A 276,120-nucleotide genomic window follows, 5' to 3' on the forward strand; every position below is an offset into this window, starting at 1 on the left:
GCCCGGGTCTCGGCAGCCGCGGCCGCCGCGTGTGCGGGGCCTCGGGGTCCCCACCCGCCCCGCCTCGGGAGGCCCCCAGCGCCCAGACCCTGCCCGTCGAGCCCTGCGGGGCGGCTCCAGGGGAACCAGCCACTGGCAAAACACAGGCGGCGGTGGCAGCTGGAGGCAGAATCACGGGCGCTGCTCGGCAGAGGCCCCGGGGGGAGAGCCCGAAGCCCCCGACTCCAGCCCCGGACCTCCCGGCGGTGCCGCGGGGGAGCCACGTGGCCGGGACTCAGAGCCACGCTCTGGGCGCGCAGCCGCGGGCCGAGGATGGGACGTGCCTCTCGTCCGGGGCGCAGCTTCCTCTCGGCGCCGGGCCTCCCTGCCCGCCCCTCCCCGAGTCCACAGCGGCGGGTCGGCCGCGGGCAGACGGGGCGTCCCGGGCACACCCCAACCTCCAGGCCCCCAGGGACGTGGTGGGTGGGGTGAGGGCCGGCCTGGGTGGTGGAGAAAGCCGCCGTGGGCAAGAGGAGGGGCTCCCGGGGGCTGTGAGCCTGCGTGGTCCTGGAAGGGAGCGGGGAGGCCTTCGGGGCGCGAAGGCCGGCTTGCATGGGGACGAAGAGGCTGCGAGACGGCCCCAGGACCAGGTTGGCGGGGACACGGCGGCCCCCGGGGGGGCTCCCAGCCTGCACGCTGGGAAAGGCCCAGAACACCCACAGGGGCAGCGGGCGAGGTGCGCAGAAGGGCCCCCTCAGGGACGCGGGGCCCAGGCTGCAGAGAGCCGAGCTCCTTCCCCCTCGGGGGGCCCGGAGCACCCGGCACAGGGCCAGGCCCGCAGGACCGCGGCCCCCGACGTGGCACGGCCCACAAGTGGCTCAGCAGAGGCGGCCCCCACCGCGGGTACAAACAAGGCATCCCGGAGACCAGCCCCCAGAGGTGGCCGGGGGGGCCCTGGGGCACCACACGGGGAGGGGGGCAGCCGGAAGGCCCCCAGCCCCCGGGCAGCACGAGGCTCCGCGGTGCCCTCGGCGGAGCCGGAGGGCTGCCGCACCCCCCGCGCCCCCACCCAGGAGGGGCCCCCGGACACCCCCGGGGAGGGGGGGAGCACGCAGGGCCGCGGACGTGGCGGGAGGAGGGCTCACCTGGCCAAGTACAGAGCCCAGAGCTTTGGCGACCAGAGGTCCTTCGAGCTGTGCTTTAGACCAGCCGTCCTCAGGGCCAGCGACACGCTCACGCTTCCCAAGTGAGGCCCGCGTGGGGGCCCGCGGCCCCGGACCTCACACCCGCTCCTGCCTCCAGGCCACCTGGACTCTGAGCAGCAGCGCCAGGTCTGCAGGCTCTGCGGGGTCGCGTCCTCTTCCGTGAGTGGCCCCGGGAGGACGTGGCCGGCACACTGCCAGGTGGGCGACGCCCCGTCCACAGCTGGCATCTGCACGGGCGTCAGGCTCACGGGCGTCTCTGTGCCCTAGGGGTGTCCTCAGACTCCAACCTTTGGTGCGGAACTTGTTGTGCGTCTGTCCGTCCCGTCTTGGGGGCTCAGGCTTCGGTTTTGAGGGCCCTCTGCCCCTTGCAGGGTCACCAGGGCGCCGACGTGATCCCTCCTGGCTCAGACACGGCGGGGGCGGCGCGTGGCCCCGCGCGGCCCTGCCCATCCTGGAAAGAGTCGAAGGGCTCCTGCCTGATGCAGCGACTCCTGGGGGTGTGCGCGTGGCCTGCGTCCCTGACCCCGCGGCTGCCTGACGGGGAGACCCTGGGCTCCGGATGCGGCCCCTCTGTCCCCCTAGCCTGGCCGGAGCCAACAGACCTGGGACAGTGACCATCAGAGCCATTGAAAGGCTGTTTTCAGTGCTGTTTCCAGGGGCACGATTCCAAGGACGCTTTTGTGAGGAAAGTAACACATCACCCAGTCTCATCTGAGCTGCCGCCAGCACAGCAGCCTCCTCGGGTCTGCGCGTCCTGGGGGCCCTGGACGGGGCGCCCGGTGGTGACGGAACACACGCGCAGGCCCCGCTGCCTCCCGCACAGCACCCGGTGTTTCCCGCCAGGGACGGTGCACAGTTCCAGCCCTTTCCATCACTAAGATGATGTGCTTTCATCTAGGACGTTTGGACACTGTGTAGAAGGACCAGGAAGGAAATAAAAACCACGGGCCGGTCACCACATTGCCCGGAGGTGGTTTTGTCACGGTCTCGGCGGTCCATCCTCCGAGGGCCCCCTCAGGCTGTGTCCTGAGGCACAGACACGGGGTCACACCGTGTGCAGCTGAAACCTTAGTCACAGCGCAGCCATGAAGCAGCCTGAAACCCGGGGTGTGGGGGTCCGTCCGAGGGGCCGCGGGGGTCTGGGCCGAGCCGAGCGGGGCTGCCCCACCGTCCACGCTCAGCGTTGACGACCCCCCCACGGAAAGTGGCTTCTGCACCTGAGGCTCTGAGAGGCTCGCTGCCCTGGCAGCTGAGCGACGCCCGGAGGGTCCCTGCGTGTCCGGGGGCAGCTCCTCGGATGGGCGCCCGGCCGTCCCTCACTCTGCGGCTTGAAGGTCCATTTACAGAGAGGAGGTTTCTGATCCGAGCTGCGATCCGCACCGCGTAAGAACCGGCTCTGTCAGGTCCCATCCCAGGACAGGCCGCTGAGGGGACAAACGGGCACCGTGGCCCACGTGGCCCTGAGCTCGGCAGGGGGGTCGACCGGAGGCAGGAGGTGTGCGGCCTGCTGTGCTCTGTCCGGGGTGGGGCTCACTCCTGCGGCCCCCCCACTTCTCCAATCAGGCCATTAACTTAACACCCAGCAGATTGGAAACATCCTCAATGTCAACACTGGGCACGTCCGAAGGTCCCTTGGGTGCCTCCCTCGGTCACTCCTGCAAGTGTGTGTTCCCCTCTGCAGGGTAGGCAGTGCTCGGGCCCAGCCACCGGGTGTCTGCAGTGTGACAGTCACCTGCACGCACGGTGCTGCCCGGGTCCAGTGTCTGAGCACCCGGATAAGAACCCCGACTTCTGGGACGGGGACCCTGGGGCGGGCGTCCCACCTGCTGAGTTTCGATCCCACCCAGCTGAGAGCCAGCTGTGGCCAGGACCGAGGTTGCTGGCTCCAAGGCTGGCCCACCTCCGGGAGTTCGGGGTCAGAGTGCGTGGGCCGCAGGGGTCCGTCTGGGCGGCCCCCACCCCCGAAGTGTCGGGAGACCTGCACCCAGCTTGAGGTCAGCCCCCTGGAGCTGCAGAACCGAGAAGGCTCCTTGGACAGAAGCACAGGGAGGGGTCCCGGCAGAGGCCCTGATCACTGGGCCTTTTCAGTCCCTCGACCACACCTGCTCACACCCGGCATCTTGGCTGGAGCTGGAAGATCCCTTCCCGCTACCACACCCGGTGGCCCCATCTGACTTATTCTCTTTATTTATTTATACTTTGTTCCATAAAGAATTTGAGGCAATGTTTGGCAAAGAACGTGATGACAGATGGAGGAGATAAAAATACTATACTCACTGGGTGTTCCCTTTTTAAAACAAGAAGCAGGAGGGGTTTGTTGCTATTTTTAAATCAGCCAGAACATCCACTGGAGATGTAGCTGGTGGTATCACTTCAAGGGGCAGGAACATGACCAGAATCCCCTCGCGGCCCTGGAGAAGGTGCACACAGAGTTCCCTCCGACGCGGGCAGGTACAGGATGAGTCTGTGACCTGAGGGGCAGGGTTCCACAAACGCGCTGCAGGTTTCACGGCCCTCCCAACCAGGGAGGCTCGCCCTCGCCCAGAGACCCCACAGCAAAGAACCGAGAGTGATTTTCCCCAAGGATTTACTGGGGGTCAGTGAGCGTGTGTCCTGGACCATAAAGTCGGGGGATGGCTGTTGGAGGAAGTGTCCACACCACAAGCGTGACTGTCTTTCCTAGAAAAGAAAGACCCTGGAGCCCCGCTGGGTTGAAATGTGCTGCAGAAGCAGGTGGGCTGATGTTTATACCCACGCTTCAGCGGGCATTCATTGCCGTGTACTTGAGCAGCTCGTCGCCCTTCCCTGGATTCAGGGCTTTCCGGCTCCGACGGCTCACAGACCCGTCCGTGAGTCGTGAGTCCGGTGTGTGTACATGCGTGCAGCTCCCGGAGGGATCACGACAGGGCGTGTTCATGTCCGATGCTCCGCTGGGAACAGCACATTCAGAAGTTTACAAACTCAGCGTCCCTTCTTATTTTTGTAACGAGGGCGTCTTTGCCGTCTGGTCACGATCTTTTAATCCTTTGTTTACAAATTAACCCTCAGCTGTTGATTCAATAATCCTTGCTTTATCCTCCTTCGTATACAAATAACTCTAAAATGATTCATTAGACAAAGATTACTAAGTATCTTTTGTGGTATTCTCTCCTTTGAGCTGCTACCAACTTTATTCAGCTGGAAATAATGTCAAGAAAGGAAATAAAATGTGTCACTCACACATCTCGTCCCTGCCTCTTTGAGGGCTGCACGAAGGGGGCAGAATCTCACATCAGAAGCAGCAGCGGGGCCAGGAGCTGCGTGCGGGGAGATTCGGTCAGAGGCCTGGCGGGAGAGCCCCTCCGGTGGGCTTGGCGCAAAGACAACCGCCTCCCCAGGACGCGCAGGTGCCAGGTGGGCTGGGCAGAGCGCCCCACGGGACGCGGGGCAGCTGCACGGGGCAGGGTGGGGGCGTGGCGAGGGAGACAGTTCAGTTCACACACCGTCCACCCCACAGATACAGGCTCAGCCCCAGTCGCAGTGGCGGGTCCCCAGGTCACCCCCACATCTGCCCGACGTGGCTATAAATCGGGGTGCCCACCACCCCTCCTCTGGGTTGATAATTTGCTGTCATTTGCTTCCCAGAACTCAGAGAAACACTCCCCTATCACTACCAGCTTATTATAAAGGTTACAAATGAGGAGCCAGGTGAAGAGGTCTGCAGAGTGAGGTCCGCACGGGTGCCGGTGGGGCTGGGCTGTGTCACCCTCAGCACAGACGTGTCCGCCAGCCCACATGCTCTCCAGACCCTGTGTTTAGGGTTTCTGTGGAGGGTCCGTTACCAGGCAGGACCAATGAACTCAACGTCCAGCCCCGCCCCTCCCCGAGGTGGGGGCTGGGGCCAAAGCCTGCGACCCCCCGGCGGCCACACGCTGAGGTCGGGGAGGTCACCTGGCCTGGCCATGCGTTAACCTCAGTGTGATACAACCAGAATACCCTGCTTGTGACCCACCAGATGTACATCGTGCACCTGCTTTAATTATTAGAGAAATGGGCACACTGGCCAGAAGTCAGGAATGTCCGTGTTAAAGATAAAGATTAAATGGCTCCCTTCCTGTGAGGCCAGGGCTGGTCCTGCCGGGAGGGCACGTGTCCCCGCCGGGTGCGAGGCCACGCTGACCGCTGCGCACGCGCTGGTTGTTTTAACAGTGGAGGAACGGCTCCCTGACGTCATTGGTGTCCTTGGTTCGGATGAGACGTAACACTGTGCTGAAAGCCCCGCTTCTCCAGAGCAGACCCTCCGAGTCATCCGGGAAGGGGGCTTCCGGGCGAGTCCTCGGTGTGGCTCAAATGAACCTCTCTTCTGTTCCTATTACAGGTAGTGTGTTGATTATCTTCCACACCTCGACCCACGGGGTTGGTCCCCCTGGCGAGCAGCCCGCATCCCCGGGGTCACCGGCTTGGCATAAACCCAGGAGAGGTCCAAAGGGGCTCGCCGTGCGTGACGAGAGCAAAGTCCGAGGGTCGCCGGCGCTGGGAGCCAGGAACCTGGACCAGATCCACGCGTGCCGTTCATCCGCGCGTCCCGGCCACGTGGGCCGGTGCTGACGGGCAGGGACCTGCCCACGGGGGGCTGCTCCGCAAGCCGAGTTTCAATCCCAAACCTGAAGGAGGTGTGGACGCACCAGGAACCCACGGCCAGAGGGGGCTTTAAATCTTTCTGCCAATCTGTGCCAGTTTCCACGCTTGCTCGTGGATGGATGACAGGAAGAGATGACGTAAGGACGCCCTGACACGCGTGGGTGCGGCGGCCGCAGCAGCGGCGACAGTGGAGAACTACAGGCACGCTTCTTGTGTCTTTACGTGTCACTGTTTCCTAAGTGAACCTAAGCGCCTCTGAGACACGCTCATTCCTGCCTCCAAGTGCCCTGGGGACCGGGCCCGGCCCAGGCTCCGGGCCGGCTGGGGACAGACTCGCTCGGGTCTGGGAGCGACGCGGGCGGCACGGGGCCGCCAGAGGGCACTGCGGGCCCGGGCACGCGGGCCCCGGGCGTGCTGACCCCGCGCTCACCGGCCCGCCTCGCGGGGTCGTGTGGACACAGTTACGGCTCCCCTGCCAGTCACTGTGGACTAGCTCCTGCCGCCCCGTCGTCAGGCAGGCGAGCCGCGCAGGGGAACCTCGGGCGGGCGCCTCTCCCCCGGCACCGCGCCATCCAGGCCCGGTTCGGCTGCCGCGGGGAATACAGCTGACCCAACACGTGCTCCTGGGCTGGAGGCGGTAGAAAGGGGCTGGCGTCCTGCATGAGGCTGGGCTGAGGACTCAAGGACGTCTCCAAGGCTGTGTGGAATGAGAGCCCACTGAAGAGTGTCTGTGCGCGTGTGTGGTGTATGCACACGCGTGTAGGTGTGTGTGTGTATGTACGTGTGTGTGCACGCGGACGTGCTGTTCTAGTCCCCACACAGGTTAGAAAGTTTGGAAGGAAATATGCACAAAAGTCTAACTTCGTCGGAGCCCCTGGAAACTGGGAGTAAGAGAGGGGTGTGGAAAACGCGGGACCAGAGCCCAGAAGGGGCCGAGGTCAGGGCGACGGCAGGTACTGGAGAGAGGAGAGCTCAGCCCGACCAGAAGCTTTAGACAAGGCATCGCTCCCCCAGGACCGTCAGTCTGTGCCCCCGACGGGGCTGCCTCAGATCCGCAAGCCTAACCCTGGCCTCACAATAAAATGAACAACCAAGCGTCCTCTAGCCCAGAAAACCTCTCCACAGAGGTGGGGGGAGGAGAACAGTTTTCTCCTCCAACGAGCGTTGTCCAGACTGTGCGCCGCCCAGTAACCCCCGAGAGTCTGGGAAGAAGACCCCAGGACGGCACCCTCGACCCTTGGCAGGAGAAGTGAAACCCGTCTTCTCCAGAAGAGGAAGTGGCATCTGGCAGACCAGCTCCTGGGTGACCCTCCTCCACGTTCACACTTCAGAGACCGGCTGCAGCCCAAAAGAGGCATCTTGGACGCAAACCTGCCCAAGGCTTTAGAGGGTTTTACCTCATCTCAGAGAGGGAGGGGCACACCCTCTTCATGCTAGGGAAATTGTATTTTATTTTTGATTCTTAAATGTTACTTTATTGAGGTATAGTTGATTTACAGTGTTGTGTTCATTTCTGCTGCACAGCAAAGTGATTCCGTTACACACACACACACACACACACACACACACACACACACTGTTTTTCATGTTCCTTTCCGTTATGGTCCATCGCAGGATACTGAGTAGAGTTCCCTGTGCTGCACCGCAGGACCCTGTGGTGTATCCATCCTGTAGATACTAGTTTGCATCTGCTCACCCGACTCCCAACCCAGCCCTCCCCCACAGGGAAAATGTTAAATGAAACTTTACGGTTTAGATTTGCGTTTACCCTTACAGTAATCACAGCGTCTTGAATGAAACTGGGTGACTGACGGATTGCACACAGAGAGCCCTCACGGGTCTGCTCTTGTGTTTGAATATAACCATGGCACGACTCCAGCTCCAGCTTCCAGTATCATGTTAAAGCTAATATTTTAAAGATCAGGCCCCTAGGGTACTTTGTTGACATGCACCTCTGTACACGCAGGACGTTTCCCACGGCCTTGGAGACCACACACCGCACCACTTCCCGAGCTCTCGCCCTCACACCCGGCTGAAGGGCAGAGTGGGACCCGCTTTGCGTCTAAGGCAAGAGGTGCCGTCCGCTCTGGCGGGGCAGAGGCCGTGCTCAGACTGCCAGAAACAAAGGAGGTGACTGTTCTTCCTGGAAGAAAAATTCTCAAGGGAAAAAGATCTCCTTACCTCTTTCTCAAAGGAAACCGGGTCACCGTTTCATATGCTTTCAGGACAGACTTGCCAGCTGCAACGGTGGCAGACACGGGCACACACGTCGTGAGTGTGAGCCCGTCCCACCCTGATGTCCTGAGCGTGTATGTGACCTGCTAACGTCGTCAGCCCTGTTTCAGGGGCAACGAACGGGGGTCTCTGGATGTGTGATTTTCATGTCATGAACCTGGGACGTTTTCTCTTTATATTACTGCTCTTAAGTCCCAAAGTTGAGCGCGTTGTTATTTTTCAAGAGTAGAGATATTTTTGAACATGACCGCATTTGGAGATGGGGCCTTTAAGAGGTGATTAAGGTCAGATGAGGTCTCTAGGATGGCCCTAATCCCGTATGACCAGGGTCCTAATAAGAAGAGGAGATCCGGACACAGACACGCACAGGGCAGGACCACACGGGGACCCAGGGAGGAGGGGCCGTGTGCAGACCAGACGCAGAATCTGCCAGCACTGCGGCCTCAGGCCTCCAGGACGGGGAGAAATGAACTTCTGTTGTTTACGTTGCCCGTTGGTCTGCGGTGCTGGGAGGTGGGGCTTCTGTTACACAGGAAGAGGAGGAGAAGGGGGGCACCTGACAAGGAGGTGACACCTGCCCGAGCTGGCGTCCTTCTGCCCGTCTGTCAGTCAGTTCCCCACAGGACAGACTCCCAGCTCCTCCCGGGGGGCCTCCCGCACCTGCTCCCTCTCCCGCGTCGCAGCTTCTCCTAGGAAACCTTAGTGTGGTCACGACACACGTCCGGTGGCTTCACGACCCTTGTTCTTCAAGAGGCTCGTCGTATCTTATTATAAAAATATATCTCATTTATAGGTAACACTCTTATAAAACTGTCTCCTGGAGCAAATCCTAAACTTCCTCCGATGCTCACAGCCTGCAAAGTGCCTGACTTTCCAAATCTGTATTCAGAGAGCCAGGGAGGCAGAACAGGCCGCAGGCGTGTGATTGACAGGCGGCCCTCAGCCCCGCCCCCGCTCTAAAGCCACCCCCCCACCCCACCCCCCGCCCTGCAGCAGCGATCACACCCCGAGCGGGAAGACTTTGGACCTGCATCTCCCTAAACCTGTTTTTCTTCTTCAGAGGACAAGGATGTGACTTCCTGCAGGACACGTGGGCCCCGGGGGCAGGGTGGCGGCAGCGTCTCCGCGCTGACAGAGCAACACCAGCCAGCACTGGCGAACCCCCTAGGCTTTCTCCCCGCGGCGGTCTGTGCAGCAGGCGGCAGGCCCGGCCAGGGTCGCCCACCTAAGGGGAGAGCCTCCAGGACCCGAGCTGCCGCCCGGCAGCCCCGGGGAGGGTGACTTTCCCCAGGAAAGAGGCCCATGTAGGGTGACCACAGGGCCCGGCGTTCCTGGGACCGTCTGGTGTCCCCTGTGGTCCTTGCCTGGACCTCATCCAAAGGGACAAGGAAAAGGCTTGGGGGGGGGGGGACACGAGGGCCGTGATGAGAACCCTGCCCCGGGGTCCAGGCCTCCCGCACTCGCTGCCGGCTGGTGCGGCGCCCAGGGAGGGGCATCTGTGGGGTCACTGGAAACCTGCCGGTCATTTCTATGCCCAGGTCCTTGATCGTGTACCCCTGACTCTGTCCGTGGCCCCGCTTGCTTTCGGGGGAGGGCAGGAGCCGTGTAGGAGCACAAGGCCTGGTGAGGCCCCTCTGGGCACACTAATATCGCCACCTCCACGGGTGTGAGGCGGGTGCCGGCCCCAAAGCAGCGGCCCAGGTGCACAGCAGGGCGGGAGGGACAGGACACCTCTGCTTTATTTAAAGCTAAGGATCGTGGATATTCAAACAGACGTAAAAATCCCCCCAGGCACCCAAACCCCTCCTCAGTGACTCTGCCTTTTTCCACATCTACTCTCTCCTTTCCCCCCTTGCTGGAGATGTTTAAAGCCAACCAGATTTCATGTGGTCGTAGCTGTCACGACTCTTCTTTAGCCAAATAAAAAACAAGCCTGACGTCGTATGCAATTCAGACCATCCTTCCACCTTCCTGGCGGGGAGGCCTTGGTGCCTGGAGGCCGGCCCACCCTGATCCGCGAGGACCAGCAGGTTCAGATATCATCGCCATGGTCCTTCCATCGCCTGCGGGTCTTCACAGACATTGATGTCGCCTAGACATCCCGATGTTCCTGGGGGGGGCACCCCCAGAACTAGAGTGCTCTGACAGCACATCTTACTTCAGATGGCAGCAATCAGGCGACAAGAAGGGGAGTTCCTGCAGGAAGAGGGCGTCCGACGGGTGCTGAGTGGACGTCGGGCTGGGGGTGGCCCTCAGGGCCCTCAGGCCTGGGCGGTGCGGCCTCCGCGGAGGAGCCGGCTCCCATGGGCGGGCAGCTCTCACACACGGCCTGGAGCCTGGGTGCTGCAAGGCAGGTCCCTCACGCAGCCTGAGCACCAGCCGCGGGACCCAGGAGGCTGGCTGCAGCCATTGTAGGCGCAGCCTCGCCCGGGGGGCCATGCACAATTTGGCGCCTGTCCCCCGGAGGTGACCTGCCCTGTGGACGGTCATGGGCTTAGAGGGAAGGGCGTCTGGCTGGTGAGGGTGCCCGGGACACTCAGGGCGCCGGGCGCTGGAGGTGGATGGAAGGGCACCAAGCACACGGAGGGTCCAGCTGCCTCTTGCTCCCGCGTGGGGGGCTCGGGCAGACGTTGGGCGTGGGGGCCAGCGGCCCTTAAACCGGCCTCTGGCTGCCTGGGGCACAGGTCCTCTCTCTCTGTATCTCCCCTTGCACTCTTCCTGGCGGGCGGCCCTCTCTTATCTAACGCTCACCCTCGGTTCATCTGGGCCCAGATGCCCTAGATCAGGGGTACCGCTATCACACTCAGGTCCACATGCACGATCCGTGGTCGGTGTTTCCTGTTGGGGCCGGGGCCAGGCAGTTGTGAGGACGTGGTGGGAGATGGAGGCTGGAATCCGCCCAGAGAAGGGCAGGAGTTAGGAACAGAGGCCGCCAGGGAGCAAGAGGTGCCCAGCACGCCCTCCGGGCCGAGGGGAGCTGTGCCCACAGGGCCATGAGCGGGGCCAGCTTGGGGCCCAAGGGCAGTGGGGGCAGCCGTGCCAGATGTGCTCTTGGAGACAGGGAGCAGGAAGTGTGGTCTGGGCCCCCAAGAAAGGTCAGAATGACAGGAGGGGGACTCGGGGAGCCATTTGCTTCAAGTGGGAGCAGCCCTGTGCAGGGTGCAGAGGGAGCAGGGAGCAGGGAGTGGGGCGGGGGCGTGCGCCACGATTTGTGAGACCCCTGCGGTGGGGGCCTGCCCTGCTGGGAGGGCAAGGCCCCCTGCCCGCGCACCGGAGTCTGCAGGAGGAGGCGCCCTGGTTGGGGGAGGGCGGGGCAGGTGGCTCTTCAAAGGGATACTGTGCCTTTCTTTCAAAAGCAAAGGGCTGTGACCTGAGCTGAGGGCTTGGGGAGTTTCCCCAGAACCAGCAAATGGTGGGGGGGGGGGGATTTGGGGTCACGTTCGGTGAGCACTGATTTCCTACAGACTTCCATGGAAACACACAGACAGACGTCCCCAGCTGCGGGGCAGGTGTGTCCCGCAAATTACGTTCCAGACTCCTTGCCTGGCCCTCAGACGGACTGTTTCCAAAATCCAATGTTAACAGCCAGGCTGGTTCATAGCAGCCCAGGTAAACCTTCAATGGATGCCGTTGCCACCACACCTGGTCCTGGCTTACAGGGATGGACTCCTCACGAGAAAGTACATCTAGAATCCCAGAGATGTACGGCCCCAAAGGGGCTGGGCCCTGGTGGAGTGGGCACCGCACAGCCACGCGGCCACGTGACGTCCGCAGAGACGGTGTCTTTCCGATTTGCCTGATCTGCCTAGTGTTCTGAACCCAGTTTTTAAAAAAGACCCTTGCATGCGGAAGGCTGAGGCTACAAAAGTGCCTTAAATCTTAAATTGAAAGCATCTTAGATCCCCTTTTACCTCACCACGTGTCTAAAGCAAAATTCAAAATGCACAGTGTTGGCACGTTCTCAACGGCCTCCCAAACACGAACAACGGTTTAGATGTGGTTTTCATGCCAGGACACTGATATGTCAGGACAGTGCAACGATGAACAGGGACGGAGGAAGATGCTGCCCTAAACCAGGGCCGCCCTGGAGTATCAAGGCGAACCGTGGACACGCAACGTGGGAACCGCGTGCTCCTGCCTGCTGGCCTTCCCCGCAAAGCAAAAGGCACGCAAGGCTGGGATGGCTTTTCCGCTCGACCGCGGGCGGCACCCAGAGTTGACTCGCGCAGGCGAGATCTGCGCAGAAGTGGGAAGAGGCAGTGGGAGGAGGGAGCCCCGCATCTGCCTCCTCTGCGGAGCACAGCAGACGCCTGCGGTGCTCACCCCGGGTCGCCGCACATGGCGATGCTGCAGGGCGCGGCCCGCCCTCCGTCCGCCGGGCGGGGGCAGCGCATCCAGCCCTCTGGACGCCGTGGCTCCCGGCAGGGCCTGGCCCAGGGATGGGGCTGGAGGGAGGAGCCCGCGGAGGGACCGGACACCCCCTGCTCCCCGAGTCCGGCTGGGGAGGCGGGGAGGCAGGAAGGAACAGGGCAGCTTTCGCCGGGGGGTGGGGGTGCGGGGATTATATGTTGTTCTCAGGTCTGCCGTGTACGCAGAGAGAGAACAAGTAAGACATAAGACGACCTTTTTCTGCAAAAGGACCACTGACACAGCAGTCACGGTCTGAACTCCGGCCTCTGGACCTGCGGGGCACTGAGGTGTGGAGGGCTGTCGGAGAAACCCAGACTGGCCTCATCCCCTGCAACCTCTGCTCCGGGCTCGGGAGGCCCGGGGGCGGGGGGGGTGAGGCGTGGTCCCCGCCGCACCTGCCCGGGAAGCCTACCCGGGCAGAGTCCCCAGTCCCGCCCCGGGTCCCCCATCCCCCACCCGGCGCCCCCTCCCTCGCGGCCGGGGGACCGGGTGGCGGCCGGGCTGCGGCCCCTCCCAGGCTCCGCGCTCCGGCAGCTCGGGGCGCAGGGGCAGGTGCAGCTCCCCCCGCCCGCGGGTCCCCTCGGGCCCCGCCCTCCCCGCCCTCGCCCGCCGCGCCCCTCCCCCTCCCCGACATTCCCAGCCCTCCCCGCCCCCCCCTTTCATTCCCCCCCCACCCTCGCCCTCCCCCTCCCTCCCCACCCCTCCCCGCCCCCCTCCCCTTCATTCCCCTCCCCGCCCTCCCCTCCCTCGCCCGCCGCGCCCCTCCCCCTCCCCCGACATTCCCAGCCCTCCCCGCCCCCCTCCCTTTCATTCCCCTCCCCACCCTCGCCCTCCCCACCCCTCCCCCTCTCCCTCCCTCCCCACCCCTCCCCGCCCCCCTCCCCTTCATTCCCCTCCCCGCCCTCCCCTCCCTCGCCCGCCGCGCCCCTCCCCCTCCCCCGACATTCCCAGCCCTCCCCGCCCCCCTCCCTTTCATTCCCCTCTCCGGCCTCGCCCTCCCCACCCCTCCCTCCCCCTCCCCTCCCCCTCCCCGCCCCTCCCCCGCCCTGCTCGCCCGCCCCCAGCCCCGCCTCCCGGCGCCCGCGGCCCGGCGGAAGGACGCGCGGCGCCCCGCGTCCCGGGCGGTGGACCCGGCATCCCGGCCCCGCAGCCGCGGAGCCCCCTCCCTCCCTCCCTCCCCCGCAGGCATGGAGCCCGCGGGGCGCGCGCAGGCGGCGCGGGAGCGCGTGCCCAGGTGCGCGCCCCGGGCCGGCGCGGGGCGGGGGGCGCGGGGCCGGGGGAGGGGCCCCGGCGGGTCCCGCGGCCCCCGGGCGCGCGGAGCCTCACCCGCGGCCCTCCCGTGTCGCAGGATCGACCCCTACGGGTTCGAGAGGCCGGAGGACTTCGATGACGCCGCCTACGAGGCGTTCTTCTCCACCTACCTGGGGACCCTGAGCAGGAGAGCCGTGAAGTGGTCCAGACTTCTCCGGCGAGGCGGCAGCGTCCAGAGGGGGGGGACGCGTGAGTTCGCGGCCGGGGGGGGCGGCGCGCCAGGGCGGGCGGGCCTGGGGGGTCCCCCGAGCCTCTCGGGTCTCCGGGCCGGGGCGGGGGGGGGGGCGGCCGCCGGAGCCCGGCCCCGGCCCCGCGCAGGCGCTCAGGGGAGGGCCCGGCGCGCGCGGGCGGCGGGGCCTCGGAGGCGGGTGGCGGCCACGGCCTTCTCTCCCGAGGACGACGGAGCTCCTGCTCCTCAACATGAGCGTGGCCAGGGCTGTGCGCTCGCTGCCTTCTGCCCAGAGCGCTCCCTGCCTCCCTCCCCCCCCCCGCCCCCCAAAGTGAAAGCGGGGTCTTCCTGGACCCCCCAGCTCTTCCCTTGTATCTGCTTGGGGTTCTGCCCCAGCCCCAGGCTGTGCCCCCCTAGGCTCCTGGAGGTCTGGGTTGGAACGCCACCTCCAGGAGGCCCTCCCTCTCACCCCGCAGCCCCGCGCGTCCTCCTCTCCTTGCCTGCTCCATGTCTTATGTGGTTCGGGTCTTACTTACTTTGTTGCCCCTGCTGGGATCAGAGATGCAGGGGCTGCGTGATTGCGTCACCGTTTGATGAGTGAAGGGATGACCCAGGCGTTCGTTCGCCTGCAGCCTCCTCCGCCCTGCGGACACGGGGCCCAAGCCGCGGGTACCTGGGGCAGCGGGGACGGGCGGGCAGGAGAGTGCCCCCGGGAGCTTAGGGAACTCGAGTACATGGGGCAGAGGGGCGTACGGGGGCTGACTAATGTGGGGCACGGAAGACGGCTCAGGAGGTCCCGGCCGCCGGGAACTGGGCTGTGGACCAGAGCATCGGGGGTGTGGGGAGCAGGGCCCGGGGGTGGAGCAGCGGCCCCGCCCCAGGTCACAGGTGGGCACACGCTGCACGAGCAGGCGGAGCGAAGTCCGCGCTTAAGCAGGGGGGTGACACTCCAGGGTTTTGCCCGTAGAGGGGTTGGTGACTGGGGCCCAGAGGGGTCCCAGCACACGGGAGATGCTGGCTGGGGGCGGGCAGGTGGAGGCAGGTGGGCCTGAAACGCGGCCTCAGCCTGGGCCTCTCCCTCCGTCAGGCTCTCCCTCCTCGGGGCTGTTACTGGTGGGGGGTGGTTAGTAAAAACACGGGAAAAAAGCGTTTCGTATAGTCAGCCTGAAGGGACCTCAAAGGTAGGACCTCTCTTGCTTTCCAGACCCTGACGCTCATGTCCTGCGTGATCCTATGCTGGGGCCCACCCTGCGGTGCTGCTGGGTGTTAAGGTGTTTCCAGCCGACATCCGCTGTAGTTTCTCCCGTTGATTTGTGTTTAAAAGTTACACACAAGTATATAAAAGTCAACTTTGCTTATGCACATGGGAAAACATCTTAATCACACTAAAAGATATGAATTGAATTGACTTTTTCGGCTGCCCAGGCTCCGGTCTCCTGTAGAGGTGACCGCTGGCGACTGTCCCACGTCCCCCCGGGAACAGGGTGCGACCTCGGGCTGCCGTCTGCTTTAATGCAGGGCGCGGCCTCCTGTCCACCGCGGGCCCAGAGGTCAGTTAATGCCGAGAATCACTGCAAGAGGTGTACCTGCGTGTCAGCCTTTGTTTTCACACAAAACACACACGCATGTCCATTCCCCTTTGATTTTGTCATTTGGTTCTATATCTTGTCCTCTTTCTTTGAAGAGGGAGGGTCCACTAATTCTGTCCCTTTCTTGCGGAAACCGTACTTGACACATTGTATCTGTTTTGCAGAGTTGAGTTTTTTCCCAGGTGGATGGGGAATAGGGAATAAAAGCAGCCTGAATGCAGAATCCTTCCAGATCTTTATTCTTTGCTTCGACTTTTTTAGTTGTCTGATTTAAAGGTTTTGTTTTATTTTTGCTTTTGCCTTTTTGGAGCACCTATCAACTCTTTCTGAAAATTTAACTTGGTTTTATTGAAATAACCATTATTTCTTTCTTGCTGTAATTTTTTTATATTTACGTAACGTTTGTTAAACCGTGTGATTGTGGCGACAAGTATACTTGGCGTAACAGGCTTAGGAGCAAATACATTTGATTCCTGGTGAGCCTTTGGCCAGGGATGGGGTTCGCTGTCAAGGGGAACCGGAGGGCATAGTGGCCTGAAGTTCTCTCAGGAAATCCAGCAAGAGACATGTGGGCTCACACGGCTCTGTGGTCCGGGTGTTGCCGCTGGCGCTGGTGTGGCTTCCGGGTGTGATTGCTGGGGAGCCTGCAGCCCCCGTGGGCCTCGGAGGGAGGGGCGGCCAGGCGTACACGAGAGTGGACGTGTTATTCAGGAAATGGGAATCCAGGTTTTTCCTGCCAGACGTTCCGGGCTGGTGGTAGCGTCATCAGGTGCGTGACAGCGCAGGGAAGGGAGGCCGTGTGAGGGCTGTGGGACCCAGTGTGGCCAGAAGAGCCAGGGCGCTGAGTTTGGATCCCCAGGCTTGAACCCGCACGCACACCCGGGAGACCGCCTTTACTCCTGTGCCCTGCCTGCCTCTTGCTTTTGGGGTCCTACTGCATTTGTTCTCTTTTTTGGGAGGCCTTCCATCTGGGTCCCACCGCACGATTACCTGCACATCTTGGCACTTGGCAAGTCTCCGGGTGACGGCTGAAACGCGCCCTGCCTGCGGACACTAGCTGTGGACCTGATGATGCGTTTCCTTTTGTCTCCGTCCGTGGCGCGTGTCCACCTGAAGCCCAGGGTTGCTTGCCTTCAGCGCTCGACCTGGAGGCCGAGTCCAGCGAGCTGCCCTCGCACGCCTTTCCGTCCCGGGGTGAAGGGAGCTGGCGGGGGAGAGCCCCGTCCTGTCCCGTGTGCTGCTTCTGTGTCTGCTGTCCAGTGGGCTGGGGCGTTCGCACCATCTCAATGAGAGTGAAATCGCAAAATATGTTCTTAAAGACAAGTATAAAAATCCTGGGAATGTGCTTAACCTTGTTGGGGCAGACAGCTGGAGGTTAGTTCTTTGGAGTCTAGCTTTTTAAAAAAAATTCCCAATTGGTTTTACCATATATTTTGCAGTCCTCCACATGTCCGGCTGATGGACCGGTGAGCCCCGCCCTCGGGGAACTGACAGTCTCTGAGGGTGGGAAAACCGTTTTCCCGCTTCCAAAGAAACTTTGTAAATTCAGATAACAGACGACGGAAGTGGCAGACGCCTTTGTTTCCTGAGCGGTCTGGGTGGTGGCGCTGCTCCTGCAACCCGCTGAGAGCCCTGAGTCGTGGCGTGTTCCGGGCACCGGGCTGAGGGCTCTGTTCGCGCCTCGCAGGTTAGGAGACCGAGGCTCACTCGGCGTCGGGGCTGCTGCGGCCCAGCTTTGACCGGCGTGCCCTTCTCTTTTTACACTTTATGTTAATTTTTAAAAATGGGCAGTGAAATTCGCTCTTCTTGGCGTATAGCTCTGTGAGTGTGGACAGACGCATGGTCAGGTGGTCAGTCCCCACCGCAAGCGGTCGGTCACCTTAGGACCCCCTCCTACGTGGTCCTGGGTGGCCGCCCTGCAGGCCTGGACGTCGGCGGGGGCCTGGGTGGGGTGGCGGCGGCCGCCGGGCAGCGGGACGGGTCCTGGAGGAGGACTGGCGTCTCTCTCCGTTTATTTAGTTCTTTGGTTTCTCTCTGCAGGTGTTTTGCTAGATTTATACCTAAATGTTTCTCCTTTCATTTTGATGCCAGTGATACTGTCTTCGTGCTTTTGTTTCACCTCTTTGCTGTTCATACGTGGGGTTCCTGCTGATTTCTGCGTGTCCTCTCCTTTTGCTCCATCTCAGTGGGAATGGTCCCTGCCCGAGTTAGGACTGACCTGTCTGTCCCCTTGCTGCTGAGAAAAGAGGATTACTTCACTGAGGTCCCTGATGGTCACGCTAACCCCTGAGGGCTCAGGTAAATCGTACTCAGTTGGAGGGTAGACTTAAAAAGGTCACGTCCCCATCACAGGATGACCGGACCAAGCCGCCCTGGCCAAGGCATTGTGGCCGCGGCGTGATGCTCCAGCACGCTTCTGAACCGCCACAGGGCTCCTCGAGTTTTCTCCACCTTTGGTGGGTGGGGTCAGAGTCTGTCCTGTCCTTCCTCTGGGCCTCCCTCATCATCCCCACGTCCTTCTGCAAACGTCTGCCTGCCGTGCGTTTCCTGCCCCTACACGCCCTCCCAGGAGCGGGCAGGTGAGCGAGGCCTGGCCTTCAGGAGGCCCCTTTTAAGGTGCTCACGTACAGGTGACCATCGGCTTGAATTAATAAGGTTTTAGTGAAGGTGCCCTTTTTTTTTTTTTAAACAAACGGACGGTGCCGTTCTTGACCGTAACCTAGAACGCGGTTCTTGTATCTCTGTTAAATACGACTGGTGCCTCAGCCGGTGGCCAGCACACGTTCACGGCTGCGGTGTCCGGCACAGGCTGCGGGGCGGGCGGGGTGGGGCCTGGAGGTGACCCTCGCTGCCCGTGTCCCCGTGCTGACAGTGACGTAGAGGTGCCGGGGCTGCCGTAGCCTCTGGGCTGCGCTCGGCTTGGGGAGGGGAGCGGAATTCTGTCACGAGCGCGTGTATCGAGTCTGATGCAGACGCGTGAGGTCCTGCTGCTTTTTTAGTCTGATTCGCCGATGTGGGGGAGCGCCGGAAGCGTGTGACCGGGGGGCCCCGCCCCGCGGCTTCTGGCCTGGGGAAGGGCCCGGCGTCCCTCTCGAGCCGCCCCCTCCCTCCCTTTCAGTGAAGCGCTACATCCGGAAGGGCATCCCGCTGGAGCACCGGGCTCGTGTCTGGATGGGGGTGAGCGGAGCCCAGGCCCAGATGGACCGGAACCCCGGCTACTACCAGAGTCTCCTCCAGGGAGAGAGGAACAGCAGCCTGGAGGAGGCCATCAGGACAGGTGATGTGCGGGGTCCGTCTCCGCGGGGGGGGGGGGGGGGGGGGGCGGCACCCCCAGGAGGGAACGGGTTTGCGCCAGGCCCTCAGCGTCGTGATGCGGGTCAGGAAAGTTACGGTGTTAAAGGTGCACAGGTGAGTTCCGTGTTCTCAGAGGCAGATCGGAACTCAGGCTTTTGGATTGGTTCAGAAAACATTCGCGCGTCGTGCTGGGTGGTAAGGAAAGTGGTCCTAGAAACACCAGGTTTCTTCCGAGCAGAGTCCCTCCGGGAACGTGAGGCGGCCGAGGGGGCCGTCAGTACAGGAGGGCCGCGGGCCGCGTGACCCCGTGGACGCAGACACAGCCGCGCACGTGCGGGAAGCCACACGCCAGAGCCTCTCTTTCTGTCACACTCAGAGTCCAGGGATGCTCGTGTCTGGGCTCCTGGCTTAGTTTTCCTCCGGTTTCCTCACTTGTCACAGGGGTGGGCTCATGCCTCTTCATGGTTCAGAGTGCTCAAAAAATGTTTACCCTAAACTGAATAATTAGATTTTTAGGAAATACACCTGCCTTTCTGACTTTGACGGCCTTTGAGGACTACAGAGTTAAACACAAAATACTTAGTTTTAAAAATTTGATTACTTTAAACGGCTGAGAGATTGGACTGACTTGGGACAGTGAGAAGGCGGTGTGTCTGCACCGTGAGGCCCGGGGGTCTCGGGTCCCAGGGGCTGGAGCCGGCGGTGGGGTTGCTGGGGCCGCGGAGCCCGCCGGCTGCCTCCTGAGCGCACAGCCACCCCAGCCGACGGGTCGGAACAGACACTGCCGCAACCCTGCAGGCGCTGGCGAGGGTCCCTCCACAGGGCAGGCGCGCTGGTTCAGGTGGGAGGAGACTGCAGGTCCAGGCAAGGCCGACAGTATTACATAAAGTGAAAGGTGGCTGTCTGTTTGGAAAATGAATTTTAAAGGCTCTATTTAATGCAGTTTTTGGACACTTTTTTAGTATGGTAAAATGCACGCAACCTAACGTTTACCTTTTTATCTTTGCGAACTGAACCTCTGTCCCCATTAAATACTCACTCCCCAGCCCCTGGCCCAGCCCCCACCCTCTGCCTCTGTGAACTTGACCCCCCTCTAGGGACCTCGTATGGGTGGAGTGAGGCAGCGTTTGTCCTTTTGTGTCTGGCTTATTTCAGAGCATAACGTCTTCAAGGTTCACCCACGTCGCGCGTGTCGGGTTCCCGTCCTTTCTGAGGCTGAACACCGTTCTCTTGCGTGTAGAGGCCCTGCTGTGTTTATCCACCATCCGTCCAGACACACACGCAGACTCCACTCCTCTGACGCGCGGGGTCGGGAGTGGTTCGTTGACCCCCACTCTCTTCACTCTGCCCCGTCCGCGGGTTTGCAGAGTCGCAGCTCCGTGAGGCAGGCGTCCGGCCCGTGCAGGGACCGCGTGGGCAGGGGTGGCGGAGGCGCAGGAAGAGGCTGCTGTGCCAGGAGCCGGAGGCGATGGGTTTACTTAACACTTAGCGCTTAGCTTTCAGTGTCGTCTATTTATCTCTAAACGGGACTCTCGGTGTGTCCTGCCTCCTTGTGTGTTCAATCTTCAGAACTGGGAAAAAATTTCCAAAGCTTTATGTCAACCATTCACCTGTCACCCATGCCTCGTCCCCAGCGAAGAGGCGGGCGTGGGGAGGGAGGAACTGCCGGCCCAAGCAGCCCGGCCTCATCGGAGGAGCCCCCTCCGTCGTCCTTGCAGATTTGAGAGAAAGGGCCCCTGGGGCCGCCAGGGTCCCCGGGCCGGGCTGCCGTGGGACAGGGGCCCCGGGGGCCGCCTCTGCCCCGCCGGGTCCAGTCGACTGTGGAGGCTGCAGGAAGGACCTGGGCCCATCGCAGCGTGGCCTCTGTCCCCAGCCCTGAGCCGTCTGCGCCTCGCACGTCCCCGCAGACATGAACAGGACCTTCCCGGACAACGTGCGGTTCCGCAAGGGCGCGGAGCCCTGCCTGCAGAGGACCCTGTACAACGTGCTGCTGGCCTACGCGCACCACAACCGCGGCGTGGGCTACTGCCAGGTGAGCCCCCCGCCCACAGGCCGCCCCCCGGTCCTGGGCTCCCGGGCCCCCCCCCCCCCGCCACGGGCTGCGACGTGCCTGTGTCCCAGGGGCGTCAGACCACGGGGGTGTCAGACCACCGAGACGGGGGAGGGAGGCGGAAGGGGGGAGCAGCGGATGTGGACACGGGCGACCGGCACCCGTCACCTTGGTGCCGTCTGTGTGTGTGTGCGTGTGTGTGTGTGTGTGCGTGCGTGTGTGTGTGTGTGTGCGTGCATGTGTCTGTGTGTGTGCCTGTGTGTGTGTGTGCGTGTCTGTGTGTGTGCGTGCGTGTGCCTGTGTGTGTGCGTGCGTGTGTCTGTGTGCACACGGGCAGTGGGCCTGCCCCTGAGGCTGTTTCTGGACGCCGGATCTGCTGGCCGTGGGAGACGGCGGTCCCGCCTGTTCCTGCCGCGTGGGGCCGCCCGTCAGGTGTGGGAATCCGTTCTCGTTCCTCCCTGGAGACTCTCCGTCTGCAGCGTTGAAGTGGGGAGCCGGGTGGGGAGTCGTGGGGGACGTGCCCTCCGGGGCGTGTGCGCGGTGGTGGCCGAGCCCCCCGCCGGCTGGGCCCTCCCTGCCCTGCGTGCTGCAGGCTGTGGGGTCCGGGTGGGTGCGGGCAGGGGCGCGGGGCTGGGGGGGGGCCCTGTTCCCTGGCGCAGGGCCGCCGCGTCTCCGAGCCGGAGGCCAGGCCAGAGGGTTCCTGAGAGGACAGCGCAGAAGCCAGAGCCGTGGGAGGTGCACCTGACAGTCCTGGCGGCTCCGGGGGCCGGGACCACGAGTGCCAGGGGAGGGGGGGAGGGATGGACGCCTTCTCGGGTGGTCCTGGTAGCGCGTGTCCTGCGCGGACGGCATGTGGCGTGGCCCTTGGCTCCGGGTGGGGTGGAGGGGTCGCGGGAAGGAGTGAGGCGGGTGCTCTGAAAAGAGCAGCAGAGACGCGTGAGGAGGCCGCTCGGCAGCCTCAGCGATGGCCAGGCTGTGTCTCCAGGCCGCTGTTCCTGGGGGGGTTCCCGCAGGATGGATGCATCCGGGGCGGGTCTGTGCTTCCGACGGAATCCCTGCCGTCGTCACCTGCTGCAGCTGCCCTTCACTCGCTGTCCTGGGACAGGAGATAGGGAGGCAGGACGGCCGGGCAACTGTCCTCAGGTTATTCCAGTTGCTGTTCTTGTGGGTTTTAAAAAATAGGTTTAAAAAAGAACCCACACAAATTAAAATATGAGTCTGACGCCGAGGTCCCGCTGACCTTTGGAAAACGCACGCGTGTACGTGCACACACACGCAGGAGCTTCCCGTGGCTGCCGGGACGTCGTGCTGCCCGCCGAGGGGAGGCAGGGGTCCGAGGTGCGGGTGCGCGGGCTGGCTCCTCCGCGGCTGCGTGCGAGGGTCCCGGGTCCCAGCCCCTGCTTCCTCCTCCCGCGGGTGGTGTCTCTGGGTCCACGTTTTTCTTGTCGGTTGACGAGAGCCCGGTTTCCCCCTTATTACGGGGGAAACAGGAATTTACTTCAGGGGATGCGGACAAGCAACGGAGCAGAAAGCGGAGGTCGTCAGAGCCCGTCCCGCAGGAGGGAGCCCGGGTCTGGGCGCTCAGCCGCCGCGGCTCCTGCCGGGTCCACCTGCCTCCCGCGGCCGAGGGTCACGGCTGCGCGTGCTTGGCGGTGGGCGCGGGGCCGTGCGCCGTGCTTTCCCCAGACGGGCCCCTTCACGAGATCCCACCTCGGCGCCCCCGGGGCTCCCGCCACGCGTGCACGGCTCCTGGGGATGTGGTCACGGGTGTAGTTTCCCCCGACACGGCTGCACGCGGGCGAGGGCGAGGCCCTGCTTGTCCTGGGACGGGACTCGGCCCAGCTCCGTGCCGCGCCGCCTGGCAGGGCCGGAGACGCCGAGGCTCCGCCGGGAGGCCGTCCAGAATCCGGCGGGAAGGCGGCAGGTGGCAGCGCCGGTTACAGAACCCAGTGGGGGTTGAGAGCTCAGTGTGGGGTTCTCTCCTGTGTCTGATTTCAGGGAATGAACTTCATAGCCGGGTATCTGATTCTGGTGACAAAGAGTGAAGAGGAGTCCTTTTGGCTGTTGGACGCCCTTGTTGGCAGAATACTCCCGGGTACGTCGACCCCCTGCCTGCGGTAAGAGTGTGACTTGCTTTCTGGTGTTGCCGATGTGACGCCGCTGACGCGTGACGGGACGTGGGACCGTTTGAGAGCTGAGGTTGGACATCTTCTTGCAGTTGAGCTGAGAGAGGAGCACGCGAGATGCGGGGCTCAGCGGAGCGGCGTCCTTTCCTGCCCCTCCGACCCCGCGGCTGGCGCTGCGTCCCGGGGCCTGGACGAGGCTGAGCCGGCGCTCGGCCCCTGACCTGAGTCTGTGGACCGTGGGGGTTGTCGTGGCTCTTAGTGAGGGGACGGCTGCGCGGCTGGGCGTCTGTAGCCTTTGCTGTTGGGCTCGTGAACGGCCGTGAGAGCAGGGACTGTCAGCTGTCAGGGTAAACTCATTCCTCTCGTGCGTTTCTACCTCCCGATTCACTATTGAATATTGTTTTAATTACACATCAGTTAGTGACCCACCCCTGGTTTACGGGATGCACGTTGCAGATGTGAGCTGCAGAGTTGGGACGAGAAGTGGCCAGAGCCGTCTGGGGTGGGAAGGGACCTGGGTGGATGTGACCCGCCCCCCACTACAGAGGTGGTTGGTCCAGCCGGCGGCAAGTCCTGGTGACTGTGGGTGAGGCCAGAGGCCCCCCTGCCCCCGCCCCGTGGTCTTGTCTGCTGTTCCGGCCTCCTGTCTCCTGGCTCCTTCCTCCCCTCCCCCGCCCGCCTGCCTGGCTTAGCCCAGGACCACCCGGGAGCGTCGTTGCCCATCTGGGGGGTTGGGGGGGGTCTGTATTCAGGCGCAAGGGCCGCCGGGGGCGTCCGGGCTCCCAGCTCGCCTGCTCCGCCTCTTGACTAACCCCCAGAGCGGCCACCCTGCACACAGCTGCCTGCTGAGTCCACCTTACGGATGGGACGCGGAGGGCCGGGGTCCCACGCAGCGCCAGAGCCAGGGCTCACGGTGTCTCGCGCCTCCAGGGGAAGGGGGTCTCCTGTGCATGTGGCGGGGGGACGCAGGGCGGAGAGGACCAGCCTCCCGGATGGCCGTCGGGGGAGCAGACAGAGAGGCAGACGAAACGTCGACGTGGCTGTGTGTCCCCTTCGCTCAGTTATGTCAGAGACGGAATTAGAGTGGACGTTCCCGCTGCGGCCAATTCCAGGCACCCAGTTTCAGGCGCCGTGTGGGAGTGTGGAGAACGGCCGGGAGCAAAGCCTGAAAGCCCGGAGGCGCCGGCAGTGGGACCGAGATGAAGCGGTGACGCGCGGTGTTCGGAGGCGAGGGCCAACCTAGGGAAGCAGAGAAGCGAGGCTCCGGGCGGCCCCCGGGGCTCGTTCATCACACAGACTTATTTTTAAGACCATAGGATGTCATTTCTGATCAACGTTAGGTTCAGTCACGCGAAAATACCACAAAACAGGTCTTGAGTCAAAAACAGAAGGAAATCTCTAGGTAAGCAGTCAGGATTGTGCGGGGAGAGGGTCACGGTCTCTGCGGGGCCGTCCAGGGGGCAGAGCCATGTGCCGCCGCCTCCTCGGGACTCTGGGTGCACAAACGAGGTCATATTTCAGCGCCACGGTGCTCGTGTGTTCAGCTGCTTTTTCTTCATTATACCCCAAATGCACAGTTATATTCCTGTTTCAGAAGTTCAGAGACTGCAGTGCTGAAGGGGATGGACGGTGACAGCCCCTCACGAATGTTTCCCCGTTTCCCTCCTGCCCAGAGGGGCTCGTTGCAGTGTGCTCACCAGTTTGATGGACGGATTTCCAGCATGCTTTTTTTACGTTTATATACATCCGTGTGTATAAGCACGCAAATGAAAGAGGGAAATTTAATGACAGGAAACAAAGAAACGATTGAAAAGATGAACTGAGACTGAAGCTGGTTCTTTGCAAAAACTGTTAAAACAAACTTCTGACAAGACTGATAGAGAAAAAGATGGATCAGGTATTTAGAAGTGGAAAGAGCGCTGGAATTTGAAAGTCTGTAGAGATTTTAAAGGCTCACAAGGGAATATGAGTCCAATGAAGAGACAGATGGATAAGTTTGAGAAACATGCAGCCTGACAGAGCCAGCCGGAGAGAGAAGAGAACATCTGAACAAGCGAATGCACCGACACGCAAAATCTTAGCAAAACTTGAAGGAACAGGTAATTCCCATGTTTTTTATAAATCTTGCAGAGACCAGAAAAAGATGAACTCGTCAACTCGTGTTGTGAAGCTGGTATAACCTCGCTGTCATATGGGCTGATCTCAGCATGAACACGAACGTAGATCCCAAGTGAAACACTACTGGGACTTCCCTGGCGGTCCGGTGGTTAGGACTCTGCACGTCCGCTGCAGGGGGCGTGGGCTCGATCCCTGGTTGGGGAACTAAGATCCCACATGCCGCGTGGCGTGGCCAAAAAAACAAACAAACCCTGACATCGGTACCTGGAGCCCAGTGATGGTTAAAGGGTATTACTTTTTATCTAAAGAGAGTTTATCCAGGAATGGAAGGACGGCTTCACCATGCGGAAGAGTCAAAGGCAAAGTCAAGGCAGGAAGGCTGGAAAGAGGAGTGTCGGTGGTTTATTGTCTATAATGACGGAAATGGCGTGCTGTGACGTTGTGGTCGGTAAACAGACTCTGTCCACCTGTAGGAACCTGGCACGTGAGATGTGTCGGTGAGCAGGGAAAAGTGTATGAAACATCATTCTGTGACAGTTGCTTGTCCACACAGAAGAAAACAGAATTAGACCCTTATTTCAGTTCCAGGTGGATTCAAGACATACGAAAAAGCAAAACTTTGAAACTCAGAAATAAGACATAGAACATTATCATCATGTCAGAGTAGGAAAAAAGTCCTCGAACAAAATTCAGAAAGTATAAGACACAGTTGATCACTTTAATTATAATTTAAAATTAAAAACTGATTTTGACACAAGACATCACAAGCAGAGTAAACAGACAAGCTGCTCTTTTGAAGAAGGTGGTGCACACAAACCCTAAAAGTCTAGATGGAGGTCGGCAGGCACGTCGGCGAAGGATGTGCCTAGTGGGCACTTTACAAAGTGGGAGACCTGAGTGGCCCCGGCATCCGGCGGCATCGGGAGAAGGACGGCATTCTCTGGGGAGCGGGGGGGGGGCTCCACCTGAGGTCGCCCCTCGGGGAGCGCCACCCGACTTCAGAGCAGTCGTGACGAGGAGGAGCTGGAGGCGGAGAGAGCGGACTCACGCAAAGTGGACACGTGACACATGCGAGGCCCCGCAGACGCCACGCTGGCCCCGCCTGTTGTCCAGCCCTCCTGGGCACCGTGCCTCCAGGAGGTCGCGATGTCTGATCTGTCACGTAACAGCCACTCAGACGAGGTTCACCTGAAGGGTTTCAACGTGGAGCCTCGCAGGCCTCTTCTGTCCCAAGTCAACAGAACTGCAGGCACTGATGTCCAGACACTCTGTTCCCCGAACGCTGGGTTCAGGGACTTCCCTGGCGGTTCAGCAGTTAAGGCTCCGCGCTTCCAGTGCAGGGGGCCCAGGTTCCATCCCTGGTCAGGGAACTAGATCCCACACGCAGGCCGCAACTAAGAAGCCCACACAGCACAACTAAGACCTGGTGCAGCCAAATAAATGGATATTTAAAAAAGAAAGAGAAAAGAAAACTGGGTTCACCTCATGGAGGGAGTGGAGCCAAAAGACACAACCAAGTCTACGCTCGGGAGAAGGAAGGGTGTATGGGTGTATCACCTGCAGTGCGTGTGGAGAACATGGGGGTCTTTCCCAGAGCAGGGATCCCCCAGCAGCAAAGCTGGGGAATTTTTCAGCTCCAGGTTTGTGCAGTCCTGAAGGTGCTGGAGCACAGATGTGGGGCCAAGATCCGGAGTCCAGACTTGGGTTGGTCCGAGTCAGGAGGGTCAGCAAAGGTCAACATCATCCCTTAGGTTCCCGTTGACCTGCAGGTTGAGCGCTCGAGGGGCTTTGAATTCTGAAACAGCTCAAGAATGTGCTTCCGGCGAATCTTGCCCTCTGAAACAGAGCTGGGAGTCTGCACTGATTCCCTGTCTGTGTTGTGGTCGGGCGTGTCCCTGGCCTGGTAATAGCTGTTTGTTTTGACCTTCTTTTGTTCCCTTAAAATCAGTGGCTACTGAGGCCTGTGGGACCCCTACCCCACCTGCCCTGAGTGCTGAGCCTGCAGAGAAGAGACAGGACGGGGCGGGGTGGGGCGGGATGTCACATCGGAGGCGAGTCAGCCTGCGCGTCAGCTAACCCGAGAGCTGGTCTGACCGGTTTCCCCTGAGACGCGGCCACGGGGACGATTTCCCCTCCCAGTAGGGCGGGCAGGGCTCATCCCGGGGCGACAGCACTCGGGGCTTCCCGTCCACCCACCCCCGCAGAAGGGCCCCCCCCCCAGTGTGCTGGCACAGCCGTCGGGCTGCTTGCGAAGTGGGGCGACCCCAGGAGAGGCCGGACTCGGGGCGCCGGGGAGGCGGGGCCTGACGGGGGCTGCTCGGAGGTTCCTGCGCGTCTGTGCACGGGCCGCGCGCTGCGGGGGCTGCAGGCGGGGCCGGCTCGCGGGCTCAGGCCTAGGGCAGGTTGGCGGTGTGACCTCCCTGTGACCGAGAACGGGGCCGTCGGCTCTGTCTCCCCCACGCTGCGGGTGGAGAGCAGCGCCTGCCCCTTCCCCCTGGACCAGAGCCAGAGCGCTGCTGGTGAAGAGGGCAGGACAGCCAGCGGCCCCGGGTTCAAGAACCGCGGCGGGAGGAGGGCGTGGGAGGGAAGGGAGTTTCAACCCTGGGCCTTTACAACTGACTGTGCTTCTGGTCACTGATTTCCGGGGTCCTTGGCTTTGAGCACGTGTGTGCGCGCGCGCTCTGAAAGCCAGAGGCGTGGCCGTGATGTCATGTCAGTGCGCGTATGATTCTGTTTTCACCAAAACACTGAATTAGCAGGAGCACCTGTCCCTTTGCCGTGGCGAGTGACCAGACCGCGAGCGGCCGTGGCACAGAACGCAGGCCAGGTTTCCTTTTTTGTTACACAGGTTGCTTACTGAATTTTTGTAGCAAAGTTTAAGCACTAAGGTTTATTGTAACACGTCACGTTAACAAGCTAGAAAGCTCCTTGGCAAGAAAAGGTCTGTTCAGAAGACAGAGTGTGGGAGCATTGATCTGAGCGTGTGGTTGCGGGGCTGCTGCTGGAGCCAAGACCCTCGGACAGTGAAGCAGAGGGGCCGTGAGGTCCTGCTTTCCGTGTTCCGACAGCCTGGGGCCCCCAGGCAGTGCCCGTGGAGAGTAAAGGGAACTTCTCCACATGAAGCCGTCCGTCCTCACTGGGAGTGAAGGGGACGTTTCAGACTGTGCCTTGGCCTTCCTGGAATTGGAGTGGGGGGGGGATGCTGGCTTCTTCCAGAATTCCTGGTAAATGTTGGAGAAAGTGCGTGGGACCCATGAGGCCCTGCACACGCGTGGAAGCAGACGACTGACCGCCCAGCTGGGTGGCCGGCGAGGTGGGTCCTGGCCCGTCGCCGCCATGTGTGTGGCGGCAGGGTTCTCAGAGGGGAGAGCCGAGCTCCCGGCTCCACGCGCCTCAGGTTCTGTTGACGGTGACGCACCCCAGGCGCTGGGGGCCCGCGTGGTGGCCCCTCAGCCGCGGCGGCGAGGGCCCGTCCACCGCCTGACGCTCTCCCCTGACGTTCACGTGCGTCTTCTCCATGAGAGGAAAACAGGACACGTGACACGAGGTGGGGTGGTTCTGTCCTGGGGGAGGGGCGGGGATGCGGGGGAGGGGGCCCTGGACGCTCACACGTTGGGGTTTCCGTCCATCCAGCGACGGACGCCCGGCTGTGCCCGCTGTCGGCTGCCCTGATCGTAGGTCGCAGACGTCCCTGCTTCCCAGCAGGCTGTGACGGATGCCCAGCGGGGCCTCGCTGTCTGGGCCTCGCGCCCGGGAGTCCCTGCCCCGCGTGGCGGGGGTCTTGCCCCAGCTCGTCCTCTGGAAAGGGTCCCCGGCGGGGGCCCCCTCTCCCGGCTCGGGGAACGAGGGTCGCGGCGTCGGGGCTGTGGGTTGTGGGCTGGGACCCACGGCCCCGCTTCTCCCCTGTCCCCGTGCAGACTACTACGGCCCCTCGATGCTGGGGCTGAAGACGGACCAGGAGGTCCTCGGGGAGCTGGTGAGGACCAAGCTGCCGGCGGTGGCGGCCCTGATGGACGGGCACGGCGTGCTGTGGACCCTGGTCGTGTCGCGCTGGTTCATCTGCCTGTTTGTGGACGTGCTGCCCGTGGAGGTGAGGGTGCCTGGCTCAGGCCGGGGCCGGCTGGGCGTCCGCGCGCTGACCTGTCGTCTCTCCCTTTGCAGACGGTGCTTCGCATCTGGGACTGTCTGTTCAATGAGGGCTCCAAGATCATCTTCCGAGTGGCGCTGACCCTCATCAAACAGCATCAGGCCTTGATCTTGGAAGCCACCAGCATCCCCGACATCTGTGAGAAGTTCAAGGAGATCACCGGAGGAGGCTTCGTGACGGAGTGCCACACCTTCATGCAGGTGGGCGGCGTCTGCCCGGCCCTCGCCCCCCGGGCAGTCCGGGCGGCTGGCAGACGCAGGGTGCCCCCCCCCCCCCCGGGGAGCCCGTGGGACGCGCACCTTGACTCCTCCCACCCCCGTCCCTCGCCCGTGGGCTTGCCCCATGACCCTGTCTACCTGGGCCCATGTGTCTCCCCGGCCCTACACCTGCTGGGACCAGCTGAGTGAGTGACGTGGGGGCTGCAGCCCAGGGGCGAGGCGGGGGAGGCGGGAGGAGGGCAGGGCTTAGGGGGTGAGGGGGCGGAGCCCAGGCCTGGAGTGACTCGGGGGTGGGGGTGCTGATGTGGACGCTCAGCCCAGTGCCTTCCTCACCCTCCCATGGGAGATAGTTGCACCGACGGCGTGATACCCCTTCCCCCCCCCAGGGCACAGGCCACCTGGCTGCGGTGGCAGTGCCTTCTCCTGAGCTGCCTCTCATACCCGGGAGGAGGTAACAGGTCCCAGCCTAGGGTTGTTCAGGTTTTCCGTTTTAGTGAAGGAAGGCCCGTGAAACGATAAGATGTGATGTTTCCGAGTCCTTCAGTTCCTTCCACTCACCAGGTCCCGCAGCTGCATCCCTGGTCCCGGACGTTGTCACCTCCCTGAGAGGGAGCCCCAGCCTCCCCGCAGCCCCGGCCCCCCCGACCGCCTGCTCTCTCCGGGGCTAGGCCTCCTCCAGACTTCGGCGCAGATAGAGTCAGGCCGTGTGACCTTGTGTCCGGCTTCTGAGGCGGTGCGATTCTGTCCGTGTAGAGCAGGGCACCTGCACACAGTAGGTGCTCCATACCTGCTGGCGCCCGGCCTGCCTGTACGCTCACCGGTGGCAGGTGGACACGTGTCCGTGGCGCGTGTGGCCAGTGTTCCGGCCCGAAGGTGCTCTGGGCCCTGTGAGCTGAGTGGACACAGAGGCTTGGGGGTGGCATCTCCCCACACGGCAGAAACACCACTGCATGAAGACGGCAGCTGTGGCCATTCCCGGGACGCGGGCGGGGAAGTGGCCCTGGTCTTGTTTACTCAGGGGTCTCCACAAGGTTGTGTGTGTGTTTTAGCAGAACAGCAGCTCGTACGTCAAAGCTCTCTGAAACCCTGTGTAGGAACATCTAGAATTTCCTGGAGAGTAAAAGCCATGGCCTCATCGGCAGCTGAGAGCATCGGGCCGCTGGGACACTGGGCGCGTGCTCCCAGGCGCCCCCGCCCCCGCCCCCGCCTCTTCCTCTCGTTGGGAAGCAGTTTCTCTCTTACTGGAAACAAGTCTGAGTCCCTTCCTGCTTCCACTTCTCAAATCTGGTTTCTTCCTTACTTAGTCTGCTCACCGACGGCCCTGACTGGCTTCAGAGCTGCTGCAGGAGTCGAAACGAAAAGAACAGACCACAGGCAGCAAAAGCAAAGATAGAAAAATGGGACCACATCAAACTTAAAAGCTTCTGTGTAGCAAAGGAAACCAGCAGCAGAGTAAAAAGACTATCCACAGAACGGGAGAGAATGTGTGCGAACCACATGCAGACGCACAGAGACCACAGCTCAACCAGGAGCCAAGGAATCCCATTTAAAAATGGGCAGAGAGGGACTTCCCCGGTGGCGCGGTGGGTAAGAATCCGCCTGCCAACAATGCAGGGGGCACGGGTTTGAGCCCTGGTCCGGGAAGCTCCCCCACGCTGTGGAGCAACTGAGCCCGTGCGCCACAACTACTGAGCCTGTGCTCTAGAGCCCGTGAGCCACAAGAGAAGCCACTGCAATGAGAAGCCCGCGCACCACAATGAAGAGTAGCCCCCACTCGCCACAACTAGAGAAACCCCCGCAGAGCAACGGAGACCCAACGCGGCCAATAAGTAAATAAATAAAAATGTATGTGAAGGAGGCAGAGGAGCTGAATAGGCACTTCCCCAGCAGCTCAACATGGCTCGTCTTCAGGGAGCTGCAAGTCAGAGCCGCCGTGAGCTGTCGCCTCACACCTGTCAGAGTGGCTGTGATCAAAAAACCCACGAACACGAACGTTGGGGAGGGTGTGGAGAAAAGGAAAACACTGCCTAATAATTTTTTCCTGCTCAGTCTACAACCGGAAATCCAGCCTAGCTTGGGAAAAGATCATGAAAATGGATACATGCCGGGGGCCGCCCAAGTTGTAGAAAGCCCAGGTCCCAGGGGACCACCAGGGGCGTTCCGGATGCTGTCGTGCAGCGTGTCGAGGTGACGGACTTGTGGTCAGCCTGACTCATCTAGAGCCGGACGGATGCTTGCTAACTCACAGCCCTGAGATTCGTAAAGGTTTCTCTCAGGGAAACATGAAATCCCTTCCACCCGAGTCCGTGCTCATTTACAGAGACCAGGCATAATCCCACCACTGGGCATGTGTCCGGAGGAAGTGAGATCAGGATCTCCAAGAGAGACTTGTCGGCCCGGTTCATTGCCGCGTTGCAGGCGATGCTGGACACCTGGGGACGGCCTGGGTGCCCGTACGGTGGGTGGGTGAAGGAGACACGGTCCGTCTGTGCAGTGGGATTTCATTCAGCCTCAGGAAGGAGGGAGGTGCTGGCACCCGCTCCAACACGGAGGAGTCCGCTGGGCGTGGTGCCCAGTCGTTTGTCCCACGACGACAGTAACGGCCTGGTTCCACTTACCTGAGGCCCCTGGAGGCGCAGGTTCCTAGAGACAGGAAGGGCGGTGGCTAGGAGCAGAGTTGAGTTGGGAAGATGAGGAGGTCCTGGAGCTCTGGGGCCCGCGGTGTGAGGAGTGACAGAGCAGGAGCCTGGGGCCTTCCTGCGGTGGACCCTCCCCACCGCCTCTGCGGCCACCCCCTGCCGTGCCCAGATGATCCTGTCTCGTGCTGTTTCCTGAGTTGTCCAGATGCCAGAGTCACCGAGGAACGTCGTCCCCAGCCCTTCTGGCGCCTGAGGATTGATAACATGAACCCGTGACCTCACCGTCAAGCAGTCAGAGTGGATCCCGGGCTGGGCACGCGCCCTGGGCCCCCCTCATCTGGCTTTGAAAATGTTTTGCTGAAGCCCTTGGGGAGCTCGGGGCTTTGGGGGGTACGGCCGCCAGTTCTTGCTGGACCCTGCAGTAAACCCTCCTCTGCTCGGAACTCTGGCTGGCTCCCCGCGGCCCCGCCCTCCTCCCGGAGTGAAGGTCAAAGCCGCAGCCTCTCCGGGCAGTGTCCGGTGCTGATGGTCAGGATACTCGGTCACTAGTGTCCTTTCAGTTTTAAAAAGTCTGAAGGAGCCAGGTGACCTCGCTTTGCTCGCTGACCAGTGGGCCTGAGCCCCTGCCCTCGCCAGGGGCAGGAAGGGGATGCGTCCATCGGGTCTAAAAGAATCCCCCTTTCTCTTCCAGAAAATCTTCTCGGAGCCTGGGAGCCTGTCCAGGGGCAGCATCGCCAGGCTGAGGGAGCGCTGCCGGGCCCGGCTGTTGGCGCAGGGCTGACGTGTCCAGCGGGCGCTGGGCCCACCCGCCCCGTGAAGCCGACCCGTGGTGCCTCCACCCTCCCGCCGGGAGCATCCACCGAGCGATGTCACTGTCATTCTGTAACCCAGCTGCTCCTCGTGAGCTGTCAAGCCGTGTTTCTAAATATATATTTTTACCTGAGACGTTGATAACATGTGTCGAGTGCATGTGTTTGTTACGTCGGCCCGTGAGTCTGATCACCAGCTCGTCAGCCTCTGACAGCTGCCCCCCAGCGGTGACCTGCCTCGGTGTCCCCCATGCCAGTAATGTCCTGTCCTTCCTGCACGAGAGCAGCAGCCTCTATGGGAGGTCTGCACACACGACCTCTCTGTATGAAGTTTCTTAAATGGTTTTTTAAAAATCATTGTTACATGAAGAATAAACCAGATGGGGACACCCCTGAAGGCGCAGTGGTTAAGAATCTGCCGGCCAATGCAGGGGACACGGGTTGGAGCCCTGGTCCGGGAAGATCCCACATGCCTCGGAGCAACGAAGCCCGTGTGCCGCAACTACGGAAGCCTGTGCACCCAGAGCCCATGCTCCGCAACAAGAGAAGAGTCGTCCCCGCTCACCACAACTAGAAGTCCAAGCGCAGCAACGGAGACCCAACACCGCCAAAATAAATTTTAAAGAAATCAAATGCAAGTGTGTAAGACTTACGGACTGTGTCAGATCTGGGCTGTCCTTCCAGACCCCTGGAGGGAGAAGACGCCCCTAGGGAGACCCCTCCTCTCAGGGTTGGAGGCCCTGTACCTCCACCCTGACCCCTGACCCTGTCTCCCTCCCTCAGGGGGTGCTACCTCTGGCTGAGAGACCCACGATCTGGGCAGGTTGTGCCCTGTGCAGGACACACGGGGACAAGTGGCCTTTTCCTGGAAGGAACCCACATGACAGGGGCTCCCTCTGTGGGGGCTGACCAGCGCCTCCTCTGGGGCCTGGGACGCAGCACTGCCCGGGGCTCGGCGAGGACAGGTGCGCTGCCTCCACGCGCGTCCCCGACTCGTGTGAGGCTACAGATCCCAGCGCACCGGCCAAGGGCCTGACCCCGCGGGACAGGCCGGCTGCTGGCCTCTGCCTGGGCCCAGGCCTGTACTGCCCACGCCAGAGAGGTGGACGTGGGGCACGAGGACAGACCTCAGGCTGCCCGCGGCCGGGTCCCGCCCCACCTTGGCGGCGTCCCTCGCGGGCCCTGCTCTGCTGAGCCCAGCCTGAAGGGGCGGTTGCACAGGGCAGGCCGCAGGGCCCCACCCGCAGACAGGCTGCCCTCGGCCTCACCGAGGCCCGGGGGTCCTCCGAGGGTGCGGGCCTGTCAGCTGGGCCTGAGCTCTTCCTCCATGGCCACCGACCAAGTGGACCAGGCGAGGGCCCACCTGCCATGGGCTGATCTGTCCCCAGAGCCACAGGCTCCACCCGCAGCGTCACCAACCGGCCTCGCCTCCAGTCACCACCCGGCAGCCCCCGCCCACCACCCACGGTACCCCCATCGTGACCTCTGGCCAGGGCCGACAGCAGCAGGAGGTCCAGACAGACAGAGACGTTTTATTAGCATCGTTACGGCAACGTGTCCCAGGAGGGGCGGGCCCTCGGCACAGCCCGACGCGTCAGAGACGATCCCTGCGCACAGTGCGGACGAAGGGCCACCCCGAACCCCAACAGAAGACGGAAAGTCACTTTACAAAAAAGTAAACAAAAATAACACCCACTCTCCTATTTTAAAAAGTGCCAGGACCTGGCGCCCAGGAGCCCTGGTGCTCGAGGGGCCGGCCCCGCCCTGGCTTCTAAGCTTCGTTGAAGCCTCCCAGGTCTGCATCCTCGTGCGCCCCCGCCCCGCGCGACGATGCTCGTTCCTACTTTCTTCGAGCGCGTCAGGCTCACAGCTACCAGCCTTCATCAGAGCATTCAGACCAGAGACTCTCCCTTTGTGAGGCGTACATCTGAGTAAAGAGTGAAGAGACCAAACACCAGCATCTTAAGAAGCCAAGTGACAGTGGAGCCAGTACCCATTTAGAAAAGCTCTCTTACCCCCCACCCCCCTTAGAGTCCTACTTTGGTAAATATTAACTTTAACCAGTTAGCAAAATATTTAACCCAGTTAGCAAAATGAACACCATCATTTCCACAGTTACTCTCTTGTGCATAGTGAATGTGGCCGGGTGAACGTCACATTAGATAAAGCAGATTTGAAAACCAGTTTGCAGGAAAACGTGCCCCCCTCAACAGCAACCTAAGCCCAGGGAAACGGCCGGAGGCCGTGCGGCTGCTGCGGGCGCGGGCGGCCGGCTAGATGGTCTGGTAGCCGGCGTGGCTCCTCTTCCGGCCGATCAGGTAGGCGATGAGGACGATGAGGACCAGCCCTGCCAGGGCGCCGCCCACGGCGATGGGGATGAGCATGCTGTTCTCGTCCAGCTGGCACTCCTCCACTGCGGGGACACGGGCACAGCGCGCTGCCACCCTCGCCCGCCGCCACCCCCGCCCGCGCCCCCCCCCCCCAGCTCCCTGCAGACGCCGGGCTCCGCTCGGGCGCAAGAGGGTTCCCCCGGCCACGGGCTCCGCGGACGCGGCCTGGCCGTGCCCCCGCCTACTCACCAGGCCCAAACTTGCCCCCGTCCACGCGGAACGCCTGGACCCACACGCGGAATATGTTGAGGGAGAAGGCCTTGGTGACCTGCACACGCTCCTCTGCGTTGCACTTGTAGGAGTTCCCGGTGGTGGCCTGCAGTGCCCTCAGCGAGGTGTTGGAGGCCTGGAAGGCGGGGTCTGCAGAGGCAGCAGAGGTGAGCGCCCTGCAGCGCCTGCGCGGGCACGCGGCGGGGGCGGGGTTCTTACCTGAGGCGTCGGGCAGAGTCATGCCCAGGAGGACTCCCTGCAGGAAGACCTGGCGGGAAGTCGCGTTCTGGGGACAAGACAACCACACAGTCAGCGGCGGACTCGGGGCCCCGGGTGATAAGGGTGACCTACCACGCCCCTGCTTTCAGAGGGAGGCTGCAAAGTGCCCGGCCCAGGAAAGGCAGCCTGTCTCAGAAGCACGGGTTCTGACCAGCTCCTTACAGACAGACCTCGTGACAGAATTCGACTGAGATGGGGCTGAAGGAGCCTCCTTCCAGAAAAGTCAACATTCAACTTCCCAGGGCAGTTGAACTTCATCAGAAGCCCAGCAGCTCGAGCAGGGTGCGGGCCTCACCATAGCGAACTGCAGCGCCAGGCTCAGGTTCCCGCTGTGGATCTCCAGGGTCACCAGCTGGGCCGTGCAGTTCCCCCCGTAGGTGGTCTTGTTGGGGTTGATGTTGAACTCTCTGGTCACCGTCTAGGGAGAAGCGCCGAGACGTCAGCTTCCCCTCCCCCCGGCCCCGCACTCCTGAGAGCTTCAAGGCCACGTTCCCGTGAACCAACACCAGAAGGAAACGTGACACGTTCACCCAGGGGCAGATTTCTGGATGCCAGGTGCTGTTCCTGGTACTGCTGGCTGCTTTCACGTCCCTGCAAGAGGGGGCAGGCCCCCTCATGTCCACCCCTGAACTCTCACCCTCAGGGAGAAACGTCTCACAGAAAGTAGAGAGAGAACCCCCGAGGGAATGGTATAAGGTTCAAGAAAATTCAGCCTGCTCTCAGGGCCACCACACCCGTCCTGGGGTGGCTCCACACGTGGTAGGCTCTGTGGCCGCAGGACAGCTGGGTCAGGAGGACTCAGTCCCGCTGCTGCAGAGACGGCAGCCCGGGGGGACCGGGGTCCGGCCCAGCAGCTCAGGACGCCCCCCACCGCCCCGCGACCCGCCGGCCTACCGTGTTGTCCTTCAGCCTGTAGGTGACGTTCAGCTGCAGCCCCATGCTGGCCAGCAGGCAGGTCCCGTTGGTGCCGTTCACGCTGTACTTGGACACCCAGGGGCTCTGGGGCGCCGGAGTGGGCGAGGGCTGGGGCGGCGGCGGCGTCGGGGTGGGAGGCGAGGGCCCGTCTTGCGTGCAGCGCGTTTCTGTGGGGACGGGGGGGGGGGGGGGGGAGTCGTGCTGCGACCCCAGGACCCCCAGGGCTCCAGACCCCGCGCCCACCCTGGACCCCAGCTGATGTTCTCAAGAGGTCCCGCCCCGCAGAGCACTACGTCCAGTCCCCCAGGGAGCACCGGCTAACACTGCTCCGGGAGCCCTGCGCGGGAGCGGGCCACCTCGGCGACACCTGACCTGGCCCAGCGCGCCCCCGACTGCCCCACTCCTGCCTCCGCACGGGGCACCTGCCGGACGCCCCTCACCTGCAAGCACATCCTCGCCTGCAGGACAAACCTTCCCCGTGTGAGGTCAGGAAGAAAACCTCCACGCCTCCGTGCTGTGGGGACGATCCGCCCCAGGCCACGTGAAATGGCAACCATTCGCGCCCCTGTTCTCCGAGCTCCTGCACCAGGCACGGGGCTGGAACCGGTCCCAGGGACAGCAGCAGAGGGACCCGGCGTGCCCGGGCCCTGCAGGGACAGACGCCGGACACACACATTGTCGCCAGCCGGGGCCGTCGGCACGGGGCCCCCGGGGGAGCAGCAGAGGCGGCCCCGTAGGTCAAGGCTGAAGCTGAGACTCCGCCCCCGGGGTCAGCCAGCGGCTGCGGGTGCTTGTCCGGGGCAGGCAGAGGGCCCAGCGAGGGGCAGCGCGGGAGCCCCGCGGCGGGAGACACAATCGAGGAGACGAGGGGCGGCCGCACAGGTCTGATGGGGGAGGCACGGGACGCCCCCAGGGGACACGCCGAGCGTGTGCACACAAGCCCACCCCTCAGAATCGGACCACGACTGCTCACGACAAAAATGCACACTCAACAGCAAGGCTGGCTGCAGCGAAGGCGCGAGATGACTGGACGTGTTCCGCGGGCCGACACGAGCCCCAGGGCACCGGGCGCCCCCGCGACACCGCCAACCCCGCACCAGGCTCTGCCTTCCACCACCCTGTTCCCGGAGACAGAGGACACGCTTAGCGCAGAAGCCACACAACCTCCACCCAGTGCCGCCCTTTCCACACACTCCCAGGCAAAGCCACAGAAGCTGGCCCAAACCTCCAGGGCAGCAGCCGCGCAGGAAGCGGCCGCAACCCGCCCACCACCTGCTTCCTTCTCACCCGAGGCTCAGGCGCCGCTTTCCCTGCTTTCCCGCTGCCCACTCCACCTCCAGCCCACGGGACGGGGATGCGGGGAACCAGCCCACCCTGAGGGTCCGCTCGCCCTGCTGGCCTCTGCACCATCTTGCAGAGTGAAATGCTTCTCTAGACAAAGAATAAAGAAGGCAAAAGAGAGAAACAAAACCCAAGCTCTGGGAGGGGGGCTCAATTCTGGGCGAGCACCCTGGAGATGCCTGGCCCCAGGGGCACTGGCCAGCCCTGCCGCCCGCAGCTAAACCACATGTGGACGTCAGGACGCTGGCCCTTCTAAAAGCAGCTTCATCAGGTATTTATCAATTGCTACAGAACACAAATGCTTAAACGCACACACCACATAAAGAAACGACGAGAGAACAGGCCCGTCTCCAAGACCTGGTCCAGACAAGCTCACAGGACAGGTGGGGAGTAACCCACAACCTGCTGTCTCCATGAAGCTCTTACTGACACAGTCAGAAACCTGGGGGGCTCAGACAGAGTGCGGGTGACACGCCCGCTCCCTTCCACCCGCGTCACCCCGCCCGACACCCAGGACAGGCATCACAGTCCCTCCTGCAGAAGGCTCACGACCCGCGAGAACCACACTCGGGGACGCACGTGCCCCCTGACGAAGGCCTCTGGGAAGGGCGGAGCCCAGGGTCGCTGTGGGGGAGCGAGGGGGAGGCAGGCGCAAGGCCGCGCCCTGCCAGCACCCCGCGCGAGTCTCAGAAGCTCCTGGGCCCCAAGGGCGCCGCGTGGCCCCCTAGCCGCCACAGATGCTGAAGTAAACCTGCACGCTGCAATAAAGACGTTTCAAGTGGAGAGAGACACGTCCGCACGGCCCCACCAAAGCTAGACTGGGAGTGAGACTCCCGTTCCCGAGGGGTGAAGAAGTTAACAAGGTCAGACTGGGCACAAGTGAGACGTGGGACAAACTCCACTGAGAAGCAGTTTCTACTCTGATTTCTAACTCCCACAGGAGAGCTGACAAAAACCCACGCGCTGACCCCTGAAGACGAGGAGACGACGTCTCAGTCCCCCAGCGGGCCTGCCGGGCACAGGAGCCCCACTTGCCAGGCTCCCTGCCACCTCGGGCAGGGCTGCACTCAGACCCTTGGGACGAGGACCACCCGACCCTGCACAGACCTTCAGGAAGGCGGATACCTCTCTCCTCACAACTCCCCCTCGTCCACACGCCTGACAGAAAGCCAGCTCCACCTGACCTGTGCCTCACTCCCTTTTACGCTGACACCTGGGGGCGCCCGAGGCTCCTCAGCGAGGGCCGACAGGAGCCCGAGGGCTTTCCGAGGACCGAGGCCACTGGAGGACCAGCGTGTCAACGCACGCGGCCACGGGCCGGGCGGGGCGGGAGGCACAGGCTGAGCAAAGCAGGCGGCTGCGGCTGGCTCTGGTCCCATTGCCCTCCCATCTCCGGGCGCTACGGGTCCGGGTGGGCGGGGACCTGACCACACAACCAGCCGAGCCCTCTGCCCACAGCCGCCCTCCTTCCAGGAAAAGGACGCAGGAGAGCCTGCACCTTCCACAGGATGTTCTACCTTCAGGACCCCTCTTGACCGTCCTCGGCCCAGACCTCCCCGCCACCACGCAGACACACCTGTACAGGCAGACGGCACATAAACTCGGGGCGACCCGGGACCACGGGGGAGGCGCTCCCACATCTGGGGCCCTCCTGAGAGTGGGGGTGAGCACGGCACCAAGCTCCTGACCAGAACCACATGGAACAGAGCAGGGGCCGCCCACGACCAAGCCCAATAACCACGGCCCCCGGTGACCCCATGGGCGACGCAAGGCCTCCGGAGAGGGGCTGGCGGCTGGGGCTCGGGAGTGAGCACAGCCTCACACCTGCCCCTTTCCTCTCACAGCGACCCGCACCTGCCTCTGTAAGGAGGGTAACTGACGTGCGGATGCGGACGGCGGGAGGGCGCCTGCATGGGGACCGCACCACGTGGGGATCTCTGTACCTCCCGTGCCATCTTGCCGTGAACCCGAAACGGCTCTAACACACAAAGGCGCTTTAAAACATAGGTAATTAATCTACCTTAAAAAAAAATTAGCCTCTGTGCCGTGTTCAGAAGCCACTGGAGCTGGAGGAACAGTCGTGCAGGTGAGGAGCTGTGCCCAGGCCCAGTGGGCAGTGAGGTCACGCATGCTGTGTGACCTCACTCTGTCACCCGCCCACCACGACCTCCTGGGGGTCTGAGCTGCGTCCTTCCGCCCGGATCCCCTCGAGGGCCGCTCTGCCCGGACCCTGGCCTCACACCGCAGTGCTCACGCCGCCCAGGGGAGCCGTCCCGGCGGCACCCCTCCTGGCCGCTCTGAGAGGGGCCGCACAGGGGCCGCCGCGCCCAGGACCCCCGCCTCCGAGCCCTGCACACGTGCTGCCGGTCGTGCCCCGCCGCCGACACTCCCGTCAGGTCAGGGGTCAGCAGGCTCCCCCGTGGAGGGCGGCCAGCGGCCCTCAGAGACCCGGCGCCGCCGGAGCCTGTCCCAACCTGGCGCTGCCGCGTGGGCCTGCGCACAGCCATCGGAGCGGGAGGGAACGTCTGCGGCCGCGTCCCAATGACCTCAGCGCTGGGCACCCGTGCTTCACAGTCCATCATTTTCACGTGTTGTGAAATGTTCTTTAGATTTTTTTTAAACGTTAAGTTTATAAGCATAAACACCACCCTTCGCTGTAGGCTGTGCAGAGCCCAGAGGCCCTTGCCAGCCTCGCGGGGAGCAGGCTGGGGTCCCAGGGCTGCAGCCAGCCGCACAGGGGCCACGGGGTCGCCACACAGCCCAGCACCCCAGCCTCGAGGCAAGCTGCAGGGCGAGGCTTAAACAACATGGAGAAGGGGGGGGACCCCTCCCCCCAGGAAGTGACAGTGAGCTGTGAGCTGACTGGCAGGATGTGGGGAGGCACCATCAGCAAACAGAGGCCTCTGCGGGAGCTTCCGGCCAGTCCTCACGCCCTCTGCAGACAGGTGAGCATCCTTCCTTCGCAGGTGACCCCTGGGACGGGCTGGTGGGTGCACCCGGGGGCCGTGGTCTCCCTGAAAGGCACCCCTGGTCCGTCCCTCCCCTGCCCCAGGCCTGCCCGAGCTGGACTGAGAGAAGGCAAGGTCTGTGTAGAGGCAGCCGACTTGAGCTGGAGGAGCGCCTGTAACCCTGACCCCTCAGCTCTGTAACGAGGGAACCGCAAGCGTCTGCACTGCTTTGCCACCTGACCCTGTTTTAACCCACCCTCACAGAAAGAGATCACCTTCTCTGAACAGAGGGGGCGGGGGGGGGGCACGTCTCCCTGGGCGCCCTCAGGCGCAGGGCTGGGGGCGCCGGTCGGTCCTCACCCTCCCCGCTGAAGCTGTTGTTGGAGACGTAGGCCTGGATGGTGGCATTGCGGAGCGTGACGGTCACGTTGCCCATGTGGATCTGGTCGCCGCTCACACACCTGTACTTCTTGTTCATGTCTGCCTTGATGTCGGTTACGGACTTCACGGTCTTGACTTCTACATTAAAAAAATCAATTTTTAACTCCGTGAAGTGCTTCGTTAGAAGCAATGTTAGATGCTCCTCCAGCCCAACTGTCTTCACCTCTCATTGCTCCATATTGGTTCTTACCCTTGGAGCTCGAATTGGGGAAAATCTCTGAGTCTGACAAGTTATAAACAAAACGCATCAGCTGGACACTGTAACGTGTTGCATTTCTTGTGAAATTGAGGGTCAGCGTGTGGCCTCTTCCAAACACGATCACGAGACTGGAATCAGAAGCACCGCCTTTGCCACAGGAGCTGCTATCTGATACTTTCGCACTGGCCGGCAGCTCAAAGGTCACATTCTGAAACACACAGTGACAGCAGGACGTAGTGAGTGCAGGTTACTACAGGGGTTCAGGGACAACAAAGATCTGCCGCACACTCACACCCCAGCTCCACCGCAGGTGTCGCTACTAATGCATTCACTTTCAACACAAACAAAACACATGAAAATCAGCTTTACACGTCAAGCGGCAGACCAAAAAATAACTCGAGTGGAAGGTAAGGATACCCAATTACTCATTAATTTAAAACTTTTCTTCATTAATATAATTTTAATTTACAAGAGAATTAAAACTAAAGTTATCTCAGTAAACTGAAGTAATTCATGTTGGGCTTCAGGATGAGCTGATACTTTTACATGAAAAAAACCATTACCACGTTTTCTATAGAAAAGTTTAAAGAATGTCTGTAAACAAAGAAAAGAGGGAGTTTACTGCCAAATTGTTTGAATTAAATATCATAAGCAAAACAAACAATTACAAAACCACCGAAGCCCATCTCGACGGACCGGACTGGGTGAACGATCCGTGGGGAGCTGTCCTAGCACTGTCCTGACGGCCAGGCAGCGCCTGCGACACAGGCCACTCGTGAAGCGAGAAGGCACATTACAGCACGATCCCATTTGTGTAACACAACTAATATACACGAAACAGTATTTTAAAAATCCAAACAACAACAAAAAAAAGTGAAGCAGCAATTAAAATAAAAGGTGCTTGGACAAGTCTCACAACTGGAAGCATTTCTATAGAACGAAGCCTTCCCCGCTCTCTTCTGTTCTGAAAGAGACCACATTTACACGGAGACAGGGCAAATGAGCTGAGCAGGCGGGCAGCTGGCCCGCCCAGAGGGCTCCAAAGGAGCCGCGCGGCCTCCCCACAGTCCTGGGCCCCGCTGCCCTCCAGTGCCAGCCAGCAGACGGGGTGAGGGCCTCGGACGTGGACACGGGAAGGCAAGACGGTACACCCACAGAGCACTGCAGACGAGACCCGACACAGGGCATGTTCACAGGAGCAGATGTTAAATGGGAGTGAAGGAGAGGTCCCCTAACAGGTAATCAATGGAGGAAGAGAGAACACAGAAACCCCTACTTTTCAGGTAAATCCACAGAGCCTTCCTCAACCTGCAGCAGCACAAAGCTGTTTTATCAAAACCACAAGGGATGTTCTCATCAAACTAGTACAGTGGCATTGCACCTCGAACACCTGTTTACATACGATTCTTGGAGCGTATCTAGAGCAAATTCGACAGATCAAAAAGGCTACACTCACAGACCTGTACACCAGGTATAAAAAGAATGTAAGAAAACTTAGTCCCAGGGGACAGGTTAGTAAATTAGCACGGTTAACATAACGAAGTACTTACTGTGTTGTGATTATAAAACACAATCATCAGAGCTGGCAGAATGCTCGCAGTAAAACAGCGGAAGCGGAGCACGAGATGGTTTGTGTAATGACTACATCCTCAGTGTATAAAATGCATAGACTACGACAGGCACTAACAGCCTAAGGAGACACAGCAGTGTGTAACACACAGGAAACACATACACGTGCAAAGGACTGTCAAGGTGGGTTAAATACCCACATACACACACGAGCCAGGCACGCGGGGCCTGGTGTTTCCTACCTTAGAACCGTTCTTGGTGTCATAGCTGGTCAAGAAGGCAGCAGAGAAGCTGGCCATGATACACGCTGTCCCGTTGCCATCTCTCACCACGAACACAGCTGACGCGCCCTGCACAAGGCCTGCAACTCCAGGAAAGACAGAAATGACCAAATGCCTTTCAGAAAGTTTCTGTCGTCTACAGCTGCGGCTGTTCTCGGGAAACCTCTTCACTCACCGAAGAATGAGACACGCAGACCCTGCAGGCTGGGATCAGCCAGGCTTCCATCCTCCTGGATACCACTCTGAAAATGTTATCTCTAAACCCATCCCATCAGTTTGCCAACCTGTCACTGGCTCTCCAATGCGTTGCTCCAGAGTACTCACCAGGAAGTCACAGGTCAAATTCTGGGTCGCCTTGGGCCCAGGCTGCCCCACACTCACTCCCCAGAGGGTCCTGGAGGCAGGACTCAACGTACACTAAACGCTGACCTTCTACAGAAACCCCGTGGACCCAAGCTGCTACTTAAGAGTCGGCTCTCTTTTTACTGCTCAGGGGCTGGTGATGTGGAAAGAAAAGCCACAGACTCAAAGATCAGAGCTCTTTGCTCATTTCCAGAAGGTCCTCAAAACACAGTAGTTCCACTGGACCGGGACTTGGCTGTGTGACCTTAGGACAGCACGCCACCTCTGTAGGTACCGCTGCCAAGTGCCCCAGGGAAGGGGCAGAAGGAAGCTGGGAGAGACTGCTTCTCTGAGCAAGTCCTCAGGGCCAGGGCCACACCCTGCAGCTCAGAGCAGGCAGCTTAGCAGCAAATGCACTGGGATGTGCGGTAGAGAAGGTAAGTTTACAGCCACGCACCTTAGCACATGGTTCTTTCAGAGACGGACAAGATAGGTGTTTCTGACCATTCTAAAGCCAAGCAGCCACCAGCCAGCACCAGGTACTGCCATGTCCCAAGGGACATGCCTCATTTCTGTGGCTAAGATCCCTGCAGGCCCTTCACCAGGCAGAGACGCGTCTGGCTATGACGGCTCTGGGGGTAAATGTGACCCAGGCAGCACGCTTCGAGGACACCCAAATGGCTTTCATTCTGAGGTCCGTGTTGCTGACCTGGTAAAATGACTCCAGTGAACCCAGTTCATTTCACCCTTGGGACTGTCACCAAGTAAAATCTTCAGAGCAACTATTATTTACGCTTAAAGCAAATAGTATCGACAGAAAGCCCACATAGCCTCCTGTAAGCCTCAGGTAAAGGAAATACCAAAATGTGTGTTCATAAAGAAAAGTTGCTACACAAGATTGAAGCAAAGTAGGACAGACAAGGAAAATTTTGTTTTACTTCGCAAACTTTTAACCTATCCCCCAGAATACTCAGGCAAGATTACATGGCAATCATTTCCAATGAATGAACATTCCTCTTTGAAAACCTAGAGAAAACCCCACAACTCATTTTTGACACAGTGAAGGTTTTTAAAGACGGGCCTCCAGGAGCAACCGGGTAAATGCACAAGAGCTGCAGAGATGCCAGCCAGGCCAATGCAGGTTCACCAGCAGAAGCAAAAACCTAGGCACTGAGGCCAGACAAACACTGGACACGGTGCACGGGGCGCCCCCTCCCCCGGCCCCAGCCTGGCTGCTGGAGCCACGAGCCATCACACATGCCAAAGGTGCAGCAGGTCATGTGGCCGCCTCCCACGGGGCCTGCCCGCACAGGTCAGCGCCTACCAAGCCGCCATTCTATAAAATTGCTCCCTAGGTCACCAAAAGCTTTCTACCGACTCTAAGGACTTCACTAGAAAACACTCCACATTAAATAACTTTTCAAACAATGCTTTCATTTAGTAAACATACTGAGGGTCTGGGCTTTCAAAGAACCACAAGGTATCACTAAAACAAACTTAAAATAAGCATCAGGGACTTAATCACTGGTGGTACAGTGGTTAAGACTCCGTGCTTCCACTGTAGGGGGCACGGGTTCAATCCCTGCTCAGGGAACCAGTAATCCAAACGCGAGAGGCACAGCCAAAAAAACCCCACAAAAAACCCCAAAACAAAACAAAACACATCAGCAGCACTGGATGCCTACATTTACTCTGGAGAAGCCCAGAAGTTTTCCACTATTAAAACGGGAGGGGCTTCTCTGGTGGCGCAGTGGTTAAGAATCCGCCTGCCAATGCAGGGGACACGGGTTCGATCCCTGGTCCAGAAGATCCCATATGCCGCGGAACAACTAAGCCTGTGCGCCACAACTACTGAGCCTGCGCTCTAGAGCCCGTGAGCCACAACTATTGAGCCCACATGCCTAGAGCCCATGCTCTGCAAAGAGAAGCCATCGCAATGAGAAGCCCATGCACCACAACAAAGAGTAGCCCCCGCTTTCCGCAGCTAGAAAAAGCCAGTGTGCAGCAACGAAGACCCAATGCAGCCAATAAATAAATTAATTAAAAAACCACCAAAAACCTGGAAACCAACACAACACTGTAAAGCAATTATACTCCAATAAATATGTATCTAAAAACAAACAAAAAAACAGAAAACCAAAAGCCAATTTTGGTCAAGAGGAAAATGTCTACAAGAGCATTACAACATAAAATTGCAAGAAAAATGCATGTATGCTAATAGTCAGAAGTTGTTTGTTTTTAACTATAAAAAAAACACCACCTTCTCAAAGTAGTTAGGATGTCTGCAGTAATTTGAAGAGTGTCCCTCCCCAAAGTCAGAACCTGCACCACCTGCAGCTGCCCCTCTTTGGCAGCCCTTCCGGCAGACTCGATGCTACCCTCTCTCCAGGGGTCCCACAGAGGAGTGAGTGGCTTACTCCTTCAAAACACCCCACCTGGAGACATTCCAGTCTCTAAAACAAGCGTGGCTGTGGGAGCATGGCTGCTCAAGGTGAGAGATCTCGGTCTCGGGGCAGACCCTGGGGCCAGAGGAAGCACCCACCTGTGAAATGGAAACAAGCGAGCCAACAGCTCAGGGCCATTAGAGCCTTAGGGGAGCCAAAGAGAGCAGGGTGCTGGCTACAGTGCACCCGCCCGTATCACCCTTCCCGCATTCAGGACTGCACCGCCCTCACCTGTCAGGCTCATCACTGAATCCCTGGTACCGTCAAACAGGTGTCTTATTTCCTGAGCACCTGTACTGCACTTTGCAGGCACCTAAAGGCCAGTGACAACCTCAATACGCAGATACTACGCGACTCCCTTTTACAGATGTGGAGTCCAAAGCACAGAGACGTTAACTAGCGTGCTCGAGGTCACACAGCCAGACCTGGAACCGGGTCTGTTGACTTGGAGCACGTGCCCTCAGCACGCCTGCTGAGCGGCCACGGGCCGGCTGCACGGCGAGGCCACCCCTGCACCACACTCCTCTCCAGCCTTCGTGAGCAAGCCAGCCCGCGTCAGAGCAGGACACACTCGCCTCGGACATGAAAGAGCCCGCCAGCCAAAGGAGCAGGTCAACCCATTCTTTACTAAACTGCTTATAAGTCACTCTCTCTAACTTCTCCTGCTTCGATTCTTTTAAATCCAGTGCTTTTATTCTTCTTAACCAGTGATACATAATTATCTACCAAGGTTTCAAGGAAGAAAAAGACTGAAGCTCCCCCCCAGACGTAGAATCACAACCTCTAGAGACCAGTATGTACATGTCTCAACAGCTGACTTGCATGTTCCGTCAGGGACCACTGCTGTAAAACTGGACGTCTCTCCATGCGTGTGTGAGCACTTACATGTGTGAGGCACGGGGTGGGCTGCAAGATAAGGAGGACACAGGTGTGAAAATAACCACGACACAGCTGACCTGACGCCCCGGTAGAAGCAGGTGCCGCACATGCACACAGTCAAGTCTTCCAGATGCAGAGTGAAGGAAGGACTGATACAGCCTGGGATGGATCTAACAACATAAATTCAAAATTATGGACCCCAAACACTCTGACCTCAAATCTAGCGAAGAATTTGGTCGCCAACCTGGGCAACTGACAAACTCCCACAATTGGTACACTTGGCATAAAACTTTTTTTCAACCTTCTTAAGCAACAGTTCTTCGTCTGGAAAGGGGAAGGAGGTCATCACTGCAGTGACATCAACGGTGAAGAGCCCCGTTATGCAATATATTTAATCATGTGTACCAAAAAGTTTCCGTTCACACGTCTGCGCGTCCTAGCAAGTACTAAAACACAAACGAAACTTTAATTTCTAATTACTCACCCAGGACGAATTTGTAACTTAGAAGTTGGAAATATTTTTAGGAAAAAATGCTTTCTGGTAAAACTGTGCATTAAAATAAACACTATTTTAAACAGACCCTATCCAAACTCCTGACAGGACTTCTTTAAAGGCTGGATTTGATATGATAGAAGAACATCAAAAAACTAATCACGGGAATTCCCTGAGGGTCCAGGGGTTAGGACCCCGAGCTTTCACTGCTGAGGGCGCGGGTTCGATCCCTGGTCGGGAAGAAAGATCCCGCAAGCTCGTGGTGTGGCCCACAACGTGAAAAAGCTAACGACGTGCACGACACGCCAAGCTACCCACGCAGGCAAGCGGCGGGTTCTCCTCTTCATTCGGGCCCGTTTTCACAGCCCGACACAAGTCGTGGCCGTTCCCACGCTCGCGCGCCCGCCCGGGAAGGAACGAGCCGCCCGGCACGACCAGGCTCGTCCCGGGCTCCTCCCGACGCCCGCGGCGCCGCCGGGGAGAGGCGAGCAGGGCTGCGGGCTGGCGCTGCTCCCGCCGCTCGAAGACCTCGCTCCCCCGAGCCCGGCCCCGCGACCCCGCCCGCCACCGCGCCCCTCAACGGACGCGGGCGCGGGGCCCCTCGCGACGACTCGCCGGACACGGGGACCGGCCGCCGCGAGCCCGGGCCCAGCCCCCCGCCGTCGTCCGCCGCGGCCTCCCGGGGCTCCGCGGGCCGACCCGAAGGCCCCACAGCCGCGCGTCAGCGCCCCGGGCCGCCCCGCGAGGGCCGAAGGTGAAAGCCCGAAGGACGGGCTCCACAGGCCGCGGCCGCCCCGCCCTGCCCCGCCCGGCCCGGCCCGGCCCCGCCGCGGGGTCGCCGTGCCGGGCGCGGGCCCCTGACGGCCCCTGACGGCCCCGACGCGCGGGCGGGCCACGCCGCTCAGACCCCTAGGTCACCGCCGACCGACGCCGAGACCCGGCAGCCGAGGCCCGGGCCGCCCGCCCGCGCCGTGCACCTCCCGGCACCGGGCCGCCCCCCCACCCCCGGCAGCCGCCCCACCACCCCCGGCAGGACGGCCCCCCGGAGCCCCGGCCCGGCCCTCACCGCGCAGCCCCGCGCCCTCAGCCCCCGGCCCGGCCCTCACCCAGCAGCAGCAGCAGCAGGAGCAGCGGCCCTCGCCGGGCGCCGCCGGGGACCGCCATGCGCGCGAGCGGGAGCCGGGCGGAGGCGCGGGCGGTTGGGCCGGGGCCGGGCCGGCGGGAGGGCAGCGGGTCCCGGTGCGGCGCCCACGGAAGGAGAGAGACCCCGCGGCCGGCGGCGCCCGTCACATGAAGCCTCGCCGCGCCGCGCCCGCGCCGTCACGTGACCTGAGCGGCTCTCGCGAGAGGAGGCGAGCTCGGGCGCGCGCCCGGCACCCGCCTGACACGTGACCCGGACCCGTCACGTGACCGAGGCGCCACGTGACGTGGGCATGTCTCCGACGCCGGCGGGTCTCTGACGGCTGGAAGCGGACGGTCGGTGGGCGGACGGTCCCCTCTCCCGGCGGCCGCTGCGTCCGGCGCGCGACTGCTGGAGGAAAAGACGGGTCTGGGCCTGAGGTGCGGCCCTCCGCCGCGGGCCGAGGGTGGGAGCAGCCCGGCGGCCGCCGCGCGGACACGAGCGGGCCTTCCCGCAGGGACGCCGATGCGCACGCACCTGCCGGCCTCGCGGCTCCTGGAGGGGCCGGGCTGCGGGCCGAGTGCTGCCGCCCGTGTTGGGACAACGCGCGAGGCGCAGCGGGCAGAGCTGGACGCGGCCGTGGGCGGAGCGGCCGCAGGGGCTCCGTCGGCTCCCGGCGGGCCCCCCGTCCCAGGGCCCTGAGCGGAGCAGCGGCCTCCGCCCTGCCGGTGCAGGAGCGCCCCAGACTGCCCCGAGGAGGAGCCGCCGCCTCGCTGGCTCCAGAAGCGTCCTGAGCTGCCCCTCGCGGACGCCCCGGGTCCTCGTTTGCCCCGAGGCTCTGCCCGGCCCCCCGCAGGGGGAGGCGCCGCCCTGCCGCCCTCTCGCCCTGCCTCCTGGGCAGCGTGTCTCCGCGCAGCTTCGGGGCGGGGGTGTTGGTTACGGCCTGTCACTCCGCTGAACTGGCTTTGACTCGTGTGGCTGTTTTTTCTTTTTTCTTGCCTTTGTTTGCTTTTTGTAAATTTTGTGTCCTTCGTTCTCATTTTTTCCTGTCCAGTTTCCCTTGGGTTCATGCCCTTCCCCACCTTCTAGCACAATCAGCTGAGAAGTCATGACACCGAAGGACTTCAAGTAAAAGGGAGGCAAAAAGGCTGAGGGAGCGCCAGCTTCCTTGGGTTTTGTCGACTGAAAAAGAAAAAAAGAAAAGGCGCAGGCTAAAAGTTGAGAGCTGTGTTTTATTTGGTGCCTGCTCTTAGGACTTCAAGCCCTGGCGTCTCAGATAACCCTGAGAAAACTGCTCCAAGAGGGGAGCCAGGATATATAGGAGTTTTTGCAACAAAGGGCAGGTAGTTGGAACATCAACAGATTTTTGTCAATCAAGGAAAACCAGGCATCTCAAGTTAAGGATTTAGCGCTTTTTTTTACGCATGGGACGATATGGGAGTCTGGGCTCGCTGAAATCGTTCCTTTGATCTGCACCTCAGCCCTCTGGGGCCAGGGTCCTGTGCCTTCGCATCCTGAATCCCTTCAGGGCTCTCCGTGGGGGTGGTTGCAGTTGATGGCAGGCTTTTCTTGTTGCCTTCCTGAGATGCCTCAGGCTGCACTGACGGGCGGCTGCAGCGTCCCTCTCCTTCGTTACTGATACAGCGGGCAGCATTCTTAGTCCACAGTTTGTTCTGCCCTTTGGGGCAGAAATCTACTGTTACTGAAGAGTCGGCTTGCCGACGTCTTGTTTAGGTGTTTAGGGAGCTTTCTGGATTTTTTGTTTGTTGCTGTTCCACATGGGGACGTTTCGGCAGGATCCCGGTTAAGAGAAGCGCTGTCTGTTGAGGCGTGCCCTGGGGAAGAGGAGGTGCTGGGTTGCCGTCTCTCTCTGCTTTCCCCGTTGAGTCCTTTATCAGCAACAGTTTGTTCATGTGATATTTGTCCAACAAGTTGTGATTCGAGCCTGAGTTGCCCCTGTGGAATAGGGTGTTAAGTTCAGGTGTAATTGGAAAATTCTGAAATAGTTCCCTTTTCTCTTGAACTTTCTGATGGTGAGAAACTACCAAATAATCTTGAGTATGGAAACAAAAAGACCTATTAATTGTGTCTTGGAAGCCTCTTCCTATGTTGCGAGAAGGCCTTACCCTCTGAATATGGGCGTAGCAGAAGCTGAGAACACGAGGTGGTCGTTTTCCCAGCCTTCCTAGCGGCTAAGCTGCGGGCTTGGCCAGAGTTCCGCCGGTTAGGCTGGGCCAGGAGCTAGTGGTCGCAGAGAAGCTAGCTGCCCAGGAGCTCGGTGTTTCCAGAGGCAGTGGTGGAGGGCCGGCACCGCTGGGTCTTGAGCGGGTTGGGTTTGCAGTGTCTTCAGCTGTGGCCCTCGCTGCTCCCTCGTGCCTGTTCTTTCCCTAGTCATTCGGCATTCCTTTTGGAAATTCTCTGAGCTACTCAGAGTCCTTTCGGCAGGTGATTTTTCTGCTTAGACCCATCAGAGCCCATTTCTACTGTGTCCAACTGCCTAATACACTCTGTGTTTACAATCTTCTCTTTCTAAAGACCAAAAGGAGTTTGTGTCAGCAAAAGAACAGGGTATTAGAAAAAAAAAAACAGAAAACGAAAGGTTTAGCAACAATTCTATGATGCTACCCTTTTATAGAGCATGGGAAAGTAATATGGTGGGATTTTCTTGTTATTTTTTGTTTGAATCCTTAAGGAGGACTGGGTCTGCTCTGTTTTGTGTTTTGTTTTGCTTCTTTTTGGCCGCACCAGACGGCTTGTGAGACCTTAGTTCCCCACCAGGGATCGAACCCCTAACCCCTGCAATGGAAGCACAGAGTCCTGACCACTGGACCACCAGGGAATCCCCAGGTCTGGTCTGTTCTGATTGAAGGAAAGATGTGGAAAGTGAAGCACAGTGAAGGACTCCACGCCTTCTGAATTCTTTTGGAGGCTTTTTAAAACAAAGCAGTGAGGGCAGTAAGTGGAGAGGCCTCTGCAGAGCTGCTTAGCAGAGCTGAAGAGCAGGACTGGGGACCCTGCTTTGGTAACAGTGAGCGGGGTGAGTTCAGAGGTGAAAGGCGGGGCCTTCTTACCTGTTGCCGGGACGGCCTGTTTCCTGAAGGCTTGTGCTGCTAGGAAGGTGTGAGCTCAGTGTCTAAAGAGGTAAGTGATGGTTGGCAGCAGGCAGTCTGTGTCTTTTTTTCTCTTTTGCTCTAAGTTACACTTTTTCTTGAGACTTGGTAAGCAAAAATAGTAATGTCACATAATGCTGTAGTTTTTAAAACTTGTTTTATGAAATTTTTTGACGAAAATTTTGCATAAAAATAGGATAATCTAGTGAATCCTATTTTACCCATTACTTTTACCATTTACCCTCCCTCCTCACTAGTTTTGTGTTTTGGTTGATTTTTTGGCTCGAGTGTTATAAAACAAAGCCCAGACATTATGTTTTTCACGTAAATCTTTTACATAAACAGAATGCCATTATCATAGCTAATATAAAAATGAAACCTGGGACTTCCTAGGTGGCGCAGTGGTTAGGAATCCACCTGCCAATGCAGGGTACACGGGTTCGAGCCCTGCCCCAGGAAGATACCACATGCCACGGAGCAGCTAAACCTGCGTGCCACAATTGTTGAGCCTGCGCCCTAGAGCCCATGAGCTGCAACTACTGAAGGCCACATGCCGAGAGCCTGTGCTTCACAACAGGAGAAGCCACCACAGTGAGGAGCCCACACACTGCAATGAAGAGTAGCCTCTGCTCACCAGAACTAGAGGAAGCCTGTGTGCAGCAACGAAGACCCTACGCACCCAATAAAAAAATAAATCCAATAAATAATTAATTTTAAAAAATGAAACCTAATAATTCCTTAGTAATTAAATTTCCAGTTTATGTTCACTTGTCCCCAACCATCCTGAAACCATCGTTTTACAGCCAGTTTGCTCACTGGCTCCAGCGAGGGCTGTGTTGCATTCAGCCGCATGTCTCAAGTCCCCTCCCCCTTCGCATACCATTGGTTTGTCGGGGAGACTACGTCACTTGCCCTACAGGACACCCCACACTTTGGGTTGACCTTGAATGGCATCTCTTCCTCTGCTCCGTAACCAGGTAGTTAGCTTGAGGCTTGATGGAAGCAGGCTCCTTTGCCCCAGGTACCACACCTCGTAAGCCATGTGGGACCCTCACCTCACAGTGTAGACTGTGGGTCTACAGCAGTGGCTTCGTCGGGGGCTTGCTGGAAATGCAGAATCCCAGGCCCCTCTGTGGACCCACTGAAGCGGAACCTGCATTTCAGGCAGGGCCTCAGGTTGCTGGTGTGCGTGGAGACCTGAGAAGCGCTGCCCTTTCCTTCCAGCTGCAGGGCCACTCTGGGGTGTTGCCAGCGGGCCCGCCCATTGCAGAGTCCCTGTCAGCCTTCGCCCTCGGCCTGACCCCAACCTGTAAGAAATTATGCCCCCTTAGTTTTCATTTGCATTTTCCTTATGGGTGGGGCTCCTGCATGTTTTGCCCACTTTTCTATTGGATTATAGAGATTTGCAATACGAGTCACATTTTTAAAGTCAGTGTGTCGTTTTTAGAATCGTTTCAGCATTTTAGTTTGCTTATGGTGTGTTTTTATTTGCAGAAGTTCTTTTGTTTAAACGTGGCTGAATTGATGTCTCTTCCATAGCTTTGGGGTTTTAAGTCCTTCCCAGTCCTAGGTGAGAAGCCTCCGTCCGCTTTCTGCCAGCGCGTGTCTCTCTCTGATGCAGGATGCCAACGCGAGGGCAGAGAAGGGCCCACCCGGCCTCCCGGTGCGGGTCTCTGGGTGCCCTCCCTCCGCTCGCCGGGAGCCCCACCCTCAGCCCGCGCTCACGCGAGCACATGCTTGACTGCACCTGAGGACGTCCCAGCCGCCCCCGCGCTGTGCCCCCCCCCCCGCCCCGTGACTTGATCCTCATAGGACCAGGTGCTGGGGACGTCCTTTGTTTTACACTATAATTCATTGACGTCTAGCTTATGCTGCTTTTAGATAACTTATTGTCTTACCGTGTGAAAATAACAGGTATTTGTGACAGACAAATGGGAAAAAAGGGGGAAATTCACTGTTTACTGTCAACCAGCTACGTATTGTGATATTTTAAAGGTTCTTTTCCATATATGTGTGCTTTTTTAAAAAATTGTGGGGGCTTCCTAGGTGGCGCAGTGGTTAAGAATCCGCCTGCCAATGCAGGGGACACGGGTTTGATCCTTGGCCCAGGAAGATCCCACATGCCGCGGAGCAACTAAGCCGGGAACAAAAAAAAATTATGGTATTTTGTATCCTCCTTGTCTTCACTTGTAACAAATATTTTCCCATGCTATTACAAACGTTATAAATATACTTTTAATAATATTTACTGTTACATCATTTGGCTGCGATGTTTTACTTAATGAGACCTCCCTTTTCCTCCCCCAATGTAAGTGATGCTGTTTAGGAAAAGCCTCGCTGCTCCACCCCTGCCACACTCACAGCACTGCTGGCACCGGCCATGTGGGGTCTCCCCCCGCCAGCCAGTGCTGCGACGCAGCTGGGTGTCCTACAAGGTAACTCAGTCCTGACACCACCCAGAGGTCCCCAGGTCACGGGCTCAGTCCCACCCTTCAAATGCCCGTCACCACGGCAGGTCCCCAGGTCACCCCCAACTTCTGTCTTACTTGTTACAAACTGTATGTCCCCTCCCCCAACTCAGACCCCATTAATTTGCTGGAAGGGCTCCCAGAGCTCGGGAAGCCCTCCGCATGGTCACTGGTTTATTCTGTAAGAAAGGAGGTGGTTCGGGACCCAGATGAACAGCTGGAAGAAGAGGCACAGGGGCGAGGTCCGGGGGGTCCCGAGTGCAGGAGTGTCTGTCCCCGTGGAGCTGGGGTGCCACCTTCCTGCCACGTGGGTGTGTGCACAGCCTGGAAGCTCTCTGAATCCCATGCTTGGGAATCTTACGGAGGTTTCATGCAGAGGCTTGAGCGATGGTTCACTCAGTCTCACGCCGCTTTCCTTCGTGAGAATGGGGTGGGGCTGAAAGTTGCAAGCTTCTCCCCATGGCTTGGTCTTTCTGGTGACCAGGAGCCACCCAGAAACCCACCTAGGTCACCTCGTGAGAACAAAAGACGCTCCTGTCACCCAGGAAGTTCCATGGGGTTTCGGGACTGTGTGTCAGGAACAGGGTCTGAGACCTGGTTTTAGAAGAGAAGATGCTCCCAGTGGTCCCGTCAGGACGTTCCAAGGGCTTCGGGAGCCTTGTGCCGGGAGCCAGGGGCTGAGACCTATGTGTATGTTTTCTATTATCTCACAGATACTATGATAAATATTGTGAGGATAAATTATTTTTCTGTTATGACTTCTTTGAGACTAATTTTCCCCGTAGGTTAAATTGACCGGGTAAGAAGCGGTGGTGTTTAAGTCACACCTGCCGGTGTACGTGCCCAGCGACCACAAAAGGGCTTGATGTTTCACCTGCCCTTCACCTTCACCGCGGGCTGAGTCGCGGGCTAAGTCGCGTGCTGGTGCTTCTGTTTCGCTCAAGTCTCCCATCCTTCTCGCTTTGCCCAGGAACTCCCCGGGAGGTCCCCGCGCAAGGGACCACTGTTTGCAGAAGTTAGAGTTCCCAGCCTGGTCCTGGAGCCCCGACCTGCGAGTCCAGGGGGCCCTGGCGCTCAGTGGGCACGGCTCGTGGCCGACCTGGGCCTGCACCACACGCCCGGGGACCATGATTTCTCACGGCTCTTTTCCAGTTCTCTTGCCCACTTAGCTCAGGAATATTTACTTTTGGTCCAGTCATTAAACCAAACACAAGAGCGTCATGGCTGGGAAATATAAGACTGGTATTAATAACATGTCGGAAAAATAGAAAGCAGTGTGCTTTCAAGTGAAGTCTGTGCTAATGAGTGGGGAAGCAGTAAGACTCCCATCGTACAATATTTGAAAAAATCAGCCCCTTTGTTGCTCCGTTTGCAAATATTTCCTCCCATTCAATGGAATATTACTCAGCCATAAAAAGGAACGAAATTGGGTCATTTGTAGAGAGGTGGATGGACCTGGAGTCTGTCATAGAGAGTGAAGTAAGCCCGAAAGAGAAAAACAAACATCGTATATTAACACATGTGGAATCTAGAAAAATGGTGCAGATCAACCTATCTGCAGGGCAGGAACAGAGACACAGACGTGGGGAATGGACATGTGGATGCGGGAGGGAAGGGGAGGCTGGGAGGAACTGGGAGGTTGGGATTGATGTACATGCGCTGCTGTGTGTGGAATAGCTGGCTCGTGGGAACCTGCTGCACAGCACAGGGAGCTCAGCTCTGTGCTCTGTGACGACCTAGATGGGGGGATGGGAGGATGGGGAGGGAGGGAGGCCCAAGAGGGAGTGGGTAAATGTATACACAGAGCTGATTCGCTTCCCTGCACAGCAGAAACTCACACAACGCTGTAAAGCAACTGTACTCCAAAAAAAGGAAAATCCGCCCCTCCTGCAGGACACTTAGGTGGCTCGCCCGTTTTTCGTTACTTATAATGCCATTGAGAACATCTTTTATACACATCCCACACGGCTCTCAGAGAACTTCCTTTTGTTCTGTTCCTTGAAATTCTTCAACCACAGGAGGTTTCCTTTCAGAAGGTTACAAAAGGGAACCGTCATAAAAAAGAACCAAAACTTTTGCTTTCTTAGAAAGCAGATTCAATCCGGTACTTTCAGGTCATCTGCAGGATGAGAATTTGTGTGACCTCAGTCACAGCGTTCCCAGCTACCCTCCCCGGACTGCCATCTGTGACCCTGGTCTGAGGCGGTGTGACTCGGGCCTGAGCTCGTTTGAGAAAGGAGACGTGGCCGACTGGGGCCTCTTCCTAGCCCTGAGCGGCACAGGTGGGAACTGAAGTCCACGTGAAGCCACTTCCACATCTGTAGCCCGTGATGGGAACTGACAGCAGTTCTGTGCGGCCGGCACAGCCCACAGTCTGCAGCAGTGCGGCCGGGAAGGCCGGCGGCCCGAGAGGGTGGCCCGTGGGGCTCCGGGGAGCGCGTCCTTCCCAGGCAGGCGGGCTGCCGTCCTGCGGAAGGCTGTAGCCTTCATCAGTTACTCTGGGCGGTGTCTGTTCGTAACAGCAAAAGAAAAGTTCAGGACCGAGATAGAAACGTGGAGTAAGATCGCGAGGACCAGGATTCCAACTAAAAAAGAAACCCAAAGACCAGTCTCCTCTTGCTTTCTGTTTCTCCAGGTAGAGCCAGGTACAGTGCGCCATTCCTTTTATTTTTTCTTGTTAACTTTTACCTTTTCAAATCAACTTTTTAAAGATGAGTTTATATAAAATACACACACCATTTCAGGTGTGCAGTCTGATGAGTTTTGACAAGCGTAGCGTGAAAGGCACATCAGGATGGCACCAGCGCGGCCGAGAGAGCCTCTGGGAGGGACCGGAGGCCGCTGAGGAGGCGGGGCTTGTGCGCGTCTCCGTGCGGATGGCATCTGAACTCTGGTGGCCGACTGTCTGACTCAGGCATCCGCAACATCTGCACGAAGTTCCAGAAACTCCACCTGCGTGTCGGACCCTCGCCCAGCATAACCAGTGACAGCCTGTCCCTTACGGACAAATGTCTCCTTTCTTGTGTCAGAGTCAAGCGTGATTCTGGCCAGACAACTTTAGCAACCTCACGGGGCCTTCCCTGCTGGTCCAGTGGGTCAGGCTCCATGCTCCCAAGGCGGGGGGCCTGGGTTCCAGCCGTGGTCAGGGAACGCCATGACGAAAGATCCTGGCTGCTGCAAGCAAGACCCGGCGCAGCCTGCGTAAGTACGTACATGCAGGAGTAAATTCAAATGGTCAGGATGGTAGATTAAAAAACAAAACAAAACAAAACAAAAAACCAACCTCATGGCATCTGCTTTTATAAACCCCTGATCCTCTCTTCTCTTGAACTCACTTCAGCTTTACCTAAATCTCCGTTTCCCAAGTTGAAATTCTTAAAGATCCCAGATGAGTTCTTTTCAGCCTGCTGCGTGTCCTTAGTCACCAGGAAGCACCCAGGAAACCACCACCCCAGTCAGGATGGGAAACATTCCCTTCGATCCCAAAGTTCCCTTCACGCGCTGTGTGGCTCTCTCCCGTCCCCAACCCCGGGCAGCCTTGGATCTGCTTTCTGTCACTACGGGTTAGTTTTTCACGTTACAGAATTTCCTGTAGGTGTAACCACATGGTACACACTTCTTGTGCCTCTGGATTCATCCCTGCTGCGTGAACCACTACTTCCCTCCTTTTCATTGCTTATGAAATCACAGCTGATTCCAGTACGGATCTACCACACCCGTTTACCCACTCACCCGTCGAAGGACCTTTGGTTATTTCCAACATTTTGGTGGTTAAAAATAAAGCCGCTATAAATACTCAAGGCCAAATCGTTCTGCGGGCATATGCGTTCATTTCTCTTGGGTAAATACCTAGGAGTGGAATGGCTGGGTCGTACGGTAGGTGTATGGTTTAGCTTTAAAAAGAAACCTTCAAACACTTTTCCAAAGTGGCCGTAGCATTGCAAATCCCCACCAACTGTAGCTCCACATCCTGGCCAATATTTGATATTATTAGTCTTTTAAATTTTAGTCTTTTAAATTAAAAAAATTAGGACAGTTGTCTAGTGGTAACTCGTTGTGACTGTAATTTGCATTTCCTTGATGACTGTTGAGGTCAAAGATCTTTTCACGTGCCCGATAATTCACGTATCTTTTTTGGGTAGGTGTTCAAATTTTGTCCTAATTTTTAAAATGGGTTACTGGTTTTCTTGTTATTGAATTCTGAGTGTTTTTAAATATTCTGGATGCAACTACTTTGAAGTATTGTAAATAATTTCCCCATTAGGTGGCTTGCCTTTTTATTTCTTAATAGTACCTTTTAAAAAGCAAGCTTTACATTTAATGAAACTCCAGTTTACCAGTATTTTTTTATGCTTCATGCTTTTTGTATCCTAAGAAACCTTTGCATATCCCAACATCATAAAGATTTTTCTCCTGTGTGTGTTTTTTTTTCTAGAAGGTCTACGGTTTTAGCCACTACAATTAGGCCTAAGATCAAATTAAGTTTATGTTTTGCAGATGGTGTGAGATGAGTCCGTGTTCATTCGCCCCAGCGTATGGGTAGCTATTCGAAGAGAAGACTTTTCTTAACCTATTGAATTACCTTGGCATCTTTGTCGAAAAGCTATTTGCACATAAATGGCTCTGTTATGATGCTTCCTGCTCCATTCCGTTGACATACGTCTGCCATTTCACCAACACCACAGTGTCTTCACTACCGGAGCCTTATAGTAAGTCTTGAAATTAGAAAAAGTTCTTCAACTGCCCTTGTAAAAATTGCTTCAGCTTTTTGAATTTCCATAGGCATTTTAGACTCAGCTAATCATTTTTCTATACAGGAAAAAGCCTGCTGGAATTTGGGTGGGCATTGGAGAAAACCGACGTCTTAACAATATTGGATCTGCCGATGACATGCTATCGTTTTCCATTTATTTTGGTGTTCTCTAAATTTTTTTCAGCCATGCTTGATGGTTTTCTGGGTTCATCTTTTTGTATAGTTTGTAGTTTATCTCTAGATATTTCACACATTTCTGGATACCATTTCCAGTGGAATTGTACTTTAAATTTTTATTTTCCAGTTGTTTGTTGCTAGAATGGAGAAATACAGTTGATCTCTGCTTAGTGACTTTGCCTCTTCTGACGATGCTAAACTGTCATATTAGTTCTAGTAGCATTTTTTGTAGATGTCTTCATATGTTCTACCTATATAATCATGTCATGTGTGAATAAAGACTGTTTTACTTCTTCACTCCTACCTGTATGCCTTGCACTTCTTTTTCTTGTTTTATTGCAGTGGCTAAGATCTCCAACACAATATTGAACATAGACAGTGAGAGCAGACATCCTTGCCTTGTCCCAGTCTTAGGGGGAAAGCTTTGAATCTGTCACCGTTACGCAGAATGTTAGCTTAAATCTTTCGTTAATGTCCTTTCTCATGTTAAGGAAGCTCACGTCTATCCTCAGTTTTCTGAGAGTTTTTTTTTTTAATCAATGTGTTGAATTTCATCAAAATCTTCTTAACCTATTGAGATGACTATATCTTTTTCTTTATTTCTTTTCTTTTTTAGATTTTCAAATGTTAAACCAACCTTGCGTTGTTGAGGAAAACTTGGCTTGGTTTTGGTATATTATTGATTTTATATGTTGCTGTATTCAAATTGCTAATATTTGGTTAAGGGATATTGTCTGTATTGTCTTCTGATATTTTTGTCTGATTTTTTAATCAGGGTAATGCTGGACTCATAATTTTAGTTGAACCCTCCTCTGTTTCTGAAGACTGTATAAGGTTTTTATCTTCTATTTCTTCTTGTGTCCATTTTGATAATTTGCAAATTTTGTGGAATTTGATCATGTGATCTAAGTCTACTAAGTTGTAGAATTTATTAGCATAAACTGATTCATAATATTCTCTGCAGGATCTGTTGTCATGTCCTTTCATTCCTAATATTGATAATTTTTGTTTCCTCTCTTTTTAATTAGTCTAACTAAAGGTTTATTAATTTTGTTGGTCTTCTCAAAGAACCAGCTTTTGCTTTCACCGATTTCTCTTTTTGTCCATTTTCTTTTTTTTATATATAAATTTATTTATTTAATTTATTTATTGGCTGTGTTGGGTCTTTGTTGCTGCACACAGGCTTTCTCTAGTTGCTGCGAGCGGGGGCTACTCTTCATTGTGGTGCACAGGCTCCTCATTGCAGTGGCTTCTCTTGTGGCGCACAGGCTCTAGGCACGTGGGCTCAATAGTTGTGGCTCACGGGCTCTAGAGCTCAGGCTCAGTAGTTGTGGCGCACAGGCTTAGTTGCTCCGTGGCATGTGGGATCTTCCCAGAGCAGGGCTCAAACCCGTGTCCCCTGCAATGGCAGGCGGATTCTTACCCACTGCGCCGCCAGGGAAGTCCTATTTGTCCATTTTCGATTTCTTTGATTTCTACTTTTCCCTTTATTCTTTCCTCCCATCTATTTATCTTGGATTTGAATTGCGCTTCTTTTTCTAGCTTTCTAGGCTTAGATCTTTGTATTTCAAACTTTCGTCTTCTTTGACGTAAGCATCTGAAGCTATAAATATCTCTCTAAGCACTTCTTTGGCTACAGCTTACACATGTTTGGTATATGTTTTCTTATTTGTTCCATTCAAAATATTTTCTACTTTTCCTCGTGGTTTTCTTTGACTCGTAGGTTATTTAAAAAAGTGTTATATTATCTATCCATATTAGAATTATTGGATTATTTATTTAGAAGTGTATGGCTTAATTTCCAAACATTTAGTTACTTACCGGCTATCTTTCTGTTAGATTTCTGCTTTAATTTCATTGCGGTCTAGGGCACACTCTATATAAATTTCAACACCTTTAAACGCAGTGAGACTTGTTTTATGACACAAAGTGTGCTCACCTTGGCGAGAGTCCACACGAACGGGGAAGAGTGCTGTTGAGTGTGCTCTTCTGTAACCAACATCGAGGTCAGGTCAGTTGGTAATGTTTCATGTCCTTCCGGTTTTTCTGTCTCCTTATCAACTGCTGAAAGGAGCTTGCCGAAATCTCTGACTACAATCATGGGTTTGTCTGCTGCTTCTGTCTGCTCTTTTCAGCTGTCAGTTTTTGCTTCATTTATTTGGAAGCTCTGTTACCAGAAGTCTGTACATTTAGGGTTGACGCTGATAGGCGCCTCTTTTACCTTCATCTCTGCAAAGGCTCCTTGTCCTGAAGTCTACTGATGCTAAGAGAGCCACACAGCTTTCTGTGTGTGTGACTTCTTATGATTAGTTTTCATGGTAAAGCTTTTCTTCATCTTTTACTTTAAACCCACCTGTGTCTTTATGTGTAAAGTGACTTTCTTATAGATGACGTATACCTACCTGGGTCTTCATTTTCCATCCATCCTCGTAGCTGGGGTGTTTAGGTCATTTTACCTCTGTTCTTTATTCCGGTCCCCCTACTTTCCCGCCCCGCTTTGGGCAGATTTAAAATTTACACCGAGATTGTTCTTCTTACCTGGGAATGGGCCGCCTCTGGCATCTGCGCTGGCCTCTGGCGCTGCTGTCAGCACCTTTGTAATAACGCAGAACAACCCCACGGCTAATAAACTTTATTATCTTCTTTTAAAAGATAAGGAAAGCAAGGTTTAGAGAATGTGAGTAATTTTCTTAAGGGCACCCAGAGGGCAACAGAGCCAGGCTTTGACCCCTGGACTACCTGACCTCAAAGCTCCAGCCCTAACCCTTCCTCTCTGCCCACCCAGGGCCTCCACCATGTGAGAAGCTGACACCGTGTCCACTTTAAAATGCGGTGCTGTCTCCATTTATGGAGCAGTTGACCTTAATTCTTAAATAGGGCCCTTAAAAACCTCCTCAGCTGTTTATCTCGCTGCTTCACGTTTGCCTACATGTGTACCTACCTTTATAAGCTGTCCTCCTACCTTTGCAAGAACACACACACATGCACACAAACACGTATGCAAACACACACACACACATATACACATACACACGCGTACACATGCAAACACACACAAATCACATGTACCCCAGCAACCAAGAGATGCAGGGGCCGCCTGTGCTGGGAGCCGGGGCAGAGAGCCAGCCAGCCAGCCCTGACTCTGGAGAGGGTCTGAACAAGCCGCAGTTTGTGGCTGCTGTAAGAGAACTAAGGACGGTTTTTACGTAAAGCTGTTTAAAAATGAGAGAGAACACGTAGCAGTGACTATATGCAGCTCACAAAGGAGGAGCTGTTTCCTGTCTGACTCTTTACAGAAAAAGTTTACAGTCCTGCCCCAGACATGAGGAAAGAGAAAAGAACTTCAGAAATTCGAATTAGTGCCCTTAGAACTTCAAGAAGATATTGTAGCCATAAAAACAAAAGAAAACGACAGTCTCCTATTAAAATTGTGGGTAATCAGGAAACAGGAAATGACAGCCTGATCTAGAGGCCACTGCAGGGGGAAAAAGTGACCAGAAACAGAAGTGGGAAGTTCACGGCAGGGCGGGGAGGGGCAGGCGCTGTGGGTTTCCATTCAAGACCTTCTGGCTTATTTGCTTCACAAAATTCCTCTTAAAGAAAGTGAGAGCGGGACCGTCGAGGGGAAGGTGCCTTGTGGGAAGTGAGTGGAGCACAGCGCAGGAGTCACGAGTCTTCTGAGGAAGGAGTTTCACTGAGCCCTGAGTCCAAATGAAAATGGGCCCCACCTCAGAATCTTGTGAAATTTTAGAAAAACCCAGGACTGGATTTCAAAAGCTCTGTGGAAAAAAACAACAAACCAGGTTAGTTACACAACAGCAGCCGACTTCAGAGCTGGAAGCCAGAGGCCAGGGGGCGAGTCCTTCCGAGTTCTGGGCCAGGACTTGAACCTAGACCTTCCCACGGAGCCGATCTACTAACCCCATTGCAAAATAAGTCAGACAAGCAAGGGTTCAGGACGTTTTCCTCCCATGCCTTCCTGCCGAGAAAGTCACGGAAGGATCACTTCAGTAAAAACCAACCGGGAAAATAAATAAGTAAAAGGAAGGCCAGGGTTGGGGAGGAGGGTCGGAAGGCAGGGGTCCTGAGGGGAAGGTCTTTGAGAGGAAACTGGATTCATGCAGAGAGTTTAATGAGAAAATTGCTGATTGTGGTGATGAGACAAAGTTTGCGGGCTTTTTGGTCAACAATAGCATTAAACATTGCTATATTTTTATTTAAAGCGTATTTTAAAATATTTTTAAATGTCCGGAAAAGACAAAACGCTGGACCAGAGCAAGTTTAAATGTGACACGCACGTTGAGGGTTTGACGGCGTTTGGAAGAAGAGAGCTGGTCTCTGTGCTGCCTCGAGCGGCCCCGGTGCAGACGCGCGCGCCACTCCTGGGTTCCAGGGCGAGCTTGTAGAATACCACCAATGCCACCTGTGAGTCTGAGGTGTATAAAGACATCAACATCACCCGACAGGAGCTGGAAGGGGAGCAGCCACAGGCGAGAACACGGGCCTTCACGTCCCCATTTTCATCGTGGATGTTCTTTGAGAAACAGTTGAGCCGAGGAAATGGAGGTTTGGACGCGTGACTCAGTTCAGGAGCTAAAGAGGATACAACTGACGAGACGGGGGGCGGGGGCTCTGGGGTTGCTCTGGGTGGGCTGGCCCGCGCCCGCCGTGGTGGGGGCAGGATGCTATAGGGTGTGGTAGGCGGGGCCCCTTTTTCTTAACAATTTGTGATTCATTTTATTTACATTGTTTTGACAAAAACTGAAGTACAAAGTGTGCAAGGAACAGTCTCCCTGGCCCTGGACGTGCCTCCTGGGGGAGAGCTGCCGACGCACCCACGTGTGCGCCCACAGGAACACAGGCGCGTGCACGGGCCGGTGCTCTGCCCCCTCCTGGCCACACGTCCCAGTGGCTGGGACATCCGCTCCATCCGTGTCTGGATCTCACTTTGGGGGAGCCTGGGGGACACAGCGTCACACAGGCCTGGACAGCCCTGGACGGACGGCACCCGAGGCCTGTCGAAGGACATTCAGGACTTCTTTCTGCACATGCTGTTCCGGTACCACAACTCCCTCCCCCTGAGCGGCAGGACATCGTAGGGGATGTGGACTTTGGTGGGTCCAAGATGCGGGTGTTTTCCAACCATGCGCTTGTAAGTTCACCCGAGAGACCAGCACCCCACGTCATAACTGAGGGGCCACCTCCCAACGGCCTGTGGGCCTGAGCTGGAGCACAGGAGCCCCGTGCCCCCCCACCCCGTCCTGCTCCGACCCGTTCCTCCCCCCGGTCTCCTGATGGCCAGATTCTGCTTCCCGGCCAGAGCTGGACCCGGGCCAACCTCAGCAGAGGTCACCCCCCCCCCCCCCCCCGGGGAGGCAACAGGGGACGGGGTGGGGGGCCGGCAGAGCCCCTGCCTGCCCAGAACAGCTCACCCCCCTGAAACCTGCGGCCCCAAACGTCTCCCTGGGGCCGGGGGCCTGGCCACCCTCAGCGTCACGGTCACGGGGCCGTCCGCCCCCGGCCCAGCCCGTCTGTCCTCCAGCGCTGATCCCACTTCAGCCCCCCCACCCCCCGGGCCGGCCACCCCCGGCTACTCGGGGCTCAGACACTGAGAGCACAGCCACACCCAGCTGGCTTGCAGTTCTGTGCACACGGAACTGCTCAGAATCGCCTTATTTTTACCCCACATGTACCAGTTTTTATTTAAAAACTTTTGCCCACGTAGATTTTGAAAAATGTCATTTATCTGTCTTTTAAAGATACATCTCACACTTTCCTCTCGTTTGCGGTTTCATTCCTCGGAACCTTGACGACGCATCTGTCCCCAGCAGCCCCCTCAGCCCGAGGGCAGGGTTCCTGCGAGAACCCACTCTGCCCCCATCCCCCCCGCATCGCCGCGCGGCTCCTCCTGCCCGTCTCTTTCCTGCTAGAACTGCAGAGTAGCCGCGTCTGTGTTCAAGGGGAGGCTGACACTGTCCCACGCTGCCTGGACCCTCCACCTGAAGCTCAGGGCTCCGCTAAGTCACTTAAAGCATCTCACCTCTTCCCTTCCAATTTGGCAGCTTTTTTGCCTACGTGTCTTTTGCTTTTCAATCATTCTTCCGGTCCGCGTGTTCCCCACACAGACCTTTAACTACAGTAAGACGTGACATGACACTGACGAGGAAGGGGCGGGTGTGCTGGGCGGCCCACCTGCCGTCTGCTGGCCTGGAGGACGTTTAGGTGCTAAAGGGTGAGGAGGAATGTGTCATTTGCATACCACAGTTTTATTAATGTAATTTTAAGGCCAATTAAACTAATTTTATTCAGAGTAAGTCTACATTAAATTACAATATCAACAATCGAGAGACAATCAACGTAAAGTCTAAGAAATAGAATCTGTGCGGTCTCTTACCGACCACGTGTTACTGAACTCACAAATGAAAACTTACCAATATAGAAATAAAGATGATACTTAAAGAGGGAGGATGTTCCTATGGAAACCCATAAGATGTCATATTTTAAACACGCATGTTTCAAAAAGGGAGAATCTTTTAATAATTTAGCACAAAAATCAAATTATATAAACTTGGTATATTCCAGAAAATATTGCTTTCAACACGTACACCATGATCAAAATTCCTTTGGTAGCTTTTAATCAAAATGAAACATGCTATTATGTAAAATATAAAGTACTTTTAAATGTTCTCACAAAAGCATCTTTGCTGCAGTTACCACACGCACATCACCGCCCGCTGCCCCGGCCACGCGCGGGCAGCCTGAGAGCCGCCGCCGCCAAGGCCGCCTCCGCTCACAGCGGCGCGTCTCCCCGGAACTGTCTGCAGTGGTTACGGCAGAGCACGGCTGCCCTGACCAGGGCCGTGAAAACAAAACCAAACTTTATTGTTGCAATCGTACAAACACTGCAATTAGAAACAAATCAAACAGCAGTTACCCCGACGCAGGGAACAGGGGCCGCTCGACTCGCTCTGAGAATGGCACGCACACACGCCCCCCAAACCCTCACACAGAAAACCCACAAGTGACGCAGCGGAAGGGAGACGACGGCGCTGCTGGGCCCGTGGCACCGGAAGCGCGGCGCGCGGCCGCCTGGGGCGGCAGAGGTCTCCCCGCGGAGCCCCGTCCGGAGAGCCAGTCCTCAGAGGGCAAGCCCGCCATGGGGAGCAGCCCCGGCGCCACGGCCCTGCCAGGCTGCGGACGGGCCGGCCGGCTTCCACACTGCGCCCCTCGCACAGGGCTCTTGTTCGAGGTCTAAGAGCTTGTGCCAGGAACACCGAGCGAGGGGCCCCCGCCGCTACAGGAGGCAGCACGGAGGGCCGCGCACGCGCACACGCACACGCACACACACACGCGGAACACCAGCTTCTGCCACAGGAACAATGCTACAAAGGAGCCTCTTTGAACACACCAGTCTCTCTGCATGTCCACCCTCAGAGTCTCCCTGCAGAGCCAAGGAACCACTAAATGCCTAAAAGAACGGGAGGAAGGCTGGAGGGGAGGCGCACATGCCTCTTGCGAATGCTTGAGCCTGTGAAGGGGGATCCAAGGACCCCCCCTTTCCTTCTAGTCCCAAAGCAGCCATGCTGTTCCCTCCCAGAAAGCCCTGGAAACAGCACAGAAGTGTTCTGCCCTGAAGGTACATTCTAGCGTCTGGCGGGAGGCGGGGCCGCGAGCCTCAGGCCACGTAGTGGTACTGGTTCGGGTTCTCTTTGTCTCTCTCCATGTAGTCTCTGTCTATGAGGGACTCGATTCTCTTCTTCAAATCTCCAGGCTGGAAAAGAACACAAGCCCAGTTACGGGGCGTTAAACTCACAAGCATAAGGGGCTCTGAGGTGTCATACGTGTGATGTATGCACATATCACCCACGTCAACACACACATCTCTACAGAGCTGTTCATGATCAGAAGCTGGAAAGAAACTCCCCACCTCAAAGACAAGGTTAACATCGTATCGCGAGCAAAGGGCTCCCGTGTGGCTGGTGGCGGAGCACGGCTGCCCGTGGGGGTGCGAGGCTGGTGAAGGGCGAGCCTGCCACCGAGCCCGTCTGGGCGTGTCCTTCCTTGGTGAGGACACTGCTCCCCGACACCGCACGCTATCACCGTGTGTTACCGCACACGCTCCACGTGTACAGTGTCCCTGTGCGAGGTGGGGCGGCTGGTCGCCTCTGGAGCACGCTGGAGGCCCAGCCCCCGCACAGCACGGCTCTCTGCTGCGGGGAACAGGCCACACCAGCACCTGTCAGGGCGGCGCCGGCGCCGGCGGCTGCAGGCCTCCCTCCCGCACCTCTGCTCCACTGCGGGGCCCCTCCTGTGCAGGGCAGGGACGCTCACCCTGTGGGCCGCACAGCATGGTGCAGCACACGACCCCCTGGGGGACAGGAGGGCCCGCGGCCCGTCCACTTCCCGGTCCGCCCGGGCTGGACGCCATCGACTCAGAGAACGTCCGCCCAGGAGCACGCGTGGAACCTGCAGCGACCGAAAGGCTTTGGGGCAGGTGTCCTCCGCCAGTAGCCACGGGGAAACATTCCCGAGGCAGAAAACACTCTGGAGCCTGTGTCACTGGCGGAAGGAGGGAGAGCCGGGCCCCCAGTGTGCCTGCCGCGGTGACCAGGGGCGTCGGGTGAAGGTGGCGCTCGGCACAGGAGACCCCATGGCGAGTGACCAGCGATAACCGAGGACAGACGTCCATGCTGAAGGCCGTGAGACCTGAACGTGCTCTGACGCGTGCGCAGCGCCCGCCACGACTTCACTGAGCAGCCCCGCTCACCTTAACGGGAAACTTGAGCTGATTGTACAGCTCGGACACGAGCAGGTTGTGGCCCAGCGTCTTCCGCATCTTCATCGTCCGCACGATGGCGGCGTCGACCTGGTACTGGCGGTCCTGGAACACGCGCTCCGTGGTGCTCACCTGCTCTTCCACCTGCGCAGGAGAGAGGGCACCGGGCACGTCTCAGTGCCAGTCACCCTCTGACGAAAGAAAGGCCACGCTGCGGGCGAACCCTGGGCTGTCCTGCAGTTGTGTTCTAGTAAAACCATTTAACTTCAGGGCCAAAATAAGTGAATCTATAGGAACTGGTATGCTCGCTAACAGACTTCGGGTGCTGACCATGAAACGGATCCAAAGAACCCGCAGAGAGGAGGCCGTGCCCAACCCGCGACTCTGACACGTGCTAACAGTGCCAGTTCCGACAGGTCGTCAGAGAATCAACTTGGCTTTTAAACAGGGAGGGTGGTGAGAATGCTTTCTGGTACTAAAATAACTTCTCTGGTACTCTGAGAAAGATGTAAATGTATAAACTACCAGAAAAATAGAGGTAAGTGTTTTTTAAAATTTGGGTTAGAAGGAGGTCTTCCTTAGGATGACCCCCAAATCAGAAACTAAAGAGGAAAAGACTCTATTTCCCACGACAGTCACATGGGGGGAAAAACCCTCTCAGAACAACAAAATCACGTCTCACAAGTGACAAAGGCCAATCTCCCCGATAAAAACAGAACACCTGCAAGTCAGAAGTAGAATATTACAATAAGTCTACCAGTGACTTGAATTCAAGCGATTAATTAAAAAGGGGAAAATACAAACGGTGACCCAGGACAGAGCGGGACCAGCAGCTGCGGGTGCTTGCAGTGCTTGGCCAAGAGGCCTCCACGAGCATTTGCACCGAAACTTCACGCCCCATGACTCCCTTTTAAAGGATGGAGAACTGAGGACTAGGAAGCTACCTAATTTGTGCGAGCTCCTAAGTGGCCTAAGGTGCTCAGAGGAACCAAAGAAGGTCACCGTGACCCGGCAATGCACTATCTCTGCCTGAGAACAGGGTGGGCCAAGGCAGGTGGGCAGGTCAGGACCCCGTGCGCTGGAGACTGGAATCTGGCCGAGGGCTCAAAACCAACAAAGTTCACATTTTCTGACCCAGCGATTCCAGGGCGAGATGTCTACACTCGAGAAACAACCCTCCAGGGACGCGGGAGTGTTTGCACAGGGCGCTCAGCGTAGCCCTGTTTCCAGGAGTGGAAACGTCCTGACTGCCGTTCAGCAAGGGCACCGCCAGGCTCTGCGGACGGCTCCGCGGATGCTCTGATTCGAGCCACACCACGGATTACTGTGCACCCTTAGAAACCAACTCCTGACCTGGAAAGAGGCCCAGGGTAAAGACTAGCAACCGCGTACAAAATGGTGCATCTGTCACGTAAACACACGTATTAGGATTGTAAATGACAGTCCCGTTAGGACAACTTCACGCATGTACATCAGAGAAAAAAAGCTGCCTGCAAAAGGGCTGCAAACTCAAGTGGCAGAAGAGGTCACCTCTGGAGGAAAGAGGTGACCCAGGACAGGTCCCCTTGGGAATTATAACTCCAGGACCTTACAGCCTTCAGTCACTCTGGTGGAAATCCCTAACAGTAAGAAAGATGGCATAAAGGCTACGTGCACTAAACCACTAACAGGAATGTTAAATTACCCACTTAAAAATGCTGTACCAATCCAAACGCCTCTTAAAAAATAAAAACATATCATCAAATTTTTAAACATTTCTCAAACAGCCAGAAAATACAATCCTATTTTAACTTGAATTGAAAAAATGACCGACGAGACTAAATATCTTTTCTGTACTTAATGGTCTATTGGAATTCTTCTGCATGATCTGGACACACTTTCCAACTGGGCACCCCTGAGCTCCTCCAGGGAAGGGCAGCAAGCCCTCGTCCCGCTGCAGGTGCCCGAGCGTCTGTGACGCCACCTCAGACTGCGGAGCTGTCCGCGTGTCCTCTGGACGGACTTCCCTCCCCACGAGGCCTCACCTCCCTCACCCACACGAGCGAGGGGGCAGCTGACACCTGCTCCATAGGTGAGCGCTGGGCCGCGCCTGCCCACCTGGCCCACACGCGGACCACAGCCCTGTGGCACCTGGGCCTCTGCAGCAGGAGGGGCCTGCGGGCAGTGGTCCAAAACCTGCTCTGGACACGTGATGCTTGAGAACCTGATCAGAGCTACAGACGCTCTACCCCTACACGGATCACAGAGGCCATGCCCGTGGGTCCCCGACTCCCAGGACCCTCACCCCTTCCGCCCCAGGACCTGCTGGAGGCAAGGCCGAGAGAACGGCTGAGAATGCTGTGCGGAACTTACAAGCCACCAGGCTTTGGGAAGGGTGTGCTCTGCGCGCTAAGAGCACATGGCCCAAGAAGATCGGATCTACCCACCGCTCCCGTGAGCTGGCACGGGAACTGCTAAACGGGCTTCTTTCTGGGTCTCCCTCCTACGGCGAGCACAGAGGCTATGAAAGTGGCCTTGAGATGAGCACTCCAGACATGAGGCGTCTGCTCAGACCCGCGAGGGCGCGCGGGGGCCACCAAGGGGGAGACCCGGGGGCGGGAGCAAGGGCGGGGATGGGGCACGCACGGTCTCCTTCATCTGGATCTGGTTGATCTTGATCCGGAAGAGCTTGTGCTTGAAGTCACCGTTGAAGAAGAACTTGTCTCCATCTTCGACCTCCTTCCCTTTGGGGCTTTTGAGCAGGACGCGCGCTTTCCCGCAGGCCAGGGACTGCAGCGTCCGCCGCAGCTCGCTGTCCTCTGCGTGCGGGACAGCGCGCGGGTCAGCACCCAGGGCCCCGGCCTCCGCGCTCTCAGGGGCGCCTGGGCCCCGCGGCCCCACCCCCACCCCTCGGGCCACGCCCCCGTCCCCCCCCCCCCCGCGCCCCCGCATCCCCGCCCCCGCATCCCCGCCGGCCACCCACCTATGCCGGTGGCCACCCGGACGTCCTCCAGGCTGAAGCCGTCGCCTTCGTTGAACATGAGCAGCACGAGCGTCTGCAGCAGTGACACCTGGAACTCCTTCTTCCCCTTAAAGAGAAGCGCGGCCCCGTGGGGAGCGGCCCCGCGGACACGCGCGGGCCTTTCTAAGAGGCTCCACGTTGCTCGCAAACCCCGTGCGCGGGGCGCTTAGAAATCCCTCATCAGACGCCAAATAAGGCGAAACTAAGTTACTAATCACGCAAGAACAGAGCGGCTCAGGACTGCGCCGAGCTCGTCTCCTGAAATCCCTTCCAGCGCAGCGAGCGAGCTCTCTGGCAAGCGCCGCCGAACCAGGACGGGCTCGCGGCGTCCCCCGAGCAGCGGCGCGGGTGCCACCGAGGGCCCCGCGTGCGCGGAGCAGGAGGCTCGGCGCCCAGGCCTGAGCGCGGGGAGCTGGCGGAGGCGCGCGCCGCGTCCGCGCCCCGAGGCCCGCGCGCCTGTGCGCGCCCTTCCCGGCAGCGCCGGCTCCTACGTGCCTGCGTTCCACGGTGGCGACGCGCAATATTTCAAACCCTCCGCGGGAAAGGACAATGCTGAGCACTTTTTGGGCAATGAAGTATTTTTAGATTAAGGTCCCTGCTATCTTCTCGGACGTGGCGCCGACGCACACTCAAAGGCGTGTGGCCCGCCCTACGGTGACCTTCCCTCCACCGCGGCTCGGACACGGGCGCCCCCCACTCGCCCGGCCCCCGCGGCGGACACGGGCCGCGTGGTCTCACAAGCTCAACCACAATTAAGACACATTCCGTTAACACACAGCAGAAAAAAAGTGAGAGACAGGGGACTTACCTCCTTAAACTCTGCCTTCAACACCGCGTGCCCCAGCGTCGTTTGCCACTGAAGCTTTCGACCACTGTGCTTTCCAAGATAAAATGTCTTAAATACTTCCTGAAGTTTAATCATCTGTCAAGCACAGGGAAACAGTGACTTTAATTACGCGAGACGCCTCTACCCTAAAGAGCCACACACTGGCCGGTGTTCACGGCTGAATGAGGAGTCAGCTCTGCGCTGGTGCAGCCGCCCCGTCCGCTCGGGGCCCTCGTGCGGCCGCCACCTCCCTCCGGAGCCCCCGCAGGCGTCCTCAGCCCCTCCCGCCCTCGGTCCTTGCGGCCAAAGCCCACGGCTCTCACCTGGCTTCGTCTGGTGAGAGGAGCCCTCTCGGCAGCCTCCTCCTGCCCCCAGCACCCGCAACCCGCGACACGAGGACCCCCGTCTCCGCTGGCCCCCACACGGCGCAGCCCCCGGCTCGCACTCCGCTCGCCCGCCAGCGCCCCCGCCACGGCCCAGCCCTGGAGAAGGCTCCCCGGCCGCCGTGCTCACCGGCCCGGCCCTTCCAAGCTGCCCCCACGTCACGCTGCACCTCCTCGCCCTGCACCCCCTCCGCCGGGCCCGGAGCTGCTCCACCAGCACCGTCACCATGCCCTCTGGACCACCCCCTCTGGACAGGAAGCTAAAGGGGGCGGGACCAGGGCTGCCCTGCAGTGGACGCCCAAGGGGCTGGGCCTGCTGCTCTCCACGCGGGCACCTCTGTCGGGACGGCCTGCCAGCCTCAGGGCCGCCTGGCCACCTCCTGTTCATGCTCCCAAACTCGGCTCACAGTCACTCCACGGACCCGTCACCTGTCGTCAGTAACGTGATGTCACTGCACTTCTAAGTATTCCGGGACACAGCCAACAGACAAGGACTCTTCTTTAGAAAACAGGTCTACTGCACCACCTCACACCTGAGAAAAGGTCCACAGTGTGACAGACCTTCCAATGCACACCTCCCCTCAAATCATCTTCTGGAGACGGACTCCTCGGCGGAAATAACAGCGATGACACAGGGGAGGCAGCGGCTGGCCCCGCGCTCACTGCGTGCCCGTCGCCGTCCCAAGCTCAGAGGAGATCAAAGACCCAAATGTAGGGGCTAGAGCCACAAAGCTCTTAGAAAAAACACAGCCACAGATTTTCATGGCCTTGGATTTGGCAGTCGTTTTTTAGATATGACCAAAAGTACAAGTAACAACAGAAAAAAACAGCTTAAGTGGACTTCATCAAAATTAAAAACTTCTTTGCAAAGGACACTACCAGGAAAATAAAAAGACAACTCACAGTTGATATTTGCAAGTCACATACCTGAGAAGGGTCTACTGTCTGGAACATAGAAGGAACTCTCACAACTTAACAGACAGAAAACACAATTAGAAAGTGGGCAAAGGACTTAGACAATTCTTCACAGAAGACCTACAGATGGCCAATAAGCACATCAAAAGATGCTCAACATCATTATTCAATGGGGAAAAGCAAGTCTAACCAAAATGAGATACTGATTCACACCCACTAAAATGGCTATAATAAACAAAGGAAAAGTAATAAATGTTGATGAAGATGTGTGGAAATTGGAACCCCTGTGCGTTGCTGATGGTGTAGCTGCTGTGGATGACACTGGTAGTTCTTCAAAAAGTTAAACAGTTACTGGGGACTTCCTTGGTGGTGCAGTGGTTAAGAATCCGCCTGCAGGGGACATGGGTTGGATCCCTGGTCCAGGAAGATCCCACGTGCCACGGAGCAACGAAGCCCGTGCACCACAGCTACTGAGACTGTGTTTTAGAGCCCGCGAGCCACAACTACTGAGCCCGTGTGCCACAATTACTGAAGCCCACATGCCTAGAGCCTGTGCCACGTAACAAGAAGCCCATGCACCACAACAAAGAGTAGCCCCTGCTCGCCAGTTAGAGAAAGCCCACACGCAGCAACGAAGACCCAATGCAGCCAATAAAAATAAAATAAAAAACCAAGCTGCAAAATAATATGTAGAGAATAATCCAAGTTTAAAAAAAAAAAGTTAAACAATCATCACACGAGCCAGTGACTCCACTCCTAGGGACAGACCCCAAAGAGCTGACAACAGGCGACCAGACGCCTCACGCGCACGCGCGCAGCAGCATCAGGGCCGTCAGAAGGCGGAAGCGGCCCCCGTGCTCATGGCACGGACGGAGGAAGGAATGTGCTCCGTGCGCCCGAGGGAGGCTCACTCCGCTTAGAAGGCGTGAGCTCTGCAGCACGCGCCTGCGGGGATGCGCCCTGAGGCCGGGACGCTCAGTGAGAAGCCCCACCCGAAGGCCCCGCAGCGCACGCCCCCTTTATAGGAAACGTCCAGGACACCTGGACCAGGGGTTGCCTAGGCCCGCGGGACTGGGGCAGTGTGTAGGGGGGCGGGGGATGGGAGTGAGTGAACAACGGGTCACGGCTTCTGTCTGGGATCATGAAACATTCTCACCTTCCCATAAACTACCGCCCCTGAACTGGACACAAAACCGTGGGTGTGTTTTACCAAGTACAAGTATTGGGTAAGCCCCAGACGCCTTCTGCTAGAAGACCAAGGTGCTCCAGAGTGCGGGGGGTTCGTGCTGAAGCACAGGAGCAGGAAGGGCCTCCACAAGGCAAGGGTGGGGTCGTCTCAGCATCAAACAGGTGAGAATCCCAGAGTTCACAGCGCCAGAGACAGAGGAAAAAGCAGCAAATTCGGGGGAGGGGTAGAGAGGAAGGCTTCTCCTTGGAAGAGGACGCTGACTCCTACACAGAGACACGGGAGCCAGAGCAGGGTCACCGCTCCCCAAGGTGAGCACAGACCCAGGCGGGCGAGTCTGACGGGGACGAAGGGTTCACAGCGTCCTGGAATTCTCCCCGCAGGGTCCCGATAACGACACGCCGGCTGACGCCTTCACCAGGGGAGCCCAGGGAACGTCACCAACGGGGGCAACAGGACAGCGTGCGGCCCCCCCACGGTCTGCGCCCGCCCACCTGCAAGCTGGGGCGCGCGCGCCGCTGGCGGTGCACACAGGGCCGTGGTGTGGGGGAGGGGAGGGGGCGCGGCCGCCCCCGCTGAGGGGACTGAAGACACGGCTGCGGGCAGAGTGGGAATACGGTGAGGCGGGGGCTTGCAGCAGCACGGGCTCCTCAGCTCTCTGCGTGGGGCAGCGTCCTCGGGTTCCTGTCCCAGGAAATAGCCCCTGAAGTACTAGGGGTGGGAGCCATCTCGCAGCCTACTCGCACGTGCCCGGAAAGCACGCACACCACGGAGAGGCTGACGGGCACACGCGGGCACACGCGGGCGCGGGGAGGGTCCTGGGCACGCTCTCCTGAACGCTTCCTGCAAATGCCTCGGAGCCTGAACTGGCTTCATACAAGAGCTGAACAGACCTGCAGCGCCAGGCGCGAGGCACACCCAGGGCGGAGGGAAGTGGGGGGAGGAGGGGAGGGGCATCCTCTGGCGAAGGTGACAAGCGTCAACAAGCTGGGGACAGACGGGGTGCGGCGGTTTCCTGGAGAAGAGGGTCCACGGGGAGGGTCACACCCGGCCCGGGAGCACGAGAGAACCGGGCGGGTGTGGGGTGCCAGGGACCGTCTAGAGAGAGGGGACACAACACCCTCGCTGGCGGGGCCTCAGAGCCTTCCCACCCGGTGGAGATTCAGGGAGGGAGTGCGGAGGCTGGGATGGCCACGGGGGTCCTGGGGGGCACGCGGACACACAGGCTGGAGGCTGAGAGGGGTGTGTGCGCAACGGGAAGGAAGCTGAGGGCCCTTCCTGAGAACATGAGCATTCAGGATGGAGGGGAAGGGAAAAAAGGAGAAAAAGACCACAAAGGCAACTGACCAGTGTGGTTGGAAACAGAAGAAAATCCCAGAAAAGATACTGTCTTGGAAATAGGAAGAATGGCTCCACGACGCAGCACTTCAGCCCCAGGCTCCCGGGGTCGAGGGCCCCGTGCCCACTGTCTCTTCCTGGAGGCCCTGGCCCCACGCCAGCCGGGCCCTGACCAGCGGTCTGTGCGCTGCTTCCTCCCGTGCTTGCTCCGTGCCCCGGCCCAGCGTTCTCCCTGGCACCCGCACGTCCCCAGGGAACCAGAGTGACGGCCGACACGCACCATCCCCTTCCCCTCGCGGGACCCTGGCGCCACCCACAACAGGCGGAACAGCCAGCAAGGACGCCTCCGGCTTCACACACGCGCGTGCAGCCACTTTTTAAAAAAGCGCCTGTGCCCCCGCCTTCTGGATGCGCAGCCGGTGGACAGGGAGACAAAAAGCATCCCCTGTGAACGCTGCTTCCAGAGACGACGGACAATCAGGGCTTTGCCCGTGTGAGTGACGGGACGGTCCTTGCAGAGGGCACATCCGTGCGGCACCGCACGGCCCTGGGCGCGGACGCTCACCTCTGGGGTCAGGTGTACGTCCATGGGCGTGTAGGTGGGCCAGTACCCCATGGTGAGGATGTTCACCGTCAGGTCTATAGAGCCCGGGTCACTCTGGTTCTGCATGTACTGAAAACAGAATCAAGACAGAACGGTTACTTTAGAATATCACCGAAAAGAATTAATGTATTGAAAAGTAAACGGTGTCATTTCCAAAGTACAGTTTACCTTCTGTTTTCACTTCTTTTAGTCCCTGGGACATAACCCACTGAAGTCACGCACCCTGTTCTAAAGTCACTAGGAATATTTTTCTTCTTTAGTTTGTACCAAACAAGGGATCATGAGTTTGACTTAAATCCATTTAAGTTAAATTTTTAGCACACAATTTTAGCAATTATTTTTCTTTTTTTTCTCTCTCTCTTTTTTTGGCCATACTGCACGGCTCGTGGGACCTCAGTTCCCTGACCAGGGACAGAACCTGGGCCCTCGGCAGTGAATGAGTGCAGTCCTAACCACTGGGCTGCAGGGAACTCCCAGGGATTATTTTCACTTCGAATTTAAGTTTTTTGAATATATGAGACATTAACAGGGTAACATTTAAGGACAAGGATTTTACACAGTTTGCACACTTATGTACGTAACTTACATAATCACAATTTAAAAGAGTATTTTTTAAAAGCTGTTTTACTTGAAAAGAACACCACATGCCTGCTTGAACTGAACCATGATGTCCTTGGAGAGCTCCATGTCCTTGAACATGCCTTCCAGCTTGCTGGTGAACGCGGCCCCACACTCTGGACACAAGCGGACGGTGGTGAGCATCCCGGGAGAGCAGGCGGCCGGCGGGGCCCCTGCGCCCCCCACCCCCACGCGCGCTTACCGTGCTTCAGCTTCGACAACATTGACTTCTCAGCATCCACGGAGGCGCTTTTCCCAACAAGCAGTCTTTTTGCCAAATCTTTCTTATAGAATGCTTCAAAGACATCTTTACCTATTTACACGCACGGGAGGACAGCAAAGACGTGCGACAGTCACCCTGCGAGCGTCCACCTCAACGGCCGAGGGCCCACGCGGCACCCACCCGGACCCGGCCGGCTCCTCCCGCGTCTCCACAGAAGACCCCCCCTGTCCCCGCCCACCGTGAATGAACCGGAAGATGATCATGATCTTGTCCAGGATCCTCTCCAGCTCCTCGTCCGTCGCTTCCTTGTTACCTGCTCTCAATTTTGAATCCACGTGCTTTGCTGTTGATTATGAAAAAAGGTTAAAGAGGTTAAATCATTTGAAAAATGCGCATTCCTTACACAGCACATATTCTAAACAGAGAAAGGAAGATCTCGCAGTTCTCCAAGCAGAAGCGGAAGAGTAACACCCTGGACCCTTTCCCAAATGTATTATTATGTGACAAAAAGGCAAACACCTGACTTTCTAAGGCCTGTGCCTTCAAGGTGCAGAGAACACACACCCCGACCCCACGCTGGGGCGCGTGGCACGCGGCTGCTCCAGTCACTGCAGCGCCCCGCCTTCAAGACATGGTGTGACACACCCGGGGCAGACCTTCTTAAGAGAAAGCGCCTTTCTCAGGGCTGGCGATGCAGGGACAGGGCGGCTCTGCTCGTGCGTCTTGTTTCTGAGATACAGGAACCAACCAGGACCTGGCTTAAGGGAGGGAGAACTCAAGCTCCCAAGAGTCTGCAAACACCTTCAGAGAAACCACAGTCCGCAAAGTGGCACAGAGGCCAAACGAAATTGCCTCTGACCTTCTCCTCTCATTGCTCTTGTTAGCGTTTCCCCTTATCATCCTCTCCTTATGAAACACTATGGACATACACGAACGTGGACACTTGAACAGGGAACTCCACATTCCCGCCACACATCTCCAACAACCCAGAACAGAGCCCACCCAGTTCTGCACCACACCTGCCCTGCCCTTTGCCTCCTGTCAATCTCAAAAAACAAACAAAAAAGACCCCAAAAAAACTCACTAATGAGAATCTGAGTCCTGAAATATATTTTGATATTATCATGAAATCGTTACGTAAAGTGATCATTTAAAGCAGTTTCATCTTAAGATGTGGTATCTTCGGAGATGCCGTTCCGTTTTACCATGTTTGACCACCGACTGGCGGGCACAAAGAGGGTGGCGGAGCAGATCTCCCGTTAAGCATCACGCAGAGCTTGACAGCTGTCCTCGTGACACTCACACAGAACAAACCCCAACCCAACTTCTGAGCAGAAACGACCAGCTGGGAATCGACAGGAGATCCAGGCCCATTCTACAAAAGCAGCCCTGGAGCTGTGAGCAGTGCAGAGGACAAGTCCTCACCTCCCTCCCTCTCTTGGGACGTCGAGCTCCACTTCTTCACGCATCACTACCACATCCTCCCTTAGGGAGAGGCCAGGTACTCACACGTGTATTTAATACATATACCAGCATACATCTGTACACGTGGTTTTTGAGAAGGCCTGTCCTATTAAGGCATGTTCCCCGCCCTCTCCATAAGGAGCTTGAGCTTCAGGGGAAAAAAATCTGCTTGAGTTCTGCTTCCCTTCCCCATGTTCAGAACACGCAGAGAGGTATGTTTTCCCACCGATCAGCTCCGCGGGCTTGTTTGGCCTCTTGTTGATGAATGTCTCAAAGGACTCCTTCATGAGGTGGATGAACTTCTCGTTCCGCTGGAAGCACACTTCTATCACGTGGTCCACACGGTCCTTCAGGTCCAGCAGGTCCTGCACCATGTCTTTATCCTTCTCAGGGTTGATAACGATCGTTGTCCCGAAAGTCTGCAAAAGCACACCCAACTCATCAACATGTTTCTGACACTTTTCTCCAGCTATGAAACAATCATGATTTTAAACAATGATCTCAAACACGAAATAATTTCAACAGTTTCACAAACTTAGTCCACATCCTAAAAAGTAAGTAAATACACAACTAATGCTTTAGGGTTACAATTCCACATCTGGAAAAATTTATGAATTACTGGGGAAATGTCTGTTGCTTTTTAAAAAAATATTTATTTATTTATTTATTGGCTGTGTTGGGGTCTTCGTTGCTGCACGTGGGCTTTCTCTAGTTGTGGTGAGCGGGGGCTACCCTTCGTCGTGGTGTGTGGACTTCACAGTGAGGTGGCTTCTCTTATTGCGAAGCACAGGCTCTAGGTGCGTGGGCTTCAGTAGCTGTGGCACACAGGCTCAGCAGTTGTGGCACACGGGTTTAGTTGCTCCACGGCATGTGTTCCTGGAGCAGGGATGGAACCCGTGTCCCCTGCATTGGCAGGCAGATTCTTAAGCACTGCGCCACCAGGGACGCCCCTGTTCCTTTTTAAAGAACTTCTACTTACAAATTCCTTGAACACAAGGAATCCCCTGAACCTGATACACCTACCTGGACTTCGTGACTGCAGTCTTCTTTCTCCTTCACTGCTAACTGTGGTTTAGAACCTGGTTTTTAGCCTGTATTTCTTAACTAAAAAATGCTATTTAAACAGTACTAAAAGTCAGCAAGTGACAACCACAGTTCACTATTTGATGATACCAAGCACCAACTGAAGAGACGCCGAATACAACTGCTGTTCAGCGTGAGCCACGTCTTCACAGCACACGCACACAGCTGCACGTCAAAGGTGCACGCGGAGGCGCTCACTGGTGAAAGGTACAAACGAAACGGCACAAAGACCCCTGGAGAGGGACATGGCGCAACCAGCGGGGGTGGGAGGGACTGACTCTTCACCCTTTCGTACCGACAGGGTTTCAAAATGATGTACGTCAGGCCAGAACACGCACTGGCCAGCTTTATTTCGTAAGGACACACTGTGCTGCCCCAGTGTGACTGCTGCCTGGTGGTGGACACGCAGAACCGCGTTCACACACGTTCCCGCTGCACGGGACACGGCAAAGGTGAACTCTCGTGTCCAGCAAGCACCTGTCCCCGTCCTCTCAGGAGCCCTGGTGGGCAAAACCCTCATCTCCGCTGGCCCGTCTAACGTGCAGCTCCGGTGCTGACCAGGCGCGAGCTGCTCATGCGTCTCAGCTCAACATGGCTGCATGAGATCTTGGGGATGTGTGTGTACGTGTGTAGGTGTGTGTACAAGCTGTCCACATGCAGACCAACATGCAACTCCAGGCCTGACGAGTTCCTTTATCTTTATTCTCAGTTGAATTTTTCCTGGGATAGTTACAGATTCACGTGCGGTAGAAACAGAGACGATGTCCTTGTGCACTGAGCCTTGTTCCCTGATGGTGACACGTGGGAGACCACGAGCAGCAGCACAGCCAGGACAGTGGCCTTGACACAAACCACCCGAATCACCCAGACAGGTCGCAGCCTTCACCTGCGACTCACCTGTGTGTGCCTCACCTGCGCAGGGAACACCTGTGTCACCCATGCAGGGAACACCTGCGTGTGTCATCAACACCCACAGCCCATCTACGCCAAACAGTCCAGCACCCCAAAGATCCCTCCTGCTGCCTTTCTATAACCATACGCACATGCACACACTTGCACACAAGCAGAAACATGCAACTACACACATAGGTAACAAATTCTAGATTTCTAGGAAACAAAGTAGCAAACACACCCAGCTAACATACCAAAACATGTCTTAGTTCCCACTGAGCGAAGGCATGAGATGGTGTTTGTACAGCAAAGTCACAGAAACAACTTTTGGAAAATCACGCGTGTAGAAGTCACCTAGTACTGACACTGACGACGCGTGGCCAAATAGCAGCTTTTAAATGTCTTTATACCTGCACGGTGTCCTTCCCTAAAAACCGTGTGCACGGGAGCCACGGGAGGACGGGGCGACTACAGCCCCAGGGCCCTTGAAGGAGCAAAGACAGGCCCCTCGCAGCATCGGGAAGGCCACGCACCTTGATGTACTCGCTCCAGTGCTGCAGCAGCGCCTGCTGGCCGCCCCGCACGCGGCTGAACAGCTGGTACATCCGAGTGAGGTCAGGCACTCTGTTCTCGTCCAGCAGGTGGTCCAGCCCTGAGATCACACGGCAACGTTAGCTGGGCACGGCGGGCAGGGAGGCGGTGTGAGCGAAAGCTAGGGTGGGCCGCGGCTGGTGCCACACGTGGTTCCTGTGGAAACCTAGGAGTCGGCCGGCTCCTGCATGGGCAAGGCCCCGGGACACAGCCCACCAGGTGAGTCTCGTTTCCTGGGCACTGCAGGAGGTGTGGCCCCTGTCTCCTCCTGACACGGAAGCCCCCTTATTTTGCTAAGGCAGCAAAGGTCTGAAGACCGCACACACGGACTCGCTGACCTGGGAGTGTCTCATTAGAAACAAGACTACCATCTGGCAGAGTAGAACCCAAAGTGGACGCATCTGGGGCCTCTCGGGCCCTCCTGCAGTTAGACTGTAACCTTTCCAATGCCTTGAAACAGATCCCGTGGCTCCAAAATGACTTTCAAACATACAGTAAATGATATCAAACGCAACACTGAGCGCTGAAGCGCGATAGGCTAGACTGCGCTCTCTACAATCAGGAGTAAAAACGCCGCAGCCCCAACAGCGCCGGATGCACCCCACCGCTAGCCGCGCGCCACGCAGGCCTGGTCCGCTTGCTTCCCGGGACCACAGCGCCGGCAGCCTGTCTGACCGCGTGTGTCTACCCCTGCGTGTTAGCGCCCGGGCGGCACGGGCCCGTGCGCACGGCCCAGGCCGTCTGTGGCCAGAGGGCTCTTGGAACCTCTCAGCCCAAACAGGGTTGCATGTGATTTTAGCCGAAACCGTGGTTCCTACACTCGGGTCACTGCTGCTCGTAACCAACTTCCCCTCGAGGGCTCGTGTCTGTTATCTGCAGTGATTTTTAGTGACTGTCTTGTCACAAAGATAAACGTCCTCGCGTTGTTGCGGAGCTGCCCCCAGCACTCGGTGCGGTGACACGGGAGAGGGAAACCCACCTTTCTGCAGAATCGCGGTTAAGTGTTCTCCCAGCAGCTGTTTCTCCACACAGGCGATCAGGGGCTTCCTGGGGGAGTGAACAGGGGAGCGTCAGGAAAGGAGTGCAGGGGAGACGCTGTCGGCCGCAAAGGACGGGGACCACGGTCCACACAGCTGCGCCCGCGGCAGCACGTGCCCCCGCCATCGCCGAGCACACCCAGGGAGAGGGCCGCAGCGCACGGGGCGCCCTCGCCCGCTGCCCTGAGGACCAGGGCCCACGGAGCGGACCACAAGCCGCCCTCACGCTCCGGTCAGTCCGCCTCACGTCTGTGTGCCACCCAAGCTGCTGTCCTCAACCCCCGCCCCTGCCCCGCCCAGGTCCCTCTGCCCTCACTTCTCTCCGCCTGTCTTCTCCCAGGATCACTCATCAAACTCCAACTTCTCCTAGAGGCTGCGAGAAAGTCCCACGGGACTCACAGCCCCTCCCCCGGGGCCATCCCCCACTGCTCAGTCGGCTCTCCCAGGAGATCAGAGCCCCTGCTTCACGCCCGGGAGTACTCATCTCAGCCTCTGTTCTGAGGAACTTCTCACCGCACCATCTCACGTGAACCTCACGGCCACCCCCGGGAGAGGCGCGGCAGCCAGGCGGGCTCCGAGGTGGGGGCACGCGAGGGCGGGGCTGTCGGGGCGCCTGGAGCCCAGCCCCCAGGATGCTGCGCTCGCTCACCTGCCGTCTCCCCTCCTTGCTTTGAAAACTGTGTTTTACTCTGGGTCCTTTGCATCACCCAGGACCACAGAAGCCACCTCAGGCAGTGCTCCTCGAAATCCTAGCCCAGAGGGGAACCACCCTTGTCTCCGCGCAACTCAGACTCTTCTCAGCAAGACTGGGGGGGGAGGTGCTCGTAACACAGCTACACACAGGAGGGCATGAAGAAGGCGGTGCTACGTCCAGAGCCACGGGCCGAGGGTGGAGGGTCCCACCAGACGCCCCACAGTCTCCTCCATCTCCCGGCACTCTCCCACGCCCAGGGGGACCCTGCTTCAGCCTGCCCTGCACCTGAGATCCCCATGGCCTCTCCAGCTCCAGGTGTCTGAGAGCAGCCTGACCTCTGCTCCGTGACCTTCTATCTTCCACGTTCTCACGTTGTCACATCCTGTCCCTTTCTCTCATCCTGCCTAGCCCCTCCCCACCTGTGAGTCACGATGTTCTGCACATTTTAGCACTGTCCCTCTTAAAAACATCTCTTTTCTGTCTCCCACGTTTCTGCTCTGATCTTCCTCACCTGAATAAATATTATGTGCTTGACACAGACATTCACAGAACTTGCCCCTGTACTTTTCCCTAGCTGCTCACTGACCCCAGGTTTAGAGGAAAAAGAAAAAATTACATGAAAAGAGACAATAATGTCACTGAGTACCATAAGTAAAAATTACAGCTGTATCAGATACCCAACAAAACTCTATAACCAAAATTGCCTATAGTCAGTGATATCCCATTATCATAAATTTCTGTAAATTTATTATACATTGATAACATAAATTATAAACTGTCTACAAAAAGATAGCAACTACCTCAGCCTGAATCACTCCCTTCGGACAATAACTCATGACGGGCCACTAGCCGGTGTGACTCACAAGTGCTGAATAAGCACAGACAGTAAGCAACGCGTTCGAGGAGCAACACTAGGTCTGGGCTCAGAGAGCAGCGCGTACACCGTGTGGCTCAGGGGGCGGAGCTCCGGAGAGGCACTCACTGTGTGCTGTGGTCCAGGTACGTGATCACACGGTCACCCTCCTCCTCCAGGCGTTTACTCACATGGTTCAGATATTCCGGAACCTTCCAAACACAACATGTAAACACATCAGCAACAAAAAACTTTCTTCATGTTACCCAAGAAGCTGAAATATTGTTTTCCTTATTAAAAAAAAAAAAAAAAAAAAGCAACATGTACGTTCAAGTCAAATTTTAACGCAGACTAGTGGGAGTGGGAGTGGTGACGTCAGGGAGGTGGACACACGGCAGGAAGTTTCCTTCAACCCGATCCTGGAGACCCGAGGCAGCCTCTGCAACGAGGGCAGGCAGCACGGCACGGTCCCTGAGGCCCGCGGACAGGTCCCAGCGCCCTCGGCCTGTGCTCGCAGGGTCAGCAAACGCCCATCAACAGCCTGTTCGTCTGAGGCCCCACGCAGAGTGGCCGCGGGAGGTCTCAACGCGTACCCCGTGTTCCCAGGGCACAGGCCCCACGATGGGGGTCCCGGAGGCTCTGACCGCAGGGCGGCAGCCAGCTGGTCCCCGACGTGAACTGTCTTCCCCTCCCGTGCCGGTCCTGAGCGGCTTCCTTCCGGGCTGGGCTCTAACACCCCAGAAGCTGGCTAGCAAGTCTGTGGGGTTCTTGTTACTGCTACGTGTTTTTCCCACGGCGTTCTGGGTAATTTTTTCAATGTCTCACACCAAAGAGACATTTTAACACGTCAGATTTAACTTTCATATTTAAGAATTACCTTCTATCCTCTTGTTTCAGCTTGAGTTCCTTTATTTTAGAAGCTATTTCACGGAGGGGGGTGGGGGGGGCACAGAAGGGTTTCTAAATCAGGGGAAAAAATTAAGCCCTTAATACACTAACAAAGAAGCTCATTACTAGGAATTTAAACTAGATTCTAGCTTTCAGATTTTCAGTAAGATGTCTGAAGGTGTGAAGACAAACATCTGGAAATCACACTTAGGCACACCCCTATGAAAATGAAATAACGCAATCCAGAAACATTTCGCTGTCTTACCTCTCTTTCTTGCATTAACCTCTGGCCTTCTGCAGCATATAAACAATTAGTTTCTTCCAAAAATTTCAGTTCAAATGAATCTTTATACACCTAAAAAACGAGCAGAGTTACTGACCAACTACAGTGAAGAAACCTGACTCTCAGTCTGAAGGGCTGACGTACCCCAACGTTGACGGTGCGTGGCTGCCGTGACCTGCGCCACACGACGCGCAGCCTGTGCCCGCCCGGCCCCCGGCTCTGCCCGGAGCCCGCCTCCCGGAGCGCTGCGCCGCGCTGCCGGGACGCTCCCCTCCCAGAGGCGTAAAACAACTCCCATATTTTCAACCAATCCTTTCACGGTGTCAGCAGCGCGCCACCAGGGTGTCCGCGGCTGGGCGGGGCCCGGGGTGCCCCAGGAGCGGCGAGGCCCCGCGGGGCGCACCTGCAGGTCGGACAGCATGCCCAGCAGGCTGCGCAGCAGGCTCCGGTCCACGGCCTCCCCGCCCCGCTCCCGCTCGATCAGCAGCAGGATGCCGTCGATGGTCTTCGTCTGGACCATTTTATCACTGATAATGTGGTTTCTGAATAGCTCTAGTCCCATATCCCTGTGCAAACAGAGAAAACGAGACTACATTTTAGTTTCACTTTTTAGAAGTTTCGGGTGAAGCTCCAGCTACACCACGAAGGTCACCCCCGGACTTGTGATGTGATAACTCTCTGGTCCAGGTGTCAGAAGCTCCTTTCTTTTCATCTTCACTGTTGACAGCCTGCGTGCCTTGTGTTTCTCTCCTCGTCGAGGCTGCCTGTGTCCTGCCTGGGTCAGTGGATTCCTGCTGTCCTGCCTAGGCCCCGCCCCCAGCCCTCAGTGTCCCCAAGTGCCCGCCCTCCAGGTGCTCCTCTGTTTGGTCCTTGCTGCAGGACAACAGAATCGAGGATGCAAACCAGAGTCCACCACACGTCTGCAGCCCGCTGCCTGAGGAGCCAGGAGGAAAGTCAGCTGCGGCCGCAGCAATCTCCTTCCCAAAGTGAACTTGCAGTTTGAGGCTCTGCAGCGCCAACGCAGCCGTCGGAAGTGCCACCAGCTTCCCCCTCCTGCTGGGCCCGGCGGGCTTCCTCCCCCCACCTCCTCCTGTCTCAGCTAGCGGACGGCTCCGCCAACTCCGCCAAGCTCAGGCCAGGGCCCCCGCAGGCCCCTCACGGCGTTCCCTGCATCCTGCACCTGCACTCGCTTCCCCGCCTGTTGCAGCGGATGGGCTGGCAGGGTTCATGCTACAGGCAACACCTACAGTTCACACAGCAGGAGCGCGTTACAACTGTGTTTAGAAACGAGCTCAGACTATGTAGCCTGACAACCCGGGCACAGCAAGCGCCCTGAAATCTCTCTGCCTCAGTTTCTGCATCTGCAGGATAGTCACCCCTCATAGAGCTGTGCTATGGATTAGGTCCATCAGGAGGTGCTGACGCCCTCAGCACAGAGCCCTGCACGGAGGAGCTCTGTGATCTGCCATCATCATCAGCTTTTCCAAACGGACTGTCTCTCTGAGGAACAACCTTCCCTGCAGACGTGCACGGGTGTCTCGTAGGAGACGTGCAGGAGTCAGGGTAGAGAGGAGAGGAGTGCGGGGATGCAGAGTTAAGGAGGGGAGAGAGGGCCCAGCTGCCCCGATGCCTGGGTTACAGGGAACAAAGATAAAGCAGTTTCCCTGTGGTAAAGGGAGAAATCACACTGCCTCGGGTCATAGTGAACGGACGGCCAGGAAGCTAGAAAAGGAAGCGCGTTTACAGAACGGGCTTCGGAGGGGGTGAGCGGGCACAGCATCCTGAGTCAGGAGTGAACGTCCACACGGGTACGGGCCAGGAGCACCGAGCGCGAGACCAGGGACTGGCTCTGCCACTCGGGCTGAGCTGCTCGGGGCCGGCGCTGGGAGTCCGTGACCAGGCACCCAGGGCAACATGGGCACAGGGTTCCCGACTCACGCTGCCCCTCGAAGGCCACCCGCGCCGAGCCGATGGAAGCCGGGGGCCCTGCGCCCGGCCAGTCAACAGAGCACCGGAAGGCACCACCAGAGTGCCTGAGCCCCCAGCCTTCCCCGGAGCAGAGGTGCACAGACACGGGCTTCACAGGGTGCCTCCGTGCCAGCAGGAGAGCGTGCGGCCGCCCCCCACGGTGACAGACACTCGGGGCTGGGGACGCCCAGTGGGGACGCGCACACTCACCAGATGGAGGGAAGCATGGAGTTCTGAAGCACGTACGTGCGGTCCAGAAACAGGAAGATGCTTCGGACCATGATCTGGAAGGCAGAGGAGAACCTGACTCACGTACCTCCCCAGCAAACGCTCGCGAGCGCGGCTCTCCGTCTCTCACCACGCCGGCTGCCGCGGCTCTACCTCGGCGGCTTCTCGGGGAGGAGGTGTTTACCAGCAAGACCCTCTGACTGATTTTTCCCCGAATTTAAATGTTCCCCTTGGTGTCATCTCTTTTATCCAGAAAACCTGACTGGAGGGATTTTACAGCACTTAGCCTCCACGACACCGCTGGAATTCAGTCATTTCCTGACTGATGTGGTCAGTCTCCTCAGCCTGGGAGATGCTCTAGGTGGGCTCTTTCGTGCCTTCCTGCGCGTGACGCTGGCGTGAGGCTCTGGGCCAGGCTCCCGTGGAGGGCAGCGGCCCAGGCTCTCTCTCAGGGACCCCCCGGCTTACACACGCAGGGAGGCCTCCCGACACGGCCAGCTGTCCCCACGTCCCCGGTGCCAGGCCCGTCGCCTGCTCACCTCAGTCAGGAAACGAGGATCCAGCCCACCTAGCAAAGCAGCTGATACTACCTTTCACCCAGAAGACTCGTCGAGTCAGGTTAGCACCAGCGTGTCCACGAAGGCTAAGCCTGGCTGTCTAGCCAGTGACGTCCTGGAACTCAGGCTCGCCTCTCAGGCACAGACTGAGGCCAGCAGGAATCACAGGCAGCAGGAGTCACCTGTGCGGTCAGCCCGATGGCCACGCCCGCAGCCAGCCCCACCCACAAGGGCAGACCCGCCCAGCCTTCTCTACCCTGCTGTCCCGCTCCCTGGACTCCCCGTCCCAGCTCACGACCATGCCCCACCTTCCTCGCAGGGGACGGAAGATGGAAGAGGCCATGCTTTTGTTAAAAAGAAAAACAAACACCACAGCTGGATGGAAAGAGGGCACGTAACCCCAGCTGAGCCGGAGGCGGGAGGAGACGCCCAAGAGGCTGTGTGCACTGAGCCGGCCCAGGGAGAGCACTGCTCAGGAAGGCAGCGCCACCATGGCCGGCGGCGGCAAGCTTACCATTTGTCTGCAGTGATCCTGCCAGCACGTGTTAATCTTCTTCAAAAATAAAACACTATCTAGTGAGTCTGTGCAGACCTGCTAAGGAAAACTTTACAAACATCAGCCAATTTATTTATTGCAATTTTTACACCTTAATTTCGGCTCTCTTTGCCTCAGGGTACTGCACACTGTTCAGTAATCAGAATACTGAAAGACCGGAAGCTCAGAAACCACACGTGGTTTTCCAGTCTTCATGTCTCCCTGCCTACCTGGGATGAACCCGCCTGCACTCACCTGCCTCCATCTCTTCCTGCCCCCTTTCCGCTTCCCTTTCACTCCACGGCCAGGAGGCCTACAGCCCTGCCTGCTGAGGCTTCCTGGTCTGGGGAGCTGAACAAGGGCCCTGCCCCAAAGGGCAGCTCTGGAGATGCTGTTCTGGGGGTGAGGAAGCCAGTCCACTATTAACAGCACTGGGGGACAGACAGGCGGGCAGAGGACAACGACTGAGGGTCAGCTGTCACTTCTGGTCTCACAGAGACTGATATCACGTCTCATCTGTGCACGAACCCTTTTAGCCCAACTCTCAGGATGCTGTCTACAGGAAAAGACACCTGGGTGCGGGCTCTTAGAGGAAAGCTCGCAAAGCGCCCGGGTGCCGCCTGCACAGGTTCATCGAAGTCCCATGGTCACGACGTCTACACTGCCTACGGTCCACAGCGCACCCTCACACCCAGCTGCGTGGTGCACCGGCCCCACCCCCCGTGGACTGGTGCGCAGGCAGCCCTGGGAGGCCAGGGCGCGGCCTCCTGGGCCTCAGCCTCTGCATGTGCAGCAGGTGTACTGCTCAGCGCGGCCGCGAGGCTACACGGAACATTCTTAGCACGGAGAGAGGAGAAAACACACACCAGCCTGTTTCTGACGTGTGAAATCGGGAGGCGCTGGGGTTGTCAGTGGCGGGAGGTCTGGCGGGGCAGGGCTGCTAGGGGTAGGAGACCCCCGCACAGGGACCCACAGCCTCAGGGGTCCCGGCCAAACACCTCCCTCACGTTCTCGAGGCCCACTCATAACATACACACACAGCGGACCGGTTAACAAGCTGTCCTGCAGGAGCTGTTACGAGGCCTCCCGCAGCCGCGGCCTGAGAAAGCTCGGGCCACACGCACACACGCCAGGGGCCGCCTCGGCAGCGCCCTGACCACACAGGCTCAAGCCAGCCAGCCAGCCAACCCCAGGCGCCGGGAGGCCCGGGGGCTGCGGCCAGGAGGCCCGCCCGGGGCAGGGCTTCGTCAGGCGTGATGTGGGCCGGCCGCCGAGCGCACCGTGCCCCCCGACCTGCAGGGCGTGGGCCAACAGCCGGGGGCCGTTTCACGCTGCCAAGGTTGTGGGAACTGATGACAAATCACAGAAAACTAACACTTTTTCTAAAAAACAAGAATAAAGAATAACAGAACTCAAACTTTAAGATATTTTTTCAGACCTTTTCTTAAATACTTCAAAGCAGACTTGATAAATGGGCACTCTCACTTTAATCAGATCAGCCAATTAATTTAAATGGTAAAAATGACACTTTAAAAAATCTGTTACGTTGGGTTGTATGATACAAACGTAAGGTTTTGTTTCTATAAATAAAAGAGAATTTTAAAAGCTTTTGTTTTAGTATTAAGGATACTATTAGTTCTTTATCCTATTAATGTTCACTTTCAAAAGATGTAGGGAATGAATAGGAACTTCACAAGCCAGAAAAAGGATATTCTCTAAACTGAAGGATTTGTGCTTGGACGTGGCCTTCACAGACCTGGCGCAGCTGCTGGTAGAGCATTGGGGAAACTTTGTGAGAACAAAGATTTTCAACAGCCTGAAAACAAAAGGAATAAATGAGTTATTCACTCTGAACAACATGTTTCTTCTTTAAAAAAATCTACTTGTATAAATAGCCGTAATCATAACAGAAAGGCACCCCCACCTCTTACTTAATCTACAGATAAACTACTATAGTTACATTTAGGGCAATTATTATTGGAACACCGGAATCCAGTAAAAGTTTGGTAAAAATGGCCCATAGCAACAGTGAACCTGGAACGCAGACTGGAGGGCACCCTGCTGACGGCCCAGGACACCCCAGCCCCGGGGGCGGCCCCAGGTTGGGGCTTCTCCCTGTTCAACAGCCTCTCCACCTGGCTGCACACCAGTCCCCGAGGACTCAAACCCAGCATGAACCCCAGGGGCCTGCGTCTGGGTGAGCCTGAGTCTGAAGGGGGACACAGGACGGCGTGCGAGCTGACCCTGACGACCACCCGTGAAACCAGCGCCGTAAACGCCTGCTCCAGACCCTGGGGACCACCCTCCAGTGTGGGGAGAACAGGAATTCCAGCTCCTTTTACGATCACAAGTTGGATGACTCTGTCCAAAATGAGCTGAAGGAAAAGAGTCCCAATTGATGGGTGACATGGGCCAAGTTTGCCTTAAATTAATGAAGAAACAAAGTTCTGAGGCAGAAATATTTGTCTTAAAATATTCTGATCCACATCAAAGAAATAATGCTTGTATATTCTTACCAGTTCTAAAAAATTTTTCTTTCAAATCTCATGTACAAAATCAGCATCTGATTCAATCCAAATACGAAATATTATGAACAGAAACATAGTTTTCCTACTGCCTAGCTTTGAACTAAAAAGTATGGGGGATATACAGAACAAAGACACTGTGGAATCTGAACTCAAATACTATATTCTCAAGGGGGGAAAAAGGGCAACTTAAATTTTTATAGATATTAATAATCACGTAAAGAAATATGTAATATAAAAAACACATGCGTATTTATAAAAGTCAAAACAAAACATGGAATAATGATGATAATTAAAAAAACAAAAATCCCCTTCCCTTACATTCTGTCTTACTTAGAACAAGGGATTCCCATCCACATTTTGTTTTTAAACCCTTTCAAACTCTTCATGTTTTTATAATTCAGCCCAAGATCCACTGTCTTTTTCTCTCTTTAAAAAACCAAGATAACCTCCTAACAAAGGCTTTTGCTCCAGTTACAAACATAATTATTACAAAGTAAGTTTTTAACATGATACATGAAGAAAACATATTTTCTTTGGTAAAAATCAAGATAAGCTTTGTGGTACGTATCCTTCATAAGAGGACAGAGCCATTTTCTGAATGCTCCAATTCCTGAGCCAGGTGTCAATGTCCTCAAAACAATCTTTTCCCAGCTGTGACTTTTTTGGTTGAATTCTACAACCAATCCTCCAAGTGTATCTATGTCCTGTTGGGCACATGCTTACTATTTACGTGAAGCCCACTGAGATTTTTTTTGAGAATCTGGAGCCCTCTTGAAACAAGCAGCCAGTCCCGGGGAGCCCAGGCGTCATCCCGGCTCTGCTGAGTCACTGCTGGCGTCTTCATGTTACAGGCACCTTGTCCCAGGCTCTCTCCCCACAGGGGGCAGGGACACCACAGGCTCTTCTGTGCTGCAGGAACGGCACCACACAGGAGGCCCTCCCCAGGACATGTTCAGCAGATCGGTCACATGTGGAGATTTAGAAAGGCATTCTCTCTGTGTGTGGAGCCCTGCATGTGACGGGTACCAAGCATTTCCGGAGCCAGGGATTGGAGGCGGGGAGCAGCGGGACCTGGGCTCTACTAGCACTGGGATAAAGATGTTTTCCTGGCACCAAATTAGCCGATGGAAACACTGTGCTTGTCTGAGTCTCGCAGCCTGGCCACTCTCTTAGCAGCCACCACACCCGCTCTGCACATGCTTATCTGTCTCAGGACAGACGAGTGTCCCAGCAAAACCCCCGTCCCTGCGAGGGGACGTCCCTCCGTGGGGATCCCCCGCCAGGGTGTTACAGGAGCAAGACAGCCATGCAGCAATTATGCACTTAAGGCGCCAGAAAACTGGGCGACAGCTGACATCAGAGAGGAGTGGAACACTTCAGAGTAAGAAATTGTAAGCGAAAAACCAGGCAAGTCAGGTATGTACATGAAGGGGAAAAAGGAAAACCAAACACACCCCACCCCAGGAAAACCACGCCCCTGGGGGCTAGTCCTCCAGCAGCCACGCCCCGCGTCACCCTACTCGGTGCCAGGCCAGTCTAAACGTGACAAGCTCACCTCACAGTAGAAGCCGCCACCAGGACGCTGCCCCCACAGGTTCTCACCCACGAGAAACGAGTAAAGAGCAGAATAAAAAGGAAACAAGGACTTGGGCCTGAGCACGGGACGAAGGAAGTGAGGGGATGTCCCAGGAAGACGCTGAGGGGACCAGACGTCCACCCTCCCGGCCCCAGTTTTGAATGCTGGACATGATTCCCGCGTACAAATGACTGATTTCGCTGAGTGTCCAAAGCCACCGAATTAACAAAATCCTTCCTATTAGGCCTAAGCTATTTGAACCTGAATATTCTGTTTTTGAATAACTATGTATTGAATTCACTCTTGATTAACTGACATTCTCAAACCGGTCCATCAAACAGAGTGCCTACTTGCCTCCCATTTTCTGGGCTTTCTCACTCTCTCGCATCACTTTCCTCCACCCTATGAATCCATCAGGGTCTGACTCCACCCATTCTCCCCCACCGAGCTCTCACCGGGTACAGGGCTTCATGGAGACATTCCCCCCGTGACTCACAACCAGCAGCATGCTTTTCTCAAGCGCAAGTTCTCTGCCACAGGTTTGATTCTGTGTATCAAAACTAGTCTGAAATCCACAAAGATCAGACCTGTGGTTGCCCAGGGTGGGGGGGATGGTCTCAGAGTTTGGGGTTGGTAGATGCAAACTATTACATTTATGATGGATACACAACAAGGTCCTACTGTAGAGTACAGGGAACTATAGCCAATCTCCTGGGATAAACCATAATGTAAAAGAATATTAAATAAAATAATGTGTGTGTATATATATACGTATGATTGAGTCACTTTGCTGTACAGCAGAGATTGGCACAACATTGTACATCAACTACACTTCAAAAAAAAGAAAAGAAAAGAAAGTCTAAAACAAAACAAACAAAAAATTAGTCTGAAATCAACACACAGCCTTCCCCGAAACCCTTCTTGAAAACATAGTCTTCAGTTTTCTGTTGTCTCATTGAGATGACAAGTAGTTCTAATGCATACAGACCTAAGACACACAAGATGTACTTTCTTCAGCGAGTTGAGATTTCAGGTCTAAATTCAGAAAAGATCTATGCATTCAAAATCTCCTCCTCGGCGCATTTCAGGAGGAAAATGAATGGGTGGGATGGTTATCTACTAAGACTTTCCATCACCATAATCTGAATATGCCTTTCCAGCAAACAAAAACAGTAAATAAGAAACTGCAGGCAGGCTGTGCAGACAGGCTGGAGCGGACCTCTCCCTGCACGGAGGCCTCCTCAGGCCTGGCTGCCTGCACAGGGAGATGCCAGACCCCACTCTGGGGAAACTGCTCAACATCAAAACAAGAGGTTCTAGGTGAAACAGTGGTTAAGAATCCGCCTGCCAATGTAGGGGACATGGGTTTGAGCCCTGCTCTGGGAAGATTCCACATGCCATGGAGCAACCAACCCTGTGCGCCACAACTATTGTGCCTGCGCTTTAGAGCCCGTGAGCCACAACTATTGAGCCCAAGTGCTGCAACTATTGAAGCCCACGTGCCTAAGGTCCGCGCTCCACAACAAGAGAAGCCACTACAATGAGGGGCCTGTACACCACAATGAAGAGTAGCCCCCGCTCGCAGCAAATAGAGAAAGCCCTTGTGCAGTAATGAAGACCCAACGCAGCCAATAAATAAAATAAATAAATAAATAAATAAACAAAAAACAAAAAAGCAAGAGGTTCTCCTGCGAATGATACTGAAAACCTCCTCAAAAACAAACAGGGCTTCCTAGGTGGCGCAGTGGTTAAGAATCCGCCTGCTAATGCAGGAGACATGGGTTCGATCCCTGCCCCGGGAAGATCCCACATGCCGCGGAGCAACTAAGCCCGTGCGCCACAACTATTGAGCCTGCACTTTAGAGCCCGTGAGTCACAACTATTGAGCCCATGTGCTGCAACTACTGAAGCTCACGTGCCTAGAGCCCGTGCTCCACAACAAGAGAAGCCACGGCAATGAGGAGCCCGCGCACCCCAACGAAGAGCAGCCCCCACTCACCACAACTAAAGAAAGCCCACGCACAGCAAAAAAAAAAAAAAGACCCAACACAGCCAATAAAATTAATTAATTAATTAATTAATTTATAAGCAAACCAACAGACCTTTCCAGCTTTGGTGAGAACTGTTACTTGCACATAAGATTCTTTGGCAAAGTATACACCACACCAGCTAAGCAGAAGCTCAGGCTTTATCCTGAAACAGCAGGTCCAGTGCACTGCCCACTGCATCGGAGCGCTGGGTAATTTCACCACAGCGGCACTTACTATCTCCAGCGCACCTGCTCCACAAGATGTGAGCGGCTCACGCTGCAGACATGGACTTGGATTTGCTGGGACTTCTGAGCGGCCAGGCCCCGCCCGTGCACCTGCCTCCAGAAGCCCATCCACTGCCCTCTCTACAGGCCCTCCTGAGATGTCCCCTGGAAGGCGCGCTGCCACCTTGGGGGTGACCAGCCCTGGCCCTCGGGGGCTCAAGACACGCACACGGACACCCAGGGCATCTGGAAACACCGTTTATGATAATATCTATCTGTGGTGACCACTGTGAAACACATCCTGGTAGAAGGTCCAGCAAGGTCGTTCTACTAAGAAAAGTGATGGACAGTCGACACCAGACAGTCACACCTCCAGGAAAAGAGCAATAATGAATCCCAGCTGCAAGACACGATATTTTGTTAAATCAAAAGCCTCTGAGTTTGGGCACCTGGTGGGACTCTCGCTTCTGGTCCAGCCGAGGTAAAGGAACCGGGCTCACCCTTCTGCTGAAATACATGAAACAGCAGTTTCTGAAGCACTGCACATTGGGCTCTGAGAGGCAGTGACCTTGGCAGACAGGAGACAGACAAGCAGCGACCACTTTGGCTTCTGGTACCCAGTGTCCAGGCTGCAGAGCAGGTGCCCTGAGCTGAGGTCTAAGTCTGCAAGCTGAAGGCTCAGAGGGGACAGCCAGCCAGAGAGGAGCTTGGAGGTGACCTCAGGTCCCCTGCGAGTATTCAGCAGAGCGCTGTCCAGCATGTATGTGCGAGGAGACTACCGAGGAGCGGGAAAGAACCCCCAAAAGTTTAGAGACCATGGGGTCTGGAGCTCACACACCTCCTATGAGCCAGGCGGCAACGCGGCAGGATGCTGGACAGAGGATTCAGGAAGGCTCTGCCTCAGCAGTGGGGCAATCCGTCCTGGACAAGACACTCCTCTAGTCCTGCCTCGCAACCTTTAAAGGCAACAGTCTAAAAGGTCACACTGATTCCAAATAATTTAACCAAGTCCGGAACAAAGCTCAAGAATATTCACAGAAATACAAAAGCATCTACCACACAAGTCAAAATTTATAATGTCTGGCATCCAATCAAAGCTATAGGACATGCAAAGCCGTACAAAAACAACCTTTATCGGGGAGAACAATCAGTCAAAGCAACCTGGAACTGACAGAATCGGCAAGGACACAAAAGAGCTATAACTGTGTCGCACACGTTAAAAAAGTTAAGCAGACACAGAAGATACAAAAAAGATTCAAATTGAACATCTACAGAGGTGAAAATTACACCAAAAAGTACTAATGGCAGATTAGACACTGCAGAAGATGAGTGAACTTAAAAAAGTGGATAAAATCAATAGTTCTATATCTACTGATGACATTTGCAGTTGAAAATCTTTCCACAAAGAAAGCCAAGATGGCTTCACTGGGGAATTCTCTCAAACATTTAAGAAAGAAATAATACCAATTCTATACAAAATCTTCCAGTAAATGAAAAGGAGGGAATATTTCCAACTCATTTTAGGAGGCCAGCATTACTCTGATACCCAAATCAGACACAGACATGACATGAAAATAATATACCAGTATCCTTTGTCATCACAGATAAAAATATTAACAAAATGTCAGCAAACTGAATCCAACAATACATAAAAAAGATAATACATCATGACCAAGTAGGATTTATCCCAGCATAAAAGATTGGTTTAACATTTGAAAAATCAATGTAATTAACAAAGTAAAAAACAAAAATCATATGACCACCTTATTAACTGCAGAATAATCTGTCAAACTCCAACATGTATTTCTGATAAAAACTCTCAGCAAACTAGGAACAGAAAGGAACTTCCTCAACCTGATAATGGGTATTTCTGAAAAAACTCACAGCTAGCATCGTATGGTATTCAATGATGGAAGACTGAAAGCTTTCCCCCCAAGACCAGGAACAAAACAAGCAAGTCTGTTTTTCCCATTTCTATTAACCATCATACTAACCATCAGAGATTCTAAACGGTGCAGTGAGGGAAGAAAAGGAAATAAAACACACGCAGATTAGAAAGGGAGAAGCAAAGTTATCTCTCTTCACAGGCGACATGATTGTCTACATAGAAAATCCAATGGGATGTATAAAAAAGCTACTAGAAATAAGTGTGTTTAGCAAGACAACAGTATACAAGATCAATATATAAAAATCACTTGTTTTTGTATGTACTGTCAAGAACCAGAAATTAAAATTTATACTACCTTTTATAATACCATAGAAATATGAAACGCTTTCAGAATAAATTTCACAAAACATGTACAAGACCTGCACAGCAGAGCTAGAAAACATCACTGAGAGCTACCTCAGTGAGAGCTGTCCTTTGCGATCAACTGGGGGGTTCAGTGTGGCCAAGATCGCAATTCTCCCTATGCTCACCTATAATTCCACACGATCCCAACCACAGTCCTAGGAGGCTTTTCTGCAGAAATTGGCAAGCAGGTCCTAAAATTCACATGGAAACACAATGGACCTAGAATCGCCAAAACATGTTTCTCCAAAAAAGGATAAAGCTGGAGGCCAGTGCTCCAGACTCAGAGACACAGGACCCCACACTCACAGGGACGTGACTTCAGACAAGGAGCAAAGGCAGGTCGCTGGGGAAAGACAGACGCCTCGACATGTGGCACCGAAGCAGCTGGACACGCGCAGGGAAGACGATGAACTTGGATTTACACCTCACAACACACACAAAAACTCACCTCAAAACAGACAGCATACCTGAATGTAAAACCTCAACCCCTAAAATGTCCAGAGGGAAATACAAGGGAAAACCTTTACCTCCTTAGATGAGGCAAAGACTTCCCAGAGAGACACTAAATGCATGATCCATAAAAGACCAAACTGATACAAAGGCTTCATCGAAACTGAAAACTTCCACTCCCTGAAAGCCACAGTTAGGAGACTAAGACAAGCTGCAAACTGGGAGAACATATTTGCAAGGCAAATATCTGGTATAGGATGTGTACTCAGAACACATAATAGACTCAAACAGTTGATAACAAGAAAATAAACATGATAAAAAATAAGCAGAAGCTTTGAACACACACTTCATTAAAGAAGGTATACAGGGACTTCCCTGGTGGCGCAGTGGTTAAGAATCCACCTGCCAATGTAGGGGACACAGGTTTGATCCCTGCTCCAGGGAGATCCCACACACTGTGGAGCAACAAAGCCAGTCCTGTGTGCCACAACTACTGAGCCTGTGCTCTAGAGCCCTCGAGCCACAGCTACTGAAGCCCACGTGCCTAGAGCCTGTGCTCCACAATGAGAAGCCACCGCAATGAGAAGCCTGCGCACCGCAACAAAGAGTAGCCCCTGCTTGCCACAACTAGAGAAAGCCCGTGCACAGCAATAAAGACCCAACACACACAAAATAAATAAACTAAAAAAGAAAAAAAAAAGGTATACAGAATGGCAATGGGCACAAGAAAGTTAAAACCACAGCGACACCCCACTGCACACCTACCAGAAGAGCAAAGGTCAGAAAGACCAACACCACCAAATGCTGGCAAGGACGTGGCGCGGCTGCAGCTCTCATGCACCGCGCGCTGGCAGAGGCGAAACGGTGGGGCCATTCTGAAAAAGTTTGGAAATGTCTCATACACACTTCCCATCTTGCCCTAAGAGCCTACTTCCACACATCTACCCAAGAGAAACGAGGATTTCTGTCCACACAAAGGCTGATCCATGAATGTCTGCAGCAGCTGTATTCACAGCAGCCAAAAACTAGGAACCCAGATGCCCATTAACTCAGGACAGCTAACCGGGCACCCAGAGCACTCAGCAACAAAGAAACAAACTCCCGTCACAAGGCACTCAGTCACCAAACTCACAAGCACTACCCGAAGCCAAAGCAGCCAGGTACAAAGACTGCATGCTGCGTGGCTCCACTGAGATGAGATGCTAGACGGCAAAGTACACCGAGAGAAAGCACGGTGGTGACCACCAAGGGCTGCGAGCGAGGGGAGAGGACTCACTGCAAAGGGGCCTCGGGGAACTTCCTGGGGTGATGGAAATATTCTGTATCTTGATTGTGTGCTGGTTATACAACTGAATACATTTATTAAAGCTTATTCAAGTACATATTCCGTACCGTAATAAAGTCAATTAAAAAATACAGTAAACTCACAGAAACTTAAGACGAACAAGGGACATATGTCCATCAAACTGTCAACAGTAGTCTTCTTTGGGTGGTAAGAATATAAGTGATTTTAATTTTCTTCTTTGTACTTTATGTAGTTTCCGTAATTTTTATAACATAATCACTTTTGTAAACAAAAAAAATTTTTAAATTCGAGTCTCTTAATAGAAATTGCGCTATCACATTACCTAAAATGTAGATTATATGAGACTAATTAGTGAAGGCTATTCTTTAAAAAGATATCAGAAACACCAGTCTGCGTATACCTGGAATATCAATATCCCAATAGCAAAATGTACTTCTGACCATTTCTTCTTGTGTTAGAAAAGGAACATCGTTATTTTAAGTTAAATGCAACAAAACCTGTTTGCACATTTTAAATGCAACAATTAATCACAAAACACAATGAAGGGGGAAAAAATTCCTTCCAACAAGTGAAATTGTAATAAAACTTTACATATAATGTAATGGAATTATAACCACAATTAGCTGTCCCACGTTGGAACAATATTAAAAGTCCTGTGGCTCTTAGAAACGCATTTCTCTCCCGTAACGGGTTAACTTTACATACCTCCCTAGACAGCTTAAGCCTGAAAACGAAATAAAAATCCCACAACCACCAGACACGGAAAAGGCTCCTCGACGCTGGGGACACAGAACCCCCCGCTGTTCCAGTTGGAGGCACACGCTCGGACTTGCATCCTCTCCTCCCTCCCTGACTCTGAAGCAGTACCGAGGACCTCAAGGTCCACGCCCGAGCCACCGCCGCCCGGAGCTGGAGAAGCGCGTCCTTCAGACAGCGAGGCGAAGCGGGCAAGGGAGACTCAGGACGCCGGCCCCCCGCGCCCTCACGCGCTCGCCGAGAAGACCGCGCGGGGAGCCTCACCTGGTAGAGCTCTTCCAGGTTGTATCGGATGGAGGTGCTGCTCTGTATGGCTTTCACCGCTTCGCGGAGCTTCTGCCAGGTGTCCTGAGTGTAGTTGTCGGGCAACTTCGGTCTGTCTGTGGACGCAGACGGCGGGGGGTGAGACGCACGGGTCTCCGGAGAAAACGCCCCTCGCCCGCAGGGCGCTTCAGAGACCCACGGGTGAGGCCCGCGGGCCCGGCACGGGGCCCTCCCAGCGCGGCGCGCCCTGCGCACCCGCCTCCGGCCCGCGTCCGTCCCGCCAGGCCCGCCCCGCCGGCGCCGCGCGCCTCCCCGGCCGGGGGGCCCCGGGCCGCGCGCCGGGCCGCCGGCCAGAGCGAGCCCGCGCCGCCCGCTCGCAGCCAGGGCCCGCCCCGCACCCACCTCGGAAATTCTTGATCACCAGCTTCCTGGAGCCGCCGCCGCCGCCGCCGGGCTTGGAGGAGACGGCGGCCGCGGCCAGGGACGCGGGCTTGGTGAGGCCGTTGGTGTGTCCCACGAGCGCCGAGAAGCGGCCCTTCCGGGGGGCCTCGTCGGCCATGGCGGCGCCCCGCCCGCCTGCGCCTCGGCCTCCGCGCCGGCCTCGCCCGCCCTCCGCGGCGCCCCCTCGGCCCGGCCCGGCCCGACCCCGACTCCGCGCCTCAGGCCTCGGGAGCGCGCCGGACCCCGAGGCGACCCGACCCGGCCCGACCCGGCCCCGAGCGCGCGGGCGCCGCCGTCCGCGTTCGCCGCGGTCCGTGTGGAACCCGCCGCAGCCGAGGGCCCCGCGGGCCCGGACACCCGCGCCGCGGACGAGGCGGCCTCGTGAGGGGGGCGGGGAGTCGCAGCGCAGCCCCCGGCCTGCCTCAGCCCGGGCGCGCCGCCATGCCGGCCCGGGGCTCGCGCTCCCGCGCACACGCCGCCCCCGGAACCAACGTGCGCGGGAGGCGGGGCCGGGGGCGCGGGGCCGGGGCCGGACCGCCGCCCGGAAGTGACGCGGCGGCGGCGACCGGGCGCGCAGGTCCGCGGGGCGGCGGCGGCGGCGGCGGCGGGCGCGGCCATGGCGCACATCACCATCAACCAGTACCTGCAGCAGGTGACGCCCCCCGGGCAGCGGGCCGCCCGCCGGCTGTCCTCCCGCCGCCCTGGCCGCGCGGGAGCCCTCGGCGGCGCCGGCGGTCGAGGGGCCCGCGGGGGCGGCCGGGCGGGGCGGCCAGGCGGTCTGTGTCGGCGCCGCCGCGCGCGGCCTCGGGCACGCGTGGGTCTGGGCGTCGTGCGCACGGCGGTGAGCGCGGCAGCGCGGCGCGCTCGTGGGCGCTCAGGGACGCGGGGCCGGCGGTCCCTGCGCCGAGCCGCGCTCGCTGCAGAGCGGGCACGGCGGCGGTGGGGGGAGCCGGCCGGGACCCGCCTCCGAAGGAGCCTGCGCCGGGACGCGGCGAGCCAGGGCGGGCGCCTGGGGGCCGGGGGCCCGGGGGCGACCGCCAGGTCTCTGGCTGGGCCGCGGCCGAGCGGACAGGTGTGGAGGGAAGGATGAACGCGGCGGTGGACGTGTCTGCGGACAGCCAGGCCAGGGTATCTAGTTGGCGGCTGAAGGTAGTCTAACGAGACTGCAAGCCGTGGGTTGTTTGTTTCGTTGAGGAAGTTGGTGAAAGCGGGAATCAGGAAAAAAACAGATACGTGCTTTTATTTTAACCGAAAGCTTACAAACATACAAGTTGTGTGCAGTCTTCTCCTGAAGAAGGCTAAGACCTTTCTTTTAAGGATAAGTCCACCGAGGCCTTACCTTTGCAGAGTTAACGTGTTTCAGTATCAGTTTTTATTTAAAGGTGAACAAGAACATAGACGTTTCAGAACCAACGTGAATGTAGAGTCTCTAGAATTTTATGCTTCTTTACGTCTTCTTTTATGTATTTATACCTTTGGTGTAACCTTACATCTCTTATGCTTTTCTTGCCCTCACCTAATTCCAGGGTTTGGGGAGGGGCATTATGTGCACCTTGGGAGGGTCCGACCCCTGTGGATGTGCAGTGCCGCTTGTGGACGGGATGAACAGGGGGCAGGTAGAAGCGGTGAGGCGGGGGGATGGGCCAGTGCTCGGCCCTCCACATTCTAGTGAGTCGTGGAGTTAGAACTCGTGCTGGTCCAAGTTTCCTGTTCCTCTGTTTCTCCAAACTATCTCTGGTTCCTGTTCCTGCGTTCCCTCCGACGGAACAGCGGGTGGCTGCGAGAAGCACAGGTGCTGTTGCACACGGCAGCTCGTCATCATCACGGTTTTCACTGCGAGCCCCACTTTACAGAGGAGGTGCAGTGACTTTCCAAGGTCACTGGGCTAGTAAGTGGCACATTCAGACCGGGAGTCCCGGCCCCACAGTCCATGCTCTGACACCAAGCTCACTGCCTCTGTCAGTCCACGTTTCAGCCATTCCCCGTCTGAGTCAGAACCTGCCTGTTCCTTAGCTTCCAAAGTTTATTTTCTTGAATCTCAGTGACCCTGTCACATTGGACTCATCCCACATCTTTACAACATCCTCGGACAGCAGCCACCTGTAGACAAGTCGCCCTTCTTTCATTTCCCGTGGTCTCTGCGATGACTTCCATTAGCTGTTGGGTCTGGGGTTTGATTTTACCCTCAAAAGCCCATGAGGTCTCTTGTTAGTTTCTTGGATGCTGGCAGAACACAAGCAATTCCTGGGTCAGAGACCAGGGACCTTATTGCTCTGTGGCAAGCGCACAGCATCACCTGCTGGTGTGGTTCCTGGGCCCGAAGTCCCGCAGGCAACGGGACAGGCCTGAAAGGGCTCCTGCATGTGTGTCTGAGAGAAACAGAACCTGGGGAACCCACCTGTTTTGTAGCATGTGGTAAGCACATCTGCTTTTTGTCTAGGGTTGGGGTGAGGGGATGTGAGCTCATTTCTCAAGGTGACTCGTCACATGAACAGCCCTGAGAACAGCCCGAGTGAGAGAGCCAAGGGTCAGGGTCTTGTGCTGGACACCCAGCACAAGGGACCCCAGGAGGGCTGTCTCTCAACAACCGGCCCGCTGAGTCCCCTTTCTACTCAGCACTCGAGTTTCAGCAGGCATCCCATCTAATTTCTGTTTGAATTAATTAACCTTACACTTCATGTGTATTGTACTTTAAGGATTTGTTCTCCTTAGATCAGTATGCATACTTCTGATCTTTTTCTAAGGAGGTGGCTCTCTCCATCATTTCTAGTATCTCTCTGAAGACTGGTATTTTTTTAAATGTCTTTTATTTCACTCTTTTGTCCATTACACAAACTCTTATTTCAGATGGCAAGTTACTTTTTAAAAACTGTCTACATTAAAAATTTTTTTCCTCCCAACTTTTTTTTTCCTGAAAAATTTCAAACCTACGGAAAAGTTGAAGGGATAGAGTGGAGGGGTGTGTACCCCTCACCCGGGTGTGTGACCACTGGGAGCCCATTCAGGCTGGTTTCTGTGGCTTCTCGACATGGCTCTGTGCTTCTCTGCGCCTCGCCTTGTTTCCTGGCACAATAATGCCTCCTCTAGGCTCAGCTAGTTCTTCCCCTGTCCCAGCGCTGGGTCCGCCCTTTCTCCAGGGAGCTCTGGTTCCTTTCAGTGGGGAACAGAATTTAGAAAACAAACCTGAGTTCTAGGTGTGCTCATTGCTGCTGGGCAGTCGTCACCTCTAGGCCTTTTCAGCGGGTGGAGCTAGTAAGTGTGTTTTTAAGGAATTATGGGCTCCACAGTAGCGGACGCCCCTGTGGACCAGCTCGGAGCCTGGGGAACCCAAGGTGGCGAGCTGCAGCCAGCAAAGAGGATTTCCTCTCGGGGGCACCCAGAGCTGGTGGGCGTCACAGGGTGAGGCCTGCAGTCCCTGGACCATGCCCACAGGTGCTGCTCACAGGCCAGCCTGGGGTCCGGCTGCAGGGTCCAGTGTGGGTTCTTAAGTGAAAAGGCCAGAGGTTCCGGGGCGTGATGTATTAACGGTGACCAAAGCGGGGGACTGGCCTGCCTGTGATTCTAGTGTCTGCCAAGGAGTGTGTCAGTTCTTTAAGACTTGCCCGTAGTCTGTCACCAGCCTTCTGTTTTCCGTTACACCCCCGTGATGGGAACGTCGCGGACTTTGTCAGCGTCTCAGAGGCAGGGGCACTGATTTTGCGTATTTTGTGATTACTCATTATGATAAATCAGCAAGTAGCCTTGCACGAGTGTCTTTTGTTTCTTGTTGTAAGGTAAATCCCCAGGAGTGGGAGTGCTGGCTCAGAATGTCAGTGCATGTGTGGCTTTGCTGAATGGTCCAGCAGCAACTTCTGTGTCCTGTGAATCGCCTCATAGACGGTGGTGATACTTTCCCCGTCGATGGCAGGTGTACAGCACATGGGGAACTGGGCCCCAGAGGTGTCCTGGCGGCGTGGGCCTCCTTTCCTCTGGCCGTCGGACCCTGAGGGGGAGGGTCAGGTGCCCACCCATTTCCCCAGGTGGCTGCACCCCTTCACCCTCCCGCCAGCGACGGCCGGGAGTCCCAGCTGCTTTCTGTTCCCAGCAGCACTTAGGATGGGCGGCCTTTCAGTGTTAGCTCTGCTGGTGGGTGTGGGAGTCTCTCAGCCATCGCGTCAGGCTGGTGGGTGGTGATGTGAGCATCTTCTTGTGTGTGTGTTTGTGTACCCTCTTTAAGACACTCCTGCATACACTTTACATACCTCCTTTTCTGTGGGTAAATGATGCTGTAGGTGCAGCTTTATGCTTGGCTTTGTCTACACTTACATGGTTAGGATTTTTATGTCATTTTTTGAGAGATACAATTTAAAAATATCATTTGGTTTTCTAATTACAAAATGTCTACTGTAATCCAGGCCTCCAGTGTAGAAACATATAAACTAGAAGTTCCTCAGCCCCAGCTCCCACTCCACTGGCCAGGGGTCAGCTGGTGTGGCCTGGGGCCCTCACTTCTTCCTGTGCTTACGTGTCACATGTAGTTTTTCTTTTTCTCTGAGACCAAGGTATACAGTTTTCCTGCGACTAATTTTTTGGGATTAACAGTAAGTGTGTTGTGGACACTGTCCCGTGTAATTGCAAGCAGGTCTGTTTAACTCTCTGTCACAACACCCAGGCATCCTGTTGTGTGACCATGGCATTTATTCAGTCACTGCCTTCCCATTTTCATTTTATATTTAGGTTGAGTGGAAGTGCTTTGAATTTTGGACATATGTGATTTTCAAGCTCTTTTTCTTTTTTTCATAAGCTATATAAGTGGATTTTCAAATGTTTGTTAGTATGCCTGAGTAGAATTGAATAATCAGCAAGCAGATAATAAACCACTGGCTTATTCTGCTTTTTCATTGTTTTTAACGGTAAGTCACCTGTTTGCCTCCAGAGGGCCTCATTCTGAAATGTAGTGATTATTTGCTGCCTAAGGAGAGTACTGATCATTGTATTTTGACTCCTTCCACAGTGGGGAAGGTGAAGTTTAGGGGTGTGCAGTGTGTGGTCTGGGTCCTGTTAGGATACGGTGTGTGATTTTGCACTTAGCTCTTCTCTTTCCAAACGCTTCAGGTCTATGAAGCAATTGATACAAGAGATGGGGCGTCCCTTGCAGAGCTGGTGTCTTTCAAGCACCCCCATGTTGCCAACCCGCGGCTTCAGGTAGGTGGAGGGCCACGCATGCAGCTGCCTGAGGGGGTTCCAGGGTCCCCACGTTCCTAAGGGAAGTTTAGAGTTTAAGTAGGAAGGAAATTCATATTGGCTCTCTTGTTAGAAAATTGCCAAGTTCCTTCACGATTTATCTAATTCCAGTGCATTATTGAGCACCGTGTCTCAGAGTCTGTCCTGGGACATGCGCTCGTTTTCCTGCATTTAATTCCCACGTGACTCTCCTGGGTTCAGAGAAGTGCGGTAACAGGGCGAGGTCCCATCCCCGAAGCCCAATGCTGTGTCCTGTTGCTGCCCGCGAGGTTTTGTTGGAGCAGAGGGCCAAGGTTTCGCTCTGGCTCCTCGGAGGCATACCCGGGCCTGCAGGGCCTGCGGCGTTTCCTGGCTGGCCCTTATGCGACCGCATCCTGCATTCAGGTGGTGAGTGGTCCAAGCAGTAGCTTCTGCAGAACACAGGGCTGACATTTTGTAAGCCCCGTGTGTGATGCTAGAGCCGGTCCTGTCGGGAGCTGCATTTTCCTCCTGGAAGGAAGTGCCCAGAGTCTTGATGGGACTCGGGTTCCGCTTGCTGGCAGGTCTCGCCCCTGTACACGTCTGCTCGCCCGTTTGTGGCCCGAGGCTGCTCCCTTCGTTTCAGACTCCACGTAACCCTCCTGTGGCTCCTTGCCGGGGCCGTTGTTGCCCCAGTTGTTTCGTCTGGGGCTGTAGGGCAGTGGTCTTTCCCACGGTGTCATTTTCCCACTCTTGTTCGTGGACGTGGGTGTGCGTGCAGTTGCTGCATGCATGTGGAGTCACTGAGTCCTTTTCTTTTCTTTTCTTTTCTTTTCTTTTCTTTTTTAACAGACAGTAAACTGTATATGTTTAGAGTGTACAATTTGGTATCCCAGTCTCCTCGTTCATTCCCCCCCATCCCTCCCCGCTTTCCCCAGAGTCCCTTTCTTTTAAATTCAGTGTGCCGTACACTCCCTTGTGATGCTCACGTTATCTAGAATTTGGCCGCCAAGAGAAGCGGGCAAGTTAGAGGTGAATGTCTCCCAGGACACCGAGAGGGCAAGTGTGTCAGCAGGGGTGAGGGGGCGGTTCCTGACCCCCCGCCCCTCCCCTGGGCATTGTCTCCAGCTCCTTGGACCTCACGTGAGGCACGTGGCAGCTGCTTGATGACTGTGTTCAGGTGTGTGTGCGCACACCCTAGAGTACCTCCTGGCCTGCGCTAGACAGAACGAACCGTGTTCATCTCCCACCCTGTACGTAGGTCGTCTTGGTGCATACCTGTGGAAGTAATGAACCTTTTTTTTGAAGTGCTAAAGTATGAAGAGTTACTGTCAACTGTAAAGTGTAAATTCTTTTGAAACAAAGGTTTGTCTAAATCTCTTCCTACACGTTGCATTCTTTCTGTCCCAATTAATTTTATTTTTACTGTTTTCCTTGTTACCATGTAGATGGCCTCTCCAGAAGAGAAGTGCCAGCAGGTTCTGGAACCCCCTTATGACGAAATGTTCGCAGCTCATTTAAGGTAACCCACGAAGGAGGACGAGAACAGCGTGTGTGGAGGTTGCTGAGCTGACTGGGGGTTCACTTAACATCATCTTATGCTCGAAGCGGTGAAAAATTTCCTTTGAAAAAGTAGAAAAGTGTGTTTGTAATTTCACTGTGGTAATACCTATGAAAATCTTGTGAAGTTTAAAATACTTTAAAATTTTAAAAAAAGTTTAAAAATAAACTTTTTCAGTTCAAGGATCACACGTTTTTAAAAGTGCACCGGAAACCGTGACCGTGTATCTGTGTCCTCTGCGTGAGGCTCTGGGAAGCGTGCACAGCTCCCCCACTGGCTGTGTGGTGCTCTTTAGCTCAGTAGGGTGTGGAACCCCCCAGCCGCACGTGTTTTTCATGGAAACGCCCGGTTTTTAACCTCTTTGCCTCAGTGGGAAAGAAACTGGAGCAGAGCAATCGGAATTCTGCTTTTTATTCATGTGTGGTGTCCACGCTGTTCACTCCGAAGCCTGGATTCAGGCGAAGCGCTGGGTCCTAAAGCCCGTGGTATTTGATTGTCCTCCTGCCTGCATGCTTCTTGGGCAGGCCGGGTGCCGGGGGCAGGCCGGGGCACGCCTGGGGCCCCGGGGGCTCTGGCAGAGTTGGGTGCCACTGTGTTTCTCGTAGCGACGGCCCAGCTCTGTGCTGCGTGCGGTGAGGCTGCAGGCTTGGGGCTGGACGGACAGATGCTGACGTGGCCAGCCAGGCACTGGGTAGAGCATCCGCGCCCGCTGGTGCCCGAGAACGGCCGTTAGCCTGTTGTTAGTGGAACCTCCTCCTCTGGGACTGGAAAGAACAGGCCCAGCGTGTAGCGTGGGGTTTTCTCTTGTACCCGGTGCTCTCTTGGGAGCCTCTTCGGAGTCTGTCAGGTCAGGCGAGAGCAGGGCGTCTGTGCTAGGAGTGAGCTGTGGTCCCCGTGGTTCTCGCCTGGTTCTCAGCGCTTTCTGTCCATCCATCCTCTGTGTCCGCCCTTCCCTTTCCAGGTGCACGTACGCAGCGGGGAACCACGACTTCATAGAGGCGTACAAGTGCCAGACTGTTATCGTCCAATATCTTTTGCTGTATGTGTAACAGATACAGTGGGTTACTTGGGGGTTAAGGTCTTGAAACATTGGGCCAGTTTTAGTCAAAGCTTTAATTAGAAAGGAAGAGAAACTCATTTAGCTGTTCCACTCAGGTACTTAAATTTAGCACGGCCCTTCAGATTGGTGTCCACTTACATAGGAGGGAAGAACACTGGTTATGAATAGGATTTTATTTAATTCTGTCATGAAGAACAATATTTTGTTGACTTTAAAACATTCAGTGTAGTTACAGGGAAGGGTTAGTCCCCTTGGAGAAATAGAAGAACTCCCAGACACAGGCACGGATGGAAGAGTGGCCGCAACACACATCACTGAATTGTGGTCACTGAGGGCCTGGATCAAGCCAATTCTGATTGAGATCATCTAAGTGACATCTCATGGCTAAGGCCCTGGTCAGTGAGTGTCTCGGTGTGTATGTGGATCTCCAGACTTCAGTTTCTTTCTTTCTCTTTCTTTCTTTCTTTCTTCCCCTCTTTCTTTCTTCCTTTCCCCCTCCCTCCCTCCCTCTTTCTTTCTTTCTTTCTCTTTCTCTCTCTTCTTCTTTCTTTCTTTCTTTCTTTCTTTTTCTTTCTTTCTTTCTTTCTTTCTTCCTTCCTTCCTTCCTTCCTTCCTTCCTTTCTTTCTTTTTCTCTCTCTCCCCCTTCCTTCCTTCCTTTCTCTCTTTCTCTTTCTTTCTTTCTTTCTGTCTGTCTGTCTGTCTGTCTGTCTGTCTTCCTCTTTCTTTTCTTTCTTTCTTCCTTTCTTTCTTTCTTTCTTTCTTTCTTTCTTTCTTTGTCTTTCTTTCTGTCTTTTTGTCTTTCTTTCTGTCTGTCTTTCTGTCTTTCTTTCTGTCTTTCGGCTGGGCCACACAGCTTGTGGGATCTTAGTTCCCCAACCAGGGATCAAACCAAGGCCCTGGCAGTGAAGGTGCTGAGTCCTAACCACTGGACCACCAAGGAATTCCCTGTAGTTGCTTATTTTTTAACCATCTTGTTTAATATACACAGAAAAGAATTGGTTGCAGACCAGCTAAGTCTCCTTTGAATTCTAGAATTCTGTAATCAATGAAGTAAACTTTATGCTACAGATTCTAAAGCACATTATATGTAACTGATCATCTGGGCTCAGAAACCAAATAAAATATGTGAAACTGCCAATTTAAAAAATCTTATAACAATAGTCTTTTTCTTACTTTGGGGAAAGTATGTATGAGATAAATGCATTTACTTATACCTAATGATACTCAGTATTTGTAATGTGGGCTTATGTATTTTCCCCTCAAGAACCTCCTGCTGTGATACACAGTCTTCTGAGTGGTGAGCTTTGGCCCTTACAGTGTAGAACCCTCGTTGTGATGTATGCTTTCGTTTGTAGCATGGCTTGAACTTTTTATGTCGGACCTGCCTTAACATAGTACATCATTCCTACGGGCATTTCAGGCCCACAAAGAAGAGAACTGGTAAGTACGAACGGAAACGGCGGGAAATCAGCAAATGGCTATTCTCTTTTTTAAGAGCAGCAGCTTGTACTTGTGTCTCTGTGTTGGTGTTTAGTGTTTGTTGTGTCGGCCCCTGATAACGTCAGCGTGGACAGTGGGCTTTCCTGCTGTGGAGGTAAACGGCAGGGCAGCCGGGCTGTTCGCGGTGGTTTTCTGTGAATATGGAGTATTATTTCAGCCATTCCGTGCCCCAGAGAGTTATTAAATATTATTTTTTCTCTTTAATTTTCAATTTTGAATTTGCTTTTGGTTTTAAACTTGGATAAAAGATGTAAATCAAGTGCAGGTCACTTGGGATGATAGAATACATAGTAACCGGGTTGTTTTAAAGTCCTTGGTAAACTATTTCATGATTTATTAAAAATCTCGGTAAATGCTGAGATTTTGTTTATACTAAAGTAACTGAAGGCTTGCAAATACGTTTTACTTAAACACAAACACAAAAAACCTTTTGAAGTGAGCATTTCTCTCACATAAAACTAACACTGCTGGCTAGACTTTGAACAGTCATTTTATGACGTTTGTCTGTTACATACCTTGCGCCCTGTGAGGAGGTCGTTCGCCCTGTTAGGAGGTCGTTCTGAACCGTGTCGTGTTTCAGGGGAGCTGTGTGGATGGTGCTGGGGGTGGAGGGGAAGGAGGCTTCCTGGGCCAGTGTGGGGGCGGGTGCCGCGCCCCTCCACGTCCGGGTCTGGGCCTGTGGCCGTGTGGGTTGGGAGGGGCTGCAGCCTGCGCAGAAGAAGGGTGAGAGCGAGCACAGCAGCGCCCAGCGGGTGGCGGTGGGTGTGCCCGCCTCTGGTAGTGGACCCCTGGCCTCAGGGCTTCTTCAGACGCGCTTCTGTTTGCCCCGTAGGGCTCTGCCTGTCATGTATGCGGTGGCACTTGACCTTCGAATATTTGCCAATAACGTAAGTTCAGGTTCTGTCACTGTCGTTTTAAACCCAAACTCGTTATCTGTCTGTTGCTTAATTTCATGCCATTCTTTACACAAGCTCTGCGGACCGCGCGGGGGCAGGGTGTGTCTGACACAGAGAGCAAGAGAACTGCTGCACCCAGACCCCCTGGTGTGTCCTGCACTGGCACCCATCTTCTTCCCCTGCAGGACTTTGTAACATTGTACATGGATCATTTGGAAATGTTTGGTTCACTGAGTTACCCAGAACTTCCAAATGTTGACATATTTCATTATGTAAGAAAAAGAAACCCAGGAAAGCTCTACATTTGTTAGTATCTCCAGTGGCCTCATCAGAGAAGTTGTGAAGCAGTGGAAAGCTGCCAGGCTCTTCGTGGTTAATACAAGTTTTCCAAAATTTTAAGTTTTTCTTGAAAGTGCATGTTGTCGCTGAAAGTGCACATGCTGTCAGTGTTTGCCTGGGAGTGACAGGCCTATGTCATTCACTCTCCAGAGGCCACGCTGGCCGGAGACCACGCTGGCTTGGCAGCTGTTTGCCCCATGGTCCAGCTTGTTGCCTCAACAGCGGCTGTGGTGCTTTTCCCTAAAACACAGACGTGCTGCACGCCTACTTCCCGCTTCATCACAAAGGACACTAAAAATGCGTGTATTCAAGGACCAAGACTGCATCCTCATGGACACTGACATGAAATGAGCTGTACTGGTTGCTTGATGGAAGGACCGTGGGTGTGCCGTGTTCAGGACAGTGGCTGCGAGTTGGGTTGGGGCCGCCGGGCAGGCAGCAGCCCCGTCACCTGCCGTCCTCTGCACTCTCCGTGCAGACGTCGTGCACGTGGGAGATGGGTGTTCGCGGCCAAGTAAGAAAAGGCTTCTTAGCAGCACGTGGCACGGGCAACGCAGGCTTAAAAAATCGGTGACCGACTTCCTGGCTTGAATTGGTTGAAGAGAGGTTTGATTTGGGGAAGACTCGGAACAAGCTGTAGATGCCTTGGTTTTGAAAAACGCTGGAGCACAGACTAGGTGGTTTATGAGAACCTTTGGGGGCGACCCTCAGTGGTACATTTTTGCTTCTAGCGGTGCTGTGATTTTCTCTTTAATTGAGGCACCTAGAGGAAGTGGAAAGTAAAGGTTTTTATTTTCTCTCAGGCGGATCAGCAGCTGGTGAAGAAGGGGAGGAGCAAGGTCGGGGACATGCTGGAGAAGGCGGCCGAGCTGCTGATGAGCTGCTTCCGCGTGTGCGCCAGCGACACGTCAGTGCCCCCCCCCCCCCCCCGCCCCTTCCTGCGCGGCAGCCCCACGGCAGCGGTTGTTTTCTGCTTTAAATAGTCCACTGTTTTGTAAGGAAATAAGAGAAAAGACTCATCTTTCATGCTTCTGTACACGTAGCGCTTCTGGGCCCACACGGCCTGCGTGTTGGGTCGCACGCTTCCCGAGGTTCAGCCGTGTTGCGGTGTGTTTCAGCGGTTCATGTTGTTGTGATGAGAAGAGAAGGCACTGTTCCCGTTTCTCACAAACGCTTGGTAACAGCTTCTCCACAGCATGGCTGCGAACGCAGCAGTTTCCATCTGCTGCAGCGAGGGGCATGTACCGCCCAGATCCCCACCCGCGTTGCTCAGGGGGGACGTCTTCATGATGCTGTGTTCTTTCGTGAATGTGACTTGGGCTGTGGGGTTTTATCTCAAGATATTCATTTGTTTCGGAAGTTCATTTTGTGATTTATACATAAAATTTTTATTTCCCATGTAACGTTAAAAAAATTTTCTCCTGTAGTCGTGCTGGTATAGAGGATTCTAAGAAGTGGGGGATGCTGTTTCTGGTGAACCAGTTATTCAAGATCTACTTTAAGGTAAATTCTGTTGGAATACTGTGTGCCTTGGAGGGTTTGCTCTCTGCCCGTCTCCCCAGGCAGCCTTTCTGTTCATTGTCCGCCGGCCTCCCTGCGTTGCTGGGCAACGGTACCCCCCGCCCCCGGCCGCTCACATACTCCGGGGAGCTGACGTGTGCTCAGGGCCTGCCTGGTGCGAGGACTGCTGTCAGTGCCGCGCACGTGTTGTCTGTGAACCTCCAGCCCGTGAGGCCGGTGTTCGGCTCCAGGGGCACCAAGGTGGCAGCGCCTCACGCGGGTGCGGGTGGGGGGACAGGTGCGGGAGGGCGTTGGGCGGGGGGCGCCAGGGCCTGGCCCCTCTGCGGGTGGGCCTTTCCGAGTGGGCGTGGTCTGGGCCAAGCAGCTGCGTTTCAGTGTTACTGTCAAGCCGTGCGTCGTGATGAGGTCAATCCCACCATGAGGAGGCGTGTGCTCAGTAACCAGAAGTTGACGTCTGTCCGGCCTGTTTATTTGAAATACTGTTTAGGGTGGATCGTTATGTGTTGCAGATCAACAAGCTCCACCTGTGTAAGCCGCTCATCAGAGCCATCGACAGCTCAAACCTGAAGGCCGACTACAGCACTGCCCAGAGGGTGACCTACAGGTACTACGTGGGGCGGAAGGCCATGTTCGACAGCGACTTCAAGCGAGGTGCGCCACTGCGTCTGGGCGGCGGGGGCGGGAGAGCAGGGTTACTGCCCCCTCTTACTGCTGACGGTGGACCGAGGGTGCTGGCCACGCCCCGGCTGCGTGTGTTTGCGACACTGAGTTGGTTCCGTAAAGGAGAGTCCCGAGGGAAGTTTGCCCCTCGCTGGGTCTCTGCGGCGGTCACCACCTGTGCTTCCCTGGGGGAGGTCACTGCCCACCGTTCTGCGTGCAGGCTAGAGTCGGTGTCTCGCAGGACGTGGCGATCAGGCAGCGGGTGGCTCAGCTCCGGCCGAGGTGGACGTGCCCTTGCACTGCTGTCATCTTTGGTTCTTGTGGCCGTGGGTGGCGGATCAGCGCCACGTCAGAGCTGTGCTTTCGTGAAATCACGTTATGTGGTTTGTGTCATTAGCTTTCTCAAAAACAGGAAGCCACTTTCTTTTTGAACTTTTGGAGTAGCTGGCGTGTGGTGGTCCTTTATGATTCTCTCTTGTCCTCAGACCAGACTTTCTAAACTCACTTCTTCAACAGTTAGTTGCACACGAAGCCACGTGACTTCCGGTACTACACGAGACGTAGAGCACTTTCTCTCCACGTGTGCACAGCCGTGGGTGCTCTGATAACAGGGTGCTCTGATAACAGGGTGCTCTGATAACAGCTCTTTCATGATGAGTGCTGTTTTTTTATTCTGTGGGGTTGTGCAGACCAACTTTTCATTTTCTTTCACAAAATTTTTAATACATCTACAGCTTTTGAAAGAGGGCTTTCCTTGGTTAGCCCCCATCTTTTTTTTTCCCTTTAAATATGAAGCATAAGAGGAGAAGTGTTTGAGTCACAGTTCGCCTCTGAACAGCACGGGGTTCATGCACGTTTGACTTGTGGTCAGCCCTGTGTCCACGGTTCCTCCACATCCGTGGATCAACCAGCCACATACCATGTGGCACTGTGGTATTTACCACTGCAAACACCCCTGTACACGTGGACACATGCAGCCAAACCTGCCTGGTTCAGCGGTCAGCTGTGCACTCAGTTGAAGTCTCTGAAGGTGTTGCTGTGCCTTTCCTCTGCGTACCTAACACAGCGGGACGTGGCTTGTCAGTACTGATGGTAGATGTTTGTAGTTCCTGAAACCTTCAGGGCCTTCATGTGAGGGGGGTGGTAACACCAGCTGCAGGATGGGGACCTTGGGACCATGTCTGTGGCCTACTCTGCAGCCGAGGAGTACCTGTCCTTTGCTTTTGAGCACTGCCACCGTTCAAGCCAGAAGAACAAAAGGATGGTCCTCATTTATCTGCTTCCTGTAAAGATGCTCCTGGTAAGTGGTCTTCCCGGCTCTCCTGGGTCCTGTTGCCTGCAAGAAACAGACAGACGTTTTACAGTGTAGCCAGTAGTGTGGGACGGGTCCCAGTCTGAGCTGCACATGAGCACACCCCCAACATGGAGGAGGAATGAGCCTTGGGTATGACCCGAGCTACTGTCTCCATGACTGACACGTCAGATCCTTCTAGAAAGGCTTGTCTGTGTTTGTCTCCTTTCTCTTAAAATTACCTAACTCAAAAGCTTAACGTACGTAAGACAAGTAAAATAAGTGCATATTATTTGTTTCCCCTAAAAAATCTAAACTGATAAAAATGGATTCATCGAAAAAGGAAAAGGTCATTCCAGCCTTTCTGTAGGTATCTTACTTGGTCACTGAAAATTATTTTTGATATTTGTAAAGAAATGACAACTAGCAAGTTATCTGACTAAAACATCCTCAGAGTGATAGAGCTTCCTTTCCTCCCATTTAAAAATTTTAAAAAAATTACCAGAGCAACACACACATGCTTACCTAGTTCAAGCAACTTGTGGGAAAGAGTGTCACACCTCCTTCCCCATTGCTAACCTGACTTCACGGGAACAGTCAGTTTTACATTTCTAAGCTGGTTCTTCTGGAAGCTGTTTCTGAATTCTTAAGTTATAGCCTAGTATTCCTTCAGGCATCACCCACCTCCTAGGATACAGTAATGAGAAGGTCAGGATCAAGGTTAGATGTCACTGATGACAAAACTGTTGTGGCCAGGTCTGCTACTTTCCAGAACAGTGTTTGTTTGGTTTTTGTTTTTTTTTCCGGTAGCCTAGGATGCTTTCAGTTCTTGTTCAGCTACTTAGGAAGAAAGTCTAAGAAACACAGGTTGCAAGTTTTTAAAACTTATTTCCTTGGTAAAGAGTTTTATTAAAGACAATTCTGTTAAAAATGAAAGTGTTTGGGCTTCCTAAGTGGTGCAGTGGTTAAGAATCCACCTGCTAATGCAGGGGACACGGGTTCAGTCCCTGCTCCAGGAAGATCCCACATGCTGCGGAGCAGCTAAGCCCGTGCGCCACAACTATTGAGCCTGCACTGTAGAGCCCGTGAGTCACAACTATTGAGCCTATGTGCTGCAACTACTGAAGCGCACACGCCTAGAGCCCGTGCTCCGCAACAACAGAAGCCACGGCACTGAGAAGCCCGCGCACCACAACGAAGAGTAGCCCCCACTCACTGCAACTAAAGAAAGCCCACGCACAGCAAAAAAAGACCCAACACAGCCAATAAAATAAATGAATTAATTAAAAAAAAAGGAAAGTGTTCTTATTCTGGAAAATTACTCTGTCTTAGGGTCACATGCCAACCATTGAGCTTCTGCGAAAGTATCATCTCATGCAGTTTGCGGAGGTGACCAAAGCTGTGAGGTAGAGTACTTTTCCTTTTCCGTTTGAGACCTCTTAGAATATAAAACCAACACAAAGGCCCGCGTGTTGTGAGAGAACTAATGGCGTTCTGATGTGCTCTTGTCCTGGGTGCCGTCGTGACCACGTCTGTGCGTCTCTCCCGGCGCCCAGCGAAGGCAACCTCCTCCTCCTGAACGAGGCTCTGGCCAAGCACGAGACCTTCTTCATCCGGTGCGGCATCTTCCTCATCCTCGAGAAGCTGAAGATTATCACCTACAGGAATCTTTTTAAGAAAGTGTAAGCAGTCTTGTCTTTTTAATTCTATGGAATCAAATTGACCTTCTGCAGCCTGCTCACTGCCCCGGGCTTGGTGCTGATGTTGCACAGGTGAGCACGCACAGGTGAGTGGGTGCACAGGTGACAGGGCACAGGTGAGCGGGCGCACAGGTGACAGGGCACAGGTGAGCGGGGGCACAGGTGAGCGGGCACACAGGTGAGCGGGCGCACAGGTGATGGGGCACAGGTGAGCGGGCGCACAGGTGAGCACGCACAGGTGACGGGGCACAGGTGAGCGGGCGCACAGGTGAGCACGCACAGGTGACGGGGCACAGGTGAGCGGGCGCACAGGTGACGGCACAGGTGAGCGGGCGCACAGGTGAGGGGCCGCAGGTTCTGCCTGCCCTTGTGGGGGGAGTAACTTGGGCTGTGGTGAAGAGTGGACTTTGTAACTGATGTCTCCATAGCGTGTGGACTGATTGGCCATTTCCTTTACTGGTGACCCGCTGACCCTCCCCGCCACGCCTGTCTGTCAGGAAGTTGTTCTTTTCTTCCTGTCACTCGGAAGCTGACTCTCCTCTGAGGCCTGGCCCCAGCAGGATCTCAGTGAAACTTCTATCAAAGTCAGACTTTTTCCGGCTGTGAGGAATATATCACAATTAGCAAGAACCACAGTTCGTCAGACGCGTGACACTGTCCACTGCGCGCTGCTTCCTGATTTTAGGGGTGTTAAACTGTGAGAACGTGTGCCTCTGAGACTCATACTCAGTAGACATAAAGCATGTTTGTACCCGTGGCTTTTTAAAGTTGGAGAGTCAAAATTGTACTTCACAGCTCTTATTTCTCAAGTGTCTCTGGCAGCTGGAAGATGCTCCGTTCCTCTGGAACAGAGGCTTCTCGCAGATGTTTCTCCTGCCGACCCCGTCCTCGTGTCCCGTCAGTGCCGAGCGTGAGCTCTGTCCCTCTTCCAGGTACTTGCTACTCAAGACACACCAGCTGTCTCTGGATGCCTTCCTGGTTGCCCTGAAGTTCATGCAGGTGGAGGACGTGGACATCGCCGAGGTCCAGTGCATCCTGGCCAACCTGATCTACATGGTGAGCGGGCCAGGAGCGCTGACGCCTGCCTTGTCCCCAGAGGGCTCTGTGGGGGCGGCGCACACGGCGCGCGTTTCCCTGCCCCCCCCCCCCCATGTGTGTGTATTTCTCGTCTGCCCAGTGAGCTGACCACGTGGCGCTGGGGAGGGGTGCCTGTGCGCCAGGCCATTCACCCCGACAGCCTTGCCATGACCCAGACCCAGGAGCCCACGCCCTCGCTCTTCTCCCGCAGGGTCACATTAAAGGCTACATCTCACACCAGCACCAGAAGCTGGTTGTCAGCAAGCAGAACCCATTCCCACCACTGTCCACGGTGTGCTGACCGCACCCTCAGCCCCGAGGACGGGCGGGGTGACCCTGGTTCCCATCCTGCCGAGGACTCGTTCTCTGCCCTGGAGTCTCGGGGTCTCTTCCCGGGGATGCTGAGACCTCAACGGCTCCAGCATCACGGCTGCTGAGTGCCTGCCTCACGGAGGCCTGGAAGCCCCTTCTCAGCAAGCGCAGCCGCCTCCGCTGGCCCTGGGGTGCCGGTGGCACTCCGTGAAGGACGCTGCGTCTCCCAGGCAGTCGCTGTGACGTCTCACGGGTGTTGTTCACAGAGGCGTCTTTGTAACTCTTTCTGTAAACAAGGCGATCTGAATTTATACAGAAAGGTGGATTCTTTACTGTATCTTCTGGGATGTGTCTGTTTTTATGTTAAATTTGAACATTTTGTGTGATCAAATGCTTGGTTAACTTAATGCTTCTTTTTAGAAGCTGGTCTGAGTTTTCTGAGTAATACCATGTTCCCAGAGTGTGCACATTGCCTCTGTGTGTGCAAAACCTCCCGAAGGAGAAAACGACTGGATCGTCGTTGCAAAGGCACTGAGCTTGCGGGCTGCTCGTGCCCTTCGTGTGGAGCGGAGCCTGCCGCCCTGGGAGGTGGGTCCCCCTCCCCGACGGGCCGGCCCCAGGCCTCCCGTCTGTGCCCCCGAGTCAGCCCCTCCAGCCGCCAGACCGACCGACCGCCTGATTGGCTCAGGAGTCCGCAGGGTGGTCCCGGCTTTCAGTCCACGCGGCTGGTCTGCAGGGCTCCAGCGGGGCAGTGTGACCTACCCGGAAGGCGCGTTGGCCCTGGGCTCTGACCTGGCGCTTGGTGGGGTTCCACGTGGGCCTCTGCAGTCGGCCGGAGCCAGGCTCCACGTGCAGACCCCAAGGCACAGGTGGAGCTGGATCCACTTTCGCGAGGCAGGCTCCCGGGTCTCAGAGTGACCGCGCCCAGGGCACATCCAGACTCTGGCGTGGGGAGTGTGGAGGGGACAGCTCCCTGTGGGTGTCAGGCCACCAGCCACCTCCCCACCAGGGGCTCCCTGAGCAGGAGAGCATGGCCTGGGGGGGCTCAGACGGAGGGCCGCACTGGGACAGCCTCTCCGTGTTTCCTGGGCGCTGCTCTCAAAGCACCGCTGCTCTGCAGGGCCCGCGCACCCTTCAGTTCGGACGAGAGCCGCGTCCCCGCTGCAGGGTGGACATGGGACTTCTGGGAGCATGCCTGGATTTCACAGCGTAGAACGCTGAGTGTTCACTACTTTCAGGTACTTTCTTGAACAGTAAATAGGGACACTGAAAATCAAAGACGGACCGTGAACAGTAACATGAGGTCATACTTGGCAGTGAAAGAAGCAGAACCTCAGGCACGAGCGCCCTGCATTCTCACGGGCCCGGAGGCCTCGTGAGCACAGGCCTGGCGGGGTTGTTCGCGCTGTCCCAAAGCAGGCAGTTACTGCCCAGGCGCGAATGGGTGTGGCTGTCTACTCAGGTTCCCCTTTCCTGAGTTTTATTGTTTGATTTGCTTACCTCACATGGCTTCTAACCATGTTACTAAGTGATACACGTGACTAGAGCAGTTTTCATTCCACATGGCCCTTTGCATCTCCGCTGCACGGCAGGCCTGTATCTTTCTCCACAACGGTCCTTGTTTTTATAGAGCCCGTAAATGCTGTAGGGAGAGTCTCACCTCTGCCTGTGCTGTGTGTGTCATAATTTCCAGATGGGTTTCTACTCTAGCACATCCAGATTTGTAGGGCACATGAATGTGAGGTATCTTTGTGGTATTGTTTATGTAAAAACCAGTATTCATTTGCTGGATTTTAAATCCTTGGTGGCCATTGAAACCGGCGGCCTGGTGCTCTGGTGACAGTGTGACGACAACAGCAGTGCCCTCCAGTAAGACTCGACTCCACCCTTGTCCCTCCACTGCCCTTTCCATTAGTCTGCGTCAGTCACGTCGTAATCCTTGCCAGCGTCCTTTCAGAGAAATGGGCTTGCACATCTGCAGACTGGCCAGAAACAGGTTAATTCTGGGGGTAAAGTATAGTATCAGAAATGAAGAAAACACAGTGTTTAAGAATTGTTAGACTTAACCATCTGAATTGTGTTTAAACTCCGTTTTCCAGGGACGAGAATGTACACATCACCGTTTTCACCCCTGAAAACCACCCTCCCTTCCGCAGCCAGCAGCGCTGTCTGAAGGCTGACGGCCCCGCAGAGCCTGCCCCGCCTGTGCCTTGGGTGGGCGCCGCCCTCGGGCCCCACTGCAGGAGCCGCCAGCCGTGAGAGCCCTTCCATCCCTCGGGGAGACTGCGCGTCTCCCGGCCTAGAAGTTAATGTGCGGACGGACATGATGTCCACCCGCATGCTCTCGCCTGTCATTTGGGCACAGACGCAGCCCCCGGGGTTCTGGTCAGCGGGAAGCACAGCTTGGGTCGGACTCGCGGTCCGTCTGTTTCGTGGAGGCGGCGGCTTCCCTGCGCGCTCCCTGCTCCGCCGTGGACCCTCCACGCAGAGCTGAGCCGCTCTCCGGCGTCTGCCCCGGGGGTGGGGCCCGAGCAGAGGCCTTCCAGCCCCGTCGTGCGTCCCGGTCCTTCCTCCCCTCCTCTGGGCAGGCGGGGAGGTCCCTGTGACACCCCTGCCCCAGGGTCGCCGCTCATCGGAGCCCCGCGTTTCCTGGCGTCTCAGGAAAGCGCCGTTCGGTGCTGGCACATTTGCTTTTATTGTTGGACGCGCCTCCCCACCCCCCCACCCCTCGGGGCTCTGTTCAGACCAGGAGTCTCAGAGGAGGGGCTGCTGGCACTCAGCGCCCACCTTCGCGTCCGTGACGGTGACCGTGTTTGCCTGTCCGGTCGGCGGGGCTCGGCTGCTGCGTGACTTTCCGGAGCCAGAGCGCGTATCTGGGGACCTTTATGAGCAGAAAAGGCCCGGGCCCCTCGGGGGGCGCGGTACCCAGGAGGCCAGTGAGGAACCAGGTGCCCCGGTGCTCCCGAGCCACGGCACTGCCCGCCGCCCATCGCGCTGCCCTGGCCGCTGCGCCCTGCTCACAGCTCGTGCGTGTGGTCACCGTGGTGTTGAGGGCCCAGCCGCACTCCTCGGGCTCCACGTGTGTGACCCACAGCCGTGTGGGCGCCAGCTTGGGGCCACTGAGGGTCCAGCCGCCCAGGACGCCTGGCTGCAGCAGGAGGACACGCTCGGCGAAGTCGGCGTCCGCTGTGCAGACGGGCCACCCGGCGTCGGGGCAGCGCACGGGCCGCGCCAGTTCCAGCAGGGCCACGTCGTTGTCCCCCGTGTCTGCCTCGAACCTCGGGTGCACGTGGACGCCCTTCACCTCCACCGCCGGCGGGGCCTCGCGCGCCTGGCAGGAACCTGAAAGGAGGCCGGGCCGGGGATCAAGGTGACTCCGTGTGCACCCCTGCCCGGCTCCTGCGTCCACCGCCCTGCGTGTCTGCCCAGGGCATGGGGGGTACCCCACGGAGGGGCCTCTCCCACGCTCCTCTCTACAAGATCAAGTGAGGTGTTGGGGGGCACAACGAGGTTTGCTGAAACAGTGAAAAGAGTAGGAAGAAATTAGGAGGAACTTGCCCGAGCCAATCAGGACTTGGCTCTTCAGATGTCACCTTCTAGGCTGACGTTCTGTTGACTGGGAAGTGTCTGGGGATGGAGAGTAAACTGTATTTGCGGGTATTGGGAATCACCGTGGAGCGGTCCACAGCACAGCCCAGGCTGCGGGCAGACGGGGATCTGAGCTGCTCCATTTCAGTGTCAAACTAAGTGACGGTTTCATCAGCTGTCATCTCCTCTTTAGACTGAATATTCCACAGGTGTGTCTGCTTGCTGTGCCCAGAACTCCGCGAGGGGCCCCGTGGCTTTGTGACTTTATAAGTGATCTCACTAGTAGGCACTAAATGCAGTCTATGTTACTGCTTTAGAAGCAAAAATCCTAATTAAAAATCTTTATATTTCTGCATAGGATAGATTTGGTTTCCAACGTGATCTTACAAAAATGAACGATAAAATACTTACTTGTTTTCACACTAATGTTTCTGTACAATAGTGCACATTTTGCTGTTGTCAGTACAAAACTGTCCTGTATTAGAACGCCCCCGCAGAAGTCTTTGCCTTCGGAATTTGTTAGTTTTACCTTTAAAAACCAAAACAGACAATAAAGAGTCAGTGCCTGCTTGCAGGATTTGGGGCAGTATAGTGTCGTGGTTAAGAATATGGGGTGCACACCCCTCCAGCCAGCCCGCCCACTTCTGAGGCCACCTCAGCGCGCAGAGGGGAGGGGCAAGAAGAGATGAGTGAGGGATGCTAGGGACATGGACGCCCCGGGGAGGACAGGCAGCAAAGGTACGGTCCCGCTGGTGACCGATCCCCACCCCCTGCCCCTCACTTGATCTCCCCCCGCCGGGTCCTTTAAGGTACGGTGGTCACGGGGCTCTGTCTGTTGCACGGCCAGGCTTCCAACAGCGGCCAAGCGCTGCTGCCTGGCTAGACCGGCTTGTGAGCATCAGGGCGAAGCAGATGTGTTCTGCACATGCGCACACGTGCACACACCGCTGAGGTAGCCCCTTCCCCGAAGGACCCTGTGAAGCCCTCTGTTGACCCTGGTGGTCGCAGTTGAGATTGACTGGTCCAAGCCAGGAGGTGCTCTAGGTGTAACGCTGTACACCCCAGAGGGCAAAGACTTAGTAGACAGGGAAGATGTAAAGATCTCTCGTTTTCACTGCTCATTACATGTTGAAATCATATTTGGATATATTGAGGTAAATAAAACACACTATCAAAATTAGTTTCCCCCAGGGGCTTCCTAGGTGGCACAGTGGTTAAGAATCCACCTGCTTGGGCTTCCTAGGTGGCGCAGTGGTTAAGAATCCGCCTGCCAATGCAGAGGTCACGGGTTCAATCCCAGCTCCAGGAAGATCCCACATGCCGCGGAGCAACTAAGCCCGTGTGCCACAAAAAAAAAAAAAAAAAAAAAAAAAAAAAAAAAAAAAAAAAGAATCCGCCTGCCAATGCAGGGGACACGGGTTCGATCCCTGCTCCAGGAAGATCCCACATGTCATGCAGCAACAGAGACCCAACACAGCCAACAAATAAGTAAATTTATTAAAAAAAAAAAAAATTAGCTGGCCCTGGTTTTACTTTTATGCTCCTGGCCATTAGAAAAGTTAGGTCTGTGGCTGATACTGTGTTTCTGTTGACTGCTGTTCTAAGGACAGACTTGAGGCAGAAGGGGATGGTCTGCATTAGAAGCCTGGGATGCAAGGAGCTGTGATGAAAAATGATATTTTGTGGAGTTACTTAAAAAAGAAAAGAATAAAATACTGGTCAAAACAGCACATGAGCCTCGTGGGAGATGCCTGGAATAATCTGGGAGAAGGTAAACCTAGTAACTTCAGGTATTGCTAAGTTAGATAGGAACGTTTCAGTGTCAGGAGTAATCACTGAATGAATAGAAATAGAACGTTTAGCTTCCACACCAGTCCAGGGAGAAGCAGGAAAATAACAGAAATGGTGCCAAAGAAGAGACATCTCCTGCGCACGGCAGTGGAGCTGGACTCCGGCCAGCTGTTGCCAGCGGAGCCGGGGCCTTGCTCTGCCTCTGGGCCCACGTCCACCCAAGCGCCGCCAGGATGCTTATGTCCAGAGAGAAGGGACGTTGGGAGCAGTTTTAGGGCTCTGAGAAGGGCCCTGATGGCTGTAAATAATGAAGACCCTGAAGCTGTGAGCTCAGAATGAGAAGGTGCTTTGAAATGTGATGTTGAGATTGTAAGTAGTTTGCCTAAATCAAAGAAGGTGGAGGTGACAAACGGTGAAATTTGTAACAGAAGATTAAAACATGTTTATGAAATGTTTCTGTTACCTGCCACGGGAAGGTCCTCCGGAGGTCCCGCTCGCTTCCCTGTGGCGTCACCACGCACTCAGAGCCAAGGGCTCCACACGCACACCTGTCTTCATTGTGGCCACGTGAAAAGAAAGGTCAGTGCCTCCCAGGGCAGACGTCGGGTTTATCCGAGGTGCGACCCTCCCAGCTTGAGAGAATTCGTGTAGACGCAGAGCAGGTGAGATTAAACTGCCTGCTCTCAGAGACCGTGGCGGCCCCGGGCGAGCCCCGCAGGGCACTGGGAACCCCCGGCGCAGCCACCGCAGAGAAGGCGGCCTTTCGGACGTCCCTGCAGGAGGAGGCCCCGCGCAGGGAACTCACCGTGGGGGACGCAGGATCTGCGGTCCTGGCCCAGCTTATGCCCCTCTGCACAGCTGCACGCGTAGGACTCCAGTCCCGGGTGGCAGAAGTGCTGACACCCGTCCGTCCTCCGAGGGTGACATTCATTTTTAGCTGGAAAGGAAAACAAGGGAAAAGCAGAAATGTCACCTTGGAAACAGCCATTCTGAGATCTCCTTGCGCACTGGCGCTCCGGCTTTCCGTTCCCAGCGTCCTCGCTGAGCGTCTCCACGCCGCTGTGGGAAAGGGGCGTGACGCCGCTCGGTCTGGGGGAGGGCCTGCGAGGCCTCGCAAGGACCCGGCTTCCCCGGGCGGCGGGCTCAGCTCCCGCCGCAGCAGCCAGCGCCTTCCAGGGGCTTCTCCCAGGCGGGGACTGGGATGGGGCAGGGGACGCGCGCCTTGCCCTCGGGGTGTCCGCCCAGGCCGGGAGTCGGGAGAGCCGGGCGGGAAGCCGTTTCCGGCCCGGAAGGCGGCCGCGCGCGGACCGCGGCCGTGAGAGCACGGGGCGCGTTCCCTCCGGCGTGGGCCGGCCACCGACAGGCGCGGGCTGCGCCCCCCGGCCCGCGGGCGCGCGCTCGCACTACGGGAGGAAGGACGGCGCCGCGGCACGGGGCTCGCGCCCGCGCCCCGGAGAGCGGGGTGGGGTCCGCGCGAGCGAGGGCCCCCCCAGACCCACCGCGCCGCTCGGGGTCAGCGGCCCCGGGAGCGCGGAGAGGAGATCGCGAGGGGCCTGGATGGCGGGGGCGGCGGGCTTGGAGGAAAAGCAGGGGGCCCCGTGGGGGAAACAGGGTGGTCGTGCCCGCGGCGTGATTCCCGTGGAGAGCCCAGCGCCCACCGCCGCGCTCCCGCCCGCGCCCGGGGCCGAGGCCGGGGCCGAGGCCCTGTGCGGCCGCGGCGGGGGCGGGGCGGGCGGGGCCGGATGAGGGGCGGGGCCGGGGCCGGGGGGCGGGGCGGCTCACCGAAGGCGCAGTCCGGGCCCTCGTAGCCGGGCGCGCAGGTGCAGGTGTAGCTGCGGATGCTGTCCTGGCAGGACCCGTTGTGGAGGCAGGGCTGGGAGACGCACGGGGAGCCGCCTGCCGAGGGGGACGTGAGGACCCCCTGCGGTGACCCCCGCGGGCGTCCCCGGCCCCGCCGGCCCGCGAGCCCCTCCGGGACCCCCCGCCTTGCCGGGCGGCTACGTGCCCGGCGCCAGCGCCCCCGAGCGCCCCCGTCACTGTGGCCCCCGCAGGGACGCCCAGCCTCCCCCAAGCCTCGCCCTCCTCCGCTCAGCGGGGTTCGGACCCTTGAGCGCGAGACCCGCGGGAGCCAGGAGGCCGCGCCGGCTCCCCCCGCCCCCCCCCATCCCGGCGGGGCCCCGGGCCTCGGGCGGCGCCAGGCCCTTCCTTTGGGTCGGGGGTCCAGGAGCCCAAGGCTCGAAGTCTGGAATCCACGGGCCTCAAGTTGGCGGCCCTCGGGAGCCAACCGCCTCCCCTGACCTCGAAGGGAACACGAGAGGAAGGAGTCCTGGAGTGGCCCGAGGAGACACGTACCCAGATACGTCTTCCAAAATTCATCCTGTACGAGCGAAACATAAAAGGGTTACAAATGGGACTCCTGTTTTTCCATGTTTTCTCCTGTGGCTTGGAGATAAGAAAATGTTGCTTTTAATCACTTCACAGAAAATGCTGGTGGAAAACAAAGAATGTAAAATTCTTTATGTCTACTTAACGCCCTCTTTAACATACGTCCCATGTCCTGTTCAGTATGTATCTACTGCGACCCATTTGCGGAAGGGGACATAGTCTAAGACATGGCCCACACGTCACGGCCTCCCAAGGCCCTTTCCCCTCCGGGCCATCTCCAGGCCCCGCTCTACGGAGCGCCTGATGCAGGTGTAAAGATGCACATCTCTGTTGCTGTCTTCAGAAGGAATTCAACACTGACTACACATCTCACCGTGTGTGTGTGTGTGTGTGTGTGTGTGTGTGTGTGTGTGTGGTGGGGGAGCGGGGTGTTGGTTTGGAGTGGGGTATCTAAAATTAGAATTAGCCATAAAGCCTGGAGGGTAAACATGTAAGTCATTGCATCTCCCCAAATCATTACTTGGATTTCTGACAACTTGAGTGACGTCCCACGTTAACAGGTTGTGAGCACAACTTTCCCTTTACCAGGAAATTTTAATCTCTCTTAGTTTTATTAAAGGTGGTCTATTTCAGAGGAGTTTTCTTCCACATGGGCATCTAAGAAACTATGGTTTTAAAATACTTAAAAATTATATCGATATTAGGGAAGCAGGTCAACATTTTGTTCAGAGTCAACTTTAAATATTGCTGCTTTACTATGTAAAACTGGGAAGCCTTATTAAATAGTGTACTCTCTTGAGATATTTACACACAATATTCAGCCCCTCTGTCTCCTGATAAGCTCACGAGTCACTGAGAAGGACATGTTCTCAGTGCTGTTATTTAGAGTGAATGTGTCATCACGTGTAATCCAAGTTACACATCATGAGAGAGATTCTTATCATGAGAGAGATTCTCACCATGGAGGCAATCCTAGGGACGACTTCGGTGCTGTTGATGTGTTGAAACAATTACGCCTCTATTAAGAAACACTAAATTCTGTCAGAGTCCGGACACGCGGCGTGACCTCTGTGAGAAGTCCGGCTACCCCATGTGCTAGTTTGCTTCACTGGAGAAAGAGTTTAGGGGGTGGGATGAGCTGCCCCCCCGGGGCCCCACTGACTGGCTAAGGAAGGTGATTTCACTTCTGTGTCTCTGTTTCCTCACCGGCACAAAGAGGACTAGATCAACCTCCTGGGGAAGTAAACAGGTCACTTAATTCAGTTTCGTCTCTGTGGGAACACACAGCCTCTAAGGCAGAAGAGTGATCAGAAGTGTGCGGGTCTGTGGTGGGGACACATACCGTGGAGGCGTCATTTTCAAATACTTCTCTTGCTTCCTCATAGACACAGATTTCCTCGTAACATTCCTTTTCTAAATTTCCCTCGAAGAGCTCTTCCAAGAGGTAGGAGCCGGCTCGCTTCCATCTCACCAGAACTTCATTTGCTTTTGAGGCAGGAAGAAATACTGCGGAGCGAGACAGGAGTGCAGGCGCCTCAGCATGGCTGGGTGACCCTGAGAACTGCCCCCCCACCGTGTCCTGAGGGCCAGGCTCCGTGGCGAGACCCGGGAAGGAGTTTACCTCCTGCTTACGACGACGTTGGGCCCCAGGCCCCTTCCCATGCAGCCAGGTGAGTAGGAGTGAGCTTAGAACAGGAGGGTGGGAACCCGAGAGGAGGAGGTGGAGACCAGGCAGTCCTCTGCCAGGACAAGAGCCCCCGGTTTCTAGCGGAGCACACTGCTGCATGGACAGACACCCCTGGTGGCTGCGTGGCTGAGCGCTGCCACCACGATGCAAACAGAAGGGCCAGGCCACAGCTCTTGGGAACCTTCTTGAAAAAGATAACTGGTGTGGCCCTTGGCCGTTTCTTTGTCCCTCCCTACATCCTGCTACCTGGGACACAGATGTGATGGCTGGAGCTCTAAGTGCCATTCTGGAATGTGAGGATGGGGATCACAGCAGGGAGGACTGAGTGCAGCCTCCTCAAAAGGACACTGGTCACTGGATTTAGGGCCCACCCTAATTGAGGATGATCTCCTTTTAATTAATACATCTGCAAAGACCCTATTTCCAACTAAGGTCACATTCTGAGGCTCTGGGTGTACATGAAGTTTGGGGGACTTCATGTACACCCAGATGGTGTCCACAGACTTCTCCACTGTGAGGAGGCTGCTTTGGGACAGGAATGTCCTGTCCCCTGACAGTCTTTAGCCGAGTGTTTTCAGCATCAATATCCTTTTTCCTGAACCAGTTATTACCATTTTAACTGCAGGATAGTGGCTTTACACCTCTGCTTCCTCCTGACCTTACTAATCGGCATTCTGCTATAAAAGAAAATCTCTTCTCCAAATGCTTTGTGTTGATTCATTTATTTACCAGATTTTAAAATTGGAGTGAACGTGCTTTCCATCTCAGAAGTCGCATCTGGTTCTTTTCCACATCTGTCTGAGCATGTTAAGGCCTCTTGTTTCCTTCTCACATCTTTATCGTGTGGCTCCGTGTTGTGTCTGGGTATCGAGGTTTTCATGAGTCTGAGTATCGAGGTTTTCATGAGTCTGAGTATCGAGGTTTTCATGAGTCTGAGTCTACTCTTTTTCATGGAGGTTCGTATTTATTTTGCTTCCTTGCGTGTTGGGTTTCTTCTTTGAGTGTGCGCGGCCCACGGGTTGAGACGGGAGCCCGAGTCAAGGAGGACCTGTGTCTCCTGCTGTCGAGGCAGACGTGGCACCAGGCAGCTGGGGCTTCCTGACCCCTAGGCTGCCTGCAGTGACTGCTTCCCGGGAGAGGTTTCTCCTTTTCCACCCGCACCAGCGTCCGGCCTGGGAGTTTGTCTCTTTCCTCCGCGCAAGGTGCCAAGGGTGGTCTGGACTGGGGTAGGGTCTCCTCCTGGGTCCCCTGGGGCCTTGCGGGCTCTGTGCCTGGGGCTGCAAGGTCCTGGTTCAGGGAGCGGGGAGCGGGGTTGGGGGGAGAACCGAGGGTGGTGGGCGGGGTCCACTGCCTCCTTCGTGCTTTTGCTGCTGTTGGTCTCCTCCCTTGTGCCAGGCAGGGGCATGTATTAAAAATGGGATAAAATATTTAGTCCACTTTCAGTTTTATCTGGAGGGATCTTCTGGGATCGGAGCCACAGCCCCTCCAGGACAGGATTTCACGGGTCCTTGTGTTGTTAGACTGCTCTGGCCGTTTATGTTGTTCACAGCTGAGCACAGCTGTATGCGGCTGTGAGCTGTGTGCTGGGATGGGGTGGGGGGTGGTCTTAGGCCACATTCGGAGCTTTGGATTTTATTCTAAAGCTTTGACCAGAAGAGGGATCTCACGTCACCCTGTCTGCTGCGTGGAGGGAGGGCGGGCGGGCAGGGGGCCGGCTGGAGCCCTGGCTGAGCTGGGCAGTGCTGCGGAGAGAAGTGGACTCAGGCCCTGGGGTCGTGCCTGTCCCAGTACATTTAGGACATCAAAGGAGAGGTTATGACCCTTTTAATAATATACTTATTTAACCCAACAGATCCAAAATACTGTTTCAACACGCAACAATTGTTAAAAACCTATCAGTGTGAGTTCGCATTCTGATTTCTGTGCTAAACCTCTGCAGTCTGGTGTGTTCTGAGCTCCTGGCAACCTGACCTTGGCCACCGGTTGGGTGCGGGGGCGCAGGGGCCCTGTGCGCGGCGGGGGTCCAGGGCCCCCATCCGCAGTCACCGGTTTGGGTCCGAACATGAAGGGAGGAAGGTCGAGGAGGGGGAGGGGACGCGGGCAGGGGCACAGAGGGGCTGGGGTGTCCTCCCAGCTCCCCCAGAAGCCGTGCCCCACCCCGTTCTGAGCCCCGGACCCGGCGGCCGGCTCCACCTGGGCCCTGGGGACCCCGAGGGATACAGTCACTTCCAGCATACTCTTCAGGAATGGCAAAGAGATCCAGAGTTGCACTCAACCCACGCCGGACCCACCAGGGCCCCTCGGCTCTCAGAAAAAGCCCCCCGACCCACCCACCCCCAGCCCGAGCCGGAAAGGACCCCTGAGGTGGCGCCTACCTGCGGGCTGGGCGCCGTGCGGGGCGAGGAGCGCGAGGAGGGCGAGGAGGGCGAGGAGGGCGAGCGGCGGTGGCGGGACGCGGCCGGCCATGGTCAGCCCGTGGCCAAAGTCCCTGCCTGGCTCGGAGGAGGGAGCACAGCGGGGACAGGAAACCAACCCCCGCAGAGAAAGGCTGCTGGCGCAGGACACCGCTTCTGCTGGATGTTTTATCAGAGAATTCAGCCTCCTAAATGCAGGCTTCAGCCCCACCTTTTTCTGTTTAAGGGAAAGAGAGGGAAAGACGGAACTGAAAGGCCGAGGCCCAGGGGGACAGAGCCGCCCTGGGGACAGAGCCGCCCTGGGAACAGGGCCTGGACCGCGCGGGTCGGGGTGGGCGGTGTCTCTACCGCGGCCAGGTGTTCCGGCAGGTTTGCGGGGGGCACCGTGTTGCCAGCAAGGAAAGGAGAGCAGGTAAGAGGACACAGGGCCGTGGGGCTGTCGTGGACAAGCCGGTCACAGAGGTTCCCTTTGGGGGAGAACCCTGAACACAGCGAGGGCGTGACCCCCGGACCCCGGGGTGGGGCTGAGGCAGAGTCTCCAGGGTCAGCTGCGTCTTCTGTGACGGGCCGGGGGGCCCGCCGCCACCTCCCGGGGGCACCAGGTGCCATGAGGGGGCGCAGGCCTGGGTAAGCCCCGCGCTCGCTCAGCGCCACGAGGGGGAAACACTCCGAACTCCGTCTCACCCCCCACCCTCCCCGAGCGGCTCAGCGCAGGGCCCGCCCCGCGGACGCTCTGCCTCTGTCCGCCGCAGGATCCGTGTCTCTGTCTCCTCTGTCTGTGTCCTTCCCTCTCCCCTCCCCCCACAAGTACATCAGGGTTCCCTCCGGTCAAGGGGCCCCTGATGAGGACCCGCACGGTGCCCTCTCTCCCTGCACCCTCTTGCTTTCCTTTAAGGACTTGTGTAGTGTGTCTTGCCAGCTGTTTTGTTCTGACGTGGGTACCTTGGTGACCAAGGCTGAACCCCGCTCTTGGCGGGAGCCCTGCTTCGCATCTGCATCGTCCGTGAGGATGCACCCCCACTTGGTGACGTTGTGCCCCCTCGACACAGAGCTACCCTGTCCTGTTTGTATTTCAGGTCGCGCTGGGTGGTGCTCAGGATGACTTTTCCCAGGGCTCTGTTGCCTCCATCGCTGTCACGTGTGGCTGTAGTGAGAGTGCTTCTAGAATGGACACGTCACCCTCCAGCCCTGAGGGCTGGGGGCACACCTGCTGTAGGTGGGTCCTCCAGGGACCCTGCGTGTGCAGGGACCCAGTGCTCCAGGACCCCCCCCACCCCACACACACCGCGGATCTGCTCTCCCTGCTTCTGCAGGTGGGCAGTCCCTGACTCTCAGGAGGGACAGTCAAGCTCTGACCCCTGACGCCCCCCCGCCCCCGTAGTTCCTGACGGCCGGCTTCCTGCTCATCTCGGTCCCCAGAGGAGACTAGAAGGGGACACTTGGTGGAGCAGGGACGGACCACCTCCAGGGCACAGGCCTGGCTCAGGTCCACCTGGAGATGAGATTCTTCTTCCCACCAGACCGTGATGCTCCATCAGGGAGGCAGGCCATTCCAGCGCCCACAGAACTGGCATCTGTGCGACCCAGATCTGTGGCCTCCCCATAAGGCTGTCCGAGTTCCCCTGGAACCTCAGAGTCCAGCTCTGTTTCCCGACAGGGAAGGTTCAGCCCCTCAGGTGGTGGGGGCCCCTCTGCCCTCCCCTCCCAGGTGCCCAGCTCCCCTTGCTCTTGAACCCGTGGGCTCGGACTCGATGGTGAGAGATGCAAGCCTGATGGGAAGGAGGGCTGCCCCAGAGCCCTCTCTGGACCCCACACACCCTGCGGTCTGAGAGCCCAGCAGGGTTTGCTCTGGACAGAGACCCCTGGCCCACCACGTGGGACCTGGCTGTCCGAGGCCGTCTCTGCGGGACGGCTCCCTTTGAGGAGCTTGAGGCGGGACGCACAGATATGGACGCTCTGGCTTGACCGTTTCTGAGAAACCTGTTCACGTTGGTTTTTCCAAACTTGCAGACCTGCTTACACAACTGCCCAGCCAGTGACCTGATGGGGCTTTCGTACTAGATCTTTGAAACTTTGCTTAAACAAGTTACGCAAAATGCAAACGGTACTGGGAAACGCGGCAGGTCCCATCTGAGGTGACCACTTCTTCTAGAAGCATGCCTGGTTTTCCTGACCATTTGGGTTGAGCGCCTGGACCTGGTGCAGACAGGAGGGCTCAGCCTGGCATGTGACTATTTGAGGAGGGAGCTGCCTGCCTGCAGTCCCCCAGCACACACCTCGCACGCAGGGCACCGGGGGAGTGGCAGGGACTAGCCAGAGCCAGATGACTGCTCGGGGCTGTAGCTGGACAGACTCCAGAGCCCCCGCCTGGGGACAGTCACACCTGGGGGCGAGTCTGTGGCTCTAGGCCTGTGCTGCTGGGCTCCCGGGGACTACAGAGCGTTAGGTCGACGTTGAAATGTCCCTGTCTACGAGCCCTCTAACCCTTCCCTCCCCAGAGAGCCTGCCTCTTCCAGGAGGTGACGGGGGGCCGTGAGGGCACACGTGGGGAACCCCCACCAGACCCCGGGGCGGGCTGGCCCCGGCCCCTCTGTGCTCCCAGAACCCTGCTGCTTTACTGGCAGTGCCGTGAGCAGCTGGGGGCAGCTGACGGCCTTCAAGGGCAGAGAAATGCGCTGTGAACAGGGAGCTTCGCCGCGTCCTATGTGGGCAGCACCTCACAGTCCCTACCCGATCCCGAAAGCTCCCAGCTGGCCACGGGAAGGCAGGGTCCCAGGTTCCAAATGGGCCTTCATTTCCCGCTTCAGTGGAGCAAGAACAGAACCAGGACAGGGAACCGACACGGCTCTAATCACTGCAGGGAGGGACCCGGCTCAGCCCCAGTGCTGAGGAAGGAGAGGCAGGGGCTGCGGGGGGGTGGGGGTGGGGCGGGGGGCAGTGGGGCTTCACTGCAGGTGTGGCTCCCCCCTGGCCCCCGCCCCCGCTTTCATGCACTTGTCGATCCACTTGAGGAAGTTGGTGACCTTGGTGTAGACACCGTACTTCCCCTTCCGTGCACAGCCTTCGCCCCAGCTGACGATGCCAGTGACGAAGTAGGTGCCCTTGAAGGGGGTGACGTGGGGGCCACCGCTGTCGCCCTGGCAGGCGTCCTTGGGCTGCTCGTCGTAGCCGGCGCAGAACATGTTGGAGGTGATGGAGAAGCTGCTGGACAGCTTGCAGGTGTTCCTGTCCACATAGGGCACCTCCAGCATCTTGAGCGTGGACGACAGGCGGCCCCGCTCGTGCGTGCGCCCGAAGCCGCTGACGATGCCCGTCTTCTGGGTCAGCAGGGTGGCCTCGGCCCAGTCCTTCTCGGGCAGGCAGGCGGGCGCCACGTTCCTGCGGAAGCGGATGGGCGTCTTGAGCCTCAGCACCGCGATGTCGAAGTCGTAGGTCTCCTTGACGAAGCGGCTGTGCCTCACGGTCACCTCCACCTCGTGCGCCATCTCGTTGCCCTCCTCCTTCTCCGTGTTCCGGTCGCCTGCGGGCAGGGATGGTGTCAGCGCGGGGCTGCCAGGCCCCGCAGGTCGCTGACGCTTTAGGGTCGTACTGACCTTTCCCGCTTACAGACTGGCAAGGGGTCACTAGGAAATGTAAAATGCGGGCGAGCAGGGAAGGCCAGCGTGGCGGCCTCGGCTTCCCGCCTGGGTGACGGTGGTCCCCCTCCCCTCGTCCACCCGTGTGCGGGGGGCCGGGCACCAGCTCTGACCGGCCAGCCCCGCCCCAGCCACGGGGCGAGCGGCCCCGGTCCGAACCCACAGGTGCCGCGAGTGTCAAACCTCAGCACGAAAAAACTCAGATACCTCGTGAGTTCTCTGAAAACTGACTGCGTGTCGAGCTGACAACATTTTGGCTACACTGGGTAATGAGGTGCGTCACTAAAAGGAACACCACCTGTAAACTTCTAACATGTGTAAGAGGAAACGTGAGCTCCCCAGGAAGTTAGACATTACAGCGGTGGCTCGCGCGCGGGGCTCGCGCTGGCTTGTCGCGGAGCGGCTCTAGGGTCCGGCGGAGAAGGGGGGCGTTAGGAAACAGGCCCCCGGACGGCAATGTGGGGGCAGGGGTGCCGGCTGCACAGGCTGCGGGGTCTCTGGAGGGCTTCCTGGCGGAGAGGGCACCAGGGGCGCCCCCTCCTCCCTCCCCCCCGAAAGGATTTCAGTATTTTAACTAGTGTTTCTGACCCACGTTTCGATTCTAGCGTCTCTGAAACTGGGAGGGCCCTGCAGGGTGTGGGTGGCACTCACCTACCCTCACCTTGAACCTCTTGGCCTGGAGGAGGCAGTGGGCCGCGGTGAGGACATAGAACTCACTCAGGATGGTGCCCCCGCAGAAGCCCTCGTTCTCCTCGTTGACAAGTAGAGCCTGCGACAACGGGAGGGCCAGAGCCGCCAGGTAGAGCCCGGCTGCCTGAGGAGACCGCCAAGCCAAGCCTCCTCCCGCCTCCCCGCCGCCGCCGCCGCAGGCCTGCCCCACGGGAGGGCCCACGGGGCTGCAGGCTGGCACGAGGCCCAGGGCCCACCCCCAGCGGCCGTCCTCGGAGTGGGCCCACCACGGACCCCACGGCCCTGCCCAGTGCCCAGCGCGTCGCAGCCGCGCTCCAGACGCGCCCGGCCAGGCCCCAGCCCTCCTATTTCCTGGCCCCGGACGACGCCCGTCTACGGCCTGAGGTGCAGAAGTGGCCCCTGTCGTCTCTGGTGTGAACGAGGCCCGGGCCAGGCAGACGCCAGGCTGTGCAGGAGACACTTGCTAAGCTGGGCTCGGGACACTTCCACCGACCAGACCCGCCATTCCAGGCCGACCTGCCAGGACGCGGGCGGGGACTATTCCACCGGATGGAGCGCTGGCGGGCGGGCGAGGGCACAGACCTTCCCCTACGCTCCTGCCCCTGAAGAGCTGGCGGCAAGGGCGTTCGCTCCTCTGGGGACGCCCTCTCTGCGCCGCAGCCAGGGTTGGGGTGCCAGCCGTGAGACACCTAACAGCACCCAGTTCTGAAAGAACGCTTGAGGACTCCGTGACGCGCGTGAAGCAGGGATTTTGGGTTTTGTTTTTTGCATAATTTACCAACTCATAACCCCACCTGGGTGACAAGTGAGGAGGGTCCGTCTTCCTAAGACTTGGGCGCTGACCGTCCTTCCTGAGAATGGACGTGAGGGGACACGCCACGTCTGGGCCCAGCAGCCTCAGCGGGGGACCCTCCCGCGAGGCTCCTCCTGCCCGCGGCCCGGGGAACCCCATCCAAGCCCCCTCAGGGCCCGCGTCCGCCCCACCCTGTGGGGAGCCCCCCTCCTCGTCCCGCTGGGTGCCCGCTCGCCCCACTGGGGCCGCGTCCCTGGCCCTCCTCACACAGCGAGTTGAACTGGGGTGATTTGGGGGGGGGGTCTCACCTCCCTTCTCAGGTCGTGACGTTACACGTCGGAGAAGAGGCCCCGGCGCTTTCAGACCCACACACGCGACACCCAGGGCAGCCCTGACCCGTGACACACTCTCCGCGAATGGTGACTAGGTGCCGGCGTGTCCCTCCCCGCACGCGTGAGGATTCAGACAAACGCACACCGGCCGTGCAGCCCACGTCACTCCTGAGGGCTGTCGGCAGCTCAGGGAATACCGCCTGCAGGAGAAGCCATCCTGGCTTTGGACACTAAAACCTTAACATCCAAGCGAGGGTTCTGGGTAGAACAGTGGCCTCCAGTTAAACCGGACTCGAGAGAACAGCAAATCATTTTCAGTGTGTGTCCCATGTGATATCTGGGACATACTCACATTGAAAGCTATTCGCTGTTTATCTGAAATTCAAGTTTACGTGGAAGCCTGTGTTTTCATTTGCTAAGTCTGGCAACTTTAGTCCAAATCAATAACCAAAGAGTGATTTTTTTACCTTTGAAAACAAATGGATATACGTCTTGCTAAGGTACCATCTGCCTCATTAGGACTTGGGTGTTTGGGTAAAAAAAGTCTACCAAAATACAAATGAAACCAGGACAGTGACTCTTTCCTCCTCCTCTTACACTGACGAGCAAGCACAGGCCTCAGCGCAGCCGCCCTCCACCTGCAGACCGCCGGCTGCAGCCCAGGCTGGAGCCCCTCCTCTGCCTGGGCGGGAGGGGTGGCTGGGTTGGGAGGGCAGAGGCGCAGCCTCTTCACCCTCAGCCCCTTCCCCGGTGCCCGCTCAGGTCTGCTGCAGGCCCGTGTGGGCTGGGTGCCCAGCAGGGACGGCCCTCCACCCAGCTAAGGTGCACCGAGCTCCGAGCCGTTACCTGCCAGGGGCACTCGCCGTCTTCACAGTCCCTCCCGCCCACTATCCGGATCAGGTGGCTCTCGTCCTCCTTGGGGCTGGGCTCTGTCCTGTTGAGGGCCAGAAGGTCGAGGGGGCTCTCGGTGGGGCCCAGGTCTCCGGAGTCGTACAGCTCCAATGTGCCAGCTTTGGGGGCATCCTCGCCGCCGAGGGCGGCCGACCGCCGGCTGCGTCCCTGGGTGAGCTTCCCGCAGGGAAAGGGTCCTGGAACAAGGGCGGCCCGGGCTCAGCCACGCGGAGGCCTCCCTGCAGGGCACACGCAGTCCACTCCACAGGAGCAGCGGGTGGAGGAGTGTGCCCAGGGATGGGGGCTGTGAGGGGCCCTGGGGAGTGGGGTGCCCTGTCTCCTGCTTGGGGTGCATGACGGACGGGAGCCCTGACTCCGGCTGGCCGGTGTGCCGAAGTGTCAGAGGGGCTCTGCAGTCTACCGGGACACACGCAGCAGTCGGGTGGCTGTGATGGACCGAGGACCATGGGTTAGCGGGTGACAGGGCTGGTACATCGAGACCATGGCGGGCCTGAAGTGGGTCCGGGGCTTCCCTCTCGCCTCGGGTGTGTCTAAGGTCTGACAGGAACACTTGGTTCTTGGTGGCGTCTGCCCTGCAGGGCCGCCCGAGCACAATGGAGGGTGCCGGCAGGAGGAGAGCTCTTCAGCCTGCCTGGGCTGCTTCTGCGTTAATATCTGTAATCACTGCCCCTTGAAATTCTGCATCAGCTTGTCCACGACTTAGAACAGAACTTTTCGTTCAGGTAAACTACTTACAGTAGTTTACTGGATTTTATTTTCAAACATCAAACATTTTAAATTGATCTGTGATTATTTCTGGAATTAAAAAAGTTTTGCAAGCACGTCACGAAATAAAATACTTTTGGACCAGCTTAAGTTTAAAATCTCATTACGAATAGAAATGAAAATCTCACTGTCCTCTACCTGCTCAGAGATTTAATTTTACACAACTGTCACTGCCCTGGAATGTGCCCACCCCAGCAATGGGCCCGGGACTCTGCATTCCTGACCACCCCACGTGATGCCAAGGCTGCGGGCCCGTGGGGGGCCTGCTGGAGCTGGGGTGACTCTGAGACGGAGGCCAAGTTGGGAGGGGCGTGGCCTCTCAGATTCTCTGGCCCAAGCCTGCCCCACAGCAGAGGAGTCCTGGTCAGACGGGGGGTGTGAGACAGGGCTCTCCCATCCCCAGGACCCCCAGGACCTGGGCCCTCCCTGAGCCCTCCGTGAGCTCCTGGGCCAGGTGCATGCTGTCTGGCTTTTATCAAGGAAAAAAAACTCCATTAACATGGGGCCCAAACAACCCAAATCAGTTCTGGAGGGTCCTGGGTTCCCCTTCCGGCCCCGGCATCCCCTTTTGGTCCACCCACGGCTCTGGCCCTTGTAACTCCAGCCTCCCAAGCCCCCACCCTTCCCAGGGTGACGGGGATGCCATCATGGCAGCTACGATGTGGCCATGCAGGATTTGCTGTGAGCCGGGCACAGTGCAAAGGGACCTCCACTCTTACCCTCACGCTCCACGTGCCCCCAGGAGAGCTGACGTCACTGGCCCGTTTCTCAGGCGGTTCACAGAAACAGAGCGTCAGTCTCCAAACCGCGAGCCCCACTGGGGTGCTGGGCCTCCCGCCCACGCCCGGCCTGCACCCTCCTACCTGCAGAGACGCAGGACTTGCCGTCGTCACCCAGGTCGTAGCCGCTGGCGCACGAGCACACCACCGCGCTCCGCTGCTCCCTGCAGAACTGGTCACAGCCCCCGTTGTCCAGGCTGCAGAGCTCACGTGTGGCTGTGGGGGGGCCGGGAAGCTGAGCCCGCGCCCCGGGGACGTGCCACCCCGCCGCCCCCGCCCAGCCCCACAGCAGCCACCGGCTGGAGCAAAGAGCCGGCACCTCGAGCAGGCCCCTCTCCCACCCACCGCCTCCCATGCGGGGCACTGGGCCCCAGGCTTCCAGGAGGCCCTGGGAAGCCCACACACACCCAGGGAGGGCCTGGAGGCTGGAGGGTCTCAAGTTCAGCCCTAAGAAGGGTGCAGGTGCTCTGACCCGTGAGGTGGGAGCTTGGGCCAAGCCAGGTGGGGGTCAGGGTGTCCACTCTGAGGCCTAGGTCCCCCCGCGGCGTAAAGGACCAGGGGTCCGTCCCCAGACTGGGGTCTGGCTCCCCTGCGGCAGGAAGGAGGGGCCACAGCCACATGCTGGACTCGGGCGGCCCCCAGCTGGCCGAGTGATTTGGGCAGGTTATTTAAACCCCGTGGGCTGCTTCCTCACTTGTAAAGGGGTGGAGGCCACACACCTCCCGGGAGAGCCACCCAGGTCCCGCGAGGTGCTGGGCACAGGGGGCCCCACGGCCGGGCTCCGCCGGCATCACCCTGCCTCCAGGCTGCCCTGGACATCAGACTCCAGACTCACACCAGTGATACCGCCTTGGCAACTGACTTTACATTTCGCCACTGGGTTTTGACAAAAAAATAGTTACAGGGCAAACATTAAAGAAACTGTAGAAAACATTCCCGACAGCCCCAGGGTGAGCCAGACGGTATTCGGGGAGGCAGCTCTGGGCGGTGGATGAAAGGATGCATAACATATTCCCTCTGGGGAAAATTCAGAAGTATCCTGTCTAAGAGCTTGTTCTAAAGATTATAAATTAAGAAATTAAAAAAAAATGCAAATCTTCTTCTTAGGGAAAACTGCTCTAATACGAACCTAATTTTTATTAAAGATTAATCACTGTATTAGGAAAACTGTGATTTTTCCACGGAGAGTTAAGTGTAGCACATGTTTATAACTGGACAGCTCCGAGGGCACAGCACGGACACTGGCACTGCTTTCCAGGATCACGAGAAGCATGAGAAACATGCTCCCCGGAGGAGAGGGACGTCCGTTCTCGCTTCCATGGCAAGGGGCTCCACCCTTCATGAATGTTCCTTCCACAGACGCTCAGAGGAGCAGAGACGTGTACAGTGTCCCCTGTCCTCCACACTGGGGACCCCGACCTGCGCTTGGCTGCCAGTGGCAGCACAACCTCGTGCAGCACAGGCTGAGCCATCAGTGACTGGAGAGGCTTTCCTTGGGCCTCCAGCTTCCTCCTGCACCCGCCCCCCGCCCCGCCCCGGCCTCCTCAGGCGGCTCTGACAGGAAGGTACACCACGAGGAACTCACTCAATTCACAGTTTTTGCCTTCAAATCCTTCCAAACAGGAGCACGTGTACTGCCCAAGGCCGTCTTTACATTTGCCCTGATTCAGGCAAGGGTGGCTTTCACACTGGTCACCATCTGCAAAGAAAACGTTTGGAAGCCAAAGCTTGCGGGCAACTACCCCCATCACGGAAGCGATTTTGCTGTGTTGATTTTGGCACACATTTTTCAGGTAACTTGGATGAACCTGGGATTCTTCCTGCTTTCCCATAAACAAGCTGTCCTGTCTGGACTTCATTCCCGCCCCCCCTCCCCCCCCGCCTTCTGTGGGTACGTGTACGTGATGCCTTTATCCAACTGGATTATTGACTGAGCTGAGACAATCTGACAGTGTTTTTGCAATCACTGACAACGTTTTTACATCAGGGAGAGGGGCCCTGGGCTCGTGACCATGTGGGTCCAGCTGGAAGGATGGAGGACAGGTGACTACCGGACACTTGTTTTTGGACTGGACATCAACAAGAGGGATGTCAGGGTTCCTCTTTCCAATGGTCTGGGGGTAAAAACAGAATGAAAAGCTCCTGTCCAGCACTGACACAGGACTTCACACTTCTTGGTGCATTTGTACAATACAATTCAGAGACAGGTCCAATCGTCATTTTGAGAAATTTGAATACTGTTACCAGAATGAAAACATTAGTTATGATTAATATCATTTCAGATGCTATAAGCATTAAATCAAGATGGTTACCTTATGAGAGGACCCAATGTTTCAGACTCTATTTTTTTGTTTCTACCTAATATACTTGGGTTTAAAAAATTATCATGGAATTTGGTATCCTCAAATGGGAATGAACTGATTTAAATGCATATAAGAAACAAAACTTGAATTAGTATACTGTTACTTTAAAAATTTATTTTACAGTAACTATTATGGAAACACTCAGGGGGAAAGTCTTAGACGAATAAAATTTAAATAGGAGCAGAAAAGAAGTTCAGGAAACATCATCAAAACTTGAATACAATCTCTCCCGATTTAAATACCCTGATGAGCCCCTCTCACCTAAGATTAAGATAGAAAACATCTCACCTTTGTATATATTCCAGAATTCATCCTAAAAGGGAAAAAAGATTTTAAAACACATTAGGGAAAACAAACATTTACACCAATAACAACCACAACCTAGTAACTCAAGTGAGCAGGCTATTTCCCAAAAAGAGGTCATTTTCTGGGACAAAATGCTCTAGAACTATTCAATCTAAAAGGGAAGTTTTTTCAGATCGCCTGCATTTGTAAAGCTGTGGCTTCGCTCATCTTTTTTTTTTTTTAACACAATACATGTCTGTGTAATAAATGGTTATATCCCTATACAGGCGAGCAGCCATTTTCTTGCTTGCTCACAAAAACTGCACGTGGCATTGGGGAAACATTTTGTAACATTAAATTCATTTTTCTGCTTTCATTCTAGAATCACTAGTTACATGATCACGATCAAGATTTTCACATTATTTGCTTCAACTGTAAGTAATTTGAAATTAGATTACTTTTCTCGAACCACAGAAGTTTCTACATAATTTTTGTTTTTCTCTAATTTCAGTTTGGAGAAACTTTGCTGAGACAAAGTAAAGTAAAATCTCTAAAGCAATTACTTAGATTCAGAAGCAAATCATAAACTTTATGTACCACAAACACTGTAATAAATTCATGACAAATGATTGTAATTACTATTACAAAATATTTTAATTTCATCATATAAATCATTATCATATAATTTTTTACCATCTCTTAAATCAATACCTATATCCCAGCTTTTATGTAAAGAATCAGTTATCCTTCACACATATTATATCTAGACCGATGTATATCAATTTAAGATTAATATGAATCATTTAATATTACAAAATGTTTCCCAGATGCCATTCTTGATCATCTTAATTGCACAACTTTGCTGAACACTGAAAATTTATTTCCAAACTAATTATCAAGAAATGGATTGTACCAAAAAAGGTTTGTTCTATTTGCTACCCCAAGGCAATTGATGAGTGGTTTTAAATTAAGATACCTGGGTCAAAGACTCAATAAAGGAACAGATGCTTGGAGAATAATCATTGTTACTTGAAAAAAATAATTGTTAATTAGCTTAAAATAGGGCATGAAGAGCCTATATAACGCTAAAAATGTTTGTAATCTTAAAAAATATTTTTGTTATCTGTAGTAGGTTAATTAGTGTCTACCCCACAGCCCTGGCCCCAATTTAGATGCAACCTCCAAATCTGACCTTAATGGAAACAGGGTCTCTGTACATGTAATTAAGTTATGGACTGAGAACAGATTGTACTGGATTAGGGTGGACCCTCAATCAGCGAGAGGGTCCCCATAAGAGACAAAACATGTCGCACAGGTGACAAAGAGAGAAGGCTGTGTGAAGGTGGAGGCAGAGACCGAAGTGATGTATCTGCCAGCCAAGGAAAAGCAAGGGCTGCTGCCCCCGAGAAGCTGGGGGAGGATGCAACAGATCTTCCCTCAGACTTCCAGAAGGAATCACGCCTGGTGACACTCTGATGTTGACTTGTGGTCTCCACAACTGTGAGAATAAATTTCTGCTGTTTTAGGGCACCCAGTCTGTGGTGCTTTGTTACAGAAGGCCTAAGAAATGACGACACCGTCTTTTAAATTTTTTATTTAAAAAATCATCACACAGTAAAACTGACTTTTTGGTGTATAATTCTTTGAAATTCAACACGTATAGATGTGTATAATCACCCCCACCACCAAGACCCAGAACAGCTCTGTCTCCCCCAACCTTGCCAACCCTGGCCACCCTTACCCCGCGTGCCCAGCACCACGAGTCTGCTCTGCATCACTATAGTAATGACTTCTTGAGAATGTCCTGTACGTGGATTCATACACTATGACCTCGAAACAGCTGCCTTCATTCAGCATAGTGCCTCTGAGATTCACTCACGTTACTGCTGTATCAACAGTTTGTTCTCTTTTATTGATGAGCAGTGTTTCCTTGCGTGGTGTACCACAGTTCTATCCACTCACCCAACAAAAGACATTTGTACTACTTCTGGTTTTGGGTAATTATGAACAGAGTTGCTATAGACATTTATGTACAGGTTTTGTGTGAAAAAAGTTTTAAATTCTCTATGGTAAATACCCAGGAATGGGATTGCTGAGTCATATGGTAACTTTATAAGAATCTGTCAAACTGTTTTTCAGAATGGCTGTACCATTTTGCATTCCCACAAGCAGTATACGAATGAGAACTATGGCTACTCCACATTCCCACCAGCACTTGTGTTTTTGTTTGTTTGTTTTCGTTTTGGTCACGCCATGGGGCATGCAGAACTTCCCTGACCAGGGATAGAACCCATGCCCTGGAAGTGGAAGTGTGGTTTTAACCACTGGACTACCAGGGAAGTCCTTTGTCACTGTTTTAAATTCTAGGTGTGTATAGCGTAGTGCAGTGGCATCTCATCATGTTTCCTGTTTTTGTTTTAGTTTCTCAGCTGTGCCTCGCAGCATGCGAGATCTTAGTTTCCCGACCAGGGATCAAACCTGTGCCCCCTGCAGTGGAACCGTGGAGTCTTGACCACTGGCCGCCAGGGCAGTCCCTCATGGTGGTTTAGTTTGCATCTCTGTAACAGCTAAGACCATGGAATACCTTCTCATACACTTATTTGCCATCCACATATCCTCTCTGGTGAAGTGTCTGCTCACTGTATTTAATAGGGTTATTTATTCTGTTGAGTTGTGAGATTTATGTATTCTGAACACAAATCTTTTGGCAAATACGTGATTTGCAAATATTCTCTTAGCCAATAGCTTGTATTTTCATTCTCCTAATGTTTTTCCAGAGCAAAAGGTTTAAATTTAGAATAAGCCCAATTTACATTTTCTTTTATGGACTACGCTTTTGGTGTCACGTCTAAGAATTTTTGCCTAACTTAACTTTGCGTCATGAAAATTTTCTCCTAAAAGTTTCTTGTTTTATCTTTACAGCTATATGATCCATTTTGAATTAACTGTTGTACAGTTGTGAGGTTTAGGTCAAAGATGACCTTTTTGGTATATAGATGTACAATTGTTCCAATACCATTTACTAAAAAAGAGAATCCTTTTTCCATTGAAATGCTTATGCACCTCAGTCAAAAATCGAATGGCCATGTTTGTGTGGGTCTATTTATGGTCTTGCTATTCTGTACCACTGATCTATATGTTTATCCCTTTACCTATATTACACATCAATATCTCTGGGATTAAAGTAGCTTTATAGTAAGTCTTTAGATCAGGTAGAGTGATTCCTCCAACTTTCCCTTCTTTCTCAAAGTTGTTTTGGCTATTCTAATTCCTTTGCTTTTCCATATTTCAAATTTTAGAATCTACTTGTCTCTATCTGATGGAAATCTGATTGGCATTGCATTAAATCTATATATCAAATTGCAAAGAATCAATATCTTATGTTGATATTGTTCAGTTAACAATACTGTTAACATTTCAGTACGTTAAGTCTTTCAAACCATGAACATTCTATTTACTTAGGTCCTCTTTCTTTCACTAGCATTTTGCATATTTCAGCATACAGATCACATACATGTTTTATTAGAGTTACACATAGATATTTTTCTTTAGAGCAATAGCAAGTGGGACTAAAATTTTTTTTTTTAGCTTCTAACTGTACATTACTACTGCACAGAAATATGATTAACATTTGTGTGCTGACCTTGTATTCTGTGACACTGCTAGACATACATTTTAGGAGTATTTTTTTCAGATTCCATGGGATTTTCTATGTAGATAATCATGCCACTTCCAAATAGGGATAGTTTTATTTCTTTTTCTTGATTTATTTTTAAACCTTCCTTATGGCTAGGGTTTCCAGTACAAAGCTGAATTGGGAATATTAGAAATGGACAGCCTTGCCTTTTTCCCAGTATTGGGGGAAAGCATTCCGTTTTCACCATGATAATCAGCTGTAGGTTCCTTGTTAATAATCTTTATCATGTTGAAGAAGTTCCCTTTAGTTTTAGTTTGCTGAAAGGTCTTTATCATGAATGGATGTTGCATCTTGTCAGATGCTTTTTCTCTATCAGTTGATATGAATATGCAGATTTTTCTTTTACATCAATAGTGTAAAATCAATTACACTATTGATTTTCAAATATTGAGCCAGCCTTGTGTGCCCTAGATAAACCCACTTGGTCACTGTGTATTCTTCTTTTTAAATATATATTGCTTTACTCAATTTGCTAATAATTTGTTGAGAATTCTTATGAAACGTTCATGAGTAATATTGTCATATAGCTTTCTTTCTTTCTACTTTCCTCCCTCCTTCATTCTTTCTTCTGTTTTTGTGGGTTTTGGCATCAGGGTAACGCTGATCAAAAACAAACTTACAAGTGTTTCCCCCTTCTTTTCTAGAAGAGATTACACAGAATTGGTGTTATTTCTTCTTTAACTGTTTGGTAAAACTCACCAGTGACACCATCTAGACCTGGACATTTCCTTTTCAGAAGGTTTTTAACTAGGAAGTTGAACCTGCAGGTATCTCTGTCATAGTATGTGTTTCGGTAATTCATGGTTTTGAGGAATTGGCCCATTTCATCCAAACTGTCCAAATTCCATCCAAATTTGCGCATGGAGTTTTTCATAGTATTTTTTTTATTATTATCTTTTTAACATCTGCAGAGTCTGTAGTGATATCCCTTCTCTCATTCCTGATATAATTTGTGTGTTCTTTTTGTCAATCTTACTAAATCTTATCAGTTTTATTGATTTTCCCTATTATTTCACATCAATTTTATTGACTTCTCCTCTTCTGGGTTTATTTTGCCCCCCCCCCCTTTTTTTTTTTGGTGTGTGACTGAAGATGGAAGCTTAAATTATCAATCTGAGAACTTCTTTTCCAACAAAAACATTTAATACTGGGACTTCCCTGATGGTCCAGTGGTTAAGACTTCACCTTCCACTGCAGGGGGTGCCGGTTTGATCCCTGGTTGGGAAGCTAAGATCCCACAAGCCTCCTGGCCAAAAAACCCAAACATAAAACAGAAGAAATATTGTAACAAATTCAATAGGCTTTAAAAATGGTCCACATCACAAAAATCTTAAAAAAAATTTTTAATGCTATAAATTTCCCTATAAACACTATTTAGCTGCATCCCACAGATTTTTGTACATTGTATATCCATTTTTGTTCAGCTGAACATATTTTCTAACTTCCCTGAGGCTTCTTCTTTGACATGTGGATTATTTAGGGAATTTCCTGGCAGTCTCATGGTTAGGACTCCGAGCTTTCACTGCTGAGGGCACGGCTTCAATCCCTGGTCAGGGAACTAAGAACCCACAAGCTGTGTGGCGTGGCCAAAACAAACAAACAATGCAAACATATTTGAGTCACATAACTTAACAATTATTATTTTCTAGACAGAAGTGTCAACTGTGGTGCTTTTCAGTGCATCCGTGGTTGCTACATTCTCCTTACCTTCAGGTTTCGTGGCAGGAAACATAAGTACTCCCTTGATGGTATTGCAGCCTGTGAGAAACATGGTGACGCAGCCCATGCCCATGCCACAGCCAGATGTGGCGGGCAGCCTGGATTTCACACAGTGGAGGAGCTTTCATCTATGAACATCATCACTGTTGGCGGCTTTAGCCTGCTCTTTAAGAAGCCTCTTGCTGCTGTATGGGGCTGTGTAACTGAGTATAAGCACTGCACACTCCCTCCTTGTGACAATCAGCTCCGCCTGCTCAGGGAGACCCGGAGCGGGCTGTTGGGCCACTACCTGTGGGCAATCTCGGATGAGTGCGGGGGAACTCTCTGAGCAGCTGAGCAAGAAGGCTGTCTGCGGCCTGAGGTGGAGGACATTCAGTAGTTTTTGCACCACAGATATCAATCATCTTTTCAGTTTCTTCTGTTCTGAAGAGGTTGGTTTCTGGCGGCTTCACTCCCAGGGCTCTCCTCGAGCTCTCCTCCTGGGCTGGTCCTCCAGCGGGGCGGGCTGGAGTCCACCTCAGGGGTCTGGGCCGCCGGGATGGCGGGCCATCTTGTAACTGCCTGTACCACGGTCCCGTCCCTGATGGGACCGCCACGATTCCACGAGATCACACGCGGCCAGGCAAGACTCGCAGGCGGCGCGTTCAAGGCAAAGGCTCAGGAACTGGCACCGAGCGTCACAGCCCCGGTCGCGGCCGCCAGCCGCCCGCTCCTCCAGGCTGAGTCCCGGGGCAGCGGCTCCACACGCACACGTGCTCCTGCCCCGCGCGGGCCGCGCCGGGTGACGGCAGCCCCGGCCACGGCCTCCTCCAGCGGCCTCCGCCCCGGCACGGTCAACGCCTGGGAACCGCAGCTCACCCAAGGCACGCCCCAGACGCGTGACGAGCTCGGCGGGGCGGACACACCTCCCCTCACAAAGTGCAGCCGCCGCGGGCGCGAGCCTCTGCGCCGCCGCCGCTCTCCCTCGTCTTCGGGCCAAACGGGGAGGCGGCGGCCGCGCGAGTCTGCGGAGAGACGCGCTGCCCTGGGCGCCCCGGGCTCCTCCGCACGCCGCGCGCGCGGCCTGACGGGAAGGCTCCTGAGCCGGTCACGCCGAGCCACGCGGCCGCCTCCGCGCTGCCGCCCGGGCCGCCGCGAGCGCGCGGGAGTCCATGCGGGCCGGCGCGGCCCGGGAGCCCCGGCGCCCACACGCCCTGGACGCTCGCCGCACGGCTGGCCCGCGGGGTGGGCGCGCCCGCTCTCTGCGGCCCGGCCCCCTCGCGCGGGCCCCCGCTTGGCCTACTTCTCCGCCACTTTCCTCTCGGCCTGCGGCTCGCGGTTCTCCGACTCGGCTCGCAGCCGCCCGGCTCCGCCTCGCGCCCTGCACCGCGGCCACCCCGCCGCCGCAGGGCCCGACGCGAGACGCCCGCGGACAGCGCGACGCCACAGGGCCCTCGGCGACATCCGGGGCGGTGCCCGAGGCCCCGCCTCTTCCGGGGAGGGGCGGACGCCTTCGCGCCGCCGCCACCGCCCGGGCGCGGGGCGGGGCCTCGAGGCCGCGTGCGCCCCGCGCCTGCGCACGCGCCTGCCCGGCGCTCGTCGCCGCCCGAGCCCGGCAGCCCGCGCGTGCGTCTGCGGCCGAGCCCCTGGGCCAGGCGCCCTGCCCGGGGCCGACGGCGCGTCCTTCAGCGTTCTGCGCTGTGAGGCGGGGCCGACGGCGCGTCGGCAGCTCCCGCGCCCGGCACCTGCGTCCCGGCGCGCTGCCGCCGCCTTACCGTCTTGTCTGTGTCCTCGAAGACCTCGCGGGCCTCCTCGTACGAGCAGGCCTCCTCTCGGCACTCCCGCTCCAGGTTTCCCTGCTTCATCTCCTCCAAGAACGAGTTGGCCCTGCGGACCCTGTGCAGGACGCTGAGGGCCCGGTTCCGGGGCAGGAACACTGCGGGGGAGGGCGCGGCCGTCACGGGCTCGCCCACGTGCGGGGCGAGGGCCGGCCCGACGGCGGCGCTGGGCCCCGCGCCCTCCTCCCGCGTTCGTTCCGCGGCCCCGCGGGGCCCCCCGCCCGGCCCCCCGAAGGCCTCCGCTCCGCGTGGGGTTGCGGCCCGGTGTTGCGCGCTCTGCAGTTAAAAGCATGATTTGTACGAAGTCCCGGGACACACGTACACGAGAGTAGAAGAAAAGGTTTAATCCGCCTGCCAATGCAGGGGACATGGGTTCAAGCCCTGCTCCAGGAAGATCCCACATGCAGCGGAGCAACTAAGCCCGTGCACCACAACTATTGAGCCTGTGCTCTAGAGCCGGTGAGCCACAGCTACTGAGCCCATGTGCTGCAACCACTGAAGCCCACGCCCCCAGAGCCCATGCTCTGCAACAAGAGAAGCCACGGCAATGAGGAGCCCCCGCACCACAACAAAAAGTAGCCCACTGGCTGCAACTAGAGAAAGCCCATGTGCAGCAACGAAGACCCAACACAGCCAATTAATTAGTTAATTAAATTTTGCATAAGCGTTTGGCAAAAATTCTGGATGGAATACATTAAATGTCTTAAAATGTTTTTTAAAAAAAGAAAGAAAAGGTTTAAGAAATGGGGCTTACTGTTACTTTCTACAAAATAGTACTTGTTCCAAAATTTTCTCCTTGATTCTGTCCTATTTCGTTAGGGAAAAAAAGCCCACTAAGTTGATTTCACGACTCACAAGTGAGTCATGACCTACCAATTAAGATGTCCCAGTCCCGGACTTCCCTGGTGCTCCAGTGGTTAAGACGCTGCCTTCCAAGGCCCCTCCTCAGGAACGAAGATGCCACATGCCTCGTGGCAACAAAGCACATGGGCCACGCATAGAGGACCTGCATGCTGCAACCACGGAGCCCATGCACTCTGGAGCCTGCCCACCCCAGTTTGACAGAAGCCCACAGGCCGCAAGGAGGAGCCTGCAGCCACAGCGGAGGACCTCGCAGGCAGCAGCAAAGACCCGGCAGCCAAAAATAAGTAAGCAAATGACAGATAGATAGATGATAGATTAGGTAGATAGATGATAGATAGATAGATAGATAGATAGATAGATAGATAGATAGATAGATGGATGATAGAGATAACTGTGTGTATGCGTGTGTGTATGTCCTGGGTCAGACGCTCTCTGGGTCGTCCCCGTGGCAGGCATCTGTGCTGGGCTGTCCCCACTGCGCACCCACTGCCCCTCCTTTCCCTGCGCTGTGGGAGGCCCTCAGGGCCTCTTCTTGGCGCTCTGCCCCGCTCTCTACTCTTCTCTGCTGGGGAGTGGAGCACCTCACTGTAAGGAAGATGCCTGTCCAAGCGGACATTTCTAGTCCCAGCTTCCATCCTGAGCTCTGTGTTTTCAACTCTCCCACCGGAATGGGTGTCTCCCCTCACCTCAGAACTCCAGACTCCCCGGGTAGGAAAATAAAAAACAGGACCGCAGAGGAGGCCATTGAGTGGCAAACGCATCCTGGTCAGCTACTACTGAATATGGGCAGGTGGGAGTTAACTTCCTCCTTAGCATTTTCGAGAGAGTACAGAACTCCTCGTGCCCGGTCCATCCTACCTCAAGTTACTTCCCCTTTCAAATTCCCCACGTCTCCTAGGGACACCTGTGTTTTCCCAGCAGAGTGAGGCCCAGATCTGTTCTCTGTGGGCCCCTCCCCCATTACTCCAAACATCTGCTCCACAGGGCAGCGCTTGCTTCCAGATGCAACCCACGCACCCACTGCTCCCCTGCCTCCTTCCCCTCCCTGGTTCCCCTCTTGTGTTTGTCTCTCTCTTTCTCACTTTTCTCTCCTTCCTTCTCCCAATGCCTGGGCTCCTGGACTTCCACCTCACCCAGAATGCTGCCTCCACTCTGCTCTCGCCTTCCTGGCCTCTTCTCTTGAACAGGCCCAGGGGCCCGGAAGGCCCAGAGGCCACCATCTGTTCAGCCTCGAATTGGGCAGCTCCTTCCCCTGGCAGAGCCGGCCTGAGGGTGACGGCCCTGGCTCTCATCCTCTTCCCTGCCACGGAAGCCCCTCTCTGCCTGTGACCCTCTAGCCCCTGCGTCCCCAGTTGGCTCTGGCAGGGGAGTGGGGTGTCTCTCCGTCTCCGCCTGTCACTGCCCCCTCTCTCCATCCCCCTCCCTTTCTGTCTCTCTCTTCCTGTTTCTCTCTCTGTCTCTGTCTCTCTCCCTCTTTCTCTGTCCATGTTTCTGTCTTTGTGATCTCTGATCTGCCGTCCAACTCTCCACCCACAGGGAGACACACCTGGCCCTGAGCTCCCCTTGGCTGAAACCACCAAACCAGCATCTCGTGCCAGCCTTCCACAGGGGATGGGCACCCAGTCTCCACACTGCAGCAGTTCGGGGCATCGCCCTGACCGCCCACCCTCTCTGCTCCTCCCCGGGGCCACCCTGCAGTCTGCAGGATGAGGGGCCCTTACCACTTCCCCCGGGCAGCAGCAGGCCAGCCAGGGAGGTGCTGAGCAGAGCAAGGCGCAGCAGGCCCGCCATGGTGTGGCCGCGGACAGCTCTCCGTCCCCGCCGCGACAGGCCTCCGGGGCAAGGTTCACTCACCCTGGCTGCAGGGTGGCTGGGTGTCCTCCTGCTTATCGCAGCCTCCTGATTGGAGCCTGGGCCTGCCCGGGGGTGGGGGGGGTGAGGCAGGGGCAGGTGACCACACTGAGGGCATGGTCATCCTGGCCTGTGCAGCCCCGGGGAGGTCCCAGCCCAACCCTGTCCTTAGCAGGAACCGTGTCCAGCGGGGCCTGCTGTAAGTACAGAAGCACTTTGTTCTGAGAGAGAAGAAACATATCATTTCATAGTTTTGAGATGTTAATGTCTGGCTCTGTTTTTGTCCTTACAGCCACGATAGAAGCCAATATCATTTGTCCATCTTTTTCTAGGATAGAAAACAGGTTTTGAGAGAGGGGGAGTGTCAGTCCACAGCCAGCTGTGGTGGACGCGGGGTTAGGACCTGGGGCTTTCTGCCCAGGCTGGGTGGGAGGTGTGTGCGCCACACGGGGCCCTGGGCCGCTCTCCCAGCCCGGAACCTCCCCGCCTAGAGCGGCAGGTGTGGGACGCAGCCAGAGCTTCCTGGCTGACTGGGGCTCTGCAGGAAGAGGCCTGGGAGCTGCCGGTGGGGTGCGTGCGGTGCTGGGAGAGGAGGGGCTGTGCTCTGCTCCCCGCGCCGAGCAAGCTGACCCTTCCCCCGCGTGACGCCCTGGTCACTTGGCTTGTTCGCTGCTCTGCGTCCAGCGGGGAGAGGGATGTCTGCCACACAGTAGGTGCTCAGTAAACACCAGTGGACTGAATGAATCAGGGATGTCCTGAAACGCTCCTGCTGGGCGCCCAGGCCAGAGCTGGTCTTTCGCAGGGTGGTCACTGTGACGTGCAGAGCCTGGTCCCCGGGCTTGTCTCCCCTGGTCTCTGTGCTGCCCTGTCTCTGCGCTGCTGGGCAGGTGGGGCGAGACTGGATTCCCCACGCCCGACGGGGGGAGATGGTCCGTGTGGGTGATGCCCCCCGACGTGGCCTGGCACTGCACCCACCGCAGCAGTGAGGCTGGGGAAAGTGAGGCAGAGCCAGCGGCCCACCCAGGACCTGCTGAACCCCGTGTGGGTCTGGGTGGGCTCCTGGCTTAGCCCCTTCAATCCCACCTCCCCTTTTCTTCCCAGGAAGAGGAGTCCAGCCAGCTTTCATTTCCAGGAAGAGACAAGAGGCTCTACTGGGCTCAGGACCTCCGGAGACCTGGGGCATTTTCATTGCAGAATTTCCCGAGTGTCGCGGCCTGAGCTGTGAGCTAGGGGCACCTGGACGTTTGCAGACCGGCTTTCCCGTCCATGGCCGGGTGGCCTGTCCCCCCGACACCTCCTTACCTGCACCGGCTTCATCCTCATGACGAGCATGGGAGCAGGACCCCATTTGATGGATGAAACGGGGGGCAGAGAGGGTTAGCAGCACGGCTGAGGGAACCAGAGCTGGAGCCGGAGCCGCAGCGACCCCAGGAGGTCCGGCCCAGGGTCGGGGCTCTTGACGTGTGTGCCCAGTGAGAACCCAGAAAACGACCGCCTGACGGGGCAGCAAGCCGTTTCTGTAAAGGCCCAGATGGTGAGCAGGTGAGGTCTGTGGGTCAGATGGTCTCTTCGGCCAGGCGGCCTCTGTCCCAATGACCGAGGGCTGCCGTTTTAAGCGGCCGTGGGTGATGCGTAGAGGAGTGGGTGGGCCCCGGGGAACCTTTATTCCCAAACACTCGGCCGGGCTTGCGGAGCCCTGGTCACTCCACAGGCCGGACTGTCTGGCAGAGCACATCCGGCCCTCTGAGTGCAGGATCCCAGGCTGGGACGGGGGAGTTCCAAGGGAGGCAGGCGCCCGCCAGGTTGCCCTGCCCAACTGGGCGGGTTCAAGTGGGGTCAGGAACTCTCCTCCCTGTTTCCTGGTCCCCGGTTCCTCATTCTTCCCCACCTGAGGCCTGCGTGCCCATCACCTGAGGGACTCAATAAGAAGGTAGGGCGAGGGGCCCTACCCCCATCCCATCGAGCTGGGCAGGACCTGGGAACCTGCACTTTTGGAGCGTCCCTGCTGGTCCTCAGGCAGGTGTCATCTACTGGGGGCACAGATGGAGGAGACACCCAGTCCTCAGGGTGGGGAACTACAGCCTCCAAGTCCATGAAAGCCGTTGCCTTTGAAAACAGCCTCACGTGAGAGGTTCACGTCAGCCAAGCTGGTGACTGTGAAGGAGACCAGCTCAAAGATAAACACGGGTCTCCGGGAGATGCCTCTGGAGGATGCAGGGAGGGTGGGCGGCCACCAGGGCTCGGAGGAGGCAGGGCTGCTTGCTGTGAGGGGGTGGGGCGAGCAGGTGTGCAGCGCGTGAGGTAAAGGTCGCACACTTAGGAAAGATCTGGAAGGACATTCAGTACGGTGAGTGGGGGATGCTAACCGTTTGTCTGGAACGAGGACGAAATGCTGGAATAAGAGGCAAACGAGTGGGCAAGTGGCACACGTCACCGTGCGGGTGGACGCTGGTGCCTCTGCCGCCTGCGGTGACCGCAGCTTCCCAGCCTGGCACGTCCTGTCCCCTGCGTCGCCTGTCCAGCGTCTCCCCTTCTGCCTCCCTCTCCGTCTGCCTCTTTGCCGTGGCGTCTCTTTCTCTCTCCAGCTCCTCCGAACCTCCCCCGAGTTTCTCGCTGTCTCTCCACCCCTCCGTCTCTGCGTCTCCCTCCCGGTCTGTGTGTCCCCGTGTCCCCCGCCCCAAGAACTACAGGAGCGCGGGCGCCTCCGGCACGGCCGCGACTTTATTTGCGGGCGGGCGGGCGCCGGGACAGCAGCGGGGCCCGCACGAGGCCCCCCGAGGGCGGCGGGGAGCCCATGAGCCGGCGCAGCCAGGCCGTGTACCGCGACACGCGCGTGTAGACGCCGAAGTGGCCGGCGGCCGCGCAGCCCTCGCCCCAGCTGACCACGCCCGTGAGGTACCAGGTGCCGCGGAAGGGGGTGGCGTGCGGGCCGCCGCTGTCGCCCTTGCAGGCGTCCTTGCTGCCGTCCGCGTAGCCGGCGCAGAACATGTTGTCGGTGACGGCGGGGCCGCCGGGTCGGCGGCGCGACTGCTGCAGGCAGTCCTGGGTGCGGAGGCGCGGCACGTGCACGGTCATGAGGCGGCGCGCGGTGGCCCCGCGCTCCAGCAGCCGGCCCCAGCCGCTGACGGCCGCGAAGCGCACGGAGGCCAGCGCGCCCTCGGCCAGGCCGCGCTCGGGCAGGCACAGCGGCGCCACGGCCTCGCCCAGGGCCGCGGGCCGCGCCAGGCGCAGCAGGGCCAGGTCGTGGTCCGTCTTGCCCGGCACGTACGCGTCGGGCACGATGATCTGAGCCACCCGCCGCTCCTGCTCGTCGCCCTCGTCCAGGCTGAGGTCGTGCTCGCCTGCGGGGGGGCGGGGAGGACACGTCTGCCCACGGCCAGGCTGGCCGACCCCGGGCCCCGCCCCTCGCCTCGCCCGCCCACCCCCACCTGGCCCCGAGCCTTGCCACACACCCCCCCCCCGGGCCCCACCTCCCCCCCACCCCTCCCCCCACCCCCTCCTCCCCCCGCTCCACCCCCTCCCCCTACCTCCTCCCCAGCCCGGGCCCTTCCCCCCTCCCCCCCTCCCCCCCACCCGCCCGGGCCCCTCCTCCCCCCACGCCCCCACCTCCATCCACAACCCCTCCCCCACACCCCTCCACACCCCCTTCCCCCCACACTCCCCCCCCCCCGCCCGAGCCCCTCCTCCCCCCACCCTCCTCCCCGGCCTGGGCCGATCCACGCCCCCACCCCCACCCTCCACCTCCACCCTCCCACCTCCCCCCACACCCCTCCCCCACCTCCCCCCACACCCCTCCCCGACATCCCCCCACACCCCCTTCCCCCACCCCTCCCCCACATCCCCCTCCCCCCACACTCCCTTTCCCCCCCAGACTCCCCCTCCCCCCGTCCCGGGCCCCTCCCTCGCCCCGCCCGGCCTCCCACCTTGCCTCCCCGGGTGCGGCTCTTTCCGGCAGGAGGGGCCCCGCGTCCCCCCCAACCAGGCAGGCGAGCAGCCTCCTGGGGCTGCCGGTGGGTCAGCGGGTGAGAGTCGGGGCGGATCTGGACCCCCAGGTGCTGGAGGCACGGGAAGGGGGTCGGCCCCGGCAGCCGCGGGTGGCTGAGCAGGGGGTGCCCGGTTCCCCCGGCTCTTCCCAGGGCCCTCGTCGTCCTCTAAAGCCACCCGGCAGCGCAGCCCTGGGTGGGGGGCTCTTGGCGGGAGCTGTGGCGGCCCCCAGGGCTGCGTGTGGGAGGCCCTGCGGGTACGGGATCCACTTTCTTTTTGGAGAAGTTCACAGGCCGTGGAAGGTGACAGCTCCAAGCCTGGAATCTTAGCCCCGAGACGATCGTTCGAGGACGTGTCCCGTCGGAAGCAGGCACCCCACGACCTACCCAGCACCACCGTCACGTTCCTCCAGCTCCTGAGTCTGTCGAAGCAGTGGGCTGCCGAGACCACCCAGGCAGGGTCGAGCAGGGAGCCCCCACACAGCAGCGCCCCGTTCAGCTTCAGCATGGCCTGGGGGGCACAGCAGATGCCGGAAGGTCACCCCATCACGGCAGCCGGGGCTCCCCCTTCCTGTGCGCCCTGGTTGGGGGCTGCTTTGAAGGCTGTTTCCGTCCAGCAAAGGGAATGGAAGACCGGTGGACGCTGGCCAGACAGTGGACACGCGGGGGCTGGAGTCCTCTGTGCGCACCCGGGATCGTTCCCACGTTCGACCCAACGCGCCTGGAGCCTTACCTGCCAGGGACACTCCCCTTTGGGGCAGACGCAGCCACCCACGATTCGGCCTTGGGGGTTGCTGCCATTTCTCTTTTCCAGAACAGGTATTTTTCCACACGGATATTCAACTGTGTAAAACAAAAGTCAGCAAGGTGTGGGGACGTGTGACGTGCTGGTGAGAAAGGCCGAGGGCCCCTCGGGTGGCGGTTGTGCCTCTGGTCCTGCCCGGAGCGGCAGGAGGCCCAGGGTCCTCGGAACGGGGTCCCGCTCATTTTCCAGGGGGAGAGGCGTGCAGCTTGACGTCACTAAAGGTGTAAAGGATGTTCTGTGTAAGGCGACCGGCATCTCGGACAGTCAAGCTGCTCTTCTGACCCTGCTCTTAGTTTTCCAGCCTGCTCCAAGAAAGCCCCAGGCCAGAGGAGAACGTGTTCAGAGACAGCAGCTGGACGTCGGGCCTCCTGGACGAGGCTGGGCACGTCCACCTCTGAAGAGACACAGCGTAGGGGCGGGGGTGGGGGCAGCTTTGGGAGTCACAGCCCCGTTAGTTTGAGGTTGGTTTGGAGAAAGTTTCCGTTGTCTCCAAAGCGCTAGCCTTTGAAGAGGTGTGGAATCCGGAATCGTGCTGCAGTCCGTACAGACCCTGGGTGTGGCGCTGAGCCCGGCTCAGGGAGCTGGGGTGGGCAGGGAGAGCGGCCTTCCTTGCGCCCCGCCCCTGGGGGGCTCTGCCCTGCCCGCTGTGCCCTCGCTGCTTTGGGGCGGGGGCCGCGTCCGCCCCGCCGTCCCCTCCGCGGCGCAGCGCTCGCCGCCAGCACCTGGTAGACGCTCAGGGCGGCGGCGCCCCCCACCCCCGCCTCGTAGCCCACGGAGCGCACGTGGCCGGACGGTGACTGCTCATCGGACGGGAAAGCACACAGTCCCCAGGAGCTGTTACCTGTGGGGGCGCAGGACACCCCGTCTGCCTGGAGCGCGTACCCCTCGTGGCACCCACAGGTGCGCCCCGCCTCCGCGTCGTCCCTGCAGTACTGCTCACAGCCCCCGTTGTCATTCGGGCAGATCAGCTGGCTCTTTGTGTCTGAGGACAAAGGGCACGGCCGACAGGGGCCCTGGGTCAGGGCAGGCCAGCCTGGTACCACCCTGCTCTGTGGACTGACCCAGGAGGGCGAGACCCAGCGTCTGGGGGGTCCCGTGTCTGAGCAGCTCAGCCAGTGGGGATGCGGGGCCAGCATGCGGTGGCCTGCACACCATCACCCCTCCCGGCCTGGGGAGAGCAGAGGCCCCCGGGGGACGGGGGGACGTGTCCGGCTCAATCGGAGGCCAGTCCAGCCAGCAGCCAGAGCCAGGAGGCTGCTGCGCCTCTAGGCCCTGGTGCTGCCCGGAGCCTCCCGGGCTGACGGCTGGCTCGACCTGCCTCTGAGGAAGAGAACTTCGGTGTGGACACGGGGTTGGCTCGCTATGCGAGTCCAGGGCCACCAGCGGGAAGGCCTGTCCTGGAGGTGAATTCACACCAGGACCTCTGAGCACCCAAGCCCCCGGTAGCCGGCGGGGAGCCTCCTCCCTGGCCTTTTCCCTCCCTCTCTGGCCGCGGTCCTGCGAGAGAGCTCTCGGAGTCGGAACGCTCACGTGTGCAATGGGGGGGGGGTCCCGGGAAGTGACTGCCTCCATCTGATGAAGTCGCCCCCTTTAATGTAATCTGCCTGATAATAGTGTTGTCTTCCTGGGGGCCTTGGGCCACCCAGCACCTGCGTGACCCCTGGAGGGGCTGGAGGCGGGGTTCAGCCATGTCCTTGTGCCTGAGCCCCAGTGGGACGTCTGGACACCGGGGCTCAGGGGCACATCCCGGGCGGGCGAGTCTCTTTAAGTCCCGTCCCACGCGGTCACGAGGAATGGAGCACCGTCCCCAGGGCTCTCAGGGAGAAGGTGCTGGGAGCTCACACCAGGCGCCTCGGCTGTCTGAACCCACGTCTCCTCGCTGTGATAACTGAAAGCCTGCGTGTGTCGGCCTTCAGAGAGCTCTGACCTCCAGCCGGTGGGTGAAGCTGAGGGAGATCTGGGGAGCCCTGAGCTCTGTGGTACTGTAATACCGGGACGTGAACGCTTATCGCCTACCCTTGTGACGGCAAGTAGGGAAGGCCGGGCTTCCCCGACCGCCTCGCCGCCAGGATGTGTGGAAGCTGGCAGGGATGTGGTGGCTCCCTGGGCCTCTCTGGGTGCATCAGTACGTCCCCGTGCCCGGAGTGCAGACGGGGACAGGGCAGCAGGTGGGAGAACTAGCGCCTTAGAACCCCGGGTCCAGGACACTCAGGTTGAGGCCCTTGAGATCATGGGGGCCAACGTCCCACCAGGCCGTGCCCAGCACCCCCGGGGGCCCCAGCCTCCTCACCTGTCTCACAGTTGCGGCCCTCGAAGCCATCCGGGCAGAAGCAGATGTAGGACTGGAGCTGGTCCTCGCAGGAGCCCCCATTCTGGCAGGGCCTCGAGGCGCACTGGTCCCCGTCTGCGAGCGAGGCGGTGTTCAGATGCTGAGAGGGCCTGGCGGGTGGGTCACGTCGGCCGAGCACCTACTCACCGTTGTAAGAAATCCAGAATTGCTTCTGGGGAGCAGAGGAAGGCACGTGAGGCACGCGTGCACCGGAGGCGGTGCTTGTGGTCCCTGCAGAAGGCGCCTGCGGGCTGGGGCGGGCTGGGGCTTCTGCCCTGGCACTCATGATGGGCTCTCGACCCAGGCTTCTCCTCCGGAGAGGAGGTGGGTGCACCCAGGGGAAGCGTGCTTTTTGCTAATATACACCTCCCTCCCCCCCGCCATCGCTACGGCCACCAGAGGCCACAGATGTCCTCTCCCGAGTCAGAAGGTGCAGGCTGTAGCCCCAGCTCTGCCACGTCCAAGCTGTGAACGTGGACAAGACACCCTGAGCCTCCGCTGCTGCCCTGATGCTCCATCGCCCGTCCAGACATCCGCTGACCCGCTGACCAAGGAGAAGGTGGGAAAGGGACGCACGGGCGCTGTGCGCACTGCAGAGGCCCCATCGGGAAGAGACTCCCGAGGAAGCGTTTGGCCAGTGACCTCACAGGGTTGCTGTGAGGGCAAAACGAGGTCAGAACTGTTGGGAGGTTCTGAACACTGAAGTGGTACAGAGTCGCGAGGGGTGCGCGTCCTCAGCGCACCTGGAATCGGTCGTATTAGCCTCTGTCTGGTGAGCGTGACGTGTGTCGTGTGTCAGGTGCGTGTCCTGTGTGACATGTGTCCTGTGTGATGTGTGTCCTGCGAGTTTGCGGGGAGACATGGTCTTATCTCCTCGTAACCTGACCGTCAGCCCTGTTGAGGAGCTTCACGGGAAGTGATAGTTTAAATGTGCATCTTTCTGAAAGTGGAGCGGAAGGGAAGGCTGCTCCGTCCACGTGGCCCAGCGCGGGGAGGGACGGTGGCGCCCTAAATGTGTCCTCACGTGAGTGTGCCTGAGGTGGCACCCGCGGCGGGACCGGCTGCCCCGGCTGGGGTCTCAGGCGGCCGCTCAGCCCGCGGCCCCGCCACGGGGCCCGGACGGCTTCAGAGGGTCCGCGGACCTTCCCGGGGGACGTGGGGGCGCAGCACGAGTATTCTCTGGTGGAGAACCGAGGATGCGTGGTGTGGGGGCCAGGTGGGGGGAGGAACTGGCCTCTGGGCAGCCCCGCGAGGCAGCGCCCGCCGCCCGGCCCCGGGCCCCGGGCGCGCTCACCGTCCTCTCCTCGTTGCGGAAGATCTCCCGGGCCTCCTCGAAGGAACAGCTCTCCTCCCTGCACTCACGCTCCAGGGAGCCTGGCAGCAGCTCCTCCAGGAACCAGTTGGCACGCCGGGTCCTGTGCAGGACACTGTGGGCCTGCTCCTGGGAGACGAAGACTGGGAGGCGGGCCGTGAGACCCCGGGAAGTGGGGGGCCGCCTGCACCGTCCCACCCCCTCCCCCCATGATGGGAACTGTCCCCGGCGATCCCTTCTGCGAGGTAATGGGAGTCCACAGGCCTGGCTGAATTTGCAATCGGAGGGCTCTCTCCTGGCTGCCAACCGGCAACGCTGCACAAGCTTTATGTGCAGGAGGAAGGCAATATGTTCATTGTTATAACACCCTTGACCTGGTCCCGTCACTTCTAGGCATTTATCCTAAGGAAATGCTCCGAGGCTGCAGAGAAACCCAGCCATCAGGAGAGCTGGAGACACGTCATCTGAGACCCTGAGTGACATTCCATGAGGCTCAAGAAGGTGCCACATTAAGGGAAGAAGGGAGACAAACAGGAAGGACCCCGGGCGGCACGACTCTGGCACAGGACGCCAGGCAGGCGGCATCCCCAGCGTCGGCTGTGGGATCTGAGGGTTGGCGTGAACGGGATTTTAGGGGACGGTGTTGGCTCCTGGTTTCCCCCTCAGCCGCCCCTCGGTGCTGGGCGAGCTCACAGAGCTGCCCGGGATTCCTGCTCAGGTGGGGGTGGGGGCGGTCACAGCTGTGGTGGCCGAGCACGTGGGTCCCACGTCCCCCCACCAAGAGGCTGAGAGAGCAGCGTGAGAGGCACGTCTGAGTCCCAGATCCTGTGCCCGGGGGGCGGGGGGCCCACTGTGGCCAGGAAACGCCACGGCTCCCGAAAGTCTGGAAGATAAGGCCCCGAAGCCTTTCCTCCAGGTGCTCGGCAAGGGTCTGGGCACCGTTTGCCTCTGGGAGGAAAAGCAGAGCAGAGGCAACCGGGAGCGCCCACCCTCCCCCACGTACCTGCCGCCAGGGACCCCTGCAGGCCGAGCAGAAGGCAGAGGACAGCCGGCGCCCGGGCCTGGGAGACCATGGCGAAGCCCTGGGTCGCTCTGTCTGTTGACTTTCCTGGTAGGGGAGGCGGGCAAAGTTCTCCAAGAGCCGGAGAGGGTGGGGGAGGGGGCCTTGCCTCCCAAACCCACGGGTGTGGGATCCCCGGCCCAGTGCCTGCTGGACGGGCGGCTGTGCTGAATGGGGGACTGGACGGGCCGCCCCAGGGCCCGGGCCCGGGAGTCAGGCTCCTTCTCCGAGACGCGGGCGTCAGGATGCGTGTGTGGCGTGTGCGGCGTAAACGCGGCTCAGAGCTCGGCAGCCGGGACCTAGGAGGGCGAGCTGGGGAACTGCTAAGCTGCGGGAAAGGGGAGCGGATCTGGGGCCTGAACGTGAGTATTTGCCACAGGGGAGGGCTGCTCAGGTCCTCCTTACACAGCAGGCCTGGTTTCTCAGCCGAAGAGCCCCTCGGGGAGTGCAAGGGGGAGCGGTGCGCACCCCCAGCGGAGCCCCTGCCCCCCCACCGTCTCGGCCCTGGGGGCCCAGCTCTCGATCCGCACGTGCTTACGGGCCCAGGCCACAGCTGGGGTGACCAGCAGTCCTGGCCGCCGGGCACAGAGGGTTTCTCAGGACACTGGACTTTCCAGATGAAACTGGGACCGTCCTGGGCCCACTGGGCTGGCCGTCAACCCTGCAAGGCTCACTCGGGCACCCAGCCTCCTCCGGAAGCGGCCTCCTCTCCGTGCACGGGTGGAGGCTGGGGACACCCGCTCTGCCCATTTGTCTTCAGAGGGGGCGTGGCGAGGCCCAGCTGCTCCCCGTGGTCCCCGCTGCCCCCTCCCCACGTGGAAGGCAGTCCTTAGAGGACAACACTTTCCCGATCACCTCTGGGACTTCTGTCACCATCAGTGCTTGCTGCATTGTTTAGGAATTTAGTTATACAGGAGTTTATTCGTGAAGGGGTGGGGGAGGGACTCTCGCAGGCCTTTGTGGCGGCACCTGGGCCCTGGCGGGGCAGCAGCTCTGCCGTCTGACCACCTGCTGGGGTCCTGGCTCGTCTTCTCCCGGCTGGGGAGGAAGGGGCTCATTCCTTTGGACCTCACGTTCCTTGCAGCGCAGCAGGGCTGCGTGTCCTGCTGAGAACGTGGGGGTGCGCTCTGTCCTGCGAGGGCTGCGGGAACGCCACCTGTTCCCTGCGGTGCACAGCCACTGCCAGGGCTTCCTCCCAGCCTGGGGCCACCTGCCTGCTCAGGCCGCGCGTCGCGGTCTCGGGATCCTCATGTTCCTCTCCAGGGGCTCCCGTGACAGGAATTGATCCCATGTCAGGTCTGGAGGCAGGTGTTGCAGGGTCGCGCTCCCTCCGGAGGCTCTGGGGAGGGTCCTTCCTGCCTCTTCCGGCTCCGGGGGCTCCGGCGGCCCTTGGTGCCCCCGCCATGCCCAGCCAGCGCCCCAGATTCTGTCTTGGCCGGCACACGGCTGCCCCCGCCCTGTGTGTGTGTGTGTGCGCGCGCGTGTGTCTCCAAATTTCCTGCTCCTTGTAAGAACACCAGTCATTGGACCAGGGGCCACCGTGACCCCATCTTAACTAACTGCACCTGCAATGACCCTGTCTCCAAGCAGGGTCGCCTTCTGGGGTCCTGGGCGGCCAGGGATCTGAGGGGATGCCCTCAGCCCAGTGCCCCTAGCTTCCCTTGGAACAGAGGTGAGCTGTACCTGTGTTTGGAGCTGTGTGAGGGGCATCCTGATTGCCCAATGGGGACAGGCTTGCGGGTGGGGAAATGGTGCTGCTCCTTGTAGGGCTCCTCAGAGCATCACCACTGAACCAGGTTTCCACAGACAAATGACCTGCCAGGCACTGGGCGTCAGCATGAATGAGGGCACCACGGGGGGGGGGGGGGGGCGGAGGCCCTCAGGTCCAGGGTGACGGGGTCTCCGCAGAGGTGGAGGGGACACCGCAGGCCAGCGGGGACGTGACGTTGCGTCACTACACCCACTGCTATTTGCGCCGTTTCTCCCAGGTGGCCGAGCGCAGGTACACAGCTCACCTCATCCTATTCCTGCAGGAGAACCCCTGGCAGAGGGCAAGGGGGAGGGGCGCCGGGGTCGAGGGCTGGGAGATCAGGGGGCCCTGCTCGTGCTGGGCCCGTCCTGTCCACGCTGGTGTCTGGGGGCGGGGGGCATCCCAGGGAGGCGGGCCCTAACACCACCACCCAGTTTCAGATCCTGTGCCTGTACAGATGAAGGCAGAAAGCAAGAGTGGCTGATATTTATTCAGATTCCATCCATACAATAAAGAACTCTGATTTTTAAACTTCATTGACATCCACAGTTAAAAAAAAAAAAGGAATGGTGACTGAAACATGACGTTTTAAAGTGCCTTTATGAGGAAGAGACCACAAAAACAGCAGCCAGTCCCAGGCTGGGATGGCGGGAACGGGGTCTGAACAATCAATATATTAAGTAACTTGTGCGACACGTCACTTCCCGCATAACATTCACCAGAGGAAGAGCTGCCGACTCGCACGGCGTGTACCACACACTCCAGAGCCGTCTGGCCCTACACACGGGCCGGGGCTCGGGGGGGCCGTAAAGTGACACAGGCCATTAGCTTAGAGGCTATAAACACACCCCTCAGGGGGTACCTATGTACAACACCGACATATACACGCACATATAAAAATATCCGCCCGGACCCGACAGAGAGAAGTTTCCAAAGAACAGAACTTGTTTCTGAAACACAAAAAACAGTAAAACAGAAGAGTTTTCTTTCCAGTTCTGCCTTGATGTGAATAAAACAAGCTCCGCTCCTGTGCCCAGGGCGGTTCCACACAGGACACACAGGGTGCGGAGAGGCGGGGGGCCGGGAGCTCAGGTTTTCCCTGGGCTCCTGTGACAGCGTGGGTTGAGATGACACCTGCAAAAACCGCATCTTTACACAGTCTTTAAAAACAATAAAAATATCCGAATTCAGTGAAGCATGTTAAAAAATCAAGAGTCCCCCATTTTTCCGTAGAAAAGAAAGTTAATATTTTAAATGACAGTTTACGTTTTCTTCTGAAGATGAACGTACACAGGTGAAGGGACTCCCTCGGTGTCTCACCGCCTGTGTCTGCGGAAACGCGGCCTGCTTCCACCCAGGGAAGGGGGGCTGTCCGTTTCCCCGAGAGCGTGTCCCCCAAGTCACTCGGCGCCACGCAAACCCCAGTAACAAAAAACAGTCATATCAAATACAGTATCAAATTGTCATTTCATGTAAACACAGTGATTCTTGGTAGAGGAGAGGCCAAAGTACCGCAAAAAAATGGCCGTAGGAGTCATCCCTGCTTTAAAAGAAAAGGTAGAAGCCGACGCAGCCCCGCGCGCCCGCCCCGGGCCCTCCGGGAGCGGCTCCGCAGACGGCGGGCTCCTGCAGGCAGCGCCGGCCCCGGGGCGCCGCCGTCCGCCGTCCTTCCGCGCGGCCGCCGTCCTTCCGCGCCTGCCCGCGCCCGGGCCGGTCCCGGCGCTCAGGCCGCAGGCCAGGCTCTTCCCGGACCTCGGCGCGGCCGCGGCGCTACCCCTGCAGGTCCGCCAGGGCGGCCGCGCAGCTCTCGCTGCAGCTGGACGAGGCGCTCAGCAGGGCCGAGCCCGCGCTGGACTCTGCGGACAAGGGGCGGGCGGCTGCAGGGCGTCCCGGCGGACCCGGCCCCGCCCCGCGCGCAGCCCCGCCCCACCAGCCCCGCCCCCGCGCGCAGCCCCGCCCCCGCGCGCAGCCCCGCCCCCACCCCCGCGCAGCCCCGCCCCCCCGTGGTACCCGGGCTCCTGGCGTCGGGGTGGGGGCCTTACCTGGGCTGCTCAGGCAGCCGGCGGGGCCGCGCTGGCCGAGGAGCGAGGACAGGCTGCGGGCCGGCACCCAGCCCTCGCCGCCCGAGCTCAGGTTCCGCACGAACCTGCAAGGGGCGCGGTCAGGGGGCGGCCGTGCGCGCGGGCTCCCCGGGGGCGCGCGGGCGGTCTTACCAGAGGCCCTCGTCGCCCTCCTGCACCAGTTCCACCTCGTCCCCGCTTCTCAGCGCCAGCGCGTCGGGGCCCCCCTTCTCCTCCGGCCCCGCGACCGTGTACTTCCCGGGCACCTGGGGAGGGGACGGCAGGGCGCGGGGCACGCGTCGACCGGTGCCCGGCGTCCAGCGCCACGGGAAGGATGAGAGCCCTGCCAGCCTCAGCGCTGCCGGTGGGGCTACGCCTTACCCTGGGAAGGCCTCCTAGTCCGGGGAGGCGCCAGGGCTCGTGGCGACCCCTGAACCTGACCAGCCTGTGCCCGGTGCTCCCACCGCGCCCAGCACCTGCGGCCCCAGGGCCTTTGCACCTGCTGTTCCCTCTTGCTGGGCCACGCCTCTGCCCCCACCCACGTGCCCTGCCTTTGCTAGTCCTTCGCCCCAGGAGAGGAGGGATTCCTGTCCCCTCTGTCCCGCTTGTCCTCAGTGCCCGACAGTCAGTGCCGCACACACAGGTGCTCAGCACACCTGTGGACGGAGGTGCCGCACAGTGAGGACCCTGAGAAGAAGAGGCCTTTCTGCCGTAGCATGGGGGCTCCGGCCTCAGGGGCGGTGAGACACACGACTGGGCACCGGGAGGCGGGGCGCGCCAGGCCGGTGTCCTTCATCCTCATGGGAGGGGCTGCACCCACTCTGGACACCTTGCCCGGGCCCTGACTGGCCCTGAGCAGCACCGAGCGCAGAATGCAAACCCACCAGGCCTGCCCGGCCTCCCTGCCCGCCAGCCTAGGTTTCCCCCGCTGGTCCCCCAAGGCCCAGCCCTTCTCACCCTCAGGCCTCCTTGGGAAGGGTCGCCCTGGCCACCGAGACTCTCCCTCCGCTTTCCTCCATTTACCTGTGTCTGCCCCTCCAACCCTGGGGTGCTCTGTTTGCTGCCGTAAGTGGGTGTGAACCAGGGGAGCACAAGGGGACAGCAAATAGCGGTTGGAACCCTCCTGCCTCGGAGACCTAATGCGCCACTTAGCTTCCTGCGCTGCTCGTGCTACAACAGGACTTCGCTTAGAAGGCAAATCTGTCCCTCAGCGCAGCTCCCTTACGCAGGGAGAGGCACGCGCACATGCAGCTGTAAGAAAGCTCCTCGTGAGGGCAGGCCGGAGGTGCGCACTGACCCCTGCCAGAGGGTCCTGGCACCTGAAGGTCCCTCCCGTGGCCCTGGGAGCCACGGCCCCCTGAGGTGCAGCTGCTGGACCCCCCACCCCCACCCCAGGACCAGCAGTGCCACCGACGAGGCGGGAGCCACGGTTACCAGCTTCCTGGGGCCCACTCCGCCGTCCTCCTCCGCGTCTGAGGAGTTGATCGGCTCCTCAGCACTGGACCAGCCGTCGTTGTCCTCAGGTCCCTCTGATGGGTGAGACGTTTTGCTCCAACCTAGAGGGGAACGGGCTCTGGTGAGGACCCCCCCGAAGGTCCGTCGTATCAAAGCTCCCTTTCACCTGTGGACATCCCGCCGCCCACAACGTGTCGACTGGGGGAACCTGCCCTCCCAGCACCCGCTTCCATGGCTGGAAACAAACCCCAGCTCCCACTGGGCAGCTGCGTGTGTGGCCAGTAGACTCTGCTGCTTCCCAGGGAAGAGCTGCCACCAGGCCCCTGCCCGCCCGTCCCAGGGAGCCTGGGGACCCTGCTGGCGCCACAGCCATCTGTGTTCATGCAAATGGTGAGGGGAAGGCGTTTTCAATCAACACCTGAAACGTTCAGCACCCATGGGCTGACCAGGAGACCAGCTCCGCACACGATGCTGGGCTGCTGAGCGCGCCAGGGCAGGGCCGGGGCTGGCCGCCTGGTGCGAAGCACGTGTCTGAGTTGCCTTGGGCCACGGGGCGAGGGTGGGAGGCCAACCCAGGCCAGGGCCCCGGAGGCAGCCTGTGTGAACTGCAGCCACCTCCACGGGGCCGGCACACAGGAAGAAGCTTCTGCTGCGCTTTATACACTACGTGAGCACTCCTCCCCCAGCATTTCTACGGCCGTGTGTCCCCGAAGAGTAGCCTCTGCATGTCCCGTCTGGAGGACAATGGAGGTACGTCATGGGAGACACGACAAGTGCCAGAATTGAAGCGAGAGGCTGAAGCCTCCGCCCTGGTTCTGGACACCAGCACGGCCCCCACAGAGCGTGCACACCCAGTTCCACCTGGTGTGGCCAGAAGCACACTTTTTCCTGGGAAAGAGGGTGTGAGGGAGCCACGCGGTCAAGGGCAGGATGCGGACCTCCCCACCCTCCCCCCTGACCCCCTGCAGTTGCCGTGCAGAGGGGCCACGGTCCTAAAGCCGACACTCTGCAGGCTGGCAGCAACACACTTGTGTGGAAGGCGCATCAGGAAGCCGCCTCTGTCTTCACAGAAAAGGGAGCTGGGACCCAGAGTCCCCCCCCCGCCCCAGAGACTGCAAAGCACCATGCCCCTCTCCACGCCAGGCCCGGCCCGGAGGCCCTCTGGCCCTGCCTCCCCAGCCGGGAGGCGTGGCTAGCACGACCCGTGGCCCTGGCGGCTGGCGTCCAGGCGGGTTTGCAGCCATCAGCCACTAACCACCCTCCCTGCCCAGCGCGGGAAGCTCAGACGGACACTGGGTGGGGGCCCCCGGGGGCCCCAGCGCCGGGCAGCTGGCCCCAGACGCCCACCGCTCCAGCCCAGCCCCATGGAGATGGGGCTCCCGGCCAAACAGAAGCATGAGTGTGAAGGGGGAGAGCGAGGGGAGAGAGACGGCGCTGCTCTCTGGACAGAGGGGCAGTGCCCGGAGGCGGACACATGCAGACCCTCGCCTCAGAGCTGCGTGCACGGACAGTTCTGCCCTTCGGTCACGCCCAGCCGCCGGGGGCCTCTGAGCGCCCCTCTGTGACAGGCAGGGTGGTCCCTGCGTCAACACAGAGACCCGGGAGGAAGCGGGAAACACGCAGTCCACTCTTGTTCCGTGTAGGATGCTGGGGGCTTGGAGGAGGACATCAGTCCAAGGGGACCATGAATATGGTCCTCTCATTCCCATCAAATAGTCACGGACATTGACACTGAGAAAACTACAGGCTGGTGACGCCCCAGGAAGCAAGCACTTGGTGTTGGCAAGAGTGCTGGCCAGGAGGCTCACGGTCACCTGCTGTGGACTGAAGTGATGCAGGACGGACCGGGATCAGGGAAGGGGGGGAAGGGAGCCGGGAGGAGGGGGAGAGAGAGGAAGGGGAGGGGAAGGATTGGGGGGGAGGGGGGAGGAGGAGGGGAGGGTAAGGAGGGGCCTGGCAGCGGGCAGGGGCTCCAGGCTCCAACACTCACACACTCATCTACCGGGACATGACCTCACCTCACCTGTCTCACAGGGGAGCAGAGGAGCTAGCACAGGTGACACACTGGGCTCAAAGGCAGTAGATGCAGGGTCTGCGCTGCAGTGAGCTGAGCGGAGCGCAGCGTCCCACACAAGGAGTCAGCAAAGCAGGGAGATGCCTTGGGCACCCCTGGGTCTTAAGCAGGAACCCAAGTGGTCCAGACCAGCCCCTCCCAGGAGACCATGGCAGGGAGGTGCCTCTTCCCACAAGTGCTGAGTGCAGGCTGGGGGGGCTCCTGGGCTCTTCTGCTCAGGCAGCAGGAGGGCGCAGCCTGGGCCCCCCGGGTGCAGAGGGTCCTGAGGCCCGAGAGGGTCCACGCGACCCTGGGGTGTCTCTGGGCGTGTGTGGGGACCTGGCTCAGCTGCATCCCTGCGGGACCTTCACATTGTTTGGGAAACGCAGGGCGGTGGGCAGAGTGAAATCGTGTCTTCGAACCTCAGACCCTCAACCTGGGCCGCGGGGTGGGGGGGTGGGGCTTTGGGTTTCCCAGGGAGGGTCTTCGCCCTCAGAATATAAGGGGAAAGAGAAGCTAAGGCCCAAGTTCCAGTGCAGAGCCCGACCCCATCTGTCTGCACAGCTGAGTCCTCCAGGAAATGCACAGTTGGGCGGGAGGTACCCGCTGCTGTCCCCAGAGCGTGGGGACGAGTGGGGAGGTAGGACGGGCCTGGGGGCCCTGCAGCCCCACAACCACTGAGTAGAGAGCCCAGCCCAGCCCAAGCGCCAGCCAGGCCTCAGCAGCCGCTACCTGGTGGCCAGTGGGCAGCTCTGTGGGTTCTGGGGACACCTGGCCTGAGGCCTCGGACCGAGAAGCAGGATGTCACCACGGTACCTGTTGCCGGGGCGTCAGGTTTTGAACAAAACAGTGACTCTGCTCCTGGCTGGGAGGGACCTATCGCTGGGTGGCTCAGATGACGGGTGAGGGTGACAGGGTCCCTAACTGGGCAGGGAAACGGTGCCAGGCTAGTCCAGAAGGCTGAGCCACTCTACCTCGTAAACCAAAAGGCGTTGGGTCGCTCTTTACTTGGTGCCGCTTAGCTTTTTTGTCGGGACTGGTAGGAGAAGCTGCAGAAGGAGGAAGAGGCAGAAACAGAACAGGAGAGAGAGAGTGAGGGGCCGCGAGCTGAGCGCCGAGGGGGCGGAGAACACTGAGCGCACGCTGGGATGAGACACACACACGGCAACAGCAACGGGCTGCTTTCCACGGACTCAAAAAGCAGCTTCTTGGGAACAAAACTGGGCTTGCGGAGGGATCCGGAGGTGAGGGGGTGCCCGGGAGAGCGGGAGGACGAGGCCGGGGGGCGGGCGACTGCATCCGCGTCGCCATGTAGGAGGCGGCCCCTTGGTTTGTTTCCTGAGCTGCATGGGAAGCACGCACGGTGCTCTCCGAACCCAGCAAAGTATAAGGACCACCATTTTCCATCTTTTTGTTTGCTTGTTTGAGGCCAACTTAAAAGTATTTTATAAATTGGAAAAAAAGAAACCCTCCACTTTTTTGGACCCATGAAAAGACCTCTAGACGAGACAGGCATTTCGTCTCCGGCGGGAAGCCCTCTAAGGACCTGCCTGGAACTTCAGGGCTCGCCTCGTGGCCCGTCCGCGCGTATCTCCCCCGTATATTCACTGCCCAGGAGCCCAGGCAAGCTTTGAGAGACCTCCATCGGGTGTTCTGAACCTGCCTGTGCACTAGAAATGCCCAGCGGGAAGCGGACACCTTGCATCCTGGCAGAGGGAGCCATGCCCCTGGGGCCCCGACGGGAAGAAGCAGGAAGCGGGGCGCATGGAGGAGCTGGACCAGAAAAGCAAAGGGCACCTCCAGCTCCTGGCAGGCGGGCCTCCGTCAGCAGAGCTCGCCTCCACCCTTCCAAGGAGAAGACCCCGGAAACAGAGCTCTGGCTGCCCGCGTGGCAGGCACAGAAGCTTCAGGGAAAGACCGCGACTCAGTGGAAAACGCGTCCCTGGTGTGAAGGAGGCAGACGCCCTCCCGAGGCCGTCCACACCCACGAGCACGGATGGATGGATGGCAGACAGCTGCGGGCGCACCACCCGCCCAGAAGCCCGCCAGCCGGGCTGGGCGCCTTTACCTTTCTGACCTTTGAGGGCAGCAAAGCTCTGCAGGGTGAAGCGCTTTTTGGAAAGCGCAGAGCTTTCTGAGGTAGAGCTAGTGACCGTGTCATCTGCGGGGAAGAGAGGGCAGTGCAGAGGGCGCCAGGCGGCCCCGAGGGCAGCGGTCACACCCGGGCCCCCCGCCCAGGCCCCTGTGCTCTGCGCAGGCACCTGGGCCCCGTGCTCTCTGAGAACCTTCCCTGTGCCCAAGGGGGCTGTGTGTCCCTGGCACGCCCGCCGAGGGCCCGCGATGCAGCTCCCCGCACCTCCAGGCGCGGCCCCGGCACCCACCTTTGCCCTTCTCGGGGTGTCTCGGTGGCAGTGCTGGGCCCACGTAGCCCTCCAGGCTTAGCGGGTCCGTTTTTCTTTCTTCCAACTTTTTGACGTTTTTGGTGTTCCCTTTCGAGGGACTGATAACATTGGACACGTGGAAAAAGAAAGAGAATGTTGCCTGGTTAGTGTTCAAAGGTCTCTGAAGACGAGCTCCTACCCAGGCCTTTGGGCCGCGCATCTCCTACTGCAGGGCCACGGCCATGGCCACTCGTGTCCAGACTCTGGGCGGAGCCAAGTGAGAACAAAAGCCACCTCCCCAGCTATTAAGTAGGAGGCAGTTTTGTTGTTTTTTTTCCCAGGAGATCCTTTCTCCTTTAAAACTATTTTTCCATAGTTTATTTATTTAGGGCATAAATCATTAGAGTCATCATTAATTTCAGCCACAAATAATGAAATGTGGCTTATATAAGGAACACTAAAAAAATAAGTGAATGAATAAAGTAATAAAGGAAAAACAACGGCCTAAACGGTGCAATGACGCCAGGGTGAAACGCGCCCCTGCGTCTGCCTGTGAGCCGTGGGCCTCGGCTGCAGCTCTGCCCTCCCCCGTGCCGGGCGGTCCCCATCCACCCGGAGCGCCACCATCCCTGAAGTGCTGGCACTCGCCTGCTCTCCGGAATAGCTGCCCGCCAGGCACTGAAAACAGTCAGAGATGCCAGGGACACAGGCCTTGGCACTGCCCCGCTGGGACTGACCCAGCAGCCTGTGACCGCGGGGACACAGTCCAGAGGCCCTGGTGGGAGGGCCGCGGAGACCTGGCGGCAGGGCCGGGTCGCCCGGCGACCCCTTGATGACGCGCAGCGTGGCCGGGCTCACCTGGTGCCGGCAGGCGCGGGCAGGGGCAGACTGTGGGACTGCTCCAGGGCTCGGTGCTGGCTGGCCTCTACGGGGACAAGAGTGCAGCAGGCTCAGGAACACGCATGGGCGCCTGCCCCTCCAGACGCCGCACGTGGGGTGGTGGGTGGCCCCGGGTGTGTAGACGTGCTCAGGGCAGCCCCCAGGGAAGGGCCTCACCTCTGCACGCCTGCAGCTGGCTGGTCAGCACCTTCCGGATCTCGCGCACCCAGGCGGCCTTGATCTCGGGCGTCGGTGCCTGTGCCCCAGAGCAGACCCGGAAGTGAGTGTGTGCGTCCCGAGGGACACGTGTGCTTTGGTGTTTCACTCTGCAGGCGCCCGGGGACGCTTAGGGTCAGGGGCGACAGCACTGCCCTTGGGACGCGGGAAGCCCCCCGCCACAGCGGGTTGCCGGTGCGCGGACCCCCAGGCCAACACCCTGCACAGTCTCTGACTCTGACTCGGAGGAGCCCCCGCGCCACGACCTGCCCCGAGAGCGCGTTTCTCTGGGAAGCGGCCCCGAGGTCGCCCAGGTGACAAGGATGACGGGTCTGACGTCCTGCGAGTGACCAGGAGCTGGACCAGCACGGCCCGCCAGCTGCCCCGGCTCCACCTGGGGCCCAAGGGCAGTGTGGGCGGGCTGCTGGGCTCTGAGGACCCTGGGCTTGTGCAAAGCCGGGGTGCTGGCCGTATCCCTGGGTCTGGTGCCCGAGCTGGTGCCCGTGTGGGGCCCATGTCCCGCCGTGGCTCTGTGGGGCCCTTGGCTGGCCGAGCTGGCCTGGGGGCTGTGAGTTGAGACAACAAGTGCAGGTCACCGGGGCCTCTGGGCTGCCGCACCCCTCCAGGGCCATCTGGGCCCAGACCACCAAGGGCGTGAGAACTGTCGGGGTAACCGGTGAGGCACCCCCGGCGCTGGCTCGCTCTCTTGGGACTGGGGTCTCTCCCGGGCTCGTGGACGCACCTACACTCTCCCATCTCTCGCCTCCAGCAGCGAGTGAGGAGGACACGGTTCCTGCAGGAGAGCCCGGGCGCTCAAGGCAGCGCGGACGCGTGGCCCAGGCTGGCTGTGCCCCCTGCGCCGTCCAGGTGCCAGGAGCCGGGGCCCAAGGACGTGCGCCCGTTTTCCTGGCAGGGCACTCGGAGTCCCCCTACCCTGCAGTGTCCCTGTGCCTCATCCCGGGCTCAGCTCAGTAACCGGCAGCCTGGGGCAGCCGCACGCGCACGCCGGGGCCCCGGCCTCCAGGGGATAAAACCCCCTGGAGATTCTCCGCACCAGGTCTCCGCCGAAGCCTCTCACTGGTGATCCCCACGGGGCTGGGCAGGCCCTGCAGCCTGGCTGCGGCCCCGGGCGCACCTGTACGATGTACACCTCCTCCCTGGCGTTGTACCAGATCTCGAACTTCTTTGCGTCCCCTTTCACGTTCTCCGTTATGCCGACGGCCGTCATCTGTGAGGGCGGGGCGGGAGGGTGGGCATCCCGGCCAGGGCACCTCCTCGCTCCCAGAGGGCGGGCGGCGGGCCTGGCGGGCTCCCGGGGGCAGCACTCACGTTCAGGGACTGCTTGTAGCTGTAGGAGGGGGCCTTCTCGTAGCCCTCGCCGTTCTCCTCGCGCTTCTTGCAGAAGAGCACGGCCTTCTCGTGCAGGAAGAGGTGGCGCTGCATGGGCTTGAACCTGGCCAGGTCCTTGACCTTGGCGTGGCCCTTCTTGTGGTCCGTCCAGACGCTGAAGGAGCCCTGCATCAGCAGCCTCCCCAAGTCGCTCAGGTTCCCCTGAAGGGGGCGGGGGTGGGCGCGGTTAACGCGCAGAGCGGGCGGGGGCCCGGGAGGCCGGGCTGCACCCTGCGGGGTCCAGCTGCCCGACCCCCGGCGCTCGGGAGAGGGCGGCGGCCGCAGAGGGGCTGTGGGGACGCACGGGGCAGCCCACGGGGCTCCCGAGCAGCGACGTGCCCTGGGCGGCGCCGCCGTGGCGGACCCCGCGCGCCCGCAGAGGGACCGTGAGGCGCGCCGTGCGCATCCCGACGCCCGCCGGCGGCGACGAGGGCCCGACGCGCACGGGGGGCTGGCGGGGCGCGCCTGCGGGGCGCGGGAAACCCCTGCGCGCTCCGCCCAAAACGGCTCCGACAAGCGTCTGTTACTGAAGACAACCAGAGGGTGAGCGCTGAGTGGAGTCACGGGGGGGGAAAGGGGCCGTGCGCGGCCCCGACGTGGGCGCGGACCCTCGCGGTGGCACACGCGCGGCATCCGCGGGGAGGGGACAGACGTGGCGGGAGGCCAGGAGGACGGGGTTGCGGAGCCGCGCCTGCGCGGATCGGCCCCCGCGCGGTGGAAACGTCCGGGGCGTCTGCGCGCGTGCAGGGCAGCCGCCGCCAGGTCGGAGCCGGGAGTGACGGGATTCCGGGTGGCGCACGTGTGGGGCGCGCACGGGCGACGGGGCGGCCTGAGGTCCCGCCCCAGGCTCGCGGGCACCTCCCGCGGGACGGGTAGGGGCCTCACCTCGTAGCCCGTGATGGCGATCAGGTGCATGGAGTCGTTCACCGCCTTGAGGATGCCCAGGATGGAGCTCAGCGCCTCCTGCAGGTCCTCGGCCCCCTCGCAGCTCTTGCTGTACTTCAGCATCTCCTGGGGGAGGTCCGCAGGCCCATCTGGACGCGGAGCCCCGCCACTCCCTCGAGAGCGGCTGGGACGCCCACGCTCTCTCCCCCAAGCGCAGGCCCCGGGCACCGACCCCGGGACACGCGTGTGCCTCCCTGTGCGGTTGTCACCGGTGGGGACAAGACCCCACGTGCACTCGGACACTCACACCCTCCCCCCCACTTGGTCGGGGGAGCCCGCCCGAGCCGCCGGCCTTGGAGCCACTCAGGAAGCCACCTTCCCACCCCCTGCGGCCTCGCACCCCTGCACCCCACCCCTCCGAGCAGACGGGACGGACGCTGCAAACGGGGGCCGTCCCTGGAGCCCGGCAAGGGCGGACCCCTCGCAGCGCTGGCCCGGGCGAGCACCCCCTGGGCGGCTCACATCTCCCCAGTCCTAAACCGTTCCTCCTTCCTTCCAGATCGGAGCCCCGGAACGAACACCTGTCACAGCTCTTCGTGCCCATTCTCAGGCCTCGGGGAGCGGCCCAGGCAGCCTCACGCGGCCCCGTGGGGCCGGGTCTGTGCCCCGTTCCTCCCGGCGTCCCCGACCCCCGACGACGGGCGGCGCACAGCAGGCCCCCCACGAAGGCACGCAGGGAACCGGGGCCGCCCAGAGACCACGGGGCTCCGGGCTGGGCCGCGGCGGCCGCCCCCGGGGGGTGCGCGGCTGGGAGGGTGGCCGGGGAGGGGCGCGGGGGGCGCCCGCCGCTCACCTTGAGCAGCAGCTGGTACTTGGTGATTCTCTGCACCGGCTTCAGCAGGTAGGAGTCCAGGCTCAGCTTGTGGTCCAGCTTCTTCTGGCATTCCTGCGGGCACCAGAGCCTCTGCTTCAGGGGCTGTCGCTCTTCCTTGTTGGAGAGTCAAGGAGTCGAGGGACATCCCCGCTCAAGAGGGCCAGGGGCGCACCTGGAAAAACGGGCAGTCGGAGCACTGCCTCCACAGGCTCTCGGAGCGCGGCTTGTTCTGGCAGTACTTCTCGTAGATCTGCAGCTCCTCCACCTGCGGGGGGACAGGGGCCGTGTCACGGGACCCCGGCGCCGCGTCGCGCCCCTCCACGCAAGGACGCAGGCCCCTCTGGGGCAGCCCGACCTCTCCCCGTGTCCGGGTCTCTGCTCCAGCTCAGATGCCGTGGCTGTTGTTGGGGCGCAGCCAGGAACAGTCCCCCAGAAGTTCAGTTCTCAGGGCTGCCCTAGCGCCAGTACCTCTTTCACAAAGATTAGGTCCGTACGGCTGGCCGTGGCCTCAGAGAAAATACACGCAGGACCAGCACAGGCTTTGTAAAGAGAGACGCGCCAGGGCTCGGCTACACGGCGGCGCTCACACGTGTGTGCACGTCAGGACGGCTGGCAGGCTGGATGACACAGCGACTGCCGCCCCCACCCGAGGTGCAGGTTCCATGGGCCCGGGGCACGGCCTGAGAAGCCGCACGGCTCGCGGGTCCCCAGGAGGCGCCGATGCTACAGAGAAGGCCTGAGGCCCAGTAGGATGAGGCCCCGGCCCCAGGGGGCCCCAGTGTGAGGCCGCTGCACCCCCGGTCCTCAGAGAGCCAGGCGGGGGGCGGGCGGGCATTCTCGCCGAGCGGAGCGCAAGCACGGCTCCCTCCTTCCTCCCTCGGCCCCTCCTCGATGCCAATCCCTGTCAGGGTGACTGTCCCCGCTGGGAGGAAGTGCGCCCCTTGCTGCGGAGCCAGCAGTTCGCCGGGATCCACACAGCAGGGCCACGAGAGACCGCATCCTGCATCCCGCATCCCTTCCTGCTCCCAGGGCCTCACCACAAACCCCCACGTCAGCGGCCGCCCTGCCGGGAGGAGGCCGCGTCTACAACGTGAGAGCACAAGTGACCGTCCAGTGTCAGCTGGTGGGCGTGGGGTCCTGACCGGCACGACCAGCACGAAACTAACACCAGCGAGAAGGAGCGTCAGCTACCTCCACACCTGCCATCACAACTTAGATGCTTTCTCATTTCGGCATCTCTGAAAGCTGGTGTTTTATAGTTTCTCTCTTTTTTTGAACTAGTCATTGGGCTTTAGACAAAATTGTATTCTTCTGGCCCTATCAAAAAGCATCCTGTCATCTCAGCCAAACTGGAGACATTTGTGCTTGTACCTTGGGTTGGTTAGAAGGGGATTAAACAGAATTTAAAGCCAGTATTACTTCGAGAGTAACGTTAAGTGGTAAAAAATGGTGAGGCATACATTTGAGAGGCACGTACCCTTTCTAGAAAGCACCTTCCAACCAGCTCTGGGCAATCGATGTAGTTCTCCAGCTCCCTCAGGAATATTCTGGACAAAGAAAGTTTGCCGTAGGTCACGTGAGCAGCAACCAGAGTAAGACGGCATCTGTCACGACTTATTCGATATTATTTTCCGGACAAGGCTTATGCGGACTCTGGACAGTCCGGAGATGGTGAGCAGCGACACGCCATCTGACCGCGGGACCCGCGGCCCGTGCCTGTCCCTCCCGGGTCCCGGCTGCACCACACTCTCAGGTTTAAGCAGCCGTGGCCCCGCGGAGATGCTTTGCTCCTGGAGCCGCGCTCACACAAGCTAGGAGAGTCTCCATCAGCACAGACGCGGACGCAGAGGCCGTGGCGGCAGGCGGAGCCTCTCGAGGCCCCGACAGCCCAGCCCCACAGCCCGCGTGCTCGGCGGGTTTTCTGCAGACCGAAGGGTCTTGGCTCTGCCCCCGGGACCCTGCTCCTCGCAGCGCTGCCCCTGGGCCTGTGGGCTGAGACGTCCTCTAGGTTTCTGACGTGCATCGGTCCGTCGGGTAAATCCCGCCGGGGCCCCCGCACGGAGGAAGGGCCGAGGCCGAGGCCGCTGAGGGGCCAGCGGGATCAGGCCACCTGCTCACCCTAACTCGCCAGGGAAGCCTCCGGCCGCGGCCCAGGGGAGACCTGCTGCCTCCTCTGTAAGCGGCGGGTGGTGGAGGCTGAGGACGGGGCAGAAGCGCGTGGTCCCACAGACGGCCGAGTGCCTCCTGGAGTCCCGGGGAGGGTGGGGCCGGGCAGTGCCGGAGGGGTCCTTGCACGGCGGCCTTTCCTTGGACCACAGGCTCCCGCGGCCCACCTGCTTCCCTCTGCCCCACGTCTGTCTGCTGCCATCTTTCCCGCGAGCCCCGAGACTGCCGAGGGCGAGCGTCCCGGGACGACCACCCACACTCCCCCCAGAGCCACAGACAGGCCACAGGTGCTCCCGCGAGGGAAGGACGGGCAGGAAGGGACTGGCGGTGTTGCCATCCTTTCCGAGGCGGGCTTCGCAACCCAAAGGTGCCACGCCAAACGGCAGCGTGCACACGCGGGGGCCCGGCTCCCGCTCCCTCGCTCTGCGGGCGGGCGGCCCCGTCGTCGCTCACCACGGCTCAGGGAGCTGCCCTGGGCACGTCCCACCCGAACCCGCTGCCGTCTGTTCATCCCCCTTGAGGGGGAGGAAGGAAACTTCCCCAGCAAAGCCCAGCCCGGGGCCGTTCTGGTTTCGGCAGGTGGAGCCTGTGGGCGACCGGAGGGAGAGCCCAACCTGTTATGAAAGTGGTAAATTTCTTCCATGTTTCCAAACAGAACGTCCTTCTTGTTTTGAAGGCCCGTGGAGATGAGATGTGTCATTAAAGGGTTGTCCATCTCAGCCGCGTAGCCCTGCGGAGGAGAGAGCGGTCAGCGGGGAGGCCCGGTCTCCACGTGGCCACCGAGCGGGGAGGCGATGCCGCCTCAGGCTTTAGAAATCGAATTCACCTGGAATTCACTCGCTGACCCCCTGAGGCGATTCTCCGGACACGCACCGGAGATACCAGCGAATTCCCAGCAACACCGGTTACTTTGGGGCGGGGGCACGCCCTTTTAACCTTCTTAAATCCAGGTGCGTCCCTACAGAGCGGACCCACCCGCACGTGCCCCTTGGAGGACGGCCTCGGCGTCTGCCCCCCGTGACCCCGCCCACATCCGGGACTGGAGCACTCCCACCCCCGGGAGCCCCTCTGCCACCCCCAGGCACAGCCCCCACCTGGCGAGGCCAGCGGGCGCCCTTTCCCTTGCTGCAGACACTGTCCCCGTGCACATGTGCCTGCCTCTAGCCTCGCCCCGTCCCGCGGATGGACGGCCGCGTGGTTGCCAGCTCCGGGCTGTCTCCGAAGAGCTGTGTTGTGGCCACGAGACCACACGGCACGGCCGCCCCAGCGCCCTCACCTCCAGCACGCCGTCCCAGCGCCCTCACCTCCAGCACGCACAGCAGCTCCTCCACGTAGACCCGCTCCGTGTCCAGAAGCTCGTTCATCACGTGCCTGCGGACGGGGCGCCGGCTTTCACGCAGGACCAGCGTCCCGACCGCCTCCTGGCTTCAGGGCCACCTTCAAAGGAGCCCTGGCTCCCAGGCTTCCCTGTCCCCAGACCACAGCTCCACGTCCCCCTGACCAGCCCTCCTGGCCCCTCCCCTGGGGAAGCCCTCCCCCAGGCCCCGCCGGCCTCCTGCACGCAGTGAGTCTGCAGCGACCCTCGGGGGACCTGCGGTGGGCCGTCAGGGTCGGGGCTCCCAGGAGGGCATGGCTGCACACCGGCCGCTCAGACCCTGTTTCACGGACCAGGATCCCCTTCTAGCTGCCTACGACCAGGCTGCCCGATTTCACACACAGAAAGCGGAGCCAAGGGTCAGGACCATGGAGCGAACCGCGGCCGGCATGTCCCCAGGCCCCAGGGCAGTTCAGAGCGCCCGTGCCCCGCACAGGGTGGCACGGGGTGGGGGGGAGCAGAGGGCTCGGGCTCTCCTCCGCCGCGGGCGGCAGGGCAGCGTGAGCTCGGCAGGGAGGACGTGCCCGTGGAGGGCCGGGCAGGGCGGGGTCGGAGCAGGGCCTCAGTGGGCGAGGCGGGCGCAGCGTGCGGGCGGCCTTTGTGGAGCGGTGGGTGGTCCAGCTTGGCTGGCGGGGGGGCCCGTGGGAGAGTGACCGCCGGCCTGGGAAGGACGTGGGCGGCGCCCTCTTGTCAAGCCTAGAGTTTAGAGCCCAGCAGCACGTGCACGCAGGGACAGGTGTTATCCCGCACTTAGGAGAGGGTGGAGCGTGCGGGGCACCCAGGGTGGGACTGCGGCGCACACAGCCTCCACGGGGTGGGGGCCAGGAGGAGAGGTGGGGGAGACCAAGAGAGAGAAGTGACGCCCGGCATCCAGCACGTGGAGCCGGAGGGTCGGAGAGGCTCGTGGGCGGCAGGAGGGACCCGTCTGGAGGAGACAGGGCCGGTGGGCACGTCCAAGGCTGGCCCTGCACGGGTGGCTGAGGGCCCGTGGCCGCATCCCCTGTCCCTGGGCTCAGGGAGGGACACCACGGGCTGTTCCAAGTCACCCAAGGGTCGCCCGCGAGCCAGGGGCACAGGTGGCCTTTCCGAGGAACACCTCCCTCTCGGCTCAGGTGTGGACGCACAAAGGGACACAAGAGTCCCGCCGGGTGCACCCACGAGGCAGCTCTGCTCCTGCCCGGCGGCTGCGGTGCGAGCCAGGCGGGTCCCACCACCTTTGGCTCCTGTATGTGCGGACCCTCCCTGAGGCTGAGATCCAGGTGGGTCACCCTCGTCCTCAGAGCTGCTGGGGGAAGGCACCCCACCCACCTCCGCAGGACGGCCAGGCTCTCCTCGTCCCCGGTGGAGCTGCCCCGGCCCTGCCGCCGGCCCTCGCTCACTTCACTCTGGGGAGAGAGCAGCAGGCCACCCAGCGCGCTCTCAGCGGCGAGCAGGTGCGGCCTGACGCGCGGCTTCCAGAGCCCAGCCTCCCGTCCGTCGGGTGGACCTGAGGCCCTGCGGGCGGGACGAGGAGGGCCCGGAGGGAGGGTCTGGCGGGGAGTGGGAGGACGCGCCCTCAGGAACGCCGGCCTGTGTGCAGGAGGGGCAGGGGCGCGCCCACGGGGGCGGCCGGGGGGCGGCGGGGGGACCGGGCGGCGAGGGCGGGGCTCACCTTGGCCCTCCTGTAGGGCCCCCTCCGGAGCGCGCTCCCCTCGGAGCTGGGGTTCTCGGATCCTCTCCGGGCGCCTGGTTGAGAAAGACGAGAAGGAGGGCTGCCACCTCGCCACTTGCTGCCGGGAGATGAAAAGCGCACCCAGAAGCCTTGGCACTTTCTTTTTTTAAACTTTCGGAGGAAAGCAGCGAGCAGCCCAGGGCAGGGTGCGGAGAGCACAGAAGGACGTGGGGAAAGGAAAAGGGGCGGGAGACGGGGCCCCGGCGCGTGGGGACCCCCCCGTCTGGCCACTTCCCAGCAGGGCCCGGCTCCCAGGTGGCGGGGGAGGGCTCGGGGCCAGAGGTCTGCGAATGGGCCCCGCGCGCCGGGCTCGGGCTCGCGGCACCGACGGCCGACACCGGCCACGGCTGCAGAAGACGGGAGGAGCCGTGCTGGCCGCTGGGGCAGTGCGTCTGGGGACAGAAGGTGACCGGAGGGCCTGTGGAAAGGCTGCGGGCCCAGCTCCGCCTTCTGGAGGGGCTGGACCGGGGGAGCCAGGAGGCTCCGGGGCCGGGGGCTGAGCCGCACGAGGGGAAATCATCCCGGCTCCGGCGCCGAGGACAGACGGGCGGGGGGCGCCGGGAGAGGCCCTGACGGCCGGGTGGTGCCGGTGCGGCCGCGACGCGGAACCCGGCGAGCGGGCCCCGTGCCGGTGGAACGTCATTTACACGACGGGCTGGACGGAAGGAGGGCCCTCCCCGGGGTGGGGGTGACTGCTGGTACCGGGGGAGGGGCAGAGCGATTTCGCGAGCGCCTCCGGCCGGGGGGCCACCGGCTGCACGGGCCGCGTCTGCTTGGCCGCCAGCTTCTTGAGGCTCGCCCGCCGCCGGTGGAACATCTCCTCCACGCTCTCCTGCTTCTGGAAGACCTTCTGCACGTGCTCCTGCAGGGGCGGGGCCCGGGACGCGTGAGCAGGACGTCTCCCGGGGCCGCCGTGACCCACGCGCCCCGCTCTGCCCTCGGCGGCTGGGGGCGCCAAAGGAGGAGGGGCCCCGGGCCTGCCTGGGGGGGCCTGGCTCCGCGCAGCGTTGGGGGGAGCCGGCGGGAGGGAGGTGGGGCCCCCGGCAGCGAGCGGGGACCCGCCCTGCAGGCGCCCCCGGCCCCGGGGCGTCCACGTGACCCCGCGTCCAGCACGGGCAGCTCGGCCGGCGCGGCCTGCTCACCCGCAGGTCCTGGGTGAGGATGAGCTCGTAGTCCTGGTAGATCTTGCTGAGCTCCTGGATCTTGTTCTCCACACCCGCCTCCAGAAACCTCTCGAGCTCCTGCAGGGCCGCCTCGGCGCCATCCTGGGACTGGCACTTGTCCAGCGGCTGCGAGGCCAGCAGGTAGATGCCCTCGTCGCACCACGCCATGGACTGCAGGGAGAGAGGGCACCTGGGAAGCTGTCCGGGCGTCTCACGCGGCGCACGGACCGCCGTGCTTTGGGACCATCGGCGGGACGTAGCGTCCACGTCCTGCCCCTACGTCCAGAGCGCTCCTCTGGAGGACGCGGGCCTGGAACCAGGTGAACCGCCCAGGACAGGACGCGTCCACGCTGAGGACGAAGTGCAGGCAACTGGCGGGACGGTCAGTCTCTGGGCTTTTTAAAGAAAGGGGCAGTTGTGGCAGGTGAGTCCCGGAAAGAGTCACCTGTGTCAGGACAGGACCGTCTGGGCCACAAGAAAGACCACCGGGGGCCGGGGGCCACGTGCCCCCCCGAGGCCCGTGGTCCGGCCCGTGGCGGGGGCGGCCCCGCAGGACCGTGGGGCGAGGTGTGGTGGGTAGGGTCAGGGGTCGGGGGTCAGGGGCCTACCGCCTCCAGAAGGCCGTGCAGCTCCAGCGACTTGCCCAGCAGCCCCCTCCTCCGCCCGACGTCCGCCACAAGCTGGTCGCACAGGTGGCGGAGCTCGTGGCACTTGGGGCGGATGGAGTCCACGGCGTAGTGCCTGTGCTCGATGAGCTGCTCGCCCTCCAGCGACAGGGTGCGGGCCCGCTGCACGGCCGCCTGCGGGGCCGCCGGAGACAGGCTCAGCTCGGTGCTCGGGGCGGAGGGCACCATTCCCTGCCGGGGGCCGGCGGGGCTGGGGTGGGGTCGCTGGGGGTCGGGGTCGGCGGGGTGGGACGGGGTCGCCGGGGGTGGGGGACGGAGTCTGGGCGGTGGGCGAGGGGCGGTGGAGGTGAGCGGGTCAGGCAGCCACCGCTCCGCCTGCGCCAGGGCTCAGGGTGGGGACGCTGAGACCCAGCACAGCTCCCCGGGCGGCCCGCCCCCGCCACCCACGTCCGCCCTTACACGGGACTTGTCCTCGAAGCCGGCCAGGTCCCTCAGGAGGTGCTGCACGTGCGCCAGGCTGTTGCCCACGTCGGTGAAAGTCACTATCTTCTGCGCCAACGTGTCCAAGGCAGCTTTGACCTGAGATGGGGGGTGGGGACGGGAGAGACCAGGCAGTGAGGGGAGCCACAGCGGAGGAAAGGAGGGGCTGCGCCGCGGAAACCGGCGCCCAGGGAGGGGAGGGCCCGGACCTCCTCTTGGAAGTGGGACTAGAGGTAAACCTCCTTGATGTGACAAAGAGCATCTATTACAAAACTGCTGCTGCGACGTGACGGCTGTAACGCTGGTGAGAAACCCCTTGCTGCGAGCCGGGGAGCAAGGCAGGGACGCCGCCCTCAGCACCGCTCCCTGAGTGGTGGGCGCTCTGTCCAGGGCAACTGGGCAACAATTAAAAAGTATAAACACACAGACAGATCAAGAAGGAAGAAATCAAGCCCTTCCTGTTTGCATGTGGCCTGATCGTCTATGTGGAGAACCCCCGAAACGCTACAAAAACAGCCCCCAGATTGAGTTCAGCAAGGTTTCAGGAGACACGATAAATACAGAAAAATTGGTTGTATTTCTATAGACAGCAATGAGAACAGAGACTCCAAAATTAAAAACACAACACCATCCACGATTGCTTAAAAAATGAAATATGTATGTGTAAATGCAACAAAACACGCACTGAACTTGTGCAAACCACACAGCACCGGTGAAAGAAATCTAAGAAAATCTAAATAAATGGAGAGACGTACGCGTTCACGGATCGGAAAACTCAGCACAGTAAAGGGGCCGATTCTCCCCAAATTCTCCCCAAATTATCAACACGATTCCTGACAGAACTCCAGTAGGATTTTCTTGTAGACACAGACAAGATTATTACAAATTTACACGGAAAGACAAAGGAACCAGAACAGCCAAACAAACTGTGAAGACGAAGCGTTCCCACAACTGTCGTCTGCAGGGGTTCCCTCTTCGCTCACGGGTCCCACACCCGTTCCACGGCTCTGCGAGGCGGACGCGCAGGCCCTCCCAGAGCACAGTCACCCTGCAGGTGACAGCGCTGGTGGCCTCCCACCTGCAGGTGCCAGGGCCCGGCCTCTCACCTCTCGGAAGTCCTGCTCGAAGTGCCGGAGCTGCAGGCACTGCTCTAGCTTTTGCTGATGTTTTGCCCAGAACTCGTCGAAGGCGGCCTCGGTCTCGCTCAGCTGGGCCAGGAGCCTGGGGGGGGGGGCCGGGTGCTGGGCAGGGCTTGTGAAGCCCCCCCGCCCCCCCCGATGGCAGCGCCAAGGGGGTGCGGGCTCGGCCTGCCCTCCCCACAGGCGGGGGCGTGTCAGAGGGCTCGGGTGCCAGGGTCTGTTCCCCCCAGGACCTCGCCCTCGCCACCCTGGGACAGCCTAGGTCTCTCGGAACGGCTCGTGGAGGGGGTCGCTGCAAGGTGGAGAGGTACCCCTTCGGGCTCATCAGTTACCACCTCAGTTCGGGGGGGGGGGAGCCACCGCCGCGCCTGCAGGTCCCGCGCCGCCACCCTGCCCCGGCCTCACCTCTGCACGGTGCTCTCGCTGTCCAGCTGGTCCTGGTTCAGGCTCTGCCCTGGGCCCCGGGTCAGCGACTCCTGGATGCTCTCGAGGACCCTCTGCCCCCTGTCCGACGCCAGCCTCATGTCCTCCTGCGGGAAGGGTGAAGCGCCCATCACCCGGGCTGCCGCAGCCCAGGGCGGTGGGTTCCGGGAGGCCTGGCCCCGTGAGGGGACCGGGAAGGCGACGGCGATGCGGTGGGCGCACAACGGCCCCCGCCCGTCTCCCCAGACCCTCTGCCGACAGCTCAGCGGCGCCAGGGAGGAGGCGGTGTCGGAGAGGCGCTCCCACCGTGACCACGGCGGGTCTAGGGTTACGGGTCTCCCAGGCAGCGGGACTGGACAGAGTAACAGGAAACCAGACCCACGCATGCCTGCGCCCATGGCCTGTCCCACGGGGGCTAAAGGGCGCGAGGGACGCTCTTGGCTGGGTGGCGGCAGCCCGCAAGGACCAGCAGCGGGTCACGGCCTCCTCGGGGCCACATCCCCGATCACGGTCATCAGGAAGCCAGGTGTGTGCGGTGACCACTTGGTGCGGCTCAGCTGTCCGAGTCTGCCGGCTGCCCAGGGTCAGCGGGGATGCGGCCTTGTTGCCCCAATCGGCAGGGCCCTGCAGCAGGACGGCAGGAGCCCGACCCGAGACGCTGCTTTGCAGGGAGGCTCAGCTTCCCCACAGGACGCCCAGCTGGGAGCCCAGACGTGCCTGGGGAGCCCCCTCGGCCCCGCTTACCTGACGCCCCTCCCCCACCGTCCCGCCCGCGCACGCACCTTGGCTCCCTCCTTCTTCTCCGTGTGGGCGCGGAGCACGGAGCTCGTGGACTGCACGTCGTTGGGCAGCTCTGTCTCGGCCAGCTCGGTCCCAAAAGCCTGCAGCATCTGTGCTGTCTGCTTCACCAGGAGGGCAAAGCTCTCGATTGCCTGGTGGGGAGGAAAACACTGTCACGAAGCCGCGTGCACACCACGCTCTCCTGCACCTGGAAGCGCGGCTGCAGCCACCGGCGCCTGGTCCTCCCCCGTCTCAGCCTCCCCTCCTTAACAGGCACGGGCTCTGCACCCTCCTCAGAAGCCTGAGTGCCCAGAACCCAGCTTGTGCTTTTCCTTCTTGTCTGTCCTGAACCCAAGAAAGCCACTCCTGCCTCGTGGCTCACGGCACCCCTCCAGACGACGAGGGTCCACTGAGACCATCTGCTCATTCTCGGGGAAAAAACTCGGGTAAATGGGAACAGGTCTTTGGAACAGGCAGCATCTTAAGGCCAAAGTGGCTCTGCTGAATTGAGCAGGGTTATGGAGAACCCGGGGACTCACCGTGCGGTGGCACAGCCACCTGGAGTGGCAGTAATCCAGCGTCCCCCCCAGGTCCTCGGTCAGCTGGGACTTGTCGATGTACCCGTGTAACTCCGGGACTGAGCTCAGCATGATGACCTGGGGAGGACAAGAGCCACCTGTAAGCAGACGCTCCGCACACGCAGATGCAGATGGAGGGGCCCAGGGCGGTGTGGATGGAAGGCGCCTCCCAGCGGCTCCATGGCGGGCAGGGCGTGATGCTCCTAAGGCCTCAGTTCTCCCTTCCGTGAAATGGGTGTACAACGACCGGTCTCACCAGACGACAACCATCGGGGGCGAGCAGAGCCCTGGGCGGAGCTGGACATGCCACTGACACCGGGCATCTGATGGGCGAGGGGCCCCCATGGTAATGGAGCCGCGTGCACCCCAAAGCTGCTGGTTGGTCCGCATTTCTGCTGAAACCCGGGAGGCTGCACGGAGGTGGAGGCAGGCGCCTGGCACGGCACAGCTGCCTTTGCAGAGAACAGGTGGCCCGGGAGGCTCTTGCACACGGGATGAGTTTTATTTCCTATCCTGCTCTTGTCCTCTCGAGGTCATTCCATCCATGAGCTTTAGACAAAAATACAGCCTTTGCTTTGCAAGCTGTCAGGCGCTGCCACCCAGGACCTGGGAGGCTCAGCCCATGTGCCACTCAATACCACCTTGTGTTTTATTAAACACTGAGCTCTCCGGAGGCCGAGGGGACGTGTCAGATGTCAGCTATGACTGTCCCGACCTGGGGGCAGGTGGAAGGGATGGGGTGCCGCTAATACCACGGAGGACCACCTGCCCAGCCGCTGGGGGCCCACGTGAGGCCCCCCAACTGAGATATAATCTTCATTTAAGAACAGGCTACAACGTCAGTTCTCAGCAAAGATATCTGCTCTCTCTTCGCCATCCAGCAAGTCTGTTCACGCAGATCAACCTGATGCACGCCAACAGGACCAGGGACGGGTCGGTCTGCCATCCAAGGACCTGACGCTCTTCCTCCGTGATTTCCGGCTGCTTCGTGTGCACTGAACCACGACAGAAAAGGCGAGAACCCACGGTCCATCTTAACATTTTCTACTTAGCACCGAGGTCAGCACGGACACCAGAGCACCCACAGGGACACATTCTAGCAGCAGCCTTCCCGAGATGCTGCTTCTTCCGTTCTAAGGAATGATCCAAAACCGGCCAGCGGGCAGGCACCGGTGATGACGTCTGTGAAACTGTGTTCTGAGAACTCACAGGCTCGGCCCCACGGGCCACGTGCAGGGCGACCACTGCCTGTCGGGGGGAGACCCCAGCCTGGTTTCCTCCGACACTGGGTCTCTTGTCAGCGGCGGTCGCTTGCCAAATGTGAGCAAATGTCACATAGGGGTCCAGAGATGTCACTGCCCGGGAAGTGGCTCTGGGGAGGGAGGGCCGGGGCCGTGGCCCAGGGAGCTCAGACCCACGCCCCCAGCGTCAGAAACCAAGCTTTCTGATGCTACAAAAACAGGTATACCCATCTCTCCCCAAACCCGGGAGCCCGAGGTTTAGGGCAGCGGAGTGCGGCCTGCACACCTGGCCCCAGCTGGCACAGTGCCCTCCGCCCTTTGCCAGAGAGCAGGGGACAAGCTCGGGGACACAGCAGGATTCCCAGATTCCAGGAGCAGCCTGGCTGGTCTCGCGGGAGAGGGTATGAGGTGCCGCGCACGGGCTCCTGTGCTCCCGTTCTCCTGGCATCGGGCGTTGCCGGGCAGCCCCTCCCCACGCTGCCCTGAGGACCTGGCCCCACGTGGGCCGGCCTGGCCTCCCCCAGCGGGGGGTGGGCGGGGAGGGGTTCCCAGGTGCACAGCCTCTAAGGAGTCCTTTGAAAGGACGACTGGCAGACGCCAGGGGCCGCCCCATGCCGGCCGGAGTGAGGAGCTGAGGTGGGGGCCCCTCGGGACCGGGGGTCACCCGCACCCACTTCCCTGTCCCCTGTGCCTGCGCGGAGCTGGGCCTCTCCTCACAGGAGGTGGACACGTACCGGTACCTTCATCTTAAAGTCATCTCTGTTGAACCTGAAGGCCAGGTCGGAGAGCGTCCTTTGGAAAAATCCCGTTGGGCGCAGGACAAGGACGAGCTGGAGGTTTGCGGGGAAGGATGCCTGCGGGGGACAGCGGGTGGAGGCTCTGTCGGTGTCCCCACGCCCCCCGGGGACTGCACGGTCCCAACGGGGAGGACCAGCCCACTGGAGCGGGTGTTTCCCACATGCCAACGTCCGCCTAGGGTGGAAAGGGTTACAGACGCTGCGCTCCGTTAGAGCATCACCGTTTCTTAGAGAAAAGGAAAGTCACACCGCTTGGGACAACTGTCTTATGCTGCTTATAATCGTAAAGCTCAAAAGCTTTGATCTTTGGGGAACTATACTCAATATCTTGTAATAAACTATAATGGAACAAAATGTAAAAAAAGAATGTATATATTTATATACGTATAATTGAGTCACTTTGCTGTACATCTAAAACACAACATTGTAAATCAACTATGTTTCAATCACAACATAAATGATAAAATAAACTGTAATAAAAAGCTTTGAGCTTTGCTTCTGGCTGTACTGCGTGCCCCAAACTCTTATGCTGGCTGCACACCTCCAGTGCCTCAGAATGCCTTTAGGGTCCTCACGGAGGAGACTGCGTTAAGATGAGGTCACCAGGGTGGGTCCCTGACCAGACATGACTGTGTCCTTATAAGTAAAAAGGGGACATCTGAGCATAGAGACCCACGGGCGACGCAGTGTGCAGATGGAGGCAGAGGTGGGGGCTCCTTCCACCGTGGGCAAGCCAACCTCTGTGCCTTGGTCTCCCCGTCTGCAAACGGGGATGACGGCGCCTTTCTCACCGCACCGTCCCGGGGGCCGGATGCCCTGCCACGGGGCAGTGCTCCGCGCCCTGCTGCGGACGGAGGCCGAGACAGGTGCACGGCCAGCCCAGGGCCCTGGTGCCGGAGCCGGGGGCCTGAGTCTCAGACCGGGTCCCTCACGTGCGAGAAAGACGAGGAGAGAGGCGGCCTCCCCCGGCCAGGTGGGGCGGGCAGTGCCCCTCCCCGTAGGCGCCTCTCCCGCCCGCAGCCCTGACCTGACGCTGCCCAGCTGGTCTCCTCAGAAGCGCTGTGACCCCCTTGAGGTGTCAGCTGGTCACCCAGAACATGCAGAGCAGCCCCCATGCCGCGACAAACCTAGAGTCCCGACCACGGCCTGCGGTGCCCCCACCCTGCCCTGCCAACCCCGCAGCCGCCCAGACGTGGCGCACACACCCGTCTCGGCCTCCTCACCCGGGGAACCGGCCTGGTGCATCCGTGGGTCTAGAGATGCCCCGGGAGCCTGGCCCTGCGTCCCCGTGCCCCCAGGGCCCACCCTCCCACCATCTCCGGGCACCACCCTGACTCTGTGCTTCCCCAGGGGCCCGGCCCCACCATCCGCCGTCTCCAACCACCACGCACGTCTGGACCTCGCCCGCCGCCCCGTCCCTGCAGCCCCGACGCACGGCTCCCTTGTCGCCCTCCTGCCCAGGCCGCCCCACGCCTGAGCGCGAGCCTCGCTCACCCGGACACGCTGGCGGTCCTGGCCCCCACCCCAGCGTGGATGCCCCCATCACATCGTTATCCGTGAGCCAACCACAGGCCACCTGACGCCTGCTCGGGTGTGCTCTGCCCAGCGCTGGGCCGCCTGGCAGCCGGGCGGGTTCCCTGAACCTCGATCCCACCTCCGGGCCCCTCCTCCTGCTCCCCCAGCCACCCTGCACACCAGGACCCACGCGCCGTGCCTCCGGCCTGCCCACCCCGCAGTCCCTAACGCATCAGGTGCCGGTGTCACGGCCCCGGAGGGCAGGACCGCGCGGCCCCCGTGCGCCCCGGGCAGGCGCCCGCTGGGTGGTGTGGGCAGAGAGGAGAGAGTGGGTAGCCCAAGGCAGGCTCTGGGTCCCCATCGGCACGAGGGCCGGGAGGCCCCTCCACGAGGTGGGAGACTGGCCTCTGCCATTTCAGGAACACCACCTTCAGCGTCTCTTTCTGGAGGCGACACTGAGCCACTCTTTTAGCTTTTAGCACACTTTTATCACCCTGATTCGCACCTCGTGGCAGGTATGGGCTGAGCTTACACGGTAACGCGCACAGGCCGCCAGGGACCCCGGGGGGACCGTCACCGTGGAGAAGATTGTCCCCTCCCTGTCCTCGGCGCCAGCCTTTCTGTGTCTCTAAGTCACTGAGTCTCCACACGGAAGAGGATGAGCACGAGGTCCCTGCCAAGCGGGAAGACATCAATGAGACACACTCGCGGACTGACAGCCCCTTGGAGGCGACCGTCTGTGCTAAAAGCTAAACTTTACTTTAAAAACGGAGGAACTATATGGACGATTTGGGGTGGAGGCTATAAAATAACATCTTTTTGTAACTTAGTAATCAAGTGATTAGGACACTTTCTAGGAAACGTGAAAGCAACTGTGTTTCTTTGCTGAGGCTGACCTTGGTTGGCAGAGAAACAGGCGGTGTGATGACCACTAAAGTGTACCCTGGAGACAGAAAGAGTCTGGTTTCTGAATTAATATTCTTAGAGACTCATAAAATGCAAAGACATCGCCTACATTTACAGAACAGCTAAAGGCAGTGGCACGCAGCTGGAGCTCTGTGGAACCCTGGTGCCTCGGGGAACGGGCTTTGAAAACCCTCCCCAAGCGCATGTAACTTTCTTACATTTTGCTCAAAGTCACAGTTATCCAGCCTGACTCTACATTTAATGTCAAACAGAGCAGCTGAAGCCTGGCCGACAATATTCGCCTGATACTAGCCAAAACACAAGTCTGTGTAATGAGTATAAACTTGAAACTCGGTGTCTCAGGGCCAACAGATGAAAACCCTGGGGTCGGAACCAGAGAAGCCGGCGTGAGCAGAGGCCTCCCCTCTGTCCCAGGGCGGCTCCGTGCACGTCTGACGTGAGCGCCAAGGACAGGGGCGTCTAAGACCCGCCCCCCCGGGGGAGAGTGTGGAGACCCACGTCAACACCCCTGTGGAGGAGACATCTAAGACTTCAGTAGGAAGGGCGGCCCTGATCGGAGGACAAGCATGAGGCAGGACACGCGCCACGTTAGGGGAGCTGTGCCCCGCCCCGAACATTCCGTGTGGACCCGCAGGCCCACGGGCGCACAGGAGGAATTCACCAGCCTTGTGTAGGACACGTGATTTTGCCACATTTGGAATATTTACTGGATGACCTGAAACTCCTGGGTGCCTCAGATACTTCATCTTGTACCTTTTTTGCACACAGAAGGCGTCGGCTTTACAGGCAAAACCCAAAGCTCCGCGCCACGCAGGCCGGTAGCGGCTCTCTCATAAAAGATACGTCCACCCGAGGAGGGTCTGAACCCTCATCCGCCTACTGGACAAAGAGTGACGTTTGAATTCTCAGCTTTGGGTCTCGTCCACGGGTTGCGACCGTGAACTGTGACAGGCAAACACGCACAAGGCCCTGACCCCTGGTCGGAGCGGCCACGGGCTTTGCTCTCGATGGGGACACGGCAGGTCTGCTTTTAGGGACACTGGACTTTGGACCCTCCAAGGTCTTATTTCTCTATTTCAAGCGGAACTGGAGGCAACCAAAAAAGGGAAAAGAACACCCCGGAGCACAGAAACCTCGGCTCACAAGACAGCACACACAGCGGCTTAAAATAGCCCCGAATTTCAGCGCATTACGTAAGTGTCCAGGCTCACGTGGGCGGCCAGACATGTTTGCAACAGCCCCTCTGCCTGGGGCCCAATGCCCAGTGCCCACCAATGTCCCCTCAAGGGCTCTGGCCTGGCTGATGCCAGGGGGTCTTCTTCCCCAGGCCGCCCTGGACGACTGCACAGGCCAGCGAGGCTGGTGGTCCAGGTCCGCCGTGTGCCAGCCCTGCCCCCTCCTGTGCCCCGTACGGGGGCAAGGTGCCAGCTCTGTCCCCACCGCAGAGCCCGGGTGGAGATCGGACGGCGCGCCCCACGCGGAGCAGGAGCAGCGGTGGGGCTGGCAGCGCCCCCACCCCCGTGCCCTCCCTGCCCCGTCTCTGGCGCCCCTGCGTGTGCGCCGGGCATCTGGTCACAGCGTCAGGCGTGTGCACACCACTGTCCACACCGTGCCTGCCTATCCCCCCCCTCCGTATCCCCAGTTCCTCCTACCGTGCCAGGCACACAGCAGGGGCTCAGTAAATGTGCTGAACGTATACGTAGAATGTTTGGCACTAATATGATCAGTAAATTCTTATATAACAAAAGCCACTGGAGTTCAAAGAGATTTTTTGACATTTCTGCTGGAAACTGCTAACTTCTGGGCCGTTCCAAGGCAGCACTGGGGAACCCTCAGGCTCATAGGAAAAAAATCTATATTTTTATTGTGTAAGAATCAGTGCAAACATGAAAACGCAAAGTAACTTTCCAGTTATGATTTCCACAAAACAAAGTTCTGAAGATGAGCCAGCTCCCTTCAGAAATTCACCTGATTAGAACTGGACGAGGAGTAACACTGGGTTTACACTCGGCCGTGGGAGAGCCTGGACCCACCGCACCCCTGCCCTGGGCCATCCTGCTGTCTTGCTGGTGATCTCAACGATTACTACTAGGGTTTTAAAAATAACGTATCTGTTTCTTAGAAAACAATCCTGCGTTTGGAGAATCTCTTGTTACCTGACCAGGAGTGGCTGATGAGCTCGAGAGATACTTAAGGTGCTCCTGTCTCGCCCGAGGCTGGGCTGGGTGCCGGCCACACGCATGCGGACAGGGCTGGCCGTGACCTCAACGGACCATGGTGTGCAAACAGAGAGTGGGGGAACCCGCCCAGGGAGGGAGGCCAGGCCGGGACTGAGCGCAGCCCTGCTCCGGTGGGGGGGGCGCTGCGGGCCGGTGTGGATGGATGCCTGCCAGCTGCCTCGGCTCCGGGCGAGGGCACCCCGAGGGGCGGTGTGTGGCAGGCCTGGACCCCACGGGGATGCCCGTGACCATCACGGCAAAGCGGCGGACTCTGACGCCCGCGCGCACCATGACGTGCCCGAGCGGCGGTTCAAGCCAGTGACAGAGACAGGCGAAAGAACTGGGCAGATGGCTGGACTTGAACACGCTGTCATGATAGCAGTGCTACCTTTGAAAACGGCGCACACCTGACTGGAAACTTCTTGGCAGCCAGCCCAGGACGAACTCATCGATTCAAGAAATATTCATTGTAAGTCCTTTGTGCACCGGAACCAAGCAGCTCTTACCATTTAACCCTTAATTTGGCCTGTCAGGTGACATCACGTGCAAATTTATTTTACAACTGAAAACAATGAAACGGACGCGCTGGCTGGTACCTGGGGTGGCGCGGCGAGGTGCTCTGCGAGTCTCTAAGGGCTTGAAAACAAAGGAGCCCGACGACGCAACACTTGTGTGCTACCTCGCACGCTTCCTTTGAAACGCTCCCAAGTGCTCTGATCTGTGTGCCCGGTGCGGACGGGGAAGCGGAGCCCCCCGGGCGGTGAGGGAGACGCTTCGTCAGAAAGACGAAGGGGGCACCCGGCAGCCCCGGGACGGGTCTGCACCAGGACCCTGTCGGTGGGGAGCGCTGGGGCAGGTGCGGAGCCTGAAGTGGGTCCCGGTGACGTGCTGGGACGGCCGGGAGGAGGGAGGGGTCCTCCCGCCCCAGCCAGAGCCCCGCGCAGCAGCCCCCGGGGGCCACGGCGGAAGCCCGGGGGGCCGTCCCCACAGCGGGGTGGGGGCAGCCCCCTCTGGGCGGCCCCGCCTGCCACGAGCCAGCCTTCCGGTCCCCTGGCTGCGGCGGGGCTGGGGGAGACGCGCGCCACACCCGGCGCAGGAGCCCCGGCGGGAGCCGCCGAGAACAAGACCGGGGCTTCCTGCTGGCTTCGCCCGCCCTCTTCAGCGACTCCCGCGGCTAAAAACAGCGCAGCAGCCCCGCGCGCCCGCCACTCTTCCGCCCTGGAGGGCGGCCCGCCGAATGCAGACCCCTCCACGGGGCCACGGAGGGTGGCGGCTGGCCTTCATCGTGAGACTAAAGAAGAAACAGCCCGTTTGGAAAGAGACAGTCACAGCGAAAAAGCCACTCAGCGTAATCCCAAACGTGCAGCCTGAAGGCCCCGTGACACCTTCATCATCCTGCCCGAGAACAAACACACGCTACGTCCCACGTGCCTCACACACTCGACGTCAGAAACCAGCTGATGAAATCGTTTCCAGATAACAGGGTCCCTGAGAGCTAACCCACGTGAGAACACACAGGCACGCGTGCACGTGCACACACGTGCTCACACACACACAAATGCACGCACACGTGTGCACACACACGTAGCCCAGCACCTCAGGGAGCCCAGGGAGGTGTGGCGGGCCCCGTCCCAGGCCTCAGCCCGCTGCTCCCAGCGGGCGCCCACCACGGCCCTGTGCCCCGCCCCCGAGCAGCACGGGCCAGCACCCAAAGTGCCACGGTGCAGGAAAGGCCACGTCACCCACCCGGGAGCAGAGGGGCTGGGGCTCGTGGGCGCGGCACCGGCACTTACCGCGATTCTCAGGATGGACGCCTTGACTGAGGTCCATCTGTCCTGCCTGCGGTCTATGACCAGGATGAAGCCGATGCCGGCATCCTGCAGGCTGAAAGGAGGAGAGAGCCTCGGTCAGTGAGCCGCTGGAGGACGGCCTTCCCTGCCGTCCGTCTCTGGGAAGAGCTCCGAGCAGACCGGCTCCCCCGTAATCCTCCCGCTGCTCCCACACCGCGACTGCGAGCCAGGAAAGCACTGAGCCGCCTGCAGCGCGTCCCCGGGCTCGTGGGCACCTTCCAGGGCTCGCCCTGACCCGAGACGGACTCACGGCCGGACTCTGTGCTGTTTGTTTCCCAGCCCGACCCCACCCAGAACACAGCGCAGAGATGCAGGCAGGGCCCTCCCTTCCTGGAGCCCAGCTGTTCCTGTCAGAGCCGGTCATCTTCCCTTCCACGTGCACCGGCCGGCCGAGCCCTTCACAGTAAGCCTGTGACCCACACGTCACGTAAGTCCCAACATCGGGGGTCCCCGCGTTCACCTCTGTTGATGGCATGCCCACGGCTCAGGGAGAAAGCCCCGGCGGCGCCCGGAGCTGCACGAGCGTTGTTGGCTGGAGACGGGAGACAGGACGGGGCTTCTCGCAGCAGCAGCTGCAGCAGCGTCGGTGAGGAAGGCGCTGAACGCCTGCTGACGGCAGCCTCGTCCCGCGCAGCCTGAGTCACCGCAGAGACCAGGAGGCCGCTTCCCCTGGACCCTCCCGCCTCCAGCCACGGGCAGCCCACGCACCAGCCGAGCCGCGTGGGAGCGACGGGAAAGCAGGCTGAGGCTCTGCCTGGAATTGCTAATTTCCAAGTCTCTGAACACACCAGCTGTTCACATGAAACCCAGAAATACGTGGAACACGTGTAAATTACGCGGCCGGCGGCAGTGCTCTGCCTGCTGCGGACGTCACATAACAGGTCAGAGCCGCTGACTCTCGGCAGCGACGGTGGTGATGGAGACACACAAAGTCGCCCCCGTGTGGGAGCGCGCACACCCGTGTGGGCACACACGTTGCTGTGTGGGGGCGCGCACACGCGTGTGGGCGTGCAGCCCTGTGCAGGTGTGTGCACGGTGTGGGTGTGTGCTGCGGACACTTGATCGTGAACGACGCCACCTGTTCAGGGTAACCTGGTCCAGTAACAGCACAGGACTTTGGGGTAAAAGCACAGATAAACGCCCGTTTTGGTTTCTGCTGCCAACACGAGCGTGCGCACAGCCAGGTCAACGTGGTCTCGCTGCCGTGCACGGTGCCGCCAGCAGAACTGTCTTCTAATCGCGCTTAGTTCTCACGGGGGGACGTTTTGTTTTGCGTATCCCTTGGACGTAAGTGCCAGGAACCGGGGTCACAGCCACCTTGCTCCCCCCACGCCCGGCAGCAGGTGCGCCACACGGACGGCCGCCCCGGGCCTGATGCGGGCGGGCAGGGCGGGCGGCAGCTGAGGTGGCCCTGGAGCCCGGCCCTGGCTCTGGCTCCGGCCTGGGCGGTGCGCGAGCCCCGGGCTCCTCAGTGTCGCGGCCCCACGCAGGCCTCCGGTCCTCCCAGCCTCGGCCACGTGAGCTGGGGCTCAGCCACGGCCCAGGCCTGGCGGGAGGAGGCAGTGCGTCCGGGCGGCCCATGGGCTCCGTCCCGTCCCCGCACAGGTGCTCTGCTGAGGCCGCCGCTCCGGGAGGCCTGTCTCCTCGGGCGGACAAAGACAGGCTGTCCCGTGGACAGCCACACGCCACCTCTCCACAGACGTGTCTGCACCCCCCCCCCCGGTCTCACGGGCGAGCTGCCCCGTGGTTCACGCCGGGGGCAACCGGGGCCCAGGCCCAGCCGCCTGGATCTCGCTCTTTCTGAAGCGGAAGAGACTCAGTTCCCTGAGCACGCGGCCACCCCGCCAGGCGCAGGCCCCGCCGGCACAGGCGTCTGAGAAGGGCTGCCCGCGGGAACACAGCCCGGGGCGGGCGCCACGCCTGGGGGGACACAGGCCTGTCGCCACGAGCTGGGCCCAGGGCCTCCTGGACAGGCTGCTCAACCCAGGAGCAAAAACGGGACCCAAGCAGCGTCCCCCTCCGGGGCGGCCGTGAGCGCAAAGCCCGCCCCGCGCCCCGCTCAGCGGTGGCGGCGGTGCCACGTCCCTGCCTCGTGGAAGCACGGAGCTCGGTCGGGGTGGCGCCAGGAGCTCGCCCGGGGCCCCGCTGTCCCCGCGTGACTGCACCGCAGGCCTCAGGGCGCCGCCCCTGGTTCTGGGCCCGGGACGTTCTCCGTGGCCCCCGCGCCGCCCCGCGGCCCCCAGCGGCCTTCACGCGTACGCACCGCAGGGCCGCGGTGGCCACGCGCAGTGTGCCACGGCCCAGGCCGTCCAGCCCCACCGCCCGCGTCACGTCCGCGTCCCCGCGCCCCCAGCCGCGTCCCTCGGGCCTTTAACCCCCTCTGCGCGTGGGGGCCCCGTGCGCCAAAACGTCCCGCAGCGTCGGGGCCGCCTGTGGGGGCCGCACCGGCACCACCAACGGCGCTGACGGCAAACGCGGTTGAAGAGGCAACGGCAACAATGACACCAACTTTTAAGATTAAAATCTCGAGTGAGACGCGAGGAATTTACCGGATTCACAAAAACGTGTCCCAGAAGGCGGCTGTCCAGCGGGGCAGCGGTCGGGCTGGCAGCTCATGGTCCCCGGCGTGTGCCGACGCTGCGTCCCGGGCCTGCGGCCGTCTGCCTGCCGCCCGGCGGGGCCCGGGGCGGGGGGCGGGGGGCAGCGCGAGGGAAGGTCTGGGCGCAGCCCGGCCTGGGTCCCCCCCGCCTGCCGGCAGGCACCGCGTGGAGGCTTGGGACCGATCTCCCTTCGCTGCTCATAGTGACCTGCAGGCAGGCCCCACTCGAGGGACAGAGGCACAGAGAGGCTAAGTCGTTTGCCTGGAGTCACACAGCTGGGGAGCACAGGCTGGGTGGGCCCCACGGTCTGGCTCGGAGTCCAGAACCCCCAGGCCAAGTCCACCCGCCCGCGTCGGGCCAGGCAGGGCCCCTCCTCTTCAGGGGACCAGGCCCCAGGTGCCGCCAGGGAAGGCGCCCCCGCACCAGGACCCGGCTCGGGGCCACGGAGCTCTCCTCCCTGCCCCCGCCTGTCTCCCTCCACATTCTGGGAATACGGGTTCACAGCACGCAGAGTGAGGCACCTTACGTAAGGACGCAGGCCGCCTCTGCCCACACGACTCAGCCCCAGAGCTGCGGGCTCACCCTTGACCCACATAATCAAACAGGCGCCGGGCTCGCGCGGACGCGGGGCAGGGACGCGCGCCTCTCCAGCCCCCGCCTGCGAGCTCCCGGGGCGGCCCTGGGTGGCCTGGGCCACGGCCCGCTGCGCTCTGACCTCCCCCTTGCTGGCCAGGAGCTGCACGAGGGCGGCCAGGAAGCAAGGCGGGGGGGTCCCCGCAGCCCCCCAGCACCACCCTGACCCGTTCCCGTGCAGCCGCGCGTCTCCCAGACCCGACACACCACGGAGCGGGGCAGGCAGCGACGCAGGGACGCCAGGCGCGCCTTGGCCCGGCCCCACCTGCGCGGGGCTCACGGTGGGAAGGACCGTGGCTGGGGGGCGCGTGAGCGTTCTCGGGGCCACCTCCACGGGGCCCGCGTGGCCTGGCGCCGGGGCGGGGGAAACAAGCCCAGCAGTGAGGGCTGGCAGGCCAGGCGGGCCCTTGCAGGGCGTGTTGTCAGGCGGGCACCTGTCCCAGACCGGCCCGGGCAGGTGGCGGGACCACGGACGGGGAAGTGCCTCCCGAGGGGCCTGTGGGAGAGAAGGTCCCGCCTCCTGGAGGTGGGCCCTGGGGGATGGGCGGGCAGGCGGCTGGACGGGGGTGGAGCCTACAGCCGGCAGGGGCTGGGGGGGTGGGCACAGCCCGGCTTGCAGAACAGATGGTTTCAGGCAGGACCTGCCCTGCCTTCCTGAGCCCCTCCCCTCTCACCTGACTGTACTTCTTTGCCCTTTTTCCTCTCTTCTCATCCCATATTTTGACACTGTCTACAAAGGTTGTGACTATTACAGAAATTTTATTTCCCTGTTTTCCTTTTGTAAGGGAGATGCCGTGGCCCGTTTCCTCTCTGCCTGTGACTTACCTGCCAGGTTCAACCACCGTGACTTTGAACGTAGCCCGGAGCCTCTCTTTCCTGGCTGTCTCTTCTCTCTTCTTGTGATTCAGAAGCTATACCCGTTATCATATCTCGTGTGCAACGTGGTTTTCTTAATGCCGGTCAGCTTTTCATCCCAGAAAGCACAACGGCAAGAAAAACGTCAGACCCTTTTAAAAAAACTCGCCCACACTCGGTAACGGTACCGTATCTGTTCTCAGGGCCACGGTGGCCCCGTCAGGGTCAGACACGCACAGGGCAGAGCAGGACCGGCCAGGGCGCTCTGGCCACACAGCAGGGCTGCTGCCTCTTCCCCTAACCCAAAGGGAACAGTCCACCTCCTACAAAAACACAGGGATTTCTCCACAGAGCCTGGAAACCCACATTTTTTGTTCTTCATATGTGAGTTGTTTTTCTCCACATCAATGTCAACATGAACGTACTTGGGATTTGTTTGAATCCACGCACGTGCCGTGCGAGGGTCCTTCTTAGACACCAAAGAGGTCAATGTGCTGCCCTGCGCCTTGTCTATAGGGACCCACCTGGCGCAGAAGGAAACTGGAGTGTTTACCTTGTTTTCAAAGACGGATTCTAACCTAGCTTAAAACCACAGCTCCCTCCAACAGATGACAGATGAAGACAATGTGCTCCATCCACGCAATGGAGTATCAGCCTTAAAAAGGAAGGGGTCCTGACACCTGCCCCAACACGATGAACCTTGAGGACATCGCGCTCGGTGGAAGAAGCCAGGCCCAGGATGACGAATCCGGTCTCATTCCACTCCTGTGAGGTCCGCGGAAGAGTCAGATTCACACACACAGAAAGTGGACGGCGGGGGTCAGGGGCTGGGGGAGGAGGGTGAGTGACTGCTTCACGGGGACACAGTGTCGGTTTTACAAGACGACAAATTCTGGAGTCTGTTGCACACCAGTGTGCATGTAACACCACTGAGCTGTGCACTTAGAAATGGTTAGGACGGCACGTTGTACGTTATGTGTATTTTATATTTTGCCACAACTAAAAAAATTGTATTAGGGAAAAAAAAACCCACCAAGCACGTAGCTTCCTTAAATACATTTTTAAAAAAGACAGCTTCCTAGGTGGCGCAGTGGTTAAGAATCTGCCTGCCAATGCAGGGGACTCAGGTTCGATCCCTGCTCCAGGAAGATCCCACATGCTACGGAGCAACGAAGCCCGTGCGCCACAACTATTGAGCCTGAGCTTTAGAGCCCGTGAGCCACAACTACTGAGCCCATGTGCTGCAACTACTGAAGCCCACGCGTCTAGAGCCCGTACTCCGCAACAAGAGAAGCCACGGCAATGAGGAGCCTGCGTACCACAACAAAAGGTGGCCCCCAACTCACCACAACTAAAAGAAACACCGTGCACAGCAAAAAGAAGACCCAACACAGACAATAAAATAAATAAATAAATTTATTAAAAAAATAAAAAAATAAAAAAGACACACACACACACACACACAACTGGTCCCTCTCTGTAACAGAATGAACTGCTTCCCCGAGGGCATAAGACACCAGCACCACCTCGGGAAGTCAGGAGTCCCTGGTTACCTGGCCCCCCGCAGGTTCCAGGTTGGTGCGGCAGCCCCAGCCGCCCGCCGCCCAGCTCGCGCCCCGTCCTCCACTGTCCTGACTCCGCCTCGGGCGCCTCCGCCCCGCCTGGAGCTGAAACCCTAGCCGAGCAGGCCTGTGGGCGTGGCGGCTGCCCGCGCAGGAGCTGGCGGGTGCGGCCTGTGCGTACATGCGCATGTGGTGTGGCCACACCTGTGTGTACGTGCATGTGAGGCGTGGTGCACACCTGTGTGTACGTGTGTGGTGTGTGAGGCACACCTGTGTGTACATGTGTGTGAGGTGTGGTGCACGCCTGTGTGTACATGTGTGGTGTGTGGTGTGCGAGGCACACCTGTGTGTACACGCGCGTGTGCTGTGACACATGCCTGCGTGTGTCCACGTGTGTGGCGTGGGGGTGGCCTGTGTGCATGCACCTCTCCTCAGGGTGAATGTGACCCGCCACGAAAGCCAGCTGGGAGATGGGTCTCTGTCTCTGAGCAGCTGGGTGATCTGACCTGGGGCCCCGGAAAGACACCGCCTTATGGCGTCAAGTAACCTAGGGCCCGGGCTGCGGCGTCGCAGGGCTGGGGAGGGAGGTGATCCACGCGACGTTCTCTCTCACACCTGGGCAAGGAGGTGCTGGACGCCCCCAGGGATCCCGCAGGGCTGCTTGCGGAAGGGCGTCCAGGGTGGCTAACCGTGTCCTCCAGGGAGAAGCCAGACACCTGCCACCTCAGTGTCGGCAACACAAAGACGCTGCGGCCCTGCGTGGGCGTGTGATGTGTGTGCGTGTGCACGTGTGTACGTGTGATGCGTGAGCGCCTGTGCGTGTGCGCGTGTGATGCGTGAGCGCCTGTGCGTGTGCGCGTGTGATGCGTGAGCGCCTGTGCGTGTGCGCGTGTGATGCGTGAGCACCTGTGCGTGTGTGCACACCCGCGCCCACGGGGGCGCCTCCGGGGGCCGCCTGCACCAGGAGGGCAGGATCAGCTGGGAAACTGCGCTTTTGCCAAGTGCGGGGGAGTGAGGGGGGGGCAAAAGGGGGCTGGGCGGGGAGGGCGGCAGACACACCGCAGGTGAAACCGAATTAAAGGGCTACAGGCTTTCTTTTGTTACCGGGTCACGTCCATCAGCATAAACACACTGTGATCTCCCTCCTCTCAAAAGAAAACATGGTCTGTCCCTGCCCCCTCGACGGCACATCCTGAAGGGGGTGTCCACGCCCACTGGCGGGCTCAGCACCCTGCCCCCGACGGGGGCCCCCCCTCCGGTGCGTCCCTGTGTGCGCAGGGCTCCCCCCGACCGCCCCCCATCTCTCCCCTCCTCGCTCTCCCACAGCCCCCGCCCCGGGCCTCTCACGTCACTCTCTGAGCCCAGGAGCTGCAGGATGTTGCCCGTTGTGTCCCGCGGGGTCCCGAGGGTGCCCAGCACGGCCGTGGGTCACAGGGGGAGACCCAGGCGGCTGCCCCCAGCCCCGCGTGAGTCCTGCAGGAGGTCACAGCCCCTTTCAGGACAGGATCTGTGGTCCCCTGTCACGCGTCACACGTCCCTGGACTTGTCCCTACCGGCCCGGCCGATGGGGGTGATCGAGCCCCAGGGGAACCGCACGGCTGGTGGGCATCGGAACGGGGAACCCGGCCCCCGCGGCGCTGTCGCCGAGAAACCGGAGGCGCCTCCGCCTCCCGCGTGTCTGCTGCGTCCCGACGAGGCCCGCCCGGCCGGCAGCTCAGGGGTCGGGATGACCCACGGCCGTGAACCGGCTGCAAGGCTGGCCCTGGGCTCCTGCCATCTGCGTGCGGTGACAGCCGGGAGCTCTGCAGGGGCGTGAGCGCCTCAGAGGGCCCGGGGAAGCTGCAAAGCGACGGTCCCTGGGAAGCGGCCTCTACCAGAGGCTCGTCCACCTGATCTGTGCCGATGCCGGGTCCCGGGTCTCACCCCTCCTGCCGCGAGGCGGTGCTGGCGCGGCGGCGTCTCCCCCTTTACTAGACCGCCGACCGCCCCCCGCCCCCCGCCCCCCGCCCCCCGCGGTTAGGGGACAAGGGCCAGCGGTGCTGTGCCGGTCGCGGCCACCAGGGGGCGCCCTGCCTCCCCGGTGCCCGCGCTGGGGAGCCCTCGCCGGGCAGCACCCGGCCCTGCTCTGCCCACCAAGGCCAAGGTTGTCTCCCCTGCCCGTTACACCTGCACCAGATCTTCTGGAAACGCACCTGCGTGTGAGCTGACTGGCAACAGCACTTTCACTTTCTTAGAAGGTCCCCGAAAGCTCCCCTCGCTCGGGGCTGAGGCACCGCAGCCCCGGGGAGCCGGCCCGACAGCACCGGGGGCCCAGGGTGCGGCCCCGCCCCCGCGGGCCCTTGGCACAGCCGCGAAACGTCCGGGGTCCGGGTCCCACGTGCGGGTTTCCCTGTGGGTGAAAGGGCGCCGGGTCCACAGGACCGCAGCACACGTCCTCCGTCGGGAAGAAGAGACGTGCACAGAGCACACGCTGACCATCACGACACACACGTCCCCCTGGAGACGGAGCCCACAGGTCTGGGCCGCACACTCTGAAACCGTCCCCGGGGCCAGGTCCCCGGCACCACAGCCCCATCAGGCACACGTGACGCACCGTCACGCCCCAGCTTCAAGGGGAGACGTGTTTCTTGCCCTCGGATCTGCGCACGGCCTTGGAGTCTGTGTGCGAGCTTGGAGACCAGGGTCTGGAGACGCTCCACTCCACCAGGGTGAGAACCCCGTGAAAAGGAGAGACACAGGTGCTGGTCCCACCTGAGGGCAGGTGAGCGCGCTGGGGCGCGGGGGGCCCGCACCCTGCCGGCCGCGGGCTGACGTCACTCTCTCTGCAGGTGACACCCATCCCCCCAAACATTCACCGCGGAGCCACTCACTGCTCTCGGGGCCTGTGCGCAGGGCAGACGCAGACCAGCGCTGAGCCGCCGGGACCGTGGACGCTGCAGGTGAGCCCGTGGACCGGGCCCCACAGAGGGCTTCCCGGGGGAGGCGGAGCCACCTGGGCCAAGGGGGTGAACGCAAAGGCCCCGAGGCCGGGAGGCCTGAGGACCAGCAGCACCTGCGAGGGTGGCGACCCGGGACGGGCAGGTCCGCGAGGGCCCGGGGTCGGCCTGCTCGCCCAGGAGAAGGCTCACCTCTGAGCTGGCTGCCTACCCGGCCAGACAGAAAGTGACCTCTGACCTCTCCACACCCGAGAGTGACCTGAAACCTGAGACTCCCCCGCCGGCGGGGAAGGGTCACCCCCATGAACCGTTGCAGGTGGGCCGCGGGAGACCCCACACAGCGCTCCCGTGGCCCCCCGTCCAGCCGGCGCCACGCACAGGACACCGAGTCCAGGGCCACCCGCGGCGGTGGGGCCGTGACCGTAGCTACGGAGACGGCTCGCGGCAGCTTCTAACCTCAGGACTTTGGGCCGTACGTCCCTACACGGGGACGGGAGGGGCGGGACAGAGAAACGAAGGGGCAGCGAGGAGGCCACGGGGGCTCCAGACCCCCCAGCGCCCGCCCGCCCGCGCAGACGCCTGCGCGTCCTCTGACTCTACCCCCCGACGGCTCAGGGAAGAGGAGCGGGCGGCCAGCGGGTTCGGGCAGGGCTGTAACACGCACCTGGACGGAAACCTCAGCCCAGGGCAGGGGCCCCGCTCCCGGCTCACGGGTGTAGGAGCGGGAACACTGACGCGGGCCCCTCCCCGGGCAGCACCCACACGGACCTCGCTGGGCCGTGAGCGCCACAGCTCGGCCCGGACAGGCCTGGGACCGTGGGCAGTGCGGGGGCGGGAGGAGACGGCCACAGGGGACGGGGGGCACAGGGGGCCACGGGCGGGGCGGGGCCACGGCGGGGAGCTGGGGCGCTGGCCGGGAGCCTGCCCTCCGGAGGACCCGCGAGACGGCCGGGGGGGCCCGAGGTCAGCTGCCAACAGCTGCTGTCTTCCTGTGAAGTCACTGGGCTCCCCGGAACGAGCGCCCCGTGGAGCCGCCCTTCCTCTTGCTGGCCCGGCCCCGGCGGCCCCCCACCCGGGCCACGTGGCTTTTCTGAGTCCCGCTGCGGGGTGCGCCGAGATCTGGACCCACCGTCCCAGGTGCCCGCTCCACGGACACCCCCTGCTGCCCCTCCACGCGGGCAGCTCCCGCCCTCCCACCCTCTCCAGACCCTAGAACCGACTCAGACAACGTCCTCTGAGGTCCAGGGGCCTCGTCCACGGAACGGGCGCAACACCTGCCTTCCTAACTTCAAGGCAGATGACAAACGGAGAGACTCTGCAGAATCGCAGGCCCCCAGGAATCTCCTCAAGGGGGCACGGCCGGCCCGCGGGGCCCTCAAGAAAGGCTACTCACTGCCAGGACACTGGTTGAACCCTGCGGCTCGGCGCGGCCGCCCAGAGCCCCGCCCAGCGCGTCGGGTGCAGGGAAGGACGGAGACGGTGACTGCAGACCCCCCACCATGGGCACGGCCCAGCTCTCTCACCACCCGCGTCCGTCAGGAGGGCCCCCAGCTAAGCACCCCCACCCCGCCCCCAGCACTGATCGGCTGTGATGGGCAGAGGCTGACTGGCAGCTTCTGTGGGACGGGTCGCTGCTCGGTCTGTGTCCCAGGTTAGACTAATTCGCCGAGCTGTGACCCACCTCCCGAACCCCGACGGAGGGAGAGCGCTGACGGCACACGCGGGCCAAGCCTGGCGCTGTGGGCCGTGCCCTCTGCCCACGTCCCTCTCTCGGGCACCGCATAAAGGAGCAGCGTCACCCGCCAGGCCGTCCCCGTGTCCCAGCAGGGAGCCGCCTGTCTGCCGCCGCGGGAGGCCACATCCTCACCACTTCCGAGGGGGCGACACCCAGGCAGCACGGCATCTGCCCCCCCGCCCCCGCCCTTCGGCTCCTGGGTGCCGTGCCGCCGGACGTGGCCGTGGGCTCGGAGGAGGTCTCCCCACCTTTCCGGAGAACGGATCCGGTTCTGCTTGTCACGAAAGAGTCACCCGTCCACACGCACCTGGGGATGCTGGTGAGATACGTCATGACGCTCTGGAACTCCTTGTCCGGGACGTCGCTGAAGGCCGGGTAGTCAGGGAAGGTGATGACGGGGCTGCCGTCCTGCCCCCGTCCACCTGGGGAGAGACGAGAGCGGCACTTAGCCCAGGGCGGGGCTCCCAGGTCTCAGCAGGACACGCATGTTCCAGAATGAAACTCACTTTCCGCGTTTTGCTTTGTTTTGTTTTCATGTGGACCATGTTGAGAGTCTTTACTGAACCTGTTACCATAACGCTTCCGTTTTGGTTTTGGCTTTTTGGCCGCAGGCATGTGGGACCTTAGCTCCCTGACCTCGGATCGAACCCGCACCCCTTGCACTGGAAGGCGAAGTCTTACGCGCTGGACCAGGGACACCCCTCCCACGTCTTCTGTCGCGAGAGCAGGGAGGGGCGTGCGGCTGAGGGAAACCCCTGCAGTGAAGCGATGAGCTGAAGCGAGCGCCGCTCTCCCGCCGCTGCGGGCAGCACGCTTCCTCCGCACCCACTTCCGGGCGCGTCTGTGTCGCTGAGACCGTGCTGAACCGGTCACCACGGGAGCTACAGCGCAGCGCGCTCAAGGCAAGGAGGCGAACTGCTGCTGCAGGAAGACAGCTCCGCGGCGGAAACGACGCGGTGAACGTGCGCCGCCGGCTGCGGACAGCCTGACGCAGGCCGGCACCGGGCGCCCCGACCCTGCTCACCCCTGAAGACCTCACCCTGTCCACACCGGGACGCTCTGGCGTCCACTGGCGACGTCTGGGCCGTTCTGGTCGTCCCTCTGGGGGGGGAGGGGAGCCGCGCGGCCCCCAGGGTCAGCGGTGCTGGGCTGAGGAGCTGGCCGCCCGGCCTTCCCACACGGACGCCCCGGCACCAGGCGACAGCAGTTTGGTCCCGGGCGGGCAGCGGGCGCTGGGATAACTGGCCAGTGTGCTTGCGTTGCGAGGCAGGCAGCCTGCACGTCCTGGCAGGCGGGAGAGGGATGGAGGGGAGGAGGGCCAGCCCTGTCGCCGGGCTCTGCTTGGCCAAGAGCCAAGAGTGTCCACAGAAACCCAGGACAGGTCAGCCGTGTTCCAGACCCTTGCTCTCAAGACGCCGTGCTTTCTAACAAACCCACGGACGTGGTGACGTGAGCCAGCCCCACCTGTCAGTGCAGGGTCTGCAGGTCAGGGCTGCGGTGGGCTCAGCGGTTCTCGGCGCGGGGCCTCGCCGGCTCAGATCGAGGTGCGGGCCCGGCCCAGGGTCTCACCTGCGCCTGGGGTCACCTCCCAGCCTCCGCTGGGCGTTGGCAGAATCCGCCCCCCCCGCAGCGGCGCCCGTCCCTCCCGCGCCCCCCGCACCCGGGCCGGCAGTGGGGGTCTCGGTCGCGTCCGCTCCCTCGTCCTCGGCCGCCGTGTGCGGGGACCTGGGGCCCCCGAGGCCCAGCGGTCAGCCGGGCCCCCGACCACGGCCCTGCAGCCACGGAGCTGGGGCCGTGGTTCCTTCCGAAAGCCCCTCCCTGAGCGCCCGCGGCCCCTGAGTAGCGAGCGGGGTGTCTGGGGGTTGGGGCTGTCCTGGGGTCTCCCCCTCCCGAGGACCGCGGGTGACAACCTGGCGGGAGGTTGAGGCCACGACCCCACCCCGTCGGGGACTCTCGCGTCTCGGGAGGACACCGCGCTCTCTCTCCCGCCTCTGTGAGCCGGGCGCCCCCCGCAGCGGCGGCCCCGCCGGGAAGGGCAGGACGCCGTCTCCGCTGAAACCTCAGAGGCTCCGTTATCCTGCTCACAGGGTCCATGTGCGGGGGGCAGATGCGCCAGAGCCGCGGGGCCGGCCTGGGGGCAGCTCCCGCACCAGGGCTCGAGCGGGACCCTGACCTGCTGGCTGGGGGAAAGGGCCGTGGGCAGGGGGCCTTTGTCCTCGGGGGCCCCTGGCTGGCCGCACAGGGAGCCCTGGCGGGCAGGCTCCTGCAGTGGTCACAGCCTTTGCAGCCACAGGCGCCAGCACTGCCCAGCAACTGGGGGCGCGCACGGCGGCCGGACAGGGACACAGCGCGTTCCCGCAGGGCGGGGGCCGAACCTGGACCCGGGGGCGGGCAGCAGGTGGATGGATGGGGCCGGGGACTGAAGCGACCCCAGCGCAGGCTCGCGGGGCAGTGCCAGCCCCGTGCCCGTGTCAGTGGCACCCCAGGGGCTTCTCCCAGAAGACGGAGCCACAGAAGCAGGCCCCAGGCCCTGGCTGCTGCAAGGGGGCACCTGTGCCACGCCTGTGCCTCCTCCCGTCCCAGGAAAGCTCTGGAACGCGGGAGACTGCGGCCAGGAGCACTCGGCTGCGTCCCCCGGGGACCCCGGGGACCTCTGGCCGGCGCCTGCCAGCTCTGCGCTGCCCCCGTCATGGGCTTCACAGCAAGAGGGGGTGGGCTGCACCCACGGACTGGCCCCAGCCCCCACCACGCGGGCACGGAGGACAGGAGGCTGGCTGCCTGGCCGAGCAGATCCCCCGCCCTCCGCCCTGGCCACCACACTCACCAGACAGGTAAGCGAACCGCTTCTGCAGCTGGTCCTGGATGTCGGCAGCACAGAGCGGGCTGATGTCGTGGTGCATGATTTCATCTGTGGGGAGAGCAGAGCAGACGGACACACGCGGTCACTCGGAGGAAACCGCCCCCCGCGCGACGTCTGGGTCAGCCCCGCCGCAGACACCCGAGGGTCCAGCGGTCACGGGCCTGGATAAAGGGATTTCAGTTTCCAGTACAGAAATCTTTCTTTCTCGGAACGTAAAAAGCTGTGTGCTGAGTGATTCATTGATATTAAGCGTGGTGTGTCTCATAGGCGCAGGGCGAGACAGAGACACAGAGAGGGACAAGGAGGGACAGAGGGGGACAGGGAGGGACAGGGCAGGACAGAGGGGGACAGGGCGGGACAGAGGGGGACAGGGCGGGACAGAGGGGGACAGAGGGGGATGGGGAGGGACAGAGGGACAGGGCAGGACAGAGGGGGACAGAGGGGGACGGGGAGGGATAGGGAGGCCCGGGGAGGCCCGGGGGAGTGAGGCAGGGCCGGGAGCCGGAGGACCGGCTCGGAGGCAAGTGCTCAGCAAGCTGACCGCTCTGGTCTGCGCGCCCGCCTGCGTCCTGGAAGTGGCCGGGCCGCCCCTGGAGTCCCGGCCCGCTGTCTACCCAACAACCCGCTGGTCAGAGCGAAAACACGGCCACCGCAGCGGGTCCAGACACACGCCTGGGGCCGCACCGCTGCCTGACACTGGCCTGAGCGGGGCGCTGAGCCCAGGCCTGAGCTGGACGCTGTCGGCCGCAAGTCCTGGATCAGCGCCCGGGCGACCCAGGCTCAGTCTGGAGACAGCGACCAGGGGCAAAGGTGTAGCAAGACTCTGCAGGACCCAGACGCGGACGGGGTGTGTGGGGAGCTGGGGCGCCGGCAGGGGGCCACGGAGCCAGGGGGCTGAGGGCTGCGTCTCTAGTTGCTGCTGGTACCACGCGAGTGACAGCGCATGCCTTGGATGTTGACAGCATCCCTGCACAGACTCACGACTCACGCTGGCCACGTGTGCACAGCTTAAAGGTCAGCTCTTCCGCCCAGATGAAGACCCGGACCCCCACGGCCTGGAGACGCGGTCACGGAGACCTTCGACCCTGAGCGCTCGGGGGGCAGCAGGACGCCCTCCCCGCAGAGGAGCCCCCGTGCTGCCCCCCGGGGCCTGCAGGAAGGGAGCGAGAGCAGGTGGCACGGGTGAGCGTGCAGGCGGGTCCCCAGGTCCTGGCGTCATTCGTGGCACTGCCAACCCCATGGCTGGCTGCCCTGCGACCGCCCGGTGCTGACAAGGAGGTGCCGGGGGCCGTGTCCCCGGGCCGTCCGGCCAGACGGAGAGGCAGCACGTTCGGGGTCAGGGACTGGATGGCGGTTCAGCTCAAAAACCTCAGGCGCCGAGGCCTCCGCTGGCTCCACGGCACTCAGGCGATGCCACCTCCCGGTGCCGGGGAACGTCCCTGGCAGGGAAATGTCTCAGTGGCGACTTTCTTTTGTGGAAGAAAAACAGGGCTGTCAACAATCGCTCCAGGAGAACCTTAAACGTTCCTAACTCCAGATGAGGGGGTCGATGGCCGTCACACCTCATTCGTCCGGAACACGCGTCGGGGCGACGGACACGCAGCTGCACGGAGGCTGGGAGGCCGGATCTTACGCTGACCATGCTGTCTGTAGAGCACGGACACCGGTCTCCAGGAACCTGGCCTCTGCCCGCCCGGGACCAGCGCGTCCCTGAGACAGACCCTGGGGGGCGGGGGGAGGTGGCCCTCAAGCTTGGAGAGGAGACCCAGGGCCACGGGAAACGGCACAGACGCTGAGACCACTGTGGACGCTGGGCCGGGAGGTTCCCCAGGCCTCGCAGGACGGCCCTCAGCCTTCAGACTCCCCCCACCCAGGACCACGTCCAGACTCCGACAGGCACTTCCGCAGGTTCTCAGACCCAATTCCGAACGGCAGGGCCTTTAAGGCGGCCCCTCCTCCGACAAGCATGCTCCCTCCTTCCCGAGCTCACTGTGGACACCACGGCCGTCTGCTGTGTCCAGATCCCCCGGACGGCAGGTGGCGCCCCACACACTCGGGACAGACATGACACGACTGACCACCTCTGCCCTTTCTCAAGGGCTGGACCACTGTCCGTGTTAACGTGGTTCCATGGAGGGACACCCATGGGCCCTCCTCACCCACCGCCTCTCCAGGTGCCGGCCAGCCCCACATGCGCGAGCTCCCCCCCGGTGTGCCGAGGTTCTGGCAGCCCCAGGGCCTTTGCACAGGCTGCCTGCTCTGCGATGCTTTTCCCATCTGTTTCCTGGTCCAGTCTTACTCAAGATGTCTTACTGAGATGTCGCCTCTTCACGGAGGCCTTTCTCCACCCCCTAGCCTGGCAGGGGCCTCACAGCATCCCACGGCCCCCACAGAGGGCACACCCCCCCGCAGCTGTCCCACCGCCAGGGCAGGAGCCCAAAGAACTCTTGCTGAAGAAGCAGACGATGACTCCCCAGGGCTTCATTCAGAATCCAGCTAATTCGGCAAAGCTTGTTCTGCCTTGCACGCAGGCTGGTTCCAGAATTTCTGCCTGTCTCAGGCCCTGGGTGCAGAGCTGACTCCAGCAGCCACGCCCTGGGACCCACCACGCGTGGATTTTCTGGGGCAGAACTCGTCTAATATTGTGCCTTAGAGCAAATGCCCCAGTTTAGGTTTAAAAGTGGGGCTCCTCCACACACAAGGTCCACTCAGACAGACAGACAGCAGGACGCACGTGCCGAGGGGGACCGCGCACGGTTTCCGGCCGCCGCCGCGGCACACGCGCCTGTGTGTCACGCGACCCCCCCACGGACAGCGGGCGCTGGGCTGCCCGGCCCTTGTTTCTCTCTCTTCTCGCTCGGGGGCCGGGCCTCGTCCACGCTCTTCCGTCTCGCGCTGGGGCAGCAGGCGGTGGCCGGGTGAGAAGGACGTGGAGGTGCCTGGCCTGGCCCGTCTGACGTCTGGGACGGGACGTGGGGTCATCCTGCCCGCCAGCTCGGGGTCGGGGTCGGGGTCGGGGTCGGGGGAGGTTTGGCTTCTGCACAGACCGGCTCTGTGAGCACACAATGCCTCACAGATAACCGCAGACTCCAACCGTCCTGTCTCCCAGACGTAAATGGAGACTCCAGGCAATCACCCGTCCCACAGCCACGCTGAGGGGGAGGGGTGCGGGGAGAGGGGACAGCGCTTCCCTTCCACCCCCCGCAGGACGGGGGCTGGGGGCCGGGCGCGGGGGCCACGGCTGACCTGCCCCCCTGACACCCGTCTCAGAGCCCGTCCGCAAAGGCCGCTCTGTCTGGAGCACCGCAGGGGACAGAACTCCGGTCCCCGGGCAGCGGGAACGACTCCTCGCTGAGCTCGCGGTGTCTCAGCCGTCTGGGGACTCAGCTCGGTTCTACACGAGGACAAAGGGGAAGAAAACCCCAACCGCCGGACTCTGTCCACAGAGGCGTCCCCCGCGTCCTGCCTGGTCTGGGCGGCCATCGGAGAGCTTGGCGGGGGCGGGCGGGCACCACGCTTTTATCTTTACGCCGTTTCATCTCCACACAATCAAACTCCGGGAGCAAACTTCCTTCCTCTGGCAAACGGGCGGGCAGACCTGCTTGCTTTCAGGAGGAGGATCTCGTACCACAGAGCGGGCAGCCTCGGCCCGCCCCGTCCACGGGAAGGGTCCCTGAGCCGCACTGTCCCTGCCCGCGCCGCCGGGGGCGGGGAGCCCTGCACGCAGCGCGGGGGGACCCTGGGAATCCGCGCCCAGCAGGGGGATGGGCGCAGCGGGCGGGCCCTGGAAAGTGGCATCTGGAGGGGGGTGGTCTGGGTCAAAGGAGCCCACAGCACGTGCAGGAGCCTGGCGTCCGGGCTCGGAGGCTGGTCCCTGCCTCGCTGGGGACCTCGGACCTCGCTGCAGGGAGACAGGAGCCCGCGAAGGGCTCCTACGGAGGGGTCGGCAGCTGGCGAGAGGCCCTGGCCCGCAAAGTCCACGACGTCCATCGCCCGCTAATTCTCTTCCTTGTTTATATCTGGCTGAACGTCCACACCCAAGGCTTTTGTTTATCTTCTATCAAAATACACCCGTGATACCCTTTCAGAGTCCAGGAAGGAGAGTCCGTGGGGTGATTTCACCAGCTCACTTGGGTGGGATTCCTAGTCCACCAAGACCCCACCCGGCAATCTCCAAACCAGAGCAGAGCGTGTGCAGGGGGATGGCCGCCGAGAAGTGGCTCCAAGCTGGGGGAGGAGGACACCTGGGGCTCTGAACAGGCTCCGTTCCGGCCCGGGGTCGGGGGGGACCCGTCAGCTCCCCCGAGTCCCTGGTTGGCGGGAGAGCGTCTCCATGGCGACCTGTAATCTGGGATTCAGCCGATCCGGATGTGGGAGCTCTACACCCACGTGGGCTGAACCCTCTCTCACAGCCCGTCCTGTGTATTTTAACGAGTTGTTTGTTCCTGGGCCGGGCACAGACACTTCACGTCACGTACGACGCACGGTTCACTCAGTTCACCAGTATTCTCCCTGATGTCCCGATCTCAGAATATGAATCCTTACGCATTTTGAAACAAAAGGCCCCGCACGAAAAGACACGCGGCAGAACTCGTCCTCAGGGACGCCCCGTCCACGGCAGAGGGGTCGCCTCCCAGGCACGCCCGGCAGAGCTCAGGGAGCGGCTGAGACCCAGCTGGTGCCGCGGGGAGCTCTCCCGCGTGGGTGCCGGGGACGAACCCTGAGCAGAGCTGCGGGAGGCCCCGGGGGACGGCAGGGGGCACCATCCGTGCAGACGGGGCCCAGGGGCCTCCTGCCGTCCAGCCTCCTGACCTGCATCTTCCGAGGCCGCGGCCTACCCAGCGGTGTGTGGTGTGTCTGCAGCTCAGGCTGCGGGGTAATGACCTGCCCGGGGCCTGGGCCAGGCTCACGTGCACGCGACACAGGGACTCCCCGCCCCGCCCCACTCCGCCGGCCCTCTGGGTGGATCTCAGACAGGCACAGGCTTCTCAAGGCCGCCCGTCCGGGGCTGGTGCTGACCAGACCCTCCTTCCGTGTGCTGGACAGCAGACCAGAGGCCTCGGGCTCCCCTGGGGACACCAGGGGACGTGTCTCCATCCGCCCCTTCGCCAACACCCATTTTGTGAAGGTTTCTGACGTCAGAGAGGACCACTGGCAGCAGCTTCGGCCAGGTGGGCCCTGGGGTCCTCCCTCCACACCCACACCAGGGGCCCTGGGTACGGAGCTTGTAGGCACACGTCACGCCCCGGCTTGTGGACGTTCACCCTGAACACCTGGCCCTTCCTGAGCTAGAAACAACTTCTTAAAAAGCAGCTTTTGGAATCCTGGCCCGTAGGACATCAACTGCGTCACCGCTGCCCAGGTCCTGGGTGACGCGGGATGGGGCAGACAGCCAGCGTAGATGTTGCACCGCCCTGCCGACGGCAGACGACCGAGCCCCCGCGAGCCTCAGAATCCTCCCTGACACGGGTCTAGGCAGCTCGCCACGCGCGCGGGGCCCCGCCCTGCCCTGCGTCCCAGGCGAGCAGCACCTGCAGCGCCCGGCCCCCGCGCCGGCACGGAGCGCTCCCCAGGGGCTCCCCTCGCACCGCACGGGGCCGGGCCTCCCTCCCAGGACGCCCCTGCTCCGCGCCTTCACAGTCAGGCAGAGAGCGGCTCCCCAGTCGGGCAAACTCGGGAAGCAGCACAGAAAGCCTCTCGTCTTGGAGGCTCCGAGACTACCCCCCAAACGTAACTGGTCTCAGATTCTGGGGTGTGAGGGGAGAAGGGGGTGCACGGCACCTCCTCACTCCTGCAGATTTCACGTTGTCGAAACACACGTAGGGAAACGCCACCCTCGCTGGTCATTATGAAAACAAAGAAAAAGTCTTAGGTGAAATTCCCACACAAGTACCCACTAAGCCAATGACAGATGAAAGGAAAAACAAAAACAAAACATCCAGGCCTCCATAAAGAAAGCAAGTGTGTCTCGAACATCTCAGTATGACCAGTGGGCATAAAAGAAAGTATACGAGAAAAGTAAGAGTTTCTTCACCTGGTAAGCTGTCTGCACAACTGAATTACTTTTACACGGGTTCACACAGAAAATATTTAATCTGTAGTAGAAACAGCAGCTGCAATACAACTATCATTAAGTACCTTTGATGTATTACTGCATTTAATTGTCACAACAAACCAAGACACGGGAACACAATTATCCCCTTTTTTGAATGGGCAAACTAGGCACAGAGAGGCTGAGTGACTTGCCTGAGGCCACACAGCAGCGACAGGTGACTACAGGTGCAGCAGAGCAAAGAAGGGAGGGCTAGGATGCCCTCAGGCTGAGGTGGCACCAAGGCGGGTGACTCTGGGGGTGGCGTCCGCAAGTGGAGACGCTGGGGGCGCATCTCTCACACGGCAGGAGGCTCAGCCCCGCAGAGCCCCTGAGAAGAGCTCTGAGGAGCTGCCACGCGGGGGAGCCAGGCCCCGCCCGGGCTCAGAGGGGTTACAGCAAACCGCAGAGCCTCACCTGCACGCGACCCGGGCAGTCCCCGACCCTGCGTCAAGGGTCCAACCACCAGCACCTCGCTGGGCGCTTTACACCATCCCGGGAGTCTGACTCACCTCTTCCTCAGCGTCCACGGAGAATCCTGACCCGAGATCTTATAAGAACTGAAGCTACGGGCAGAGAAAAGAGTGACCTTGCCCCCGCTGAGCAGACGGACACGCACCTGCCAGTCACCTGTGAGCGGCGACCGTCCGTCGTCCCCACGGCAGACGCGCCGTCTGCAGAGCTGCTCTGGCGTCTGGGCCGCCTCCCGGTCCAGAGGCTGCCTTCTACTTTGCAGAATCACCCCTGTGTGCGGGGATCCCTGGTCTCCTGGGCAGGAGCTGTGTGACCTCGGGTGTGTTACCTAACCTCTCTGAGCTAGTCTCTTGGTCTGTAAACCAGGATAATCACGGCATCGAGCCCCGGGGAGGCTCGTGCACACGTGCAGCACGGCGTCTGGCACCGGGTGCATGTGTAACTGCCGCTCGTGTGCGAGCCGGCACCCGGCCGCGCTGCGCCTCGGGGAGGTCGGGCCAGGAAGGGCCGCGTCCACGCTCGGCCTCTCCCCGTTTCTTCCAGCTTTGCTGCCGTTACCCAGAGGGGTGATGTGCCCACGGGGAACGGCGGGCTCTGGGCGGTAGCCCCACCCTGGATTTTCCTGCCGCGCCCCCGCCCCAGGCTCAGCTCTGCCTAGGACCCTGCCCCTGGCCTGGCTGTCCTGCGTCCTCAGCTCAGCCGGGCCGCCCCAGCGCCCGACCCACAGCCCCGGTGCCTACCTGTGCACCCCTCATCTGCGTGGAGGCCCACGTGTCTCCAACGCGGGCCGCCTGCCCCCAGAGCTCCCGAGATGAGCGGGGTGTCCCGTCTCCGCTGCCTGACCCTCAGAGGCCTCCGGGCACTCAGAACGTGGCTGATGGGGTAGAGCAGCGGGAGTTTTCATTTTATTCCATTTTAACTGGTTACAGCCGCCTGCGGCCGGGGCCGCAGAGCTGGACGGAAGGTGCAGAAGGAGGCCGGGCCTGCCCTGCCCAGCAAGGAGGACTGAGTATGGGGGCGGTGGAGAGGAAGTGTGGTGTCACTTACTCCTCGGTTCACAGGCCGCGCTTCCCTGGGGCTGCAGAGCTGGGCTCTGGCCGCGTGCTCGGATGCCCAGGTCCACCCTGGGCTCGGGGCGGGCACTGGCGCTGGGCCTGGGAAGCCCGCTCGGACCAAGGGGCTGTTGGCCTGTAGAGACCCCAGAAGGGCCCCCCTGCCGCAGGCGAGGGCCTCCTCTGCGCCTACACCGTGGAGCTCCAGGCGGGGTCTGGCCACCCCGGCGAGGCCCCCGTCACCGGCCTGGCCGGGCTGCGCTGCCGCAAGCCAGCCCTCCTCTCGGGGAGGTGGCTCCTCTGGCTGCAGGCCTCTCCGCTCCCTCCACTCAGGCGTCACCCACGGGAGACAAAGGTTCGGCCGAGGAGCGCCAGGGACCTGTTCGGTGGACATTCCCGGGCCCGGCGTCACGTTTCTGTTTAATTCAGCGGAGGTTCCGCGGCTCCCGTGGCTGTGGGGCAACGTGCACGTGTGTGTGGGTTTGGGAACGCTGGTTCCCTGCGTGGCTGGGAAGCAGGACACAGAGCCCCGCAGACGCCGCGTGAGGCCAGGAAGCCAGCGGGGCACCTGGGGAGGCCGGGGGTCCACGCTGCCGCCCAAAAGAGACAGGCGCGCAGGGGAGCCGTGAAGGGGGGGCGGAGGGTCTGCTGGCCACACTGGGGAAAACGCACATCTTCAGACATGCTCGGCGGCACCAGAGCAGACGTCCGAGGGCGGCGTACCTGGCACCAGGCGTGCGTTCCGGGGCGAACATCGGGGGAGATGGAGGCCACGGGAAGGCTCCGGGAGCCCCCGCCACCCGGCACCCGCGGTGGGGGGCGGCCAGCAGGAGGCCTCGTGGCCACATCGCGGGCGTCTAACCTACCCCGTGTCACTCTGCGCGTGACTCCGAGGGCCCAGCGCAGGCCGGCAGGACGCGGGTGGATCACAGGCCCGGCGGGGAGCAGGGCGGGGGGGAGGGGGGCAGGTGAGCGGGGAGGGAGGACCAGGGCGGCCTGGGGGCCTCGGCTCCTGCGTCGGGCGTGGGGTCTGCACGGAGCCTGAGCGCCAGGTCTCCCGTGGACCTTTTATTATCAACGCCGCCCCGCCCGGGTCCCCCTGCCGCCCAGCACGGGGCACACCCTGCACAGCGTCCAGCTCCCGAGCCCGGCCAGCCCCAGGCAGGTCGTCACGCACAGTGACCCGAGGCCACGAGGACGCAGCGGGCAGAACCGCGCGGGCTCCCCGGCGCCCCCCGAGCCCCTGGGAGCCCACCCCCAACGGCCGAGCTGGAAGGTTCGCCCGCAGCCCAGCGACCGAGTCCCTCGGGCTCCCGCCTCCCCCGAGCAGCACCGCTTGGCGCCCAGTTAGGCGGAAGCTGCCCGGGTGCTGCTTGCGTCTCCCCCCGGCCGGCGGGGCTTCGCCAGGAATCAGGACCCGGTCCGGCCGGGAGAGCCGCCGGGGTCCCAGGCCCAGGACGACCTGGAGCACGGCCGCAGCTGGGCGCTTGCGGGCCCGGCCTCCCCGCGGGCACGCGCGGAGCAGAGGCCGCAGGAGGGGCCCCGAGGGCCTGGGGGGGACGGGCGGCGGGACAGGGAGGACACGGCGCCTCCTGGGGTCCGGTGGCCAACAGCTCGCACACCCTTCAGGTCACACCGACGCCCCTCCGTCTTTGGACGCAGCCACTCTGGGGTCAGTGAGAGCCAGCGCCTCAGAGCAGCGCGGCAGCGAGGCCCCTGCCTCCCCCGGCTTTGGGCTGAGCCTCCCGCGACGCAGACCCCACGCCCGGCCCCCCGAGGTCCGGGACGGCACCTTCTGCGGCGTCAGCAGCCCCGCCCACTTCCAAGTAGCAGGTGTGGCTTACACGTCACACACGCCACACACACACACCACACGCACACTCCACACGCGCACACACACAGACACATCTCACACACGCGCCAGACACACACACACACACACACACACACACACACACACACACACACACACGCGCCCACTGCTGTTTGGAAACAAAGGAGACGTCTAACAGCTTTTTTCTAAAACAAACACTTGTCGCCAGTGATAAAAGAGCGGGCAGAAGGCTGGCGGGGCAGCGCCCGGGGGAATCGCTCCAGATCTGCCCTCGGAAAGCAGCTCACGGGACAGGCCACACAGGAGGCCCGTGCGGCCCCGACAGCCACACCGAGCTCCTCCAGGGACCCCAGGAGCTCCCCAGACCCTCCCTTTGACGGTGGACGCGCACGTGGAATCCCACTTTCTAAGTGTCAGAAGCTCTACAGATCTGACACCAAACAAGGAACTGCATCAACCTTCTCAAAACACCCCCCCCCACCACCAACCAACAGAAACACTCGGGGCGGGGGCGGCTGGGGCTGTGCGCACGAGGGCCCGCGTCGCCCCAGGCCTCACCCCGGCGGCCCCTCCGACGGGGTCACTCCCTGCTCACCAGACGGGGCGGCCCAGAGCAGAGCGGGGCTCGGGCCCTCCACGGACCCCGCCCCACCGGAGCCCCAGACACACACAGAGACAGAGACGGAGAGTGAGAAAGGCTCAGAGAGGGAGAGAGACAGAGAGGGTGACAGACAGACACGCAGACAGACAGGGGGGGGGAGGAGGGGCGATGGAGAGGGAGCTGGGGGCCCGGGTCTGGCGGTGGTGGGCCGTGCGCACCTGGAGACCTCGCTGACTTCACAGGTGACAGGACAGGAGTCGCTGACCCCGGTCTGGCCGCGTGGCTCAGCCCTGCCGTCCGGCTCCGCTGCCCCGGACGTGGGGCCAGGGCCAACGCCCACCCCCCTCCCCCACAGCCTGAGTAGAAGTGAGGAAGGAGGTGCCGCAGCCTGTCTGCAAACAGCAGGCGCTCATGGAAGCCAGCACCCGGGTACGCGGGCAGGTGAGGGCCGCCTCGGAGTGCTCCCCGGCGTCGCCGAGGGAGCGTTCACATCACGCGTGCCGGCAACTCCGGGAGACTGGACACAGGCCTCCCGTGGTAGGAAAACAGCAGGTGGTCCAGAGACGGGGGGAGAAGCCCTCCAAGCCTCAGGCCCCCAAATTCACCAGGGACGCTTACTCAGGAGCCCCTATATCTTAAAAATAAAGTACCTGTTAGAAAAGCACCTAGAATTTTTACGGGAACGTGATAAGAATCAGAGCGCGTGTGTATTTCAGACAACAAAGGGACGGATGGCTGAGATGACCACCCAGGGCCCCACTGAAGGCTCTCCCACGGTGACACCCCGCGGCCACGGGAGGGAAGACCCCAGCAGACGGCAGGGAACGGGCCTGCTCGCTGTGAAATCTCTCAGCTCTAAGCGCGAGAAGCATCCTTTCCGGATCCCAGCCTGGTCCCCGCGGACGCGGACCTCGGGCGTGAATCACACACTCTCAGCCGCGTGCGAGGGCACGTGTCCCGGGCGCAAAGGTGAGTGCCTGAGGGTCCCGACCTGGCCACCGGCCAAACCCCATCCACGGGGAAACTCGCTTACTCCTCCGCCTCACACGGGCTCGCGTTAGGAAACAGACACTGAAGGCTGGGGCGCGGCGGACGCGCGGACACGGACAAAAGAGCCGTGTCACGAATCATCCGCAGCCCTGGGCAGGAGCCCCCCCCGGAAAACCCACTCCTGACCCATGACTTCAAAGCAGGCACCTTCCACCCCTAGAAACCAAGCAGGAGGCCGGGCCCCGTCTTTGTTCTCCTCTCCACGGGCGCCCCCCTCCCCCGCCGGACAGGTGCGGAGCCCGAGCCGCAGACCACCCGGTGTGCCCCTCCCCCCGCCCAAGCTCTGGGGGTCCAGCCCCAGTCCCGCCGCGCGCAGACCCCCGCCCCTGCGCGGCTCTTGGAGCCGAAACAAAGGAGCTTCCCCGCGGAGCGGAGACGCGCCCCGCCTCCCCCGACCGGAGCCGGACAGGCGCTGCCCGCGGACAGGGATGCGGGTGGGGACAGGCGGGAGGAGGGGACGCCCGCGCGCCCACCCAGGAGGCCCCCTTCCACGCCCGCCGCCCCCCGGGCCCCACTCGGGGACCCGTCGCGAGCCCGGCGTGGGCGACGCGCCAGCCCCCCGGGGTCCCCGCCCCCCGCGCCCCCGGGCCCCGCCGCGCACCTGTGCGGGTCTTCAGGAGCCGCCACCGCGCACACAGGTCCCGCGCCAGCAGGGAGAGGAGGCTTAAGGTCATGCTGTCGCCGCCGGCCGCGTCAGGAGGCGGCGACCGGCCGCCCGCGACGCCCGTGCTGGGCGCACAAAGGGAGGCGGCCGGGCTGCATGTTCGGGCCGCCCGCCGGAGCGCGAGCACCCCGGCTCCCCCCCAGCCGGGCCCTGGGGTTTGCCGTCCCCGCGCCCGGAGCCCGCGCCCGCTCGCTCCCTCCGCCTGCGGCCGGATGACTGTGCGGCCCGGGCGGCGGGGCTCCCGCGGCGCCCGCTCCCTCCTGTCGCCCGTCCCGGCCCTCCCTGCGGGCGCCCTGCTCAGCGGCTCCCTAAGCCTGGCGGGCGGGAGAGGAGCCGGGACCAGGCGCACCTGGGGGGTGGCGACAGCGACCCTCCGGGTCCTCAGCGGCCAGACCTCAGAACGCCGCCGCGGGGCGGGGCGAGAACAAGGAAAACGTGACAGGGATGGGGGGGCCGCCGCGGGGTGGCGGGGGTCCCGGGGGAGCTCGTTAAAGCACAGGGCTGGGCTGTGCAGGCGGGGGTGGCGCCCCTGCGGGAGGCCAGGCCGCTCCCCACGGGCCGGATCTCGAGCAGGAAGGAGCCGCGGGGCCGAGCCCAGACCTGCAGAGGACGCCCGCGGACTGCACCAGGACTGCCCGTGGATCTCACGGCCGGTCCTCTCCATCGTGGGAGCGAGGCAGACGCGCCCTCCCCCGGCCTGGGCCCTGGGCCACGAACCCCCGTGGAGGCCGTGGAGCCCAGCAGCGCACACCACGGGGGGACTGGTTACGGAGGCAGCTGACAGGCGTCCTGTCCACACTCCCGTCATGTGTCACGTGGCCCCAGGTCTGACCTGGTCTGTGCTGGAAGGTTCCCAGGTCTTCCTCCCGACAGCTCCTCCGTGGCCTCCCACCGAGGCCGGCACACACGTCCCGTGAGCGCTGCTCTCACACCATCCCCCCAGGCCTGGCACCGCGGACACGCCCGCAGATCACCTGCAGCTCCTGGAGTGGCGGGCGAGGCCCTTCGAGGCCCCGCTGGCCCCGCTCCTCCCCAGGGCAGCCCTCGCCTGCGTCCCTCCTCCCGCAGCCCGCGTCGCGCACCACGGGACGGCCCTCGCCCTGAGCACGGCCTCCACCACCACGCTCGGGGCAGCAGGGCTCTGAGCCCTGGACATGCAGAGACCATGAAGGCCTGAGTGGGGTCCCCGCCCATCCCAGGGGCACCTCGGGCATCGAGCACAGGGGTGGACGCCTTCGCGTGAGGGACCAGCAGCCTGAGAGGTGACCGTTCTGAGGAAGGAGCCTCCAGGTCCGACGCACGTTCACCAGGAGCGCGTGGCACAGGCCTGCGGTGCGTGGGCTCCGTCCCGCCTGCACCCACGGTCGTCCTTTCTTCCCGATTCCGGAGCGACGAAGGCCCCTTCCTGACCGGTACCCCCATGAGCGACGGGTCAAGGTCGAAGGCCCGACCTCCCGGCCACCCAGGGGCGGGTCACACCCCTCACCCAGCTGCTGGGCCAGGGGCTCTGGGCTCACGGGCTCGGCTGTGGGAGCCCTTCTCCAGTCCACGACGCCACCCCTGTTTTCCTGGTCTCCTCTCCAGGCTGTGCTTGCACACGAAAGGTACACACCCCAGCCTGCGGCCGAGCTGCGTGGCCTCCGAGGCCCGAGGCCCGAGGCCCGAGGCCCGGGAAGACGGGTGGGTGGACTCCTGACGCCTGCCCTGTGCTTCTGCAGAACCCCCCGGGAGCCACCGCAGCGCCGTGCGCACAAAACAAGCACACGCTCTCCTTTCAAACAGGTCCCCTCCGGAACCCCGATGCAAAGTTTAAAGAGGGGTCTGTTGGTTTGTAGGTTTTCCCTCTGAAGACACGTGCAGGCAACGTGCGGCAGTGGCCGGCGAGGAGCGGGCTCAAGCGGGGGTGGTCGGCCCCCGGCGCCTGGCGAGGAGGCGGGGGCCGCTCCCCCAGCACTGGCCACAGTCAGGGAGGCATCAGGACGAGCCCCACGCGGTCAGTCAGCTCCCGGTCTCTCCGTCCCCAGAGCCCAGAGGCCCCGGGACCACCCGCACGCCCGCACACGGCCAGCCCCGTTCCCGCGTCACGCGCCTCCGCGTGTCTGCTGCCGCGCCCCCAAGGACTCCCCCCAGGGCCAAGCCCCGCACCCCTGCGCCCGGCGGCACCTGCGGCCGCGCAACGATGCCACGTGCAGCACCGCGATCTCGGGCGGAAGAGGAGGGAGGCGGCGGCTCCCCCCTCGCCCGGGCTCCCTGCAGCCCCTGAAGGCCCCCAGCGTGGCATCCGGGCCACCGGGCCACCTTGCGTGGCTCTGTGGCTCCCCTCGGCCTCGGGCCTCTGCGCCACCCCGTGTGCCCGCCTGTTCTCCACGTGGCCCTTCACCACAGCCTCCACCACCGACTGGGGCCGTCTCTCCCCGGAAGCCCACCAGGGTTTTCTGCTTGGTGTGCTGACGGTTCTAGGACCACAGGTTCAGTCCCTGGTTTTCACGTCCACCCGACGCTGTGCTCTCAAGAGTGGGCTGTGCAGAGTGAGGGTGTGCGGACCTGCTGGGGCCAAAGGGCACGCAGACTTTCCCGCAGTCTCTGGGGACGGCTCAGTGGCTGGCGCCCTGCAGAGCCTCGAGGACAGGCCCTGCATGCGGGGGGGGGGAGGGGGGGCGCAAGGCACACCTGGGGACAGCGGAGCAGGAGCCCAGAGGGGCGCCCGGACGCCCCTGACACGCGGCTCTCAGGCTGGCGGTGCGGCCGTCTGCAGGGCCTCGCGGCATCAGCCCCGCCCGGCTGGTGTCGGTCATTTCTCTGCACAACGGCCACGTGCCTGGCCTCACCCCGTCGCCCCCCCTCGGGTGCCGCAGGCCCGTGAGCTCCCTCAGGACCTGGCCGCGAGCACAGGGCCAGCCGCTGGGCCGGGGGGGTGTCTGCTTAAGATGTACATGCTCTCCCAGGTGTGGGTCTGGTGATGTTGTGGACGTTCAAACCTCTCTGACCTACGGAGGGGGCAATCTGTCTGTCCGCCCAACAGTACCAGTGGCAGGAGAGGCGGCAGGGTCCAGGGAACGCGGCCTGGCGGTCGGACAGGAACTGGAGGCCGCGGGCTGCCAGCCACGGGCCCCCGGAGGATGCAGGCCTCGGGGAGGAGGGGACCGTGAGAGCGTGAGATGGTTTGCGGCCCTGAGAGGAGGGCAGGGGGCAGGGCCTCCGCTGCGAAGGGTGGTCCCGTCCCCCGTGACCCTGCAGAGGCGCCCTCAGCGGGAAGGATGTGCAGGCCGGGCCTCACTGCGCACAGGGCGCGTGTGTCTGGGGTGGCACGGCTCTGGGTCGCCATCTGCATGTTTAGCGCCTGGCAGAGGCGGCAGCGCGCCCCGAGCACACGGTGCACCGGCTGGCCAGCTGCGCCCTGACCTCCCGCCCAGCTGGTCCTGTAAAAGGGGACAGACCCTGGGCATTAATCCTTCCTTGCCTAGAGATGCAGGACGAGCTACCCAAGGACCGTCTCCTCGCGAGCAAAACCACATGGAGAGCGGGGACCAAGCCGCCACCGCTCCAGCTGCCACCCGCAGGTGACCAAGTGGGAGGGGCTGTCCCTGACTCACAGGTGCACCCTGTTTGCCGAGGCCTCCCTCACCATCTGCCCTGCTTCATCGTCATGGCAACCTGAGGCAGGCGTTCCCTGCTCAGCAAAGCCTCGGGCATCAGGGAAGATGGACACAGCGGCGACTCAGTCCTCCCCAGGCCCGCAGGCCCAGCTGGCCCCTGGCTCCCTCCCGTGACTCCTCCCTGTCCTCCGCCTGTGCCCTCACCGTCCCCTCTCGTGTCCTCACCATCCTTCTTCGGCTCCGTGACCCTTACAGCCCGGCTCCTCCCCACCCCCGGCTGCTTCCCCTGGGCTCCGCCGTGGCTCTTGTGTCCTGCAGCCCGGTGCACCTGGCGCTCCGAAGCGGAAAGCATCGTCCCCGCGCCCAAGGTCACCCACGGTCGCAGGGTGAGCAGCAGCCTTCCTGGGGTGACAGGCAGGCCCTGAGGAGCTGGCCGGAGCGGCGGTCCCCTGGGCCGGACGCCGCCTCCTCCCGCCTCCCCGGCTTACTGCACAGCTCCAGTGTGGACGCAGTGAGCCCCGCGAGGGGTGCTGGGGGCCCCCGCCCTCGGGCCACCTGCCACCACGACGTGGGGGACCCGAAGGGAGGGTGGCGGCCACCGGGCAGCGGGCTTGTGGGCAGCTCGTCCCCAGGTGAGCTCTCAGCTCCGCAAGCACCACGGGCCACGCGCCCAGCGAGCAGCCGGCACCCTCCAGTCTCAGACCAGTGGACGCGGGAGACACCCCCCCACCTCGTGCCTGGGTCCCACGCCCCGGCTCGGCGTCTTGTCAGGGTCAGGGTCACGCTCAGGGTCAGGGTCAGGGTGAGGCTCCAGGCAGCTCCCTCCTCTGGGTTCCTCCACCCGCCCCCGAGGCTTTCCAGGGATTTTGGTTTTGTCTGGAGCCTGGAGGACAGTCTCCTGTGGCGGCGGGTGGGGTCTACCCCCCCTCCACGCCCCCCCCACACGGGTCCTCACCGCTGTCCACTCCCTCTGGACCTTCGGGAGGGCTGCTTTTCCTCATCCTCAACCCAGTCGGCCTACGCGCCCCTGGCCCCGCGTTCACAGTGAGCCCAGATGCGCGGACGTGGGCTGGCGGTCCCGTGGCAGATGCACCACGGCTGCCGCGAGGCGGTGCTCCGGTCTCGTGGCCCCTTCGGGGGAGGGAGCGGGCACGGCGCTGCCGTGCAGGAGCCACCGGGCTGACACCAGGCCGACAGCCATCCCTCCGCGCCCTGGGCCTCCCCCGCCCCTGAACCGGCAGCCCAGGCAGCTCGCTGGCTCTGAGCACGCGCACCTGGGAGCCGCGCGTCTGGCGCCGTGAGCACCGAGGCCGGCGGAGACGTGTGCCGGGGTGCGGTTCCGTCCCTGACCCCTGCCGGTGCGGCTCAAGTGCCAAGGGCGCAGGGAGGTCTGACTGCCTCTCGTGGGCAGCCCGGGACGGGGACGTGTGAAATCAGACAACCCACCCATCGCGGCCCCGCTGCGGCAGAGCCAGGCCTCCTCCCCGTCTCTCGGCGTCCCTCCCACCCGACTGCGACCCGACCCCGGTGCCCCACCCCCTCCCGGACAGCACACGCCAGACGCCGGCCGCCCCCCGCCCCGGCTCTGCGCCGCCCCTGCCGCGGTCTCTGCACGTCTAAGGCCTGCGTCCCGGCACCTCGCACACGTGGTCTCCCTCCCCAGTCGCGGCAGGGAGGGGCCTGGCGTTCAGGGATTGCCCGGAGCAGCACCAGAGAGGGCGTGCGGACTGTGTGCCCTCACTTCTGTTCTGGCTTGTGTGACCCAGTCTGCACGGCAACCGTGCACGGGAGGTGCTCGGGGGCGCCCTGAAGTCTTGCACGGCGGGCGCGGGAACCCAGGACTGAAAGACGGACAAAGGCGAGGCCGGTGGAAGCCAGCAGCGCCTGGCCGCGCGGGTGGAAGGCAGCACGGGGGGCTCAGGACCCCCTCCTACGGGCTGCCGAGCGGACGGGCCACCGCAGGGCCGTGGGCCCCCGCCCCCCTCCTGAGCGAAACAGGAAGACTCCCCTGCCCGGCTGGAAACACAGACACCGGAGCTGCAGATACGATCTCCTGCCTTCCGGGCGGGTGGGGCCCGACCGTGTTTATCTGCACGCATCACCCCCCGCCTCCAGGCCGGGAACAATGCTCTGTTTGTTCTGCACAAGCTGCGACCTGGAAAGAAGGACTGGGATCCCTCCTGCTAGATCAACAACGTCATGTCACCAACCAGTAAACGCGGGCGGGTGTGCGGAGCAGACGCAGGGCAGGCAGCAAACACAGCTGGGCCTCAGGCTTATAAAACGCCACCGGATGAGGGCGCGGCGGGCGCCGTCCACGGGACGCCCGTGGGTCCGAGACACCCCGGGGCCCAGCCCGTGGGTGGCAGGCGTCCGGGGCTCGGAGGGCCGCCTGGCTACTGGGCCCCTCCCGCCCCCGGAGGAAAGGTGGCAGCATCCCCCCACACCTGGAAAGCGCAAAGGGCTCCTGCGGTGGGATGTCGGACAGCCACGCGGCCTTCGCTGGGTTGGACCGTGGTGGTCTCGGGAACTCTGGATTCTAAATCCGACCCCTGAGCTGGTCTCAGTTTCCTTAAGGGAGAGGTCAGGACAAGGTGACCCACCCTCTGGGGCTCACGATCCCCTCCATTCACAGGGTGGCAGGTCACGGGGCACAGAGGCAGGCGGCCCTCCCCCGGGGTGTGGCGTGGGGACCAGCCAGAGCCGGTGCGGGTGTGCCTGAAGGGCTGACGGAGTTTCGAGGGGGCGGCGGCTCAGATCCAGGGCAGGAGCTGAGATGTGGAGACATTCCCATCCCGCCCCCCCCAGCCTGTGTTTGTGGGTGGGCGGTGCTGCCAGCCGGGCCCTCGGGAGAACCAAGGGGGGGCCTGTCGGGTCCACCGGCCTCACGTCTGGGGACGTCGGTCCTGAGGTCGGGGAATGACGGAGACGGACGTAGGAGACCCCTCAGGAGGGACGGGCGTGGTGCACTCGACCTGGGAAATCGTGTTGGCTCAGAAGAGACACCTGATTCATCTGGGGGGTGGGGCGTCCCTGCGAGGGACGGGAGATCTTGGGGGAGGAGCACGGGGGCCGGACCCGCGAGAGGACAGGGCGGGCACCTGGGGCCGCGGGAGTGTCCTGGCTGTGCCTCGCACCCGCGGGTGGGGCCCCGAGGGAAGGGGCTGCGGCCTCGACCTCCCGCTGCCTCAGACCCGAGGCCCCACGGCAGCCAGCGGCGGGGGCGTTGTCTCTGCTGCTGCCCACCTGGCTCGGGTGCCCCAGGTGAGCCGGGCAGACCCACGCAGAGGCGCCCACGCTGGGCCTTGGGCTGGGAACCCGCTTCCCTCCTGGGGCCGCGGGCAGACACGCAGGGAAGCAGGCGGCCTCACCACTGCTTCTCCTTCTCGCTCTTTCGTACGGTTTAGATACGTGTTCTTATATGGCAGAACTGCACCCCGCAGGCACTCAGCCTCTCCTGCTCCCCGTATCACGTTGGGAGAAAAAGCAAACAAAGCAGGTAAAGCATCAAAATGCCTCCCACGCCCCGGTCGGCAGCAGCCGCGCCCACAGCAAACAGCCTTCCTGCCGCCAGGGGCTCCCCGCGCCCTGGGAGCCCGCGGGAGCCGCACGGGCACACCTCCCGGGGAGCCTCCCGCCCGGCTCACCCCGCGGCAACCCCTCCAGGCACAGCGGATTCCCAGCAGCGGCCTCCGCGCGCCTCCGCGGCTGCCCGTGGTGGGGTTCAGGTTCAGGCCTGGGCGTGCCCCCCCAAACCTCGACGGCGCCCCTGCCTCGGGCGGAGGTCGCGCCCTCCTCCGGGCCCGGGTCCGATGCGCACCTGCACGGCTGCCGCGCCCCAGCCCACCTGCCCAGGCCTCCTGCCCTTCGGGGCAGAAGCTGAGCTTTCTGAGACTCAGGAAGCAGCCCCTGAGGTCCCAGGAGGTCGAGTTTCACTTCCCCGTGGCTGCTCTGACTCAATTTTACTTCACCAGTTGAGTATTTTTAGCGAAATGTGGGCAGAAGGGCACCCGCTCTGTCCATACTACTGTCACGTGAATGCAGTTCTGAGGGGAATCTGGACATTTTACAAAAGAGGGAAAAACCAGAGAATCAAAACAGAAACTGTGCTGCCCAGATTAACTTCATGCCAGGCGGGCTCAGGGGTACCCGGACTGCGTTGTGGGTGCCCCCACCCGGCCCTGGGGCCGCCGTGTCCACCCCTCAGTGCCAACAGGACAGAGGTGTTTCCAGAAAGTGCTGCAAGGGGCGGGCGGAGAGAGACTCCACCCCACCCACGTGAGCCCAGGCAGAGACTGTGGCCCCCCAGGCCCGTGCCCCTCGCACGGGCAGCCCTTCCGCCATCCGTGCCCGCTGTCCTCTGCAGGAGGGCCAGCGGCTGCAGCCCCCACCGAGGCTGGGTCACCCAGGACCAGGCACACGCTCCGGCACAAGGACCGTCCTCGACGCGGTGACCTTCGGGGTCTCGAGCTCGGGGCCGGGGGCCGGCGGGACCGGGCGGCTGTTCTCGGCCGTGGCTCCTGACGACCGCCCGGGACACGCGGCGCCGTGTGCGACCCTGACCCCCGCCGCCTGGCTTCCCGTCGGTGAGCGGGCCACGTGCCCACGAGGCAGCGACGCCAAGCTCGACACACGCAAAGCTCTACGTCCGGCGCGGTCCAGAGCCGCGGCCAAACGAGACGCTGAGGAAGCACCAAGGCTCTGCCCCCGCACGGCCGCGTCTGCCCGCCAGGACCAGGCCCGGGCAGCGGCGCCCCTCGCCACCTCCCGGACGGGCGACCCGACGGCCGGCGTGTGCCCTGGTCCCGCGGACACGGCCCAGGAGCAGGCGCTGGGACGCGTGGCTGCCTGGAAAGCCGACCACTGAGCGGCCCTGTCCCGGAACCGCACGTAGACGCACGAGGCAGCTGTGCTCAAGGGAGTCACGGCCTGCGCCGCTCTTCATGGGCTCCCGGCGCCGCGTGGCTGACGGCTCTGTTCTGTCTGCGCTCTGCGTGGACCTTCGTCCATCAAGCACCCTTGAAGGAGGCGCGGCTGCGGCTCTGACGGGTGTGGGCTGGCTGCGCGGGCTCAGACCTGGGGAGCTTACGCTCTTAGCCAAAGGGAGGGTCGTCCAATGACAACTGGGTGAGGGGCTCACCCACTCACACCCCACCCAAGCTCTTCCGAACGCCGAGGGGACGCAGGGTACACGTGGCCCACCGAGACACCTCCCCCGGTCTACGCAGCGTGTCCGCACGGCACGGCCGCTGCCCCCGCGGCCGGGCCCCGACCCATCCTGACACACCTCCCGGGAGTGACCGCAGGACTCACCCTCGGCCGCAGAGCGCAGCCAGGAGCACCACTCGGAGTACAGGTAGTAGCTCTTCATCTCCTCCACGGAGATGGAGACGCGGGCGGCCGCCCCGTCCCCCATGGCCGAAGGGCCCGCGTCTCCCGGCTCCCCGCGGCCTCCTCCCGCTGAACTTTGCTCCCTGAGATGTGCACGCTGCCAGCTGGCTTTTTACTTTCGCTTCGCCGCTGAGCCAAGACGGACCGTCAGGAGGCAGCGACATGCCCGCGGGCCGGCGTCTCCCCACCCCGCCCCGCGCGTCCACACACGGGCGCGGCCGCGCGGCCCGGCCTGGGTTCCAGGCGTCGGGGGGACGGCGCTGCGGCCGAGACGCCCGTGCCCGCCAGCAGGCGCCCTCCGCCCGGGACGCGCTGGCGGCGCTCATCAGACCCCACGGTCCCGGCCCGTCTGAGGAGGTCCAGGGACAGACGGGGGGGCCGCGCGTGTCTTAGGACGGGGAGGGGACGGGGACACAGCCACCGACCTGCGTCCCAAGGCCCCGCCGGCCCCTTCCCAGACTCTCACTCCAGGCCCGCGTCTCTAACCCGAGGGGGTGTGACGCAGCGGCCCCCGCCTGGAGACCCCTGCGGAGCCCCGGGAACGCGCGAGCCCCCCACGGCCGTCGCAGCGGCCCGGCCCTGCCCGCCACGGGGACAGCGGGGGAGGCGCCCCCCGCCCGGTGCTCAGAGACCAGGTGGGCGGCGTCCCCAGGCCCCAGGGCTCCTTGGGGCCGAGACCCCACCGAGACCCAGACGCCTGGACCCCCCACCCTCCGTCCTCCTCCGATCTGGGGAAATGGGGGAGTTTGGGGCAGGAGGCCCGAGAAGGCACTTCAGCCGCGTCGCCTGAAATTCAAAATGATAAAAACACTAGCCATCAGCAGATCCCTCAGACCACGAAGGGTCTTGGGAACAGCCCACAGGGAGGCACCTCGAGACGAGGCTCTCCTCCGAGAAAGCACTTTAACTAAAACAGCACGTCCTCTCTGTCCTGAGAGCGCGCACCCGCTTTCAGCCGGGTGCTCCGAAAGCGAAACAGAGCCACGCGGTGAGGATGAGTGCGTGCCTGCAGCTTCTGTAACTTCCGGAAAGAGGAAAACCAGGTTCGCAAACGTAACACCCGCTGCAGGCAAGACCCAAAGCATCGGGGCCGAGTGTCAGCTGTATCGTCCCAGGCGCGTGCACACCTGCAGCGACTCTAAGGAGACCCGGGGCTTCTCGGGCACCCTCGCCACCCACTTCTGGCCTCGGCACAGACACGGGCCTCCCCCTCCCAGGCTCACGGGAACAGCAGCCCCGCGGCCTGTGACCTGGTGTCCCGAGTGCGACGGCGCGGCCCTGAGACACTCTGGACCCTCCAGGAAGAGGCGGAGGGGCCCAGGCAAACGCCGGAACCCTGCTGTGGACTCTGAAAGGTCCTCTCTGACAGTTAGTGCTGTTCTTCAACATTTTCAGGTGCGGTTTTCCAAAGGAAAGGAAACATTCCAAAGATGTCACCCACGGAGGGGTCCCACGCCTCCAGCGCACACAGCTGGGCAACGGCTCTCCTTTAGAACGCCTTCCAGGAGGACCTTTTTTTTTTGCACATGACCCTGTGTCCAAACATTTCCCCTTTTTTGCACCAGCTGCCAGGAAGCTCAAAGGGAAACTCTGTGCTCACCCACATGCCTCAGATGAGTTTATCTGCTTTTTTAAAAATCAGCTCTGGTTATGCGTAAAACTGTCCATGACAACCTGAAACACGCTTCTATAGAGACCTTTCAATTCCGAGGAACTCAGCTGGTTTTCCTGCTTGTCGGGACTCAGTCCCAAACGTCTCAGAGCAGAGGGGATGCCCTCCCCACCGCTCAGCGGCCGACCGCAGGAAGCGCTCTGCTTCTGAAAGGCGGGCAGCTCCTTGTGGGAACAGGGCAGAGGTGCCAGTCAGGAGCCTGACCCTGGGACCTCCCTGGTGGCGCAGTGGTTGAGCATTCGCCTGCCAGCGTGGGGCACACGGGTTTCATCCCTGGTCCGGGAAGATCCCACATGCCGTGGAGCAGCTAAGATTGTGGGCCACAACTACTGAGGCTGTGTTCTAGAGCCCATGTGCCACGACTACTGAAGCCCACGCACCGAGAGCCCGTGCTCCTCAACAAGAGAAGCCACTGCACTGAGAAGCCCGTGCACCACAACGAAGAGTAGCCCCCGCTCACCGCGACTAGAGAAAAGCCCACGCACAGCAACTTAGACCCAACGTAGCCAATAAATAAATTACTTAATGTAAAAAAAAAAAAAAAAAAAAAAAAAAAGGCTGACCCTGACTTTCGCTTCACGAACTGATCATGTCCACTCTGGCATCAAAGGGAACCTCAGCCTCATAGCCACGCCTTCTCCCGCGCCCTCACCTGCAGCGGGACGTCTGACTCTGATCCTCCTCTACCCTGAAGGTGCTCCGTCCCACGCTCACCCCAGGGAAATGGCTGCGGCACCCAGGGAGGTCTGTCCACGGATGCAGAGGCCAGCCTGACCCAGACACGTGCCTGGGTGGGTTTGCAAAGAAGGAACCAGGGCAAACTCACAGGCAGGAAGGAGCGCTGTGGCCAGACTCACTGCTTCTACGGGAGCAGGAAAAAGTGACGTTGTGGGGACCCGAGGGCTTGAGCACCGCTCTTGCGGGTCAAGGAAACTTATCCCGGAAATGCCAGGCTGGATGGAGCTGGTGGAGGGGGAGGTACGGACAGAGCAGGGAGGAGGAGGGGTGCACAGTGTGTGTGTGGGATGGACCGAGCTGGGTGGGGGATGGGGCGCGCGGGGAGAGGGCGTGGACAGTGCGGGGGATGGGGCGCGCGGGGTGGGGCTGCGTGGAACCACACTGACCGGGGCCACACGTGTCACAGAGCACTTCACTGCCCATCATCCACTCTGGGTCCCGACGACCCGCGGGCGGATCACGGAGCGCAGGCGTCTGACGTGCTCGCCAGGAAGAGCGGCTGCTCAGGTCACACTGCACCCCCTCCCCAGACCTGTGCCGACCCCCGCAGCCCCGAAGCCGCGCAGAGAGGGCCCTCAGGGCCCCGCGTCACAGCCGGAGGCCCCTGCCCTGCTGCACACGTGGACAGTGGGGGGGGACTCAGGCCCCTCCCCTCCCAGGCCTCCGCGCCTCCGGACGGCAATTCAGTCCTTCTGGGTCAGGAGTCCTGGGTGCCGCCCTAACAGCCAGAGCGCAGACCCCCGAGGCCAGGGCGTGTCCGCTCAGGCTCCTCAGGGAGCTCCCCTTCTGGGATGCTCAGCACGCGGTGGGCTTGGGAGGAGGACAGGGGCGGCTCCGACGGGATGCTCACAGCCCCCTATGCGCCGGGCCGGGGGGGGCCCCTCCCGCTGAGTCCGCGCAGGAGTCAGCGCGCCTGGTGAGAGGCCTCGCGTCCTGCGCTGGGCCCAGGACCACAGCCACGCAGCTGTCAGCGTGGGGCCGAGTCCACCCGGGGGCGTCCCGCCTCCTCTCCCAGGTGTCCCCGCCAGCACCAGGCCAGCCGCCCAGCCATCCCCGAAAGCGGGAGGACCGGGGCCTGAGCCACGAGGGGCCGCCTCCGACCTGCCACTTCTCATGTCCGACAGGCTGCAGACACGCAGGCGTCTGTCCAGGGACCGGATCCGCCCGGACACCTGACGGGGCGTGCCTGCCGGCAGCACCCACCCTCCTGTCCCAGCTCCCTGACGGGGGGAGGGGCTCCCAGCCGAAGGAGCAGAACAGAGTGACTGGCTCTTTTCTCCAACGCAGCCCCGTGGAAGCCCTGCTCCTGCAGAAGTCAATTCCTAAAAACATTCTTCGAGACCCGTGAGAGCTCCTCCTGGGCTGTCTGGCTGAGCCTTCACCGCGTCTGCCCTGCTGTGGTCCGGCCAGAGTCCAGGGCACGCAGGACCACAGAACAAAGGAAACCAAAAGAGACCTGCCGTCCAGCCCAGTCAAGGGTGCCCGACACGGCTTTTCTGTTCCAGCCTTTCTTAAAAGCCTCGCGGGCAGCACATGTCTCTTGGTGAAAGAAATACACAGGGAGCCACCCGCCCGCCCACCAAGGGACCCTGGTGCCAGTCCCCACGCCCCGCGGGCATCACCACCGCATCCCGCCTCACCGGGCTGCGGGCGCCTCGAGGCTGCCCGGCGCCTCCAGCACTGCAGCAGGGGCATCGTGCCGTCTCCCCACCAGGGCCGCAGCGGCCGCAGCAGCAGCTCCGGGTCCTCAGGCTGGGCTCACGTGAGGGCTGCCCTGCAGGACTCCGTCGGGGACACTCCAGGCCGCCTCCGGGGACGTGGGGAGGGGGCGCCGGTGACCTCAGGTACCACGAGGTGCCCAAGGTCGGGCGCAGGCACCGCGCGCGTCCAGGCCACGGTCCCCGTGACTCCCGGCACCGACTGGCCACTCAGGCAGCGGCGCCCCGTCACCTCCAGCCAGCTGTGCGCAGGGGGCCCGGCGGCAGGACGCAGGCCGGTCAGAGAAGGTCTCCTGCAGTGGGCGAGGCTCCCCATCTAGTTGCAAGTTCTGGGCGTTTCCTTCCTTGGGGGGGCGGGGGGGGGCTTGTGTGCGAAGCTCAGGGGCTGGCTCGCTCAGGAAGCCTCCGTCCACACCACAGGAGGCGGGAGGCGGGAGGGCCTCAGGGGACGCGCCGGGCGCTCTGGAAATAAACTGGCAGTTCCGCCCTCGGTCACTCCTGCAGCTCCGGCTCCGAGAGAGGAAACCCTGACGCTGCTTTGTTTGGCGAGCGACGCTCTCCACAGGGAGACTCCCCTGGACCGGGGCCTCCAAGCAAGGCCCAGGACCGTGGCAGGGCACCCGGGCGTGGCACAGCCCTGCCCGCAGCTCGCTGCCGAGGCTCCCAGGGCTCCGGCGCCTGCTAGATGCTCACGGTCGCAGGACAGGAGCCCGGGCTGGGAGAGGGCAGCACCTGGGCCCCTTCCCGGAGCCCGAGTGACACGGCCACACGAGGACGCCTTGGCTCACCCTTCTCCCACGCGCGTTCCCGACACGGCTTCCCAAGCTAGAGCCGACGCCGGCGGCTTCCCAGGGGCTGGCCCGGCACACGGTCTGGAGGACACAGATGTGCATCTGAGGGGGCGCGTCCAGGGCACAGCGCCTCAGGAACAGCCACGCGGAAACGTGGGCCCTGCGGATCCACGGAAGCTGCTGCCACGGGGCACTGGGGCCCGCAGGGAGCCGTCACCCGGGGCTGTGTCCCTCCCTGCCTGTGCCGTTTGCACAGAGAACCCTGACCCCCGGGGGTCCGGCCTGAGTCAGAACGCTCACCCGTGCAGGCGGATGCACGGCTGTGACCCAACATGGTCTTCCCACCACGTGGCTGGGGTTCCTCTGCTCTCCCTTAAACATCTAATTGTTTTAAAGATTTACTAATTAAACCCTTTTCCAAAAGCCGGCTCTGTGCTGCGACCTGGCTCACGACCTGCTGGGTTCTCTGTCCTGCATGTTCGCAGCCTTGCATTCCCAAGCACCCTGAGGTTCGGCAGGAATTTCCCAGCAGTCGGCGGGTGTTTCCTCCCCAAGACTCCGTGAAAAATCACAAAGACTCCTGAGAGCCAGGGCTTCCTGTGGGACGCTGGCCGGGGAAGCTGAAGGCCACTCGAGAACTGGACTCGCTCCTCTGGGCCCAGGGGTGTATTTCACACAACGTGGCCTCAAGTTCCTAGGAAATTCCTGTTAATAAATGGCATGGCTTTTGGCAGTAAAAGAGTCTTTAATCTCGCCAGGGGAGCCGGGAGGCATCTGGTGCAGGTCTCGTGCCAAGCGAGACTCCGGGTGATTGAAAATTCAGTCCTTTCGCGGCCGGGATGCAGGCGGGAGCAGGGGTGGCAGCGCTGGGCCCTCCGGCCACGCGCGAGGCTCGAGTGCCGACAGCCTGCCCCGCGCTCTTCTTGGGATGCCGTGTACAGCGGGCAGCTCGTGGCTCACACGTGGGGTCGGTGATTCCCACGAGGCCAGCACACAGGTGAGCACACCTGCACCTGGGAGCCCCACGGCCCCCCGGCCCCCCCAAGCTCGGACAAGCACGGCCCGATGGCCCACTTCATCCTTTCCTGGGTTCCTCCTTGACGTGGCGCCCGGCGACCCTGCCACGCTCGCCAGGCGGGGATGATTCCCTCTCTTGGCCGCGTGGGCTCCAGGTCCGGTGAGCACTGTGGTCCACAGGAGGCCACGTGCCTGACGAGCCCGCCTCTCTCCTCGGGCTCAGCCCCATCACCCGGCCCCGCTCTCGGCCACAACCTGGGGTCCCACCTGGTGCCGGTTCCTGACCGTCAGGAACCAGGCTGGTGCAGAGAAAGGGCAGCTCAGCCCCTGTGATGCCAACCGCAGGGTCCGGAGGGAGAGGTGAGCATCACCTGGACACAGAAGAGCCGCCCCAGCCCTGCCACGCGGGAGGACGGGAGCCCCGTCACGGGGCAGGCATGCCCCGAGGGGCCAGACACGACCAGGCGGAGCCCACCATGGGCCGGAAACGGGGGCGCTGAGGTGACCGTCCTGGGCTGGAGCCAGGCTGTCCCAGGCGGGGGCGGGAGTGGACCAGGGGCCGTCAAGACCGTGACAATCGGCTGCAGAGCCGGGGACAACCCAGGGCTCAGCTGACTCCGCGGCGCGCACGCGGCGAGGACGGGCTGTGGCCGCAGCGGCCCCTCCCCCGGGCGGCCCTCCCACCGGCCGGGCGGCCTCCTCCACATCCTCGCGCCTCCGCCCAACAGCGTCCGTCTTCCCTACAAGGAGACGGCTCAGGCCAGGCCTGGCACAGAGCTACGTCCGTTTCCCTCTGTCAGGGGTCTGGGGGGCTCAGAACAGGACCCCTACGAGGGCTCGCTTCCTGCAACTGAATACGGCTCTCGGGGGACACGGCCGTGGGACACCTGGGTCCTGAAAAGGGACACACCAGACGCGTGAACGCGTACTCTGATGCTGCTAGAACGATGGCCGTGGGAGAGCATCCCCAGCCCCGAGAGGCCGAGTTAGCAGCTGGGACAGCACTTGGATTTAGCTCCTTGGATTGAGGTAAAGTCGGTGTACGAGATGAGAAGGTGGGACGGAACGGACAGGAAGGACAACGTTTGGACTAAAGAGGTCCCGGGGCTGAACCCGAACCAGAGGGGTGAGCAGGCTGATGGCTTCTGTCCTCACGCACACCAGTGATCTGTTCCTTCAACAAGCAAACTACTGGGAGCTGTCGGTCCTCGTCGGGAGGCGTGAGAACTCTGAAACACGCTAGAGCGTCTTCTATCTGAACTGTCTTGTGCGTAACCTCGTCCACGTGTCCACTCATCCATCCATGCATCCGCCCACCCGTCCATCCTCGTCCGTCCGCCCACGGCAGGAGCTAGCATTCTGCTCAAGGTCCCTCAGTGGAGAAGACGGCCCGAGACAGAAAGACCCTTCTACTAAGTGCTTCTCCACGTCTGGTTCCTGGCCTAGCACCATCGGGGGCACCTGAGAGCTTGAAAACGCAAGTGCTCAGGCCCTGCCCCTGATGTCCTAAGTCAGACACTCTGGGGGCGGCGGCCCAGGAATCTGTGATGGTTCCGTCCAGACGACGCGGGTGCTCTAGCTCGCACCGCTGTCCTCCTGTATCCGGCAGAGGCTTCATGGACTCAGTCCATTAGCGTTTCTCTCTTGAATGTTTCTTACTTTGTCACCACTTACAGCAAATCCAGGGAGAAAAACAAAACAGTGAAAAAGCTGGAAAAGGAGCCCTACCACACAGAAGGGGAGCCTTGGCCCCTGGAAGGGGCTCCTGGCCTTGTGATTAAAGACTGAGTTCGAGAGTCCGGAGAATTTAAACTCTCAAGGTCAACAGGCTCTCAGGCCGTGCGGGCAGCAGGCGCCACCGCCCCTCACGGGCGGACCAGCTCAGAGGACAGCCGTCCTGGAGGCTGTGGAATCCCAGCAAACGTGAGGCTAAAACCACTCGGCGGATGGAGAGAAAGTGCTGCCAGTTCAGGGTGGGGCCTCGGAGGTCCAGCTCCGCACAGCGAAACTGCCACCCAGCCCCGGGAGGGCTCAGGGCGCCCACACCTCAGCTCCCACCCCCCGCCCTGCCCCCCACCCTGAATCCTGACAGCAGCATCCAAGTGACCTCTGTGACCTCCAGACGGAGCCATCCTGCGACAGATGCTACGGACGGGGGTTGCACCGAGGAGGTGCTGGGGATTCAGACCTGAGCTGGGGGGAGCTCACAGCGACCCGCGTCCCCGAACCCACGAGAGCATGTGTGACCGGCCCACGCGCGGCAGGGGGCCCTGTGTCAACACCGCACGACACGCACCGGGCGCCGTGTCTCACAGCCTCCGTCCGGTGGCGCCTCCAGGCTGCAGGAGTGAGGAGTGGGTCTGTGCTGAAGGAAGAGGCCGTGTCAACGGGAGGGGAGCAGGTCCTCTCCCCCAGCCAAGCCGGGGGGGCTGTTCACAAGACCGGCACCTGCTGACCTGGATTTTAAAGCGTCTTGGTGAGATCGGAGCCACCAGGAGCACAGGTGTGTCAAAGGACACACGTGCAGAGCTGCTGTTTGGAGCGAGGCGGTGGCCGCCGACGCGGGGTGGTCAGCGCCCGCCCACTCTGGGGAGGCTGCCTTTTCACCGTTCAAAGTGCACACGCGGCCCCCGAGCTCACCAGGAAGCCCGCATCCCTGAAACCAGGATGACATCACTCTTTGGAGCAGCTCCCGCTGCTCTGTCATCCCAACTCCAGCCCAGCGCGGGGGGCGTGAGGAGCAGCCCCCCTCCAGGGCGCGCAGGAGGTGCCCGGAACCCACAGCCCCGTGCCCTTCGCCGCAGCCCCACGCCGCACCCTGCAGCCAGCAAAACTCGACTCCTGCGTCAGGAAAGGGAGCCACCTTCCTAAGAAGAAGGGACCAGATGGCATAAAATGGCTCTATTTGCTTTTGACCCATTTACACTAAATCCAGTAGCTCGAGTCACAGAAATCACCCCTAAAAAGCGAACATCTCCCAGCGTCTCGGTCAGACCACCACACACAGTACGTTTACACTGACTTCGTCACAGCTTTGCTCTCAAGACCCATGGGGGTCTCGTGCTTGCAGGGGGGTGGTGGTGGGGGGATACCACGCCTAAACCAATGAACTGGTCGAACCCACTCTCTCAGGAAAGCATGACAGACGACGCGGCGACGGTCTTAACACAACATGAGGCAGCATCAGGCAAAAGACTGGCAGCTCACTTTTGACGACACACGATTATTCCCTCCTCACTTCAAGGAGAACCAGCCCAGGCTGATGTGTCCCTGCACACGCAGCAGGGAGGCGCGGAAGCAACCGCCCGAGAGCAGTGCCCAGCGCCGCCCGTGCAGGGCTCTCCTGAATCCAGACGAAGCCCCCGGAATTCCTCCTCAAAGCTAATCCTTTACCCGGTGGAGAAAACGAGCCACCAGTCGAGCCGTCTCCCGCTCCACACCCGCACCACATTCAAACATCTGTCTTAGGTTCAAATCATATGTGTTGGAGAAAAGAACCACCTGCTTAATTCGGATTCTCCCTCCTCAAAATGAGCTTCTGAGGCCCCAACAGCGCTGCGCCAGCTCGAAACGCCCAGGACTCATCCTATTTTCGAGCCACAAACACGAACGCTTTCTCTACCGCGACTGCAGCACATGCAGCCGAGATGCAGGCTGAGTGAGCAGATTTCAGACAACGGCTCCACATGCAAACCTGGGGTCTCCCAGGAAGCCCGTCACCAATCTGCAATCCTGTCCACCTTCCTGGGTGGAACGGAATCCGGCTGACCGGCCACGGAGCCTACGGCTGCCACACCAAAGCCATTATTCTGCTGCCCTGTCATCTCCGCTTGGAAAAAGAAATGCAGGCTGTTCCAAGACACCAGACTCATCTCCCCACACTCAGCACATGATGTCAAGCTCAAGAACAGGCTTCAGGGCCAGCGGCGCCTCCTACCAGTGCGCCTGGAAACCGCGTTCAGTCTCTGCACCATGTCCTCCAGGGCCATCTCTTCATTTCTCAGCCAGAACCTCATCCTCCGACCCAGCAGAACGGCCCCGCAGCCGCGCTCTCCTCTGCACCAGAGGTGCCTCACGGGCGGGGTGGACGCTGGGGAGGGGGCCGGCGGCGCTGCCTTCCCGGGATTGGTCCCCGAGCCCCGCCAAGGGGGCGCGCCCTGCGCGGGGAGGGGGGAGGCTGCTCGGCGGAAGCGGAAGCCGTGCGCGCCCCGCGTCTCCCCGCGGCCACCCGGGAGCCCCGCGCGCGCACCCACGGACGCCGGACAGTCCAGCGCGCGCACCCCCGCGGAGACCAGGGCGCCAGGCAAGTGCAGCCCCGCGGCCACCCGGGAGCCCCGCGCGCGCACCCACGGACCCCGACAGCCCCGCGCGCGCACCCCCGCGGCCGCTGGGGAGCCCCGCGCGCGCACCCACGGACCCCGACAGCCCCGCGCGCGCACCCCCGCGGCCGCCCGGGAGCCCCGCGCGCGCACCCACGGACCCCGACAGCCCCGCGCGCGCACCCCCGCGGCCGCCGGGGAGCCCCGCGCGCGCACCCACGGACCCCGACAGCCCCGCGCGCGCACCCCCGCGGCCGCCCGGGAGCCCCGCGCGCGCACCCCGCGGAGACCTCAGCCCCCGCGCTCTCCTCTCCCCGGCGCAGAGGCGCAGCCCTGCCCGCCCCGCCAGCCCCGGGGCTCTGCGCCCTCCCCGAGGGGAAGTGGAGGAAGTGGAGCTGCGGGGCCGCGAGCGCCGGAACCTGCCCGCCGTTACCTCCGGCCGCCCGCGGGCAGGTGCAGAGGCCGCAGCAGCCCAGCGCGCCCTCCCCGCGCCGCCGCATGCCGCCCGCGCCGCCCCCGGTGAGTGGGGTCGCCGGGTCCGCGGGTCGCTGGGTCCGCGGGCGGCGGGCTGGACCGGCCGCTCCCCCGGCCCGAGGACGCGAGGCGCAGGAGGGAAGCGCGCGCCCAGGCTCGGGCCCCGCGACCTCGCCATGGTTGGCACGAAGCCACCCAGAGCATTCTACACCCCGGCGCCCCGCAGGTGCCCGTCATGCGTGTGTCCGGCCATGGCGCCACTGCCCGGGGACGTGCGCGAACCACGAGTGCGCCCTGGACCCCGACTGGCCTCTCCGTACCAAGGGGCGGGCCGTCCTTTAGTGCCTGGCATTTCAGAGGGCGGGTTTCAGGAGGACGTGCCGTCTCCATAAGCGGTTTGGGAAACTCAAGCGGCAGCTCGTGGCAGCGCCGTGTGTGCCCACATCCTGGTGTGGTGACCTGTGCACCGATGGGGGCAGGAGAGGAAGGTAAAAAGATGAAGGTGGCACAGCGTTTGCCCTCAGAGCTCAAGGGTCTGGGGGCAGGAAAGATCTGGAAACACGTCACTGCAACATGCAGAGACGGTGTGATAAACACACATGCAGAGCGTGCAGTAAAACTAAGAAACTGATTTTTTTTTAACATCAAAACCCACTGAATTTCAGCAGTTTTGTGTGGTTCAAAGTAGAGCCCAGTGAAGGGAGTGGGGGAGGGGGTCTGGAGAGGCGTGACTGCCGGGCAGACAGGGGCCTTTCCCTGTGGACACAGCCTGGGCGGCTGCGGCTGAAGCAAAGCCTGGCCAAGCCTGCGCCAGGCGAGCCCAGTGCAACCCCACCATCGTGACCTCCTGTCTCCGACCTCAGGGAAGGCCAGTCACCTGGCAGAGTCGCCCCAGAGTGCAGCGGCACATCTGCCTTCCCACTGGTCTAAGGGCAACAACAGCCACACTCGTCCTGGGTCACAGCTGGCCCCGGGTCACGTGCCCTCAGGCCCCGGCAGACACACCTGGGCGGAACCTCCTCTCTCCCGGGTTACCCCCCCCCCTTCAGGCACAAAAGTGTACTCAGGTGCACTGGGGTCCCCCAGGGGCTTGTTAAGCCTGGAAGCCCAGCCCCCACCAAGTTTCCCATCCAGTAGGTCTGGGGGGCCCAGGAACGTGCTCTTCTCACAGGACCCCAGGTGACGCTGGTCCACACTTTGAGAACCACTGCCAGGGTCTGTCCCATCTTTAAACCAAAAGCAAAACAAGGGAAAAGGCAACCCTGGCCTCGCTGCTCTCGCTAACCCCCGTCCCCGTCATCAGTCGCACGCTCCCCTTCGCTCGCAGCTTCTCCCCTCCGCTCTGTCCCCTGCAGCTCCTCTCGCTGGTGCGTTTCTGGGACCGAGATGCTAAGTCCAGTGCTGCTTTGAGTCTGTTGGCCTCGGTGTCCAGACGTTTGCTCACACCGGATGTCATATTTTGAGGGTGTTTTTTTTTTCTCATTTTTTTGGTGGGATCTTCCTGGACCAGGGCTTGAACCCATGTCCCCTGCATTGGCAGGCGGATTCCCAACCACTGCACCACCAGGGAAGTCCCGAGGGTGTTTTGTAGCCGTGATGAGCGTGTGGATCAGCAGATCACTTGTCTGATGCGTGTGGGCCTCGTCTAATCAGTTGAAGAGGAAAAGCCTGAGGTCTCCGAGGGAGAGGGAATTCTGCCTCCAGGCTGACAGGACTCAGCTCTTCCTGGGTCCCCAGCCTGTGGCCTCTACGATCCTGTGAGCCAGTCCTTCCTCCTTCCTCTCACTCAGTCTATATCAAACCTTTACTTTCTCCTTAAATTACGGCACACATAGTGCTACCTTGCTATAAAAATCATTAATGTTGCCTAAAGTATGGCAATCATAAGAATCCCACCCAACGCTACTGAGCACTTACTCTGTCCTAGGGACCCTCCTAAGCTCCTTCCACAGTGTGAACTGATTTAATCTTCACAAAGATCCAGGAGGCAGGCACTGTTTCTACCCTGTTTTACAGAATAAGGCACAGAGAGGGCCAGTAACTTGCCCGAGGTCACACAGCTGGTAAGGTATCAGAGGCAGGATTCAAACTCAGGTGCATATAAACACAGACCTAAAAACAAGGGTTTGCTTCAGGGAAACACTGTCATGTATCAATTGGAATGTCATCCCCAAAGTCCCTTACAGTGACGTAAAGGACAGTTAGGTAAGGTCCCAGATCCCACCCTGCACAGAGAATCTTAGCCTGAATGTCCAAGGGCACAGGCTGCTCTGCATCACTGCCTGGGCCCGTCCCAGAGAGGAGAGGCAGTGCAGCGCCCAGGTGGGAAGGCAGAATGTAAGATTATCCTTGGATACCAAACACATCCTCTTAGCAACCATTCCGGAAAGTTCGCCCTGAAAGGGCGGCAAGAAACAGGAGAGCTGGGAGGGTGTGCAGGTCGGGTTCTGAGAAACCAGGCGCCAGGGGAGCCCGCCCTCGGGAGACAGGTGGGGGCTCTGGGGAGGTGGAGACGCACCTCTTGGGAGGAGATGGGAGCCACCCACCAGACCTGGGTGCAGCTGTTTCCCGCACTGGACTCTCCTGCAAGGTAGGGGTGGGGAAGCAGCAAGGAACGAGGGGAGGCTTGGAAAGGATGCTCTGAAGAAACCTGCCGCTTTGAGCAGACAGCCTCACCTGTGAGCGTCCCTGTGAGCCGGGGCGTGGAGCCAGCGGCCATCTGAGGAGGGCATCCTGGGCCCTCAGGGACCTCCGGACGCACCTGCCCTCCTGGGCAGCACCCCCCTGGGCGCTGGCTCCAGGCGAGCACTGAGCAGGCAGTGGGGGGGGGGGTCCCTACCCTCACGGGGCTCCCAGGATGAGCCCCCCGCCTGGGGCCCCACCAGCCGCCTTTCCTCTAACTCAAGGCCAAAGACGTGTACAGGATATTCAGAAGACAAAAGGGAACTCTCCCGCGCTGTTGATGGGAATTTAAATTGGTGCAGCCACTATGGAAAACAGTATGGAGGTTTCTCAAAGAACGAAAAATAGAACTACCATATGATCCAATAATTGCATCTCTGGGCACTTTTCCAAAGAAAACAAAAACACGCATTCATAAAGACATAAGTACCCCTATATTAACTGCAGCATTATTTACAATTGCCAAGATATGGAAGCAACCTAAGTGTCCACGGATGGATGAATGGATAAAGAAGATGTGGTACATATATACGATGGAATATTACTCAGCCATAAAAAAGAATGAAGCGATGCCGTCCGTGGCAACAAGGATGGACCTAGAGATGATCGTACTAAGTGAAGTAAGCCAGACAGAGAAAGATAAACACTGTGTGATTTCACTTACATATGGAATCTAAAAAAACCAAACTCTGAGAAACAGAGTAGAATGGTGGTTACCAAGGGCTGGGTGTTGGGGGAGATGTTGGTTACAGTGACAGATGAGGAAGTTCTGGGCTCTAATGTACAGCTACCAACACTGTATTGTAAACTTGAACGTTGTTAGGTTAGGAGGGTAGATCTTAAAGGTGCTCACCACAAAAAAGAAATGGCAACTATGTAACATGGAAGAGACTTGAACTAACCTCAGTGTCATGGTCACTTTGCAACATATCCGTGTGTCACATCACACTGCACCTTAAACTCACACGACGTATATGTCAGTCACATCTCAGTACCTCTGCCGGGAAGAGTGCTTACGAGAGGTGGCAAAACAGGGGCATCCGCCCCAAAAGGGGTAGGGGTCCCATGGCTGAGGTTCGGTGCAGGGGCTCCAGGGGAAGGCGGCCACCACCGGGGTCGGCTAGAAGTGGGGCCACAGCGGCGGGCCTGGCCCACCCCGCACGCGAGTTCCCCAAGACAGCCCGGCAGGTCAGTCCGCACGCGCACGTGTAGGCACCGCCCATCCCTGCCCCGACCCTGGGGGGAGGGGAGAGTGGCGAGCAGCCCCCCGTCCATCCCAAACCTGTGCCCGAGTGGGGCGGGAGGGGTGGAGAGGGACAGGGGTTTTATGTCAGGACTGAGATGTGCAAACTGAACTGAAGCTAATTTAATGACAAAAATTAATAGACACGTTCTGGACTCGGAATAAAATGTCGGATCCCCTCTGTAGGGACGGAGGCGCTGGCCCGGTGTGGCCACGCCCGCTGGGTCCCGGCCCAGTCACAGCGTCCTGCCTCGCGAGGCTCAGGGCAACCAGACGCCTCTGCGGACCGAGGCCCCGCTTCTCCAGCTTTGCCCTTTCAGAGCCGGGACAGGTTCTGAACGGCTGTTCCTGGGCTCAGCCACGAGCCCAGTGCCCTGTGAATTCTAAGAGGATACCCAAAGCTGAGAGTTTCCCCACCAGTCACGGCATCACTTACACGGAAGCAAGGCAGGGCGCCCCTTCCGTAATTTACTGGGGATTGTTTAAGGAAAACTTCACAAAGATCACCCAGCAGGCCATTAATGACCTCTGACCGATTGGGACAAGGACTCTGGGATCTAGGAGTGACTGTCCAGCAGGATCCTAACTGGGAAATTAAAAGCCTCTGGTCTGGGGGCTTCCCTGGTGGCGCAGTGGTTAAGAATCCACCTGCCAATGCAGGGGACATGGGTTCGAGCCCTGGGTGAGGAAGATCCCACATGCCGCGGAGCAACGAAGCCCGTGCGCCACAACTACTGTGCCTGTGTTCTAGAGCCTGTGAGCCACAACTACTGAGCCCACATGCCACAACTACTGAAGCCCGCGCGCCTAGAGCCTGTGCTCTGCAACGAGAAGCCACGGCAATGAGAAGCCTGCACACCGCATCAAACAGCAGTCCCTGCTCGCCACAACTAGAGAAAGCCCGCGTGCAGCAGCAGAGACCCAACACAGCCAATAAATAAAGTAAATAAATTAAAAAATAATTTATAAAAATACACACATAAAAGCCTCTGGTCTGAGTGATGCTCTGAGGACAGGGTTGGGAATCCCCCGTGGAGCCTTCCTCAGGAAGGGCTGCGCCCCCAGCTCCGTCCCTGTTCTGCTGGGGTGGCAGGTCCCCCTGCAGGATGGGGTGTGGGGGGGGCAGTGCCAGGCCTGGGACCCCATCCCCTGCCCCAGCTCCCGCTCGCAGGGACCCAGAGCGCTGGCTTCCTCGGGTTTTGCGTTTACTCTTAAGGATGTCACCAGACCGGGGTCCCGCCCTGCCACCTCGCAGCTGGGCACCTCAGGGGGATCGTTTGGGTCATCAGGACTGTGCCTCTCCTCGCGGGCCCGACCAGCCTCCAAGTCAGAAAGATTTCAGCTTTCTGGGAAAAAGCCCATTTGGGCGTAAAGCAGTAAATAACTGCGAGGACCCGCTTCACACGTTCCCGACGGTGCCCGACGGTGCCCGCGTCGGTGCGGAGGCGACAGCAGGGCGGCACAGCCTCGGGCTCGTAAACAACAGAGACTGAGTTCCCACAGTCCCGCAGGGCGTCTAGGACCAAGGCGCCCGCGAGGCCGGGTCTGGTGCGGACCCCTCTCTGGGGCCCCCTCGCTGTGTCCTCACACGTGAGAAGGGGTGAGGACGCTCTGGGGTCCCTTCCTTTAAGGGCCATGGTCCCACGCGGGCTCCACCCTCCGGGCCCAATCTCCCCAGCCTCCACCTCCTAATACCACCACCTTGGGGGTCACGATGTCCACATAGGAATGTGGGGGGACACACACATTTGGACCGCAGCATTCTGCCCCTGGCCCCCCAAATCTGCAGCCTTCTCACCCACAACACGCGTTCCTTCTGCATCACCTCAGGAAAGTCCTGAGCCTCCCGTGACCCACACGGCTGAGGTGAGTCACCCTGAGGCCGGGTCCTCTCGGGGCGAGAGCCTGCGAAACCAGCCAGACGGCCGCGTCCAAGGGCGGGATTCCAAGGGCGGGACAGACGGGACAGACAGCCCCGCCCCAAAGGGGAGAAACGGGAGGGCACGGGGTGACAGGCCCCGAGCCGGGCCAGGTCTGAGGCCCGTGGGGCGGGGGGGTCCTGTCTTCCCCACCCAGGCTGGGGCCGGGGGGTCGGCCGCAGGCCCCTGGGGCCATCTCCACGCAGCCTTCCCAGGCTGGAGCCCTGAGGAGGGGACGCTGCCGGGACAACCCTAAGGTTTACCCCGGCCCTCTGGGGGCCGGCCGCACGCGCCCGCAGCACGCCTGGGCCCGCAGCACCCCTGGGCCCGCACCACGCCTGGGCGTGCTGGAGCCGCGCGGGGCCGGCTGCCCAGGAGCGAGGTGCCAGGAGGCTGGGAGCAGCGCCCCCCAGGCAGCAGGGCCCCCCCCACGTTCACGGTGACACAGCCAGGGGTCTCGGGGCCCCTCCTTTGGGGCCCTGGACAGCAGGTCCCAGCTTCGTGGGGCCAGTGGGGGCCCTGCGCGGACCCTCCTGAGCGCTTCGCTTCTTTCCTTAGGACGCCGGCCTGTGAGGAGGCTGCACGGCACGCGGCCGGCCGCCCAGGAGGGGGAAGGAGCCCTGGGTGCCCGGCGGGCGCCGAGGGACGAGACCCAGGCACGTTGCGACGAGGTCACTGAAGGGCGGCGCCCAGGCTGCCTGGCCGCGAGGACAGGAGGCTCCGTCACCTGCGAGCTAAGATGCCCAGGTGTTACCCGGACGCACGGAGAACCCGCCCGCCCAGCACATAAGCCCGACTCTGAAGGAGCACCGTCTCGGGCGTCCTGCTTTGATGGACACGCCGCGGTCAGATGAGTGAGGCCGTGTGAGGTCTGGGCCTGGTGCTCCCAGCTTCCCGGAGGCCTGCTCCCAACACGTGGTGCGGCCTCGCCGGTGCGCCTCCTGCCGCGCAGGCACTGGACGCCCCGCGCGGGCACCGTGGCAGCGAGGCGGGACGCAGGCCGGGCGGAGGGGCCGCGGCCACCCGGGACAGGCCGACGCGCGCCAGCTGAAAACACAAGAGTTTCAAGAGGCAAAATGCCTAAAGCCAACGCGCGCTCTGACGTCCAGCGTTCTCCTCCCGTCACGTGAACCTACGTTCAGGTCCCAAGTGCAGAACGTCAGGTCCCAGCGGCGACTCTGGATGCTCTGGGGTCAGGGTCGGGGCGGCCACAGCCCCACGACCCCAGCGCCTGCGTGTGGCTATTTTTGTTCCTCGGTAGTCAGGCCTCTTGGGAAGGGCCCTGTGGCCTTGACTTTCTCCCTCCACCTCAGATCCCCTGCGGGAGGCCAGGGAAGAGCCCACGCTGGCCTCCAGGGCTCCGGCACCACTCCTTCTGGGTTTCACTCACCACCGACACGTGGTCCTGGCAGCTGGAGTCGATTTTCTTCTCCCAGCACCTGGGGGTTTCCTGCACACGTGTTTAAAGAGGCCCCCACGTTCAGGGTGTGAGCACGCAGCACCCCGACCTCGAGCCCCAGCCCTGGCCTCCGGGGAGGGCTTCCCCACAGAAGGCCCAACGCTGCAGGTGGCTTTGGGGATGGAGATGCCCCCTGGGGAGACTCTGCCTGGCAGTGTGGTTTGGAGTTTGGGTTCCAGAGTCAGTGACCTGGGCTCACGTCCCGGCCTGGCCACTTACTGGGCCAGTGACCTTGAAGAAGTTACTTAGTCCCTCTATGCCTCAGTTTCCCCATCTGTGAATGGAGACCACGAAATACCTACAGCACTGGGTTGTTCTGAGGGTTAAATACGTGGAAACAGAACAGTGCCTGGCACGAGGTACATGCTCGATAGACACCAGGAAAGCTGTAATATTCACAGAATCAGGTGTGAGAGCCAGAGCGGACCACTGGCCGTGTCCCCGTGGTTCAGGGGGGTCTGGGGGGGACGCGCACCCCGAGACCCAGCACAGACACGAAGCTGGGCTCCTGCTCGGCTGTGGCTCCACGTATCCAGCGTGGACTTGAGCCACCTGTCCGTGGCCCAGGGCGTGGCCACGTCATCTTCGTTTGCCCAACTCCTGGGGTCTGAGGACATGAGGCCCCCAGGCTGGCCCCTGCCTGGCAGCCACACGGGGCACAGCAGGTGTGACCCAGCGCAGCTCCGCGTATCCCAGGGCTGTTTTCTCCTTACAGAGCAAGCCAGCAAATATGAGCACCTTATGTTTGCAAAGCCGCGCACCCGGCCCTGCAGTGAGCACACACAGCCCAGAAGCCCAGGGCCTGGTCCTCCCGAGGCCCGGCCCGCTTCAAACCAGAGTCCGGGGCCTCGGCCGCAGGGGAGGCCACGGGGAGGGGCTCAGCCCACGGGGTGGGTCGTTCAGAGGGGCCCAGCCTCCAGGCAGCCCCCGTGGACGCCTGACGAGGGCAGTGGGACCATGAGGTTCAATAAGGAGAGAGTGAAAAATGAAAGCGGCTCCACTAACATCTGTTATTCTTTTATTTCACTGTTTCCTTTTTTTTAACAGCTTTACTGAGGACAGCTGAGACGTGAACCACACCGTTGACGCATACCATGCGACGGACGCGTGTGGACCTACGTGAGATCCCTTCACAGGTGAGGGAACAGACGGAGCCCTCACCCCGCGCTGTCTGCACCCCCGCTGCTGTGGCCAGCACACGTCACCTGAGACCTGCCCTCCTGATGCGGTTTTAGGTGCACAGAGCAGCTCTCAACCAGAGTGCGGTGGTGCCGTCGGCAAACTTCACACCCACGGAGGCCCCCTGCAGCCCGCACCCCCATATCAAAACCTGGGCCTGAGTGTTAACACCTCACGAAAGTGGATCCCTCTCTGTCTGCTCACGTCACTTGGCATAACGTCCTCCGGGTCTGTCCACGTTGTGCCAAGCGGCGGGATTTCCTTTTTTTTTTAAGGCTGGGCGTCTTAGCCAGGCGCTGAGAGCTCACCACCTGTGGGGGGGGGGGTGTTGTGCCAGGGGTCCCCCCTTTCAGGGAGCCGTGGCCTCGGCCGCCTTCCTGCCGCGGGGAGGTGAGGCTGGAGCAGGGAGGGGGGCACTGAGCACAGTGAGAAGACCCAGGGCCCAGCCAAGAGGGCCTGGGGGCAGGGGCCGAGGTGGGGCGCTCTCATTCCTCTGCCGCCACTGGGAAGGCGGGTGTTACAGGACAGTGAGACAGGACCCAGGCTCCGGGCACTCCAATCTCAGCACCAGGTGACGAGACAAGTTAGGGAGGAGCTCCAGGAGGACCGTGAACCCCGCTCAGGACCTCACAACCACCGAGCAGGGCGGCCCCGCCGGGGAGCGCCGCGCGTGGACCCTGCCTTCCGGCCGTGCGGCCCGCTGCCCGGCCGCCCTCCTGGGAGCAGCTCCCGGATTCCCGCTGGGAGGCCAGGGAACGGGGGTCACGGCCGTCCCTGGGGGCTGGGGCTCGAGAGGGACCCCGGCCGGGACAGCTGCAGGGGCTCTCCCACCCCCATCGCTGCCACGGAACGTCATCTGTGCCTCTGCGGAGGCGACCCGTGTGACCCAGACGTGACCGCCGCCACCTTGGGCTCCCCGGCCCCCAGGGCGGCCCGCGGCTCCCGCGTGTCTGCGCGCCGCACCCCGGGGGAGGCGGACACCGGCGCAGACCCCCCAGGAGGCGCGTCCGGCGGCCAGCCCGCCCCCACGCCCCACAGAGGTCAGGGCTGCACACCTCCCGCCCGCCAAGCGTGCGCGGAACAGGCACTGACGCCGAAACAGGGCCCCTGACCCAGGGCGGCGGCCTCCTCCCCCCACAGGGCGCGGGGCCCAGCCCAGCTCCCGGGTCGGGGGGCGCCCGGCACCAGCCCACGGGACGGGCCCGGGCACAGCGGCCCCTGACGCCCGAGGCGCCTCCTGAGTACCCGCTGCGCGTCGTAAAAACAGCATCCCCCCCCCAGACGGGCAGGCGTGTAACCGTCACCCGCCCCTGAACCAGCCCCGCCCCGTCCCTGGCGGCGGGGGTGACGTTTGAGTGGAAAGGAAGCGGCTAACAATGGGGTCGCCGAGGGCGGTGATACCGCGGTCTTCTCGGGGGCGTCCGGGCTGACGCACAGGCTGTGCTTTTACCCTCCTGCTCCGGGGCTCTGGGCCAACGCAGTAAACACCGGGGAACACGCCAGTCTGCAATGAGGAAGTCGGTCTATCACTTTGTTTAGAAATGAATAGTAACAACTTTAAACCTGATTTTATTGGACGTTTTCGGATTCTCCCCACCCAACAACCCACGACGCACCAGAAGGTCGGGAGGAGGGAGGCCCAGACCCTCAGGCTCTGCAGGGGCTCCGGGGCCGGGACGTGGGCCACAGGCCTCCCGTCTCTGCCAGGGGACGCGGTCTGCGGAATAGAGGACGCGGGGGCGCCTCGGTGCGGAGACCGCCAGGAAGCACCCAGGAGGCCGGGCGCGGGTGTGACTCGCACAGGGAGACACCGGTGGCACCCGCCGGGCAGTGGGGGGGCAGCGGGGGGGGGTTCTGTGAGCTCACCTGCAGCCCCACGGAGGCTCCAGCGGCAGCAGGAAGCTACAACACTCACCTTGGAACCAGGCTGCAGCCTCCGCCTCCTCTGCCTACTGCTGAATATTTAAACACACCTGATTTAATTTCAGAAATGTCACGTATTCAAGCCTTCCCTTAGAGGCTCAACACCAAGGTCACTGAAATTGAGTTAACCTACCTTGATATCTGTTTAAACTTGTAGATCTGGACCTATAACTCTGTAGCAAATATTTATTTTAAGCCAGTCAAGGTCAAAAGTATCTAAAGGAAAGCTCTTTCCCCCCCTTCCCACGTCAAGTAAGATTCTGCGTCTTGGCAAAACCCTCCCAACGCAGCACGTACGTGTGGACTTGTCGGCAGTGAGTGAACAGGCCTGTGCATTAATTTCCATTTTTTTTAAAGACAGGTGTAGCTTCGCAGGCAGTGGTAAGGAATGAGGCAGACAGATCCCTTGCCCCCAGTGGCTACAATGTGAAAAACTACAGTAAGATGTCGAGCTTGGACACAGCCCCACCCTGGGCCCCCATCGCCACGCAGTCCCCTTTTACAGATGCCCACGTCCCTCCCAGTCCCCCCTGAACCCCGGCGACCACGGGCCTGTTCTCCATTTCCGAAGTGTTTCAAGAATGTTCTCTGAATGGGATCACTCAGCCTGACTCTGGAGGTTCGTCCAGGTGGTTCTGTGAACCTGTCGTTTGTCCTTGCTCGTGCTGAGTGGCCAGGGTTCCACGGAGCAGAGGGACCACGGCTCTGCCAGCCACTCCCCCGGTGAAGGACGTGCGGGTTCACTGCAGTCTGGGGCTACATCCGTGTGCGTGAATTTGTGTGGATGTGTCTTCCTCTCTCTGGGATAAATGCCCAGGGGTGCGATTTGCTGGGCTGGATGACAGCTGCATGTTTTGTTGTAAAAGAAACTGGCAAACTGTGTCCAGATGGCTGCACCATTCTACACCCACCCCTGCCATCACCGCAGAGACCCAGCCTCTCACCATCCTCCCCAGCACGCGGTGCGGCCCCTGTTCTTCCTTCTGCTCCTCTGACGGGTGCGTGATGGGGGCGCGAAGAGGCCCTAGTGTGCATTCCCCTCATCACCTTTCAGGTGTTCATCTGTCATCAATACCTCTTCATCTCTGTTTTCCATTTTCTAACGGGATTGTTTGCTTTTATACCGGTGAGCCTTGAGACGCCTTCGTCCTTTATTTGTGGTTTGCAAATATTTTCTCCTGTCTGTAGCTTGTTTTTGTTCTCTTAGCAGGGTCCTTTGGAAAGCACAGGTTTTTCATTTTGATATAGTCTAATTTACCCATTTTTTCCTTTTATCATGTTTTTGGCATCAAGTCTAAGAACTCTTTGTCTTTTCCAAGGTCCTGAATATTGTCTACTATATTTTGTTTCTGAAGTTTTATAGTTTTACACTCTATGTTTAAATCTGTGCCCATTTTGAGTTAATGTTTGTATAAGGTGTGACACTTAAGTCATGGTTTTTTTGTTAGTTTTTGTGTTGCCTCTGATGTCAGACTGCTCCAGACCATTTGTTGAACGGCTGTCTCTCCTCCACGGAGCTGATTTTACACCTTTGTCAAAACTCAGTGGGCACGTCTGTGTGGGGCTCTGAGTCCTCCTTCTGCTCCACTGTCTGTCCCTCTGCCAGCTCCTCTCTGTCCCGATTACTGTGAAAAATAATGCCCTGCTATCGTTTAGACCGGTTCCTCCTGCTTGATTCTTCTTTTCCAAGATGTTTCAGGTATTCTACCTCCTTCGACTTTCCACACAAATGTTATGATAATCTTGTCTACAGCTGCAAAAGATTTTTGTTGCGATTTTGATAGGAATTCTGTTCACCAGTTCGGAGAGAACTGAGACCTTTACTCTCTGAAGACGACGTCCGATGCACACACGCAGCATGTCTCCCCGTTTACTGAGGTCTCTGGGTTCCCTCATCAGCGTTTTCTAGTTTTTAGGCCCTATACGTGTCTTGTTGGAGTTGCACCCAAGTATTTAATTTTTTGCAGTAATTGTACACGGTATTGTATTTTTAATTTTGATGTCCATGTGTTCATCGCTAGACAGAGAAATACAGTTGATTTTTCCAGGTTTATCTTGTCTCCTGCAGCCTTGCTAAACTCACTTATTCGTTCGAGGGTTATTTCTGTAGCGTCCTTGGGATTTTATAGTTAGATACTCGCGTCCTCTGTGGTAGAGACTGTTGAATTCTTCCTTGCCAATCTCCATGCCTTTTATTTCCTTTCCCTAACTCACTGCGCCGGCAGGAACTTCCAGCAGGATGTTGAGAACATTGCTCCCGACCGCACGGGGAAAGCACGCAGTTCTCACCGCTAAGGGTAACGTCCGCCATAGGAGTTTTTTGTGACTGCTCACTGACAAGTTAAGGAAGCGCCCCTGTGTTCCTATTTTTCTGCAAGGGTATTGGATGTTGTGAAATACTTCTTCTGCATTGATTGAAATGACCGTGTGATTTTTCTTTAGCTCGTTAATACAGTGGATCACACTGATTAATTTTCTAATAGTGATCCGGCCTTGCATCCCTGGATGAGACCCAACTCGGCCGCAGGGAATGGTTCTGTCACGTGCTGCTCCGTGCTGTTTGCTAGCGTTTCGCGGCGGGCGCTTGTGTCGTGTTCCTGAAGGATGCTGCCGTCGTCTTCTTTTCGTTTTCGTCGGGTCTGGGCACCCGTGTAACACAACGCTAGCCTCACAACGTGGACAGGCAGAGTGTGTGCGCGGCTGGTGCTCTTTCACGCCTGGTAGAATTCTTGAGTGAAACCGTCTTGATCTGAAGATTCTTTTTTGAGAGTTTTAAAAGTATGAGCTCGGTGTCCGTAATAGTTTCAGACTATTCAAATTATCCGTTTCCTATTGAGAGAGTTGTGGTAATCTGTGCTTTTCAAGACATTTTTCTTTGTCTTCGGTTTTCCAGAAGTTTGACTATATACGTCACGGTGTGGTTTGGGGAGGGCATTTATTCTAACTGGGGTTCTACTAACTTCTTAAAACATTTGGTTTGTGTCTTTTGCCAAATGGGGCCGTTTTCAGCCTTTATTTAGGTACTTTTCAGCCCCGTCTCTATCTTCTCTCCTGTGACTCCAAAGACAGGAAGGTCACAACTTCTGTCAGAAACCCTCGGGTCCCTAGGGCTTTGTTCTTTTTTTTTCCCCCTTCAGTCTCTTTTCTCTCTGTTGTTCAGGCTGGGTGATTTCTGTTGTTTTATCTTCAATTTTATAGGTTCTTCCTCCTGTCCTCTCCCTTTTGCTGTTGAGCCCACTGGCTGGGATTTTGTTTTACTTCAACTATGGTATTTTCGTTTCCGAAATGTCCAGTTTCTTCTTCTATTTCCTTGCTGAGATTTCTTATTTTCCCTTGTAAAGCACGTCTGTAATTGCTCAGCGAAGGGTTTTGCCATGGCTGTGCTGACCTCTTTGTCGGATGGTCCTGCCGTCTCTCCCGTCTCTGTGTTGACATCTCTTCTCTTTTTTCATTCAGTTTGAGATTTTCTTGGTACCTGATACAACAATTAGTTTTCCAAGGAAATGTGGACCTTTTTTGTACTATGTTACAAAACTCTGGATTAAAAAAAAAAAGTCTTCTGTTTCAGCTGACTTTCTCCAGGCACCCCAGTGGGGAGGGGAGGGAGGGGCACGGCCTCCTCACTGCCAGGCGTGGGTGGAGGCCAGGTTCCCTGCTGGTGACACTCAGGACATCTGGGGCAGAGAGTGGGGGTGGGGGGGACTCCTTGTCCCTGATGAGGGGGCCCCCCGATGCCTCCCGGCTGGGGGGTCTGGGGCTCCTGTCTCTGCTCCCTCAGCGTCCCCACTGTCACCGTGGTGGTGAAAGTCCTGGGTCCACTAGGCCTCTGAGTCCGGGGGCGGGGGGGGACGTCCAGGCTCCCCGTGTGGTCTCCCCACGTGGTCCCCCGACCTCGAGAGGTTGGGACGGGACCCATGACCACCGAGCAGGGCACAGGGGGGCCTCGGGCAGCTTCTCAGGGTGGGGGTCTAGGCTCCTGCCGTCTCCGGGGCCTGGGAGGTGGAGGGGCACAGTTTTCTGTGGTGTCGGCTGGGGCGGGGCGGGTATCGTCCGGAAGCTTCTGTCGTTCCTCTCCTGGTCCTCTGGTGGAGAGAGCAGGCCTCGGGTCGGGCTTTTGGGGTTTCTGCCCGTGGTGTTTCCAGTGGCCGGTTCCTCCAGCGCCTGGCCTGGACCACCGTGTCCTTCTTGGGCCCTGGGCTCTCTGGCTGGTCTCCTTCTCAGGATCTTCTCACTTTTTTCATATGTGACATTCAGGGGTCTGTGTTTCCTTAGGGGAGGGATCAGGGAAAAGTCCGTCTGCTCCATCTTCCCCGCAGCGGTCTTTCGTGGGTTAAGCTTTACGGTGACATCAGAGCACAAGCATTTCTTCTGACCCAATGAGCTCTGGGCACACCCTCCCTCTGGCTCCGGGTGAATTCATTCAGAAACACTCCTGAGATAACAAAGGGGGCTGCCTCTCAGGTTCCCCTGTAAGAGGGGGCCCTGCCCCCTGGGGAGGTCATGCTGACCTTGAGGGGGCCTTGTCCTGGGGGGGGCTGACCTTTAGGCGGCCCTGCCCCGGGGGGTGGTGCAGACCTGGGGCGGGGCACTGATGTTGAGGGGGCCCTGCCCTGGGGGGGTGCTGACCTTGAGGAAGCCTCCAGCCCACTTTCACAGCAAAGTCCCAGGAGGGCTGGGGCAGACAGCCCCCTTCCTCGAAGCGGCTGGAATAAAAGTGTGATCTGTCATTCTTGTCTGTTTCCGGCCTGTTTTCACATTTAATTTGTTTGGGTAGAACACGTGCATTCACATAGGTTTAAAGTTTAGTGATTTGTTGGCTCACAAGGTATCTTGCGGGTCACAGTTACATCTATTTTACTTATTTTGAGCTTAAAGGTACTGTTGTTTTTATTGGAAAGGGAAGAAAAATGATTTTAGGGGTATCTGTTGGAGGATGTTGGCTAGCTTTAGAGTAATTTCACTGGGTAGCAAAATGTGCCTACTTACATTCTGACATTTCAAATGAAAGGTTGACAAAGCAAAAAGGTGATTAAATTTTAGCATCAGTCATGAAAAGCTCTGGAATTTCAACACATACAAATGGAAAAGAGTGTTAACATTTCAAAGAGAAGTCCCCTCAAAACAGGATGCCCCGAAGAGAAAAGGCAGTCGCCAGGTGAGCTCAGGTGCTCTGCAGGAAATAACCACAGTTTCCCACCTGGCTGGAACCACCCGGAAGCCGTGGGAAGAGTCCTGGGTTTGAAGAATTAAAAACATGGTGAATATCCGTGTCAATGAGCTGGTCTCACCGATTCACCCGTTGGTGCTTCGTTTTTGCAAGCCTAAGAAGGATGTTGGTACCCAGTTATCTATTCTAACCAGCTCACGTACCGTGTGTGTAAACGGGCCAGACACGCTCCGTCACCACCCGCACGCACAGGACGAGACAGCACTGAATGTACAGACGAGGCTCTGACTCTGTCCGCACGGCTGTCCGCACGGCTGTCCACACGGGCTCTTCCTGCTCGGCCAGGCGGGCGGCGCAGCCCACGGTCAAGAAGACGGTACAGGAGGCGAGGCTGCACACCCGTCCCCGCAGCTTCAAACACACCTCGTGGGAGAAGGTCCCACAGACGGGCAGGCGGCATCGCCACCTTCCACTATAAATGCTCAGAAGTAAGACTTCAGCCTTGGGAGCAGCCCGAGGTCTGCAGAGCAAGAGAAAGTGCAGGCAGTCCCCGCCCACCCCTCTCCGTGCTGTGGTTCCCGTGCTAGGAGTGATGAACCAGTATCGCGACGTTGTTATTAACCTGCGGTTTACGGCAGTCACTCTGTGCGGGCAGTTTCTGAGTTTGGACAAACGCATAATGTCACGCGTCCACCATTAGCATATCACGGGAGACGGTTTCGCTGCCCTAGAGCTCCCCTCTCTCTGCCTGTGGTCACCCCAGGTGGCTCGGGGGCGTCCCTGTGCTGTGGGCCTTCCCAGAGGACGCAGCTGGGGGCACAGCCACCTACCCTCATGTCCTCCTTGCTCGCCCCCTCCGCCCCCCCAATTCCCCGGTCCTACCCCCACCACCCGTGGTGCCCACAGGGCCTTCCTCCCCTCCCCAGGTCCTGCTACAGCCTGAGAAGCAGAAAACACATGGTTTGGGTGCCGGACCCCGGACACTCACCCGTCAGGAAGGCATGACGGCCTTGCGTGTTCCCCAAGACAAACTCTGACAGGCACAAAAACAGAAAGGAAGATCAGTGGAACAGAGTAGAGAACCCAGAGGTAAGCCCAAACTCATACGGGCGCCTTATCTTCGACAAAGGAGGCACGAATATACAATGGAAAAAAGACAGCCTCTTCAATAAGGGGTGCTGGGAAAATTGGACAGCAACATGTAAAAGAATGAAATTAGAACACTTCCTAACACCATACACAAAAATAAACTCCAAATGGATTAAAGACCTACATGTAAGGCCAGACACTATAAAACTCCTAGAGGAAAACATAGGCAGAACACTCTATGACATCCATCAAAGCAAGATCCTTTTGGACCCACCTCCTAGAATCATGGAAATAAAATCAAGAATAAACAAATGGGACCTCATGAAACTTAAAAGCTTTTGCACAGCAAAAGAAACCATAAACAAGACTAGAAGGCAACCCTCAGAATGGGAAGAAATAGTTGCCTATGAAACAACGGACAAAGGATTAACCTCCAAAATATACAAGCAGCTCATGCAGCTTAATACGAAAAAAGCAAATAACCCAATCCATAAATGGGCGGAAGACCTAAATAGACACTTCTCCAAAGAAGACATGCAGATGGCTAACAAACACATGAAAAGATGCTCAACATCACTCATCATCAGAGAAATGCAAGTCAAAGCCACAATGAGGTATCACCTCACACCGGTCAGAATGGCCATCATCAAAACATCTAGAAACAACAAATGTTGGAGAGGGTGTGGAGAAAAGGGAACTCTCCTGCACTGTTGGTGGGAATGTAAGTTGGTACAGCCACTATGGAAAACAGTTTGGAGGTTCCTTAAAAAACTACAAATAGAACTACCATATGATCCAGTAATCCCACTTCTGGGCATATACCCAAAGAAAACCATAATCCCAAAAGAAACATGTACCATCATGTTTATTGCAGCACTATTTACAATAGCCAGGACATGGAAGCAACCTAAATGCCCATCAACAAATGAATGGATAAAGAAGATGTGGCATATATATACAATGGGATATTACTCAGCTATAAAAAGGGATGAGATGGAGCTATATGTAATGAGGTGAATAGACCTACAGTCTGTCATACAGAGTGAAGTAAGTCAGAAAGAGAAAGACAAATATTGTATGCTAACTCACATATACGGAATCTAAAAATGGTACTGATGAACTCAGTGACAAGAACAAGGACGCAGATGCAGAGAATGGACTGGAGAACTCGAGGTTTGGGGGGGTCGGGGGGTGAAGGGGAAACTGAGATGAAGCGAGAGAGTAGCACAGACATATATATACTACCAACTGTAAAACAGATAGCCAGTGGGAAGTTGTTGTATAACAAAGGGAGTCCAACTTGAGGATGGAAGATGCCTTAGAGGACGGGGGTGGGGAGGGTGGGGGGGACTCAAGGGAGGGTGGGGGGGAGTTGAGGGAGGGAGGGAATATAGAGATATGTGTATAAAAACAGATGATTGAACTTGGTGTACCCCCCAGAAAATAATAAATTAAAAAAACAAAAACAACAACAACAACAAAAAGACAAACTCTGCTCTGAGAAGCTCCACTGGGGTGTCAGCGGCCCAGGTGCACCCAGACCTGGGGCCACGCCCACTCATCCCCATGGGAAACCAGCGCCCTCCCCCTCCCCGCGCCCTCCAGTGTCCTCGGGGCATCAGCACTTCCCACAGGGAGACTCCGGGCCCCGGGCACAGTGGGTTGTCAGGCTCGGTGGGCGGAGGCCGGACCTGCCGAGCGCCTCACTGTGCACAGGACGGTGCCCCCCGCCCCCCACCAGGAACAACCTGCCCACGTGCCCACCAGGCCAGGGTGGGAGCCCTGCAGCTAGAGCCAGGGACACAGAAGGGCCCAGGGCCTTGTGCCCAGAACACGCAGAGCACCCCCCCCACACACACACACCCCCCTAACAGTAAGGAGACAGGTGCCCCTAGTGAAGATGACCTGAACACAGCGTCCTCTGCAGAAGGTGTGAGATGGCCTCAGACTCACGGGGAGATGCTCAGCGTGGTCAGTGACCAGGGAAGAGCGCGTCAGACCCCAGGAGATACCGCCTCCCGCCCCGCGGGCGGCGGCATAGACGTGGTGGACAAGGACACGGCTGGTGGGGTGGGAAGGGGGAGCCGCTGTGGGCGACGTGACCAGCTGCTCCATCGCAGGTCCAGCCCACGGGAAAGGAAAGCAGGGCCACACAGCACCTGGGCATCAGTGGTCACAGCAGCCAAGATGTGGAAAGAACCCGAAGGTCTGTCCACCGACGGGGGACACGAATCCGCCGCAGAGAGGAAGGGCGCACTGACACTCGCTACAACACGTGGGACCCCTGAAAACAAGCCTCATAAGGGAAAGAAGCTGGACACAAAGGCCACCCACTGCGTGAGTCCACGTATGTGAAACGTCCAGGACAGGCAGGACCGCACAGACGGGAGGAGGAGGAGCGGTTGCCAGGGGCCGGGGAGGCGCGGGGAGTGAGTGCTGATGGGCCGGGGGCGGTTCTCTGGGGTGATGCGAATGGTCCAGAAGTAGAGACTGGTGGTGGCTGCCCCCCTGTGGATTCACTAAACACCCCCGAACTGCACAGTTTAGAAAGGTGAAACGTCACGGCACAGACACACCTCCTGGTACTGCACTGTTTACAAATGGAAGGTTTCTGGCAACCCTGGGTTGTCAGAGGACGGTTGCCATTTTTTAGCAATAAGGTAGTTTTAACTGAAGGTACGTAGGGTTTTTTTTCTTTTAGCCATAATGCTATTGCACACTTAACAGACCACAGTATAGTGTAAACATAGATTTACATCCACCGGGAAACCAAAAAGTCCACGTGACTCGCTTCATTGAGACACCTGCTTTACTGTGGTCGGCCTGGAACTGAACCCACAATGTCTCTGTGGTCTGCGTGTAGGCGAATCATGCCTGAACAAGCTGCTGTGAAAACTAAGGTGAACGGCAGACCCGACAACCTACACTCACACACCAGCTCCTCCGGGACGGTGTCGCGCTTCGCACAAGTCGTTTCTCCTCCTTTCCCTGCCACAGTCCAGAAGCCGACGGAGAAACTCAGAGAATGCTGATCTCGCCCAGGCGCCACCCCAGCCGGACAGGGGACCTGCGTGCAAACTCACCTGCATGCAAGCTCACCTGCATGCAAACTCACCTGCGTGACTCCGGGGCTGGCACACAAGCCAGTGTCTCAAGGCCTCCGGGGACCCCTCGGCCTCCCCGAGGAGCAGGCCTGACTTCCCTGCTCACCCAAGCTGTACCCGCCTACAGCGTCCCCATCATTCGGACCTGCAACATCCTTCAGACAGACTCCAACCCTAATGGTGGAAGGAAAAGCGGTCCAGCCTTGGCCGGCCCAGCAGCGCCACCTGCTGGCAGGAGGGGGACGCGCGGGGACACACCGTCTCAACAACTGGCCTCGCCCTGCATCCCGGGACATTCCTGTCGGTAACATCTGGGTACCTGCATCTGAGCCCAGAAACACTGTATTTTACACGACACCAAACAGCATCTTTGCAGTTTTCATGTTCAGATACTAGCACACAGGTTTCAAAGTCAAAATAAAGTCAGTGTCTAATGTAACCCGGACCCTCCAGGACGTCAGAATCCCCGCCCGCAGCTGACCACAGGGGCCAGAGACACGCTGCGTCCCTGTGTCCACGTGTCGGCACGTCCCACGTGCCGGGCGGGAGGGAGGCAGCGTCACTAAGGATCCTCCTGTCCCCAGACAGACACAGGAAAATGAGCTACGACAGTCTTTGCAAGGCTGTCAAAATAAACCAATTACAACTTACTTATTGTAAATAACACAACAGCTTCAAGATTTACATGAAAAAGCATCAAGATGTTTTTAAGGACTTACAATACGTATTGTGAAAAAACGAGAAATGCAATCTTTACCGCTGCGGGGTGACCTGTAAGGAGAGCCTCTGCCGTCTGCAGTGGGGAAGCGATCTAGTGGCTCCAACCCAGCTGGGAGCCGGCCACGCAGCCTCCAGGGCCGGCTCAGGACCGCGCATCTCCGGGTGTGCGCGTGGGGCCCCTAATCTAGCAGCACCATCCGCCCTGGAGAGCAAAGTTGTACTGGAGTTTCATCTCTTCTCAGAACGGGCGGTGGGGGGATGCGCGATTCTGCCCCGGACCCGGGGCCCTGGATGGCGTCGGGAGACACTTCTGGTTGTCACGACTCGGGGCGCTGCCCACACCCCACAAGGCACAGGAGGCCCCACGACAGAGAAAAACCAGCCCCAAATCTCAGTGCTGCTGAGGCTGCGAAAGCCCCGTGGACCCCGGCCGGTCTGTTCCTGCTCCTCCCACCTGGCCTGCAGGTGTGGCCCTCAAACGACAAGGACGTGACGTGGCCTTACGTTCCTCAGAGCGTAGAACAAATTCTTTATCTGCTGTTCAGTGAAGTCCACAGATGCATCCGGAAACTGAAACTCAGAGGTGACATGTTTCTTTCTTCCACGTGTATGATTTTTCTTCCTTGAAAGCTGCGGCTGCTGAGGTTTTGTGCTGTTTCTGTGCGCGTCCTTCCTCCTGTCCTCGTGCACGGGGAGCCTGGGGAGCCTCTCCGGCTCCCATCTCCTCTCCCTGCCCCAGCCCTGCCGCCCTGCGGGACGTCCCCCCACGGTCCTCCCGCACCTGCCTCCAGGTGCTCCCGTGAGAGTCAGTATGTGCGAACACGTGGCCCAGCTGTTGTGTGAGCCACACAAAAGGTGGACGTTTTATACTAAACAGTGGACACCAGGACGACAGAGCTGAGGTCAGGAATGTGGTCAGGTGTCAAAGTGGCTGTTTTGGTTTAAAACTAAACAGGAGCCCCTTTCGTCTAAGTCACCCCGGCTCCCGTTCCGGGACCTGGCATCACTGCCCCGCGGCGGGACAAGGCTCCTGGGTTTGCAGATGCACAGTCAATGCCTTCACCTCCTGAAGATCATCCAACGAGGTGTCAGGAGAAAGCTTACATTCCTTCCAAACAAAGATGAAGGCCACCATCTGGTACTTTTCTTCTGTGCTATCTTTGATTCCTTTAGATACTTTTTAAACTGCAGTTTTAAAGAATTAACTTCAGAGAAAGAGTAACCTCGAGGTGTGACAGTCGTCTTGCATGCAGGCTGAGTATTTACAGTCTGTGCTCTGCAGAAAGACATCCAAGAAATGATCTCCTAGAGTAGCTGAATCACAGATGTTTTCCAGCAAAACATTTCAGGTTGCTTTCAGATTAGGGAAAATCTTTAATTGGTTTGAGGTAAATGACAGAATGTCCACGAATTTCCTGCCACCAGTGAATAAACCACACACCATCCTGTTGGTTTCTTCTCTTCTCCCCTAAAAGCAGCTTCTTCCAAGTAACCAGCTTTCACCAAAAGCTTGTTAAGTGCACTAAATGGCAGATGACATGCAGGAAAACCACAAGTGTCCTGGGGTCACCGTGACAGAGTCCACGGGCAGAGTGGCTGAAACAACTGGAATCTGTTCTCTCAGAGTCTGCAGCCGGGAGTCCGAGATCAAGGTGCCGCAAGCTGGCTCCTTCTGAGGCCGTGGGGCGGGGGGCGGGGGGGGGGGGTCTGTCCTGGGCTCTCCCAGCTCCTGGCGGATCCTGGCGCCCTCGGCTGCTAGAAGCACCACCCTGATCTCTGCCTTCGTTGTCACATGGCCTCTCCCCGTGTGTGCCTCTGGGTCCAAATTTCCCATTTTTATAAGGACCCCCCACTCCGGTAAGACCTCCTCTTACCTAACTACACCTGCAACAACCCTATTCCCAAAGAAGGTCATGTTCTGAGGGGCTGGGGGTCAGGACTCCGGCATGAATGTGGGGGGACATGGGGCAGCCTCTCGCCAAGCTTAGATCTTGTGACGTGATCCTGTCACATCGTCCAAAGTCTTCACTTGCTGGGAGACACAAACAGGAACGTGTCCAGGGCCGGGAAACTGGTCCCCCTTTCAAAAGGCCCATCACCACCTCTGGGCTGAGACGCTGGGGGCGGCAAGGGGCCCACGGGGAAGGCCGGCCTGTTCACAGGCAGGTGTTCAGCCGTCTCCAGGGGCCAGCGCCGGGGGTGCCGGGGCAGCGGCGGCCCGGCAGCGTCAGATGGTCCGTGTGTCTCAGCACCAGGCCCTGGGACCCCTCCCACACGCGACACTCCCACACCCAGAGGGTCACGGGTCAGGGACTGAGAACGCACGTCCTGTGCACGCCACCCTCAAAAATAAGGACAGGTGGAAAGGTCCCTCAACATCACACGTCAACACCGCAAACATTCCTGCCTGGTTGTTTTTTTTTTTTTGGTTTGGTTTTGTTTTTAAGAACTTTTATTGGGATATAATTGACATACAATAACTGCATGTATTTAAAGTGTACAACTTGATATTCTTTTTCTTATCAGTTACGCAATTTTTTAATTAAATTTTTTAATTTTTGGCTGTGTTGGGTCTTTGCTGCTGCAGGCAGGCTTCCTTCAGTCAGGTCAAGCAGGGGCTGCTCTTCGTCGGGGTGCGCGGGCTCCTCATGCCGTGGCTTCTCTCGCTGTGGAGCACGGGCTCTGGGTGCGTGGGCTTCCATGGTTGTGGCGCATGGGCATGCGGGATCTTCCCGGACCCAGGATGGAACCCGTGTCCCCGGCACTGGCAGGTGGACTCCTAACCCCTGCGCCCCCGGGGAGGTCCCCTTCCTGCCTGTTAACTGCTGTTAACAACAGGGAGGAAGCAGTGAAGAAACCCCGGGGTCCCTGGGCCCCCGGCTTACAGACCCCTCCCTCCCCAGGTCATGCATGCCGGCACGGCCCCCACGCTTTACTGACCGCACTTGGGTAACGAGGCAGCGTCTCTCGTCACGTCTGCCTCCTTCCTGAGACCCCTGACCCCCTCACCCGCCTTTTTCACCCGTGTGCGCTGAGGGTCACGCTTTGTGCTGCAAGGTCTCTGGGCTCTGACACACACGTGGTGACCTGCGTCTTCCTCCGCAAGCGCGCAGAGGGGGCTCCCTGCCCTAAAATCCTCTCTGCTTGCTTCCTTTCAGCCCTGAGCAGAATCACTGCCGGTCGGACCACGGTTTCTTTATCCGTCACCTGCTGAAAGGTATCCCGGTTGCCTCCAAGTCTTGGCAGCTCTGAGTAAAGCTGCTACAAACACCCGCGTGCAGGTCTGTGTGGATGTAAGTTTCCAGCGCGTCCGGGTACACGTGAGGCCGGGCAGTCGCTGGGCCATGTGGTGAGAGTTTAGTTTTGGAAGAAACCGCCCGGCCGTCCTCGCAGTGGCCGTAGCATCCTACGTCCCCCGTGTCACTCAGCCCCCGGTGGAAAGGACGTCAGGACACAAGGCCCCCGAGAAAGGAGGCTCCACGGGACGAAACCCACGGGGCACAGAGGCCCCGTCGCTGCCCCACTGCCCGCTCACCTCGGAGGCACCGAGCAGGTGCTGGGCCCAGGCGGGCGGCGGGCACGGGCCGCAGAGGCCTGTCCCCTGCGGGCTCTGACCAGTACGTGTGGCCACGAGGCCAAGGTGAGCCCTGCCTGCTCCACAAGCCCCTGGGGGATGAAGAGCCAGCCTGGGGATGAGCGTCCGATCAGCTCCCGACGTCTCCCGCAGGGACTCTGCTGCTCACGCCCTAAGAGCAGGCGGAACAGCGGGCGCTTTCCTGGTGGAAGACAGACCCCGGGTCCCACGTGCGGCCCCGTCTAGAGTCAGCGCCCGCCCGCGGGGGAGGCGGGAAGGGCCGCGGTGACCCCAGAGCTCACCCCTCAGCTCTCACGGGGCCCAGCCCCCGTCTGCGGGAAAATTAACTCCCACCAGTGGGATGCTCAGCAAACCCGTGGGCGAACGGCCCAAGGCCACGGCCGGGCCGGCCTCTGCTGACACCTGAGCCCAGGAGCCAGGCAAGTCCTTCCAGGCGCTGGAGACCCAGAGCAGGTCCCGCTAAGGCCGGCTAGCATCTCTGCGAGTCGCCAGGGATGCGACTGGGCACAGAACCAGCCCCGACCGTGGCCACCCATGGCCGTGGCCGTGAGCGGGGGGCTCTACCACGCAAGCTATGCTACAGGGGGATTCTCGGCTCACAGTAGAAACGTTGAGCGTGTACAGCAGGAGTGGGCACAGTGTGAGGACCGTGGCCATCCACGCCCGCCCTGCCCGGCGATCGCTTCTGTTTTCTAAGCCCAGTGGGTTTGTCTGAATTGGGACCGCATGGTCCAGCCCACACTCCAGCAGTTTCCCTGGGGCTCTTCTGACCTGCAGGTTCTCCTCCAACTCTTTCTTCTCTGCAACATTTTTGTTGGTCACGTAAAGCTTCCCAGAGACTGCAGTCTGCCAATCACACGCCTTCAGTGGCCTTTAGCGTGGTCCGTTCCCAGCATTTCCTCGAAACTGTCATCAGGGCTAAGCGTCCTCAGATCCCAGGGCAGCTTCTTCTTTACTGTGAAGGCACCTCCCACCGTGTAGCCCCCGCTTCCTGTCTCCCTGTTCATCTCTGCTTCGAGGTAAATTCCCACCAGGCGATGATCCCCGTTTCCACCCACTTTATCTGTCAGAGGTGAGCAGCGCATGGCGCCGTGTCCCGCAGCCTGGGGGAGGGGGGCCCTTCTTTCCCCCCACCCACTGAATTCCGTGCCCCCTCAAAAGCCCAGGCATCCCAGGCCCTGTCCACCCCCCGCCATGTGAGGGGGGTTGACGGCTGCCTGCATTCAGGGCATGAGATGCCCGCCTGTCCCACAGCTCTGTCTGCAGACCCCCGGCCCGACTCTCCCGCCAGGCCGCCGAGTGCTGTGTAGCCTCACCCCAGGGACCCAGCTCAGCCCAGGAGACACACCTGCCCGTGAGTGGCCGTAACTGACCACACACGGGCAGGTGGCAACACCCGTGCACGGCTTGCACAGCTGCTCGCGGGTCCAGTTTTCTTCCACGTTTGTGCAAGAGAAAAAAGGCGTTTCCGCCAGATGACCAGACAACTGTGTTCTGAAGACCCAGCTCCCTCTCCCCACTTCCTGACGCACAAATCCACGCTCTTCCCGCTGCAGGTGAGCGAGGCCGCCTGGGTTTGCTGGCCAGACCCCCTTTCTCTTAAACACCTAACTTTCCAGGGGTCGTGATCACCTCCCCGCTCCTAACCTCAGAGACCAGGAAAGACCCCAGCTGCACGGGGGACAGGTCAAGAGAGGTGGCAAAACTCACGACAGAGGCGTCGGACACTGGGAGACATGGCGTTTCCGGAAGAGGCGCAAAACTAGTTGGTGGTTCTGTTTAAGAAGAGAAGGAAAGTAAATGATTAAAGATGCACAGCTCAGCCGAGCCTTGACATCTGGAGGAGGAGAAATTATACAGAGAAATCATACCAGTCACTGGGTCCTTCAAAGCCTGGAAAAATGGGATATCGCATCTCGAGTACATTTCACAGTCTACTTATTAATTCAATAAATAAAAAATTGCATTTCAAAAAAAAAATTGCATTTCAGAGTTGCAGATGGGCTGATGAAATGAATGGATGCCGTTTCCAAGAGAGTAACTGGAAAGGCTGCCTGCCTAAGGGTCCAGATCAGATATTAAAGCAGCTAAAACACGACCACGAACGCCACACGGAAAACAAACACGGAACAACAATTACCACCCAAACTTGCCGCTTATATGCTTTCTATTTTTTCAAAGCAAAACCACAGATGCTAACATTTGTGCTACAAAAATGGCATTTTATTTTATTTATTTTTGGCCGTGCCGCGTGGCGGGGGGATCGTAGTTCCCCAGTCAGGGCCTGAGTGCAGTCCTCGGCAGTGAAAGCACGGCGCCCTCATCCCTGGACTGCCAGGAAGCGACCCCCAGGTGGCATTTTAATATAAAAATTGCAAACCCTTACCTGATGGTCACCTTTTAGAATGTATGATTGGGAAAATGGGTGAAGACTGAAAGTCCCGTTGTGGGGTTTCACGTGTTTTAGGTGACTCTGAGTGAATCGAACAGTCTGCAGGCCCGAGAGAACAAAGGGGTGGACTGCAGACACGGCATCCCCGACGCCAAGGGCAGCGCAGGGACCCGAGGAGGCAGCAGGGCTGAGGGCGGGGAGCTGCCAGAGAAGCCTGAGGGCAGGCGGGTGTGCAGCGGAGGTCGGGGGGGAGCGCTGGGGGGCGGCTCAGGGCGGCCCGGGCATCTCCCGACGTGGACGGCACCCACGGCCGCGGGGCTGAGGGCGGATGTCGGGCAGGCTCTGGGGTGGGAGACACCACAGCACCGCTGAACTGACGTGGGTCCAGAGAGAATGAAGACCCGGAGGCGCAGGGAGGATGGTGGGGGAGCTGGAGAACATCGGAGGGAGGAAGAGGGCCCTGAGGCTCAGGTGGGACACAGGTGGGCTCAGGTGGGGTCAGGTGCGGTCAGGTGGAAGGAAAGGTCCCGGCAGTGCCAGGTGGCGAGGTGGGCGTGAGGCGCAGGTGGAAGGGGTGGGGCCGGCAGAAGACACTCCTGTGAGGGAGCCAATTCCCTGCGTGGGATGGGCTCAGGGCCCGCAGGAGAGAGTGAGGGTGCGGGCGGGCACTGGGCTGGGGAAGGGCCGGGCCCGGGGGGGACGGTCTGTGCAGACAGAGCAGCCTCCCCGACGGCCGCGGGCTCCCCGAGGCTCCCGGCCGGGAGTGAAAATCAAACGATCGGCTGCTGGCCCGCTCGGTGCCGCTCTACTGAGAACCCGGCTGGCACGTGCCGTCCATCCTCACTCCGTCGGGTACCCGCCCGGCCGAGGCGGACGGATGAAGACACCGGGCTCTGGCTCCGCCCCGTCGGTGCCAGAAATGAGAGGTGTGGGGGCGGAGGTGCCCGCCGAGCGCCGGGCGGGGTGGGGGGCGGGGGTGTGGGAAAGGTCGAGAGATTCATCCCATCAACGCCCCGGAGACCGAATGAGACGTAAATGGATCAGGCAGGAGCTCAAGAGATTCTTCAAGGAGAAATAAAGCACAAGAAATAGAGACAGAAGCAGAAACAAATGAAGTAGAAGTTGGAAAACCAGTACAATTAATTACTGGCTTCTGGAAACAAAACACAAAATGGATCCACGAGTTAACCTAACGAAGAAAGAACGCGAACGTACAAATACTCAAAATCCGAAACAGAGGGGAACACAGTCTTGGACTAGGACCAGGTTAAAACCCATAAGCGGTTACTTTGTATAACTCTGCAGTGAGGTCTGAAACCCTGGGTAACATGGATAATTTTCAGGGACTATGTAACTTAGACCCATTTCCACAGAAGACAGAAAGTTACTGAGAGCTGCTCCCTCCAGCAGCACCAGACCCAGCCGGTCCCAAAGCGGGGCTCCACCAACCTTTACACGACAGAACGTTCCAGCGCTATTTCACACTCAAGGTTTAGGAAGAAGACAAATTCCAAGTGCTTTTCATGCAGGGAACAAAGCTCCGATACCAGGATCTGACAGAAACCGGAGGACCCCCCAGATCATCCTCCGCACAAGCACCGATGTAAACACCCTTCAGTGCAATGGTCCCGCGTCCCCTCCTTCGCGGTGGGCTGCACACAGCAGCCTGGTTCCCAGAGCACAGACAGCGGAGGGGCGGGGGTGGGGTCCCCGGCCACCACACCCCGGCCAGGCGATGAGGACCAGCACCCTCCAGGCTGGGTCACGGCGGCGGGATGTGACGCAACGGCACGTGCCGCTGGGGTCTTCCTCCCAAACCCCCACCCCCGTCCAACCAGGGGAAGAACATCAGAGGAATCCCAACCGAGGGGTGTCCTACAGGACGCGTGACCGGTCCCCCCAAAGCCGTCAAAGTCACCAAACAGGACGTCCCTGGTGGCGCAGGGGTTAAGAATCCACCTGCCAATGCAGGGGACACGGGTTCGAGCCCTGGTCTGGGAAGATCCCAGACGCCGCGGAGCAACGAAGCCCGTGCGCCACAACTACGGAGCCCGTGTGCCACAACCACGGAAGCCCTCGCACCTAGAGCCCGTGCTCTGCAACAAGAGAAGCCACCGCAATGAGGAGCCTGAGCACCACAAGGAAGAGGAGCCCCCACTCGTCGCAACTAGAGAAAGCCCGCACACAGCAACGGAGACTCGATGCAGCCAATAAATGAATAAATAAATAAATCTATAAAGAAAAAAGTCACCAAACAAGGTGAGGCCGTCACAGCCAAGAGGACCCTAAGGGGACATGACACTGTGTCATGTGGTGTCAGGACAGGACCCTCCAACAGAATAAGAGCTGTAGGTAGAAACAAAAGCAATCTGAATAAAGCAAGGACTTCATTTAATAACAATATATCGACACTGGCTCTTAAATTGTAACAAATGCACCATAAAAACACAAGATGTCACTGATAGCAGATACTGGGCATGGGGTACATGGGACCTCTGCCACCATCACAGCTTGCCTGTTCGTCTAAAACTGTTCTAAAAAGTAAAATCTACCTTTAAAAAGAGAATTGTCAAACCGTTACTCAGCGTACGTCACACCTGAAATACAAAATGAGGTAATCTCAGTGCATCGATGTGGAACGACTCCCAAAACACGTTACGTACAAATACGACACTGGAAAGCGAGAAGGAAGTGGTATTAAACAGACTCAGCAACGCTGGTGTTTCCGCCTGTCATGTGTTCATGAGGATGTTAAGGTCATCTCCACAGACAGCAAACAAGCACCTGATAAACCTATTTTTATTTATTCTTGATTTATTTACTGTGGAGCGTCTGCCCAGGGTGGGGGTGCTGTGGGGGGAGGAGGCGCAGGTGCCTGTGTGACCTGATGGTGGGGGGGAAGCCCAGTGGGGGGTGCCCGGCCCCTCTTTCCACCACTCTGTTCCACTCAGCTTCTCCGCCAGGAAAATTCTCCCACCAGACGTCCTCCCTTCAGTGTTGCTCTGCGCCCTCCAGCCCTCAGGAGAAGCTGGGCGCGTCCCAGAGGGACCATGTGATGGGGACAGTTCCTGCAGAAACAGCCCCCGCGTGGGGACTTCGGGGGATGTGCTCCCGGGAACAGGTCGGCACGGGATGCTGTAGGCGGGTCCTGGGGCCCACGCGGTCCAGGCTCACATCCTGCTTCAGGAAACGAGTATCTCACAGACAGTAGGGCTTCCTGATTCGGAAAAACAGAGGAAAACAAACCGCAGATTCCTGATGAAAGCACACCGAGGCGTCCATCGTAGGTCTTTCATCAAAACCACACGCACTTTGCGCCCACAAAATTGCCGTCGCGGTGCCCTGTTTCATAATCGGCTGCGCCACCTCTCAGAGCATAAGGCTTGGGACAGTTATCACCTGACTGCTAAATAATTTCACCAACCCCCAACCCTGTGACTTTGCTTTTCCGCTGCTATCGTTGTAAATAACGACTCGAAGATCTTTGTTCATGAATTTTCGTGACAATTTTAAAATTAATTCTCTAGTTTAAATTCCTGAAAGTGGGTATTGCTGATTGAAAACAAGATCCTTGAAGATTTTTATCCACACCACCAACCTGATTTCCAGGCCAGCTGTAAGGATGGGCGTTCTTACCAGCAGTGGGTTCAAAATCTTTGTCCATAAAGACAGAGACAAAGGAGGTCCCTGTGCGAAATGATTCCAAGCTGCTGGGTCACCCTAAAGCTTTAGTTCCTGTTAAGACGTTTGTCCTGCTGCTGATTCGGCGTTGTCTGAGGGCCACGGATAGGAAGGCCATATCTGCATCAAGTTTTTCTAGTTCTCTGCGGTTAATCTTCACGATGGGGGGGGCGGGGGGAGGTGCGAAGGGAAAGCCGGGGCGAAGTGAGAGAGTAACACTGACGTACAGACACCACCGAATATAAAACAGATAGCTAGTGGGAAGCTGCTGCATAACACAGGGAGATCAGCTCAATGATGGGTGATGCCTTAGAGGGCCAGGACGGGGAGGGTGGGAGGGAGTCGCGGGAGGGAGGGGATATGGGGACGTGTGTATAAATACAGCTGATCCACTTTGTGGTACAGCAGAAACTGGCACAACAGTGTAAAGAATTATATTCCAATAAAGAGCTTAAAAAACATCTTCACGGTGGTTTTGTGACGTAGACAGAATGCTCAGGTAGTGAAATCTCTCCCCGTCCACCCCGCCCCGACCCTTCAGCCCGACCGTCCTCTTCGCGGACAACCACTATCACTGAGCAGCGCTTGCACTCAGCGCGGCGAGTCCCCTGCCCGCCCGCCCGCCCGCCGCGGAGGCACCGCGCTTCCCACACCTGTACCTGACGTGCACACGAGGATGCAAGCACGTGCACAGGACACGAAGGGGGTCTGTCCCAGACGCCGCAGAAGGCCGAGGGGGTGGACGCCCGGCCGGCCGAGAGGCCGCTGCTGAGGACCCAGCGGGAGGAGCGGCCCGGTCTTCTGGCCGCAGCAGCTCCGAGACGCAAGGGCCAGAGACGGAGCCGAGCTCGCTCCTTCGGGGCCGTGGGGTCGGGGGGTGGCAGGCACGGCCCCGGGGGGAGGCTGACGGGCGGGACCCCAGGAGCACCGCTTCTCGGAACAGGGGGGTGCTTGGCGGTCCCGGGCAGGCGGGTGGGATTCTAACCCGGCAGCGGGCGAGGCCGGGGGAGGTATAATTTCTGGGTGCTGGGACTCGGCTAAAGGGCGTGAAGCCAGCCCCCAAGACACCACCGCAGTGCGGGGGAGAGAGCCGCCAGCCGGTCCCTGCTGGTGCCCCTGGGAGGAGGGTGTGGCCACTTGCGCACCTGAATCACACAGCTCGTGTCTTCGAGCACAGAGTCAAACAGAAAACCCGCCAAGTTTCTGATGAAAAACTAACAGACGCAGCGGTGCTACTGGGCGTGCGGCCCTGGCTGCCAGAGACGGGCGCTGGGGGGACCCGGGCTCTGGGGGCGAGGGCTCCCCAGGTATCCTCAGGCCCGCGAGCAACCTGCCCAGCAGCTCAGCCATCACTCCTAGTCCTAGGTGACGTGTCCCATCCGTGTTAAGTAAGGACGAAACACACCAAGTCAATTTCCTGAGAAGAGTGTGTAGGAGGTGCTGGGACAGGGGACTCCCCTGGAGACCCAACGCTCTGCAGGGCGGTCGGGGGCTGATCCATCTGGGGCCCTTCAGCCCTGAGACTCCCCTCCCTGCCCCCCGCCAGCCTCACCTGCGCATCCCCACCCCCCGCAGCTGCCCTGAGAAGACGACCAATCTGCTCCCAGCATCAGCCAGTCACACAGCAGCCAGTCTCCAAACATTTGTAAATTCACGTAGCGTGACTGTGTTCTCTTAAAAAAAAAAAAAAGGAACCCCTGCTAGCTTCCTGAATAATATAAAAAGTCCAAATGAAAAATGACCAAGGGATCGGGAAAGGCTAAAGACGAGAAGTTGATCACCTACGGCAGCACCAGAGATCCATGTCCACAAACAGCCGGTGCGTCTTTGGAGCATGTCCCCCGGGGACGCACAAGACCACAAAGACAGGCCGACCGGGCGCGGCCACCCCCGCTCGGTCGGGGGGGTCCTCGGCACCACGCGGCTCACAGGAGAGCACGGACGGCCCCGGAAGAGAGAGCCAGGAAGCTGCGCGCGCGCCGTCCACCAGGTTCTGCACAGCTTGACCCCCGAGAGGGCCGCGATCACGGATGGCCACTCGCTCTCCTTGAGCTGCAACCGCCGTCCAGGCCAGAAACACTGGGGACAGACAAGAAGCCGACTGCTCTCCAAGCATCGGTTTCCTGTGGACATGTCTGCCTTTTCTGAAACGCATTTTCAGCCCAAGCCAATTGCTTCTGCAAAACCCCCTCCCTAGAAATGTGAATGGCCCGGGGCGCCCCCCAAGGCTCCTCCAACCCTCGCCCCCAGGGAGCCCCTGCCCTGAATCCTGAAGGATCTCACATTATCAATGCTTTAAGGTATTGCGTTCAGCCACGTGGAAATACCGATATTCTAAGGGTTTTGACCTAAACAACTTTACAATTCAGCTAACGCTGCAGGTGGCATTCACTTTACCGCGCCCGGTGCTGGCGCTGGCGGCGGCCCTGCCCCTTCGCCTCCGCTGTGACAGGGACACGGCGCCGCGCTCTCAGCTCACCTTCCCGCTCCCAAGCTCAGGCGTGACGACAGCGCACGTTCGGAAACACAAGCAGACGTTCCCAGACGCGTGCGTCCCCGCGCCCCGCAGCCCGCGCGTAAGGAACGGGGGCCGCGCTGAGCCTGGCCGCGGGCCCCCCATCCTCCGGACACGGCGCTCGCAGCCAGGACAGAGGGCGCAGGCGCGTCACCCAGCGGCGCCGAGGCGCCTGGCGGGTGGACACGAAGACCCCGCGTGGAGGACCAGGGGGAGGGAGGCAGGCAGGGCGAGAGCCGCATCACGCCCATCAGCGTTCACGCCGCACGGCCCAGCCCCCCACCTTCTCCAAGACAAGGGTCTGTGGACGCAGAATCTGCAAGCTGGACCGGACGGGTCAGCCCTGCACCTGCCGGTCCCCCAGTTCAACAGGAGGAGACCAGCTTCACGCCTGGTTTCAAAACCAGTGCCTCTTCCGTGACCAGCCGTCCCTCTGCTGGGGACACACCCGAGGAAGGGCAAGCGGGGCCTGGGCAGACGCTCGCGCACCTGGTTCACGGCAGCGCCCTTCACGGCGGCTGGAAGGTGGCAGCATCCCCAGGGTCTCGGCAGACGGCGGAGGCGCCCTGCGGGGACCACCCACGCGGGAACAGGGCTCGGCTCTGAGGAGGAGCGCGGCGCCGCCGTGACAACACGGATGTGACGGCACGGATGAGAGAGCAGGCCGGGCGGAACAAGCCGCAAAGAGACGGAGCCTGCCTGACTCCACAGATGCGAGGCCGCTGGGGGGTCAGGGTCACAGCCGCGCGGACGGTGGGGGCCGGGGGCGGGGGAGGGCAGTGAGCGGCTCACGGGGACCGAGCTTCCGTGTGGGAAGGTGGAAAAGTTCAGAGACGGACAGTGGTGACGGCGGCGTGACAACGTGAATATACTTAACGCCACTGAACCACGCCCTTAAAAAGAGTTAAAATGGTCAATTTTATGTTATGTACATTTTACTACAATAAAAAACTAACTTACTGATTTCAGAAACTTAAGTTCTGACACAAGCAGACTTCACACCCCAAAGGGGGTCTAAAGCAGCTGCCCTGGAAGGCCCCGTGGTGACGGGAGGGAGGTGGGCGGGGCTCCCCGACCGCCGCCCTTCTTCTCCCAGGGGACGGGGAACAGGGCTCAGAACCTTGGACTGATTATCTCGCGCCTCCCGGAGCCCAAGGTCGGAGGTGGCGCAAGGCCCCCCACAACTTACGGGGAGTCACCAGGGTTCTGCAGGTCAGGGGACAAAAGATTCCTCACTGACACTTACGGGGCGTGTCAAGAGCCGCACCCGAGGGACCTCGCCGCCCCTGGCCCCCTGGGCTCTCCCAGGAAGCCACCACCTGCCTGTTCGCTTCCTTCCCAGTAAACGGGGTAAGTGAGACCCTGTGGGCCTTGGAAGGACGGCCCCCCACAGGGAGACCGTCTCAGAGGCTCAGGCTCTCGCTGGCCAGCAGTCACCCACAAGGGACACGAAAACATCAGCTTCCTACACCTGCAAAACACAGACGCGGGTGGGGCGGCCACCCTGGAATGCACCCCCTCCCCCCAGCCCGTCAAGCGGCCCAGCGTTTTAATGGGCACGGGGCGCCAGTTCTGAGTCGTGGCTCGGAACCGCGGGGACCAGACACCCCCAGCCGGCAGGCCGGGTGCCACCTGCGGAAGCAGACATGCGCGCGCCGGGTCCCACAGGTGGCGCAGCCACCGTCCCCTCCCACGGCGCCCGCAGCAGGACGGAGCCCTGGACACCGCCCTGAGCGGGCGGCCTGGGGCCTCGGCACAGCCTCAGGACGATGGCCCTGCCTCGAGCCCCAGCCGCCCCCACCGATCACGGGAACCCAGCTTCGGGCCGAGAACGCGCCAGGGGTAAAGCCTCGAGGACCGTCATCCATGTTCCCAGACAAGCCTCTGGCTTTTGGCTCTGGTCCAGCCCCAGGGGACACGGTGGCCCCGGGCAGCACACGCACCAGCGGATTCACGCCGGCCCCCGGGCGGCCGTGGCTGCACTGCCCTCGTCCACAGAAAACTACTTTCGGGGTCAGTTTGGGAAGAGTGGCGACAAACGATTCCAGGCCAGCAAAACTAGAAGCAGGAGCGCTGTGCTTGCGTTAGGGGTGCGGGGAGCGCTCTCACGAGGCCAGAGACAAGGAGAAAGGCGGCCCGGGCCCAGACGAGGGGTCAGGCTGAGCTCTGAGCAGGGCGGGGCTTGCACCACGGCGGGCGCTGCCCCACGGGTCCTGCGGGCCTGGGCCACCGCTGTGGTGACCAGTACGAGCCTGTCACCACCTCAATCTGACCAGGTACCATATCCAGACAGCCGCGCGTGTGGTTCTGAAGCTGAAGCGAAGGCCAGGAACAGCGTCCCGGGGGAGTACCGCTCCGTCTAAAACCCACACGGACGCTTCTCGTGGTCTCACCAGAGCCAGCCTCAGCGGGCCCACCGCCAGGACGCCAAACGGGCAAACGTGCAGAGAGGACGTCTCACCCACACGAGGGCAGGGCGGCCCCTGGACCCGCCTGCCGCCCGCCCCCAGCGGGTGACTGGGAGGCCAAGGTGAACTGTTCCCCCAGACCTAAAACACGTCGGCCCCCCGGGAGGGCCAGAGGTGCAAGCACGATCCAGAGGCATAAGGCGGCCCTACCTGTGCGCACGGGCATCCCCTCCGGCCGGTCTCGAACAAGCCTGATGACATCAGACACGTCGACCCGAGGGTCGCTCTCTTCCTCTCTGGCCTCGCTGGACCCTCGTGCGGAAGAACCATCGCTTCCAGTTTCCTTGCACAGGATGCACCTCCAGCAGCCAAACATGGGTCTGCAGAGCGTAAAACAGATTTCAAAAGGACGATGAGGTCACGCTGCCGGAGACATCAGTACAACACCCAAATCACCAGATGCGGCCTGCAGCAGCGCTCGCTCTGAAACGGCCGTGGGATGTTTAAAATGCAGTTCATTCTCCAGCGACTTTCTACCCTGTCAACGTGCAGTTAAGCTCGCAGCCTTCTTTTACAGCACTGAAACGGAACAGGGCATCGCATAAGCAAACATGGTATTCACTTCCGCTGCTTAAGGAAAAAAAGAACCTAGATTTTCCCCTTGACATTTGGGCTCTTGTTTCAAGGATAAAAAAGCGCCTGGTTCTCCTGGTTCCAACGTCACAGTCGAACCCACTGAGCTGGCAAACTTTCAGAACCACTTGCCGCCTGCGCTGGAAGCATCTCCAATCCTCCAGGTAAAGAATGCCGTCCGAGCTCCAGGACAAACATTCGAGTCCATTCCTCCGGTGAAAATTTGGCAAAGAAACTCGAATCAAGGCACTGGGAGGCGATCTCGGATTTAAAGAGGCAGCTAGTGACTACATTTCCAACAGATGCCGCGTGAAACCGTCTGCTGGGCGGACGCTCACCTCCGCTGGATAACTACCGATGACTGCTTTCAGTTTTTTGTCACATTTATGGCTCGCTGGCTTAATACCTGGCTGGGTCGCTCCCTTAGGAATAAAGATGCAACTAGTTCAACGTGGATGAACTCTGCCTGTGGCCCAGGGCAGCTGCTCAGCTGCTTCTCCCCTGAGGTGGCCTGTCCTGTCTTCAGCCACACCTGCGGGCAAACCCTCACTGGCCAGGGGAGGAGGCCAGCTGCACATGGGAAAGGCCGCCCAGCCACTCCGGACGACCCTCCTGTTCCCACACCTCCCCCCTCACGCCCTTCCCTGAAGCCCCCTCCCTCAAGGTCCTCCTGGGCCACCTGGCCACGCGATGCCGGCCCACGCTGGGCTCCATTCCCAAGCCCACCACTGCCAGTGCCCCAGGGAGGGGTTCCGATGGGCCGTCTACAGGAGAACCAGGGCTCAGAGCCTCACTGTCATTGCAGGGAGGAGGGGCCGCCCCAGGCCGGGGACACACAGCTCAGGTCCCAGGCCCTCTGGGGCTCCAGCAGACCCACGCTAACAAGGACAGGAGGCGTGTCCTCCCACCCCTCCTCTTCCCGCCTGAACCTACAACCCCACTGGGCTCCCACCCCATCCTCAAAGGCACGTCCCTTTGTTTTTACCAACACTGCCATCGGTCAATAACTTGTATGTCACCCACACGAACCTTCGTGTCACTTTTGCAGGCAAGTCTTCAGATCCCTGCAATGTTTCATTAAATCCGTTTGCATGACTCTGTGATGAGCGACGTTCCCAGTGACAAGAGAGAAGGGATCCACATCCTTCACCCTCTCCTCCGGTAGGACCTCGGTCCTTGGCCCTGGTCCTCGAGTCCTGCCTCACCTTCCCAAGAAACCCAGGCCAGGCGGGTGCTCGGGAAGGCACAGACACAGAGCACAGTCAGACCTGGGGCTACAGACTTCTGGTGGCTTCAATCTAGTTCTGACACTTAATGGTCGGGAGAGAGATTTCCCTAGCTAAAAACAGAACCCCAAACCCCCTCTGTCCTCTTTTTAATTTTACTTATTTATTTATTGGCTGTGTTGGGTCTTTGTTGCTGCACACGGGCTTTCTCTAGTTGTGGCGACTGGGGGCTGCTCTTTGCTGCAGTGCACGGGCTCCTCGTTGCCATGGCTTCTCTTGTTGCGGAGCAAGGGCTCTAGGCGCGTGGGCTTCGGTAGTTGCGGCACACGGGCTCAATAGTTGGGGCTCACGGGCTCTAAAGCGCAGGCTCAACAGTTGTGGTGGTGAGAGCAGAAAAAGATGGCGGCGAAGTAGAGAGACGTGGAGTGCATCCCTCTCCACAGATGCATTGGGAATGCACGGAAGGAGGCAGTCATTCCCACAGAGAACCAGCTGAACACCAGCAGACGGCCTCGGACACCGGAAAGGGCTGCGGAGAACCTGACATAGCCGGTGTTTCCTAGACTGAATATTCGTCTAATCCAATACTTGGACATTAGTCTGAGGCTTGGACAGTCTTCTATAAACACCTCTATCACCAGGACAAGCAACCCCAAAAGCTTGGACAACCATGAGGAAACAAAGAAACACCATGCAGGCAAAGGAGCAGGAAAAAAACCCACAAGACCAAATAAATGAGGAGGAAATAGGAAAAATGCCTGAAAAAGAATTTAGAGTAATGATAGTAAAAATGATACAAAATCTCGATAACAAATTAGAGAAAGTACAAGAAACAGTTCATAAGAACTCAGAAAAACAAACAGCAATGGATAACAAAATAACTGAAATTAAAAATACTCTAGATGCTCTAACCAGCAGAATGACTGAGGCAGAAGAACGAATAAGTGAGTTGGAAGATAGAATGGAAGAAATAAACGCCACAGAGCAGGAAAAAGATAAAAAAATAAAAAGACTAGAAGACAGCCTCAGAGACCTCAGTGATAACCTTAAACGTACCAACATTCGAATTATAGGCATCCCAGAAGAAGAAGAAAACAAGAAAGGGTCTGTGAAAATATTTGAAGAGGTTCTAGTGGAAAACTTCCCCAACATGGGAAAGGAAATAATTCACCAAGTCCAAGAAGCACAGAGAGTCCCATACAGAATAAACCCAAGGAGAAATACACCAAGACACATATTAATCAAACTAACGACAATTCAACACAAAGAAAAAATATTAAAAGCAGCAAGAGAAAAGCAACAAACAACATATAAGGGAAAACCCATCAGGATAACAGCTGACCTTTCTACAGAAACTCTGCAGGCCAGAAGGGAATGGCAGGATATACTGAAAGTCCTGAAAGAGAGAAACCTACAGCCAAGAATACTTTACCCAGCAAGAATCTCATTCAGATTTGAGGGAGAAATCAAAAGCTTTCCAGACAAGCAAAAGTTAAGAGAATTCAGCACCACCAAACCAGCCTTACAACAAGTGCTAAAGGAACTTCTCTAAGTAGGAAACACAAGAAAAGGAAAACACCTACAAATACAAACCCAAAACAATTAAGAAAATGGTAATTGGAACACACATGTCAATAATCACTTTAAATGTAAATGGATTAAATGCTCCAACCAAAAGACACAGACTGGCTGAATGGATACAAAAACAAGACCCTTCTATATGCTGCCTACAAGAAACCCACTTCAGACCAAGGGATACATATAGACTGAAAGTGAAGGGATGGAAAAAGATATTCCATGCAAATGGAAGTCAAAAGAAAGCTGGAGTAGCAATACTCATATCAGACAAATTAGACTTGAAAGTAAAGACTATTAAAAGAGACAAGGAAGGGCACTACATAATGATCAAGGGATCCATCCAAGAAGAACATATCACAATGGTAAATATCTATGCCCCCAATATAGGAGCACCTCAATACATAAGGCAAATGCTAACAGCTATAAAAGGGGACATCGACAGTAACACAATTATAGTGGGAGACTTGAACACCCCACTTACATCAATGGACAGATCATCCAAACAGAAAATAAATAAAGACACACAAGCTTTAAATGACACATTAGACCATCTCGACTTAATTGATATTTATAGGACATTCCATCCAAAAACGACAGACTACACTTTCTTCTCAAGTGCACACGGAACATTTTCCAGGATAGATCACATCCTGGGTCACAAATCAAACCTCAGCAAATTCAAGAAAATTGAAATCATATCAAGCATCTTCTCAGACCACAATGCCATGAGACTAGATATCAATTACAGGAAAAAAACTGCAAAAAATACAAACACATGGAGGCTAAACAATTCACTATTAAACAACCAAGGAATCACTACAGAAATCAAAGAGGAAATCAAAAAGTATCTAGAAACAAATGACAACGAAAACACAACAACCCAAAACCTATGGGACGCAGCAAAAGCAGTTCTAAGAGGGAAGTTTATAGCAATACAGTCCTACCTTAAGAAACAAGAAAATGATCGAA

At 59.4% G+C, this 276,120-nt stretch overlaps 10 protein-coding genes and 1 long non-coding RNA gene across 26 annotated transcripts; 4 read left to right on the forward strand and 7 right to left on the reverse strand.

Moving 5' to 3' along the window:
* The first annotated feature begins 12,310 nt into the window (after nt 1-12,310).
* GRTP1 (growth hormone regulated TBC protein 1) lies at nt 12,311-33,055 on the forward strand. 7 transcript variants are annotated; one of them, XR_009049048.1, is made up of 9 exons: nt 13,506-13,683; nt 13,798-13,949; nt 15,134-15,263; nt 18,637-18,795; nt 20,720-20,844; nt 29,024-29,196; nt 29,268-29,453; nt 30,776-31,058; nt 32,802-33,055. XR_009049048.1 is itself a non-coding variant. In XM_057707694.1 (8 exons), exons 3-8 carry the CDS (start codon nt 18,690-18,692, stop codon nt 32,889-32,891), a joined length of 777 nt encoding a protein of 258 aa, XP_057563677.1. In that variant the 5' UTR covers nt 12,311-12,736; nt 13,798-13,949; nt 18,637-18,689; the 3' UTR covers nt 32,892-33,055. The 7 variants fall into 7 exon arrangements, 6 of the variants coding, with proteins under 6 accessions (XP_057563677.1, XP_057563671.1, XP_057563673.1 ...); XM_057707694.1 differs by lacking the exons at nt 13,506-13,683; nt 15,134-15,263; nt 30,776-31,058 and adding exons at nt 12,311-12,736; nt 22,861-22,957; XM_057707688.1 differs by lacking the exon at nt 30,776-31,058.
* Nucleotides 20,887-22,838, forward strand: LOC130835830 (uncharacterized). The gene is made up of 3 exons (XR_009049049.1): nt 20,887-21,597; nt 22,045-22,200; nt 22,353-22,838. It is a non-coding gene; the product is annotated as an uncharacterized LOC130835830 (long non-coding RNA).
* Nucleotides 33,056-34,431: 1,376 nt separating the features above from the next.
* LAMP1 (lysosomal associated membrane protein 1) lies at nt 34,432-48,960 on the reverse strand. Its single transcript, XM_057707687.1, has 9 exons — nt 48,757-48,960; nt 43,454-43,572; nt 41,634-41,850; nt 41,363-41,521; nt 36,693-36,880; nt 36,094-36,216; nt 35,739-35,805; nt 35,499-35,669; nt 34,432-35,332 (listed from the first exon to the last, which is right to left on the reverse strand). Exons 1-9 carry the CDS (start codon nt 48,812-48,814, stop codon nt 35,193-35,195), a joined length of 1,242 nt encoding a protein of 413 aa, XP_057563670.1. The 5' UTR covers nt 48,815-48,960; the 3' UTR covers nt 34,432-35,192.
* Nucleotides 48,961-49,043: 83 nt separating this feature from the next.
* On the reverse strand, nt 49,044-55,477 carry LOC130835932 (uncharacterized). The gene is made up of 3 exons (XM_057707828.1): nt 55,176-55,477; nt 49,308-49,686; nt 49,044-49,178 (listed from the first exon to the last, which is right to left on the reverse strand). The coding sequence occupies exons 1-3, from the start codon at nt 55,475-55,477 to the stop codon at nt 49,053-49,055; spliced, it is 807 nt and encodes a 268-aa protein (XP_057563811.1). The 3' UTR covers nt 49,044-49,052.
* Nucleotides 55,478-65,563: 10,086 nt separating this feature from the next.
* On the reverse strand, nt 65,564-100,578 carry CUL4A (cullin 4A). 3 transcript variants are annotated; one of them, XM_057707650.1, is made up of 20 exons: nt 100,050-100,578; nt 99,648-99,763; nt 89,932-90,036; nt 88,200-88,268; nt 87,111-87,184; nt 85,336-85,498; nt 84,915-85,004; nt 83,891-83,973; nt 82,157-82,224; nt 81,120-81,238; nt 78,839-79,031; nt 77,387-77,491; nt 77,128-77,238; nt 76,956-77,041; nt 76,269-76,376; nt 71,864-71,977; nt 71,017-71,122; nt 70,680-70,852; nt 68,046-68,198; nt 65,564-67,049 (listed from the first exon to the last, which is right to left on the reverse strand). In XM_057707650.1, the coding sequence occupies exons 1-20, from the start codon at nt 100,204-100,206 to the stop codon at nt 66,954-66,956; spliced, it is 2,289 nt and encodes a 762-aa protein (XP_057563633.1). In that variant the 5' UTR covers nt 100,207-100,578; the 3' UTR covers nt 65,564-66,953. The 3 variants fall into 3 exon arrangements, with proteins under 3 accessions (XP_057563633.1, XP_057563634.1, XP_057563635.1); XM_057707651.1 differs by lacking the exons at nt 88,200-88,268; nt 89,932-90,036; XM_057707652.1 differs by lacking the exons at nt 89,932-90,036; nt 99,648-99,763; nt 100,050-100,578 and adding an exon at nt 89,851-89,867 and having other exon boundaries at nt 88,200-88,267.
* Nucleotides 99,538-117,654, forward strand: PCID2 (PCI domain containing 2). 4 transcript variants are annotated; one of them, XM_057707658.1, is made up of 14 exons: nt 99,538-99,665; nt 105,183-105,272; nt 106,718-106,791; nt 107,792-107,857; nt 109,290-109,331; nt 110,224-110,278; nt 111,430-111,533; nt 112,054-112,129; nt 112,657-112,798; nt 114,007-114,107; nt 115,431-115,504; nt 115,655-115,780; nt 116,731-116,854; nt 117,087-117,654. In XM_057707658.1, exons 3-14 carry the CDS (start codon nt 106,718-106,720, stop codon nt 117,174-117,176), a joined length of 1,074 nt encoding a protein of 357 aa, XP_057563641.1. In that variant the 5' UTR covers nt 99,538-99,665; nt 105,183-105,272; the 3' UTR covers nt 117,177-117,654. The 4 variants fall into 4 exon arrangements, with proteins under 4 accessions (XP_057563641.1, XP_057563640.1, XP_057563638.1 ...); XM_057707657.1 differs by lacking the exon at nt 99,538-99,665 and adding an exon at nt 100,067-100,153; XM_057707655.1 differs by lacking the exon at nt 99,538-99,665 and adding an exon at nt 100,604-100,740.
* Nucleotides 117,655-119,918: 2,264 nt separating this feature from the next.
* On the reverse strand, nt 119,919-129,264 carry PROZ (protein Z, vitamin K dependent plasma glycoprotein). 2 transcript variants are annotated; one of them, XM_057707654.1, is made up of 8 exons: nt 129,014-129,264; nt 126,294-126,457; nt 124,919-124,943; nt 124,349-124,462; nt 123,372-123,503; nt 123,030-123,118; nt 121,187-121,304; nt 119,919-120,529 (listed from the first exon to the last, which is right to left on the reverse strand). In XM_057707654.1, the coding sequence occupies exons 1-8, from the start codon at nt 129,102-129,104 to the stop codon at nt 119,964-119,966; spliced, it is 1,299 nt and encodes a 432-aa protein (XP_057563637.1). In that variant the 5' UTR covers nt 129,105-129,264; the 3' UTR covers nt 119,919-119,963. The 2 variants fall into 2 exon arrangements, with proteins under 2 accessions (XP_057563637.1, XP_057563636.1); XM_057707653.1 differs by lacking the exon at nt 129,014-129,264 and adding an exon at nt 127,368-127,710.
* Nucleotides 129,265-130,884: 1,620 nt separating this feature from the next.
* F10 (coagulation factor X) lies at nt 130,885-149,558 on the reverse strand. Its single transcript, XM_057706958.1, has 8 exons — nt 149,425-149,558; nt 146,777-146,937; nt 139,610-139,634; nt 138,544-138,657; nt 137,043-137,174; nt 135,349-135,590; nt 133,339-133,456; nt 130,885-132,572 (listed from the first exon to the last, which is right to left on the reverse strand). The coding sequence occupies exons 1-8, from the start codon at nt 149,492-149,494 to the stop codon at nt 131,998-132,000; spliced, it is 1,437 nt and encodes a 478-aa protein (XP_057562941.1). The 5' UTR covers nt 149,495-149,558; the 3' UTR covers nt 130,885-131,997.
* A 1,373-nt stretch (nt 149,559-150,931) lies between these two features.
* On the reverse strand, nt 150,932-159,059 carry F7 (coagulation factor VII). The gene is made up of 10 exons (XM_057707829.1): nt 158,987-159,059; nt 157,966-158,126; nt 156,819-156,843; nt 156,633-156,746; nt 155,184-155,324; nt 154,271-154,380; nt 153,925-154,048; nt 152,284-152,895; nt 151,679-151,816; nt 150,932-151,071 (listed from the first exon to the last, which is right to left on the reverse strand). Exons 1-10 carry the CDS (start codon nt 159,054-159,056, stop codon nt 150,932-150,934), a joined length of 1,635 nt encoding a protein of 544 aa, XP_057563812.1. The 5' UTR covers nt 159,057-159,059.
* A 3,450-nt stretch (nt 159,060-162,509) lies between these two features.
* MCF2L (MCF.2 cell line derived transforming sequence like) lies at nt 162,510-230,273 on the reverse strand. 4 transcript variants are annotated; one of them, XM_057707765.1, is made up of 31 exons: nt 229,960-230,273; nt 205,121-205,204; nt 202,604-202,718; nt 191,919-192,009; nt 185,402-185,521; nt 183,388-183,504; nt 182,851-183,000; nt 182,051-182,175; nt 181,613-181,727; nt 180,486-180,605; nt 180,009-180,200; nt 179,380-179,571; nt 178,940-179,099; nt 178,178-178,251; nt 177,835-177,911; nt 176,456-176,522; nt 175,766-175,881; nt 174,463-174,532; nt 173,158-173,250; nt 172,965-173,057; nt 172,112-172,237; nt 171,167-171,388; nt 170,973-171,065; nt 169,799-169,877; nt 169,601-169,667; nt 168,743-168,861; nt 167,336-167,410; nt 164,288-164,409; nt 163,007-163,119; nt 162,836-162,939; nt 162,510-162,649 (listed from the first exon to the last, which is right to left on the reverse strand). In XM_057707765.1, exons 1-31 carry the CDS (start codon nt 230,012-230,014, stop codon nt 162,564-162,566), a joined length of 3,432 nt encoding a protein of 1,143 aa, XP_057563748.1. In that variant the 5' UTR covers nt 230,015-230,273; the 3' UTR covers nt 162,510-162,563. The 4 variants fall into 4 exon arrangements, with proteins under 4 accessions (XP_057563748.1, XP_057563752.1, XP_057563749.1 ...); XM_057707769.1 differs by lacking the exon at nt 229,960-230,273 and adding an exon at nt 168,430-168,522; XM_057707766.1 differs by lacking the exon at nt 167,336-167,410.
* Nucleotides 230,274-235,737: 5,464 nt separating this feature from the next.
* LOC130835936 (basic proline-rich protein-like) lies at nt 235,738-237,030 on the forward strand. The gene has a single exon (XM_057707834.1). The coding sequence runs from the start codon at nt 235,738-235,740 to the stop codon at nt 237,028-237,030; it is 1,293 nt and encodes a 430-aa protein (XP_057563817.1).
* The last annotated feature ends 39,090 nt before the right edge of the window (nt 237,031-276,120 follow it).

This window comes from Hippopotamus amphibius, chromosome 14 (genome assembly GCF_030028045.1).
Source record: "Hippopotamus amphibius kiboko isolate mHipAmp2 chromosome 14, mHipAmp2.hap2, whole genome shotgun sequence".
Taxonomy (NCBI): Eukaryota; Metazoa; Chordata; class Mammalia; order Artiodactyla; family Hippopotamidae; genus Hippopotamus; species Hippopotamus amphibius.

Bases quoted from the DNA above. Each gene is read 5' to 3' on its own strand.
- GRTP1 (XM_057707688.1), top strand. From the start codon at position 13,637: ATGGAGCCCGCGGGGCGCGCGCAGGCGGCGCGGGAGCGCGTGCCCAG. The intron at 18,796-20,719 runs GTGATGTGCGGG...ACGTCCCCGCAG, and splicing joins GGAGGAGGCCATCAGGACAG to ACATGAACAGGACCTTCCCG. The intron at 29,197-29,267 runs GTGAGGGTGCCT...CTCCCTTTGCAG, and splicing joins TGGACGTGCTGCCCGTGGAG to ACGGTGCTTCGCATCTGGGA.
- LAMP1 (XM_057707687.1), bottom strand. From the start codon at position 48,814: ATGGCGGTCCCCGGCGGCGCCCGGCGAGGGCCGCTGCTCCTGCTGCTG. The intron at 41,851-43,453 runs GTAGGAAACACC...TGTGTGTTTCAG, and splicing joins ACACCAAGAACGGTTCTAAG to AATGTGACCTTTGAGCTGCC. The intron at 36,217-36,692 runs GTAGGCCGGCGG...GCTTCTCCCTAG, and splicing joins ACAGGCTGAAGGACAACACG to ACGGTGACCAGAGAGTTCAA.
- LOC130835932 (XM_057707828.1), bottom strand. From the start codon at position 55,477: ATGGTCCCCGGGCGTGTGGTGCAGGCCCAGGTCGGCCACGAGCCGTGC. The intron at 49,687-55,175 runs GTGTGACTTAAA...CCCGCCCCGAAG, and splicing joins CTGGGCACGTACACCGGCAG to CTGCGCGGAGACACGCTGCC. The intron at 49,179-49,307 runs GTGCGTGCGCAT...TTCCTCCAGCAG, and splicing joins AGGAGCCGCGAGGCCGGCAG to TCGCGCGCCGGACGCAGCGG.
- CUL4A (XM_057707650.1), bottom strand. From the start codon at position 100,206: ATGGCCGACGAGGCCCCCCGGAAGGGCCGCTTCTCGGCGCTCGTGGGA. The intron at 79,032-81,119 runs GTGCGTGGCCTT...GTGCTTTTGCAG, and splicing joins ACTGGAGCGAGTACATCAAG to ACTTTCGGGACAACGATCGT. The intron at 70,853-71,016 runs GTGGGTGGCCGG...TCCCGCACGCAG, and splicing joins CCGGGTGGCCACCGGCATAG to AGGACAGCGAGCTGCGGCGG.
- PCID2 (XM_057707655.1), top strand. From the start codon at position 100,705: ATGGCGCACATCACCATCAACCAGTACCTGCAGCAG. The intron at 112,130-112,656 runs GTAAATTCTGTT...TATGTGTTGCAG, and splicing joins TATTCAAGATCTACTTTAAG to ATCAACAAGCTCCACCTGTG. The intron at 115,781-116,730 runs GTAAGCAGTCTT...TCCCTCTTCCAG, and splicing joins AGGAATCTTTTTAAGAAAGT to GTACTTGCTACTCAAGACAC.
- PROZ (XM_057707653.1), bottom strand. From the start codon at position 127,590: ATGAAAAAGAGTAGACTCAGACTCATGAAAACCTCGATACTCAGACTC. The intron at 123,119-123,371 runs GTGAGTTCCCTG...GCCACAATGAAG, and splicing joins CAGATCCTGCGTCCCCCACG to ACAGGTGTGCGTGTGGAGCC. The intron at 121,305-123,029 runs GTAACAGAAACA...TGGTTTTTAAAG, and splicing joins GGAGGACCTTCCCGTGGCAG to GTAAAACTAACAAATTCCGA.
- F10 (XM_057706958.1), bottom strand. From the start codon at position 149,494: ATGGCGGGCCTGCTGCGCCTTGCTCTGCTCAGCACCTCCCTGGCTGGC. The intron at 138,658-139,609 runs GTGAGATGTTTT...TTTTCTTTGCAG, and splicing joins ATTCTGGAATATATACAAAG to ATGGTGACCAGTGTGAAAGC. The intron at 132,573-133,338 runs GTGAGTGCCACC...CCCTGCCCGCAG, and splicing joins GAGGTTCAAGGTGAGGGTAG to GCGACCGGAACACGGAGAAG.
- F7 (XM_057707829.1), bottom strand. From the start codon at position 159,056: ATGGTCTCCCAGGCCCGGGCGCCGGCTGTCCTCTGCCTTCTGCTCGGC. The intron at 158,127-158,986 runs GTACGTGGGGGA...CCCGCCTCCCAG, and splicing joins GCAGGGGTCCCTGGCGGCAG to TCTTCGTCTCCCAGGAGCAG. The intron at 154,049-154,270 runs GTAAGGCTCCAG...TGTGCCCCCCAG, and splicing joins AAGGGGAGTGTCCCTGGCAG to GCCATGCTGAAGCTGAACGG.
- MCF2L (XM_057707769.1), bottom strand. From the start codon at position 205,196: ATGCACCACGACATCAGCCCGCTCTGTGCTGCCGACATCCAGGACCAG. The intron at 180,606-181,612 runs GTGAGAGGCCGG...CCCCCATCTCAG, and splicing joins TCGAGCAGGACTTCCGAGAG to GTCAAAGCTGCCTTGGACAC. The intron at 179,572-180,008 runs GTAGGCCCCTGA...CTCTCCCTGCAG, and splicing joins TGCACGGCCTTCTGGAGGCG to TCCATGGCGTGGTGCGACGA.
- LOC130835936 (XM_057707834.1), top strand. From the start codon at position 235,738: ATGTCAAGCTCAAGAACAGGCTTCAGGGCCAGCGGCGCCTCCTACCAG.